The sequence below is a fragment of the Calliopsis andreniformis genome, chromosome 3 (genome assembly GCF_051401765.1).
Source record: "Calliopsis andreniformis isolate RMS-2024a chromosome 3, iyCalAndr_principal, whole genome shotgun sequence".
NCBI lineage: Eukaryota > Metazoa > Arthropoda > Insecta > Hymenoptera > Andrenidae > Calliopsis > Calliopsis andreniformis.
This window is the reverse complement of record NC_135064.1, coordinates 23,962,789-24,187,524: the sequence shown is the minus strand read 5'-3', so window position 1 is coordinate 24,187,524 and position 224,736 is coordinate 23,962,789. Positions and strand designations below refer to the sequence as shown.

General features: G+C 41.7%; 4 protein-coding genes and 1 long non-coding RNA gene across 5 annotated transcripts; 2 read left to right on the top strand and 3 right to left on the bottom strand.

Annotated features, from left to right (window-relative positions):
- Nucleotides 1-36,897: 36,897 nt before the first annotated feature.
- On the bottom strand, nucleotides 36,898-66,438 carry LOC143177668 (uncharacterized). The gene is made up of 3 exons (XR_013001622.1): nucleotides 66,374-66,438; nucleotides 64,922-65,052; nucleotides 36,898-36,956 (listed from the first exon to the last, which is right to left on the bottom strand). It is a non-coding gene; the product is annotated as an uncharacterized LOC143177668 (long non-coding RNA).
- Nucleotides 66,439-77,543: 11,105 nt separating this feature from the next.
- On the bottom strand, nucleotides 77,544-87,995 carry LOC143188939 (unconventional myosin-IXa). Its single transcript, XM_076393493.1, has 14 exons — nucleotides 87,877-87,995; nucleotides 87,495-87,796; nucleotides 86,795-87,409; nucleotides 86,412-86,710; nucleotides 86,091-86,350; nucleotides 85,706-86,013; nucleotides 85,289-85,626; nucleotides 85,132-85,192; nucleotides 83,867-84,193; nucleotides 81,796-82,719; nucleotides 81,642-81,722; nucleotides 79,310-81,564; nucleotides 77,896-78,906; nucleotides 77,544-77,809 (listed from the first exon to the last, which is right to left on the bottom strand). Exons 2-14 carry the CDS (start codon nucleotides 87,785-87,787, stop codon nucleotides 77,712-77,714), a joined length of 6,870 nt encoding a protein of 2,289 aa, XP_076249608.1. The 5' UTR covers nucleotides 87,788-87,796; nucleotides 87,877-87,995; the 3' UTR covers nucleotides 77,544-77,711.
- Nucleotides 87,996-88,748: 753 nt separating this feature from the next.
- LOC143177355 (uncharacterized) lies at nucleotides 88,749-90,300 on the bottom strand. Its single transcript, XM_076375230.1, has 4 exons — nucleotides 90,290-90,300; nucleotides 90,089-90,236; nucleotides 89,563-90,047; nucleotides 88,749-88,778 (listed from the first exon to the last, which is right to left on the bottom strand). Exons 1-3 carry the CDS (start codon nucleotides 90,298-90,300, stop codon nucleotides 89,751-89,753), a joined length of 456 nt encoding a protein of 151 aa, XP_076231345.1. The 3' UTR covers nucleotides 88,749-88,778; nucleotides 89,563-89,750.
- An 8,293-nt stretch (nucleotides 90,301-98,593) lies between these two features.
- LOC143177354 (uncharacterized) lies at nucleotides 98,594-190,334 on the top strand. The gene is made up of 16 exons (XM_076375229.1): nucleotides 98,594-99,076; nucleotides 123,602-123,631; nucleotides 129,149-129,251; nucleotides 132,823-132,940; nucleotides 153,248-153,371; nucleotides 170,150-170,269; nucleotides 172,120-172,289; nucleotides 173,188-173,381; nucleotides 173,786-173,818; nucleotides 174,431-174,549; nucleotides 174,715-174,901; nucleotides 175,007-175,204; nucleotides 175,385-178,027; nucleotides 178,361-178,464; nucleotides 178,549-178,751; nucleotides 190,230-190,334. Exons 1-16 carry the CDS (start codon nucleotides 99,055-99,057, stop codon nucleotides 190,332-190,334), a joined length of 4,473 nt encoding a protein of 1,490 aa, XP_076231344.1. The 5' UTR covers nucleotides 98,594-99,054.
- On the top strand, nucleotides 182,990-183,927 carry LOC143188716 (uncharacterized). Its single transcript, XM_076393120.1, has 4 exons — nucleotides 182,990-183,577; nucleotides 183,628-183,641; nucleotides 183,691-183,763; nucleotides 183,823-183,927. Exons 1-4 carry the CDS (start codon nucleotides 182,990-182,992, stop codon nucleotides 183,925-183,927), a joined length of 780 nt encoding a protein of 259 aa, XP_076249235.1.
- Nucleotides 190,335-224,736: the final 34,402 nt, after the last annotated feature.

Genomic DNA, 224,736 nt, shown 5'->3' with positions numbered 1-224,736 from the left:
TCGGTACACGCGGGGCGTCGTATGCAAGGGGTGCGCGTGTCCCGGCGTGTACTTAGGGGGTGCTTTACACGTGACAGCGCAAACCGCGCGACATTTAGACGGAATCGAAATTGAAACGTTGGAGGAGACTGATGCCGAAGCAGATTGGATTTAGTTGGGATGCATATCGATCTGTCATTACGTTCCGGCCTCTCCCAGTTGTTCCGCCGCTCCGCGGCGTGTAACCCTCGTTTGATGGGAACGCGTCAAGTATAATCTCGGCTATACCGCGTAGGGAAGTTTGAACAAGGAAATTATTACCGTTACACCGCTACTTTGACGGGGAAGTTTGTATTGCTAAACTGTTTACCGCGACAGAGGAACGTGCACGGAGTTGCGCACGCGGTGTAATACGCTAACGACAATTTCGTGCGCGGTGCAACTTGCGATTGAATTAAGTTACCCGGGGATGCACGCCGCTCTGTGAATTATCGCGACGGTGCAAGATTTCGGGTTTGACCTTTGTTATGCGGATGGCTGCTTTGTCGAGGAATATTTAGTAAATTCGCGGAAGTGGTTTCTTTGGGTCCGGTATAATGCTGGATAAAATTATGTGACAATGTCTTTGAAAATGAAATCAGGGTACATAATTAAGGAAATCACCTCTATGGTCTCTAGAATTTAATATTGTAGAATATGTATGAGACAACTTAATGAAAATTTATAGAAATTAATTTGGTTTCAGTTGAAAATTTGTTGTATTATTCATTCAGTTTAATAACATGCCAGTTAATAATAAATGGTTTTGTTTTGCATACAAATACCGCCGTTTAATATAAGTGTAATATTAAGACCTAATCCCAATTATCCTCGAGGTGGCTTACAATTTTGTCCAGCAATGTGTCTCTACACGGGAAATTTATCATTTGCTATTAATAAGCTTGTAGGGCGGGATGCATCTCTGAGATCGACTAATACACTGACAGCTTGCCTTTGTCTTGTTAAACTGATTACAGTGGCTGCACTTGGTATTAATCAAAATTTCTAGTGGTAGCTATTGAAGGGATGGAACATTGTAAAGTGTATTAAGATTTTAATTGGAAGGAAGTTCATTCAAAATTAGAATCTCTGTGCACGGTTTAATAGAATTTCTCAGCAACGCAGGGTGAAAGTTGAAGCGTGAAGAATCTATTAAGAGAAACAAAACGTGAAAATTGCTTGACTCTCTACAGACTAGCACAATGGTTAGCTATAATCTTGGTAAAGTCAATTAGGTGCTCAAGATCGATAATAAACAGTCCCTTCTATTTTATGCGAGGATGTGAACACAATGCTTAAATAAAGAATTTTAATTACCCCATAATTTACAATAGCTCAGCTTTAGCTAGACTCATGAGTTGCTGGATTATTTATTGAAACGATCTATAACCGTAAAAGAAAACAGCGAAGATTGGACAACCAGCAATGTACACGAGACGCTCACCGTCGCTGCTTAACACAGAATGATGGATTCACCTTGATGGCTCTGTTTATATATCCTGCCTTGTTTACGTCACGATGCTCACTAATGAGCCTCCGTGTTTACTAAATTACAACGGTATAGCATTTATCGTGCTTCCGTCTATCAAATGCATTGTAATATTTGCAGTTCCGCGCAATTAAAGGGTAAACAATGATTGTATACTAAATATCGTCGATTCATCCTCGACTCGTCAATTACCGAACAGCTCGTGTAAAAAATTATGCAGCAGCTGCAACGAGATACAAAAAGGTAAATCAAGAATTCATACCTTGTGACTATCTCTGTGTTGCCCGGTGCCCATAATTACGGTAATTAAAATTACTCTTTAGCCTTCAAATATTGGTTAAACGAAAAGAACTTACACGCAATTTCGCTCGACTGTAGCGCGAGAAATGAAACGGCGCTTTGATATTTCACCGCTGTCCACTGTACTCGGCGCACGTACGAACTTTAAACGACGGTGAAAAAAAGAGATGTAACGGGGGATCGAATAGTTAGTATAACGTCGCGACGCGCGTTGGGTTCACTAGCTTGGCAAGATATACGTTGGATTAGACCATTTCGACGGTAAGCTCGACGTCCGGCAATCAGATGTTCCGTTCTCACGCCCCAATCGCTAATCGCTCTCGTACTAATAGCGGAAAGCACTTCACCCACCCCCACTTCCCCCTTTGCCACTGTACTTTTAACCCTCGCTGTTAAAATGAATCTAAAAAGAACCTTTTAGCGTCCATTTTACGTAGCCACGTCGTCGTCGGCTCCTTTCATCGAGAATCTCGTTCAGGTATCGTGCTTTTTATCGAATGTTTGCTTGCGTTTTTTCTTTCTTTGTCCGAGGCGCTAACAAACTCTGCGTAACGAGTGCCACGTCGCCTGCAAGATGATGCATTTAATGGGTTACGGAGTGGTAATTTTTCCTATTAACACAGGACGCTGGAAAGGAATATTTTTCAGCACACTTAGTAAACGTACGTTTACGGACTCGCGTGGAAATGAAAGAAAAAAATGATCAATTATGAATGAGATACAAGGATCACGCTGACGAGAGGGTATAGAACGAGGAAACTAGAAATAAGGAATTTTTTAGCGGACTCACCTTAATTAAATATTTCATCTATCCTCTGGTAAACGTTAAATATGTTTAGACGCGTAAATTACTCTTTTAGTTGATGATTCCATTAAATGTTCGTATATATTGACGATGTATCTCATTTCATTCTCATTTTCATTTTCATAGAAGCACTCATTAATTCTTCTTAACGGATTCTCCATCGCTTCATACTAATAAACGTCCTGCGAAAGTTTATAACTTTCTAAATCGTCCGGCAAACTATAAACAATTTAGATTACCAGGCGGGCATATGAATAGCGGTGTTAGCGAGGCATGTTCTTTTCGTGAAGATCTTGTTAAACTAGTAACAACTTTAATAACAATACCGTTGGGTGGTATAATATACGTGCATCGAAATGCATGCAAACTAGGCTAGAATACAAATCAGACGCCAAGAGGTTCGGCATAAAGTTCCAGAAGTTTGTCACCGTGAATAAATAGCTTGTCGAGTATCGCGCAAACGCGAATAAACGGAGGGCCAGACGACAGCGTTGTTGAAAACGTTTATTACTTTTCGCCTGACATCAAGGACTCTGCAATATTTTTCATAGAAACAACTTTATCACGTGACGCCGTGTAATGAAACCGAGACAAAGTGCCATGGAAAAGGGGGATAAATTAAAGTAAGTAGCTCAAGAAGAAGCAGGCGTTCCAAGTAGCAAGAAAATTTTCATAGATCGATCGAGCAGGCCTCGCTTTACGATCGCTAAAAATATGTAAAGATTGCTGCCTGGTTCTTATACAACACTACATGTCATGGGTTCGCTTCGACGAACGATAAAGCCTCGCAGAGAACTCCACGCGAGCCATTAAATATTTTTCGTTTCACGCGAACAATTTTATCGTACGTGAAAAGCAAATACTCTCGAAAATGGGTTGTCGAGCCGCGTTTCCGAAAGCGAAATAGAAAAGTTAGATACACGAGACGTCGAGCTCGCTTCTCCCCCCCGTGCCATTCCTATTCAATTTTTCGACCCATTATACTTTCGGTACAACCTAGCCTTCGCCCATGGAACTAATTCAGAATTCCACAGGCAATTAAAGCCACTTAAGCCAAGCTTGTTAGCGAATATACGCAACATGTACCCTTTGAACCAGTCGTAAAAAAAAAGCGGGTCAAAAGTATGCAAATTTATGTGTTCGTAGAACACGCGAAACTTCTGAGCCAAAGTTACCCGAGAATCTCTTTCGCGACGCTTTCACCCTCCATTCACGGGCTTCAGTGTTTCTTTCAGAGCCGAAACGAGAGTCCCTTTAACGTACTTCCTCGTCAGATAGCATTGCAACTTCGTCAAGATAGACGATTCGCTGGCTAGGCCTTCCCAGACATTTTCTCTCCCCGTCGAGAATGAGAGAAAAAAACCAAGAGGAGATAAGAGTGTCTCGTTCTCTCGGGGCGGATATACCGGCGAATCGACCCTTATCGTTTCGCGAATGGCCACGTGATCGAATTTAGCCGAGATTGAAGCCGACCGGGGCACGGTCGGTACGGGACTTCCGGTAATCCACTTTCCCTTAAACCGCAGCCACCCTTAAAGCAGGATAAATGGTTAGCGCGGAGAAACCGGAACCCGAAGTAAATTCTCGAGAGTGCACCGCGGATTAGCTTTCGCGCTAACTACTTGTATTACAGGGAACAGGCCCGACGAAATTGGAATATATTCCAGTTCCCGCCTACGCCTGTTTGACACGTTAAATATTCTATTTTGAACTTAACGCCGAGCACGCTGCGGCTGACCTCGCGATCCGCAATTATTAACGGAGATTTTGGCCAGCGAACTCGTATTGTTGTCTAACTGCGGTAACGCGCAGAACTTGGCTAAAGTTTTCGAGGCGTTTTACTGCTTTTCTACTTTGTGTTAAGTTGCGTGCATTTTGGTTCGTGTTATGCTAGTTTCAAAGATATTCTTTTATTTATTCTACTTTGGGGATGCTTTGTTTCGGTTTGTACTACTGTGGCGTATTCTATTCAACGCTGCCATAGTATGCCTTATTCCACTTTATTTTACTTTGCTATGTTTTATTCAAGACCGTCATACCATGCTTTATTTCATCTCGTCCCACTATATGTTCCATTCAACACTGCTATAGTGGGACGTATTTTATTTTATTCTACCGTGGCATTATCTATTTCGTTATTCTATTGTAAAAGTCATAGAATTTATTCTGTTTTCTCTTATTTTTCTACTGCTTTAGCATGCACTATTCTATTTTGTTTTACTTTAACATATTCTACCCTATTTTGTGAAGTATGTGCCCTCAATTTTATACAGAAACTCCGATATGTTGTGCACTTCTGCGTATACTGTAACGCTTATTATATATAAAAGCACTTGATAATCGTTATGCTAGTAAATTGAAAGTGAATTAACCCCTTAGCAACATAGTGAGTTTACATACGTTATAAAGAAATAATCACTCACTTGCAAAAGACCCATATTTCAGAGGATAAAAATGCAATTACCTACGCGTCGTCATATAATTCACATGCACTCATGCACGCAATATTTTTAAATTTCTATCAGGGATTATAGTGGGCGTAAAACTCTGAATATATAAAGGTAGTTCGCCTCAAATGACTCAACTAAAAAGGTAATACTAATTAATACTAACAAGTAACAGCCTCATAACCAAAACAACCTTCAACAAATTTTACGATTATTTTTATGAAAACACATCCTAATAGTCAAAAGCGTGATTCACAGTATAGTGAAGCTTATACCATAAAAAGCATACTGCAAAAATTGACCAATTTTTACTGGCAACAACTTCTCGAAAAATCATCGTAGGATTATGTTCTTTTTTTAAAATTAAGATTGCTGTAAGACATTATGTATTGATTTGATGTTTAATGCACCCCTGTCACTGTAACCCCTTAAATCTGTGGGGTTTATTATATTCAAAATTGCAAAGTTTGACAAAATGCATAGACCTGTTAAAATTTTTGTTGGTAATGCCGTTGGCAGTAGCATACAGTTTGAACTTTCCCCTTTAATATAAAAAAAAGAGCAAGTCGCTATGATTTTTTTTCGCAAAGTTACAGCACTTTAAAGTTGCCCTTGTATTCTTGTCATATGCCGACGGCATTGACATTACCTGAGGTAGCAAGGGCTACTTTAAAGTGCTGTAACTTTGCGAAAAAAAATCGTAGCGACTTGCTCTTTTTTTTATATTAAAGGGAAAACTTTGAACTTTATACTACTTTAAACGACATCCCCCTAAAAAATTTTAAGAAGTCAATGTAACCCGTCAACTTTTGCAATTTTCTATATGACAAACATGCCCTCAAATTTAAAGAGTTCTGGTAGTAGAAACATATTAAACCTAAAATCGATATATAGTATCTTAAAGTACAGATTTCAAGCTTCAATCTACAAAAAAGATCACGATCCTACGACGATTTTTCGCGGAGTTACCATCAGTCAAAGTTGGTAAATTTTCCCCATGATTTTTGGATGGCATAATTTTTTTTATCAGTGTATAATACGTGCTACGTAAATATTCTGTTAAAAAAATGTTAATCTGTTGCACAAGAATTACAGATGCGACAGTATTTTTTTGCTCCCCCAAAAGGGACAGAAAAATTGACAAGGGTCTTTTTTACTGTGAGCCCCTCAATTCCATCCAGCTCACTTTATAATTTATTCCGTTTGAAGGTTCCTCTACTAAACATCCTCGTCGCCCACAAATAGGCAGCATATTATTACTAAAATGTTTCTCGCTTTTTTCTGGCCTCGCGAAACCGTACACGAATGTCTTGGCAACGCGAATTTGCCTAACCGTTCTACAATGATGCGAAATGTAAACCCACCGTTTGTCTACACGGCGGCACGTGATTCCGAAATAATGTCGAAAAATTGAAATTCACGATGAGGATATTTTTGGTTCGAAATCAATTTGTTCGCGGGGCACGGGGGTCTCCACGGTGGAAGGCGAAGGCGGCGGGCGAAATCCGTGCGACGTGCTGCAACTTCGACGGTACCTGGTACCTGATATGATTTCGGCGTGCCTGTGCTCGGCCTGGGAAAATGGAATTTCCCTCGTCTCATTTTCGTACGTCGCGCGCTGGCTGCCTCTAGATACGTGCGTTCGCGAGGAACATTGGAGTCGCCCGTCGACCCCGAAATTCCCCAACTTTATATCCTGGAATTTCCTCTCTGCTCGCGACACTAGCTCCCATCCCTTCAAATTGGATTCTCGGACGCAACAATCAATGATGCAATTCTACCCAGTAATACTGAATGATCGACCCCGACGATACTTAACGGGGCGATATTCTATCGGCAGTAATCGTTCAATATTTCATGCTTATTCCATTATAAATCCTGCGCGTTTCCCCGGTAATTCGCTGCAATTCCTTAGACGCCAAGGAATCAAGCGCCGTTCTTTTACTCGTTCGCTACACGGCTAGTAATTGCGTTGACCCGTTTCCGCTGGAGTAGAAATTACAAATAAATATTCCCCTTCGTCGCGATCGATCTAGCCTTCGTTATCCCATCCCCCAGGGTACTCAGGTCCCCTAATTTTCTTTGGAAAATTGAATAGCACAAACAAATTGTTCCCAGAGTGATCGAGACGAATGTAACCGTCCATGTCCTCTGCAAACCTCTCTGTTACGAGAGGGTTAGCCTCCCAGGCGAGGAAGCCCGAGACCTTCGGTCACCGAAAGTCCACTCAGTTTGAAGAGGTGTCGCGACGGATGGGCGCAACTGTTTGCACTGACCGATAGTCGCCCACATCGATCTTCAAGTCAAGATTAACCGTTGGCTGGCCAAGGTGGGTCAATTGTGACCCGTATTATTCACCTGATGGCGAATGCTGAATATATCATCGGACGCTTTGATGGAGGACCGAGCTTATTCTTGGTTGAGCTAATATTAATCTTATACTTTTGTACTAAACTTGTGCGTCTGTGCTTCATAAATGTATATTGTTTCATTTCAAACATTGATTAATAATACTACTTAAAAAAAGGTACTTAAGTATCTAAGTTAATGTAAAATATTTGGGTAAAACTTTGACGAAAATATTCATCTTCTGATGTATGAACAAGTACGTCTCACAAGAAACTTGGTACACGAGCACAGCATCAGAAAATATTAGACACGTATTTTTTTTAGTTGGGGTGGAAAATACATTTTCGCAAATATCTCGAAAAGGTACAGAACACGTGGGCTTTTGTACTCAATAAGATGACGTAAAAAATAAATCCAGATATTTACGAAATGATACTCCTCACCTTACCTTTGGGGGTACCTTTCACCCCTTAATTATAAATATCAACAGGTGAAAAGAATACGTGTCTAATATTTTTCGATGCGCCCCTCATATACCGACTTTCACCACAATCAGAAGATAACACTAAAATGACGTTTCTTGTTAGTATCCCAGAACGGGTCAATCATGACCCAGCTAGTCCCATCGTCCAAGAGCCGAACCTTCAGTGGATCAACTTAAAAATAAAAAAGTAATATAAGAAAGCCTATATCCATGTTTCCGCACGGAATAGAATAATCAGGGATCGGCAGAGGCAATTGTAAGTAATAGCGCGACCATAATGAATCGGAACGCTTACTCCAATTATGTCGTTGACTCCGTATTACCCGGAAGTAATCACCCTATCTGTATCATCGGGCGCAACTTCGTCGAAAGAGAAAAAAAATAGAAGACGGTGGGTGGGGGGGAAAGGGTGAAGGGGGCTTAAGGGAGGGGGCGTAGGAAATCATTATTGCCCGCAATCACGCGAAGTTCACGCTGCGTCGTTTGCTGGAACCCGGCTCCGTCGAGCGGGGCTCAAAGCGGCGCTCATTTAACAACGCTTTCATCGAAAACGGCACGAACCGAGTGGCGGGAATTGAAGAAACGAGCTGGTAAAAAACATCGTGGTAGAGGGGAGCGACGAGGGCGAGGATCCTGCTCGCACATTGTACGCAGAGCATACATTTTCCTGTATGCATGGCCATCGTAGTCGTTCCGTCAACAATACGTACGTAATGCATCAGGGAATTAGAACGTTGCACTGCCGTCAACGCGCCCTTCGCTCCCAAAGGGTGTGCGCGAGAGCTCAAATTAAATCCGCGCAGCTACGAATTCGTCGGGGCGAATTTTCGCCTCTCGCCAAACCCCGATTGGATTTCACGTGGAATTTCATCTCGAATATTTCCCTCTTCCGAAGTCCCGGAGCTACACAGCGCGGAGAAAAATATATCCAGCCGCACTTGAAACGTTTTTCGGGGCAAACTTTCAGGCACTACCGACGCGGCGCGCCTGTTAATTGCGGGAATGGAAAGGCGTTCTCGCTCGATAAATGGCGACACTCAGAGTTAGGACCTTTGAAAATTTCATACGGCCGGAATTGATGCGACCGACCAATAGCTTTTGTTGGATTTTTTATGCGCCGCGGAGAAGAATTGCGAGGGGAAAGCGAGTTATGGCCGAAGGTCGGCTGCGTTACAGGTGTTGGACGCTGAGAAACGCCATAGATCGATTACTTTACACTATCATATATTTCGGTAACGTCGCTATTTGCAACACAGGTTACAACTAAATATTAAGCTAATCGATGCGACGACACGTAACAAGTGGAAATGGAGTGCACGAGTGTGGTATGAATGAGTCTGAGTTTCATTTGGTAGTTGGAATAGAATGTAGAGTACTAGAGAGTAGAGTAGATACAGAATATTGAGGATGGTGAAGAGAGGATGATCAGAGACCTAACGAATTTATACTTTGACATAGAAAGTGAAAAGAGCAATGCCTAGCAGCGCTTATCGATAACGCAAAGCTAACAAAAAATTGGAATATTGCTGGACTAGAAGTTGTTAGAGTATCGATAGGCTGTTTCCAGCAAACGGGAATGTTCATTGATTTCAGTGTCCCACAATCTGGGCGATTAGGTCTACACATTACCATCCCTCTGAGACGTTGATGAATTCTGCTGGACACTGTTGCATCTGGCCGTTTTGCGAATTGGAAACGCCTCCGATACGAATGTGCTATTTCCCTCACGCTGCCATTTGCTCGATTGTAGACGGAGAGCATGTGTGTCATTTTGGCATTTGTATCGCTACAACGCGCGCTGTACTTGTGATAATATCTCATGACATTTGTTTCAGCGTAAAAGCGAATGCTCATTGCGCTCGGGCAGTTATCGAATGAAACATTATGATCTCTGTAAGGCCGCAGAATTAAAGGCAATATTACGTATGACTGATTGCTGAAACACACACTGAAAATAGAAATATGTACAACCTTGTACGTTATAGATTTTCGAAAATGAAATATTCCATCGCTCGCTACACCGCTCCGCGATTGTATAAGTAACCTTTAAAAGCTGTTCAGCGTTCAACGAACAGACTTCGAGAAAGATGAAAAAATATTTAAGGCTCGGTGTGTGTGCGTACAACCCAGATCCTGAGAAGTACGCAGATATTTCCGGCGCTGCATAATTAATAAAGGCGGAGCGCGGCTGATACGATTCGAGGCCGGCTCTTCAATCCGGGAACCTTTATCGGCGAATGTAGTTTTCAGAGCATGACGTTTCAAGAATGATATTAGTTACAGGCCGTGTCTGTGCGCCTCCCACACAGAGGCATCGCATTTTCAGCCAGGCCGCCGTTCGTGCATTCGCGCTCGTGCGTCAGAGCTCGGCAAATATTGAAAAATATTCTTTTGTGACCCCGCCGTGATAAATGTTTCAAAGACATACACGCCCGCGGAAGACTTATAACTGAAGTCGAAGGCAGAGCAAACTAAATACCGACGGTTTCGTTAAGGCTTTGTAGGTTTAGGCGCGAAGCGAGGTCAATTAGAGCTGCTGGGACAAGGAGGATCCCGCCTTTGAATTTACGAATCCGCTTCCCGACTGGAGGAATCTGTCAATACCCTGACTCGACGATTGCAGAGGAATTAAGAACAGTCTGTATTGATTTGTCGATTCCGCCGTGTTATTAACGATGAACGGTTTCGGCTCGATGGGAAGTGCTCGACCGTATCTTTCTCATTACTCAAGCAAAGAGTATATAGGTCACAGACGTTTCCATTGTCCATCTAGTTTACGTCGCTACGCTTCCATCGGGGCCGTGTTAAATGGATGAAGATTCCGGGACGAGTTCGATTGTTTCAAGGATCCTGAGACAGCGAAACAAATTGCACTCTTGATAGCATGAGGGCGAAGGAAAGCACGCAACAAATTAAATCCCGCGACATAAGAAACGGCCGCTATCTTGCTTCGAAAAGTGCAACTTTCATTAGGATACCTTTTAGTGCGCGTTCTACAATTAGTGTAAGTGAGGCGGTCATAAATTAGACATGGAATCTTAGGGGATAAATCTTGTTAAGGTGGAGTCTCGACTGTTGTAAAGGATAGAGGAAAGCTCATACAATTATCGAGTCAACAACCTGAATATTGTGAGGAAGAAATTAGCAATTCTTCTATTACAATCCTAGTTTCTAAATAAGGATTCTTTTAATAAAGACTCCTCTCAGAATTTTTGTTTGTCAAATTTTGTCTTCATTTCGACGAACTAAAAATTTAGAAGTTCTTAAAATCCACAATATTTACGTTAATATAATGTACATCATATGAAATTCTCTAAGGTAAATCCTTTGATCTCTGTATTTACATTCTTTTATGATTCTGACTTTCCCTAGGTGGAAGAATGAAATCAGTATTTCATATTTTTACTTTCTTCTCCATTTCATAAAGTAAGTAATGCATGATCCACGTTAAGCTAACAAACTAGAAGCGAGTACGTAAATTGCAATATTTAACTTTACAAAATACTTGCATCCGTGTATTCCTGCAACACAGAGCTCAATATTTTTCGATACAATTAATTTCCGGTTTTTGGATTCTATCACTCTATGGAACTCTCGTTCGTAGTTTATAAGCACGCTGTGTACATTCATACCAACTTTCCGCGCGTTGCGGTACAAGGGGATTATTTACTCGATGCTTCCGATTTATTTTTCGGTTGCGGTGGAGTAGCGGGAAACGCGTGTTACCTCGTACCGAGACGAGAGAGCGTTTTCACAAAATTCGATATTTCACCCTTCGCTATTGAGGTTTTGCATTACCTTTGCAGCATGTCGATACTTTAATACCTGTCGTCCGTGCACGACCATCTGCAGTCTCGATTTAACCTTTAACTAATGTACCGAGTTCGTTATGCACTCATTTACCATCGAATTTATTATTCGTATCCTATGTGGTCATAAATCAATTAACAGATATTGATAAATATGAGACTCGAGCTTCTATGAATTCGATCATTTTTTATAAGGCAATTAAAGTGATTCTACGATACTAATTTTATTATAATATTGACATATGAGGCAGAGGTCAATTTTCTAAATATTCAGTCGCAGCTTCATTTCTAAATTAATAAGAATACGTGCTCACTGTGCCATTCGTCCTCCACAGTTGTAGTCACACTCCGACCGAAAGCATCAATCTTCTCATACTTGAATATATTGAACCTTTATAGGACGCAATCCGCACACTTTGACTGTCGAAGAAGATCTAACGCTCTTGGGAACAAATGGACAAAGATTCTGCAAAGTATTCTCAAGAGGCTTGGCGGTGGTGGTGGTGGAATCCTCGGCCCCAGTCTGACAATTTACGACTTCAAAGAACCCGTAAACGTACAGAAATTCAAAGGTTCTCGAAATACATAAATTTAGGGACGCCAACTCCAATACAATCAAACCGCAAGTATTTATTGTAATGGGCTACCGAGGGTTTCATAACCGACACCTGGCGTGGCCAAAGGTTAAAGGTTCGCGACGCGTGTCGCGACCGAGACAGGGGCGACGTAGCAAAGGGTAAAGGGGAAGCCCGAGACAAAGGAAGAACCACTGACAGACTGTTATCGTTGAAAGTGACGGTGTTTTTGGCCACGAAGCGTCACGGCGATGGATCGATAGCCAGGGAGCCGTGCTTTATCGCAGTTGTCCCGGCAGTCATGTCGTTCCTAACGATATTCAACTAAGATTCAGTAACATCTTCGTCTGCGATGCAAATGCGATGCAAGTGCCTAGTAAAAAGCTTCGTTCCACGGGTGCCCTCTTTTAGCGCGGCAACAATTACTGTTTGGCCCGATTCGTGTTCTAGGCGTCTTATTGCTCTAGAGCCGCGATAGTCAACGCGCTGGTAGAAGCATTACGTTCCCTCCAGCGACGGCGCTCTTAGACTGGACGAGGTGACTTTTTCAACATCGACACTCGTAACCTGCTTCCGGTGGAATCTGATAAGAGGCGAAATAATCGCGATGGAATGAGCTTTTTATTGTCGAGACCGTTTTATTTTCGACAGGAAGTAACAAATGTTCGTCGATGGCCAAGTTGATGGCCTGCAGTTTAATCCTTGCTTCAGTGGGGATATTTTGAACCGAGGAAATTTAATAAATATTAATGTCAACCATCAAAGAATAAAAAGGAAAGATATTTCTGTTTCGTTATTGTAAGAGTCCTCTATGTTTCACTTATTATTTACCTATACTACTGCGAAAGGAAACTTCGAAACTGAATCGCTGGAACAGATTTGTTTTGGAGTACCTGTAAGCCTCCTTGTAACAAGCGAGGCTCGGAAGTAACAGGATGGGATTATTTCGTTTCCACAGTTCACTCGATAGAATAAGAAAAAAAAATTAATAATCTGACTACAGTGATCCGGCAGACGCGCTCAAGGAGCAAAACCGACGAAGAAACGTAGCACTGCGAGACGTTGAAAAGAAACAAAAAGCGTTAAACGCTTGCGAATGATGTTCATTGCTGCGGTAATACTCATTGCGCGTCGGTAAAAAGAGAAGCGCATCTCAAAAGGAATGCAACTAGGCGAAACAAAAATCGCCCGAGTTCTGGCTTCGTTTAAGCGGAACTCGCAAAAAGCCGTGAGGAGCAACGATGCAAAAACAAATTTACACGGAAATTCATGAAACGTCGGAAATCCACGGCGTACAGGAAATAAAAGAATCTTCGAACACCTGGTACATATTTGCATAAATGAAAAACTGGCAAAACTTCCTTCCGTTGTAACCTGTGAGATAATAAATTTCAACGCTGTCGTATAGATCGCGCGGAGAAAGAAGGGAGATAGTGGGTGGAGGGGATAGGAGACAAAAAAAGGAAGGTATTCCTGCGGACACTTCTCGCAACTTTTCGGTCGATAAGTCACCTTAAATTATTACGATCGTTCAATTATGGCTTTTACGGAAACGTGTACGAGATGGCGAAAATAGAAACGTGCACTCATAATCTCTGTAAATATTCTGGGCTTTAGCCAATGATCGATATTAACGGTTTATAATAACAGTTGCTAACGAAAATTAAACAAACGTATCTGTTAATACGCAAATACGTGGGAGGAAAAATTACGACAGACTCGGGTCTTCTTTATTGCAAGAAATATCAAATAAAATTGATTCTTTGTTAATGGCAAATATTTGTCCGTGCAAGCCCAGCTTCCTTATTTGAGGATATTAAAATCTTGCTCATTTTATCGTGATTCGAACCTTTGCGAGATAAAGTATATGAATTTTTCATTTTGTTTACATTCATCATGGAATTATTGGTTATTTTCTCTGATTTGTTTCAATTATTTCTCTATTTTCTCATAAAGTTCTCCTTACTATGCAGATTCTGCGAAAATCTGCATATCTTTAAATTCCTAGCACCTTTTTTTCTATGTGCTCTTCCTTCTACTTTAACTCTATCCCTATAGCAGTCCCTCACTTTAATCCTTCTTTACTGTTCAACTGTCCCCAATTGCTCTTGTCTTTGTTTTCTATAGCGAGGTCGCAATATTTACACTAGCTCGACTTTCCAAATTTACTATAAAAAATATCTAAAAATTATGAATTTTCGTTCGATCATACTCCTGACAACATATTAGTCGAAGGTTATTATCTCTTTTATCTAAAACTCCTAAAAACTGTATTTATTATTACGACTACGCCTGCTAATATTTCTTGCCATAAGCTACTGATCACGCAAGAAACAGAAATGATCTCTGAGAAATCACTATTGGAATATATCTAGCAATTTATTCCATTAAATTTCAAATGAGAGCGTGTCACGATCGCGAGAAACTATGATGCACTCCGACAACGTTTCTACACAAAATTAAGACTGCGTTCCCGATGAAATTTAATCAGAATCCATAGGAAAATCATAAAAGTTTCGGGTAGAGCCGGTGCCATCCATTCCGAAGGTGGCTGGCGTGGACGAGAGAGACCGGATAAGTCTCCTCGGTTGCGCGATTCGCAGGGTCGTAAATTTTAGCCGATGTCGTCTTGCCTTAAGTTTTCCCCAGAGCTAAGGAAGACGAGGTCCTTCGCCCGACGCAGAGCCGAGAACTCGAATTCATCGATCAGCCACTTTTCGCTGGAACTGCTTGGATCAAGGTGAAGCATCCTTCAGAGGGGGAGAAAAAGTAGAAACTCTTTCCTTGGTGAAATTCTAGGCGCGAAGAACGGGGCTGTGTCGGAGCAGAAAAGTCGATAGCGAAAATGGAACGGATCCCATGGAAAGGACTCGCTCGAGATCCATAGTTTAACTCTAAATAGATTCGGAATTTCCCCTGGCCATTTTCGACACCGCGAGCTATCCATGGTAGCTGGACAAGTGATAGAAGCGCGTAGCATTTGGCTCAGCCCGACTATCCACTCCCCCTCTCCATCGAATGAAATGTAAATAATCCCACGGGAAGAATATTGGAATAAAAGTTGCGTCAAAGACTATTCAGCGCGCTTTTGCAGAAGTTTCTTCGCGTGCCTTTTCCGTTCGGAGTATAATAAAGAGAAAGGCACGATATTTGGAGAAAAATGTGAGCTCTCTAAGTTACACCGTCCACGGTAGCACTTCGAATAATTACGACTCTTTTCGTAACTTGTATATCTCGAAATTGTTGAAGGGAAGTGGAACGAGTAAATGGACCGAGGGAATTTTATAAAGCGATCCCAGCCAATTATGCTCGGAGTTCAAGGATATACGGCGCGCGAATAAATCCCGAGTCCAGCGGTGGACGTGTACAAGCAACCGCGAAAAAATCGCCATAATTTCTCGGTAAAAAAATACGAGCTCCATTGATTCCCTCTCGTGATGCGTGCAAGTAATATTTACTGGCGGATATCCATTACAACCGTTGCTGTCGTCGTCGATCACGCACGCAGCCAAATACGCGTCAGCCAGAAACGTATCGCTGCGTCGATGGCGTGAAGGCTCCGTAAATATTTGAAACAGTTCGCCGCAAGGTGCAGGAATTTCCCAAGCCCCTTGGAACGCGGCGAGGGACTGTCAGGAGCGACGGTGCGTAAAATCAACGTTCATTCGCTTTGACGCAGCCATCTTCCAGTCAGTTTCGTCGCGAGCGGCTCGTAAAAAGAGGCCGAAAAAAGGGAAGGAGCAACGATATACATCCGCGTGGAGGGATTCCAACGTCGTCGACAGGAACATCGCATGCACGTGAAAGCCTTCCGCGGGAAACTTTTCCCTTGAATGGCCCCATCTCTGCGCCACGCTCCTCGCCAAGCGAAATAGAAAGCGCTCACTTTTGAAAGACTCGTTATAAGCCAAGATCCTGATTCCCCTTAAAAGAGGAGCCATTGTCCGTAAATACCACGGTTGACTGGAGCGACCGCTAACCCGAGAGAAACGTTCGTGATATAGTGACGAGGAGCTTGTTTAATCGCGATTAACGTGACTCACCCTCTCGCCCTCCCGCGTTATCGGTAATTTTCAACACGAGTGATCATCGTAAATTCCAACGCGATCAGCGTGCCAGCCGAGGGCAACTACGAACGCGATTTCTTCGGCTTCTCGCGTCGCGGGATGGCGGAATTTATTTTAGCGGGTACGCGAGAATGCTTTAAAGAGCGAGAGTTGGCGGAGGTACGCTCAAATTTTATGCCTCGAGGAATGATGATGAACTTGATCTTGTTGCTCGACTCGATTCGATGGAGATAGAGGATCGATTTGAAACGAGACCGTTTCGAGTGTTTTATCAATTTTATCGAGTTCCACGCGGAATTACGATCTCCGTATCGTGGCTAATAAAGCATGGCTAATAAAGTCAGATAGAAATATTGGCTATTACGTTGACACGCTGGTTGGCTTATGAGAAAGAATGTTTTCACGTCTCGCGACCGTAATAGAGTTATTAATACTGACAAATTTACGTCTGGGATATTACTTGATATAAAAGACGTGATGCACAGTTGGTTGCCAGCAAATGGACTCGGTGTAATAATTATTTATTCATTCTCGATACCATCGCTGAAGAGATACCTTCGTGCTCCATTTTAATCAAATTTCTTATCTATAATGTCAGATGCGAGATGATATTTCCCAACAGCAGTGGAGCTGATATTATCATTATTTGGCATCAAAACATTTTGGTATCTGGATATACGGGCCATGAATAAGGAAAGGCGGTCGATATGGAAGTTCCTCCGCTATGCAGTAAAGTAAGGTACGACTTCGAATGCTAGGACCACTGTCTATAGCTTTGTTTTATGTTCGTCAATGCTGAAATAAAGGGAGAAGCTAAAGAAAATATGAGACTCTATCTCTTTCTGCAACATTTTTTTCCATTCAGCGATAGACTTTGATGAGCATTCACAAATAGGGAGACTCATTCGCCTTTTATATTCTTTGCAAATATGAAGTCTAAAGAAGAAGTTGGCCAAAATGGTGAATTGAAATAACCGTAATTAAGAAAACTTTGAAATTTTAACAGAAGAAAGTTCCAAGCAGCCGAGCCCTCATTCTGCAAATCATGAGTCAGTAGTGCGGATACGATTTCCAATTCTATTATGTTCTCTGAATAGTCCCTTCTTCCTTTGCTATTGTATATCGAAACTTCTGCGAAGCGTGGCTAACTACCCTGTTACATTGAGAAATTCGATTGCTTTTCTTGTATCGTTCGGACCAGTCGACCATCATTGTGTTTTCGGTATTTCCTCGTTATTAGCTCACTACTCGTGTCCCTGATGTTAATTCTTGCTTTTGCAGCTCGTTTATGGTTTCTTAAAGAGAAGGTTGAAGGAAAGTGAGGCAAGAATTTCTTGAAATGGTATTGCAACCACTTTATAGTAACAAAAATGGATGGCCCAAAGAAACGTGTGAACGAACAATATTTTAATAATGGTTTTCTACAGGTATTTTTGGTATTTCTACTTTTGAAATCGAGGACACCTGTACTTTTAGAGTAATGGTGCTTAAACGAAAGCTCTACAAGTGTCATATTTAAAATTTTAAATATTCAAGCATTTAAATTTTTAAATCCTAATTTTTTACTTTTGACGTTACAAATTATTGGCCATATGATTCTGAAAAGGGGTTGCAGAAATTGCTAATTCTAAATTTACACAAAAATTACTAACAAAAGAAGTATACACGGAGACTACATGGGCTACTGTATTCTAAGGTTAAAATAACAAATACTCCATTTAATAATTATAATAACCCAACTCGCAACACGATCAACCCCTCCACTAAATCTCCAGCAAAGTATCAGAAATTTGATGAAGGAAAGATTTATACAAATAGAATCAAAGAGAAGTGCCAAGGAAGACCTCTCAAGGACCCTCTTCACTGCACCCCAAAGACTAGAAAAAGAGAAAAAAAGTTTGAATTTCCATGACCCCCTAATCCATAATCCCTTCTCAAGAACAACAGCTTGGAGAGGTCAGCATCAGCGCCGCGGAAGAAGACCAGTGAAAACAAGCCGATGTGGACGACCGATGTCTCTCTCTCTCGACTCTCTGGCCTCGAATAACGCTTCCATCGGCGGATCAATGAAATCCGAATAAGAGGCGGTATCCCGGAACAGCCTCTTCCGGCAGCGTCGGCCAAGAGATCGCGCGGAGACTCTTCCCTCTCGACTCGAAAGGACGAATGTAGGGCATGCTGGTCGACTAGTCGGAATCTATCGGCTGTATAAAAGACGACGAGCCGTAGCGTGCGTTCCGCTTTCGACACGAACGCCCCGTTACATATGAATGCGGCCTCGGTAAACACCGGATCGAGAGAGCGACGCAATAAGGGACCGCGAAACACGTTGCTTCGTGAAACAAATGCAGTCACGGCGGTACTCGTGCAAAGAGAGGGTTGTAAAGAATAAACGGGAGGGACAAACAGGCCGAAGGGATTACGTTACACCGTCCGAGAGGAATTTCTGCGCGGCAGATAAACGCTGAGACGCGTGTCTAACGCTGCACACTAGGGGCTTATCAAACCCCCTCGCGTTTAGCTGTTGCGCGCAAGTAGAAGTACCGGTGCGCTCGTTTCGTCTCTTTTTTTCCCCTAGCCCAAACACACGCGGATGAACTGCGAAACGACCCTGGGAGCACGAGTATTCGTGCGTAGAGCTCTCTGTTTGCACTGGGGAGCCGTACGACGAGTCGCGGACTCGCTACACTTCCCCCGTGCTTACTGTAATCGAGGGATTAGAACGCGCGAACTTGGGACAACGGTGGAAGTGGGGCGCTCTGCGGCCTCGAGGTCCGTGTTACGGATTTATCCGCATCATAGAGGACACGATTTGCGCGAACTTCGATACTGTTGATCGTGCAAATACTCGGCGGATTTTCGCGAAACTTTTCCACCCGGGAACAATTGGATAAATTCCACCCTCGGCCGTGCTTTATTTCGCAGTGCTTACCAGCGATCGAGGCTTTCCACTGTATTATAGCAAGTTGCGAAGATAAAGAGTCCAACGGTCGGATTTATCGACATTGCGGGGGAACACGAGCTACACACAAAAGCTAGTTTTTGCGTGGACCGCGAAATCGTTTCGTTAATCGTTTAAACGCTCATCGATTTTCATTGAATAACGATCGCGATCCGCGTTGCGTTGGGAACTAATTCCTGGCGAAGAATAATGCGAGCGGCACGACACGTAGGTAATTGCCCGGAGGCCGCTGATCAATGTTTTAAACAATAAACCAAGGGGATGTGTGCGCGGGGGCGGAGGGCCGCGGGACGGCGGGGTCAAATCCGTTCGCGGAAATTTCACCGGTGATTATGCTTCATGAATTTCAATCGGGCCTCCAGATTAAGATCGTTCAAAATTGACCGAACGGTGCAATTGCCCGGATCGAGCAACTTTGGCCGATTTGCGTATTTATGATGCGCATATCCAACAATCCACGGTGGAAGCGCGCCGCTGATGGCCCCAAGATTGACCTAGCGATCGTGTAAATTAAAGGGTAGGGGGCGTTCAACGCTCTGCGGTATCTTCCGAAATCGAGGGCACACACGTTTGAGGGAGCATTAGTTGGAAATGGACCTTGCGTCGAGATATTGATGGTGTGACAGAGACTTCTCGGTGGAAAAGAAAAGGGAACGTAGAAACTGATGTTCATTTTTTAAGGTGGTATCGTAGTAGAATTTTCTGTGCTCCCATCGTGCAGTAGACTAACGATAAGTTAGTATCTTCTTTGAACAAAGAAAGTGTAAGGAGAAGTACAATGTAAAGCAACGTTGTACATTTTTTAAACGTTTTATAAGAACGCAACGTCTATCATAAAATCAGACAGTAATTTGCTTCTATGAAAAATTCAGAAGTTAAGCTCGTTCTTCTTTGTACTTTACGATGGAAAGCAAATACGATAATTTTTACTAGCAGCTCGGAACGCTGAACGGCGCTAAGGTTAATTAAGTATAAGAAACGCGTAATACGAGAAGGGTTTGTGTATAAAACTCAGTTTCCTAGCTTGTAGGTATCGTCAAATTGAATACACGTACCTTTAAATCCTCCTAGTCAGTAGCTTACGAAATATTAGTAATGAAAATTACTGCTTGCACGTTCCCATAGTAAAAGATTGATCGCATTCCATTTCCAGTGTGCACTACAGATCAAGTTAAACGAAACAGCAGTATTAGGTCATTCCAACAGCGGTCGTGGAACATGAATCAAATTAAATAAGGGAGGCACGCGAATCGAGATGCAATAACGAATGATCCTTTCGTAGTCCCGATGTCCGTTCAAAAACTCGTGAAATACGATTGGCCTCGGTCAATGGCGATGGCGGCCGATATCGAAGAATCCCGGCTGCTGGCTAGTCGATCGCTAAAGTCGGAGAAACGCCGATAAATCGACCAATCTGGTGGCAGCCATGAGGTACATCATGCCGGCTTACGCGATATTTCCTAGGAAAATCGCCGGCACTCGAACGTCTGTTCGACTTCGCGGAAGCTCAGACCGCACTTGGCCACGGCCCCAAACAGACGGAAGTTTCTGCGTGTCACTCTTAATAGTACTATTTATTGCGGTAATAAACGGTACCTACGAACGCAGTCGCCTCTGCTGCGCGAAGGAATATCGGTGCAATCCTCTTATCTTTGGAAGTGCTTACGAATGGCGGCCCTTATATTAACACTTTGCTGGTCGTGCAGCAGTAGGAGAAAGATAAACGCCTCGCGGCAGCTGTTATTTGGTAAGGTACACCACGAGGAGCTGAATATTTGGGGGGAAAAAAAAAGAAAAGAAACAGGCTGTTGCACAAGCCTATTCGCGAGCCGAATGTCTTTTGTCTTCTTCTTGTCCTGGTTCTAACTCTCAAGATAAGATGAGCGAAGAAAGACACGGCGTTGCATCAAAGACACCCAGCTTTGGCTCATGAAAAGACGTAGCACTGTGTCAACGACTTGCAAGACTTGTAAGCTGAGACGCTTCTGTTGGTATTATGTCGTCGATGCTTCTGTATTTTACTTGAGAATACTCCCTCATTAAGTGCGATTAAAATACGTCTCCCATGGCAAATCTCTTAGTACCTGGAGTGTTTCTGTTACCGTTATGAGACTCTTTAATGTTTTATGATCGAGTAGCTTGTTCAGTTTTTTCTGAATAACAATGTTTTCAGTGTAGAATTTAATTAATTCATTTTATTCATAGTAGATACAAGAGTATTTTGTATTCTGTTTCAAAGAAAGGTATAAAAACGTGTAGAAATTTTGATAATGGAATTTTCCTAATTCAGAATATTTGAACATTTGAAAATTTGAATATTTGAAAATTTGAAAATTTGAAATTTTGAAATTTTGAAATTTTGAAATTTTGAAAATTTGAAAATTTGAATATTTAAATATTTGAAATCTTTAAATTGTGAATATTTAAATATTTTTAATTTAGACTTCACTCACGCAGAGAGTACGACAAATAGCAGTGGCAACGTCACGCGAGACTATAACTCGGAACAAAAGTCGTAACCATAACCAAGCACTTCTCTAAATAACGCGTCCATACGACTGAATAGTATATTGTTACCTTTCATACAAATTTCAGTATCGAAGTTTCACACTGAGTATGTATCCATTTCGGTGATGCGAAAAAATTGTCATAGAACGAGTTAATACATCTCTGATCAAATAAATCTCTGTCCCATTTGAGGTTGTCTTTTATTGAAACTAAAGACCCATTCATTGAGCTTCTATTATTATCCATCATTTCATACTGTAACTATAGATTTTCTTTTCACTCTGTCGGTTTCATTTACCGTTACGATATATAATTCACGCGATTCGCTAATCACGTGTTCTATAGACTCGCTGTTAACAGTAGACCGTATATATTAAACGGAGAACAATTACATGAAATCGTGGATATGAATTGCGCGCAACGGAATCTCGTGGTCTTTCATAGTTACGACAGGACTGCGATAGATACCTCTCTGTATAGGATAGCACGAAAAGGAAGCATCAGTGAAATGGATTCGTCAGTGAGCCTATCTGGCGAGCCCACGGCTCTTATTGTCAGACGCGAAAACGTTCGATGTTTGGAAACGCGATCTGTTTGAATAGATTTCGATAGTTAGATATGGAACTTAGAGAGCCGGGAAACTTGATGATGATGGAAACTTGCTGACGTCAGTGCTGAAGATTGCACAATTGGATGAAATAATCACACCTATCGATTTTAACGTTGTTAGAGCCAGTCAACCGTGATACAAAATAATCTTAATCGTCGAAAAACTACCTAACCGGATATTAACGAATTTAAGGTGGAAGTTATAGTTCGAACATTCCCCACTAGTTTAAGCGATATCATCCCTTAAATACAACCCGCATAATTGGTTCTCCTGAAGTTTTAACGTCTGTTCAGTGCGAGGAAAGAGGATTAACGGAAGTTCGACTAATTTCTATCTTTAGTCAACGAAGACTGAGAATGGCTGCAGTCATTCCATTCTGGGGAGTTCAGAGCGGAGAAATTCAAGCTTGCGATAGATGTGAATGACTGAATAATGAGTAGCCGAGGAAATCGTTAGGAGCGAAGCGTTTCAGATCGGAGACACGAATCAAGCAGCTCTCGATACATCGGGAGAGCAATTGAGAATAATTCGACCGATAGACGTGGTACACGAAAACGATTCCAGGAACGGGTTGTACGAGTTACGGATGAATAACAATTTGATCAATAAGCATTCCGCACGGAAGAAAAATCGACGTCTGGGTACTCGTGCGAGTGCACTTCGAACGATCTATGGGCGTCATCGCTGTACCTGTCAAAGTAGGCTCTCGATTCAAACGATTTCGTATTCTGGTCTCGAGATATCCTTAATAGGTTCTCGTAAGCATAAATCAACGTTGAATATGCACTTTTATATTTATCAATAGTAGATAATGCTTCGTACACAGAAAAAGAGACAAATTGAATAATATCATTGCATAACAAAATTAAACATTTCTGATATTTTTAGATTGTAATATATTTTTTAAAATGCATACGTTTGTAGACCGTTTCTCAAAGTGTAAAATGATTACACTCTATGAAAAAGTGGTAACCAAAGAATAGAGGAAACGTATTTCCCTTACAGCTGTTGCCTTAACGGATACGATGGCAAGTAGAAAGGCCCCATATGTGGTCGGACATGGGTCAATAATTCACACCATGAACACGTCTTACCTTTTTCTTCAAATTGGATTACGAATACTTCGCCGATAAGTAGATCATCCTATTACTGAAACAATATTGGAAATCTATCGCCTCGAGCATTCTTTCTAATTTTATCTGGTTGTACTCTGTATAATCAGCGTATTCGATCTTTTGGAAAGGAAATCACATTTTCCAATTCTACCGTCACAATTCCTAGAAATATACAGTATATACTCATATTTAATAGAATCAACGTGGCGTTTGAATCGAATTTACTTCCATTAACAGTTCTACTACAAAAAGTTCTACTCCTATATCAGCTTTTGTATCGACTGTGTTATTTTCAGTGTTTCATGACTGACAGCTTATTTCAACTCATATCGCTGATAGAGGCAAGAATACGGCGTTGGCACTCGACGTGCCTCAAGAAGCTATTTATTCCCCGAAGAATCGTTTCATTGGGTCATGACACAATGAAAGCGACTCGACGAGGTGTCTCCCGGCCATAAAAATGGTCCCGTCGATCCGAGGGAGCGCGTTAACGACCGTCGTCAATTTTTTTTACCCAGTTAATTTTTCATCTCCCGCCACTCGACCCCTGCTAAATGAGACACGAATGATGCGGGAAGACCCCGTTTCCCGGCCACATCCACCGAAACTGTCGGATAATGAGTTTCGACCGACGCGCACCCGACAACGCGTCAAACTTCAGCAGTTCTCTCGCTCGTGCCACTTTTTATCGTTAACCGTCGAAATATAACGTCGATGCGAATTTCAGTTATTCATAACGCGCCCCCGACGACCTGTCCTCTCTTTCCCCCCTTCCTCCTCGATATCGCTGAAAATTCGCAAGGGCAAATGGACAGAGAAGTTTTGATAAATGCGACCGTGCGCGGAATGGCGAGAGAGTTCCAAGCGATGGAGAAACTCGCGATGCTGAGATAGCGACGCGACTGTACGCTTTAACGTCGCTGCTTAAGTATTCCCCGATCAAGTCGACAGAGATGGAAGGGTGAAAAAAAACGGGGGAAAAAAAGAACAGAGGAAGTGCCTGTCGAATTATTTATCTCGCCGATGAATAATTGAAGTATTTCGAACTTAATTTTCAACACGGGAGCATCGGGATGAAATAAAGTTCGATAACACCGACTGACCTAACTGGCGAACGAGGAAAGGCAAATAGCAGCACACGATAACATCTGTAGGGGAAGTTCACGGCGGTTGGCAAGTATTGAGCAGACTCTGCACTGTTTCGCAGATTTTTCGAGCATAGTATAATCGTGGGAAAAAATGTCCAGCACATTTGCATAGGAATTTCGCGATAACTTCTTCGTGCGAGCTACTAAGTGGTTATCTGCACATTCCTTTACACCTGATAAGGATAATCTTTTGCTTTCGTTTAGCGCACTCTGGAATTCTATCGCTTCATTTAGCGAATATTTCAGGATTTATCTGACGATTTTTAGAACTTTATTTCTTTATTAGTTTTTTGACTTTTCGTATATCGTGTGATGTTCCTCTAATAAATTTCTTCCCCAGAATTGCGTGAGTCTCGCGCGTTAAGAGCGACGAAGTATCAGTTGGTTTAGGTGCCGCTTCTTCCGGCGCTGTTACCGTTAGCCGTTTGTATCGACGCGAATTTTGACGCCAAAATCGGCCAGAGACGTAATCCTTACCGGGAATCGGCGATCCTTATCCGCACGAGACTGGATTATTACCGTCGCGTCGGTTCGTTGTGCACGGGTCATAAGGTTAGTCCGCTATCACGTGACGTTTATTAAAGCATTACGACATGGTTTATTTCATCTCCACGGTCAACCATGATTTTTATCGGACCCCTCTATTTTCCCCTCTTCATGGTATGCAAATGAACCTAACCGTTAATATCGTCGCGATGAAATTGTTAGATAACGTCGCATCGCGATTTATCTCCCCTTTGGTTGAACGGCAGAGACCGAGAAAAAGAGCACGGCTCCTTATATTCGCTTATTATACTTTTAAAAAATGATATGCAGTACTATGTGGCTGGCACGATACATCATGTCTCCTAATTTCGTGGGAGATTCTTATTTGCATCGGGGCCAGTGGACGACAGAGATTAATTCTCGAATTTGAGAGTTCTGAAGGGATTTTAAGAAAGTAGAAGATAGGAGGACTGGGCTGAATTATGTGAGAAGTTGGAGATAGTTAAATAAAGAGTGATGTGTTTAGCTTAAAAGATATATGTTGTACTAATTAACTTTTCCAAGATATAAGAGAAGTATCTAGAATTTATTATCTTTCATCTTTGCTATCATAAAAATATTCATGTCGCGGAATACTTCTCCGCTTTATCTCGCTGTAAAAGGATTAAAGTAATTGTACTTTAAATATACGCATTAAAGTAATTTCAAAGCCAATTTCCTTCTCCCTCAGTCGAATCTGGCCCGCTTTTTACTCACCCTTAACCCTTTATATCGTACTTTCAAGATCGTTAAGTAACTAAATTCGTCCTAAAAAAATCATAACCCCTTAGACCAGGCTGTAAACCACGGTACCCCAGTTTGATGGTAATCACACCCATTGCATCGCAAGAACTGCGTATTATCCGGGCGTTAATTAATCATTAGGAGGCGGTATAATCCTTGCAGAGGTTGTAGCAAGTACTAGGCGGCTCTCATAATGACCGTAAATCCCAGCTAAGTTCAAAGTTGGAATAAGTCTTAAGAAAACGATACAAAGAGGGAAGCTGATGGCGATCGGCGTGCCGCGTGGAAAAGCGAACTCGCGCCAATTAACGACGCTTTCTTGATCGCTCCACGGTGAGTTACGATCGACGGGGTGAAACTACATGCGGGGGAACTACCGTTAAACAGAAAGTAGAAGTCATTATCCACAAATTACCGAACACCCGGGCCCGGCCGAGCGGCTGCTCGTTTCAAGAGCCCACTAAAGTGGTATTAAAACTTTTTTATTTATGGATTTTCACGGTGCCGTTCCTTTCCTGGACCCGCTGCGAGAATGGCTGAGTATTTAATTTAAATATTTTTAAGCGTGTTAAATCGTCGCACGCCGTCTCGTCGTGTCAACCCCTGTGCAGAAAACACGCGGTTCAATTGGGAGTGAAAAATACCACTTTATCGTGCTGAGATCCCACTCGAAATCCTCACGTACTCCGCGATTTAAAGGTTCTCCATTATACATAATATTTGATGAACGATTAAACGCTAAGAACACTGTAAAATTCATATGGAACGATTGTGCTAAAGTTGATGATACTACAAATTGCTGCGAGCCGATAACTATTATTCATTGTACGATGATAATGATTATTATTTCAATCTTGTTATAAACGATAAGTAGAATTCGGAACAATGTGTATCGTGTAAATTGAAAATAGCCTCATTATTTTATGAGCAATATTTGCTTGTTTGATTTCAGCTTGAATTTCGTTTATTTTCCTTGAATTCCCAATCCACTTTATTGTCATAAATACAAATATACTAACCTCTCATTATCTATAAGTATAAACATATTTATAAACTTTCATTGCCTGCATCACGTCTCTTTTCCAAGTGTCTCGTAATATATTTTTCATAATTTATTTTTTAATTATTTTATTTTATGCATTCACTGAAACATTCGTAATTACAGCGAAACAAAATTGAAATTTTGCTTCCCTAATATTGCGTACATGGAATACAACCACTTCGACAAGAAAAACTACCCCATGAGGAAACGAATTGAAGAGTAATATCGGATGAAAGCAAAAGGAAACGAGGAGTGCGGAGGCTCGCTGAATGCGGCCACCTCCCAATCGTGCGTACGTTTGCATAAATAATCCCCCATCCCCTCGTTCATCCCTCTTCTTCCTCCTTGTTTAAAGGTTTTTCTCTACGTTTTATTGGTAACTTGATTTATCGTTCGTTTAATTTTCCGTTAAATTTACACAGGAATGTGTGTATTTTTCTACGCGGAGCAAATGTACACGCGAGCCTGGACTTCTGACTTTTGAATACTTAATGAACCATTAAAACCTTACAGCAGTAAATATGTAATGACCGTTGGGGCGATAATTATATGCTCGCGAAACATGTATTAACGCAAGGGAAAAAAGTAGAAGGGGGGAAAAAAATAAAGAACAAGTAACAAAATAATCTGCAGGCGAAATTTTCTGAAGCAGGAATAACGCCCGAGTCGGGGATGAAAATTACTCAAACGCGATAAGAGCGAGTAAAAAACTGTGGTAATGAAAAATTCATTTCCATGTCTTTTTTATTATTAATGATGCATTAACGCTTTGATTACCCATAAGGAATACTTTACACACACTTAATTTTAAGTTATACTAACGAACACTTTTCATTGAGCCTCGTGAAACCGGGGAAAAACCCGTGAAACCAGTACAAACACCCCTGTAACCAATAAAATCTCTACGACCACCTAATAATGTCATTATCGATCTCCGCACCATTCGTTATCCTGACGAAGCGTTGAAACGATTTCCCGCGGCCCGGCGACAAGCAACAAACCCCTCGCTGTCCTCAACTCGCAAAACGGTCCATTAATTATCGACGAACGCCAGATTGTCTTCTCTCCACAATCTCTAACGACGAAAAATCGAACCGAGCGTACGAACGGCTACCTGTCAACGTCAACTGAATGAATTACCAATAAAACACGGTCGAGCCAGGGCCAGCCGGAGGTTCGTTCGTTGGAACAACACACGGTAAACTCACGCTTCGGCTAAAAGATAAAACAAGTAGAGCGACTAAGCGGATTCGTTGTTCGGGCAGCGGTGCTAGCTGGTTCATCGATGAAAATATCAATCGATATGTGTTGCGGCACACGCTAGCGTATGGACATCGAGCTTCATCCCTTTTGTGCTTTTTCGCTGCCTCCTGACGGAACGTCGGAAATCAACGGTCCAAGGACGCGTTCGTATTTGGCCAGTACCTATGCAGCTCTTCGATGCACTGAGATACAGGTGGGAGGAGATGGGGATCTTGAACCTAAGAGAATGGGGGTTAAAAAGGGTCAAGGAAATAGTTTTCTTGATATAGATCACTAATAGTAGAAACCCTGGCGTGACAGATGTCATATTTCGCATACAAAAAATATTCGAAAGCCACATTCTCTATTAGAACAGTATTTTATATATATGAGTGTTAATTACTATGTACATCGTAACAAAATTAAAGAATCACTAATTTTGGGTTGGAAAATTGTCAATACTTGAGCTGCTGTAACTTTGTGAAAAAAAAATCGTACAGCAGCAAGCCAGAACTCAGCTTAAACGGCAAACCTTCTACTTTTCCACTCTCTGAATTGAATTTTCTCCGAGGTGCTTTTATACTCGGATACAAGGTCAGATAGCGAAGATATTTTATTCCTTGAAATTTCAGAAGATGGTGTTACAGATTAAAATGAGACTAAAATAAGTGTACCTCAAAGATCATATCTATTCAAACACGACATTTTTCTCAGAATCAGTATTCTGAGTGATAGAAATAACTTCAAACTTAACTGCTCTCCATATAAGTAGGTTTGGAGGAACACGATAACTCTCTTTGACATTCTCTACCGAACCCCCTCGATTCTCAATCACGTCGCGCTCGTAAAGATTTCTCACGCACACCGCACATTCGAGAAATGCGCTACTCTGCATTCGAAGGTGGCATATGAATTTTAAGAATCTCTTCCTTCGCAATCGATATCTAACTTTACGTACGTTCCCAAACACGGTCCCGAACACTCGTCGTCGGAGCGTTCATTCACCTAGCCACGTTATCCGTGGATCCAGGCTATCGACACAGTCCACCGACATCGAAACAGGTGTTTCGAGCTTTACGGTTCTGTACTGTATGGTGAAAAACACTCTCGACGACTTGTAGCCCCAAGGGTGTAGTTTCACTCTGTCAGAGCGCACCCTAAGTATCTACCTCATAGATTTCTCCTATCTCTAACATTGATCCTCCGAGTGACGTATGAGGTTCTATATAGAACTTACAAAGAGCCAAGGAACGAAAGACTAACCATAGAGTCATTCAGCTATCCACAACCAAGGAACGAGTACCGGCAAAAATCTTGATTTCTAAAGCGCGAGGGACCACATCCGCTGTCTTTGTGTTCCGCTGAACAACCCACCTACTACCCCTGCGTTTCAACTCGCCGAAGCTCGGTCGCCGCACAGTGTTTACCCGTTTTCGCATCGGGCAACGGAGAACAGCGGGAGGAAGGGGGGCAGAAGAAGACGTTGATTCCGAAGAACGTGACTGACCCATCGGCAAGCAGTCACGTTCTAAAATCGTCCTTTTCGTACGGCTGGCTGGCCATCGATCCTACCGAAAGGAATTGGGCCAACCGGCGCTGACGTAGTCTCGCACCCATCTCGATTATTCCTCGTCCTCTGGCAATTATTCGAACATCGACTCCCCTACCCCCACGCGCTGACCAACCCTCCGCGCGATTTTTCTCCTTCCTCTGCCCGTGACGCTTATAATGTCGTTGCTCGTTACGCGTCCGCGAGCCGCGTAAATTTATGACTGGAAATCCGTGCAGCGAAAATGTGACGCGTGCTCGTTATTCTTCGGCCCGAGGGACACGTGCGTAAATCGTTACACGCCGGCGAGTCGTGGCAAGGGGGGAGAAGTGAGGGATCGAAGGGGGGACGCGGACGATCCGCAGCTTAGCTATTTGTCGACGTCCTCGTTGCGGCAAAGAAGGAATCGAAGCAGCCTCGCGCTAGTCCTACTGGCCCCCTGGCCCCTCACCTGTCTCTCGCCCTTGCCCCTCCTCTCCTGCGCCTCTCATGCGCCCACCACTTGTATTCCTGTCACGGAAGCGAGGTCGCGAGTATTCCCGACACGGAAGCGAAAGGTAACGATGTCTTTGCGGGAAACGACATCGACGTGATATCACACGTGATTCCGTGTAGCTACATGCGGTACACGCTATACGACCGCGCTTCCTTTTGCCACCTCGCTTGTATTCCGCCAGCGTGATCGGTCTGTTCGATCTTCCCCTACGTTGCTCTTTAGCGACGATGTTAATGAATAATGACCGCTCTGTGAAGGCTAAATGGCGGGTTATCCTGTATGGTTCGACTTTGGTACGTGGATATTGGAGTTTCACGTGGGTTTGCGGAGGGAGAGAACATAGGGAAGAGTCGTTGGGTGGCTTTGTTGGAATTGGTGAGTCGGGGGGCTCGAGGTTGAAGGTGAAAGAGTTGTAGGGGGATATTGTACGGCGAGGGGTGGAGGGCTCGAGAGGATTCTTAGGTATTTCGAGACGAATGGATCAAGTTGGACAACAGTTAAATGGACTCGGTTGTCGCAGACCTTCGCTCTTGGGCTGATGTTTTGGCGAAGTTCGCGGAATTTTCAGGGTATTCCAGAAGCAGCTAATTAAACTTGGGAAGCTTAATCTACTCAACTCGAGGATGATAATCGTCGGCCGTTTTCTTTCCGAGTTACGAACACTTTCTGCCTGCTCGACTAATTTTACGAGCTTCGTAGAAAGCTGACCTCACTTCGACGTATAAACTCGTTACTACGTAATGAAGGACTGAGAGACTTCTTTTTAGTTCCAACCTACTAAATTCAACTCCCAAGTTGTGCTTAAATTCCTTTGACTGCAATATGCCGTGAGAAAGGAATATCTCTTCATTATTCTTTACTGTCTGCTACAAATAGTAACATAAAATTATGCAGAAGTACACAGCGATGAGTTTCATTCAAAACGCGCCACAGCTGAAGGGTTACTAATAATATGATAATGTAATAAAACGTCCCCCTTGAAATAACGAACAAAATTCCGACAAATATCAAAAGCACGAGGTATATTATTAAAATAATTTGTTTACACACATCGATATCGTAATAATAATATTACAATGGCGGTTCATTAAAATTGAACGTTAACGTTTAATTTACCGCTTCATATATTTCCGTCATTAATGTAATCACCGCTGTCATTAACGTTCCGTCCATTCTGTCCATTCGCATCCGCCAATGAATATTTACGTACTGACTTTGGCCCCAGCAATAAATGCTCTCAGCTACCAACGATTGCAGCGTACGGTTGGTCAGGGACTCGGAGGTCGTCTAGGGACTAAACCACGGGCCACTAACTTGCTAAACTTTCGTTGACGAAGGATACGATGGAAGGACTGGCACTGGATAGAAAAGGAGGGTCAGGTTGGCAAGAAGAGTTCATCGTCGAGCGATTACGAGCCGTCCGTCGGCTCGAACCAGCTAACACACTTATTGCAAAGGTGTATCGATAATCCCTTGACAAGGTTCGACCGAGGCTGCATTTGCCCTCTGACAAGGGTAGCACGTGACCTCTTGATCCTCCGAAACCCATTTTTCTTCGAGGAGGCAGCGCGTCTAACCCCCGACTCCTACGTCTTTTTCCTTCAAACCTTCTGTTCTCTGTCGTCGTTCATGTCGCTGCACGCCTCCCGTTAGTTACGGTAGTCAATCCTTCAGCGAATTTCCGCCGGAAACGAGCAGACTCGTCTCCCCTTCCACCAAACCCCAGACCGTCCACCCCTTCCTCTTCCGCTCTGACGTCCAACAATTAATATCTGTTTAATTTTATCTCGCTGCCGTTTCGACTTTACATAATTAATAGCTGGACGGTATTGTTTGCGATTTAATTTCGTGTTATAGCGACCACCGAAGTCCAATTAGTGCTGATCAATTGGAACGCGATTCTAAAAGGTTCTCCGTTGTCGAGTCGACGATTTTGGAGTAGGTATCGTTCTTTGTAATTCGCGCGACGTTTTCGGCCCCTTCTTTTTTTGCCCCATTCTCTGCAGTAAAGATCGATTCCACGTGCATGCGATTACTCGCGATACGGAGTAATCGGATTACCCCGGAGCGACGTCGTTTATCGCGATATTGCTCGGTATCGTTAAATTCGTAATCAAGTCAGGTCGAGGCGGTTCAAGTGCCGTCGGTTTTCTGACTTAGAACACGAGTTTCCAAAGCAATTCTCATAATATTGCTGAAACCTATTTACAATAAATATGTGTAGGTGTAGGTGTATCGTATGCATTATAAGTTAGATTTTGTAGGGGAAAAGTGGGCTAGTTCGGGCCAACGAACGATCTGATAATTCCAACTCAAAGCTGACTAGCCTAGTGCGTGACTGGGCGAGCTCTCCAAGTCTGAACAGCTCTTCCTCCGCCCGAAATTTGCATAATCGATCAAGTACGTTTCAGAGGAGCGACGCTGGTCGTTTCACTTTGGTTCCGAGTATCCAGACGCTTTGCATGATCGCGAAAAAACGCGAGGCTTCCTTTGTATGCCATCCGCTGCATCCCCTTATCCTTCATCATTCTTCGTCACCTCTTCCCTTACCACCCCTGTCCCTTGCTCGATCCATCTGAGGCTTTCTCGCGGTCTGTCCTTATCTATACCTTATTCGGCCTCTATGTTTCGAGCTCTCCTCTCGTCTACTTTTCTGATGGCAGACAGCGGTGGATGCAAATGAGGGATAAATGTGGAAATATATATGCAGAAGTAATTTATGTAAATGCATAAATGTAGTCCAGCCTTAGCGTTGTGTAGGTGCTTATGTACGTGTAAAAAAGTAATGCGGGTTGAATAAGCTCGTGGTATAAATGATTTTAGGAGAACAAGCATGCGTGAAAGGGTGGCTGACTAATGCTCGGTACTACTACTACTTAGAAGTAAAGGTACGCAAGTAGTAGTGGCTCAAATAGGTCAGACATTGCTGGACTTTTTTTGGTTTACTTGGTGTTATTTAGGTTACCTTATTAATTAGATTTTCTTCATTTTTGCATTATTTAGAACCTACAATTTCTGTTTGTACTACAGCGTCAGTCGTATCTAGGTTATCAGTGGATAAGTCAACTTCAGAGACAAGACCCTCGCTATAAACTCATCAGTGAGCCATGATCCTCTCGCGGAAGGACGCTATATTAATCTCCCCCATCATACACGGCATTAACAGTAAAAGCTCGCGAGAACTTCCTATAAATCCTCATGAAAAAAAAAGCCCTGTTCCATTTCCTCCACTTACAACAAGGTACCTCACCACTTGGTGCACCCTTCAACGCAAAATTCATCTCATTTTTCTGCTAGCCCGATCCAAGACAATTCGAGACTCCTAAGAACAATCCCCCTGGTTCCCTTACATCTCCGCTTCCCTCCCCCCTTTTCAATTTCATATCTCTCCCCGTCCTTTCGTCACCGTCTTCCATTCTTCCCCGCACTCAACCCCGTTCCAGCTGCTGCGTTCCAGTTTGCGTATTTCTAAATCGTCGCGGCAATTACATCGTTAGGTCCATACTGTTCAATTAAGCCTAGACTGCAGACGAGGCGGCCAATTAGCCGCTCGAGGATTTAATTGCGTCGCCGCGCACCATCGTCGGGGCCAGATACCGCCATTTGGCCGCGATGAAGGCATTTTCGTGCCGCGTATCACGCGGCCTACACCGGAAGTTATCATCGAACGCCGTCATAGGGACGGTCAGGCGTCCGACGGAGGGCCGACGGAGGGCCGACGGCAGCGAGGCCAGGATTCGCCGGCACATGTAATTGATGTGTTATGCCACGTACGACGCGGATAGTACGTCCTCGGTGTTGATACAAATTGCAGGGAAACCCGGAATTATTGCCGTCACCCGGTGACACGGAGCACCGATAAAATGTTTTAGTACGCCAATTACCGCGGTACGCGGGAAATAAAGCGTTCCGGGGCTTAAAAACGAGATAGGACAATTTCTTGTTTGCGCCCGCGTACCCGCCGATAAAAAGTAGCGATTTAACGTACTTCGCTGCTCTTTTTTCTCCTCTCTCCCTTCGCCGTTAATTTTTCCCTCGACAACGACGCGCGACGGCCGCCGAGCGCGATAAGTGGCGTTTGTTCAGGGCAAATGGCCGATCGTATCCACTCTAAAGCTGCTCTTTCACACGAATCGTAAATAACTCGATGATTTAAGGCAAACAGGTAATATTAATATCTCGCCCGACCGTTCTGTTTGCCCGCTCGCTGGAGACCACCTTTTCTTCCCTTCGCTCGCCCTCCATCCTCCACCCTCTCATCCTCTTTTTTTCTCTCCCTTTCACTCGTACGTAACGTTTTAAATACAGTTGCGTATAAATATTCTGTTTTAATTAAACCACGCCGAGGCACACAAAGCGACATACTGCGTGCGCGGAACGGAACCAGCTCGCGAAACGCAAGCGTGCTCGCAAACGCGAAATCTCTTGCGTTCGTTAGAAGGCAAAGTCGTGCGAAAATCTAAGGGAAATGCGATATACTAGGCGCGAGAGAGGGGGAAGACAACGGGAGAAAGAACTTCGAGCGGAGCTGGTTAAAATACAATTAGTACGGCGCAGCTTCCGGGGAGGCGGGGGATGGTAGTCAGACTTATTGCTACAATCATTCTCCTGTTACGCAATATTGCTAAACACTAGACTCCAGGCTCGGCAGCAAGCCGAATGGATCGCATACGCTGCTCCACCGAAACGAACTAATAAAGCGGGGAAGTATGAATTATTCCTATTCAATTTTCCAAGGAGCTTAATTAATGCAAAGATTCATTAGATTTTTATTTCGATATGTTTTCTAATTCTTGGTCTCCTTCAGGAGAATTCAGAAAAATAGTGTTATAAACGAATTTGGTGAAGCTTTATCCCTTTCCTCTTAAAAATCCCCTAATTTACGAAACCTGGAAACCCATCTTTAGTAGTTTGCATCTTTTATAAGGTAAATGTCTCAATATTTGGAGTCTTAATATGTCAAATGTCCTGGCAAGTGGACAACCGAAAAATACATATCCCGACACTTGAATTACATCCCAATAACTAAATATACTATTTTACGATATTTTTTGCTTGTCACTAGTGGTACTGGCTTTTTAATAGAAATCAAGCTTTTAGTGCCCAGGTACCAAGACATGGTCGACTACAGGGACATTTATCCTATATCTCAGCTACTATCATTGAATCACTTTTTAGTCCAGTTAATTCCATTGTCTCGGTATGTAATACGTATTCACTTCTTCCCCAGAAACTACCCTCAATTCTACTGTATGTACTACCGTAGAATGTTTTTCTTTGTGACTCTCGGTGATTCAAAGTTTGTAGACCAGAAGCTATATTTACCATGAAAAAGCCTAGCGTGCTAGCGAGTTACACGCCTTTTTGGGGAATGCACCGAGCGACAAACGGTGGGTCGCGTGCCGGCTGTTTCCTTCTAAATCCCTTATAAATTTTCCACCGCTTTAAATTTCTGTGCCCCGCGCAACCGAGCCTAGCTGCAGGCGCTTATCCGCGCTACCTATGTCCTATGTCCCCAAAGAAGTCTCCATGCGAAAGGCGTCGGGACTCAGACACTCGAGTATAGTTAACAGGAGTCGTAAGCGAGCTACGTACCGTTTGCTGGATACAGTTACGTGCAGACTCGGGAGCGGCGCAGACGATGCCCAGGGAATCCTTATCCTTCTCTATCCAGCATCCCCTCTCGCTTCAGTCTAACCATCTACACCCTTGTCTACCTTCCATCCCGCCCTCTTCGTCTCGCCTGCCGTACCTCCTCCTTCATAGTGATGGGCGTTCGAACCTCTGGCACGAAAATTTTCGAACAATTCAATGGTACTCCGAATATTATTAGAAGCCAGAAGTTCTAGGAACTTCTAAGAAGCCTCGAAAGTCTCAATAGCCAGGAGGGCTCCTACTGCTCGGAAAGTGTTTCCCCGACAGCGTTGAAGTGTACAACAGGCTCAAGCAGCTTGAAAATAAAATTATTAACGCTTACGTAGAGGAGATATCGTATTCTCCACGAGTCGCTTCCCAACTAAAATTATGTCTTTTACGTGCAGTTCGTAAATGGTCGTGTGTAATACTGAGAATCCTTCGTCGGAATATAAGTCTCAGAGACAATGATTCGTTCTTTCAGTTCATTCCGTGGAATCCAATTTTCTACACAAAAGGCGCCGCTGAAATAGCAACTCGAAGCCCTGCACTTAAATTTCCCTTAAATCCATTTCTCTTTCCATTAACTACATTTATAACACGATAGATTCCCTGTACCAGTAACGCACAGCACCCCCTACGTACAGTTGCAGATATGGGACTGCAGTTATTCCCCAAAGGGAAGGAAAATTTTCAAGATCCCCCCCACCTGCTTCCAAGACTCTCGAAGACTTCCTGTCGCTGAGTTATGTTCGAAACGATTCGACTTACATAGTATGGTCGAAAGAGGATTCGATGTGTCTTGAGGCCATCACTACTTGTCCCTCTTCACGACCCGGACAATCCCTAGTGAGCCACCGGCGCCTCTACTCTCGACGGCGCCCCGGGTCGTAATTAGTTTGTGGCTTCACCGGAGTCCGTCATCCCCCTACTTTAGCCCCGGTGAAAGAGGGATGACGCTGGGGCTTGCTCGCTCGCTTGCTCGCTTGCTGGCTGGCTGGTTGGCTGCCCGGCCAATCTGCGACGGTGCCACGGCACCTAGAAAAGAAGCGGATGAGTGAAGCGACAACAACCACGACACACCACCGTGCGAGAGAGACTCTGTGTATGTTCGACGTCGCGAAGAAGCCGCGGAGGAGGCTCGAGACGAGGGCAGGAGGGAGTGGTCGTCTCAGGGAATTAATAAATGGAAAGAGAGAGGCACCGAGGACACTTTCGCGGCGACGGGGTCGTAAATAGCAGCGACCCCGGTTTCGCGAATTGACCCCGGGGGTTGCAACCATAACTCGGCGTTTGCTCTACGACGGTTTGTAGGACGAGCAATGCCGCTTCAGCCAACCCTCCGACTAACCGCTCCCGCGTGCTAAATTAATATCCTGAGAGTTATTAGAAATGAAATATGCGTTTTAATGATGTATTGGGCGCGGCTGAAACGACGGTACATTGTTATGCAAAAGTTGCAACAACTTGATACGCTTAGGAGCAACAGTGAATTCGTTGGTACGACCACGAGTGAATTATAACCTGCGGCTTGGATGTGCTTCCCGGTTTGTGGACTTGACTCACCAAATACCTCTGTTTACTGAGTTCTAATCAGTATCTGCGTTTGACTTTATCGATTTAGCTAATTAGCTTTTCTGTTGATTCTTTGTTATTGATAGATGCGGAGTCAAACAGTGGTAAGTGTATTAATGGGTTTGGTATGAACCGAACTATTGATGGTCTAGGATATTTATCGATGGAAAGGAGGTGAATGAACTTGGGGTACGTCAGGTGTGAATAAGTGGCCGGAGAAGGAATCGAGTGGTTGAATTACAGATTGTCGATAAAAAGACATGGCTGCAGGGTTGATTAATGTTATTGAAGTTCTTACAAGAAAAGCTTTCCAAAAATTGAAGATTTAGACTTTTTCAATTTTCGAAATATTCAAATTTTTCACGAAGATGAGGCACACAAAGCAGCTTTCTTAACATTAAGTAAACTATACACCCACTTGCCCCGAAAAGAGGATATTGATGTATCGACTCGACGAATTCCACAAACTGCCAAACTCATTAAAAAGCGTGCAAACTTCTAAAGTTCTCCTTGCGAAAAGCGCAGCACAGTCGAAGAATTGCCTCAAGTACTACCACTATTAAACTTTAATTAGAATCAAATTAAAACTCTCAAATATATAGAATTTTCTATCGATTCCCTTTAGACACGGAGACGACAATTCTCTGACAGTTCGTATAGCTACACATCGGAGCAATTCCCATCGGCATTACGTCCGCGATACATGCATTATATACAATGCCACGCGATATCATCCCCAATCAATGCAACGTCGCGTCTCCATAAACCCAAGACATAACAATAACCTCCGTCGCATTCTCGTAATCAAGGAGGGAGGAAAATATACCTCCTGCCTCAGGGGGAATCCTCGGGAAGCGGGCGAGATCGAACAAAGGTATCGACGACTACCAATACTTCCCCAGAGGGATCGAGGTAAATTGTTCCCGAAATGCAGCGTCTGTTACCCGACCACTTTATCCCCCTTCTTTCCAGAATCCTTTCTTTCCGGCTCGAGCCTCGAGACCGAGAGAACTTGGCAGGGCGTCCGGTAGATCTTTGCGCGGTGATTTTATGCAGGTCTAACGATTACCCTTCCTCCGCCATTCCCAGCAGGACCTGGAACAGCCTTGACACCGAGGAGAGATGTGTGGTAGGTGGATAGAGACCATGAGACACGCGGCAGTACCGTCGCCACCAACTACCAGCTCGTTCCCCGTGCAAAACAGGATGAAACTTTCTCGCGGTGCAAAGAGCACGGACAGGGACCAGGGAGCGAGCGGGGCGAGGCCGAGGAAACGAGCGGAAGGGAGTTTAGTAGGTGGCAGAGGCAGAGGTGGAGCATGGTTGGTATGAGGTTATATTCATGGCGACAGCGCCAGATGTGCAGTAACGGTGCCTGGACGTTCAACGTCCCGCTGCTTCCAGCAGGATATTTATCGTGCCTTGGACACGTTACTCGCTCCTTGCCGAACGTACGTGCTGGCACGTACCTCCTCTCTTCCGCTACCAGAGCGTCCGACGAATTCTTCGATGACCCTTCGATCTTTCTGCACTGATTTCGCGGGCAAAGTGCTTCAATAGGGGCTACCCGAAGGCCAACTGCGATCGGGCTATTCTACTTTCGATAAAGTAGAAGAAGGGACCCTTTAATTCTTACGTACACGGTGAACCAGATGTCCTGAACGATCGGGCGAGGATGGAAGGTGACTAGAAGAAAAATGTTTCTTGTTTAGATGTATTTTGGATTTCAACCTATTTTACAGATACGTGGCTTTAAAAATACAGGTTTCTGCAACTTGGATACACTGACCTGAGAAGGCAGCTCACGCTACCATGGGTCTCATTAAAATTTCAAGTAACAAATTGCATGTTCTCTCGTACCATACTTCTGTGTTCTTATAGGTCTGTGTAGTATATCTGAATACTATTAATTTTTAAGCGAATAATATCATGTACATGATTCTTATGAATGCACGATAGATTATGTTAAGACTGAATAATAGACACGTCTATATCAGAAAAAAATATTCTATCGATCTTTACTATCTCTTACTCGGTGACCTGTAATTTTGAATTGCTCTGTATAGTAGCAGCGAGTAAATTTGCAAATTCTTACGCAAGCGTGAAAGCAGATAACATGCTTTTTATGTCGACATCATTAGACTGTTCTAGAGAATAATTTCTGTACATGAAGCATAAAGTCAGAGTCCCACGAGATAATTCTATTAAAACTTGATTTTGTATTAACTGTTGACCCTTTTAAAACAACGTGTCGCCATGCTTCAGCGCAGAATGCTCGGATATCTTTCCTACGATTGCAGTAGATTTACGACGCATGTTTCTTGACAATTGTTACTTCGCCGTCTCCAGCAGAACCCGCTGGGAGAGCGTACAGTTCTTGAATACAGAATGTCTGTTGAATACCGTTCCGTAGAGTAAACTGGTGTGAAATGTAAGACGCGCTCAGAAAGAGGAATACGCCCTAACTATTAATATATTCGCTTAACTATATAACGTGGACATTACTAAAAAACTCAATTTTCTTGGAGTGTGAAAAAACAGAATGTCATTAAGAGTACCATTAAGCTCTAATTAATTCAAGCTTCAAAAATTCAGAGAAAAACAATTACTAAAAAGATACAATACTGTTCGACAGAATTATAATCCCATACCAATATTAAGAAATATTTCTTTTTCCTCTCTGGTGCAAGAACATGTTCCACAGTTACTGAGAGAGGTCAATGCTATCTAGAGTACCATTTATATTGTCCAAGGACTGAATTACTTTGAGCTTCAATTAAATGAAGCTCCAAGAACTCAAGGAAAAACCGTTATTCAAAAATAAGAATACTCTGCGATACAATTATAATAACATTAAGGAGTATTTCTTTTTCTACTCCTCTGTGGCACGAGTATTTCACGGTTAGATGAATCGATATTTATCGCGGAAGAATACGGTTCACGTGGCACACGCGTTGTATTACAAATCGCGTCAGAATGTAATTGGCCGTGGATGCTCGATCGACATTATTTCGCCGCGGATTTATTTCTGTCGGTAGATTCAATCTCGTTTTCAGACCCGTTCCATCTGCTATAGAAATTGCCGCGAACGCAATAATAATTCTATGAATGTACTACGACTGTTATGCAGTCGAATCTATCGGGATGCGCATTTATTATTGCCGGGGAGTGTTATCGCGAAGTGGGCTCCCCTTCCAGTTTTTCTATCGCGTTTTTTCTCCTCAAACGGCGAGGCGGATGGAGACTTTTGCGTTACGGATATTTTACAGTGCTCTTCGATACGCTAAAAAACAACAAAAAAGAAAAAAAAAATACTAGGGAAAAAGCGGAAAAAAAGAGCAGCCGTTATTCCTGCTATTTCCTTCGAATGGCTGCGAAAACGATTTCGAACCGCGCGCACAGATTCCCCTCGCTGTAAAATATTATTTCGAGAGAGAACGTTAGCGTTTCGCTCTTCCCTCTGACGTTGGCTGATTCGCGCGAAAACAGTTTTATGGAAACGCTTTTAAAGAACCACGCCGCGCGGCGCAATTCCGCGTTGTTATCGGCGAATTTATCGACGCGCGTCTAACGAGTACTGTCGCGAATTTTCCGCCACCCGGTCGATTTCTTTTACCCAGGTTTTCCTTTTTAGTAGAGCGCGCTCGCTGCGCCGTCGGACAAACGAATTACGCGAAAGGATTTCTCGGTCGACACTTCCTGAACTTTGATACCTGGGAGCAACTCACGGGGAAGTTTTCACTACAACTGCAGGGAATTTGTTACGGGTCTCGCGCTCTTTTACCCGGGAAACGAAGTAAATGCCGAGACAACCAGCGCGGTCAGTAGTTTACGACGCGTTTCGATTTATGAGAGAGACGGCGACTTCTTATTGCGTCCCTGGAAAAACTTCAAATATCCCCGTCCACTGGACTGTACACGACCATTCTTCCACGGTCCTCCGCGAAATTATATTCCGAGCTTAAAACTGTATAAAAATAATTACTGCTCGAGGAAACGGTTGTTGTAACAAAGTAAAGGCTGAAAAGATTTTTAATTCTGTTAAGTCAGGGCCAGCCTCGAGTGGAGCAGGGCAATTCGTGTGCGGGACAAGAGCATTAGATCCGCGAAGTTATCTTGGAAAATATGATCCCCCGTGGTATAACACGAGACCCCCGACCCCGGGGGTCGCTCGGCTGGGTCATGAGTGCTGCAGAACCAGTTCAAAATCATGAATTCAAAGTTGGCCCATTTTCAAATCGAGTTAGGGTCTAGTGGTTGCGACCATGCACGAACCTCTCTGTTACATGCTATGTTAACTAGCAAACTAACCTTGAATGACTTCGATTAATATAGGTCAAACGATGCTGTCCTCCATGAAATTCTATTTTCTGGGGAGAAGTCACGCCCAGTAAGTAATACATACTTAGGATGCAGCACCTGTGCGGCCCACGAAACACTGCGTGTATTGTATAAAACTTGGCATAGGAAAATTCGACAGAACTACGCGAGAAGAATTGACGCCAGGGTTTGTATGCAACCCTTCCAGCTCGCAAGAATCTTCAAGCCGCGGAGGGCCGAGCATACGTGCACCGGTGCCAACGCATTGTGTCGCAATTCACTTTTAACCCACTTTACCTTTCTGAGGGAGTCTCACCGTGGATGGCGGAGATGTCATGTCACACTTAATAAGTTCCACGAAGAAGATAAACTAATAGACGTCGTTCGTTTTGCATTCAAATCTCACAGAGTCAGAAATCTGCTCTCTATTCTCGCCGTGTTATTCCTACGAGCGCGGTGCGACAATGCGTCAAGCGATGCAAATTAACACCCTTGGAAATGACGTTGGGATTATTTTCTTTTCATTCGGGTCTCGTTTCGCCCCACCACTTGGCCGGGATGCATGCAATCAAATTAGAATTTACAAACGGCCCGAGCGGATTAGCAGAATGGGCACGCGCGTGACTTACACACCTGCCTCTCTGTACGGTGATTATTTTTTTCGATGTGGGACAATTTACTTATCATATATGAATGTTGGATTGCTCCACAGCTTTTGCGCGACGCTAAGCGAGACACAGGGACTCGGCTTTTTAAACGTACCTTGTAAACCTTCGGGCAAACTTAAATGCAAATGCGTCTCTCTAACGCTGTCTAACGCTCTGCGAATTTGTGTCTGTTTTAAATAACAATCTGTTCCCTTCGTCGAGCTAGACGCGCAATTTTTTGGTCAATTATACTGTGATATCAAAGAATTATGTATCGTCAAAAAGGACAGACGTTAAATTGCAAGTGCACTAAATTTTATTTAAAAGTTGTTGATTATGCAGACTATGAAACTTGCCCCTGGGTATACAAAATTTTAACCTTTGTATAACTCCTGCGTGTCCACGCCTAGCTACAGTGAATGCATTCTTTTTTTCTCTGTTTGGTGCATATTTACTGCGTGGAAAACGTGAAAAGATCCAAGTGAAAATGGAAAATTCTAATTGCCACATAAAATTTAATTACATATCCGCACTGAATTACAATGAAAAATAGTCCCTAAAAGGGAAACGAAATTATGAGAATATTAATTAGAAATGTGTACAGAAATAGCAGCCTACTGTGCCTGTGTTTTGAAATAATACGTAAACCTTTGAAAAGTCCGCATACTCATTTCGTAATCAATTCCCTATGCAGAAATGTTTCCTGCGGAACCTACTTCTATCACAAATCTACTTTCTGCACCCTAAATTGCGTTCTGATCACTTCCCAAAGCCAAAGCCCATCTTATCGAGATCTGTCAATATCGTGTTCTATATCGAGCCAAAGCTGAGCCCCGAGGTCCAAGTTCCGTTCAGATCCAATAAGGTCAATGAACTAACTTCGAGCTTGAAGCCCCTCTATAAGTTGCGTTTCAAGTGAACTATTATCGCGAGGGAACGGGCGTTGCGGCAGCGATAAGATTCTCGCTCGAGATTTATCGCAAAAACGAATCGCGGCAACTTCGCAGCTTATACGGAACTTTATTCTATCGCCTGGAAATCGTTGCAGCATCGGCAAACAATCGTCGAAATCGCGCGTGTGTATCTTTCGCCGGTTAAATCCCGTGTTCCCATCTGTGCAAAGCTGAAGGGGGTCGGTTTCGACAGTGCGATTTCAATTTCGCGCAATAATTGGCCTAAACGACGCGAATATGGAAATTCGTCGTTTTACGCGTCCCAAAGTTGCCCGAAACTTCGGGAATAGAGTGTCGGTATAATGACTCCGTCGTTATAGAAAATTCAGTTCCCACCTATTCAACGTCTAGCTCTGGCGCGGAGAAAATTCAGGAAACACGCATTGCTTTGCATATATTAAAACTAAGTGTTCCAACGGCGTAGCCTGCATCGTCGTTCGTGATATCGTAAGTATATGCGGACGATGAATCGCTCGCAGTGTTCCGAGAACAAGTCTTCCGTGCTCGGCCGAGTCGTTTAAATTGTGTTATTGCGGCGCGATAAATTACAGAACCGAGAGAAAGAGGGGGTGAGGAACAAATTTTTCGTAAGAGACCAGGCAACTTCTCGACCCACCGCCGACGATAACTTTCAAGGGAACGAAAGTACCGAGACATCCTTAGGCGACCAAGAATTTAACTTTCCTCGTGATCTCTTGAATCTGTTTAATCTTCGCCTCGCGTCGCTCGCGAAACAAAACAGTAATGCAGGGAAGGGCTCGTGCCTCCCTTTTTACGAAATTTCTTCATGATTCATGGAAGTTGTTGCTGTCCCGTCGAGCCTGGGCTCAGCGCGATACAGCCACTCAAGATAACGTAGAACGTGTCCTTTTTTTCTTAGTGCTGCCTCGAAGACGATGCTAATGAACGTTGAAGACAATTAAACGTCTTGGATGTTGGAGTATAAATCGTTCCCTTCTGGAGGAGTCTTCTACCGTTTCGTTAGCATTGCAAGTAGCTTTATTGGGCCTCTGAAGACTGAATTATCATCTGTTTAACATGTCCTTTTGTGTCGCTTCTAGTTCCCGGTTTTCTCCCTAACTAAAGGTACGGAGAATTTACTGTGCATCATTTCGAAGTCATTGTATTTTCTGAACAAGCGTTTCTCATTTTGAGTATATTTCATCCATCTACTGCGAGTAGTATTATTTTTGGCAAGCATGTTTATGTTCTTCTAAATTTCCCAAATGTATATTTTTCGCGCGGTCATAGTGTCTCATAAACTACCGACAGATAAACACGATATTCGATAGAATTCGAAGAAACAGTAGCAATGTGGATCCTCGCGGAGGCAAGTGCCTGTCGAACTTTCTTCTGTGTTTGTGAAAACTGTTTCGATGTCCCCTTTTTCTGAGCGCTCTGCCAATTCGGTCAATTGTGCCCTCCATGCAAGGAAGAAATGCCAATGCTTTATTTCGGTCTTCACTTTCGTTCCTGTTCGCCTATTTTTGCCCGTTGTATCCTTTTCATCTCGCGCTCTATCATTCTTACGCCGAAGCCATTTTGTGCCGGAGTGTTTTTAATGTGGTCCAAATCTCTGCTGAGGCAGTATTCTCCGCAGATGCATGCTGCCCGATCGATCAAAGAACAGATTATCGAGTTCCCTCAAATGGGGATGCTGGAGTGAGAAGACATATTGCTACATGTCCGTACATATGAACTTCCTCCATATGCCTCGTTAATATTCACCATCTGTTAAAAAATTTAGTCCACGATACGAGACGAAGATAACTTTGCCTGTCTCTTTATTTTTAAGAGACACTCGGATTCGTGGTGTTCACCAGAATTTATTAATTTATGGTCCAGAGGAATCCAAACCTTAATCAGAATTTTCCAGTACTTGGCTTCTGCAGCTTAATGACGGTAGACCCATCATAACCCCGTGTTTGAAACCAACCGACAGACGTATAAGGACGTCCGTAACGGATCCCAGGATTAGCGGGATGGTTTCCTTTAATTAGGGGCTTTGGTAGGACTCTGCCTTTGCATACCTGACCGCTTAAGGAACCGAATATATATGCAAGCTGACAGGGGCCGTCCAAAAATCTTCAGGTTGAATTTCTTCGACCGTTTATGCTGTCATTCGTAATTATGGTTATCAAAGATCATCTGGAAGTTTGGAGAATTTTATTTAAGAGTTCTGGATTCAATTTTTTAACGTAGGTTTGACCAAATAGTAGAGATTGCAGCTATAGACACTATATAATACCGAAGAATTTCTTTTTTTTATATAGAGTATTTCAAAATATGTGAGTAATTTCGAGGATAGATTATGTGCAAGTGAACTTAAAATAATGAGAAATTCTTGAAAGCGTTTCCACTAACTGTATATTTCCTGGAGTATTTATGGTTTAGACATCTATAGATCTATCAAGAAATTGCAGTCTGAAGATTTGAAAGAATCTGCTGAGATGTATTAGTCGATGCAAGATATTGCACGCGTGCCCTAACTTTATTGCGCTTAGAGTACCGGTTGCTAACGTTCATTAATCAGAACGTCCAACACGTGCTATCGAAACGTGGCTAGTTTGTATTCGGAAAAGTTATTACCCAAACTAAATTTGGCACTACGTCCAGTCGTGGATGTAGAAGGATAACAAGCGGGTTACTGACGGCGTGTGGAAAGTTTAGCTCCCGTGGACCGTAACAGCTCAACCGTGTTAGTACGTCTAAACGTAACGATCACGGTCGTATAAGTCTTCCAGCTTGATTAACTCTTATCTACTTGTCTTCCTCAAGCAAGGAGGTCGACGGTCTAAAAATTGTTTAGACGTCAGAAACGGGAATAAAGAAGCTACGAGATAGAAGGAATCCTAGAAGCGAGAGAAGTTGTCCAATTAATGTTTTTAGGAAGGTGTTGGAATTTAGCCCAATTATTAGTAAGACTGAAGTAATCTAGAGCGAGTTCTAAATACATATCTATATAATATATGTATATCGATACCATTAATATTTGTCTGATCGAAGTTTTTTTAAATTTAAAAATTTGAAAATTTGAATATTTGAAAATTTAAAAATTTGAAAATTTGAAAATTTGAAAATTTAAAAACTTGAAAATTTAAAAATCTGAGTATTTGAATTAAAAATTGAAAAAATGTTTAATCTTTCGAGAAGATACTATTATCCGTCTAACCTGATGTATGGGTTTGAAAGATAGGTATGGTAGAAAAATGGGTGCTTCTCTGTTTTCGTCGTTTTATGGTAAACGAAAATGAAAGAGAAAAAAGGCACACATAAATGTGATTAAATTTCGTTACATCGCGACGAACGTGAGAATCGAGTTTCTGAAGTTTATGGGGGACTAAAAAAATAAAGTAAACTCTTTCTCCAGCCTTGAAATTGGCAATTTTTAGATCTCAGGAAGGAAGTTTTTCCATTACGGTCCTGTACTGTTGCTTTTATTGTCTTCGAAACCAAAATGCAACCATGGGAATACTGAAAAGTAGAGGGCAGAATTCAACCGCTTTTATACAAACAGCGACTAAAAACTTTGTGCAACAGATATTTGTAACAGCGACGCAAGCGTTGCACGGAGCATCGATGAAAATGGAACGCCTCTTTTCTCGTGTTTATTTAACATACAAGGGGAAATGTAACGTTTCAATAAATGTTAAAGGAACATCCTAAGCAAACTATTCATGGATTCGATTTCCAAAAAAGTCTCTGTCCCTTGTTATAATAAGTACGTATAAATATTTCAGTTATTTATTTTATGACAGCATCAATTTTTAAGAATTGAAAATTAAATATGTGGAAACTGAGAAAAAATATAAAGATATAGACACAAACAAAATTAGTGTTTAATCTGACGTTTAAAAATAAAATTGAACCAATTTACAAACTCAAAAGAGATCGGCGCTTCTATGGATTTGATATGTGCAAATACATAGATATTTTAGCATATGCTAAAAAAGGAAAAGTAGGTTAAATTTGCAACAGCAGAAATAGACCCGGTCAATAACAAGTGCAATAACATGTTGACTCGATGTTAGACCAGTGTGCGAACGACACAGTTTATTCCAAAACATTATTAGCCACAAAAAGATCGATATCACTTTCCAAAAATAAATGAAACATATACTAAGGCACAAAATCCAACATACATACTACTTTCCATTAATGTCCAGATGTACAACACATGTACTACAACAAAAGTCACGCGAAGCCTCCGAAAACAGAACACACCGAGATCAACTAAAATTGTGCAACTCCATTAATATTAATATTACCACTTCTAGTCGCTCGAACTCCATAAATGTCTACAATACCGCAACAACAGACGCACCAAAAACTCCCGACAATTATCGCGAGCGTAAATATTAGACTTCCCCAGGACAAGTACAAACTGCAGGGAAGCGAACGGATCACTTTCTCATGCGAAGGATGAATAATTCCAAATGCAGCAGTTGGTAACAAGGTTAACAGGTACGTAGAATAGTAGGTACGTACGAGTGACCAGCAGGGTTAGCGAAAAAGAGGTGTAAGAAGAGAAGGTGGAAGAAAGGCAGGAGGAAGAAATAGAAGAAGAACAAGGAGATAGTTAGCTTTCATGAACCGCAGAAGCTGTAGGGTGGTGCTCGGCCGGCGAGCAAGTGGCGTGTGTTGGTGCTGGTGCGACCCACCCTGTTCGGGAAACGTGTCGAGAGGGGCGGCAAAGGCCGGGGGTGTGTTATATCGGGTTCCCACCACCTCGAGGCGAACTTCGCTCCGATGCCCATGTCGTAAACAAGCCGGACAGACCGCACGAACACACGAGCGAGGATCGACGGGGTTGAAAAAAGACCAGGGTAGGGGTTGCGCTTGGAAAGTACCAAGAACCGCTTTGCAACCGGCTACTTTCTCCGTTTCCGCCTTTCTCCTCGTATCAGCCCACGTCTCCTAACTTGTCGTCGTTCTACTCTACGGAAAATAAATCATTGGAATTTATTTACCGAATTATTGGGACGCGTCTGCATTCGTACACGCTCGCTGAAGCTCGAAGGACTCCGTCTGGCGAGCGATAAAACGCTCGGAGGAAAATGCATAGGAGGTTCCTGTTGCGACTATTGATACGAACAGCGGAGGAATTTCCTGGGGAAGGAACAGCTTCCGCGAAAAGGCACTGGGAACGCCCTCCCTGTCGACTGCCTCGCGAGATTTCCTCTGCCTCGGTTTCACGCTCGTAATTGTTAAATACACCCGCAGTGTTCCCGCGGCAGGGAAATAGGATTGGGTACGCCTTTAACGCACAAACAGAGCTTTCGACGGATTTTAATCACGCCTGGGCTCGCTACGCTGGAACGGACGTTTTTTTACGAGCTATTTCATATCTACCTTCGAACAACATGTTTGCTTACTGGCTTACGGCCGAGCCGCTTTTCCTCGTCTACTTTCTACGCGCGGCTAGCCACCATGAAATTCGATACGCCCCTTCAGAATGCAACAATCGCTAGGATGAAATGTGCCGCGTGAAAAAGTTTGGTACTGTCCGAATACGTATGGTTCTATGTAATGCAGCGGTGATTGGTTATGGTTGAGTCTATTGAGCCCGTGTGCGGTAGGTTCTAGTCGTAAGCTTGTAGGGTATTGTATATCAGGGACCGACTGAAAGGGAGAGTAAACAAAACAATGGTTTTCGCTCGGACTATTCGCATTGAGGAAACAAAACAATAGTAGTAGGAATATGTCCTGCATCGATAGAAAACGCAGTGGACCACGCATCTATAAACGAAGAAATCCATATGTATTTTCATTTCTACGCACGACAAATCGACTTCCTGTTTGACTTTTTAAAATATTACTTTTTCAAAAATGTTCAAGTTTAGATGATCTGACTAGGTTAGCCAGGTTGATGAAATTATCAAGATGAATACATACAGTTTTGAGTATAAAATACGAATTGAGAATTTGAAAATTTAAACACCTCAATACTTGAAATTTTGAATACTGAAAATATTGAATATTTGAAATTTTAAATATTTGAATTACAAATTTTAAAAATTCCTAAGAGTTCAAATCGTTAAGAGAGATATCGTTTCTCTTGTGAATATCGTATTACCCTCACGTTGCATTTAACAGAGGGGGAACAAGTGCAGTGGGTATTCGTGTGTATCAATCGATTCGATATCTAAGGTCCGTTTCATTAGGATCGAATGATGCTCTTAAAAGTAAATGTGTACTGCGCGATTCTTGATATCCGCTAAATTGAAAGCGTGTACTGTTTGCATGCATTGTTCGAAAGTAAATCGTATAATCTCGTTGGAAATACAACATATTTACGTAACGTATATCACTTTAATTTAAACACTATTAACAAAAATATAATAAACGCTGTATTAAATGAATCGTATTTGTGATGCAATTTCTGTACTTGACAGATATAATTGAAATACCAAAAATATTAAATTATTGTTTCCAGTTCGAATAAACACAGTCGTCAAGATAAATAGGAATAAAATATGGCAAGCATCGAATGTTTCCTGCACAGTACGTGAAACTTTTACAAGAGAAACAAGCACAAGTAAATAGCCACAAACACAGTTGTTACTAGCAAAATAAAAGAATTGTACAAGGACGGTAAAAGAGCAACCGAATGTTAAACTTTTACATGTTATATTCAACAACTGCGTCGTGGAAATGGAAGTGATTCAAGGATAAACAGCGACGCTTTTTAACAAAAATTCCAGGGTACGAAGTTTCGTTGTAACTGGCGTTTGTACATTTCCGGAAGTGCCGACAGTAAACCGAGGCAACCTGGTCGCCAGGTGGCAGGAATTGTACCATGAGCAATTTGCGAACATTATCCGGGCGGAGGTACGAAGACGTTTGGCAGCAGAAGGAAGGACATTCTTTCGAATTACGTCGTTGTTGTCTGCCAGGGACGAAATTGCATTATCACGGAATTGCTCGCCTAGAGCGAGAACCCGAGTCGACGTACGGGGATTCATTTGCGTGGTGTTTCGTCGAGAAAAACAATTACCTCAACATCAAAAGGGAGCGGATGAACGTTGGGGTGGTCTGCGACTAAGAGAGCGCGAGACACGCTCGCGTCTGTCTATTGAAACACGACTGTTCAAAAATTTAGCTCAGACCCAGAAACAGCTTGGCGAACTGCCGTCCCTTCTGCAGGGCACGGCCATCCTCCTGTCTTCGACAGCTGTCGTGTAAACGTCGACTTTGAAATAGTGGCGGCCTTAGTCAACGGGAGACTTTCACGTTCGGGTGGGGACAAAATTCTTGAACTTCGACTTTAATGGCGGCGACCCCATTTCGAAATAGACCGTCTATTAGCGAATCCTTAATATTTCAAGGGTTTTACGGAATTTTTAAATGGAGTATTTCACCCTCGCCCGGCATCGACATACACCCCCCCAACATCGACGTGTTTCGAAAGGTGACTTACGCCTGTGACATACGTGCTCCACTGAAACTAAATAAATTTGCCCTGCCCTATCTTACGGAGCCTGTCGTTCTTGTATTTCGTATTCGATAAGCTTGTTGCATAATTTATTGGGGTGAAATATGTGAAATGCGCTGTAGTTTAAATTTATGTAAACGTTTCTCTTTTTTTGGAAGAAAGTATTTTGGGGAAGCGTAACCTTAAAACTCTCTCATTTTTGGAACCTTATGCACTAACGCTTCAATGAATTTTATCAACTTTGACCTTTCATATTTCAGAAACTAATTATCAGCTCAATTTGAAAGTTTGCAGTCGTTAATGTCTCATTATAAACTAATATTTGGCATAAAATTCACTTTTGAAATCGTGGGAACAAAAACGGACGAAAAATGTCATGTTTTAGAATGACTTTTTCCCTTGCACCAATTTTCTCTAGAAACACTTAATTTCAGTTTAGTTCAGTTTCAGTTTTCCTTGTATTCTGTCATAATTGTTAACATCAAAGTAGTAACTCGGTAGACAAAAAGATCTTGATTCAAGCTCTTAAAGTTCATGGTCGTGATAGATACGAGCGCGTCTCAGCTGCAGACTCATGCATTTTCACGTTTGATACGGGCTACTCTCAATCACCGATACTTCATTCGTTCTATCCATCGCGGGAGGCGATTTATTTGTTCGTAGTTTATCTCAGAAAATATATTTTACAGTACCGACATTTTCCAGTACGCCCTGTCAGGTCAATAATGATAGCTTTGACGAGTTCAATTTTGTGAAAAGGATTTCATTATTCTTTGACTGAAAAAGATAAGCTTCAGGGGTGAATATAGACAGTCCGTATCGCGAATCTCAGACTCCTTGCTTTGATTTCAGCCTGTGAGGATCCATTTATTAAGCTTATCTCTGAAGGACAGAACCTTGACAAGTCAGCTGTCGCTGATACCAAGGCACGTAAACCTACAGAGAGCGCTCCACTTGTAGGACACCCTCTAACAGTATATAAATGAGGAGATCGCTTGTAAATCAAGGAAATTCATATTCAAATTGTAGCTGATACAACAACCATTGCGATCCATCTTCCTAACTCTCTGAAATTTAGTCATTCTACGTTTCAATAATATGCCTTCCTAGTAACTGAATTAACTGAAACCTTTAAACAGAGAAGACGAATTAATTCATGCGAAAGTTTCGCTATGGTAAACAAAACGGATTCGTTCGAAAACTTGTCACTATTACTTGTGCGAAACGATAGAATTAATCTTAGAGTATAGGTAGTGCTTAGCGTAAATGAAACCATTTACAGTTGAATAACACGCTTGAAGCAGAACAATGCTATATCATTGCATTGAAATCTTAATAATAGTCGATGATATTAAACACATTATTAACGCGAACGCATACTGTATTATACCACATTGGGATTATTGCATAACGATTTAACACGTCATTGTTTAACAATTAAACAAAATCATACATTGATGAGGCGGCAAATATTTTGCTCTACAATTTTCAAGTTTTCGAATGGTTCATTAACTCCTGTAGACTGTTTAAATAACAATTTCATACAAGCAATAATCAAATAAATTTCGATCATTTAAAATACTGTAAACTGCATATTCATATAAGGATATAGGTATGCTTGGATTACCATTATTAAAATTCAAGGAATTCCATAAAATTAAATTCTCATTAAAATAGCATTGAAGATTAAAATGAATTTTTGGGTGAAATGAACCAATGCACAAGAGTGAAAGAGCTCTAGACTACCTACCCTACCTAAATCCTGTTCACATAAATGTACGAAAAAGAGTTAATCTTTTTCCTATGTGCCCTTGTAAATATATTGCAAATATTTATTTTAAAAAACGCGGTGGATATAAAAAAATTTCCAAACAAAATACTTTCAGCATCAAATCGACACTGGCGAGGTATTCGACTAAATCACCCTAGTCAAATCTTCCCCACCATCAAGTAACACTATTTTACACGTCGACTTTGCCGGAGCGTATACGCGGACCGAATTTTCGAACGCGAATCAATATGGCATACGTCTAGCAAAGTAGGACGTACACTTCTCTCGACGCGCTTCCCTCTGTGTTCGCGCGGCGCTCACAGTAAACAGCAGCGAAGGATAAAACGAGCCGCGAAAAATCATTCTTGGTCCAGCGAAGGTGCAAGCGATCTGACCGAGGGACGAATTTATTCGGGCGACGTTTGTCACGCGGCTCGATCGATCGCGGCTTAAGGTAAAACCTTAGCGCCGCGCAGAGAGTGAGCATCGCTCGCGCTCCTCGTTGATTTATAGCGTTATCGAGCAGAGGTTTCACAGGTTTCGAACTCTGCTAACACGCCGATCCCTGGGCGGTCGCTACTCGACCGGGACCTTATCCCGATTCTTCTTATATCCCACTTTACCCGACTGCGCTCGTCATCGGGTCGCGCGCCGCCTCGATTTGATGTCGACATCGATTTTCTCATAAGAGTTCGGTGAAACTGATACTCCAAGCCCGGGAGTGTCCCGAGTCCTTGAATCTCCCCCCGAAAATTCTTCCTGCCTTCCTTATCTCGACCTCTCCTGCCCTTGGGACCGAGTGCAACCAACCGGGTCGTCCCAGACATTAACCGCGCGGACGAATCTAGAGAGGTCCTGCTAAGTGTTTGATAAAACTTGGGAATAATAGGAATTCGGAATGTAACCAACACGAGTCGAGGGATCTTTGATCAGTTCTTTTTCCTAATGGGAAATTAAGTGGGGAATTTAGTGCTACGATCTTGCCTTAGCTTTTGGAATTTCCATTTTTACCAGAGCTGGCGAGTATATTTTATGAGCTCGATAGCTGTACCTAATTGTGTGCTTATAGCGCGTGAATTTTATATTGAAAGTTTTCAAGATTTAGATGCACGTAAATTGTAATCAAATTCGTTTAAAATTTGTTATGATAAAAAATAATTTTATGGTAGAAATAGTTTTAGTGTGACATTTTTCTTGTTCAATACTAGAACTCTGATAATTATGATTTTGCCATTTTACCTAAAAATAGCTAACCTTTTTAGTCAATTTCTATAGATATTTGAAAACTGACGATTTTCTAGATTTTTTAGATCTTTAGATTTTACCTTCTAGCAAACTGACAATGTATGTATATCCTCTGTAAGTACTGAAACTTTGAATTATCTAGTGTTACAGTTTTCTCCCAAGCCTAACCTCAGGTAAATATTTGCCCGTCCACTATCCGCCCTTCTATCCAGTGACCAGTACGGCAGGCACGTATTACCAAGCAACACACGATACTTTCCCTTCAGTAACCGACAGAACATGGAAGTTCGATCGTTGATTGACGACTTCTTCGCGTATTTCGAGCCAATTCGAGATAAATATTGAATTAGCTCTTTCTCAGATTTCCGCGCGAGACCTCTAACTTCCGGCGAAAATCGGAACACAGGTATAAATAAATTCTTGACTGAGAATCGGACTAAGCTTGTCAGCAAGGAGGTCGGGGGAAACTTCGCGCAGTAACGTCGAGTTCATGATTCCCAAGACGTGCAGAACAAACTATTTTGCGGGCTCGAGATAAATCACGCTCGGGACTTTGTTACACGAAACTTCGGCCCGCTTGATTTTGCATTTGTGCCGATATAACAAGATCTCTGAGCGGCAGGCCTGCGTTGTTTTCGATGTCGCTAATAAATATCGCTGATCGATATCGCGACGCGAAAGAAAATTTTGTTTGCACGGAGGGGAAACGGATTGTTCGATTTTGAACGTTTTCGAACGGGCCGAAACCGATAACCGGTTAAGAACTCCAATTTCGTTTTATCACGCGATCGATTTTATTTTTCCTAGGAAAAACTGCTACCTATAATGGGAGAGATCTTGAATCTTCCATTTGACTCAGAGCGCGAAAGGGATTTCGATACTTTATTTTTCACTCTCTCGTTTTTCGTTTGTCCACACTTTTTCGCTATCCAATATCGACGAGATCGAAATTCACGTCCCTTTTACTCGGTTAATTTTTTCCTTTTCGAAGAACAATTTCGCGCTTTGTCCGCGCACACACATGGCTGAGCAATCGTAAAAGGTTGCCGTCGATTATATTTTAATTCACGGAGAAAGAAGCATCTATCAATAAGCGCGGCTCGTTTCGTAATCAATCGTTCCCAAGAACTCGGGCTGGATTCCAGGATTGACCTCCTTTCATGTTCAACTTATATTTCCTTACGACCTCCCGTTTAATTGGACAAATACTATCCCGGTCGAATACCGATGTGGATAGCCTTTCCCCTTTCTAACTCCGCCATCAACCTAGAACTCCCCTTTTTTCAATTACCTTTCGAAGGCTTCGCCGCGGGATAACATTTCAAATACTGATCACTTCTCTTGCGTTATCAATTACGATCCTCCCCTAGGAAAACCTTCAAGTAGCAGCGCTCTCTCTTCCTCTCGTTAGCTCATTGTTCGCGTTCCTTAACTAGCCTATTCTGTCAATAGAACCCCGTGAGGTGTCCTCGCAGAATTCACGCGATGTTCCTTTGATGCCTCGTCGAATCTGCTAGGCGTACGGAGGGGGCTGACAACTTCAAATGCAGGAACGGAAGAGGAACTGTCTACTTGCAGCGAAAAAAGGGGCACTGTAGAATTTGGGGCTTGTAGTGCTCAGAAAAATGGACAGAAGGAGTTCAGTCGACTTCGCTAATTAACTCTGTCGGAGTAATTTGCGATTTTCTGCCCCAGAAATGCAAGTGGCATACTTACTATCTCTTAAATCTTGTGTCTTAATATCCCTTATACTTCCGCCTTTTCGATTGTTTTCGTATATCATAAAACGCCATCATAAATCACTGTCGATCCTTTCGTACGCGGATCGTTCGACGAACAAAAGGCAAATAAATCGGTCGTATTAATGGAACAAAAACTAGCGAATTACTCCGACAGAGATTATATCACGTCGTGTGAGCCATTCAACAAATCACAAAAAGATGCAAACCATTAATACCCGCGCTAAACGATAAAGTCGCAGAGACAGATGATCCTTGTATGTACCATTCGAAGCGTGGTAAAATTATTGCGGTCTTTAACTCTTTCCATTCCATATGAGGATCGTTCACAGGGGAGCATAAAATATTTAACAGCTAGCAATTACAAAGGTGCGTCTCCGGAGAGATTTTAATTCCAATCATGCATCGTACACCATCGATACGATTCAAATAATAATTGCCACGAAGAATTGCAATCCCGCAAGCTCGGCGATTTCTGCCCGAGCAATTGCTCGTGACGGATGACTTAGCTGGAAAAGGAGTTAAATAGAATTGCCAAGCGGTGAAATCAGCCGAGAACCTTTACAGCGATGATCTCGTGGCCAGGAAAAAAGATCAACAGATGTTAAGTGCGCAAAATCTCAAACCAGAGATCCGAGGAGGACGAGGAAAGAAAACGTCAAAGAACTCCTGAGGGATTTGTCGTGACGATTGGTGGTGACCGCGCGATAAGAAGATCCCTCGAGATGGATAACCCGTCGGTGGACGTTGGACGACCTAATTTGGCTGGCGGAAGGCGCTATTGAGCGGGCCTAAGGATTGTTCGTAATTAATTCGTCGAGGCGACAGCGCAGCGGTCGACGGGAGCAAATCCGAAGGATCCAGCAATCCTTACCGGCTGCACTGTCGTCCCCCTCGCTCGGCGTCGATCGTCCCTCATCTTCCTCGCACCGCCGTATGCCTCTTTTCCTCACGGACCATCGACGAAGTTCGTTCGCAGAGTTTAACCAGGGCTCGCTATCGACCTGACGAGCAACCTCGGCGTCTGCGTCGGTGTCTGCGTCGCGCAGACGCCCCGACACGGGCCGGGTGGGTTCTCCAATCGATTTCAGATTTTCCAGCATAACGAGGCCGACTGTTGCCCAAAAATTCCTCTACGCGCCTCGCCGTTCCCTCTCTATCTCCTCTCTGTCTCTCCGCCTCTTCTTCTACTCGCACCTCTCTGCCCTCCTGTCAACCCTTTTCACCCTCTTTTCCTCGTGCCCCGTTCCAGCCTTCCTGCCCGAGTCCAAGTAACCCCCCCTGCGTGGATCGATTCCCAATACAGATAATTGTGTATCTACCGCGTTCTACCATTGAAAATTTCGTTTCCACGCCGAGACAGTTTTTGCGGGCCATGCTTTCCCCGCTTGTTCGCGCCGTAATCCGCCGAATCCCTTATCCAGCACACGTAAAAGAAATTCGACCGACGATAATGCAATCGGTGCATCGGATGCGTTTGTTTTGCGTCGCGCTTTCAAAGGGACCTAATTTAGCCAAGGTAAGGGCGGATCTATCGCGATATATTTCTGAGTCGATTTATGTTTCGGATATTGACATCGTTTCCAACCTCCAGGCGATTTTTTAAATATTTTTCTACGCGAAGTGGAGATATTTTTCCGGCAGAATTTTTATCTACTGACTGTTTGGAGAGTATCGTATTTTTCCAGGGGTTTCTAGATTATTCTTTTTCTTGTCGGAACTTCTTTGACGGTCATAATTAACCTCTTCAGGATTGAATTTATTAGGACTTCTGGTTTCTTTGCGGTGGACTCCTGTGCTGAATATTTATCTTAATGACCGCTGCGGCTTCGTCGATTATATTCGAATTTTAAATAAATCGAAATTGTTCGAAAAGAGATTAGGCCTCGTTAAGAAATATAATAATATACAATTTGGAAAGTTGAGAAGTACAAAGAGTAGTACACGAAAGCAATAGAAATGATTTCTACTGAAAAGTTCCAAAGCGTGCTTTTACATAGGAATCGTTAAAATCGACGAAACTTAGAAGCGCAAGTATTCTATCGTTCAAAGTCAAAGTTAACAACCAAGTAGCTTGATTCAGGGGTCGAAATCACAGTAGCCGAAGTTTCACGATCCCAACGTCGCAGAGACTTTTGGCCAATCAACGGAATTACATCGATATCCGATACGAAGTCGAAAGGAAAACCAAAAAATAAAAGCACGCAGTGGATCGGTCAGTTTCAAGTATCGGAGAAAATCTTTCTCTCTCTCTGTGTCTCCTCCCTTTTCCCAGAGTCCCTTCGCGCCAGTTCCACTCCCCTGTTTCATGTTTCGAGAAGATAGTAGAAACGTTCCGATTATGGCCAGACGTGTCCCGCATATATTCCCGCATCTTTCAGCGGTAAAGTGATCGCTATCGTTTCTCTTTTACTTCTATCATGATCCTGACACGTTTGACCCTGCCAGTATCTGTATAGAGGCGATCTATATGTCGAAAAGTTGCGGCGGGATTTTCCGGGAAAGCACGGACTCTGGTGAATTTGTAATACAAGGCAATCGATAACAAAAGTGGTCTCTCGACGCGTCAAACGGAGACGCGATCGCGAGTATCGAGTGTCAGATCCTCTGAACTCACAGCTGCCATTTAAAGAGTCCCTACCACGCTAGAAGCTTCTTCCCACACCTCTTCCTATCCCTCTCTATTCCAATTTTCCAACTCAGTCAACCGTTGACAAATACGTTTTTCCAATTTTCTTCGAGAAGCCGTGCGTGAGCTTACCGTATTTCCCGCACGCGCGTTCTCGAAAAAGCTCGTAAGCTTCGCGTCAATATTAAAAAGCGCTTCGAGTCAGCCGTAACAAACGTCACACGCTAGAATTTTAATTTTCAATATTGCCGCGGAATTTCAGATGCGCTTCTACCCACTCCTCGCCGAATTCCGTCGATATCATATCTCCGCGCATGTTTATGCATTTTTTATTTGCATCCGACTAGCAATCCGATTCAGGGTTACAATCCCCCCGTTGTACCCGTGTACCATTACTCTCCTGTCTCTCTCTTTCCACGCCCCTCCATCTCGGTCGCCACCGGAAATTCTGATTGCGATCAATCAGCTTTTGCTGCTTCAGATCTTCCGCCGGAGGAACAATAAAGCTGACGTTCGCCAAATGCGTCTCTGACCTCCTTTGTACTTTCCTTCATTGTTTACCGCCGGAAAGCACTCGCCTCTGTTTCGTCCTATTGCCAGTACGAACGCATGCGAGCACGCTCGTTAGACGAATCTTTCTGGCTCTGCCCCCGGCCTCTCTGCTTATGGATCGCCGTGACGGACTCGATTCTCGCCAGAGGGAACTGGCCGGGGCCTACTTTTCCGAATCAATCGTTAATTTTTATTGACTCCCCAGGGACGCCGCTCCCGGGACTGGCCGGGGGATTCCAGTCAAGGGAGGATGGAAATTCAATTTGATTCGATTAGCGGAACCAGGGGGAACAATTGTGGCTGTGCCTCGAATCCTCCAGTGACCCAGTCTTCTCGATGATCGCAACTCTGAGATTTCAATAGTCGTTCGATACCATTTAGGCAGGGACGAAAGTTCCTTTTATCGTAATTGATACCGAGAGGCGGCTGCGAGTTGATAACTCTGCCAGTGGTGCGTTGCGCGAAAAGTAATTAACAACTAGAACCACCGAGGTTAACGTGTGTATATTTTCAACACTATAGTGAAATTACTAGGTTTTAAAAAATTACGTAATTCGCAAATAAACGAGAAAACAATGTTTGAATGATATCAGTATTTCGATCTTTTTGGTAATTCTGGTGTTAGAGGGTTACGTTACACTAAGGGACTAAACAGTACACTGATTTTTGGAAATGGGTATATAAGGTGTTCGGCGACGATACTTCACGGTAAAATAAAACGAAAATTAAGAATGACGAAAATGTGTTCAGTGCTTCGTTTGAAAGTTATTAATTGTTGAGAGTGATTAATGCGTCTAAACTTTGCAAGGAATGTGTCTGATGCGGGACTTATTCTAGATAGGTTAAACACAGTGACGAGAGTTATAGCAAGTCCCGAGACTGACACAGAAAACTTAGTAGAATAAACCTCGAACCAGACACAGAAAAGTCAGTAGAATGGGCCTCGAGTCGGACACAGGGAAGTCAGTACAATAAGTCTTGAATCAGACATAGCAAAGCCAGTAGAATAAGTCTTAAGACAGAGAGGGCAAAGCCAGTAGAATAAGCCCCAAGTCAGACACATTTCACACGAATTTTATACGCTTCCTCAACAACTAATAACTCTGAAAGTAATTGTAAGCCCCAAATAGAATCTCGTCATCCTATTTTGACATGTCGAATCATCCCTTGAAATTTATTACATCTGTTCCCGAAAACTCTATATAACGTTATCAAAAATCTGTTGTACCATCTAAAAATACAAGTGTTATATAAATTGGTTGAGCTTCTGTTGTTCTTTTTTAAGTTTTTTGGGTTATGGTCGAAGAAGTACTAAAAATATTGAATAAAAATCCACTGCTCGTTTTTAAACCGTTGTCAGGTCTTGAAAAATAAAAGTATAAAATATCTATATGCTCAGCGATAGGAATATTGTGAAATTTCCTTTTTTTATTTCAGGTGATATAGTGATTTTTTCGCCGTCCAACGAGAGGTTGCCTTTCGACCGTTGCGAGATATTTCACGACACGTGCCATAACCTTCACACAAATCAAAATGTTGCATTACAATTTCGTACCTGCATCGCTGAACCTGTTTATCTCCAGGTAAGAGAAACTTTTAGTAATATTGCACGCTTGTATTCAAAAACTACTCTACTTTTGAGCTCGTGATCCCGGCGCAACCACCAAATGAGGAAACCGCAACAATTATCCACGGATGAGAAGATACCATGTGGCAGGTAATATCGAACTTTGGAGCTCGGTAATTTTATAAAAGATACGAAACACGGCAATCTCGCAAAAATAGAGTTCGCATCTAAAGATGTGCAATTTGCGACCACATTCCCCGAAGGCAGAGAATCTGCTCTAGTTTGGAAAATAAATATTCCCCAGAGACAATTGAAGGTACACCCAATTTGAGATGCAAGCTTCATACGTTACCCAAACATCGCGCACCCTCTTTCATTTTCTGCTCGACAAGGCACCGCTCTATACGTAACCTTCGTTTAGCTCGCCGATACTTATCAATAATACCATTACATAGTCCATCGACAACGCCATAAAGTTTTATACGAGCAGTCCGCGGGAGGAAGTTAGTCCATTGACTTCAGAACTAATTTTAATTCTTCACTCGGCCATCGGATAAACGAGCAAGTTTCAGATGACGCGACGTAAAATCGTTTCGTCGAGGAAAAATCGATATTCCTCCCGTGGCGAGCTTCCACCCTTCGGCGACGTTCAATTTGATCAAATTAGCGCTCACTTTGACCGTGCAGACGCATACAGGTCAGTTTGTGTTTGACTTCCATTTAAACCCTCGAGTTCGTCCACCCCCGATGGTCAGTGGACCGCAGAGTATCCTTTTAATAATCAACCGTGTGTACAGGCCGGCGATACAGTTAAGGCAAATATCAGATTCGTCGGGAATAAGGCCACTAAATATTTCGCGTAACGGCTACTCGCCGGAAACAAATGCTCCCCGGCTGAATAATTGGGCCGACCTACTTCGATGGGCTCGCTAATTACCTTAAAGATGTTATCTTATTCGCACGCGGCCAGGTAAACATAATACGCGGGAATTCATCTCCTTCAGCCCCGTTTCCCCTCGACCCGCGGGGCTTTATCTTCCACAGTGGAAACTTTCGTCATATATACGTACGTATTTCGTTTAATAACATTCTCATAAGCTTTTCAAAACTTGCTCCGGTGTTGATAACGCTCGCCCCAATTTCCAGTGCTTTGCACCCGGCCGTATATAAACAGAGAGAACGATCTCCAGGCGAGGCATGGCGAACGAAAAAATTATCAATCTCGTTTAATCGAACGTCGCTCGAAAAAATATGAGCCGAGCGTGTTGTGTTTTCCAGTATTCGCGCGGGAGAGCCGGTTAGAGACTTCTGCTCGGACGCCACAATCAGCGGGGGTCAATTGACTTCCGTCGCAAAAACCGCGAGGCTTTTCCATTTCATCGAGCCCGAACGGCACGATGCGTATTAATCGTCGTTTCTTTTCCGAGAGCGGCACACGCCCCTCCACAGGATCAATTTCCATCAATCGAGCGGATTAAATGAAACGTCGATCGCAAATCACATCGAGAGCGGCACCGCGCGTATTACGTTCCCCCTGGAGTTTGACGAGCCGAGATAGCCAGAACTGGCCCCGATATCGGCCGCCGCGGTATTAAATCTCTATTGTCCGGGGGCTGTCGATACTTCTGCATTACGCCTGACGCGCCGTGTGTATTCGCGCGTCGATCCGGTACAATTTGTAAAGCATAAATTTACTTTGATCCGCGTGCGCGTGATCCGACGCGTCCGAACGTCCGCCCCTAACAAGCCTCTTCTCTCGGTTCTCGCCCTCGCGTACGGCCACCGCCGCCCGTTATACGGCCAATCACGGAGGGGCCGAGGGGGGAGACAGAGCAATTCGTTCGGCAAATTAGGTTAAATCTGAATCTTGGTGGTCTGGTTTCCCTGCGGGCTTTTGCCATCGATTATCCAGTCGCGCGCGCGAGCCTCTTGCCGGGGGGCTTCCAAAGAAAGGGACAAAGGAAGAGGGTGAATGGGAAGCGGCGAGTGGCCGGCTGAAATGGAAAAAAGGCAGATGCTGGGAGGGAAAAGTTATTGGGGTTGGCCAGAAGCAGCGCCGACGTTTTCGAGTAAGCAAAATCGTTTGGATCGACCAGAGTATTCCTTACTACTTTTTCTTTCCGATTTTTTCGCTGGGGTTTAATTGCGGTAACACTGCGATGGAGGCACTGCATTAGGGAGTAAGCTATCTGAGCAATTATATATACTGCATTTTTAATACCATATGCATCTATTTTTTCCTGCTCTCCGTTGCGACAGTTAACTGCAGTGGATCAATGAAATATTTCGATACGTCATCTCGGGTGATTGACCATATCACACTGATTTACCCTACAGTGACTCACAGATTTATTCAGGAAGGATTATTAAATTCGCATGCTCGAATTCCGAAGATATTTTACTTCCTATATCAAACTTGAGGAGACTCGGAAAAAAATTCATTTCACTATTATATTCAACACACGATCTACCTACTACCCAACATTTCAACATACTTGTACATAATTGAAGATTTTACAAAATTTCCTTGCATCTTACTAATTCCTTAAAATCAGTGAAATGTCACGTGAAAGATTTGTGAAATCGCGAAGAAAGAATATAATTAACTGGTCAGAAGCAGGTGAGATGAAATCCCGCTTTAAAAGCAAGAGTCAAAGTCAAGCTCGTAAGCTTCTTCTTGTCGTGTGCCAACGTCGTTCTAAACGCGTATTTCTATCCCTTTCATCGGCGACAATCGCTCTTTTTGCCGTTCCTCCGTGCCGGCGCTAATGATAAAAGCAAAAGGATCGCGGGAAACTGAAAACGTTGTCAACGTAGCCGACAAAAAGGACTCATCGTCTTGGTACGTGGCTTCCACGGAGAGAAACGGACGTGGCCGGGTGACTCGGACGGAGGCAAAAGAAAAGGAACGGGTGCACGTACTCGGCAGAAGAAGTGGCGCTGCCCATTTATCGGGACGATTTACTGTCCGCCCTCCACCTTACTCTCCCCCCCCGATTGTCCGTGAATTCGAACGGTTATATCACCGGAATTTCATTTCTGTCCGACCGCGGGACATTACCGTCCGTTCGTTCTGTCGCACGAGTTGTGAGAGATTTTCCTGTCCAGCTCACCCTCGCCGTCGTCCTCCTAACCCCTTCTTCCATCCTTGCCTCGTCGACCGCCACCAAATTCCTCGAAACGACGTACTCAATAGCCGGAGAAAGACCACTCGTATATTTGTCGAAAATTTCGAACGACCAAGAAGACGGAACTGTTTCCCCGAAACACAGTCTTACAGTTGTATCGTATGCGCACTGGATCAGATAAGAAACATCCCTATAAGTGTTTTATATTAATTGTAATATTTAAATCTGTGTACAGGGTGTTCGATGACAGATCTCGGAAACTTTAAGAGGCGATTCCATCAGTCAACGTGCGATAAATCGATGAAAAATATCGTACAGCAATTTTTAGGGGCTCGTTGGAAAGAGGAGGCTTCAAACTTGAAGTCTACTGCGAAACGAGTCTCGAAACAAATTTATCAAGCTCTGGAGGGTCGTGTGAATTTCGAAGGGTATTCGTCACATATAGTGTATGTCACGATGTTTATAGGGCATTTGTGTCTATCTGGTGATTAAGGTATGAGTTATTAATCACTGGTGTTGGGTACTACTGGTTGCTTTATTAGACTTTGAGTGTCTACTTTCAAATTATTTTAGTTAAAGTGTGTATAGATTAGGTGGATTTTGTGTAACGCCGAGATTTATATAATTAGTTCTTAATTACTTGCTGGGCGTCCTAATGATTCTTTACTTGAGTTGTGAAAATTACTTTTGAATTATTGTAGTACGGTTCAGGCGTGCATACATTAAGAGGAAAGTTGCGGAGCAGAGTCGTATTTTTTGCGCGACTTGTTTTGTCATATTTCTTGCATTATTGGACTGAATAATATTTTAAGAGTCTTTTGAAGGTAATTTACAGGGGGAGTCATCAGAATGCACAATTAGTATCTAAATAACTCCATAATTTTCTGATTACTTTTTAACTTTCTATTATCACAATCCATATTTATTACTTCCTAACTTTTACATTTTTAAGATTTCAGAATCGCTCTACTTATTTTAACAGAACATGATATTTTTTCATTTGTATACAGTATCTCTGTTGATATACAGATAAATTAAATGGTTACAAAACGAACCTGAACATCCACTCTGAAATTGATTCCAGAAGTGGAAATTAGAAAGGAAATATTTGGTTGCAATATGCATTTACAGAGTTATAAACAAGTGAAGCGATTCTGGTCTGAATAATTTAAGTTTAAAGTGCTCTCAAAATTATGAAATTTTAAGTATGCAATTTGTCTTTGACTAAGAGAATATATATAAAAATATTAATTTGTACTCAAATTATTTATATGAAAAATTCAATTCAATTATTTCGCATATTCCATCATTCAAAGAGTTATTTGGACACTAAATTATGATGACATATAAAGTATACAATAATATGAGACGGCATAAAAAGCTTAATAAACAAACATGATAGCAGAAGATATTGATTACAAGATATAATATTGTGTACTCACATTGGCTTCCGCGCTCAATCTACGGTACGGTAAATATGTGCTTCGTATTTATGAAAATCCCTTTGAAGTTCCTCTGAACACAAAGTGATGGAAGCAAATCAGCTTTTCGTTTTCCAATCTCCTGTTTGAACCTGGACAACAAAAATACTACGCATTATATTTCAAACGTTTCTCTTTTAACTTATCATGTATACAAATAACTTTCCTTGATCGAAGGCTCTAAGAAATTTATTTAAATCGGTAAAAAGAAACAAATTATGAAACGCTAAACTCAAAAATACATGATAGCCAAATTCATAACTACGATGCTTAAATATATGTAGAGATAAATGATATGTAACTAAAGAGTAATCTGAAAAATTATCAAGGTAAGGAGTAGAATCTTATTACTTAATTTAACAGTAAAAATTGCGAGCATTACCGTACAATCTACTTGATAAGATAACCTATTGGTATCCCCTCACTTCAGAGCCTTCTCTATCGTACAATAGATAGAACTTCTTCACGAATATACAAAAAATCGAAAACCCGAGACTACAGAAATGAAAATTGAGTTGAACAATGACGAATTAGATATTTGTTCTGTAAAGATACCAACAAAAAAAATTGAAGACGCTCATGGCGCATAAATAGGCGCTAAGGATTAGAAGCAATCGCGCATGCGCAGTGGTTCGAGCATGCGCAGTAGCCTACGCGCCATCACGTGACTACAATTCAAATATCTGTAAGGACTTCAGAAAAATAACAGTTTTTTATTACAAATTAATCACACAAATTCAATGTTCATTTTTAAATTTGATATATTTTTTAAGTAAAATATTTTTAAATACAGTTATTTAATTTGTTTCTATATCAGTTGTAATACTGCATGTAGAAAAGTGTTACGTTTCATTAAAAAAAATTACAATTAAAAACAAAAAACAAACATAATTTCAAAAGTCGTGTTTTTTAAAATAAAAGATAATTAACAGTGACCAAACGTATGCAAAAAGCATATGAGGATGTACGCGAGTAACTACAGGTTAATTAGCGTGGTTCTCCGTCAAAAAGACCACTAGTGCATTTATAATTGCATGTATGAAAACGGTGAAAGATATATTAATTCATTTTGCTGACAGTAAATGCTAATCCACCACAGTATTCTGTAAAATTATATGTCGGGATTACTACAAATTTGAAACACTTCTAATATTTCTAAAACGCTAAAAAAATATAAAATAAACAATACAACTATGAATCCCATGCGAGTTCCATGATTAAACAAATTCAATGATTAAACACACACAATTCATTCACCACCTAATTTCATTAATTACAGTCGCAAGCTCAACTCTCTAAGCCAGCCTCAAAATAATCCGACAGTAGTATATACAAGCAGACATAAATGTTACAGAAAACAAACGGAATGAAGCGTCGCAGCGACGATGAATAATTAAATAAAGCATTACTCACAGATTTGTAGAACACTGTAGGCGTCTTTGGTTGCGTATCGCAGTTTCAGTTGACATGTTTGCTTGCTCACGGCACAAAGGACTGGTTACCGTACAAGAGCTTGAAATACGCGCTTGTTGAAATTCAGTTGATGGAATTAACCTCCTCTAGTGTCGCGTCTAGACTTCCATTTAAAATTGTTAAAGTACAAACGTAAGATAGGTGTGGCCAAGACAGATAAGAAAGATAAGAAAGATTCTTACTTGCAATTGGACATAAGGTCGAGTCTAAATGGTGCAGAAGGAAGGTAGGAGGACACGAGAAAGTAGGGTTTTCCAAGGAAGAAGCGAGTTTAGGAGCAATCTGCAAAAAATTCAGATAATTACGGACAATCTGGCTTATGACAGCTGTGAAGTTTAGGGTAGAGGGTACACGGGATTTATAGGGGTATTCGCCGACCCTCTTAATACCCTCATCAAGCTCGTTTCAAAGCAGAATACAGTAGAGTAGAAAAGTAGATCACAGTCTATTTCGTTAATGTATTCCAACAAGCTTAACCCCTTACCGAAAAGGCGAAAACGGAAAGAGACTAATAAAATCTTTTAATTAGTAATCCACTTTGACTTTCTCCCTCTTTGCTTAAATTAACGTAGCCTGGCGTAATTGAAAAAAATTGTAAGGCGAAAACACATTAAGCCTTTGCCGCTGCAACGCCATCGAACTAACAGTAACACAAGACACGAGTCGAAATACCGTACAGTTTCTGTACGCTACAATTATTTTGTACAGTGGACACCCAGTCACGTCACTGTTCCTCTGTAGCAATACCATTACCTCCACATCAGCCGGGAGCGATGTTTCTATGTACCCTTTGAAATTACAAACACAGGAGCGCAAATCACTTTTGATTTCTAGCATTGCAACCAACGCACAGCATATTGCCTAATACCTCTGACCTGACCTATCGTACAGACTAATTAATTTGCGAGATCGTCCACCGATCGCGACTACTGATGCGTTCCCGTTAATTAACGGTGGACGTTTAATCGATGGATCATAGACGGATCCTGTAGCGTCCGCGATTACGTATGCTCAGCAGAGCCAGTTTGGGCAAATATTTTGGAGAAGTATCGCGGTAATCGCGACCAACAGTAGATCCCTTTGTTCCCTGAGGTTCTTCGTTAACAGGTTCGCCTCAATTGTCGCGCTCGTGTGCGCCCGTTTCCACGGCAGGTCACCGTCGAACGCACGTAACAGTAATAACATCGCAGTCTATGACGATCTGGATTACAGTGGCCGATATAGCGACCCAGTTGAGAAGGGGAACTCTCTCTCTCTCTCTCTCTCCCTCTCTCTTGAGTTGCCTGTAACGGGTGTTTCTCGTGTCTGAGCACCACTTTGACTAGGATCGTAAAGGATAACGCGACTTGCCGAGGAACCGGTTTCAATTTCTTGCCCGTGTTTTCCTTTTGCAGGACGTCAACGAAAATTGTTAAGGAACGCGACGACCGTAGAATCAGGTTCTTTACACCGCTGCATCGCCATTTTCGGGAATTGCACCATGCGCTCGAGGCTCGTATTCTGTCCGCAATAAGCGCTATTTAATTTTCCACGATACTAGGATTACTAACGAACTGATAGGCAATTGAATTTGAATTAATGCGTCGCGTCGATCTAAAACACGTGGCAGTTTAATCTGGTTTTGCCTAGAGCGTATCGGGTTTAACAAATTTTACTGGTTGCATAAATAAAATCGGTACGATACGGGAAGTGTTTGAAAACATGTGGATATCATTTCAGAGGGAAATTGACGGTACAGAAGTGATGGTTCGTATAGACAGTTGTGGAATTTGATACTATTTTCGAGTGACAGCCGCGTAAAACAGAAACTCGAGCACGAATATACTATACTGAACGAATTAAACGCTTACATGCGCATTCAAAGGTTATCAAAGGTTATTGATTCGAAAAGATATCACTGTTTCGCACGTTTTGTGTCCCGCCTGCCTAGTTATATCAAATAAATGGGTTTACAAGCCCCAGGCGATTCTACTTTAACCTTTTCAATGTACACATGTGTTCGAGGGTCAGAGGAGTTCAAAATTTCAATAGAATTTGTAACTTATTCTTGTATTTTAATGTTCGAGTGACGTTATCGCGAATCCCAATAAAAAGATCGAAGTACAATTCGCAAGTTTCTCCAAAATTAGGAACGTGCAACCAAATGACATAAGGATTCGCGAGAGGTATGCAAAATTTAGGAAATCATCCAAAAATCTCCATTAACTCCGATTGCATCCCGGCTATATCCCTGCAATTCTCCTACAGAACCTCGAACGGGGGAAATATTCTGGTTTACTTTGGAAATTACGATTAGCATTAAGATTATACCGATTCGGGGCTCGGTGGAACATAGAAATCTGCACGAAATAGGAGTTAGTAAACTTTCGACATGCTGTAACGTCGAGCGAGATGAAACTTATTGAATTGTACTCAATATTTTCGTACTTTCGAACTTGGCGTATTCGGTATTTCCGTCTTGAGCGAACAATTTGATCTCGTTCGAAGAATCCTTGCACGTTCGAATGTCCGTGTCTACGCCGTATCGTGAAACTTTGTAGGTAGCAATTCGAGGCGCACCCTTCTCGAAAGTGGTCGATCTTTAACTTAATGGGAATACGCGCGTGTGTGCTTACGATGGTTAAAAGAGTGCTTGGAAACTAATCTGGTGCGCGAGAAAATTCGGTCATTTTTGATGAAAGAAGACTGAAAACAGAAAGACTGGAAAAGTGAAGTGGAGGAACGATGGAATCTAGAAAGCCACCTTCTGACGCGTGTAACACGCAAGGCAAAACACACTTAACTTCATTATTTCTGTGTACAGAGCTATTAATTTAATTAATTGACGAGTAATTTATATAGTAATACTGCAATAAAGATGTAGATAAGACATTAAATGTGTTTCACAACACTGGTGACGCACGTTCGTGGCTTAAGGATCACAGAAAATCGCGAATTTAGGTATAAGGTAGATACTTATTATTTACTGTCAGGTATGCTGTACATAATATTTCTTTTGCCTTACAAATATTATATAAAATTACAGTCGATCACGGAGAGTAACCCACGCACACCACCTAGCGAACGCACCGATATCCAGGCAGACAAGCGCACACACGCGCACGGCACCCACACACAACAGACGAAACTCGTACGGATCTCTCACGCCAGTAAACGTTATTACAGATTCGCGGATGAAATCGGTGAACCTTCTCCTAGACTCAGCACAGACACATACACATTAGAGTTTAGCGATGCGCGTTACAGTGAACGCGCGTGTTTTCCACCGTGCTCTCTCGGCCCCACCCCTCCTCTCGACGCCGAAATCGCGCTCGCCCTCTCTCTTCGATCAGATTCCCGTCCGAATTTCTCTTTCCCCTCATTGGCTTGCCTTTAGTCTAGCTTTTCATGTCGGACGAAATAAAAGGGACTCGATCGGAGATAGTAGCAAGTAGCAAGCCCTATTTAACCTCTTCAGGGATACTAAAACGTATAGGTTTAAAGACATTCTTGACTTCTCTTTCTCTAAATTCGAACACTAGTGCCAGTGGTACAGAGACTGAAATAAATTATTCTGCAAAAATAAGTACAAGTGACAAAATTAAATTACTCTTTCTCCAAGTTTACTAAACTCGTTCCTGAGGAGACTGAATAGTCTGTACGATTAACACAAAGGAAAGATGTCTATCTTAAACCCTCTAGTAGCTCCGCACACCACCTTACTGCAACCCCCTAACTACGCTAATTAACTATATTTCTCGACGCTTACAAGCGTTTCCCGTAGCCGCTCAAGTCCAGACACCAGCAACCCCCAAAACATTAACGTTCCTTAATCGAACTATACCTTAACCCTCTCCCCAGCAAAAACAAGACCAAGTCTAATGCATTCCCGACGGAGTTTATGAACCGTTCCATCATCCTTAATTTCGCGCGGGGAAAGCGCAGGAAAAAGGGAAGCGAGAGGAACGAGAAGCGCGTTCTTCGCGTCCTTTATGGTCAGGACACTGTCTGGACGTTACAGCGACAGAAAAGGATCGCGTTTGGAAACGCGCCTCGGATTCTCGTCCGCGTTTATTACTCGGCGCCGTTTTACGAGGAGGAAGAGAGCCAGAGGACGTGGTGGCCTGCATTCGCGACACCATCCGATCGTTCGTCCTCGCTGCTCGTTCGATTCGTTTCAGATCTAATCGCCAGGTCCTGGCCAATTGGCTCGCGGAACGCGCGATTAAGCGTGAACGCGAAGAAGCCTCTGCTGTGGAAGAAAGGAACTGGAAGCGAGGAGGCGTCGCTGGACCGAGGTGGAGTGGGTCCCAGCCCGCGCGCAATTACTCGCACGCGCGGCCACGGAAATGTCTGCTCCTAATACGCGCGCGGCCGAGCCCTGCCATCGAATCCACCGAAACGGCTGCCACGGCCTGCCCTTGGATCCACGTGCTACGAACGACCCATTACGCGGCGCAGCAAGTTTTTAAGTCGGAAGTTGAACCGAAGTCCGTTTCAAGTTATGCGGGGATACCGCGGACTCGAGGGGCTACACTGGCTACAACTCGGGTCGTCGTAACGTCCAAGTGGGCAATAAATGTAATCTGTCCATGGCTGACTCTCGAAACGCGGTTCTGTTGTGGAACTTTGGAGCTAGATTGACGTTTCGAGGACGGCGCGTTTTAGTCGTCCCCGAGAGCTTCTGTTTATGTTTTGTTTGTCCACATTCGGGGAGTACAAGAGGCACCTGGATGGGGGAATAGAGCGAGGCTGGAGAAAGAGCAGAGAGCGGACGGTTGAAGTTAGAGGTTGGGAGCCGAAAGTACTGGAGAATGTACTCTATGAAATTTTGAGAAACAAGTAAAAGGGTTGACACTTGGTGAAATGAAGGTTTGGGAAGTTTATGAAATTGTTAAGCTAGTAGATTACTGTGATTTTGTGGCAACCATTTCAGATTGATGACGTGCTCTGATGTATCTCTACAAAACTAAAACAGAAGTAATTTTGAGACTCCTAGAACCGCTCGTCATCAGTTAAGGATGAGACAGCCCGAAGTGCATAAACCACATCTGACGGCTTTCACCCTCGTTGCCTCTTTATACACTCAAGTGTCTCAGCATACGAATTCCCTCAAACGACGACACATTTGCAGATAAGAATGAACAGGCAGCCAAGGTGGAACGCGTACGCGAAGTAAAATCCGAGCGCAATGAGATGGAAGTGAATATTGCCCATGAACAGTCGCGGAGAGGTGGATGAGTACGAAGAAAGAATCACAGGAGGGATTCGAAAGGTGGGAAAGAAGGTGAGCAAACTGAATGAGGGGAAAGAAGAGAGCGAGTATAAGAGGATCGTGAAATCGTTGAGAAATCCGTCCCATGGGAATAGTCGAGAAGTCGAAGAGAGCCAGCGGGAAGGGTCCGAGTGGTGGCTACGACTCTCGACGGGAAGTCACCCCCGTCCTTTTCGTTCATTTCGCGTGTCTCCTATCTCGCTGTAGATACAGACGTGTGTACACGTCTCTCTCTGAATACTTGTTTTTGTTGGCGAGAGCACACGATACTAGTGCACGCGATATGCTTGCCTTACTGTCTCGATCGAACGAAGGAACGGGGCCGCCCGTTTCGAGACTCCCCCAGCCCACCAGCCTGACTTCCGTGTACATCGTGTCTCGATGCGCTTCTGTGCGTATACGCTTGTGCAAATACGCGTATATACGCAGGTAAGTCGGTGTATGTACATTTGCATGAACTGTAACGCGTATCCGCCCTCGCATCACCATTGCCGTCTCTCTAACTCGTACTATGATATCACACATACACGCTCACTTTTTGTTCGAAGAAAAATAACAGGTATGTATATATATATATATATTTTTATGTATATGTATAAATACAATGAACGGGGAGTCCACGCTCGTACCAGCGAAACTACTTATCGGGCGAACTTCTCCCTTCGTGGGGAGCCACGAACGGGTTCGATGCTCTATTTTCCCATCCCTTGAGATCTCCTCGGAGAAAGAGAACCCCGAGAGATCCAGCGAATTCTGGGACCACGGTCGAGCCTGGATACCCCGATCACGATCGTGCTTAGATCTTACGCCACAAGACACAAATGGGAAGAGCGTTCAATGTCGCGACGTTTCGGTGTAATCGTTGAACAATCGGATGACTCGGTTCCTCCGTTTCTCCCTCGAACGACGCTGTGCACGCCCTCGAGTTCCCAGAGACCTGTGTCGACCTTTCTCGACGAGTTTCTCTACGCGCGACGCTCGCAAAGCGAAAGGAGACGCGCGTGCTGTCGGCGTTCGACGCGAAAGTGCGCCGTTCACCGAGCCGAGCGAGCAAGGTAGGCTTCCTCGGGGACAGCAAACTCGCTGTCAGACCTATAACTGTAATAAGCGTATTTCAAGAATTCGGCCAAAACGGAAAGATCCTTTCCTTCGAGTTTCCTATCTACGACAGCGTCGCTTCGCCCTCGTCCTTCGCTAGTCGCGGCTTCTCCTTGCTCGATCCCTCGGATTAGGAGAGGTAGGTCGACGCAGGTCTGAATTCCAGTCCCATGAACGGGCGCAACCAAACCGCGAGAGGCGGTGAGAAACGTCGTGAACCGCGATCTCGAAGACAAAAATATAGAATGGAGTTGTGAGGATCGTCGGCGTGGTTAGCGCACACGACGAAGCTAATTAGGACTTTTCGGGGGAGGGCGATATTGTCATGAAGAGTTTCTCGTTTGTCGCGCTACCTTATCGCCTATGTACATACCGCGTTCCCAAAGCTCGCCAGAACGGAAATCTCAAAGCTTATTGGATGACGATCCGCCCCTTTCGCTCCATTCGTCTCGGCTCGAATTATTTGATTCTCATTATTCGCGATTCTGACGCTCTCCGCGGAGATCAATTATGGACGAAGAGCGATTAATTACGTCGGTCACCGGTTGGATCCTCCCCGAGTGTTCGCTCGTGAATTATTCGGATCCGCGACGAACACAGATTTCCGATGTGATGAGATTTTCGCTCTGATCGCGAGAACGAAGGGACCGTCGAGGAAAACGTTTTTCGCGCGCGGGTCACGTTGGATTCCTTCGGACCTCGCTCGCGTTTCTTACAGCGATCGAGAATTAATTGATGACAGTTTTGTGCGCTCGATACCCGCGCGAAGCACCTTGTTTTTTGTTGCAACAGTAGAAGCGTATAATTGCGTTCGCGTGAAACGATAATTTATAGATCAACGATTAGCTCTTACTTATTAGAGTGCGAGGAGACTGGGCCAACAGCGGCGCAGCGGAGTCTCCCTAAACGATTTAACACGTCTACTAATACTCACGGCCATTCTCTAATAAATTTCTCGAGGAAAAACAGAAACATGGTTTACGGGCGACGTGAAAGAATCGACGATTCAACAACAGATGAAACCGACAACAGACTAGTCGAAACAAAAATCAACCTCAGTCGACCACCAACTCGGGAACGGCTCGACGAAACAATGAACAAAGACAAGTTCGAAACCACTTTAAGACACTTGGGACTGAAATCAACAGTAACACTTTCAGTACGAAGAATTGTTTAACGCTAATCAATGAATCTCCTCGTGTACCCTATCGATCAAAATTCTGGATACGCCTACGTTTCTTGAAAGAATTTTTCATTCTGACTCACGACCTCTGAAACTTATTGTTTCAGGTTTATTCTGGGGCAAACTACTCCAGCTGTGCCAGTGAATCACTGATGCTTGACTGCGAACGTTCAAGATTTCAATGACTCTTAATGGACGACGAAGGAGCGAGCTCAATGCCAGAAATGGATAAATACGCGACCAAGAATCGCTGCATGTAATGAGTTCTATCACGTTCCTTATCGATATAAAAATTAACAGATATCTTCTTAATTAATATGCACCCCAAATTTTCACGCGATAGTGTACACATATGTTTTTTTTAAATATCGAAACTCCGAACAGTTCAAAAGGACGGTGTAGAAAGAACGAAGAACTGCTTCGACATCGACGAGAAACCATCAGGCTCCTATCCTTTCAGATCGTTGCAGGCCCAATACCCTTTCAACAATTCAATTGTAATTTGAATACTAAAAAACATGTAATTTTGGAGGAAAACACGTAGAACAAAACGTTAGCTATCTAACTATACTCTAATATCTCTCGGTAAAAGATCGATCAACCGTAAAACGAAGAATCTCAATCCGCTTCGCGCTTCGAACACTATTCCGGATGACCGAAGGTGTGCTTAAAAAGAAGAGAACGACACACAGAACACGGATACGGACATTTAAAAACAGCCGTTGTTAATCGATCATTCTAAAACGAACGTAACACGAACACGGGCTGCCCTATTTTAATCAAAGCCACGCGAACACCGTCAATATTTATAGTAGCAGCAAAAAATTTTCTCAAAAATAAACACTGGAGAGGAATATTGTACCAACAATCTAAAAAAAGGAAAGGTTGAAGGATTTCGATGGATGCGATACCTATGTAAAATCAAACGTAAAATCCGAATTTGTTGGACTACAACATTGACTTTGATGAAAACAAGCATGTGTCAAAAGTTAGATTTGATGGAAGATGCATACGGTTGCATATGGATTCCTTCATGGATGGAAATCGATCGGATATTTCAAACGCTATTTTTTAAAAGGAATCGTTCAGGAAAAGATGAAATAATCGAGTTACTTCATATTTCCTGCGCTATCAAAAAATATATATGATTCTATTTAAAAAATGTAGAAATTTGAAAAGTCCATCTATAAAGAGAATATACAGCGCTTCGTGCTTGGAAACGTTTGTTGACACAGATTTTGGACCATTAGGGTTGACTTGATTAAAATGGGCCACCCCGTATATAAACTTCGCAAGTCTAGAGAAGAATAGAACGCTTTGGAAGAACGAGTCACGCGCCCTTTTCCGAATTTCCCGGCTTAAACGCTAAGTTACATGGATAAAAGTCACGCGCGACCCAGTCACGAGTATAATTTCGACACAAGAGAAATTCGATTCGGACCGAATCGTTTTCGAATTGTTCGTTTCGCGGCGGTAAAAGAAATTTGTACAGCTTGGGGCGCAGTGTCGTAAAAATTCTCTTTTTTTCCGTCGAACGAATCCTCTGTTGCGGTTGTCCCATGAAATTTCGAGGGTGCGATCGAGCGACCACGGAGAGAAAAACCGAAAAAGGAAAACGAAATTTCGGTGAAAATGTGCACGCTCGCTGGTCTTAATTGCGAGCTATCAACGACGCAAAGATCATTACCGATGAATGAAGGTACACTGGAAATTATCTCCCCAAAAGGGGTGACTTGCGCCAGTAATTAACAAATAAAAATGCGAGGCTCTTTAAATTGCGCGAATGCGTGATGAAATTGCCGCGAAATTGAAACGCTTTACGGTCGAATTAAAATTAAAGCGACGGGATCAAATAAAAATGGAAAAGAGGAAATTTCGTTTAAATACTGAATTGCGTCGAGAATTATATTACGCTTTAACTGCCTCCGTGAAATAAATATACAGTTTAAAAAATAATGGATCCACCATGCGAACAAAAATTCCCACTTGGCGAGCCGCGATTCCGAAATTTCTAATTTTAGCGTTTCGCTCCAACGGTTCCCTGACCCATCCACCGCGAATTGTTAGCCATCCGAGGCTGGCACGAGGATGCGCGAAAGGAAAATAGAAGAACCAGACACTACAGGGTGTATTAAAAACCTGGCGGTGGGGAAAGATGAACATAAAGAAAGCGAAAACTAAAAAAAAGAGCGCTGGAGGGGAGACCCTAAAACGAAATCGCCATAAATCTCAAGTAAAAAAAAAACCGTTTGCTTAGATCTGTGTGCACAAAATCTCTGTATATACATAAGTATTCGTACATATACATGTATCTATGTAAATGTCCTCCGGACGTACATATATATATATATACGTTATATACGTGTTTGTCGGACGCATTTGCATATATATATGTATATGTTTATAAATGAGGGTCTCTGCATGAAATGAGTTATCCTAAGTAAAAGTCGATTCGAAGGAAACGAAAAGAGAAAATTAACAGGCCCTGTGTGATTGTATGTATATGTGTGTGTGTGTATAAGTATATAGATACATTATCGACAAGTAGGCGTGTGTGAGCCTGATACGCGACGAATATCGACAGTAGAAATATAATCTTGGTAACGTCTCTCGTAAAGTTAACAATAATATAACAGATTATTACGAGATACTCATAATCGATTGTATAATAATATGTACAGAAGCTACATTTTGGTTTCCTCTTTTCCCACTTTCGCACGAACCAAACCAAACGAACCTTTCCCCTGCGTAAAGAATCAGCGATTCGTTAACCATCTACCGACGCGCGAGTATTCTATAAAATAGTCAACGAAATGCACAGTAAGAACGAAACCTGATCAGGTGTACCCCTTCGTCCTTGTTCGGACTTCGATCGTTCCACATCTGTCCCCTTATCATCCCCCTAACAAAGGATATATGAATACATTCGCTGCTAGACCAGTGATTGTCAAAAAAATTGGTAGACTTATGAGATACGCATTCGTTTTCGTTTAAGGAAAAAGAGTTACTTTCATGACTTACACAACAGTCTATAAAATCTGTAAAAAAGTGGAGACTCGATCAACCAGGAGGATCATTTTTCCCCTCAAAAAAATATGAGCAGAACGAGATTCAAATATGACTAAATACTCGTAACAGGAACCAATATCTATTTTTTTTTTCTTTCAGAAGATAACCACGACCCATATGTACTGCAACTTCTACCTTTCACGTCGATCGTACAGAGAAATGAAATATGACAGACTGAAATGAGAGAGATATCCTACGGCAGAGTAACTGCGACTTAAAGCGCGGTTTCGATGAATCTTTCTCTCTAAACACCTAGCCTGATTGACAGTCTTCGATAAGAGGAATGCACTCCGAGAGAAAAATAGATTATAAAACGAATATTTAGTACATTTTCACGTGAAGCTGTACATGCTCGCGTATTTTTTTATCTTGATCGTTCCTTTAGAAACCCTCTGAAAGCTTTGCGACAGAGTGAAAAAAATATATATATGTATATATGTATATATATACGTGTGTGTGTACGTTTGATCGGATTATCAGCTTAACTTCGCGTGGAACAAATTACTAGAACCTACCTAGTGTCGTGTGTACTACTTATTTAAATTACTAGCGGCTTGCCGATGAGACCAGAAGTAAGACTCGTCGATTCGCTGCCGTCAGTCGACGCTGTCACAGCGCGTGTCATGTTGCTACGCTTATCGATCATCCGTCGTGGTAACGTTTTCCGTCGATGGTCATACCATTACCATGTCCTCATCGACACTGATGATCGTAGGAAATGCATTGTCCGCGGAACTCTGCCTCTGAACTGGTTTCTTTCTCACCAGCCCGTCTGTTCACAAACACAGAAAGCACAGAAACAAGTAGATATATCATTCCTGGATTGTTGCAAGAATTAACAAAAATAAAATCACTCACCAGCAGAGGATGGAAGAAGGTCATCGAGAGACCCATCATCCAAGTCCGTGGCAGACAGAAGTAGGTCGTCGTCCGAGGATGCTCTCGTCAGACTGGGTAGAGTCGAAGTCAGTAGGGCTTTTTCCTTCTGAATTTCCTGTATGTGATCAACAAGTAACGCCTCTTCCTCATCGCCTCGGTCTCTGTCCCGATCCGCGGTTCCTCCTCGCGCCGCCGCGCTTGGGGTCACCGCGTTCAATTCTTCTGGACTGAAAATTTTTGAAGATCGCAGGCTGGACAAGCGATGAGTCGCCGTGTGACAAGCAGACTCGAGAGTATTTATGTCGGCCAACGTTGCTCTCACGACCCTCAGCTTCTCCTGCACGATCGTCTCGACGCAACAGGTCTGTCGGCCGACGTCTTGCAACGAGTCCTGAGCAGGCAGTGTCCTGTTCGTTCTTAGAATGCACGGGGCGAAGACTATAGCGAGGGCCGACGGAGACATTCGATTGTCAACTTCGTGAAGCGCCACTCTCGCCAGATGAACGATCAGCCGTTCCATCAGATCGAAGTTAGGCTTCGGCAGCTTCTTCAGAATGGCGAAGAGCGTGCTGATTCTGTCGCGGGGGTCTGTCAAATTAGCAGCGTGCAGAAAGTCGTCGTAATACTCGAAGGTTAGCAGCGGCTCAGGCATATCCCGAAAGAAGCTCTTCAATACTGCCGCGAGCACGTGCACTTGGTAATTTTCAAAGTCCACTTTTTCCAAATCACCCTCATCCATTTTCTGTTTTAACTCTTTCACTTTAGAACTAACACCACTCTTCCGGTATATCCCTTCGGTATAGAGACCATGCATCTCTATGGTTGTAATCAGTCGGTCTACCACTAACGGCACTTTGCCGTCACCACAGTCCAATTTGTATAAAGGTACACCAAACACTTTCCGTGAGTTCATTTCGTGCAACGAGGCTTCCTTTCCGCATTCTGCCGATGCTTTTGTGTAGCATTTCTTGTGACATGTTAATTTGCAATCTAAACATAAATTTATAGACGAATAAAGTTGATGATGATGAAGGAGAGATATAAAATAAAGAGTTCTGGATTAGGGGGGTGTCTAGAAGAGGCTATAGCTCTGGATCTCATCCTTTAACGGGCCTTGTTTTCTAGTATACTAAAATAAATTTCTGCAAATACTTACTTGAGAAAGAAACTATTTACGATTTAGTAACAGCTTTCTACAAAAGTCATATTTACTATGAAGCTTCGGAGTGTACTTTAGCTCAAGGATTAAAAACAGTTATCCTTTAATAAAATCCTCTCAGAAAGTAGGGAATATTTGAGTAGAGTATCAACCCCCCCAGTCACGAGCTTCACAAAGCCTTAATCCGGCCTTAAACTTTAATCCCAAAAATAAACATAAAATTTGAATACTTACTCTGACAGACGAGTCCTCGTTCGATAGGCCACATGAAGAAAGACGTGCAGACTTCGCAAGCTGTAGGTATATTTATGATAGTCAACTGGAACATGTGATTACCGTGTCGTGTCGGCTCCTCCTGTTTCCGCTTCTTTTCTTTCTTACGCTTACTTTTACTCTGTTTCTCTGGAGCTTCAGTCTTGACTAGCGTCATAAATTCGTTCATGAACCCTCTAAACGCGTTCACTCCCATTGTCACGGGAAAATCTTCACTGGTGTTCTCTTGCTTGCAAACTGTTTGCATCACGTGCAAGAAGTTCGCTATCAGATCGGTGTATTTGATGTTACCCTCGACACCTTGCTGAATGGCGACGCTGTAAGTGATCACCAAATCGTCTTTGAATTTACGCAAAGCCTGCTTAAACACGCGATCCACTTCGCTCGGTTTCCTGCCTTCCTCTTGTCCCTCCATTATATAAATCTTCTTCGTAATGAAATCCTGCATGAGAGCCAATTCCTTCGCGTCGGATATAATTTTATCCGTGCTGTCGGAGAAAGCGGAAGTACCTGTCAAACTGAATTTCGGTGCGACCGTTTGTTTCGAGGCGTCGTACGGTGTACGCGGCGGTTTCCTGTTTTTCCGTCTTCCCGGAGTGTTCGCCAGCTCGCAGGGCATCTTAAGTACTCCGCCATTCTGGATACACTTGACGTGGTACAAACGTTTGCAATCGATACACTTGTATCCTTGCGTCACGAACGCGTCCATCTTCTCGTGGCAGCAAACGCACACGTCGTCTTTGGCAAATCTTGCTATCTTTCTGAAACGATGACCAGCTAAGGTGAAAACCTTTCCATTCCGGTCTTGCCATTCTAACAGGTTCATTCCAGGTGCGAGTTTCAAATCATTGGGACTCGTATCGGTGCCAGGCTTGTCTTCGCTAAGCCCTGATATTTTAGTAGCTGGATCTGAATTCCTTCTTCTTAACTCAAGACTCGTTATAGCGTTGGATCTCATACGTTTACCAGGTTGCTGAGTTTTGGACGCGGATTCGTTTTTATTCACGGGCCAGTCTGTCACCGATCGCGAAGGAGTGTCGTGTGGACTATTATCTTTTCGTGTCCACACACTCGAGGATTTGTTTAAGTCACTTTCTTTAATTGTACCAAGGAACAGGCTCTTCGATTCTCCACTATTTGACTCTGACACGCTTTCGCCCATGGAGCGGCAATGAAATTCTCGGGAGGGTCGATTTCTTCTTGCGCTTCTGACAGGAACGTCTGGCTCGCATTTTTCGTTTGGTCGTGAGTTCTTCTCCTTAGGTGATCCTTTTAGTAAAGGACTCTTCAAGACATTCTCATCGTTCATAACATCTAGTTTCATAGATGTATCACCTTCAGAATTTTGTCTTCTCAAGTAACTGTAATCTTTCGCGTCTTTTCCGTGACCATATGTCTGGTCACGTCTGATGGGCGAAGGTGGAACATTTTCTATGCGATCACTTGGTACACTATTATCACTCAATCTACGTTGTTCCCTACCCGAAGAGCTTTCCATATGAACGAAACGTTCGTTTGGATCCAGCTTCACGTTGTAATTCGATGCTTCGTTTGGCTTTCCATGCTGTTCGAATATATTATCTGTGATGTTTCTATAGTAGGAGACATTAGGAGAACGAGTCAACGTCGACTTCTGTGGGCCAGACATTAAGTAGTCGTTATAGCTAATGGACGAAAAATCTGCTCTACGACGCCAGACGTCTGAATTAGGACTTTGGGTTAAGTTTAAGTTAGACTGATCGTATTTAATTTCTCGTGGACTTGGGAATGGCGGAGCGGTGTTAAACACTGGTGGAGCACTTTGCACAGAACTTGGGACCTCTGTGTCTGTTTCTCCGTCGCTATATCCCGTCGATGAACTGTCTGCTCGTTTACTACTAACAGACGACAATCGACTGGAAGCATTTACCAGGTTTGTATTTACTGTGACTGTAGGAGACTGATCGCCACGTTTCGTTCTAGTGCTAGGTACAGGTTTGCAGCAGGAATTTTCTTGACTCTCAGAACTGTTTACACTGACTTGAGATTCATAGCTCCTTAAACTAGTCAAGCTTTCCAAACTGCTTTTACGTTCGTTGAATTCTTCAGAAGAGTATGGTTCTGTATTCTTCAAAATTGTATTAGATTCGTGCAATATTCTTGTATTTGATATACCCTTGCGTTTAGCGTATGTCATACTCGTGTCGATACCGCTGTCTCGAATTATATTATCCGTTCTGCAAATTAATATATTATCATAGATATATGTTTAAAGAAATACATGAATCAAAGAAAAATTAGTTTTATTATTTACCTTGCTGATGTAAGACGACTTTGAGGTTCGATCTTGCGAAAAGTAGTATAATCCAGCAACGTGTGATCTTCAGTGAGTGATCTAAGTAATAAACAGAAATAGTTATTTAATAATTCCATGCATAAGTAGAATAATTATATTTATAAATACTTACTCGTCACTTCCCCTAAGCTTGGAATATACTCTGCTGTTATCATACGCAAGTTCTTTTTGGTCTTGATTTTCTCTATAATCTCCAATTTTATCAGTCATCAGCTTTTTTCGTCTCTTCAGTTCTATGAAAGCCTTTCTTGCGTTATTACCTCTAACGTGAGCTTGGAAGGTAATTATACAAGATTTAAGTTTCTTGTACCAGCTGTACTGTTTGTATGCCCTCCAGGCAGACTGAATGTGAATCGCAGCATCAATTTTGGCGCGTAAAGAATGAGCTAGCCTTTGGGCAATAACCATTCTCCAAAACGACTGTATTTGTACGACTGCATTTCGTAGTCTCAGGAACTTCCTTCTTTCCAGACAAGCACGGAACCATTTTTGTATAGTTGTAATGCTTGTAATAATTTGCTGATGCAATTCTATATCCAATTTAATTTTTTCTGATTCTCTTAAAAATACTTTAGTTGTCCCAAGTTGGTAATTGTCTCTATTAAGATTCAGTGTCAGCAAGAAGTCTCTAACATCTGACTGTGAACTTAACAAACCCTTAGGTAACAACATTCTATACAATTGGATAAATTCTTCGTACGTTAATCTGACATTAAATCCAGCCTGTCTAATCCGTACTGTTTCTAGCATTCCTGTATATCTTAATTGTCGTTGCACAGTTTCCTCGTCAAACTCGTTTGGTACTTTGTTTGCATTACTTTTAATGCACCTAATGAAGAAAGGATTTGCTTGATTCAGGGTGTCCATAAGACTGTGCAAACTTTGTTGGAATTGTGCAGAAACTGTCATAGGTTGTTTCCTAGCTTTTCCGGGTCCTGTGCCATAACTCTGCGTTCTTCCAGCAAGCGTTTTCACAGTCTGAAGATTTTTTAAACCCTTCTTACCACGTTCTCTTGGTCGAAATGATTTGTTTTTCCTGTAAAAGCGGTAAAATGCAGTCCGTTAGTAGGAAGTAATAATTCAGAGATTCCTTTTCCCATTTTTTTTAAATCCTTATTAAAAAACACACGGAAGAAAATGTACGCAGGCTTCTCTAATATGTTGTATGTATTTTTTATTTAGATGAGTAATTTATCAATTTTACTATTACTTTAATATTACTAATGTATGCAATGAAAAAATAGGAAAAGGAGAGTATGTAATTTTTAAAGTGATACGAATAGCATTGCAAATATATTTAATAAACGTTCTATAGAGTAAGTAGCAAACATTTAGCAGAATGTTATTATCATTCATATGACTATATTATGACAGCAAATGTAAGAAGCATGTGATAATAGAGTTAATTGTTCACAGAAATAGACGTTAATTGAATTTAAAACATCTTCAATAGTGAGTAAAAAATACAATTTAGTTTACTGCGCTAGATAAATGCATAAATAATGTAAACTATTTATATTAATAAGCCATTTACATATTTTATGAAGTATTAAGTTTAGAAGATAATTTTTTATTAAGAGCTAAATGGACAGATTAGTCTTATTTCTTAAACCTTTTAAACATATTATGAATCGTGCAGTTAGTAACGTAGGATTTTTTGGATTGAATCTTTTTTACTGCTTTGAACGGCATAAAATACAAATTAACCCACTATTGAGTGTACGGATAAAAGTGTACAACTTCAAATGACTATCATTCGTTTCTAACTGGTGCTTAATCTTACATTTAAATTAATTGTAAATGGGCTAATTTATATTTTTAAGAGAACTACTAATGTGAAAAAAACATGCATCAATTATAACTGACAGTATAACAGAAAACCACTAAATGTGAGTACTAAAAATGACAAAGGATAATGATCGTGAATGTTATGAAACACCAAACAAAATGAAATGTATGATACAGTTTAAAAAACTTGGTAAAATAATGAATATTTGTAGAAAGCTGTGATGTTTTTGCAGGGGAAGACCATTAATTTCCTATTGAAATGCTGTTACCTATGAAAAAAGAAATCCTTCACCAAGAATCACTATAGAGCACACACTACCTTCATTGTAGAGCAGTGAATTTTTGTAGCTTAAATTACAACGTTATTGAAAATTAAGTGATTGTTGTTTACATACATGACTATTTGATTAGCGCGTTCCATGACGTTTGCTTCGTCTTTTGGAAGCACCCTCTCTAGCGGAGTGTGAGTATCTCGTCTGAATTTATTATTACTATGAGGCTGGTCTTCCCTGCCCCTTATTAAGTAACCCTTCATGGTCGTTACGTTTGACGGGTGTTGCGTTTGATTAATGTTTCGAAATTGTGGCCACGACAATCGGTTGTTGTTAACATTGTCGTTGTTTTCGAGTTGTATGGAAGATAATGTGGTAGTGGGTATAGTTGATGGTATACAGACACTGCGCTGCTTCTGATAGCTTGGTGGACGATTATGTTTGTGCGAACTGAAAAAGTCTCTCATGCTTAGTTTTTAAATATTTCTTTAAGCAACTACAAACTAATTATATAGTTTATTATGAAATATATAGCTTGATCCTTAATTTGGTGACATCTGAGTAAAAAAAAAAAATTATATTCGGAATTTATCTTGTAACTCCAATGAAACACGATTTTTAATGATTCGTATGAATTGTATAAATAAAAATTTATCGTTGCGTTGTTAATCATGCTTGAGAATAATAGCAAGTAAAGTTGTACATCATCAAATGATAGAATGTAATTGTATGGTAAAAGTTATGAAGATTGCACTCTAATCACACTTAATACAGAAGGTGCATACATAGAATTCTAAACAATATTTTTAACACACAAAACCGGAAAAATAATATGGATTTACAAGTTCATGTGGCTTTTATGTTGGCTGCTAATAAACTGAGATTCAGATTTCGTGTATTTTTAATGTAATCGTGTTATAAATCTGCAAATAAACTTTGTAAATCCATAAGACATCTTAGCCTAAAAGAATGTAACGTTTGCCAAATGACACATACAGTGGATCAAAAGACCACTTACGCGATTCGGTTAATAGTTAGATTGACGGTCGACAACGTCACAAGATGGCTACAGGGACAAAAGACATGTGGCCAATGTAAATATAATTAATTGCTTTAGTTGTAAAACACATAGGAACTTCTTCAGCTTGATGCAAATATTATTAACGCACAACGTTGATTTAGACTTTATAGGGTGAAATATAATATACAGATCAAACATATTCAAAAAACAAGCGCAACAACATCGGCATTTGTTTATCACGATCATTATTATTTAACTAATAAATGTTGCTCTATCATGAGTATACAAGCATTTAAACTTTTTTCGAGTCACCCTTTTATCAGAGCAAAAATAATATAGAAAATTAAATAGAATATATAATGAATACCTTATCAGATTCTCGTTCGGTGTCCTATACCTATTTTGTACAGATGTTTTTGTACCATCAGCTGAAACATAAAAACATTGGAACGTGATTATTATTGATTATTATTGATTGAAACAATATGCCATTACGATGTATGTACAAACTATAGATACTCTACCTCGACCATGTCTGTGAGCTCGACCAGCTTCTTGAAAAGCGAAATGAGCCCGAAAAAAGGCTCGAAGTATCGCCCATCTGAATACTGCAACTGGATCTGCACCCACTAATTCTCGAACGAAAGCAAGGGATGAATTTTTCAATACACCAACCACACCGTCTGGTCGCATTAAATCCAGATTCTTTTCTCTCATATTAGCAGCTTGATACTTGACAGCTCCTGCGTAATGACGTACAACAAAGGCTGCTTCTCGTCGTTGTGGTGCCTCATAAAATGGATTGTCTTTATGTACTGAATTAAATTTTTGCAGCAGTGTTTCATTCGTTGCACCCGGAAAGCTGTCACAAATATTTTCAATATTTAATAAAACAAAACACTGATTGCCTTTTTTTAACAAAGATAAAACAAAGTACCTACTTGCACTGATCATCTAACAGGCAAAGAAGGCCATTCGGTTTTCCTTCTATTAAATTTAAACAGCCTGAATTATCACTGTATCCTATGTCTGTCCATCTAATCCCCTGTTTTCTATACTCTCGTTGTTCATATTGAAAAACATGTTGATTGAAATAATGTTGCAATTGTTCATTTGCATAATTTATACATAATTGTTCAAAGCTGTTGCATGTTTTAAAATCTTCGAAACCAAAAATATCTAATACACCTATACTATTGCCTTGGTGATCTCTTAGGGTGTCCTTCTTCGAAAGTAAAGCATGATTGACCTGAAAAAAGAAATATATCATTGTATGTTTGTATGAATTTGTAATGTACATTAAAAAGGAAAGGAACTGCATTTTACCTGAAGTACAATCCAATCAAATAGAGCTCCATACAGACATTTGGCCATAGCATCTCGTGCCGCAATTGCTTCTGGAAGCCTATAGTTGATAACTAAAGTTTCCCCAGAAGCTCTTGCACGTTTGGCAGTGAGTGCAGCCAAAAGAGTTTCTTGTTTCACTCTAAGCAGTTCAGATATCAATGCAACCACTTCAGGATTCTTAACTCCTACAGCTTCGTCATGGTGATGATAGGATTTTCTAGGTTGAAACTCAACATTACCTGAAATGTAGAAAAATGGTTAGTTTAATGTAAAAGCTATCAAAGTGAATTGACTAGTCACCGAGTAGAAGAACGGCTGACAAAACTGCGAAGAGTCGTCTTTGTTTTTCTGGCGTGAATCCAACCATTTCCATAGATTGTTTCAGTCTTGAGAATTCGTGTCGTTCATCAATATTTTCAAGTCCGTAACAGCCACTTTTATTTAAATAATTATAACGATCACAATTTTCTAAATGCAGGAGTTGTTTCTCTTGTTCACTTGCTCCAGCCAAGAGATAATAAAAGACATGGTAATTTCTTTCATTTCTTCCTTGGGAAACTATTCTTGATTTCTCCAAGAGATACTTTTGTACAACAGCCCTAATAATTTCATAAATAGAGTTCAATGATTCAGCACAAAATTTCATGAAAATTTTTAAATCATCTTTATAAACAAAACCTTACCCATGCACCATGCCATTTTCCTTGTAGTTTACTTGTATGAATTTGCCGAAACGACTACTATTGTTATTGTGTGCAGTTTTCGCATTTCCAAATGCTTCTAAGACTGGACCAGCACTGAGTATTGTCTGTTCAACACCACTACCATGCGAGCCTTTTTGACTAAGGGCTGTCAAATGATGCAGTAGAAAATTTGTTGATTCCGTTTTCCCCGATCCGCTCTCACCGCTGATAACAATGCATTGATTCCTTTTTTCTTTAAGCATACAGTGATACGCTGCATCAGCTATGGCAAATATATGTGGTGGTATGTCTGGCCCCAATCTTCTATTTTGGTATAATTTTACATATTTCGGATTGTAGATAGGATAAAATTTAAATGGATTCAATGCAATTAATATACTGCCAACATAAGTGTATATGTTCCCTGCTAAAAACCTAGCTCGAAGATTATCCAACAATGTTTGCTCATTAAGGTCTGGAAGTTGACACAGATCTGGATATTCCTTGTCTCTTGGCTGGTATAAGAATCTATTAAAATAATCTTTTAGGAGTTGCGGATCCATAGGAAATCTACTATCCGACCACAAATCTGGTTGTTTCTTCCGCAAATAAAACCTAAAGCAAAAAACATTGTAAGTTAAAAACAACATTAAGATGCACCGTATTATTATATAAATAATCTAATGAATTGTCTATTCACCTGTAGTATTCTTGTTGTGCAGCATTTCTGGGCCATAATAACATAAGTGCTACAGGGCACTCAGTTGGCCCAAGTCTTCTTTCCTTACATTCTTGCCCAACAGAGTTTCCTACTACTTCTGCTAATTCATAACCGTTGGAAGCAGAAGCATCAAGTAATCCAAGTCTCTCAATAATGCATTCCACTATCTCAGCTGATGAAGTATGTTTTGTAGCTTTAATTGAAAGTGCTTCATATTCTGGGCTCCATTCACCCACAAATACTTGCACTACTCCTGAACCACTGCTGTCCATTTTTTAACCCTATGAGAGTATTAAATAGATAAAACTAAAAAATTCCAAAGTTGATATTTACAGTTCTCTCTATTATTAACTAATATTACCTTGTTATTGATAGGGTTAACAAAGTTGTCCTCTGTCATCCATGCAGGATTTCAAATGTATCGTTTCTCCTTTTTTTTGTTTTTCAATAATGTACAGCCATTGATGCAAATGTTTAAAATAACTTTTATACATTTTGTTTAAAAGCGTTCACTATTACAGCCTTGCTGATTACTGGATTTATTTACAAGTATAGTTTACATTAATTTATGTAATTTAGTTTTGTCAAATGCACTCAAAATTATCCAGTATTCACAAACTAAAAAATCTTATATATATATATATCATGTCAAATCTTACACATGTATTGGTTCAACAAAATAAAAATTTTTTAGTATTACTTTTATTTCAGTGCACAGTATACAGAAATAGTAAAGTGTTTCCAAATCTTTCTTAAAGCTTCCCTTTAAATTCATTATTCAATTTGATCAATAGGACAGAATACTCTAGAGTATTGTTATCATCTGTTCATATATCTTTTGTTTTTAGCATAATAAAAATAGAGTCAATAAAATTATTTTGCTCTTTTTTAAATTTATATATTCAGTCAATTTTATAGATCCTTGATGATTTTGTTCTTTAGTAGTTAGAGTATTTTGAATTCACAGAATCGTGCATTTAATTCAGGTATCATGTATTTAAGACTGAACGCTTCGCTAAACCTTTCTGACAGCCATTATATTTTATCATGACATTCGCTATATTAGTTGAAAAGAATGTAGGTGTGCTATTGTTGGCAGGCAGTAACTCAGTTTCCCTACTGAGACAATAATCCAAGGTTTTCAATGCTTTATAAACATTCTGACATCCCTTGAGTATTTCAATACATTTATTGCAAAAGATTACAGATGTATTTGCACTCGTACCTATTATAAAACTTTTGTGCATTAAGGAAGTATCTTATCTGAAAAAGAAAGATACATGACACATCAGTGGTCAGCATCAACTGTTGTGTTATAGAAATAACATCACTGTTATACTTTTTATTATACAATCTATTCGCTTATGAATAAGCAATAAATTTTTACTGTAAACAAAATCATATGTTCGATATTCTAGATTAAAAAATTCGCTGATACAGAACAGCTATTTATTTTAACTGCAGAAATGAATCATTTGTCAAATACTGTTAAACAAACATAATTACGTACTTGATCTTCCCCATGATTCAACCCTTTTCCCAAAGAAAAATTATCTTTCTTTATCTTTCTGACTTCTTTACGTCTACTATACGATGATCGAATTTAAAAATATCCACGAACGTTCCCTCATCTTTACCGGTAATTTTCTCTATTAACGAATACCGTATTTATCGCGTCATGAAGCAAAGAGACAATACAGAACGATATTCGGAATAATCTCGAGTGAACGGTAATTGTAACACATCGATCATTCGCTGGGTACACAAAGGATTGCGAAAAACGACACACGTTCCCAAGACACCGATTGCCTCGGACCTGACGGCTGACATTCGCAAGAAAACCGTCTTCTGACGCCGATTGGCGGGTCATGGACCATACCACCAATCAGCAGCGATCTGCGAGTGTGAACGTCAACAGAGAGTAAACCGGGCTTAAAGTCATCAGGAATTTCTCGTCCAGGCATGACACTGGTCGTTACGTATCATCGACAAAGAATGTAATGAAAACATGTAGGCCTACGCGTATGGGATACTGTCTTTCTATTACCTTCTTCGCCGACAACAAGATGCTCGATGTGACACATTCTCACGGATCACCAAGGCTCTCGCATACTTGGACATGCTTCCGCGGGCTTAGAATTTCACTGCGAACGCACTGCCGTCTGTTCACATTCCCTGCTTCTCTTCGCCCCGAATCCCTCGCTCGAGATATATTATCCTCTGTTTCGTGCACCGTTACGAAAACGTACCGTCGTGGAAACGATGCGCGCGACTTCCGAGCTCTCGCGCACTCGACACACACTGTCCCTCTGTTTTCTCGCGCTTAGAGAACACACGTACAATACGGGCGGATTGACACTTCAGTAAACAAGATCTACTGTCACCGATAGTTCCGCGCCAGCTCCCCCGTCGCCAGTCCACCTTCAAATCACACCGATATTCGCGGTTAATCGTGTTCCCGAATTGATAATCCCGATGACACGGATGACGGGCCCTTGCCCAGTTTATCGTCCTTCGTCTCCTCTCGGGATCCTGCGTCCCGATACGTCCACCATTTCGATTTTTCCGATCACGTGGTACGCAGCGACGATCCCGATTGGCCTGGCTCCCCTGACCACGTGACCAATCGCTACAGCACCAACTTCCATTGAGAGAGGAAGACTGCGTTTGGAGCTATCTGTTGATAGCTTCGCGAAACATTTTATACATCGTAAAAAGAGCCTCGTTTTTTTATGTTTATTTAATTTTATTTTCTAGTCACAGTGTGGATTTACGCAGCTGACATGTTATCCGAATGAGATATCAGGGATTATGAAAAGTCGTTTTGATTTTATCTGCTTGAAAGAAATGACTGCCGATGTGGCTGATATTTTATAGGTGCGATAAGAAAAATACGGATTACTCAAATATGTGAAGTCATGTAAGAAAGAATTTTTGCATTGTTTTGTAATAATAGATTACGTATTTTTTTTAAGGGTATCTTGTCGATAATGTAGTTTACGATGCGACATTTGCTTCCTATGTTATCGACGATATGGTGGTTAATTTGTAATCACTGATAATTACTTTCAATGTAATAGAATCCAGTAAAATATAGTATACTAGCAATGTCCTTTCTAAAAGCTAAGGAACTACAGTAAAGGTATGTCTATTTTTTAGTTTTCTTCGTATTATGTCGTTTTTATTTTCCTAGCATTGCTTCGCACGCAATCTCAACCTGAACACAAAATATTTACGATGCTGTAATCTGTACGAAACATCAGAAAAAAGTTATACGACCGTGTACAATGAAAAATCCAAAATATAATCAATTTTTCATATACTATGTGCTAAAAACTAGTCTGAAACACTTTCACTCGTAAATTGGTTACCTAATTGCCGGTCAAAATCTTCTGGTCTTAACAATAAACAGAAATTACACTGCACGTAATATTTCGTGCGTCCGAATCGAAAACACAAAAACGAGTAACAGTTCACGGTGCGTTAAATCGTAATATTCACATCGATCGATGAAATGCCGAGATTTGTTGACGTTCAACATCACTCTCGTGTTGTTTTTCCAACAACGTGCACGCTACATCGAGCTCTGAACGATCTTATGCATTTTTAAGCGGATCAATCGCGCTCAAAGGATATAGAGTATAGAGCTGCCAACATTCTACAAATCGGAATAACGATCACGAATTCGTTCTACGAACAGCAATAATATATCGTAATTTATACCGCGGCTAATTTGTTACCTGTTCCACCCGAAACTTTGTTGTCGAATCAGGACAATTCGTGTCTGGATTCTTAATCGGTTCAATTAACCAACGTTTATTAATGCAACGCGATTCTATGCATTCCTTCCACGTGCCGGGATAATGACATGTTGCCATGCGTATGTTGTGTTTGAAGTGTAATAAGCTATGGCAGCGATCTGATGCGACGCGAAATATATAATTCTGTCTCGTGCTCAATGAATCCGATTTTCTGGCTACAGTTTCCTCATATGTGCGACCTTTTCGGTATCGCGTTATACCGAAACAGGCGAATGTATTTCGTTATTGTTACAAAGTTATCTCGTTACTTCGCGCTATTCCGATACGTTCACGTGTATGATATGGTACACCATTGTGAGATACAAGTGCAATCGTGGCTTGTTCGCCAAACGAGCTTAAAGATAGTTATGTATAGCACAGTAATTAACGTATACGAAGTTTCGTTCTAAAATCATGACTAATGCTAACAACATATACGGCAATGGGTTTATGGAATTAACTGGAATTAAATGCAACAAATCTATGAGCTTCTATAGAATACGTGAAACAACTAGTATGTCGATTTCCTGCGTTTATTCAACGTTGCAGCAGTGATTCGTATTCGTTTGTGTAATATTTCGTAAGTATGGTACATATACTTTTGTAAGTAATTTTATTTACTACAAAGGAAGTAGTTTCTATATCAACTTATTTTTGTTTTGTTTTATAGATATCCTTAGGTAATCTGCATTGTTCAATGGAGCGATTGTCTTATTTTCATGTAGCAATAAATTGTCCTTATAGGGATAGAGATAATTCAACGTCGATCAATGATGAATAGACGTCATGACGTGACCGCGTCTCTCATTCAGATAGGAATCTAGGAATATAGTAATGGAATGTGACACATCCACAATTAATGGGTGACGTGTAACATAGAATTTCGGTATTGTCCTTCCCATCGTGTCTACATTAACGAAACTGGCCATTTAGCCAATCAATACGATTGAAGATATTAACACATATCGCAGTCCTTATCTCGATTGAGTGGAAAAAATGATTAATGAAATTTACTACGCTGTCAGACACATGCGATATTAATCATACTACATTATACTCTCATTTCTTGTTGTTCATTTGTATTGGTAGGATTATCCACTAATATTAGCAAAATATAAGGCATGTATGATTCCAGTATATTTATTTCAGTAGAATAAGCTCCAGAGAGTCTTATTCAGACAACGTCTGATATAGTAAAGCACAATAGAAGTTGTAGAGATCGAAAAATTTCAAAGTAAGATGTTCGACGATGTGGAACTCGAAGTAATGCATCTGAATACATTGAGATTCTATGAAACATCTGAAAGGTTTGCGTATCGAAATATCGTGATTTCTAGTCTACTTGAAATGAATTTTCGTAATTTTGATAACCTATGCATTGCCACCTACAATATTAGATGGTTTCAGATTAAACTCCCACGATCGCGATCCCTGTTTTATGAAATGGCACTAGTCATAGCGTCTCTCAAATGAGTTCTTTCCATCTCGACGTTCTTTGAACACATTCTACAGCCTCCAGCCTTCTCGAAATAGGCTCCCTCCATCCTGACGCCTACCTCTCTGTAACCTACGATCTCGAGAATCCTGGAAATGGATTCTCTTGATTTCATATCGCCAACGATCGTTGATGTCGTTCAATTAGGTATCTATGATCTCAAGTGTCCTCCTCCTGGGTTCCATGTATCTGAATACTTTGATATCATGTTGCTGATACCATGTTTCTCGAAACTTGGTCTAGTGTCTTCAAGGTTGACGGTTTTGTATTCTTGTTTGCTAAGTTCATCGGTATGGAATATTATATTTCTGCTATTAGTGAAGTCGAGAAAGGGTGATTTCTGAGAGCATTGATAATGCTAATGAAGTTCTTTTAGGAGAGATTACGTCAATCATTAAAATATTCATAGGAGATTTCATGGGGAGATTAAGTAGGTCGCAAAGAGTCGACACAGAGAGGGTAGGATTCAATTATGACGAAATCTAAGCGACTTTAGATCTCTCCTAGTGCCGTGGTATGTGTCTGGGATTGTGTTAGCAATTCCGTATGTGTCAGGGAGGATTTGTGTGGGTTGGATGTAGGCCAGATAGACCAAAGTGACTCCTGGTAGTTTATTTTTTCAAACAAGTTGAATTGGATTCTGGCGTATAAATATATTAAGGTGTGTTAAAGTGAACTTGTAAGTGTCAAAATATCCCCTACCGCGTATCTTTTCAATTCCCTTTCTAGTTTTTCAATTGTTTGTCGTATCCGATTACATAAAACTCGTTTTACAGTTTTCGAAAGTTTTATTAAAGATTCTACGTGGTTTATACAGGATAGCGTAGAACTAAACTATATAAAATCAAGTTTGTGTAGAACTGAAATCCTAATCCATTTAAATTGAATAAAACCTGGATTACGTATAACTCTTGTTTTATTTGCGTTATCATGTGAAACGTACAATACAAATATCACGTACATCTGGGTTGACATTTATTCTTAATCGTAACAGATACGGTTCGAGTTTTGGCTTTCAAATGAGGAGAATGTTTTGCAATATTTCCTTGAATTTACGAGGATTTCGGTGCATCGCCTATAAAATCTTGTACTCTATTTTACATTAATTTGAAACTACTAAATACGCTGAATGCGTATACGAGCACCATTTCTCTAATATAGTGTACCCAATTCACAGGGCAATATTGTGTACAACCACTAACAATCGAATTACTAGATAAAGCCGTAACAACACGAATACCCCATTTACGGAAAAGGCAACGTATCACAATGGAACCCAGGGAAATCAGTGGAAGAAACTTCGTTGGCAAAGTTTCGTCAAGTTGGATGAAGAAAATGAACGAAGCTCGGTTTCTATCGTGAGTTTCAGTCTTACAGAAGACCACTTGGAACATGTTCCGAATATTAATCATTTTCTTCGTGCAACTTTTCGCCTCTGATTCGTTATAACATCGTGCACAAGTTTTCGGTACAAAGTAGAAGGTCACTCTGTGCAAATAATTTCACGCTTACCATTGCAGATTAATAAATTTTTCTGTCAGATGAACCATGGATACCATAATTCACTGTTATCAGATGATCTCGTGAAAACGATCGTAATTCTTTCGACTCACGTTTAATCAAAGTGTAGGTATCACTCTTAACGATGCTCGTAATGCGATACGCGTATCGTCGGCCGTAAGGGGATAGTTTCGGATAAAAATAGAGAGAAATAAGACATCTCCAAGTGGCAGTCGGGGCACAAGGGGAACGTTTGTGTATTACGTCATTCTTGCACTTAGGGATGGAAGACGTGGGCGAATGATCAGATGTCGGGGCAGGAGTTGAGAGAGGATCCGGGTAAAATGGTTTTCGTGTGATGCCTGAAACGAGTGAAGCGACCACCAACACGACGCATTGAAAGCGAGCCACAAAAGTTCCGCTTTTCTTCGACCGTATACCGACTACTTTTCAGAAATACTTTCCTCGGCTCGGGCCGCGAGGTCCAGCCAGCCTGTTATATGGCTCGCAATGTATTTATGTACCGAGTTCACATAGGAACTTTATCCGCTTGGCTGGTCATTGTCTATAGACAGAGAATTATAAGAACTATGAATAGAACGGAGTCAAGAACTGAAAAATAAACGAACAAGACAGTACTCCGTGTATGTAGTCACTCCTAATTTATAATTGAAACCAGTTTCTTATAATGTGATGCAAAAAGGATGTACACATATTTTTTCGAAGTTAAAAAAATGTATTATTGATAAAACGGTAAGATAGAAATCTATTTCTAACTGTGGGTATTAAATTATTCTGTATTCTGTTCACATTGTCCTTATTTTTCCTCATAAAAAGTTAATTCATCAAAAATGAGCCATATAATACACTCCATTTGAATCAATGCGACATGTCACATATACATTATTTTATGTCCGTAACCTGTTGCTGGCATCGCAACATGCTTGAAATTCTTTTATTTGTAGTTCCAGGTAATATACATGTGGTTCCAATAATTCTATAGTATGAGCGGCAGCTTCAATAGCAGCTCGGCACGAACAAGTAGTATTACCATACGGCAAGGGAAACATATTCACAGTAGTATAAGCCACTATTTGATGCGTCTGTTGGCTAGGGAGTAATGACCCCGCTACTGAAACTTCGTTATCGCGGATTTGCTCGTTTCGTCTACAGATACTAGATAACTAAGGATTAAGGTTTTATGAGAAACTAGGACGTGACTTAAACAGCCGTTTCAAGAAGAGATATCGATCAAAATTCTTCCTATGATGATACCGAGAATATTATTAGTCTACCGAGTGATGTATCGCTCTATTTCGAATGCGATTCGCAAGAACTGAAAATTCCAGGCATTGCGTGTCCCCGGACTCGTTCAACTTGATATTACGATCGCTTCTCACGCGAACGTTTTACGTGCAGCCATCCCGAGGAACCAATTTTCTACCCAAAATGCGCGCGTTCGTTGTATTTCGAGCTTAAAACGGTATCGATTAATTATACGGGGAATCTACGTTAGATAAAGCAGCTTTAGTCTTAACACAAGAACTAACATATTTCTCCTAACCGTGGTAGCTAGAAAATATGGTAAGAAACTCGATTAATAGGAATACGAGAGAAGCTAATCGTTCCTCAAGTCTCGACGGGGCTTAGATAGGTTCCATAATGCTGCGAAATTAATTGGAACACGACGGGAAACCGCTCGAACACCTTTTCCACAAATTTCGAGCCTGTGCACGAGGATGGGATCGGGGCTACTGGTCGGTGCATTAGAACGCCAGAATAAACGAGCTGCTCGAGCGTAAAGCGAAGGAACGAACCCATTAAAGATACAGATTCCAAGCTGGAGCGCGTGCCTCGGTTAATCAATTTCTCGTGTAATGTTCCACGTGGGGATTCCTGTACGCGAAAGGCGTTTAAACTCTATCTGGCACGATGCCTATCGCAATAATTAACAGCGTGTAGAACGCGTCTGCGTATTGCATCGTTGATACAGGGAAAAAGGAGTCATAAAGCGATTCGGGGGTTCCGTAAATCACGGCGAGCCAGAGTAGGTGGGTAGAGGGTGGTCGAGGTCGGAGGGGTGATTCGAAAAGGGCATCAATCGAGCGTGTAATCGTCGGTAGGAACGTCGAATTAGAAATGAGGAAACAATCGGAGCGAAATGCACGGCAGTTCCGCGAGGACAACCGAAAGGGGTGGCTGATTCCGTGCTAGCTCTCCGAAACGATCGGGCGCAGCCGGTGGCGCTCGTGACTCCTCGGCGGTGGCACAGCGCCGGCGCTATGCTACCCGCTTGACGTAGCAAGATGGCGGCGGCGTGTCGGAGGCGTCTCCGTCCGCACAGTGCTCGACGTCGAGCAGTCCGCGTATGTTCGTAACAACGTTTCAACGCACTAATGTGGTAGTGCACCCGGAGCACCGCACACACGTCTGCGGCTACGGTGCAGTCCCGTTTCTCTTTACCGTGGAACGTCGACGACCAAAGATACGCAACGTGCAAACGACGGGACGACGTCGCGGTCAGTGCGAGCACGGCGTTCTAGATAGAGAAGTGGTGAACTCGGTCGTCCCGTTCGCGACGTTCCCCGTTCATTTCTCTCGTGGTGCGTGCTACTCGTCCCCCCTTCCCCGTATCTCCTCGCACCCTTACTCATCCTAACCTTTTCCCTCCGTTTCTCTCTGTCTCTCTCTTTCTCTTTCTCTCTGTTTCTCTCTATCTCTCTATCTCTCTATCTCTCTCTCTCTTCCCCTCTCTCTCCCCCTCTCTCTCTCTCTCTTTGCCTGTCGGTCTCTATCTCTCTCACGCTCTCTGTTTTTCTAACACTCTATCTATGTCCCCCTCTGTCTTCTTACCTCCTGCTTAAGCAGTTCCTCGCAAGCTCCACTGGTGCACGTACGCATTGGACCGCGCGGTTCCTCGGCGTCCACTCCTTCCCCTCCTCTTCCCGTCGCGAGCTTTTTCCCCCCCGTGGCCGTCCCGCGTTCTCCTGGCTGGTGCCCCTGGACCACGGTGAAATGCTCGTAACCGGTGGTGGCTCCCGGCGACGACGAAGACCAGGCGGGCGTCGTTGGAGTACGGTTCCTTGACGAGCACGGGATACGTGCGAGCCGGCGCATGCACTGCAGCCCCTGCTACTATGATAATAACGAGAAAGGTGGCACGGTGGGCGCTCCTCCTGAAGCGAGAGGCGCTCGGCCGAACCTACGGTGCAGAAAAGCGGTCCGTACAAGCACCCCGTGGTGCCACGGCGATGCTGCCTCGTTCCACCGGCCGGGTAGATGACAACACCGACACAGACACCGTGCTGGCCACCGGCTCGCAGAGGAGCAGCAGCTGCGTCCCTAAGCCGCCGCCGTTCCCTTACTATTGCTGTTATCACCGCTGCCACCCTCGTGCTGACAATTCGTTGCCGCGAATCGCGGGGTTCGAGAAGCCGCGAGGGGGACCGACCGACACGGCAGTTACGCGAGCAGCATCGACCGAGCGGAAAGTGGAGGAGCAACAGGAGGAGGTAGACGGCGAACAGGAGCAGGAGAGCGTGGCCGCAGGAGCGGCGGAGGAAGTGACGGTGACCGAGAGCGTGGACAGTAACCGCCTTGGCCGGCAGAACGTGCGGGGAGCACGACGACTTTGCGCGTGACCAACAGCCCCTCGCTGTGTGACGACGATCGCGTACGGCGACCGGTTACGCGCGGGCACGGCTCGCGATCAGAGCGGAGGACACCCGTCGGTGCCCTAAAAGTGCGAGGCAACCCGCCGCGATACATACATACACGTACATATACGCAAGGGACGAGGTACCGGGAGTTACGCGAGTTTTTCAGTGGTATCGGACCGAGGAGTGCGCGTACCGTATGCGAAACGTGAATTGGTGCGCGCTGGTTTCGGGTTGACAGTACCAGGAGCCGAGGTACCCGCGAATTTCGCCGCTGGTGAGAGGTAAAAGGGACAGAGAGCGTCGCGCGAGTGGCTCGCCTAGATACAAGGGAGGAGGTATTCTCGTTGTTGACGGTGCACGCGTGCCGGGTGCGAACGGAGGACTCGAGTTGCGAGAAAGGACACGCTTGTGGCACGCTTGTGGCACGCGTAGCTTCACCTCAGACCGCGAAACAAACGAAACAAACGAAACAAACGAAACAAACGAAACAAAGGCATATAGAAGGAACGGGAGGAGCGTGATATCGACTGCCCGTTGCATTCCTACTCCTGCCCTGAAATTTCGATTCGTGTAGCGCCATATCGCGACACATATATACATATTGTATGTCTTTTTCTCTCTGTTTCTCTCTCTCTATCTGTCTATCTCTCTCTCTCTCGGCCTCTATCTCTCCTCCCTCTCTTACAACCTCTTTCTCTGTATCTCTATCTCTCTTTCTCTCTTACACACACTCTCTTTCTCTGTAATATTTACATATACATATATACGTACGTATTATATACCAGCATACATACATATATACGAGTACATATATATATATGCACGTATAAGAACACACGCGTGTCTCTCTCGCATTCGCACGTCATATACGTGGATACCAGGCGCACAGTGCGAAAGAAAATAATATATCGGTGCGGGAAGGGGCTTGTACGCCGTATACGCGAGTGTGCTCCTTCGATCCAGCGTGTCTCTCGTTATATAGCTGCATCACTTTCCTACGGATCTCTACGCGCCGCATCAAGTGCCGCTCGGCCAATTAAGCGAAACTCTCGTCGTTAAGTCGATTCAGCCGAACGTCATCGAACATGTCGCTGCTCAGCGTCACGGGTGAGTCCTTTACTCCGATTTTTTATACAGCTTTCTTCGGTATTTTCCTTTTTTCTTTTCACTTATTCGAGGATGCCGGCTCCAACTGTCGAAACGAGGAGCTTGCGTTCCTGCGAACGAAATCATAATTACCTCGTTTCTGACACACTCGTCTATATTTAGCACATGCAAATACTTGGGCATATTCTTTTCATTTTTCTTCTCCTTTTGGAGGGAAATTTGAATTATGATACATGTACAGAGTATTTTAGAAGCGATGGTACAAGTGGAAAAATAAATTTAGAATATAGAAAATTATAACCGCTTATGTATTTCTTTGACGTATTTTTATTGAGAGACATTATTCCGCTGTGTTGAGTCGTAAAAATGGCCTGATGTAGACAGGGTCTAATTGACTTTCTAAGAAGTTTATGCAGACATTTTAAAACTCTCTGTACTAAGGAAACTGTTTCTCTCGCTACTGATGACCAACTAACAATTAAATAAGTGATTTGGAACGCGTTCAGATTTCTTAGATTAAAGTTTTATAATGTGTACGTTAAACGTCGGAGCATTTGTGTGGGAAACGGTGGAAATTGTTTTTGGTTTAATATTGCCCCCGTTAATTAGAGAATTTTCTTCCAAGCCGGTTTATACGAAATCTTCTGGAAGACGGTGAAATACAGTCATAGAGCCAGCGATAAAGTAAGGTTAGAGCAACGTGCAGGGATGGTCGCCTCGGAACGACTCGAATATTTCACAACGCTCTCGTCAGATTTAAAACTTCTTCCCTGTTTTTGAATAAGCTGTTTGACGAGAGTGAGTGGCTCTCGGGATGTATAAAAAGCCAGGAATATTTTAAGTTGTGGTAGTGGGAATAAAATGTTCAAGACGTATAAGTAGAATATTAAATAGGATAACAGAAGAGAATTAATTAATTAATTTGCGAATTTCGTTGAGGTACGTATATTTATTCAGCAAACTATATATTTTTTAAACGTTTTCCTTAGGTATTTTAGAATCTAATAATTATAAATTTTAACTCGGTTTTTTATTTTGCATCGGTAAATGCAAAATGGTACTTTACAATTTAATTTTTCTTCTTCCTGTTTGTATTTTTGAATTTAATTCTACATTTTGCTGTTTGATCTTATTTGCCAAATGGAAGTTTCGAGTCCGACCTGCGTTTTAGTCGCTCACCATTAGCAATTTTCTACACTTTCATATCTTTTCCTCTTTTTTGTGGGTCGTGTTCGCAATGGTTCTTGACATGCATTTCGCAATCTCCTATTTCAGTTTCTATATATAAAATGCAGAAAGGTATATTTTTTCGTTTTAATTTGGTTCTATTATTGGATCAAATTACTGTTTTTGGTGCACAAGGGAATCTAATGAAGGGTACTGAATGGCTTGCAAGGCACCGTTATTTGCACTTTCGTAATTTGATTTATTATTGTATTAAAACTACAAAAACTTTGTTACGAACTAGCAGTTCATTAACAAATATTTATTCGTTCATAATGTACAACTTATCACTTTAAAATTGAATTTTGAAATAAATTAATAACTAAAGTAGGATTTAACAGTAGCCGAATTAAACTTAAAATTTGCTATTAAAATTGTTTGAGAAATAACGAAGTTAATACATTTCGATAAAATAATGTTTTTATTACTATCCCTTTTCGACAAATAACGTTTGCAAACGTTGAGTAATCTCCTCAAACCAGAGAGCGATTAGTGGAAAATCAATTTTCGTACGCACGTTAATACGTAAGCAAGATGTGCATTTAAACTATCAGCTCGGAATTTTTTGTCGATGTTCCTCTCAGCTTTGTAACTTCCGTTTATTCTTATCTACTCATTCTCCTCTGTTGGACTCAGCGAATGAATTCTACTTGGAAAAACACTTTTCACGTGAATAGATTACACATCCAGATAGGAGTCCCCACTTTCCAGCAAATGAAAAAGATACGAAATGTAAAGTAAATTTGCTCGTCACGTGCAGTTTCTTATTTCTCGTTCCATTTTCTCTATCAACAACAATCATATTCCCTACCTATGGTAAAAATTTTCATCTAATAATGTGAATCGTCTAGATTATCCTTGAAATTTTAAATTACGCGTGGGCATGCTCGTGCGACAATTACTAAAATGACCGAAGTTGGAAATTACATTTTGGACAACGAGTGTTCGTACAAGCTAGGTAGGATGTCCTTTTTATTGGAAAACCATTTGAAGATGGGGGATAGAGGCTGGATTAGGGGTAGTGTTAGGAGTCGATGTGATAATTTCATTGGTATCCAATCGTACGACTAAGTTAGTCTTCTTTTATTTTAATAAGCAGGCAGAACTCGTTCGCCAGCTTTCGATTACTTTTCCGATAAAGCTGTACCAGCTAATTCTTGCACCAATTATCAATCTTTCCCTATTTTTATTTAATGATCGTCCATTCTTTTATCCTATTCAAGATTTTCTAAATTACTTGGATACTCTTACATTTTTGAGCATCTTAAATTATAAATTCAAAACAGAGATCCATTGACTACGATTCCATGAAACGTTCTTCCCTGTACATCTCTCCCTTTCTTTTCATTCACAGAAGAATTTCATTTACTCATATTTATACGGGTTTAGCTATCCAGCGAAGCATCTGGGATTTTCTCTTTATTCTGACTTTTGTATTCGAGGTCGTACGGCTCCAGTATTGAACGATTTAACCGAGCAGTATAAACGACCAAGAGAGAAGAGTTGCTTCAAAAGCTATTTCTGGGTTAGGCTGGTTCGAACGTTAACCATCACCGATACTCCCTAATGTATCCTTTCAAATCCTCCAGCTTTCGAGTTCATGTCCTGTTGACTTTGAGGTTCATTGATCTCGCTCACTCATGTACATTTCCGAGTAGATACATATGCGTATCGAAGGTGCAAGTTTTTGCGTCACAAATGCTACGGTCAATAGTAAACAAAACTGTTTTTCAAACACTGTGTAATTGATGTTTATTTCTTGAGTCTGTACCTCGTTGGATTTTGACTCAATTTAGGTTAATAAATGTATCCCTTTTCAATAGTTTGATTACTGTGATATTTCCGTAAGGTCAGCAGCTAAATTTAATCGACACTATTTCAAATGGTTTTAATATGATTTTGTTTGCATGGGCTGTGAAAAGAGGAAAGTTGAAAGAAATGGTGTAAGGAAAGAATCTTGAAGAATTTGTAGTAATTGCAACATAGTAGTCAAGATGAATATTTCAACTACTAGGTATATATTAATAGCTATAAAATTATAGAATATTGAGATGATGATAAATTTATGTAGAGTGTAGATTAAAGTGCCCAATAATCGACTCCGACCTAGTGGTCGATATTTTCTATTAGTTCACCTTAAATATAAGATTCTACTTTGAAATTGACTAACTTTGAAATTTACAAAAATCGATCATAAAGACGATACTACTCAGCAAATAGTTTGCCAGGTCTTGCTCAAGGTACCGACTACTAGAATTATCCTTAACCCACATTTCACTAGGTTTGCGGAGTACTTTACCCTATCCCAAGATCTAAATTATTTCCTAACTACTACCAACGAGGTACTCGTGTCAGGGTCCATTAATATCCAGGCATCCCCAATTCCAAAAAATAATCATTAGACTCCTAACTACCTCACAATGAACTCTCGAATCGCTGCCGCTGAATTTCATTCCTCCCGAGGCGGGTACCGAAATCAATGTCTTTATTCATTTAATTCGGAGCGAGGTGGTGAATATGACCACAATAAACCACGGTCGATGGAATTCCCGCTACGTTCGTCTATGCTTTCCCCAGAAAAATCGATGTGCAAACAGACATGCCTATAACGAGGCATCCCATGGCAGTGATCCTTTTCCGCGAACGAAACAGGCTGAACGTTAAGAAGGTATTGGCCAGCGTAATGACGAGAAGCAATTCCTGATGCTTTTTTTATCTCTGTCCCATACCTAGTCGTAAATATCGTCAGTCCCCGAAGTCTTGCCGAACATCTAGACATGTAGACGCACGTGCACGGACTGCGTAGGTGTATGCAGGTGGTAACGTACCTCGGTCCTGGCAGTATGCAGTCGGTATACACTGATAACAAAGCGCATGAGTGTTCGTCTACGACTACGGGACAGCGAGGAGGAGCGAGCGAGCGAGAAAGAAAGAGAAAGAGGAAGAGAGGGAGAAAGAGAGAGAGAGAGAGGGAAAGAACGGGAGATGGGGAAAGAGGGCAGGAGAGAAAGAGAGGGAAAGAGAGGGTAGTGCAATGGTTGACCCCGGTACACGGGGTCATTCCCTTCTTCAACCACCGCCGACCCCCACCACTTCTGGTTCTACCGTTCACCTACCTCCCTACTACTGCTCCCACACCCCTTCTCGGATCCTCCCCGTATCCTCCACCGACGCTACCATCGCGACCACGCAACTCGACCTCTCCTCTCGCTCGCTCGCTCGCTCACTGGCCCGGCCACCGACGTAGCTGCTACGGGAACGTAAACTCCTGGCTGCATACGCTGCCTGACAGGGACGATCCCGAGCGCGCGAACCTCCACCTAGATCTTCCCTTGCCTGTCACCCCGCAAGACAGGTAATAACTTACCAGATGTTTGATTTATGGTTATGTTGATAGGGACGAATTCAACCACGTATCGAATGGTCAGCATGCTTCGTTGCGAATCGAGTTCAACCCCTCGAGGGGTACATTGGATGCGGGGTGAAGTCTGCACGATGGAATCAGCTGATATATCCGCGCATTTGTGCCTGTTCATTTGGGGGATATGGAGCAGAGTTAGCGAGTTGATTCGAAATGGTTAGTGTTTGCTGGGGGTGACACAGCGGCTGGTTGTAGATGTAGATTCATGAATGAACTGGAGGAAAAGTAGGGTGAGTGTAGAGTCATGGTTTGGGAGTCTGTTGAAATAGGAATTTTTGGGGATGCTGCTTTTCTGAGTATAGATTTTAGTGGGTCGATCGGCGGAACAGTGTCGAAAAGTTGAATAAAATGAATAGGGAAATCCTTCAGGATTTGCTGTCGCGGAGATTACACGGATGAAAGTTAAGTGTAACAAGAATTTATGTTGCCTGGGTTATTTATTGCGCAGGTGACTACGAATTGAGCGGCGGGTTTATTTATTTGCCATCGCTGTATTGGCGATAAAAATGGGTCGACCGTTTCGGCGAAAAGTCTCGATATCCTCTACCTTCGTTGTTCGTTTTCGCGAGGACGTTTGGTTCCTCCAGCAGGATTTAGAGATGGCTGTCTGTTATAGGAGAGGGTTCATCTCCTTAGAGACTAATGACGGCGAAACGAAATTGAATGATATCGATCGAAATCGCGGCTTACAGTTTCGAGTGTATTTTTAGGCGTATATTTGTGAGTGGCGAGATGACGTAGGTTATTGGGGTCACCTCGAAATCCAAATACGTCGAGGGGAACGAGACTAATAAAGGGAATGCTTTCGCGACGCCTCTGATTACGCGCGCCTCGTAAGTTATAAAAATGAAAGTGAAGAGAAGTGGGACACCCTAGAGTATATTTTCTAAGGGAAGTAGCGCTTTCGGGGCCGCGAACAGGTTCAGGGTTAAGTCATTCGTGATCATGTAAGTGCGAATTCCTACAGTTTCTGTTACAAAGAACTCTTTGGACGCGACAATACCGTAGTTGTGAATTCATCTGCGTTTAGGATGGAACGGGAAGTGTTTTCAGAGCAATGACACGGCATATATCTATTTGGAAAGAAGTGGCTCGTTGTTTCGAATCTATTTTTGGACTTCCCAATTTGAATTTTTGCGCGTGATTGATTGGACGTTCATGCTGTGACTGTATCAGGTTTGAGGGTATTGGAAAATATTGCGCGGGAATGAAAGGGTTTGGAAATATGATACGCAGCAGGTCGAAAATTCGAAATTTTCGCAACTTCGAAATGTTAGAAGTGGTAGGATTTGAAGTTTGATTATATTCTATAAAAATCGAGATAATTTAGTTTCTTGCAAGTATAAGATACTAAAAACAAGAACTTCTATCACAGTTTTTATTAAAAGAAAAAGAAGAAACCCAGTAGAAATTTCAACATTTGACTGAGGAATTGTTCTGTACGATCATCTGTCGCCGACAAAGAATTCACGTGTCGAGGGGATGGTCTTTTGTCGATGCACATATTTTCGAAGCAGTGGCGCGGAAACGTGAAAGGTTAAAGCATTATTTAACGATAAATATCAGTGGAAGTACGCTCGGGTAATTTGTCGAACGATATACGACTGGAGGGAAAAAGATGATGCGAGAAAAGAGTCCAACTACTGTTTACTCGATCTATTATATATCTTTTTCCTCTTTTATTTCTCATGCTTCATCTTTCTTTCCCCCTTCTTTGTTGCCCGCTCAAAGGATTCGCGCTTGCAAATCCGTCGCGCTCGAGCTTTTTCTTTCTCCATTCGCTGCGTATAATATTTTCAATGACAATGTCCCTGCCAGAGACCTACTTTTTGCAACTCGCACTTAGAAAGGGAACACAACGTTGCATTTGAACGCCGCGTTTTTCACCATGTCGTGGAAATGTGTCATCGTTAATGGAGATGCATCGCCTACAATAACGAGGACAATCTATTTTGTGCTCGTAAAGACTGGCCAAACTTTATTTCGGTCCGACTGCACGCGGAATCGTCATTCATGAACCATCGAACACCCGGTAGATCTGGAACAGCTGTAAATTAATGATCCTGAGACTCTATTCGGTTCATTTCTTCCTTGGTTAATGAACCAATTAGAAACCACGCGATACATTTCACTTTTTACAAATATTTCTTCCTCCACTAGCCATCCTTTAATTTCTATCCAAGCATCTTTCAATATATCATCTTTTTCTTACTTCACGACAATTTTGCGATCCAAATAAGATCATTTCTAAGTAATATCCTCGCAAAAGATAGTATATTACCAGCTTCTTTATGAAATAACCACAAGAGGCATCGTCAATATCCGATATCCTCGATATTTATCGAAGAATTTAATTCCACACGTTCTGAACAATTCCAACCATAACGGAGACATGAAACTGCATTTGCAGTTAGACGCAACTGCAACGTTTCGATTCCGTGGATTTCCCTTGGTAGAGTCTTTTAGAGGAACATCTCTTCGATGCCCAGTACCTATTATTTATGTGCTGTTCCTATTATTTCTTCTCGTTCACCGAGTTCAGGCTGATCAGGTGAGAACTTCTGCGGCTGATTTGCGGTATCCTGAACAGCTTGGATTTCCGCACAGGCACAGGGAGGGGTTGCGAGAGTAGGTGAATATAGTCGGACAGTGGGTTCCTTTAGAATGAGAATGGGAAGCTTTATCAAGCGCGGAAACAGTCCCACAGTCACCATTCGCAAACGAAGGTAGATCTTGTCTTTCTCTAAACGATATTTTCCGGACATTTTCTCCCAGGCTCTATAAAACGAGACACTCCGCCTGATATCATTGTTTCCTTCGAATAGAGTACTTTGAAGATAGCATTTTAAGTGGACCATAGTATTATTCTCTTCCCCGAAACAAATAACTTCAATTTTCTTGTTAATACTGGACAATCAAAAATTGCATGTCCTGACACTGAAATTACATCTCAGTAACTGAATGTACTTTTTCATGGTACTATTTTTTTATGAGGTACATTAGAACTTGAGCGTTAGTGTCCAGGTAGCAGAACATACTCAGCTATTGATTTATATATCTTATAAATGTTTCTACTGACTTCTATTGGTATTTACGTGCCACAAATTCTTCTTGTTATTTCAAACAAACTTAACGACGCCATATAGTCAGTTCACAATCAGTCACCTTACAGTGGACCTTACAGTGGATGATATTCTGACGAATATATCTGAACTTGTCTCGCTCGTACAATAAATAGTTCGTATATACTCGTCAAAACATCAATCCCACTGTAACTGCAACCTGAGCAGATAGTAGATCATTCGTCGTTCCCGTGCAAGCCAACGCAGCTCCGAAACTTAACGTCCTTTTCCACTCTTTCCGCGCCGCTGAGGTATCCCCATTTACGTTACTCTGCCCGACGAATCCATTGATCGTTTCTCGCTTGAGCCGGCGGCATCTTGCCCTGGGAAGTTTCCAACGGCGACGGAAGTAGCTTTACAGGTCAAAAATTCACGACGTCGGAGGAGACTCAGCTGCCCCGTATCGAGTCGCCTTTTGCACGGGCGCCCGCAGCTCGCTCAGACAATATTTTCGAAAAGCTTCCTTGTCCACCGTTGCTCGAGGACCTCCTCCAGGTTCCCTGTCTCTGTGTAGCCCACTTAGGTTGATTGAAAGGGTCGGCCCGTGCAAGCAAATAGAAGGCGATTTCGAGTGGCGGCTGTCCACTAAAAATAACGATCGAGCCCGCGTCTAAAGGCTTCCCACACGTCGCAGAATTTGCGCTTATCTTCGCTGGCGAGCTACCTCCGCTGGCTGGGCATCGATGATGCTGTGTACTCCGCCGGAATGAACTTTCGAAACGCTTTGATCTAAGCCGCCGTTGCCACTTTGTGCCTCTTACATCGTTGGCCCCTGGAACCGATATATCAGGGCAGCCCGAAAAGGTATGCGGTTTAAATCGAGCATCGGTTAATACCTTGTAGGCGTACGACAGGTGGTTCGACGAAACTTGGAAATTCCTGCCCTTCGGACGTGCCAGCACGCGACTGTTCCATTGACATCTTAAAACACGCCGAGCGCATTCGTGGGATGTTTGGCCCGCGCATTAAATACTTCGTGCACTGGGACAAGTTGTTTCCAGGGGCTCAGACACTTTTTGGGGATGTTACAGAATTATAGAGAGTAGATTATATCGCTTGTTACGTGATATCGTGGAATTTTTGTAGTAGTAGAGGTCGATAATTGAGTATAGCGGCAGTAGTAAAAGTCAGTAAGTGGTCAGACACTGGGAATTTCAGCTCCTTATTTATTTTTTCGAATTGTTGCGAAGTTTAATTTAGACACTTAATAACCGCGAATTAAGGTCCCTTTCAATTATTAAGTACTCTCATCTCATATTCTCATCATATTCTTTTCAGTTCTCAGAGAGATACAAATTAGTAAGCTTTCACTGTTTGCAATGTTGGTAGCCGTCTTTTGACTCCATCAGCCTTTTGAATACCTCTGAAGTTCTGGCCTGGAGTAAACGGTTGAGTTCTAAGCTAAAGTTCATTAATCAATAATCAGATTACGCTGTATTCAGCTTTGGCCCGAGCTGTACGAGTAAAAGTATTCTCGTTGACGGTTATTCCTAGCAGTTTCACGCTGGAAATTCGCAGCTATTGCAGTCCGTTTATGAGGCGACTAACGCGAAATTTCCACGAGTGCAATTCTCCATTTACAAGCTCTGTTTAGTGGCAGAATGCCTAGGTCTTTCGTGTCGGGAACATTTTTCTTCGGGACACAGAAGCCACACGCGAAACCGGGTTTAACCTCTGTCATAAATATTCATTTCCCCGCGAACCATCCCGCGAAACGGTGGTTAAAGCAGTCGCACGTCGTGGATGATAATCACGCGAAAGGTTGTTCAAAATTCGATTCGGAGCGTTGCGAATTGTAATCGCTCTGCGACTGCAATGACGCCGAACACTTTATCAGTAGGTTACAGGCCATTAGCGAAAACTTGCGTGCTGAATCGCTAACAGTCCCTGACTAATGACCTCACAGGGATTGCCCTCGATAACTTATTAATCATTCCACGCGTATTTGATGCCGATGCAACTGTAAACGAGGCGATGCATCTCCATTTTCTAGCGTTCAGAGTCGGATAACTGGGTATCGCGAGGTTGCGAAGCGAAGAGGCCAGGAATCCAATATGAGGATCCTGTGGGAGTTTGTAGCCGCAGGAAGGATCGTTCTTGGTTAAGGATACGGGCATCGTCATTATAAATGGGGTGCTTTGAACCCCGTGAAGGGGGTTAGGGACAAGGGGCGGAAGGAAAGAAGGAGAAGAAGGAAGCAATAGCTTGGCTGTCACCAGACAGCAGGCTATGGATTCTCTCCTCCCTTTTTCGCTCTCGTCCGTACATTCTCGACTGTCTATCTCTTTTTTTCTCATCTGCTCCTCCCTTTTACTTCTCTCTCGTTCTATTTATTTCCGATAAACGGAAAAGTCCATGACGCGTTGAAATCGGAACCGTTGAAAAGAAATTTCTACGACGAGATGGTAGTAAAAACTGGACGTATTCTTGAAAAGCTCGAAAATGGAATAATTATTTTAGGTTATTATAGGACCGTCAACTAAGTTACCTATTACCTGGCGATGAACAGTTTATCTAAAATTGGTTACTGGAATTCATTTACGAAGATGGATTAATTCAGGTGATTGCTAGATATTAAGTCAACTCTATATTTTCTCATTTTATGCTAATAAAATTGTTTCATTTTTCCCTCTCATTAAATTTTCATTTCGAATGCACCTTATTCGATTACTGTGCAGAAATTTTCGTTTCTTAGGGTAGCAAGCTAATTTGTATTTAACATAACACGATTAATCTTTGATCGACTCGCGTTACGTTCAGGAAATCTCAAATAGGAACGCAGAGAAGATATTTCCGCCTACTTTCCCGATATTTTTATTACGAGTCACGTTTATTCCGTTCATCTCGGCGGAAGCAGCGAGCAAACGAGTTTTGAGAACCGTTTCCTCGGCTTTCCCACGGCGTGGAAGCTTCAGACTGTCGACGACGTTTACGGGAGGAGTTGAGGAAAAGCGTAACGGGAACAGTGTTCCTTTATCTCGCCCTATCGACGTCGATCCGTCTATTTCCCTTATTTCGTGAAACATGTAGCACGAACATTAACGATAATAATTACCTACTGTTTAACGAAGTTAACTAATTGGTGCCTATGATTAATAAATATCTGGAGTACGAACCGAAACATAATTCATCGTTAATGACGAAACAGGTACCCTTCTAATTATGCACGAACTCAATTCTACAGAACAATTTTCACAAATATTATTATTTGTTTTTAGTAAGTCTCTCGTTTCGGTCATTTATTCCCTTTATAAATTATTTAGCAATATTTTTTCCTAGGAGGAGGTAAACACGCTGTATTATAAGCTACATTGATAAAGGCAATTAATGTTTTAATCAGTGACAAAAGCAATTATCAAATGATCAGTTACTGACCAACTCTGTTGCACACGCGTAACCCAACCACGTCCTCGCTTATTGGTTTTATGAAGCGGCCGAAGCAATCGAAAATTTCCTGGCAGAAGGGACAACGGAGCTCGTGGATACACGTGCTGTCGGCCAGGGGAGTCAATTACGCGCGAAAACAATATTATCGAACGAATTATTGGACAGGAGAGCGAAACTCTGTTAAGTGCATGGCCGACGGGGTCCGCTCATTACCAGCCTCTTCTGCTGTAAATATACTTACACGGTATAAATTATTTAGGTGAACGGCCAATTGTCCGGATTCAAGGGGACCTCTGCTCCCCCTTTAACATTTTATTCTCGTTCTCCTCTCTCGCCCGTTTAATCCCGTTACGGTACACTGCTTTGACCGAGATTTTGACTTGTCGCTTGGAATCCTTTTTCTCCCGCTGTTTTTCGTCTCCGTTCTGTTGTAAATGAATTATATACACGCAGTCAAAACGTGAACGGTTTGCCATGATAATGGGACAAAACGATTAAAGTTACGCGAGGAGTGGTAAAGCGAAATCGAATGGACCTGTATGTATCATGGGTTTTTTTTCTGCTTTACCGTGTGAATTTTATGTGTGATATTGCAAGGCAGCACTTTCCTTTTAATGGAATTCTATATTTTATTACCTTGGCCATTTTTGCCGAAGGGTCATCTAAGAGACACTTAGACTTTACGTGTGAAGTAGTTCCAGGTTTGCGTTTAGAGTGCAATGCTTTACAACGTAAACTTGTTAGTGGAGCATAAAAAGGTGAGCATATTGTTTCATTAAATTGGAAAAAACGAACACTGATAGCGCAGGAAGGAGTTTTCATATTTCTAAATTAGATAGTAAATCAATTTTCTATTGAGTGGGATTGAAACTTTTATAAGAGATTGCATTTACGAAAGTGAATCAGTGAATCGATGAAGCTGATCGTTTAAAATGAAAGTGGTCTATTCTTCTTTTAATTATGAATCTTTCAGATAAAAAATTTAATAGGTATACGTGAATAATACTATTATAGGAAACTTGTAACGAAGTTCGTAATTCACCTCATGATGCAGGTTTACAATGTCCATAAAGGTATTCAGCCGGCGGGTGTAACTATTGATGTACTTTCCTCCCGCGGAAAATTCTAGTAAAACTATATTCCACAACATGTTAATTAACGATCGTGTTATTGGTAATTTAAACATCGCGAGATCGATTCACCTAACGTGAAAGTTCCTTCATGTACATCTACCTTGTAAACTATTTCTAACTATTATAACCAACACTATTTAACCTATTTTACAACGTTGGAACACGCAATAATAAAGGCACAATTAATTGTAATAATTTTACGATCATTACATTGCTTGAATTACTTCAATTCCTAACAAAGGAATAGCGTCGGTAGTTCTTTCTGCATTCCACACATCCAAGGACCGTCGATCTGTTTTATTATTATCAAACCCTATCATAAAATTATTATTGGAACCAAACCCCATACTATCCAGTTATATCGGTCATGTATAGTCGACAGCAAGATATAACAGTTTCAATAAAATGGCAGGTTATCGGTCCTTCACAATTTTAACAATTGGCGTTGTCCCTTTTGTTATTTTTGGCGTTCCAAATTGACAGGAATCAGCAAAAAATATGTTGGTTTGTTCCTAGGCGCCTAGCTGGCTAGTATAAAGCCAATTATTAGAAACGTGAAAGGCAAATACCCGACTGTTTTAGTTAAATTGCTATACTCGTTATCGACTATACCTGCTGTTCCTCGTGCTTGGCCATGGTTTTGTCGTTTTCAACGTTATTCATTTTTTACATAACAGTGCCAGTCATTGTCTCGTGTAAACAAGTTGTATAAGCCTCAGAAACGTTGGTATTAATTGTTAAATATGTAATAATATATTTTGTAAGAAAGGAGATGCCATTTTAAGTTTCATTCTTGTTCAAACTTCAAACAAGTGGTAACTTCGAAATGATAGTTTGAAGATTATTCGGTCTTACGGTCCAATCTTGTAATTACTTTTCTTCTTGTTATCAGTACGGTTCTCAGCGTAAGTACCTGCATAATTTTCCACGGTAATAGGCCACAGCTTATTACCACAATATACAGAGGACTTTAGGGAGCTTTTGGGACATTTATTACAACGTAATGTGGAATGTTTATCACCAGGAAATACGAAAAATGTATGGAACATTTTGAAACTTGGCAAACCGAGCATTAAGGGAATGTGATAACGTTCTCAACTACCGTATCCTTAATGAATGAAAAATCACATTTATTCTGGAAGTATCGACGATTTTACGCAAGGATTGAGCTTATAATTACGGTTGGTATATTTTTAATGCAAATGGCGGTCTCTGAACTTACGTATCGTTCTACATATGCTGAATTCTTGATATTTAAGGCTACTGCCTTGCACGAAACGGCCGACCCGGGATATCGATTCGTCTTAGTTTACGAGTCCAACGACCGATATTAACGAAAGGGAGAAAAGTAACTTTGAAAAATCTCTTCTCGTAGGCGATTTATTGTAGCAATAAAGACCGCTTTATTTTCCTGCGATTCGTATTATTGATGGCCGTACTCGAAGATAAAAGATATATCGATCACACGAGCTCCGAATACGATCCTTCATCAGTCCTCGCGTAAAATCGTAAGTTTCGCATACAAGATATTGGATTTCACGGTAGGATGAAGACGGATAAAAGTCTACCTTGATTTACGTTTTTCGTAGAGCGGAAAGGAATGAGATCAGAAAAGACACACGAGAAAAGTGATTTTCCATTGGTTTTTCGCTCTGAAGCTTCGCTATTTTGGAGCTAACTCGACATTCCTGAAAACTGTCATTTCTTTTGTCGAATAGTTCATTGAAATTTTCATTACGTAGTAGAATAATATTCTATATTAAGAATCACAACGATCCACTGTCTCATTTTTTTCGAGAACGACTGAAATAAGTTTCTAAAAAAAGTTTTCAGTATTTCGAAGTGCAAATGGTGCTCATATCGTTCAGTACTAGGCTCTGAATAAATTAGAATCTCATTCGGGGGCATCAGACTGTTTGATTTTATCGGGGAGGCTAGGATCGAGTTTTATTGGTTTCTAAGGGGTTTTAGGAGCCCTTAGGATAAAAAGGGATAAGACATCATATCCCCGATCTCAGGAATTCGTTTGATTCACTTCGAGGGGAGACGTGTAAATCGCGTGTCATCGGTCACAGCACGAAATTTAGCGAAAAGCAAATTGCAATTACTTGGCCTGTTTCAAACTATTTTAAGCATTCTATCTTGAACCATTATTAACTTTTACGTCCTGTTTTATGCAGTTCTTTGCACACGTTTGAATAATTGAAATGTCTTAGAATTTTTTCGTTCAAGTTTATTGTTTCTTAAAACAGATACGTCGCATCAATAAAGCCATATGTTCACTTAAGGGTGACTCTGAAAAAACCGTGATGGACGATAATCGCAAATATCGTTATCTTATCTTCCTCATACGTCGTGTCTGCGACATTTAGAACGCCATTGAGTCAGATTTATAGCCATTGATTGTTCCTCCTACGCTCGAGCCAATCGATGTCGTTCTATCTTTGTAAAAATCTCTTCCTTTACGAGTTTTACCATCAATTTTCAACCACTGATAATATTTTTTAATTAAACTGTATCTAAATTAATACAAACATACAAAATTTGTATACTTTTCCTAGTTAACAAATGTCTATTCTACGTCACATGATATTGTTCAGCGTTTCGGTGATGATCATATTGTCACGATGGATATAGAACGCCAAATAGATACGTATTGGGTTTAATAGTCGGTTTAGAACGAGCTCACTCGGACGATTAATGTCTCGAATCAGCTTAAAGTAGTACGGCCGTGTTGCATTATTGATTCCACTTAATGACTCCAGTCATTAATACCCTCTGTTAGTTTTATTAATGACGAATCACCGTGGAAATCACCGACAAGATCGCCAACAGAGCACACGTAATTCGGCGACTGAAGTAATTAATCCATTCCGTAGGGTACGGAAGGTTCCTTTGATTTATCTCGTTAGTGATTCCGTAATTACGATGAATCTTCGTCGCTCCTTCTGTGTCTAAGTACGAAAGAGAGTTTGATCAATCGTGCCCCCCTTGGTTTCTTTGCTTAATTTAACAAACTAGTTGGAAACACTTATATGTTACTTAGTATTCGCTATGTCAGAATAAATTACACTTATTTAGACTAGAATGGTAATACCAGTAACATTAACTAATAAACCTATATATGGACTTTGCTTTTTAAATATGCAGAGTGAAATTGAAACTTTTCTGTTCGTAGCTGCATAACGTGTAACAAGGGTAGTAGAAGTTTCGACCTTAGGTCTTTGACCAGACCTAAAGTTATACGACTCTAAGGTTCAAAGATCTGAGGGCAATACACAGGGTGTTCCGAAACAGGTGAGCATAATTTTAAAGGCGAACTGTGATTAGAAAAATAATGAATGTTCGTATGGTTATTCACTTCCATTAACCGTATTTCTGTCTTAAAAATAGTGTCGTATTTTAATGACACTCACAGAACTTGCACTACTGGATCAAGGGTCATAACCATTTCCAACATAATGCATTTTCAGACTCGCATTAACTTCTCGCCTCTTTTTGCACCACTTAATACAGTCAACTTTTCCAAGTAGCCGCAAACAATAAGAAAGCAAATTCTATTTTCCATCCACATTGCCCTTTATTCTTCCTTGCCTCAGCAGATGAAGTTTTCTTTTCTTGCGATTTTTCTGCAACTCTCCCACGTTAATGGTTATTCCTGAACGATAGCAACTCGGCCAAGCAAGACCACCGTAATTTCTAGTGTCTCCAGAGTTTCTCGAGTTTCTTCTGAATCGATTCTTTTTAAAATCAATGGCTGATTTAACCAGACAGAGGTCTTTATTTTCTCTCCGGCGTCGCCTCATTAACCTTCTCAATTCGAATCGTTTTTCTCGACTCTTTTGTGAGATACAATGTGTACCTTCGGTCGTAGATACTCAGACAGCGTGCAGTACTGCAGGATCGTATGTAAGCTGCGCACATGCGAACCAACCGTAATCCATGGCGTCGTGCGCTTTTAGAAAGACGCCATTTCATAAGGAAACAACGACAAAGCGCTCGTACGCAGTCAGACTTACGAATTTCTAGAATCTAGTAAGTGAACTGCGGATTTTTATGCATTTACGAGTCACTTCTGTATGCAAAACACGTAGAAACCATATAATGTACAAAATTCTACAAAATATGAAAAGTTCACTACACTTTATAGTATTTGAAGGAAGAAACAAATCTTTAAGTAGAATGTATTTCTCTAACTGTGTTTATGAAAATAGGAATTTGGATAAAAATTCGCAGTCTATTAATATGAGGGAAGTTGGCCAGTGGATTCGTACGTTTTTACACAGACATCACATACTTTCCTTTTCCTGCATTCGATCGCTGATAATAAGCACTTCCTGCATTCACCTCGAAGCACTGTATCTTCCATATTTCCCTCATATTTTCGTCGCCCAATGGCATTTAGAAAGCTAGATCATGCGCACAGCATTTTTATCGAAATAGAAACTAGATAACGAAAATATGAAATGCTATTCGAGGTAGTTCCCTTTTATTGTTAGCCAGTTAAAAAAACAAGTTGGTTCAGACATTCGAAGTGAAGTTCCTTCGCTGATGGTATTTCTTTGAACGCGCACTTTGTCGTACGGTGTCGTGAAGAATATTTCAAGAATTGTCTCTCTGTTTTGAACAAGTGCTGGCGTGCTCCTTTGTGATCCCAGGATAAAAGGGTTTAGATTTTTCTGAATCACTTTTTTCTTCAAGCGACCTTTCTTCCTTTTTTAATGTCGTTCTGTGAATGCTTTATAAAGCGATCTGTTGTGTACACTGTTTTGTATTACGCGCTGGAATAAAAAATTTCACGGAAATACGTAGTATATATTTATATACCTACAATTACGCGACAAGATTGATAAGATATTGCGGCACGTACGCTTCGTTCTCAATAATGACACACGAAAATAGTGATAAAAATAGTTATCTTTTCTAACACCTGGGACGTGCATGTCAAATCATAATACAGAGATCTTTCTATTAGAAATATCGGGAAAAGTTAATAAATTTTATAAACAGTTTGACAGGAATCATAATATTTTTTCCAATCCCTCTAATTTTATTGCAACTCCATAGTACCTCTTAAAGTCCTCTACTTTCAGAATTCGAGGAACGTATAATTTTACTTTCATCCTCACTTTATTCGAGACTCCCATTTTAACAGTTACGATATTTCCAGCGTCTACAGAAAAGGAGGTTTCTAACCAAGTTAACGATGTTTCACAAGCGCCATCGCTTATGTCCCGTCGTTTCACATGGAAGCACAGTCGTGCGCGCTGCTTAATACGTCGCGACGGTTTTACCAGAGGACCTCGCGTCATGAATTCGGAATTTTCTCCGTCGAACGAGGACCGAAATCCAGAGACACTCGAGTCTCTTTTTCTCGGTGGGAGGGAAAAATCTTTATCCCCCGAGGCGATTCTCGTAAGGGTGGATCCTCGACGAAGATGGTCGAACATTTTCCAGCGAAAGAGATGACGCGGGGCTTCGAGGGAGGCGCGCGCGCCGTTCTACAACGGGGCAGTTGATAACAAGAGATATGATATCGGTGCTACCGCGTCACGTAAGCGTTGTCTCTAATGTAGGCGATCTATAAATACACGAACAGATTTTTTCATGAGTTACGAATCGCGTTTTCATGCCATTGATAGTTATAAGGCTAGTCAAAGGCTAGTGGAATTGTAACTTTGTAATTTGTTTCTGGAGGAAGTATTATGATGATATTTTTGTTGAGTATTTTAATAGCAGGGAGTTTGGAGATCATATAAAATAGAAAATTGTAAAATCTTGACTCAGTGGAAAACTAGGTGTCTCTAAAGACAGATAATGCAAGCTTGTATTTTTATAAATAGGCCTGGGTTAGGTGATATATTTAAATTTTACAAAACATAGCAGATAGATTTCATCATAAAACATTTATTTCATTAAAATGTCCCTGCTGTCTCTTAAATATTTTAACCTATATTACTTATACCTCTGCAGTACACATAATCCATCATCCCTATCCAGGAACCACAGTTTCTTCTCCCTGGTCATTGAGCACCTCCAAAATAGCGTGCTCGTCAACCTGTCATGGCTCTAAAAAAGAATTCCCACCTCTCTTATTTTTCGATCTCCTACTCAGCATCGAATAAAAGCATTCCCAGAGACCTCTACCCACAGAAAAATTGGTTTAAATTGACTTTTTCGACCTCGCATAGTGTACTAACCCCTCGAAACTGCTCTCGATGGCTGGGGTAGAAAGCATAGGGTGGAAAGTATCCCATTAACGTATGCGCGCTCACACTGGCTCGTGGCTACGCACGAACGCGCCAGTCGCGGAGCAGATACAATGCGGGACGCGAGCGCGAAACAATGACGACGGAGAACGTCGACAAGAAGTTCTCAACTGGTATTCATACACGTAGATGGCCATTGTCTCGAGTTGTTCGAAGGCAAAAGACACCACGCGTAACTTCGTACACGCTGGATGATGTACAGCCCCTTGCTACCGGGTTTTCCGTGGAATTCGCTCCTCGGCGCCCTTCACCACCCTCGCATCGCGCTTTTTAGTTTATGACTTTTCAGGGTTGCTTTCGCTTTGTACGCGTTACCAGAAGGCACCCCACTCTCGCGGCTGGTGGACGAGGTTTCTCGATGGGACGGGCAGCGTTTTTATGGCTATTGCGCTCCGAGCTTGCAGGAATTTTAAAGCCGTGGGTGGAGCACGCTTTTTCTAGCCCCGCTTCATTTGATAATACACTGTGGGATGTGGTATATGCAAATGGTACGCCACCAGGTATTCTGCTGTAGATATGTATCCGACGGAATAAATGCAACGATGGTTGGCCGTTCCTTAGGTCTACCGTGTGTTTGATTTGATGTTACTATAAAAATTATAGTGGAGCAGTTTTACTTGGCCGCTGCCACGCTACATTCGCTGGAAGTTCTATCACGCTATGCATGGTGATTCTAATTTCAAATGAGGCTGACGTGACGGAGTGCTGGAGATCGTGGGGAAGGATTCCGAAAAAGTAGATTGGTAGATCAGTTAACAGGCGCAAAACCACCTTGATGTGTAGAGGGGTTCTTCGTTCTAGACTACATGCTGTACTTACAGTTTCTTGAAAATATTTAGAGTAGACATATTGTGTTAAAACTAGGAGTTTTTATCGACTTTGTACCGATATGGAACTATAGGGCAGCGCAATTTTTGAAGAAATAAATGTATGTGAATTGTATTTGGTGTTGATTTCCTTGAAGGACTTGGTCTGCCTAGAAAAGAACTCAATTTTCACTCGGATTGTTCTTCAGCCAGGTCACCTTCAACACCATTTTTTTATTGAAACATCTAAGTCCCTCTGTGGGGATATTTTTTTAGAAGATGCGTGGACGAAGATTCAGAGAGATTGAGGACATCTCGAACCTCAGAACTTTCGATCATATAGCATTCCAGAATATATTGAACCATTAAACATTGAAATACATCAGAACTGTGTTAAATTGCTTCACAGGTGTCCAGTACTCGCGTTTGTATATCTCCTAAATCACTGAACCCGTCTAATCCCTTTTCATCGAGGTTGATCACTGTCTACATCATTGAATGTTAATGCCCATAAATTCTTCGATCCCTTCCTTACATCACCTTATAAATATAGACGATCCTATTCCTTTATAAATGCATTTCTCTCCCGATTAATAATTTCGGATCCTATTTACCGAAAGTCCAAAACTTTTCCGTGGTTTTCCCGTTGCATATTAGGAGTTCAATCGCGTCTGGCCGCACGCCAGCTTGTACAGATATCAAAACGGCATCATGCACGGGAGAGCAGGTTATTTTAAGTGGTCGAGGATAATTAATTTGCAAAAGAAAAGGTAATTGAGTGATATGCACCTGTTGGTTAGTATCCACTGTTGGTTGGCCAGCTTCGTATAGGTATCTGCGCTAGGAATACTGAAATATACGGTTCTTTTAAATTATTGTTTTCTATCCGGGTCATCGATATTGTTTCACGAGAGCTTCTGCAGTGTAGGGGAATTTTTGCAAGCCAGTAAGAGCAACGACTCTCCCCTGGGATGGATGTTATGCTTCTCGCTTAATCGATATCGCGTTGTCTTTATTTTACTGTTATATTTTCGGCACCAATTAAAGTTAGTCCGACAAATTATTGATAATACCAGTGGACTGGTATTCTTTGTATTCTTTATTGTATCGACAGAATTCAGAATCATATTCATATTTAATCAAGCTCGAATATTCCTCTTCGCTGGAAAGGTAATTCGTGTCACGTATGAAGCAGTTTAATAGAAGAAAAAAATAAATGCAGGCCGAATGAAACTTTAACGTCCTCGTGTATTTCAGGAGCTCGACAAGTCACGATTTCTGAGAATTGTAACGCTGACCCATGCTCGCTCGACCTAATACGCTATTATACAAGCGTATTACGTGCCTCCAAGCGATTGCGTTAACGTGGAAAAATTAGTATCGAGATCCTTTCGTGCCCTCGAGTCCTTTACTGTAACGCACCACAGTACATTAACGAGCCATTTACGAATACGCTTATTTCTACTCGGATCACACGGTCCCAGCCAAGTTCTAAGTTGCTTCTATGTGCATTGAATTCCACAGGAATTCACTCTTTTCTGTATCTACTCTTTTAAACATACAGAATTAATTTTCAAATATTCAAATATTCAAATTTTCAAATTTTCAAATTTTCGAATTTTTAAATTTTCAAATTATCGAATTTTTAAATTTTCAAATTTTCGAACTTTTAAATTTTCAAATTTTCAAATTTTCCAATATTCCAATTCTCCAATATTCAAATTTTCAAATATTCAAATTTTCAAATTTTCAAATATTCAAATTTTCAAATTTTCAAATATTCAAATTTTCAAATATTCAAATGTTTAAATATTCAAATTTATAACAGCAACTTTACTGCAGTCGTTCCTATACCGCAATTGATTTCACGAAAAAACGTCTCAATTTATCCTAATTGTACTACTGCAAGTAGAATATGTCACTTATTAATGAACCCATAAAATATTTTACCAATAACATACTGTAAGTTCGTAACTATGTAGTTAAAATTATAGTTAGCAAGGAACTACAAAATAAAGTAGGAACACAGCCTCTATCCTGACTCATTCTACTTACGGAGAAGCAAGTAGAATAAGTCTACGTTAGACGAAGTGGCGTCCAACCTCGTAAGGCTACCTGCTTCACCAGTTTTGAACGCGTTGTCTGGCATTTATTAGTACAGGTCATCGCTTTGAATCTTCTCTGGTTCGTTGGGTCCTTGCACGGTTATCTATAGGTACGCACAGGTACGAGGAAGCACGAACTCCGGACAAGTTAGTATCTGTTTGCCCCAAGAACATACGTAGACGAGTCGCTTCGTGACCTTTTCGCTAGAAGTGTCTTAAAAAAAGATTCGCGTCAGTTTTTTGCAGATCCACGTGCTGAATAACAAATCCTGAGGCGTTTAAACACCGACATTATTTCAGACTGCTATTCTATAAATATAGGTACCGTCAGCTATATATTTTCAAAATACGTATTTTCATTTCCCTATACTCATTTCCCTCCTTTCATTTTCATTTCCAGAATTCAGGATTTTCTGGTATACCACATCCTTCTTGCCCCTTCTGCGCAAATGTAAGCTACCCACACATGCTTTATCACGACAATCTAGTGTTATTGAGTATTAATCAATTGAAGAACAATTAACCTTGCCACGCACTATTCTCCTTAACCGCAATTGCCTGTTATTGTTTCGATCGATATAATTATTCACACGTGGAAAATGAGCTTGAGCTGTTTGACCTAGAGGCCTCCTTGAATCTTATTAAGTCTAATCGGGCTGTCAGACTTACCCTGCTTCGATAAAACGTGCTGAAACGACGTCCGTTACAATATCTGGTCGGGTACACAACGTTCTATTACATCCTCGCGTCAAATTCCGTGTCCTGGCAGTCAGGAAGTTACTAGACGTTAACTTTTTATCGCGATAACGATGTAATTCCCCCATAGAGTAGCGTTTGACCCAGTGAAATATTGACTTCGCTACTAGCGGGCAACATGACACGCACTTGCTCGTGATGTTGCATTTTTATACGCCGATTCATGTAAATGGAACAGCATGTTAAGTTGGCAAGCGTTGTAATCTACATTTACATCATCCTGTGCTTACAAAATTCTGCTTGTTTTGGGTATAGTAATTCTAAGAACTAAACAAGTTTAATGTTCGCCATTTTGAAGGTAGAGGTTGATCGATTTCGTTTTTTCGTGACGCTAGCAATTTGCTGTCAACAGGTAGAGGGTGAGATCCAATGATTTTCCATAAGTCTGCGGCGAACCTACAAAATATGAGGTTAGTCGCTTGGGATACATGAAAGTCAAAATACTCGATCAGAGAGCATTGAAACGGGCGATACATTTGTATTCAGAACATGTTCTTTTTTTGCTCTTGAGCAGTGGTGATGCTGAGCACAATCTCTAGGCTCAGATATTTTTAGTTAAAGAAACTTCAGAAACGAAGTAGATATAAAACATAATTCATAATATTTAAAGATTATTCTGCAGGTATTTATTTTAACCCTAGAATTATTAGAAATAATCTTCTAAAAAGTACGCAATTCAATAACGAGAATTTTCTATCCATTTGCATTTTAATTTTCACTTCAATTTCTTCCGTAATTCTAGCGTTAAATATTAATTAAAAAATTAATAATATCTACGTCAGAGCCAGCAATTCCAAACTCCCTCGATCGATTGATCGATCCTTGCTAATTCTGAGAACCGTCATCGGTACAAAGAGCGAACAACAATCGCAGCATACGATTGTTCTTAAGCCTCCCCGCTGCAGGGACTGCTTCCCGCGCAGTTCATTAAGACGTGAGCAATTAATTATCACGTAGTTCATCGGGTAGCGCCTGATAATTATAATTTTCACATGGATGCATTGATTGGCTCGTTAGCGGCGTAGCCCCTCTTCCGAGAGCAGTCGGTCAAGTGCATTTTATATGTCGTTACCGATGCTTTTTCGATCCCTGTCTCCGCTGCCATCGCGGCTGGAAGAAATTGAATTCCCTTCTCGTGTTCGAATAGCTCGATCGGGGGCGCGGGTCTATCTGTCTACCACTGGTTCTCGTCGAATGCATATATGGAAGCCGTTTCAAGGCGAGGCTCATTGTCGTTGAAGTGTCACACGTGGATTGCGGCGAATTGATTTATTCAGATGGTGGATGTTGAATGGAAAATCGTGAAACGTCGAAATCGAATTCACGAGCGTCGGCTTCAATTTCCGCGTATATGTCTTCGGTCTCGGGACGTGGTTAAAAGTGGCTGCTATTTATGAAAGCTAAAGATGGAGGGATGAGTTCCGTCTCGGTCAAACAGTCCTCTATATACTCGAAAATCTTTCAATTTTGGTCTCTTTCCCTTTTTATCGTCGCCGTGCGAGGAATTGATATCAAGGCTGAGAGGAACCGTGCTACGATAGCTCCTGAAATGGGATAGTTTTCGAATGGCCTTTCTTGGGAAAACAAGACTGCCATCTTCTTCCGTGATACACCTGCTGAGGGCAGTTGTGGCTGCTATTTTTCAAATAGAATGATGTCTGCAATTTGATACAATTTGATTCTATATTTTATTTCGAATTGTTGGTACATTATGTTTGAAATATATTTCTACTTTATATTATATTATAGTATCCTTTATAGTTATAAAATGGATACGTTCTTAACCTGAAAATATTAATTAATTATCCCCAATATACTTTTCATAATACGAACGGCAATATCTCAATCACTCTAATCAGAAATAAATGGGAGATTGAAATGTGGAGGGTAATAAATTTCAGGGGCGCAATATAACGTAACAGCGTCTAAATAAATACAATTACTCCTTGGCTCGCGTGACTCTTCATCTCCGTCCAATCGACTGGCCCCCGAACTCGGGGCAAATGAAATTACCCATCGGCCTGTTTGCGTTAAGACAAATAAGTGGAATAACCCAGTTTCGTTTTAATTATTCCGAAAGTGCCGTCCGTCGTACGTAGGTGTGCTTTTAATCGAGCCGGTGCGGTTTAATTGCATTTATGGACGCTCGTACGCGTTGCACGCAGTTCGTTCCAGTTGATTTAGCGAAATCAAGTGGCCCACAAATCGTTAATATTATCTTCTCGCCGGTGTCCTGCGAATAAATCTCCAAAATGAATCATCTGTTCCACCTCTGATTCCCCTCTTTGCTTTTTTGTTGCAGTGAAGAAAGCGCGGTTCGCCTGCGAGGATGGTTTGTATCCAAGGGGACCACCAAGTGGAAGAAAATGGAGAGAAGTTAATGGGAGGACCTGGAATGAGGAACAACCGACTGCTTTTATACTCTGGTTCACGAGTTTTGGCCACCCAGGGGTGCTAAATGATGACTCCCACTGCGGTCCTTGAGTGAAGTTAGGAGTAGTTGAGTTTGAGTCTGTTTAGAGTAGATAGAGCATAAAATTTGAGCAATTTGACAAAGTTAGATATCTGTTGAATATTGTGTAATTATTTTTCTTACTCGTAGTAGTTTTTAGACACAAATTTGACTGCTCTTAATAGCTACCTATTATCTGTGCCAGCCAGGTTTTCTCCCAATACCAACACTCCACTAATAGATGGTTAACGCAACACCTTATTTTCAGAGTTTCACGAAGAAAAGATTCAGAGTTTCCCGCTTCCTACTATCCAATCCATAACACCAAAGTACACACAAGACTCAGAAAGTGGGGGTCGACTTCCTCACAGCCCTGACCGGCCAAAACTCTTGAACTTCCAGCAAAGTTGTTCCTGTCTGGTCTTCGATGCTTACACGAGCGTGGCGCGCGTTTCCGTCCAGACTGACTGATCTGTCGTCGTCGTTCGATTGTTTCCGAAATCGGAATCGAAGCAATACTTTCATGAAACGAAGCCCCCGCTCACGCTCCAGTTCTGGAGACCGCGCAAAATTTGTTGCATTCCGATTGGACGAGTTCCAAGTTAGAGGGTATGTGACTCCTCGGCCGGAATATGGCGATGTTCTGTTCATGCCGAAGTAATTTTTCTGCGGCGGGACAGGGATCCCAGCTACGCGACGTTGCAAATAGCGGTTTCCTCGAAAGCTCCTTCACTTTGTCTGGAGACATGCAAATAAGGGTTGGTTTATATTATTCGTTCAGACATGGACAAACAGCAGGGCGGTTTCCTTCGGGCATGGGTAATAAGATGTGAATGCTTATACAGTTTCAGTGGCTGTAAGACAAAGTCGCATGAGCAATGCATTTAGAAACTTTGAGCTTTTACCTTAATTGAACCTCCAACTTTTACTTTAAGCCACATGTCTTTCTTTCCTAGATATTATTGGCGTTTAAAGGTTTCCATTTTAGTACTGTCCCATAGAATCCTGTCTTCTTAAATCCTTATTTTTAAATGAAAAAATTCTTTTGAAATACCTTTCTTCTGAAGATATAAATTCTATATTTTAGGTTTGAGTTAAGGGCACAAGTCAAATCTCTTAGAAATGTAACACGAGTCATTTTGCCTTACAGCCACAGATATAAACCAACAATAATGCGTGCTCCTGTTCGCGTGCAAGCTTGTTACACTCTTAAGAGTCACGGTGACAAATGCTTTCAAATTGTGCGTCGGATCATGCCGGATAAGAGACTCCTAAATGCTGTCGCAGGGTCATTTATTACCGAGTCGCGACAACATCAGCAGCTAGAGTAGCAGTCTGTTTTTATTACGTACTGATTTTTATTTTAAGAGAATAGCGAATTATTCTCGAAGTCGTCAAAGGTGATACGTATCTCACGCGATTCTCGTTCGAGCAGCCGGATCTAAAACGCCGCGAATTCATTATTCAGAGCTTGAATCACGGTGTTTTGCTCCCTGGAATTTCTCACTCTCGTGAAATGCGATATCTCGCGGAGGGCTTACATCGGACGGAAATGTCATTTTTTTATTTCAAGACGTGGTAATCTAGCGGCGTGAAACTAAAATTAACCATTCGCTGTTTCCACGGAGCCAGGGTTCCTAGCGTTTTGCATTGTTTAACGCGAGATAACTTGCGCCGCGCAAGGGCAGCCTTTTATACGTACAACGTTAACGTTTAAACTTTCCAGATCGCAGTAATTTCCTGTTATGCCTCCGACGGTTCGCCGCGCGTTGTTTCACGCCGCGCCGTGACAGATAAAAGCCTTGAGACTTTCAGTAACTTTGCATTCATATTGCGTGTCTTTTTGTATCCTGTGAATGCTGGCACGTGTGCTGTCCCTAGCCAGCTACCAGCCACGGGAATCATTATTTTCCGTGAACGTCGCGCGTAAGGACGGCTATAGGATGCAATGTTTACATAGCTTTTCCTTGATCGTACGTCGCGGATTTAAATGGGCACGTGTCTCTCTGTTACATGCTGCAGGAGAAGTACAATAGATATGTCTTGTGAAATACAGAGTGTATGAGGATCGAAGATACAAGAGGAAAAATGGTGATTGTAGGTGAACAATAAGTCCAGAGTCTAGAAAGAAATATTTTTTAATTATGCTTCCTTTTTCTGTTTCGTGCCTCACTATAGCTTCATATCGAATTGCCACTTCCTTACTTGTACTTCCGGTTCTTGGTCCCCTCTGTTATAGGGGTGACTCATATTTTGAAGAATCCCATTCCTATTTGAGGATGATAGGCACGTAGAGATTATTATGGATTTGAAGGGTGCTGTGGATTTGAAGGGCTGATCTGACGTATCCAGCATCCCACAGACTTTCCAGCCTTGTGAAGCTTTCAGAACCTTCAGACTCTCAGATCCCTCTGAGATATTCTAAATTCCACGATCGTCTATAACTCTAGGTCTCTCAGATCCTCTTAATTTCTCCTTGTGTCAACGCGTCCCTCAAATGTCGATATCGGATTCTGTGAATGTTGGCTCATCGCTAGTGTGTTTCGAAGATCAAAGGTCATGCGTATTCTGTTGCAAGATTTTGGCATGTATCGTGTTTGAAAAGTTCAGAGATTTTCTCGATCAGGACCTGCTTCATCGGGGTTGTTTGTATTCAGTTTGACGGATGCAGGATTCTCTATATTGGGTCCTACGTGTCTTGGAACGCCCGATAATACATAGCAGTCTATGGGTTCTTCATATCGAATTGTACATGCTCTCGGGTATGTGTATTGGGAGCCACAAATCGGGGAATTATATATATTGAGTCCTACGTGTCGTAGAACACGTTTATCGATACCTATTAATCCTTGAACCTTCTTTATTGGATTCAGTATACCTTGGAATAGCTGTATTGGAACTTAGGCATTCAGGGTTGCTTATTTAGCTCGAAGAACCAATACTTATTGAATACTAAAGTTTCACGAATCTACAGTTGTTTATAGAGTTATCCTTTTCACATATTCTACCTATAGTTACACTAATTCATTTTACTAATTATGCAAAAATATATCACATATTTCCAGTGTAACTTTTTCCTGTAATGCATGTTTGGACTGTATTTTATACCTTCTACTGCAGCATAGTCAAGATAAAAAGTCCAAGTACATATACCTACGCTGAAATAGCCACTCTCAACATTTTTACTCTCGTCAAATCGAATTAGCACAATCCACAGACGCACGAATGAGAAATTGTTTGGAGAATCACGAAGACAGGTAATACATCATGCGAGTCAGGCTAAGCGTTCTTTATGCACAATAACGTACAGCTGCAAATGTAACGAGATTTCACGGAAATAAGGTTGTAACACGTGTTTCAATTATACCAAACGACCCGTCGTTCACGACTGTATATTCCAATTGCGACAGTGTCACCGTAATCATCATTAATAACTCGTTTACCAGCAATTACGTTAACAATTGCCGATAAGGGATATTATCATTGTATTGCTTTGTGCAACCGCTAGTATTTTGTATCCATTTTGTATCCTAAACAGTATCAGCTTTCCTGGGTCACTGACAAATTCGTATTAAACAAGCCCAAATTACTAGTGAAAATATCCCGCCACCTCTTAAATTTAATACGTTTGTTATTCTGCGGTTATTCCATACAACAAGCGCCGAGTTAACAACCTAAACGTTATCAGACACGCGTCCACCCAAGTTATCTCCATCCTTTTGACAGCACTAATTTCGCAAAAGAATATCTCCACATTTTTCTCCATTTTTCCGAATTCAATTTCGTCAGACCGTGTCCTCTTTCGTTACCCAGCCATACAACTTTTAATTAACTCGAGTCAAAGTCCGTTTCGATTCGGCAACCTTTTCTAGGATAAATTCCCAGAATCAGCAGCGTTCCACGGTCCTCTGTTTGCCCAGAGAATTTCGTTGCGCGTGAAGCAAAATGTCGAGGGTGACGGGCGTAGTAATCGAACACACGCGGCAGATATCGCAAAGCCTCGCGTTCTCGGACCTTTTTTCACGGGTTATCGGGAGCTAGCAGCCAGAATGTACACGCGTGTAGGGAGCTCGGCGTGGGTGAAAGCTTATGGAGCTTTACGGTTTGCCTGCACCGCGCCGCCCGAGTCTGCTCCTATCCTCCGTAAATTGAGAAACGATCGCAATTCCTCGAGAATGTTGCCTTTCTATATATACCTCTCTGTATGTCTCCTCTACGTCTGTTATCGATTCGATGCCGGCTTATAAATGTTTTCCGCCAGCACGGCTTGTTAGACGGGTCAAGCTTCGAGGGGTCACTGGGAAATATTTTCTCGAACTACGATCACTCGGTCCTGTTTAATTATGAGCTAGAGGACACTCCACGGTGCTTCACAGTTTCTATAAACAACGCTTTAATTGTCCGCGGGATAACGACTCGCGATGGCAGCGTCACGGCTTGATTTTTATCACGAGCCACGATGTTCGCGCTGCCAGGGACAATAATTTCGTTCGCGCCGGAAATATATTTTCGTTTTTCGAGATGTGTACGTGCTCAAAATGCGACAACTCGGCTGCATCGGTAATTAAAGGATTTTTTTAATTAAAATCGCCCGCGGCGGTAACAACGCGGAAGGCGCACGCAGAATTGTAATTCCGTGGCTCGCGCGTACTACAACGTATTAATCAATATTTTGACGTTCACCGTTGATAAGGGGATCCACGTAGGCACCGAGGGCTGCGTGTCGAATGGAGTGTCTTCGATAAAGCGCCTCGAATTATTTATTCGCATCGCGAGCGTCAGAATGCATTCAGGAGGAACAGAGACATACCCGCGAGGTGCTTTGACCTTCTACGAGTCTACGAGGAACACAAATCCCAGGCAGTCTGAAAAACTGTTGCAAGGAAAAAATGTTGAGCTGAAGTTATTGAAATCTCTTATAGAATTTACAGAAATGCTCTAACAGATCTGAGTTTAATAGAATTAGTAAAAGTCGATTTTGTAGATTTAATAAAGCTACTTTTACTATGCAACAAGCTATTTTTGTTAGTTTTACAAGGGTATATTACAGATCCTAGAAAAGTCTATCGTACTTTTGCAGGATGTATGTGACGATTTTTTTCCATGTAGGAATCGTGTGCTCGGGCGAGTAACGTTTAATTTAGCGGTTGCGCGGGACAAATCCAGGTTTGTCCGACTGCAAATAATTTTGCGATAGCCCGATGCCCGCGTATTTGTCACCGTTGACATTCCCATTTTCGCGGGGACGGATACCTTTTACGAACAGAACAACGCCGCTCCCCTTTGCCCCGTAATCAATCGAGTTCTCGTATATAAAGGAACGACGCTCCCCACGCTCGTGAAAGCTAGAGAATCGTCGGGCAGCTGGCGACGTTGAAAACGATCGACGATTTACAGCGGATCAGTTCAACTCCTACGTAACACTGAAGCTGCAGAACGTGAAGTCAACGACAGTCACTGTGAAAGGGGCCAATCCATGCTGGGAGCAAGACTTTCTTTTGTAAGTATACGAAGGCACCGCGGTACGTATGCGAGAATAGGTGGGAAACGACTTCCACGACAATGCCTAGGTCGTTGCGAAGTTGAGCAAGTTGAGCAAGTTGAGCAAGTTGAGCAAGTTTTCCAATAAAAAGAAGCGAGGTTCTGCGGAGAGAGGGGAAGGGATTTGATTGCGAAGGGGAGAAACTGCGTTTCGATTTCGAATTTAAATTTCGATTCGGGAAGTTGACGATTCATGGTACATCCTCGGAGGGTTCCGAGAACTTTCTGCCCAGCTGGGTAATACCCTGCGCTCGGCGCTGAATAAAAATGATAAGGGCGAGCACGGGAGCTGCCGAGACGGTCGGAGTGTGCGCGTTATCGGGCCCCGCCGTTCATTACCGAGTTTGCGTCAAGGCTCCGAACCGTGGAGCCTCGCGATCGACTATCGAACCCCCTTAAGAGGTAATCCGATCCATGGCTGATGTATAAATAGGTGCTTAGCCAGCACAATGGGATAGCGCGTTCGCGATAGCGCGATTAGCTAATCGCTGCTTGTGTTTCGCGTTTTAATCCTTTTTCCTTCACCCCCGTGATATTTTCCGTTCGCCTATCGATTTCTCGGTTCCCTGGCTCTTGCCACGTGGTATAATTATATTTTTATTAATAATTTCGTCGTTGCCCTTTTCGATGCCACGCTCTGGCGGTGTTACGTGCCGAGGAGCTGGGTAATTTTCACGGCGGGAGTATTTAAAGGTACTTTTTATTATTAGTCAGCCCTTCCTGTATTTACTTGCTCGGCGAGCCACTGGGATTCTTGAATGAAGGGTTGTGTAGTATTTTTGATTCAGTTAGTAGATTTCAATGGGAGTTCTTTTAGAAGATTTGAAGTATTGAGAAGGTTCGACAGCATTCCAAATTCCAATTATCCAGTTCATCATTTTCACTATTAAAGACTTGAAGTTTTAAATATCGTTTTTTTGAGAACTTGGATGACTTTGAATTAAAATACAAAATTATGGATTTCGTTGGTTTGGTACCTCTCATAAAAAGTAGAATTTGCATTCTTTTTGGTCTGTTTAAATCTACCTCGTAATTTTGAATGCATACACGTAGTGACACTTTTCTCGTTTTCAACATTTACATTAAAGACCTGCAAAAGGCACCACAGAATGCTTTTTCACAATTAACGAGAGAAAGAATCTCAAAATTCCGTACAGCCATAATTCAAAGCCTTGTAACTTGAAAGAGCCACGACTCATATTACACGTTTTAATTAAAAGTAATTGTTCCGTCGAACAGACCAGATTCAACAAGGCTGACCATTTTACATATTGCGATGAAACAAATTTTTGCGAGGTTTCATAACTTGCACCTATAGTGGTCCCATTTGTGAATCTATTTTTGGAAAAGGGAGCCACCTAAAGGATAGAAAAAAATTATAGACATTCTAAAAGCATTCGCGATGACAAGCGGTCTCTCTTCAAGTTTGCGTCAGACTTTTGACGCAAAGTCCATTGCTCGACTCAAGCTCTCTCACGCTTGCTAAGAAAGCTTGCAGTCTTACCGTTTTTCCGTTTGCACGAGCCTTAGGTCAGGTTTCTAAAGACGAATAGGGTCTATCAGGTTGTGCCAAGTTATGCAACGTTATGAACGTGAGCCGCATTTTCGTTACGATACGTACGCGAGTCGGGAGCAGACAGGTTCGATGAAAAGGAAAGAAACAAATAGCTACACGAGTCTGCAGTTTATTATTTCTGGCAATTTTTCAGTCGAAATGACTATTCGATTTCTCACAATACATCAGTGCTTAGCTAATATATTATGTTCAGTTTCAATGAATTATTATATAAAAGAAGGAACTTGAAGGAATAATTAATAAATAATTTTGAAAATGGAAAATGGATAATGATGAGCACGTCAGTGATTAAATTTAACAGTAATTAAATCTTTCAGGGATAAAGTAAACTTTCCATACGATCGTAGTTACGGTATAACTTGAATAACTTGACGTTATCGTAAAATGAAGAGAAACTTGGTTCTATAGTATGATTTTAATAAGAGTCAGCAAGAGAGCTTAAACTTAGTTGGCAGTGCAGCTGCAGCTCCCTTTTTGCGCAACGTTATAATAATATTCACTCTTTCTTTCTTTTCCTTGCGTAAATTCGCAACTTATGAATATTACCGTGCAATGAAGACATGTTGTTACTATTATTAAATTTGATAGAAGACCACTCGTTTTCTCTTGGCAAGGTTTTTAATCACGGCGGAGCGTTTTCTTCGTTCCGAGGAAAAATAAGACCGCGTCAAGTGGCCGGGATGAAGAACACGCTATTGATCGACCGTCGTAAATATATAAGGAGGACAATTGCGAGTCGTGGCGGAGGAAAATGGGAGAATTTTGGATCCTAGCTTTCTGAAATATCCCTACTGGCACCGTTAAATCCTTACTTGCCAACTTGCGAACCTTTAACCTACTTTCCCTTTGACGTGCGGCTACGTGCTTCCCAGGCCACTTTTAAATCGTATTTATTTAACCTGTGACGAAATGACCGCTTAAAAATAAGAACCGCGAGGATGTACCGATCGATATTTCTCTATCGAGAACACATTTATTGGCTGTACTACTAAATAAACGTACAATTGACATTTATGAGCTACATCCATTTAATATCTTAGGTTGACTAATAAGCTCACTTGGATTCGTAGGAGTTGCTTTTAATGGAAGTCAGATAGCATCTTAATTAGAGTTGTTTGGAGACCATTAAGTAACTTCCCTGTTTGGTCTCCTTAACTTTATTCCTAACTTCTTAGATATAAACTAATAATTATGTGATAATTAATGAATAACAACATCAATTGCAATCGGAAGGCTGTATGAAATTGGACTAACAAAGTTAGAGTTAAAGAGTATTAAACATTACCCTTAAGATACGTGGTGTTATAAAGGACAGAAGTTTCAAGTAAGCCGGTGATTCCTTTCTTTTCGTTACCGTAAGAAGAAAAGTTTAGCACAAGTACTAGAATAAGTTTTACCACACATAGCAATAATATAATCAATAAGTCTACTATGCTAAAGTCGTTTCAGAGACGGAACTTGTTAAACTATGAATATAGTTCAGTAAGATCACGATTAACCAGCTTAAGACGTGATTTGAACTTGAAGTGCCTAGCTCTTATGACTAATTTAATTATTTTCAATTTAATTTAATAACTAATTCAATTATAGTTCAAGTTTCAATTGCTGTTCAATTATAATATTATTACTGTCCCATGGAATAGCTGTAATTGTGAATAAGGGATACGGATAATTAAGATTCAATTAATCGAAATTTTACTGTATAGTAATTAGTCTACATACTTTGTCGTGCGAATAGAGTGTTTCAAAAAAAAATGTCCGATATTCTAAAGATTTATAGTACTCATCAAGAAGACCAAGAAGTGTCATCGAACATTTCTTTCGATCCTCAAGGTCTTGAACCCTTTTTTAAAACACCCTGTATGCATATATTTAATTGATCTTTGTTATTACTTAAATGTGTATATACAATCGTTCTCTCCATAATTGAACACTGAATTCGTCTGTTATCTAGCGAAACGAACGATATGAACACGGGCCTTCTAGTGGAGGTCTGGTGCAAAGGTTTCCTGTGGGATCGTTTCCTGGGCTACTACTACGTCCCACTGTCAGAAGTGTCCTACATGAATGAGGTAACGTCTAAGCAGTCCTACAATACATCCACCACGGTATCGACAGGGATACAAGAACAACAACACATATCCCCTGCCAGCATGCGCGATACGAACAGCAATACACAGCCACCAGACATCACCAACACGGTACACTAATTGATACATGCACCTATGTATATACACCTAGATTTCTCTCTTTGCCTTAACGCAACCCCTCCCTTTTGAATTAACTCCAATCATCTATCCTTCGCTGTCGTACTTTCGCTCGTGTCACAGTAAAATCTCAATTATCTACGCCACGAGAGCTTTCTATTATTTCGGGATATCCCGTTTGACTATACTGTCTCGATACTCCCTATTTCTAGCGTTGTTATCGCGATAGCGCACGAATTTTATCGTGCTCGTTGTCACCGAATTTATCAAACCAGCCCCATTCTTTGCCCCTAATTTATGTATTTTGATGCATAGTTAAAAAGAGGGGCAAAATGTAGAGCTCAGAAAGTATCGTCTAGCATAGACCAACAGCGTTCACGTGCATGATCTAATTTTGAATAATCGAGGTTCGTAGTATTCGAGATTTAGCGCATGAACGTGTCGCTGATCCTCAAGCAAGTATTTCGCAGGTTTCGTGACGCTTAAGCGCCTCGAAGGCACAATACCTTACGATCAATCTAGATCTAGATCTAAGCTGCTGTAAAGCTTGAGCGCAGACAAACGCTTCTATAGTTCGCCGATAATACGATACACCGGAGAGAAACAGTCCCATTGTTCGAAGAAACGGCATAATTTCTTTCCTTTGAACCGAGGAACACCGACCTCGCGTAGCGTTCCTTCGGTTCCTATGAAAAAAGAACAGCCCCCTAGGGAACGACTACGGACGTGAAGCGTTCACTGTTTAACTTTCGATCGCGAAGGGGTCGTTCTCGGGGCGTCGACAGAGACTCGCGAGAAATCTTCAATTACCTGCTGAATAAAAAGTCTCCTTCCTTTACCGCAAAACAAGCATCCGATGAGCGTTTACAGGCACGAGCTGAGAATAATCGCACAGCTGGGATCGTCGCTAAAAGTGTCACGAATTTTTTACTTGCGCCAGGATGAAAATCGACGACTTTCCATCATTATTTTTCCAACAATTTCCCCGTAAATGATACCGGCGAGATTATGCTCTATCGAGCATGAACTTTGCGCGATTTTGTAACACGGAGGAAAAGCGTGACGAAATAGGGGCAAGGGGTAAACCCGATGGCGTGACACACGTTTCAAACGATGTCGTACGCGTGTGACTGATCCGTGAGCCTGGCTTATAAAGGGTAGGTATTGTTATATCCATGGGTGAGCTCGAAAAAATGTAATGGACTTGATGATATCGAATATTTTATTTGTTGGGTGGGAACTTACTGAATTCACGTGGAAACATTTTTCTATATTAAATACAAAATAGCTTTGAATATAAAAATAACTGTCATAAAATATCAATACCAACCAAAAAGTCCAAGAATACACTGCGTACACAAATCACCAAATCCACGTAAAAAATATTTAAAGCACTAACCTCATAGTTTCAAACGAAGAAAAGAAAAAAAATCTTGAAACTAGCCCTTATGATCGAATCTCATAAAAGTCACTCAGCCTTCTCCACATAGAAGACAAATATAACTTCTGCTGCTTCAACTTCTGTACATATCGTATAAACTCTTCCCTCGCGTAAGTTTGCTTCACATAGTTCGGTCCACGATCGGCTATTAATTGTTCATTGAGTGAGGACTCATCGAGACGACTAGAAATTCTGATAGATCGGTATACGAGCCCATCGCGGTCCCAGTGCACGCGCGAAATGAAACTGAAACGAGTGTTTACATAGGGAATGAGCTCGAATCAGTGAATGGCAGTAGTACATTTGATGGACGCGTACAACGAGCTTCAGATTCGGTTCCAGGATGTCGTGGATGCGTCCGATTGGTCTGTGCATCTGGTCCAAGCTGGTCGATAATACGATTACCATCGGACATCGCGTTTGTCTCCCCCGGTAGCCAAATAAAATGTGATGTCTTGAAAGTTCCGCTGGCTCGCGCGGTTGAGTCACCGAGACAGTTTATGCTTCGCCGAGAATTAATTTAATCAGAATCGAAAAAGTTCCCCTCGATTAAACTTTCGACCGTCTAGGCCCGCAAACTTGAACGCTGGCGCCGTGCATAAATTGTTTGATTACCGGAATCGGAGATTTTCTTAATTTCATTTCTTCCCGGTGCTCATTCTTCGGTAACGCTGCTCGATGCAGATAATATCTAGTTTGATCTATACACGTTGAACGGTCGTTATAGCACGGTGTTCCTTAATTTCGCGATATCGGTGCTTCAGACGGGAAGCTATTACGTTTCTTGCTAATTCGGAAAATTAATAATGCGATCTTAGATGAAATTGCTTCGATAGGGGTAAGTCTCGCGTCTGAATCTGGCGAAGCGATCTCGATGGCGTGTATGAAACCAGTGTCGAGATACATACTTTATACCCTGATGTCGGCGATTCTTTGAGGGTTGATAGAGGGTGTCTGGAAATTATGGAGAGTGAGCTCCAAGCTGAGCTGAAGTAGTTTCAGATGCCAACACCCTTACATGTAAAACTTGTATTTAGTTTCTTCATTTCTTTGTTGGTAGTTTTTAAGTAAGGAGCAGATAATGAGGGGTAGAACCACGATGTCTTATAGAAGTGTGTCACCTAGTGTTGGATATTCACTTTTTCAAAAGTTATTGGTTTTATAAAGGGAGAGAGGGGATGCGGTGGGGGTTAACCAGGAGAAAGGATGATCAAGGGTCAGAGTGACCAGTAGAAAGGGTAGTCAAGGGTCAGAATGACCAATGGAAAGAGTGGTCAAGGGTCAGAATGAGCAGGAAAAAGGGTAGTCAAGGGTCAGAAATGACCAGTGGAAAGAGTGGTCAAGGGTCAGGAAAGACCAGTAAAAAGTATAGTCAAGGGTCAGGAATAACCAGTGGAAAGGGTAGTCAGGGGTCAGGGCTGACCAGTGGAAAGGGTAGTCAGGGGTCAGGGCTGACCAGTGGAAGGGCTGTCAGGAGTGGGCCCGAGTTACCCCCAGCCAACGCCCGAGAGATCGGCAGAACAATCTGACTCGGCCAACAGCCGGAGTGCGACTGAGGAAACGACAGATCGTGGGGTTATTTATACTTGCGTGATCGACACACAAATTGTGAGAAAAGGTAGGGGAGGGGATCCAAAGAAAAATAATGTCGGATAAATCGGTATTTCCGCTAAAATAATGAACGTAGCAAGAGTTTCTGCTGCATTTATTATTAATAACTGTTTCACGCATCGACTCCCACATATTATTAACAATTATAATTGTTAATTAACGATATTTCAAAAAATTTGCAATACATATTGGCCTTATCTTCTTCCTGAATATGCATTCGTTCATTATCAAGCTAAATGTTGCAATTTTCAACAGTGTTCTTTTATTAAAAAATTTATGAATATTTTTCGATCAACCTAACGCATCCTGGCGACCCGTTCATTCGCAGCTCCCATTTATACTCGCGACAAGAAGCGCAGGAAGTTCCGTCAGCCGGCAGCTATTAGGCCGTTATAATCGATCCCAGGATTAGAACTGCCTACACGTTAACGTCGACGGGGGAGAACCGATCGTCAATCAGGACGTTTTTCTCCCGGTTCCCTTGCACGGATGAGGAAGAAAAACGACTTCCTGTTCTCTGACAGCGGCCATTTTCCGTCATCAGGAGTATTATGCGGAAAATCGGTCGCCGTGCTGGGAGAACGATGGAAGTTCTGCGATGAACTAGAAGTCAAACTCGTAAGAGAACGAAATGTCTGCACGCAAAGGCGGAGCCCTCTTTTGCAGTCAAAGGAACTGCTTTCATTGTCCCACGCCCCCTCTTTCTTCCGTCCTCCCCCCCCGCTGAATATCGAGGCTATTCATCCACGATCGATCTCTGGTGCTCGAAGAAAAAGCAGTTTCCCGCCTAGAGAACCAAAGGCCGAATAATTATCGTCGGAGAATTGAGAAAACCGTGTCCGACGATGGCCTCGCCGATTTACGTCCGCCTTGTTCTTCATCCTCGGCCGATTTACAATTCATATTATGGTAATTCGTGCTATTAATAATTAACGGGGGCTGTTAATACCCGTTGGTAAACGTAATTTCACTTATCGCTCGGTATGTCGGTCGTTTCTTCGCTCCGCGGAATACACGCTCCCGTTCCCTGGTTCGGAGAAACTCTGGCGATATCGATTTGCATATAAACTTGCCCGCTACTTAGAAGTCGTGTGACAAATTGTTCGTGTGGAGCAATTTCGCCTGCTGAATGATACCAGCCGTTCTTTACGTATGGAGTCGCTGCTGGTGATCGCTTACGCGTGTTTTTATGGCGCTCGGTTAAAAAATTGCGTTCCTTCCTGGATATCGCTTGTAATATTCTTGCCATTCACTCGGGGATCATTTCCTCATTCGGTGAAATCCCCGACTTTTCTGGCGCTTCGGCTGTGGCCTGTTCGGAATAGAAATTCGTCGCTGTGCGCGTCCTCGTGGTTGCATGGTGACTGCTCCGATAGAAAGTACGATATAATGACTGTAGATATTAGTTAACATTTACGGGAATAATTCAGAGAATAGAAGAATCAAGGGGAAAATTGTTTTTCATTCGATTGATTTTTAATTTTGTATTATCGTATATAATGTGCACAAATTTATTAGCCAAAGGCTTAAGTTTGCTATTGAAAATGAATCTTTTGAACAGTGTAAAAGTTCCGCGAGACATCGAGTAATTCCTTTCTCTAGGTTCTTCGTTTTAATTTCGCTCGTCGAAGCCTTTCATGAACCGCGGGAAATCTCGGGATCTTTTTTCCTCCAACGACGTCTTTGAGACAAAAGGTGCGAAAACTGCGACGAAATTAGGACCCGTTGCCTCCGGATTCTTCAGACCGTTCATCGAGGTTCTTGAACCCTTCTGGGACATTTCCCTGGGAAGAATTTCGAGCAAAGAATTCCTTCATCTTTCATTCTTTCTTCATTTGTGAGATACGGTCCAGTGCACTTTCATACGACGATAAAGGGGAATTCATGCTAATTAAATTGGACGACTTCTTTATCTAAGAAGGACCGAAGAAGAAACGAGGGCGTGACTATTCGTGCATCCAGCGAAGTTTTTCTTTTTGCAATTCAGATTCTCGCCAGCTACTTGAAGGCTGTTTCTTTCTGTTATTGAGAGTTATTGTAGTTACTGTTCTTTAATGTTTCGAGATTTTCTTTGAAGTAAAAGATTACATAATCGTCTTAAAGTAAGGGATAGTTACGAAAAAGAAACTTTTGTGTCTTTTGCATTTTATTTAATCAAGAAAAATGAAGTTAAGAACTAGTATTATCGTTACTTATTTTAAAGGTTTGATTAACTATACAATACATGTATGTTAAGTGGTGCGTCAAGTGCAGAAAAGGGGTCCATAGAATTTGTATTTCCTCTTTCCGAATTTTCGAGTTATATAACGTAATATATCTTTCAGTTGCCTATTTTTAGTCCACCCTGTAACAGCATTGATTCCCGTCTGTGAATTCAATCACTATTTTCAAAACGAGATTGAATTTAGCACGGTCAGCGAAACGGTCGGTTCACGAAGTCGATACCAGTACTTTCCTTAAATAGAATGTTACGTTTCGAGCTCGTGAATACCAAACGGATCGAGAAGGGTGCAGGCGGAAGTGCGGATTTCGTGAATAGGGTGAAGTACAGGGGTGTGAAGCACAAAGAAAGTGAAAACTGAAAGGCCCTGTTTGTTTTTTCCGCACGAAGTGCACCAAGTGCATCTTGTCTTTCGACGGAGGGTCGAACAAATTAAATTAGAGGACAGCCTTACCCCGGATAGGGGTGTAATTCAGTCACGTGCGAGAGCCCACCCCTTCTTTTATACACACTCGAATACTCGTGTCGTTCTCAGGCTACCCTCTCCTATCCTCTTGCACAGATTTATCGTAATCTCCTTGTAAGCGTTCGAGCAAACGATAGGCTTTGATGTTACGACACACATTTTATCGTCGATCCTATGCTTTTCTTCAGCCTGAGGAACTTCATGAGACGATTCAAAGAAGAATTCCACTGTTCGATGTAAGAAAGGCCTCAGTGCCAAGATTGAATTTTGAGAAAAGTGGCTCTGAATTATGAAGCTCTTATAGGTAGTGGAGCTGTTTTGAAGCTCTCTAAGATATTTAAAACTCCAATATTTCTCCTTATTTCGGCCGCCTCATATCTTCCGAGATCCCTTCAACATTAATTTATCATAGCTCCATTCATTTTGAAACTAACATTACGAAGTTCATAGGATTAGTCTTTCCATGACTACAATTCTCGCCTCAAGTGTATCCTAGTTAACACTTATATTAGAAATGTGACTTCGGACTTCAGATTATACTCTAAAGCCAACCATATTCCAAGCTCTTCGCACAAGATCGCCATTTCCTTGCATTAAACGACCAAGGATATACATACGCAATGTGCGTCTTTACGAGCTCTGGAGTGGGGCATAAAATGAGTGGTACACGAACATCGTTGGAGAGTGTCGGGGGAGCGATAGCGTCCGTCCAAGTTCAAACTAGAAATTGCAAACATGGTCGATACAATGACGGCTCCTCTCTCGCGAGGGACGAAAGGAGGATCGAGTTCGTCGCGGCGTTTACCAGAAACTCCGCGGGGAATCGAACAAATTGAATTACGAGGTGGCGTGGGCGAGGTTCGTTTTAGGGGTGGCATTCCTTTGGTTTTCTTGACTCTAGTCAGCTCGAAGCCAACGCCAGTGGAAGCTATCAGTGCCGCTATCGCAGCTATCGTCGTCCCCCTGTCCCTCGACCACGTTATCCGCCACGGTTCTATCACCATCGCCGCTGACAATCCCCCAGTCTGTTCCGTTGGTGACGTCACTTGGCGCATAGCCAGCCCGCGACGCTCAATGAAACAGTCGGGGAAGCCAAAGCGACGTGGTTGACGTAGCTTTACGTGGCGGCATCGCTATGCTGCGTGCACACATTCGAACTGGACTCTGTGGCATCGACCTTGACGGAAGATTTCCTGGATTCGTTAGCACGCGCTTCCGGCGCATCGTTTGCGCCGCGTAGCCGCACCAGACTCGCAAATAGGGGCAGAAAAAGCCCTCGAGTGGACGATTCAGAGGAAGAGAGCTTGGAAACGTTCCACGTTTGGTATTTAACGTTATTGTGATGGGAAAATACGCGGAAGGGGTTTAACAATAGCGACGATAATGCGTTCTGTTCTATCCTTGGAGACTATGTGTACGAAATGGGAAGAAATGGAGTGCACTCGAATGAATATCTTCGGGATATTATATTGTGGAGTTTGCATAACGTGATACTGCTGCAAGTGCAATAATTTTCAAAAGAATATTAAGGTTAAAACTACTAGAAACTTTGGTTGATTCGTGTAAGATAAAAAAAGAGAAATAGAACGTATATTCTTCAGAGTATCTGTATTCTGAATATCAGAGAATCCAATAATATGAATCATTTAAATACAAGATACATCTCTGCTTCACTTCACTGATCTCCACGAGGACCACTTTGTTTCGCCCGACAATTACTGCAAAATCTCATCCATTCAGGGTTGTTACTGAAAACGGCAGACATCTCCAAACGTTTCATCGACGATTTCGCAGGCACGTAGTCACAACGCTGCGCATTTTTACGATCCGTACCACTCGCTCTTTGTAGCGCCACGATCGCGGTCACGGAGTGAGGATTGATGAATTACGGGCAAACTTGTTCTTTCATGTTTCTGAACGATCGATCGACCAGCCAGTCGCTCGAGTGACACTGACAGAGACAGCAATGACAAAGGTACGTACGTGATTCGGAAAAAAGAAGGAGAGAGATGGGGAAGAAGAACGGAGATAGCTAACCGTCGAGAGAGCAAGAGAGAGACAACAGAAGAACTCGAAAGAGAGGGAGGACAAGAGGAAGAGAGAAGGTAAATGACAGGAAATGAGAAAGCATGAAGGAGGAAGGAGAGGAGAAATTGTAGACATGAACATATGTAACAAAGAGTGTAACAAAGGGACAACACAAAGGTAAAAAGAGAAGGGCAACAGAGAGCAGAGGGCAGAGGGTAGGAGGAAGAGGACGAAGATAGGAACGCGTAAAAGGGATACACGTAAAGGAGGATAAATAGAAGATTCTGAAGGAAGAATGAGCAGGAGAATGCGAATGCACGCGTGGACAGAATGACAAAGAGACGATAACAAAGGACGAGAAAGGGCAAATATGTGAAGAAGGGAAGGAAGGGAGAGAGAGGAAGACAAGTAAAAGCTGAGGAACGAAGCGAGCGGGCTCGGGAGCCGAGGCCAGGTTGCTTTTCCTGTTGCGAGGACAATCTGGGTCAAGCCTGGCTTAAAATATTCATAAAGCTGCACGCGAGATTCACGTACGACCAGTTCGATTCACATTAGAAATGCGCTGACTGGGGTATGTCAAGTAACTCTAGAGGGATGACGATGAGACATCGCCGCTGATTCGTTCCCGCGTGTGCTAGTGATCCGTGGCTGACTGGTGTTCGTGCACACCCATTCGCTCCTGACAGAGGCTTGACAAAGCTCTTACCAACACCCTCCGCCTCCATTTTCCTGTCCCGCGCGGTGACGGTCTGCCATTTCTGGCTGCTCCGGGGTTGCATACGTACCGACGCCAACGATCACGACGAAATCCTTGATTCCACGGGGCTGACGAATGCTTTGCCGCGCAGGGATGATTTCGGGACGTCATGTCTCGAAAATGAAAGTTTAAACGCGAGAGGCATGCTCTCGAAAGGAATCCCTGCTGCTCGAACGCCTCTTTCGTTCTACGGGCGGAATATTTTTCGAATATCTGGGATAACGTCTTCACGTTAATACGAAGTGAGTCGATGGAATATTCTACCTATAATGTTACTTTTTTCACATATTAAATATAGGTACAGGCAGTAGAAAGCTAGCTATTGTCTGCAACAAGTACTGTGTGTAGCTGGTAACTTAGCTAGCGGAAGGAATGTGGATTTGATTTGTTGTGGCAACACTGATCAGAAATGAGATCTTTTATTAGCTTGCTTCTTTTGCCAACTGTCGTTTTGATCTCATTGGTTGAGTCCTGAACAATGCACTGTACATGATCTATTTTCTTGAAATTCAGCCCAGAACAAATTTTCTTGCAATCTAGGATCTAGCATTCTAGGACTAATTTATCTAGAGAAGCTTAGCGCTGTTACAAACGCGCTAAATTATTAAAAATGAATCTCTTCTCAATCATAAAAATTGTACACGACAATAAAAAGTAACACAACCCAAATTTCAAGTTTCCACCTTCCCACGCATTAACACGTGACTAAATCCGTCTTATCGATTTTTCAACCGCTCGTCACCAAACGAGACCTCGAAATTGATATTACCAGACGCGGAGAGATCGAGCGTGATGGGCCAATGAAATTCTCGTCCGCGGTCGAACGTGCCCCTTTTACAGCGCAACGAACGTGGAGCGAGAAGAAAAGCGGAAAACAAAGAGAAAAGAAGAGCCGGAGGGGCGGTCGTTCATCAATTTCTCGAGTCAACAATTCGCATCGCGAAGGTACGCGAGCTCCCTGATGATGAACAAACAGGTAACTCGACCCCGTTCCCCCGGTACAAATGAAAATCCAGCGAAACCGTTTGACCTCCTGACAAGTCGGTTTAGTCAGTCGAGAACCCACGTAACGAGCGTACAACGAGGAACCCTCGACCACGTGACGACCAAACGTGATTTCACGAGGATTAGACAAACGATTTCGAACGGTTCGCTCTTCCTTCGAGGGGTGGGAGGAAAACGCAGGCAGAAGGAGAGGAGACGAGAAGAATGGAAGCCGATCGATCCGTGGCTTTCTTTTGCTCTCGTTTGCTTGCCGGTAGGCAAGGAATCATCCATCAGTCGGAGATCCACCATGGATCACGAAGATGATCCTGGAACCTTTTTCCAGCAAGCTGGGAAATAATCTGACCCTGTGACGTCGCTTCCTTCTACGGGATGTTTGTGTCAGTAGATATATCTGAGACATTTTTCTCTACGCGCTAAGGCAGCCTCTACTGCCATCTGCTCGGCGCTTAATCTGTTCGTCCAAAAACATGCGAAAGATTCTCAAGTATCTCCCGATTAAGGGGAAGTCGCCTCGCCCAACGAAAGGGGGAAGGAAACAATGTTGACGGAGCACTCTTGAACGAGACTTAAGCCGTTAATGAAAATGCAAATTCTGAAAAGTAATCTTCTTCGACGAAAACTCGAATTGCCGGAAGATCGATCTTCTTATCGTGCCCGTCGAATCACTTCTCTCAGGCATTATTTTTGCTGCGCCGCTAGTAGGTCAGGTGGGTGTAACGTCTCGACGATCTATTCGGTTTCAATTTGTGCTTTCGTGTGATCTGTTCACGAGGAATTCGCTTACGAAATTAGGGATTGATTGAAATTGGGACGACTAAATGTGGGCGAGGTTATCACCTTTTTATTCGAAGAGAAACTTCTCAGATTCCTAGGTTCACAGAATATTTTCGACATTCTTTGTGGCGTTGTTGAGCTGCTATTATCAACTGCAAGTTTTAATTATCAGTAGGTAATTTTCAGTAAGGTTCTATCAGAGTTGCACAAAGTTTCAATTCCCCGTTCAATTAATTAAGTGCGCGCGTTATCGTTCGTCTCCGAATGATTTGCATTTCGCGTCAAGCCGAGCGAAATAATGCCTGCACGCAAGGAGAAATGTCGTTGCACATGTCAGACAGATCGTCGGTCTTGTCGTCCGTAACAAATGTGCCCGTAAGTAGATGCAGGCCTGCAAACGTCAGACGTAGGAGCGCGTGTCTTCGGAAGAGCGTGATGAATATACACGTATACTACTCGAGCATCCAACTGCTATCCTCGTTATGCTGTATTTCCGATGGATTTTCCACCAGGGTCGCTCGTACAGAGAGCTCATTTGATTCTGGTCTAATAACATGCATGTAGGTGCAGAGAAGTTACCCCCACCTAGACGCGTGCCAACTTTACACAGGTGCGTGTTATCTATTGAGGCCACATGATAATCTGATGGCATTGTTACGACGACATTGAAACAAATAGAAACACTGACAAATTTCTAGGTCTTGAATTTTTATATTTTCAAACATTCAACTAGATATTTAAATATTCGAATTTCAAGTTAGAAGTAGTTACACAAATCTTATACATTTTCAAGTTTTAAAATTTTCAAAAATTTAAATATTCAAACATTCAAATGTTCAAAAATTCAGCTAGATGTTAAAATATTCAAATTTTCAAATTTATAGATCTCTAAATTCTCAAATTACCATTGATCATCAGATTACCATGTAGTGGGGATAGATTGTACACACCAGCGTGATGTTGGCACGTAGGCACCTTGATGAGAGTAACTTCATCTCCGCGTCAACGTACATGTTAGGCTAGAATGAAAGGAGCCGCCTGTACAGCATCCAATATCACGTACTCAGTTATGCAAATTACATTCCTTCAACTATTTATTACTCGAATTCAATACTTCTCGCGAAAATTCCGAACACGTGTTTTTTTAGTTACCGCGAGAATTTCTTAGAAGCAGAGTTTTTAGAACGAGCAAAGTAAAGAAATGCACGAGGATTCTCTAAAAAATAGGAATCAGTTGGGTGTAAAGAATGCTTAAAGAGTTTTTTAAAAATACCCTTATCCCTAGAAGCCGGTGCTTATCTCAGGCTATTTTTCAACGTAGGAACCTCGTGACCAGCTTTATATCCTCTCTATCCGTGTTAGGAATAATAGTGTTTTCACTCGAAAGTATGCAACCCCTTCTACATATTTCATATAATAAACTTTAAGAACAATATGTGTTCTAGAAAATATCGTACATCTTCTAGAAATAGAAAAAAATGTAGAAAAACGACCGTCAGATATCAGAAGCCAGAAAAATTATCAGGAGAAAAGAGAGATGTGTATCTAAAGGGAACAATTTACTGCTGCGGAAGAAGCATGCACGCGAGAAGATTCAAAGGAGTTCGCGAAGACTTCATTAACGCGCTTCTTAATTTCCAAACCAAAGCAAAGGATGCGCCGTATTTGTCTTTACATAAGGCGAGGCTCCCTTGCAGAAGGGGAATGCGGTCATTAATACACTTCACCGTGTCTCCTTCAGCGGAGAGGAGAATTGTCGCATTCGTTGGCCTTGCAGGGCGAATCCGCGCGACGTTCGCAATCATTTCTAGGCTGCTGGAGAGTCATTGTGTCGTCGGTCGCTTAATTGCGGGGGCGTCTTGTCCCATTCGCGAGTATCCAGCAGCGTCACCCTCCGTTGCTGCTGTAATTCTCTTTTTGTCTCGACGCGACCACGCTGCGCGAGATCTTTACACCGACACCACGACAACGAGCTGCTCGTAAAAAAGATACAAATACGCAAAGAGGGTGGAACGCGACAGACACGAAACGACATTAACAACCCTGTTGGTCAGTGGTTTAAATACACTGTCTTCATATTTGCCATGTGTCTCGTTCATGTTCAACATCGATTATCTATGTTTTTATGGAGACAGTATTTTTAAAATTGAGGAGGAAATTAGCATTAATTTTTTGATTCTGATGTATTCGCAATGCATTTTTTCATAGATTCAAATAAATTATTGCAATAAAAACAAAATAATGAGGAGAAAAAGCGGTAAAGGATATACAGAACTATGCATACATGGTATTTATAAATAGATTTTTAGGTTTTTACATTCTACATGGGTTTATTTGCAATCGGTAGCAAACTTCGATGTTTATATATATTCTCACTCTTTTTTTTGCAACTGTCGAGGTTCAACTGTATACAAAAATCATGTATCACATATATTTTCTATCAGTGTGGACACAGAATTGACGACTCGCACTTTCACGATTATTTCGAGCTGTTCCATCACATGGTCCAAATAATACGCGTTATTGAATGGAAACGCAGATATTTGTGCAGTCCGAATAAACGTATTGCAATCTATTTGCACTCGTTCGTCATATTTCAGCGAGGGAATTGCACGTTAATATCGTCTGGCTGATTTCGTTAATCTTCTCAGTAACTGTTTGTGCCTCAAATCGATTGAATTCCTTTATAAAACAATTATTCATCGAAACACGATCACGAGCATGCGATACGGTATTCTTGTTTCACACGAGCTAGATAAAAATCCGAAAAAAGAATGCGAACACCACAAAGCAACCGATAAATACAAGAAAACGTGTCTACCACACGTGGGAGGCGCCTTGGAAAGTAATATTTTCTCGACACTCGATGAGGGTACTTATTGGTTTCGCGAGTGGTCGAGATTGATCGACTGGGCGCGAAGGCATTTCTACTGTACGTGATCGTGATAGCCAGGTGCGCCTCCCTAGTGGATCGCAGTTTCATTCAGTCTCCTATTTCTTCTCACATGATCGTCGCGATAATTGGCCTCGGTTGCTCTTGAACAGATTGAAACCGGAAGGAAGAGGGAGGACTGGAACAGCCGTGCGTCATACCAGTCCCCGTGACTGCTAACCTAATTCACGTCTCCCTAGTAGCACCATAATCGCGTAAAATTAACTGGAACGGGCCTTGGTCGCGGTGCCTGCCTCTGCACTTTTACCGCGGTTCCAGGAATGTCGGTCATCCTGGCGATCGCTGTTTCCTTCGCTGGAAATAAAATTACGACTTTATAACGGTCATAAGGAGACAGTGGAAAGATCACACTCGAGGAATCGGCGAATGAAGTGGGAACCTTGTTGGACACTATGCAGTGGATACATAAACTAGTGATAAGTTCGTCACTCTTGCTTTTTCGTGATGCAATTAGTGTTCCTGTTTCTCACTCAAGATCCACAAGAGTATTATATAAGAGGAACGTGATGCTATAAAATAGCGAGTATCAACAACTGTACTTAGAGGAAAAATGCCATAGAGAATTATACATCAAAGCAATAAAAAAGGAGAGTTATTCGTAGAGTTTCTTGAAGTCGAGAATATGGAAAGGAACGAAGGATTCGCATGTCGATGAAGATTACACGCAACGAGCAATTATTCCTGTCATTCTGTCTTCAGACCATTTTTGCACAAAGACGAGTCGTTTCGATCAGAGCATCTCCTTCGAACCTCTTTCGATGGTTCTTCTTCCTGTACCCTTCCTGCGCCCTTCTTCCATCTATTCACAGATTTCACCGCTCTTCATTTTCGAGATTCGAGCAACGATTTCATCCACTCGTCTTTCTTATGTCCAATTTAGAAAATTAAATTCTACGTCAGTTGGGATGCGAGAAAAATCAATACTGCCTGCTTGCATCATTTTCGCTTCACAACGCGCGGACAAGACTTAGGTGCTGCCATTTCAACGGTCAATAAATTTTAATAGGCGAGTTGAAGCGATCGTTAACGTAATTTTGTTTTCCTTACTAATTTCTCTCTTGTTGCCAAGAGAATAATTGAAGATAATTTTCCTGGGTCATAAAGGCAATTTAGATTTAAAAATATTTGTTTTCAAAGTACCTCTTTTGATTCTATTTTACAAAAGGATTGTATTACATTGATTGAGAAGCAATATAATTTATTAATTCCCCAGGGTACTTCGTGATTGATGTTATAATTAAAATTGACGGGAGAATGTGTGAAATGATCAATAATAAAGTCTTGATACCTGTAACAACTTAAAATTAAAAATACTAAACAATGCGACCTCGCTTTTTACTAGCCGCGCAAATAGCGCTTTTTTATCGCCACTGAAATTGCATTGATGCGTTATCAAGAAGTTATTCTCGTATGTCCAGGCACACTACGAAGCAATAAAATATTTTATTACATAACGTCACTTCTAATAGTCAATTTCGCGAGATTATACGATTAATGTGTTCACATAAACTTTTGATAATCCAAAATTGACTTTGAAGTTTGCAGAAGTTTACGTAATGCCTCGATTAAAAATTTTGTAGTTATATTACATGAATATATTGCTTGATTATACACAATTTGACAATGCATTCGTAAACATAGAATACGTTTTCAGAAAATGACCCAATAAAATGAGTAAAGCAGTCCTTTAATAAATCTTGGTATTCCAATCCTCGAATTTGCCGCCTGCGTACGCATGCTTACAATTTTTTGCACCAGACTGCGCATTTGTTGTGCGCATCCAAGATGGAGGCAGTGAGCGCGGTGCGCATAAAGTGATCGTGAACTTTTACGATTTTTTAGTGTATAATTTAGTTGTTGACTTTTAAACGAGTGAAAAAATTGTTACAATTCCTTTCTAAAGTACATTTTCGTATTCAGTTCATGTGGACAGGTATTAGTTGTTAGAAGAAACAGTCTGTGACGAGAGGGGCACGATAGAACGGCTTTGGTTTGGCGCGTATCCATTATCAACGACATATTCTACAATCACAAGGTATTTAAACGCATTCTTAGCTCTTATTTCTTCATTTACCAACATTTCGAGGGGAATGCAATATCGTTGTCAAAGGGAACATATTACAAACATAATGAAAATTATTCAATGAAGTGCAAGTCAATTTTAACCTTATTTAATGTTTAACTGTAGTCATTTATTACGTGGAGATTTTAATTTGTCATACACATTTTGAGTAATTGATTCAGCGAAGTGATCTCTTGCATTACTTTTCAAAGTTCGCGCTGCAAATGAGAATTCTTGTTGATGGTGCTAAGCATAAGTATGCACAAGCCTTGTTATGGGGGATCACTAGCTACGGAAGTCAGCGACGCAAAGTTGTAAAGGCGCAAAGGGAACGGAGAAACTTTCCGCTAGAGTGGCACAAAACGGTAGGCGAGTTTGCGTGACAAACAAGAATTGTGTTACGTGATAGTCTTTAACAGTCCTAGAAAATACAGTTTATTTCCGAGTTTCGTTTTACAGAGGGTTACTAATCTGTTAGATTTAAAATTGTTAGTTCAAGGGCTAAACCAAGGGCTACTTCAAGAATTAAATTTTGATAAGGAACATTCAAACATAGTTTATAGTTTCAAATGATAGCGTCGAATAGTGTCAGCTAGCGTAAAAAGTACCTATATATGTTAATTAAGAAACCTTAATACCACTGGTTCCAATCAAATCGCGAATGGAGTTTACGCTGAAAATGGTCCAGCACCTCGAAATCATCCGCTACTAAGGCGCCATCAGCAGAACCTTTCCAAAGTTTCACAACAGTGATCGAAAGTATGTATTATGTTTCTTAAGCTCATCCACTATGCGCTCTGCTCGCAGTTTACTCGAACTTCTTCGTCCCTACCGCCATTATTTTTCAACTTCACGCCAAATTTTTCAAGACAAACAAATCCATTCTGGTCGGGGTACATTCAAGAAATTTATTTCTTGCTTTCAGGGAATTTTCTACAAACACAATCCTTATTTTCTTCACATACAGAACAGAGGCGTTCTCGTTCCTCGTTCCTCGTTCTTCGCTCTCCTAAACTGCACTGCCTTTCTCAACATTGTTGAGTAAACAGTTTCTCTTTTTCTTCGAGATTTTCAGTCTTCTGAAATATCCACGGAGGGAAATTGAAATTCTTCAAGGGCTGCTCCTACATCTCAGGTTTTCACTTCATATCCTTATGATAATCTAGTTCTGGCGATACTTTGTTAACTGTGTCAGTCAGTAGCTGTATATGGTTGAATAACGTACCTTTTATTTACTGTAGCATAATAATTTTGAACAGTTTGAAAAGTAGACCACTGAGATTAAGCGGGTCTAGCAGAGAATTAATTACAATGGCAGGAGTGGGCATTTTTAACGAATTCGGTTTCCTGCATGGCGTTAAGTGATGGGGCTGGCTAACCTTTAAATATACGGACAGATTGTCGAAAAGGATCGGTTCTGGACGTAAAAATCCAAATTAACGGGAACAAAGGTCTCGCTCGAGCGTGATTGATTCGATCGCTCAGCCGTCACCGAGCGTTTAAGCCGCAAATCCGCTGAAGCTTGAGGTTGCGCTTTTTTTTAACGGCCAAATATATGGAGGTTTTACAGCGACGCCCGTTCTGACCGGGTGATCTATTGAATTTTTTACGGTTCTGTAATCACCCGTAACAAATCCATTTAATTTGATAACGACCGCGCGCCGACTGCGGTTAATTTTAATGGTTTGTTAAGGTTTCATCGTTGCCCCGACTCTGGTGACCGATCGCTGCGCACACGAGCAGTTCTGCTCTCATCGTGATCGCAGCAAATTTCCAACAAATTTTGATATTTCCTTAAAGTAGGGTCGCGCAAATATCGTGCTCCAAATTTAGCAAATTTCTGGACCTCCTGTTGCAAATTTCCTCTCACTGGAACATATATTTAACATATCGAATAATGTCTCTTGACCTAACGTTATTTAATTCATAGAGAAGTATTTGCGTCAATATTGCAACGCGCAGCGTGAATTATTAAGCATCGGGCTTTCATCCCAGTAGTCGACACGAGTTAATTTCTATTTGCTCCGTGTACAAAGGGTTCATATTTTCGTCAGTCTAATCACCTTAGCCCCGCGAGGATATCGCGTGTACGTCGGTCGAAAACCAACAGCGTTACAATGCATTGCGACTGAACACAACAGGTGCAAGCAGGTGTTTTTGCTCGACGACGGAGCAGCGCGGCAAATGGGAATTGGCGTCGTAATAATCCAATTGAACTGGATTTGCGTTTCCCCTGGTGTTCCACCATGGCTCAGCCAGCATTGCCACGTTCCCTGTTCCATTGTCGTGCAACGAATACCCGAAGACGCTGTGCAACGCCTAATTTTCGCCGATGTCGCAGCCACAACTGTGTCGATACGATATCGAAACGCGAGACCGTGCTCGTAGGTTGGGAAGCGTGAAAGCCACCGACGCATTTGCATGAAAGTTTAATTCAAAGTTGCGCTTTACGCACGAGTGGAATTGATATTGGTGGAAACACGTAGATACGAATTAAACTTCTATCCTCGACGGAATCGGCGTTGTTGGTCCTTCTCGATGGGTAAACCTGTTATCCCTGTCGCTCTGTGTTAACGTGTGCTGTTATCTCGAAAGTTGGGAGACGCGTGAAAGTAGAGAAAGGTTCGTAAACTGAAGAAAGAAGCGATAGAGATTTTATTGTATACCTTTATATTTGTTTGACAATATTCTCTCGCTCCCTTTGCTCTCTCAAAGTGGCTAGAAATATGAAGATGAATAGTAGATCCTTTCAAAGTATCCAAAATTGTTCACAAATAATCTAAAGAGTGTTACCAAAATTTCCAACAGAGATTACTAAAAGAGAATCACTAGAATTGTATTCTACATATTTATACCACAGCAATGCTACCTCTTTCTTATCCAAAAACATTGAAATACCTTCCACAAGCTGCATCGAATCATCCTAACCGCAGAGAGCTTCTCTGCAAACGAGTTTACCGTGGAATCCAATTTCCACAATCGCGAAGACAATCCCATCCAAGGGAAGCCAAAATCTCTGCTACTTTATCTAAGAATAAGAGAACGAAAACAGCAGAACTGATGGTTCGTTTCGATCGCCGCGCGGTGTACCTAGACAGCTAATTCGTGAACAATGATCTCGTTACAAATAATTAAGACAAGACGGTGAGCTGTTTGCGCGATGAGAAACACGGCACAGCATTCGTTCCAGCAGTAAGTTCCAGCGACGTCGGTTGCGGCTGCTGCGAATAAAAGAGAATTGCTTTAATTACGGCATGCCATTTGCAAACAGCGGCGCGTACACTTTGATAGCCATGCTTCGCAGCTCATTTCTGAGAGTACAGAACGTCGGGAGCTGGCTCGCAGGAGCGGGCCGCGGGAAAGAGACCCTTCCAGAATTTATGTACACGTGTTATGTGCGTTGCTGGGCTCGCGGTACATAGCTATTACTAGTCCGCGCCGCTGTTCCCGCGGCCGACATTAATCCTGTGTATCGCGCAAAGAATGCATTCGACGAGCGTAACTTCAGTTACATAAATTACGCTCGGATACTGTATCTAATAACTGCGTCCACTTGGACGCTAGGCTCATGCAACTCAGCCAGAGAACTTGAGATGTTCTCATTAGAAGGTCCAATTATGAGGGGATACTTGAGGATTCTTTTGGGGGACAAAATAGGGTGCATTTCTAAACTTTGGGTAGAAGTATACAGACGACTGAATTAGGATCGTTCAAAATATTCTGTTTCATATGATTGTAGATGGTTATGAGAAACTAGACTGGCTCATTCAATGACCAGAAACTGTATTTTAGAATCTTGTATAAATGGGTAATATGAATTGCTTATTTGTTAATCCAGGTATGTTCATAAAAAAGTATATTTCATAGACGATCGTCCTAAGTTGCCTAGTGCTCCTTTCAAAATTAATCTATTTATATTTATTCTAACATTAAAAAGTGTGTTTATCAAATTTATATATCTCGCCATTTCATAAGCTCCAATAACCAACCCTTTAACGCGAGAAGCAGTCTCCAGCGAATTGTAGTCGACAGGGGAATAATTGTTGAGCGCTTAGCAGTCCCATTCATTTATTCATAACGTGATTTAAGGGGTGTAAGTAAGATACTGTCTCGCCATCGATTGATATTCGCTAGCGGTTCCGCCACCAAACCGCATACCAATTCACCCTGTCGCGGCAGAACTGGAATTTACATGGAACATTAGCGGAATTTAGCGCAATAACGAGCATTTGTTTATTATACGCACGTCTTGCGTTGCATTAAACGCGTTAATCCGCGTCAGCAATTTACATGGAAACGACGCCCCGACGATTTAGCGACGCTGAAACGCGAGGTCGTTTCTGCAGCTTGTGGGCTGGCTTCATCGCTGCTCGACTTTTTAGATGGAAAAATGTGTAAATTTCGAGATCGTAGTGAAATTATTAGCAAGCTAACGTAGAGTGTAAATTGTAGTTTGAAAAAGTAGCTTTTGAAGGATGATGTATGAGCCTGGTGTATATAAAATTATCGTATTAAATAAAAAAATTTTAATAGTCATGTTCAAACAATGTCATCCAAAAGTTTAAAAGCACTAGGAAAATTGATTCAAAACTGTCGTATATGATAAAATTTTAACTAAAAATCAAAAATTGTAACACTACTTGTAATTAGCATTTTCACATGCACCAATTCCACCGTCACTAACGCTGAAGCAGTCTTACGCAATAAGTTCGAATCGAGTTTCACTGGAGCATGATTACGCGCATTTGCATCCCTTGGCGCTTAATTCGTTTAATTACGCCATAATGGAGCGGGTGGTGCGCTAGAATTTCTTGTTACCAATGTTTCACGTTCTGATTGTCCTTTTTCCAGGAGGGTTCCGGACAATGGGTCAGTCTGGACTTGGAGCTCGAAATGAGAGGCGCCGAAATCATAGGCACGAAAAAGCCAACAGGCCACACGCTTCTCATAGACTGCCGTTTGGAGCTTCCTTTCGGTAAGTCAGCAGAAAATTCTTCTTATTCGATGTAGAAACCAGTGGTGAAGCATGCCTGTCGAATGTAAGCGTACGTGCCCGCGAACGTATGTGTACCCGCATCGTAATGATAAATGAATAGAAAAATTCTGACGATAAAGAGAAGCTGTCTATTGGCGAAATTCAAGAACAAGATAAAACATTATTGTAGATAGAAGTTCCACTATCTCTATGTGCATATAGTGTTCGAGGTGTAGAACATTTTTATATTTATTTTCTCGAGGTGTAGAAATAGTTCTGGTTCTTGAAGATTATGTGCACTGAAGAATATGTGAACATAACACTTCAAATAATTTTCTGCAAAATTGAAGGAAAAGCTTCAAAATTTGTTTCTAAAAGAAGGGATAACATATTATAAGGTATCTTATGCCATTAGTATACGACCTTTCAGGATTAGTATATTTTTGAAGATAAAAATGATGGAATTCAGCAATCAAGAGGGACAATAGATTCTAAATAGTACTTAAGAGAAATCCAGTACTTTATATCGGAGAAGTCTACCAACTCGTTCAATTTTTACGATGTTGCCTCGATATTTACTATCTCTACAGTTTCAAGATTACCTCAAGGGAAGGTTCGATTGACTCGAAATAATCAAACAGTGCTTGCAAATGCAGAACGCTTATCGATGTACTATTTTACAATTCAAATGGGAGCGCGGAAAAATTGCATTACTCGAGAATGAATCTTCGAAACTGAGAACTCCGCTCGTTTAAACAGAAACTTTGATTGCTCTCGTATTTGTTCAACTTGATTCCACAACAGCCGTTTACGGACTTTTCCCTATCCTACCTGTCAAGATTGTTTTTTTATTTGCTACGCGCAGAATTTATTCATGCAATCCATTTAGAGGAACAGTAGTACGTCCCTCCGACAATTTTGACAGCTATTCAGATAGATGAAACCGAGGCACTGCTTTGCAATATGTTTTAATCGAATAATCAATAGTCAAGATAATCAAATACCATATTTTCATCGCGCGTTTCGATTAAATTCGCAAACAGCTGACGTTCATACACGCGAATCGGTAGATTTATTCATTTATCTTACCAAAAGCGATAACATTTTATCGAGGTCGTATACATATCTAAATATATCTTCACGAAATTCATCCCCTGAACGATAGAGTGACAAACTAAAAAAAACAATACAGCAAAAAGCTTAATACAATCGAAAGTTCCGTCATATTTCTATTCATTTATCTAGCCCCCCTGAAGAGAGAGTCTTAAAAAAAGGTCATCATGGTGCACGCAATATGCGCCATGCTTTCCACGCGACAGTTGCGAACGGTGACGGAAACAAGTAGATCGCTCTTTACTGTGCGAGATGCCCTCGAGTCTAAAGCGATTGCCAAAAGCATCGTCGTCGATGGCCGTCTGCTCGGGACGCGCGCAAATTGCGAGATCGTCGAAACGCCAGGCTATAGAGATCGGAATCTAGCTAGCATTCGATCGTCGAAGCTCGACGACGTAATCGGCGGAAACAAGCGGTGCCTGTAAAACGGCGAAAGAAAGAGGTAGACGGAGGTCAACCGGGGTAAAAGAGACGGGGAAGGGAGGTGCATCGCGGCGGTGAATCCAGAAAGGGTCGAGTGAAATTGCCTGGCAGTAACCGGGAGCACTCGTGTAATCGAGGCGATAATGAAATGCCACTGGATCGTGGCATTTCCCGTGATCGGCGTGGATCCACTCGAGGAAAAATTAGAAGACAGAAGGGGACCGAGGGTTCGCGCTGCTTGTTCCAGCCGACTCGAACTTTTAATTGAGTACGTCTAGAAACTTGTCGAGGCTTTGGCTTGCCGCCTGTTCGACCCTCCGTCGAGTATATTCGCCCCGCGATGTTCCCCGTAATGCCGTGCGAGAGAACCGTACGTGCTTCGAGGATTATTTCGACGTCTGGAATTTTCGAAAGCTGGGGAAAGAAAGTACGGTACAGATGCTCGTGGTTGTTGGAAAGGCCGTGGCTAGAATGGCTTTCGAAGGAAATAGAGGGGTCTGCGAACTTTCTTCGAGTCTCTTGTTGCGAACGCGCTTCGTCGTATTCTTCTCTTCCAACTGTTCCACGTTGACTGAAAAATTAACGCAAAAAGAAAGCAGGAACCGGCTTACTCGCTTTTTCACTTTGCACTTCGCACTTTGCTGTGGGTGTTACAGAAAGTCGTTACGACTTCCTGTTACTGGATTTTGCAATATTTTAGTCGCTAATAAGGGAGGTTCACGATTTGTCTGATTTTAGTATGCAGGGCTTTTGCGAAGTTGATCTATCTGAGTTTAATCGAAAGGTACATACGCTTTCATCCTACAGAATATATCCTCTTTTCACCAGAAGAGATTACTAGATGGGGTCGTCTTGTTGCAAGTGTACCTACGAAAAGTAGATAAAGCATTTTATTATTCAGGTGTCGAGAAGAGATTTAACTTGTTTGTCGAAGCATTCCCTGGTTCCAAATGTCTCCAATGTATTTAGAAATTTATCAGTTCATACGTAGTAAATACTACATGTGATTAAGTATCATACTCTGTAGTATATCGCAAGCGTTACTTCAATCTACTTTTGCCTAAAATTACTTCTTTCTTTTCATTTTAGAAGAAAGTTCAAATGACGAATTGACTCGCCATCTCTTGATACATATTGTATGCTACTCGATTTATCCTCGCTTTCCTCTAGTTTACTACCTTACAAATCGCGACTTTCTCGATCGATATTAAAGCCTCGACTACGACTGACTTTCGTGACAGGGAATACCTTCGGCATAAACACCTATATACGCGTCAACCTGCTTCGTTGATCAACCATACGCATTGCGATGCGAGTAGCCATGCATTATTTATGGGCCGAGACTGAATAACTGCGGAAAAATGTAAATCTGGCTTCTGCTGGCTTTGGAGGTAGTTCCAACTGATTTAGAGCAACAGATAAACGGTATTTTTGGAGTGACAGCTCGCGCACGACAAACGTAAGCCGCTCGAAGAAAATCAACGACGTCTTGAGATTCCATCTAGGAGATAAATATTCTTAGGAAGAACGTATTTCATGATTTCTGGTTGATGCCAGATGATTTACTTCAACCGACAATTTCCCTCGCGATTATCGTTCATCTTCCCACCTGCCTCTTTATCATTTCTTTAGAGCAGTACTTCCAGCGTTATCGTAGCAACAAGTTCATATTTTATTTGGATTTTTGTACCTGGGCTACACTAGGTCTCCGATCGAATCCCATATTCTTGGGTGATAGAGAGAGAAGGGTTCGTCGGGCTCCCCGTTTCCGGAAGTAGCGTGCTTTCATCCATTCTCCGGTCAGCGGCACATCAACGATCCATTACTATCGATCCTTGGCTCTCTCGAAATAAGGTTAACGACATGTTACCATTCGACCGCGTTTTTCTTCCGTGGTCGAAATTCTTAGACCCCAAGAACACGAGGGAAGACACCTTTCTTCATATTTCACGCGGATGTTTGATTCAATTTAAAGTTGATGTTAATAATTCCACTGTAACGCTACATATCTGTTCGTTCAAAGACCTCTATTTCCCTAAATCAATTTTCCAATGCTTAAATCGATATTTAATTGAAGGTGTCCATGAAAAACGTTCGAAAAGTTTCAGAGCTACCTCACAAATACTACAATATTCATATTGTCAGACCGTAGGAACGCGCGATACTTCGATGACTCGTTAAAAAGTTTCAAGAACTTTTTTCATAACGCCACGCCACGCCGCCGTGAATTTCCGACGATATGAAATGAAATAAAAGCGCATTGCGGAGTGAAATGCGCTTCCTGCAACTAATTCGTGGATTCGTATTCTTAGATGATTTTTTTCGTCCCAAGGAACTCGGGTTGGTTCGCGGAGTTTCTTCTCGTAAAGGTGCAAATTATTTTTCACCACGCGATGCTCCACTTGACCGTGTTGCGAAATGAGGAAAACGAGGCCGTTTATAATAAACCTATAGTCAACGAAAATTAACCTACCACGTCTCGACCCTTCCTTAGTCCGCTAATTATTGAAATTTATTTAAAGTGTTAATAGAATATTATTTAAATAAATTTATAATAATTGTTATTAACAATATGTGATGCAGAAGTTGTTGCTGCGATGATTATCTTATGAGGAAAATCAATTTTTCGCAAATTATTCTTTGCTTGATTATTCTCGCGATTTCCACCATCAAAGAATTCATTTCATTGGTTGCCCCCACTTCTGGTCAGAGAGTATAAGTACCTCTGGAAGACTACGAGTGTCTGATTCGCGCCGGGGCCTCCGGCGAGACCAGAAGGCCCTGGAGACCCTGAGGAGGGACTGGACCTTGGGCTGGACTTTCGTCTGCCTCGGAACTGGTCACCCTTGGTGGCTGTTGGTCCTTGGCCACTGGTCATCTTCAACGAATGGCCATCCTTGACCATTGGTCATCCTTGACCACTGGCCATCCTTGACCACTGGTCATCTTCGCCTGCCGGTCACCTTCGGCCATTGGTCACCTCTAATCACTAGTCATTCTTGACCACTTGACACCTTTAACCAGTTTCATTGTGACCATATTCGGAGGGACAAAAAATAATCAATTACGTTTTGCGAATTCTACATTGCAAACAATAAAAGGTAAATCATATTCTTCGTCGATGCAAACTTGAAAAAATTTTAGAACGACTAACTACGCCCATGTAAAGTACGTGGTTTATTTTCAAACATGCCACGGTTCTAGTAACCACAACTATTTAGGACTTCATCATATCTATTATCTATCAGTCAGTTACGTCGGATACTTGGACAGCCCAGTGGCATCTTAACAAATCGCTATTCATTCATTCGAAGTATGCAATATCGAGGCCCATATCGGGCCACCGAGACTCTTTCCTGCACTTCAAATCCCTGCCATCTGAGATAAAATCTTTTCTCGCGAAACTAGGAAACCATTTGTCCCGTCCCCCGACTTCTCGATCGCCCTACGTTTCCGTTTGTTTCTTTGCCTCTCCAGCTTTCCAATCGACCTTCCCTCCTCTCCCTTTTCGTTGCTCTTGAACATCCTCTCTGCGAGAAGATCGACCTGGCCGCGTTTCGACCTATGTCTCTCCCATCTCCTTGCCTGCTCGTCGTTCCGGCGCACAAAGGGGAAAGAAATAAGTATCGGAAAATAGATAGGGGGAAACTGCGTGATACGATCACGAGAATCGGGAGTCTGTTTATCGTCGAAAGTATCGACATGTTCGGCAGACACGGTCATGACGAGGAAAAAGTGAGATGACTATCGGCCTGGTGCTCCTCACTCCTCGCTAAACGGAATGTTTAATCGCATAATCGGCGCTCGGCTGAGATCTCAGGATCGCGGGTGAAAAATTGAGAGCCACGTGATAGTTGTTTGCGGGGATTCCTATCGAAACTGATAAACAGAGCGAGAGCTTGATGATCGGGGTCTTTAATTTCGAATAAAATTTTATATACCCAGGTATCTATAATGCAATTTAATTTATTATCTACTGGTAAAACTGGGACAACTCTTGTATGCCTTGAACGTCAGAATTTGATTTCTAGTATAGTGTATATTATTTCCTTGATATAACTTCATTGCTATTTTCACTATTTACTACCTTAATTTAATAACCCTGGGTGAACAAATTTATGAATTCATTATATTGAAGTGAGACAAAAGTTACTTTGGAGCAATCAGATCATTCTGAGTTTCCGTTACATTTTTCATCCCATTTCCAAGCCATTAAGTAGAAGTTAACAATAGCAACTACTGTCCAAGTTTTCGTTCAATTAGCACAGTCAGAAAATTCTGTGAATTAGTGAAGACGAGTCGTTACACAGATTCAGACAGGGACAATACGGGACGGAAATTTCTCGACACGTTGACCTCTTTCTACCTTTTTCCTCGTACAGCACAGCATTGTCATGTGCGCCAGCGAAGTTCGATCGAAATAACGTGAGCAGGAATGTTGGCCACAAATTGAAACTTCCATTGTTTCTCTATGATTTCTCTTCTCTATTTATTATTGATTTCTGGATTCCGCTTTCGTGCCACGATATACAGACGTCGCATAAATTATGCAACCTGTAGTTTATAGCTTGGAACAAGCGCCGAGGCAGTCGCTCGAAACGATGGTTTCTCGGTGTCTCTGTTACAAAACAACGACAGAAGGGACTGAGATACACCACTTAACAATCCGAACGATTCGTTAACGACGAGCTTAACCACTGGTCGATACGGTAACGATGAGAAACGATCGCTTTTGGTAATCGCTTGCACGCGAGAGATCTCAAACGCTGAAGGGCTGAAAGAATTAGGACATGATCGCCAATCGGATCATGCACGGCCGACCGTCAGTCTGATCAGTCTCTGACCAATCAGGAAAGTGCGAACAACGAACGAGATGGAAAGCCCTGCTAACGAGTGAAACGGCAATGCAGTTGCGAGCAGCCCGGCCCATGTGTGGCTCAGGTACCCTCGTCAAGATCCTTGGTCTTCATCGTAGGACCGTCTTGGTCCCAGGATCCTCGGTCCTGGGTCCTTCGTTTCGCTTAATACATCCTCGTTTCTTGACCAATGCATCTGACTTCCACGTCACGTGGATATTCTCGTCGATCGTGCGCGCGATCGCTCACCGCTTTCGAAACGCGGCTCAGGCACGCGAGTAATCCATAGAAATCCTTAAAACATGGTCAGGAACTCGCGGCGACCTGGGAACTTTCGATTCCGCGAAGATATCGCAGTTGCTCGGCTATCCGCGGTCTGGATTCGACTCTGCGAAACTTTGGAACCGAGTCACGCGTTCACGATCCACGAGGAGCAGAATCCACGCTGTTTGTACGTAATTAGCGATAATAAACCCCTTCTTGCTCGTCAGCCACTGCACCTGAGACTTCTACTACGATTCTCAATCCCACACTGTCTTCTTCTTTTCTTCTCTGCCTTTTTTACCCCCTTTCTGCCACGTTAGACGGAGCCAACTACCCCCGTAGACGATTGGTCGGTTCGCAGGGCGGATATCGAAAACCGCTTTGGAGATTCAGCCCCAGCGCCGAGGGAACCCATCATCGTTAATCACTGAAAGTTATGCATTACTTTCCGTCTGGGGAAGATGAGAATCCTGGCGAATCTCGAACCCCTGTCTGGGTTTTATTTATGGCGAGAGTCTAGTGTACCGCTCGAGATGCCAGAGACGCGTTTAATTTCACCGAAATATGCTTCGCGACAGCTCGAGTGTCGGTCTTAATACGTATACACTTTTAAGACAGTCGAGCTGAAGACGACCGACGGTAAAACTCGTCAAGATATCTAGAATTAATTAGAGTCGAAGTAATTCCGTGCTGATGTGGATTCGTGATCTCGCTACCGTCGAATCTAATAACTGGGTAGAAATTTAGTGACGTGTGTCGAGTTGAATCATTTTTACGACGCTGGGATGAATAAAAATGAAGGACTTATTAGAAGGAGCAGTGAGTTTAGTCAGATTTTAGAGCACGGTTTCCTAGTTAATTCGAAGATTGAAGAAACGATAAAATGAAGGAAATGATTTGAATTTAAATTATTGGGTGTGTTTCGTGTTTTAATGACTACATCCTTAGCGTATTCAGGTATAACTAATATTTATTTAAACAACCATGAATTAAATTTTAGAGAAACTTGGAATTTTCAGCCCTGTTAGACCAAATTGGAAAAATCTAAAAAACGACAGTTATAAATTAAAACATGATATAAATTATAATCCACTGAAAACTCCGTTCGAACTCACAGCATAACTCAATAAGTCCAAGGCAATTCGATTCCGCGGCCTCGATTCAGCAAGAAACGAATTTCCGGCTGGAAATCATATTCGAAGGAAAAATATAGATGAAATTACGAGATTCTGTTAACTAAATTATCGAACACGATTACAGAAATTACATAAACACACTTAACTTCGCTCTGTAGTTCGATCGATCGACGAGGCCGGGTTCCCATCGGCGCGGGCGGCCGCGGAATTATTTTAAATTCACCACGTTTCCCGAATGACACACTTTCCCCAGTTTTCGAGCTTCTGCGTCACTTTTTTCCCCCTTTACCGCGAATTTCGGTCTCTCGGGTGTTCTTTACTCGCGAACACATGCACTCTCTTCGAGGCTCTGTTTCATTAATTTAATTGTAGAGCCTCCTTTGTGCTCGCCCTACGTGCGTGTTGGGCACTGACGTATAGTCACGCTATCGAAACTCATTCGGGCCGTTACCTGTGTACTTTGATACGATTTCATGCTTGATTAAACGACTTTAATTACGCTATCACCCCGGCCAGGGTAGCCGAAAAGAGTTTTCAACCGCGAAAACCATCGGTGACCCGATATTCGTTCCTGTTCATTCGGACGAGGGGATCCATAACCCACGTCGTCAATCAATTGAGGGCTCTGTACCCATTTTCAGAGATATTAGCACAGTTATCGTGTGAAAGAATTTGTTCGTGGACTGTACTTTATACGATTTGGTAGTTTGGAGGTATGGTAATATTTGTTAAATTTGAGAATTTAGGTCGCTTTTTAAAGTTAAGGTGCCTACGTTGCTTTACGAATCAACTGCGGTATTATCCCTGAAGAGACACAGTACCTACCAATGAAATTATTCTTTAATGCTCGTCCAGAGTTCTGGGCTCATTCAAAGACACATTTCTCCATTTATCGCAATTTTATATGCGAACCGAGCAATCGTCGGTTTCCCAGAAAAAAGGACGTCCCCTCGCACCCCATACAACATTTACCCCAGGGAAAGACTCTAGAGTCGAGTCTTTTTCCGCGAGGCAGTCGTGTGCTATTTTTCCCTCGGCGAGTTCAGCCAAGGAAATTGGGATACGCTCAACATTTCCGTTCTTACGGTCCTTTTTTCTCTCTCTCCCCTACTTCCTTCTTCGCTCTCTTTCTCTCTCTCTCTGTATCTGTCTTTTTGTCGAATGTCGTCACGAGATGTTCTCCGCTTCACGAAGAAACGAAACGGACCCGCAACGCGCGAACAGACAGCGTTCGCGAGCTGATGGGTCCGCGTGTTTTGCTTTTTCATTCCCTCCATTCAGAAGTTCATTAAAGCGCACCCATACACACACGTACGTCGATCGATGTAGCGACCGAATGTTGCGTGCCTTTTGAAAGAAGCACCGTGTTGTGTCGAGTGAAGCACGTAGTGAAAGAGAACTTCGTTTGATCCCTTTAGGAGTTTCTTATTAGGATAGTAATGAATTGCGATGAGGCGAAAGGAAAAGACTCCGCCTCGGATGTCGGCCATCGAGAGCCGTCTTCGGCCCTCGCGCCTTGTTTCCGGTGGCTGCGTGCTCGCGTTGGTTGCTCGAGTCGAAAGATGTCGTGCATCGACTTAATAAAACACCCCTATGCGTTTATCGCGCGCTGGTATCTCACGCCGTCAAACGAATCAGGTTGAGCGGTTTATTTTTCATTTCGACTATTTGCTTTCCTTCTCCGAAACCGTTTGACCGCTACGCTGAATTACGGACACGTGGAAACGCGCTCCTCGGTCGTCCAGTTAAATTAGCCGCGTTTAAACGATGAATGAACAACCTTCGTTCAATTGGTCGATATTAAGTTGAATGTGGCCAGAGGCTGTCGGAGTTTCCCTCCCTTCAGGCATAATTTTGTTTGAGCACAAACTCACCCTTTCGGAGCACCATAATCGCACGTGCACGCAGTGGCGCGGCGATAGCACAAGAGGGGGGATAGAGTAAAAGGTAAATTCTGAATGAAAGACGTAAGAAATTGTCTGTACCGAGGGAATTGTCGCTACAGCGAGAGGGGATCGTCTCTGTTCGATGCGAACACGCGATATGGAGGGTACCTGCAGATGCATCGAGCTATGGCTGCGACACTGTAATCAGTTATCAATTGTCCGTAGACGTTTTCTTCTCCCTTTACTTCCGATTCTTTTCTTGCTCCTCTGTTTTTTGCTACACAACTGCTGCTACATACATTATGTACTAACGTTTACCTTCGTCGACATCGACGCTCGAAGTAGTGACACCTGCGATCCGTTAGACGTTGACTATTTTCGACGATGTCGGCTGATCGATGACACTCGTTCTACTTTTCGATATTTTAGCTTGGACTGTTTGATCGATTCAAGTAGAATGATGACCCCTTTAGCTAGACCTCGTTCACGCATGACCTAGCATCGTGAAGTGCGTATTTATTCGTTCGTTCGCGTCTTACGGTAAGGATGCTCGTGATAATCGAGTAGGACGGGAATTAAATGGCAGGACGAGACATTATTTTAGTCTGACGCGAGACGTGCCGATATTGGTAGGATCGCGTTACTCTTCGGCGGTCGGAGTTATTTTTGCAATTATGTATCGCTCTTATCACATCGCGCGGTTCGACGAGAATAGTACTCCTCTGAGGAAAACGTACACGTTGCTTGAAGTGAATTTTCTATGTGAGCTTAGACGCTCGACTGAAGCTTAATTAACAACAAATTTACTTGAACAATGTTCGAGGTTACTTAAGTTCGCTTGAAATGTAATGTAATTATCTTGGTTCCTATTAAGGAAAGGAAAGAAGCTTATGAGCTTTGACTAAATATTTAATATTTTTCCTGGCTACTCGTAAAGTTTTCAGAGAATTACAAAAATTTTAATTGAAAGCAATAACGAACGATCAATATTTAGTGGCAATACTAAATTAATAGTAAATATTGGCAAACTTCAACTCACACGGCCTGTATTTATGAGGAATATATTCAGCTTTGATTTTACACCTAATGATATCCTATCAAGAGGAAGCTTGTAATCATTTCAATGGCTTTAGCCATGAAGAAGGTAAACAAAAAGGAATGTAGAGACTACCGAGTGGCTTCTAAAGAGAAGCAGTTCTCTTGGGTAAACTTGTTAGATGAAGTTCGTATTTCCTCTTGACAGGCTTTTCAAATTTATTTTCGCGTGACAAGCTCTTGTTATAAGATGCTGTAAAGTAGAATAAGACCAGTAATAGTCAGACTACTCGCAGTAAACTCTGCATTACCAAAGGCGACTCAGAATTATTGACAGTATTGGTTTATTGGCAATACTAAAAATATTTTCATCTTCCTCAAATCTTCTTATCAATAATTTAGATATCGACAGATCACCAATTTATCTCCTCTCATGTTCAATAATATTGACAATACTGAATTAGTAAGAACTAATACTAGTCCTCCTGAGTCCTCTTTAAATAATCTATTAAGAACTATCACATGAGAAAAGTGCCCCGAGCATTTACACCTTTAATCCTCAAAGATTTTAAAAAATTTTAATCACAATTTCCACTGATGCACATACGTTCTAAAACTCAAGTAATTTGATTAATTATCACTACAAAAAATTTCACAACATAATTAAAATTACGAAGTACTAAGGCAGCTGAAGGTATACATAAACCTAAGTAGGAAAAAGAACGTAGGACTTACACTAGCCATAAAGGAGAACACCTAGGGGAAAAGTTTAGTAACTAGTGGCCCACTCGGGCTCTGTTGCGCCATTCTTGCACGTTGAATTTACGTCCCCGTTTTACCGTGCATCCGGAAACTGAACAAGCAGCATGTTCGTTACGCTGTTTTCATTTGTGGCTACTGGAACAGCGTACCGCGAGCTTTCTTTAGCGAGCTGCTCTAATTTTCCTTGCGGACGACAAAGTTGGCGCGACAAAAATAGACTAATTACACGCCTTTGGCCGACCAGCGGATCGTGCAGACGATCGTACGAATAAGCCGGATGCACGAGATTAGAGGTAAAGGTGGTGCGAAAGGTACTCAGCAAAACGGAAACGACTTTCCAAGGGGTTTCAACTTTCCCCTGCTTTTGGACCTATAAGGTCTGCATACGAAGCGCTGTTTCCCCTTCGACTCCAGATGCACAGTGCAGCACTCCTGGGAGAAGGTAAAACAATAACGAAAACGTGGATGGCGCATCGTAAACATCCCGCTGCAAGACTCAAACAAACGATAGACGGTTTAATTAAGTTAATTAAGCGAGGTCGCGAACCCTCGGCGATTCTCAAGGGCCTGAGAAGATTGCTGACATTGAAGTAACCAAATATTTTATTCAACGTCAGGGCTTCTATCTACTCGAGTTTATCAATTTCAGACTTCAGGGATAAATCTATCTGAAAAATTTTCGTCTTTGGACCCCTCTTTAGGGAGCAACTATCTTAGTATCTAACTTAGTATCATTTTTATACATTCTGGATGCTGAGTCTTCCTAACCATCCGTCTAGGTTGATCCCTGAAAGACAGAAAATTCGTAAGGAAGAACTCCATCCAAAGCCACCGAGTATCTCAAAAAACGATCCAACGTACACGCTAGGTAAATTCTTGACGAAGATCGCGAGTACTCCAGCGTCTTCCCGACGTAATTATCAGGGACAATCTCGTCGTGGGGGTTGCTAGCGCGATGTCGATCCACGCTGACAAGCTCGACGGGACAGAAGAAAAACGGGAAGAGGGGCTCGTAGATAAGAGGGAAGCGTCTCCAGTGGAGGAAGACGCCTGGAGAGGCTCTTCCTCTTCCCCATAGTTTCCCCTTTACGAAGTTTGTCAATATATCGACGTCCAGCTGTTACCGTTCGACCATTTCCGCTGTCGGCTACTTACGCGGCATTCATTCCGTGGGATCGATCGTTGGCTCGCGTGAAACGCGCGACGTGAAAGTGCAAAATACTTTGTTGCCTCCACTCTCGGGGGAGGAGAGGAGGGAGGATAGAGGGAAGCGAGAGGGATGCTTCAAGTGCAGCCGGTAGGGTTTTTTTTTCTCTGTTACTTTAAAGAGACGTCCCAGTGCCAGGGTGGAGGACCTCGATGCACTTGGCGGCGGTGGGGCGTGCAGCAAGGCTGGGGCAGGGGGGGCAGGGGGTCGAAACCCTCGCCAACGGGGACAGGGAGGGGTGGTCACAAAGAAAAGAACTACTCGCCGAGACGCTCTCCTGCCAGGGCTTGACCCTTTTTTTAATTGCATCCAGACCAAAGTTAGAAACAGCGAACGGTGCCTTCCTCGAGTGAAGACGAGGAAGGAATATAAGCGAATGGCGGGGGACAGGGGTGGTTTGGCTGGTCCAGCGTAAGCTGAAAGAAATTATACCGTCGGTGGAGACCGCGGGATCGTACGTGTCTCCTCCGGTGTTCGAGCGCCGGAACGAAAGGGTGGAATGCAAAATATGTGGGTCAGGGTCGTGGAGCTCGAGAACATCGAGTTCGTTTCCTTTCTTCTTCTTTTTTTTTTCTACCTATCTCGCTCTTTCCCTCTGTCCCTCCATTCGCTCCTACACTTTCCTTTCTCGGTTCTTACTTCAAATCCGAGTTTAATGGGCTTGTGCCTGAGTATTACGATCCTGATATTATTACGCGAGATTTTTAGTCGGGAAAGGGGGATTAGGAGCTCTAGACGCGGGCACTTCGGTTCCAGGAGGGCTTCCCTCGCTCTTGATCTTTAACGTTCATTAACAGTTCGTTCCCTTAATCGTGTTCGAGGCTAAGCAGCTGCAATTATTTTGCACGGGTAATAGAAGCGCGTTCAGTGTAATTACGCTCTCCGAGGAACGGGTTTAGTTGCTGAGCAATGCCTGTCCTTTAAGTTTTTGTCGCCGGCGTAGGAGTTAATTAAAGTTTATTCGCAATTTACTTAGCGTAATTAAGTTTGTGTATTTCAAATGCAAAGTATTTCAGGTCTTTTTGTTTGGACGGTCGGCGTAGATCGCGACTGGAATTAGGTACTGAAATCTGCAGTTTCATGATTGTTACGCATTCAGCTTTGCTGAACGCTTAAGTTTCTTGAATGAGTAGCCTATCGATTTTGCTGGATGACATAGGAGGCCTGACAATAAAAGCAATATTCGCGTGACTGGAACGCATTCGGAGGCACAAAACACATGATGTATTTCGCCAGAAGGAGATAAATTTACCAGGTTCGTTATTAATAAATTGAGAAACTTTGATTCGGATTGTTGGGACATTTCTTCGTGCAAAGGAACTTTATTTCTCAGTCTTCTAATTCTTTTGTTCATCTGAACGTGTAGGTTATTTGTACTTCATCCAATCGATAGAAGTACATATAATCGATAATCTGCCGTCAGTGAAGAATCAGACAGTCGAAATAAATTTTGCATATACCATTTTCTTAGAACTCGAGTTCCAATTGGAGAAATAGTCTAAATAAAGTAGGTCAGCGACGAAAATAATCGAAATCCAAATACTTAATGAACGACTCAGGTAACAGATTTGCCACTGCTTTATAATTCAAGAAGATAAGGAAAAAAAAGATTACATATTTATGTATTTTTAAATCCGCCTCAACTTCTTCCTGTACACACTTTGTTCAGAATGATCAACCTCGAACATAATGCTTTATGTGCACTAGCGATTGGACGTGGTTTGTACATGTTTATCTTTGTAACTATCAAGTTCGGAACGCAATTTTCGTCAGCTCTACTAAAGATTAATGGACGTTAGCACATATGTACCTCACCGACCATAAGTTTCAAACCACCTACTTCGCTATTATAACTGGAAACGCAGTAAACAAGCGAACATACTTGCCACTCGGCTCTAGCTGCCTATAAGTAATTGCTGTTTATGGGAATGTACAGTGTTTCGATAATAGCTTTATGTTCCCAGTGAATATCTGAGATATAGGTAGCTTATGTCTATTACAATTAACTGAATGATTACTAGATGGAAATAGATGCACGTGAGTTTTAAATATTAGTCGCGTTAAATTTTCTAGTAATGAAACTATTTTAATAAAGTAGCTTTTTAACCTTATGGGCAGGAGTACTTGTTTAAGATTGTATATAGGTGTTTGAATCTACGCCATGGTCGATAGAAACTGCCATTTCTGAGATATTTATTACCTTGCCTGTATTTTAGAAACAGAATTATCTTAAAGGCTCAGATACCTTCACTTGAAAAATAAAAGGTCAGTCATAATCCTAATTTATGTAATTTTCTGAATGAGAGACTTTGAACACGGTCTTGTATAGACTATGTGAGAAAACAAAGTCATAGGATGAGTAGGCGTTGTGCAATTTAGGAACCACCCACAATGAGGTATCGCCAATACATATATCCATCACTGATCTGATTCCTCCAACATTTCTTTTCTTAAAATATATTTCTAGGGAAAAATCAGAATATATCTCTCAATCATTCAAACCGTCTCAAACATCTTAAAATATCATTTGTCAGTCAAATGTCAGTTTTACATTAAAGCTTCTTTCAGCAGTATTAAAATATTTACTCGCAGAAGAATCAGCTAAAAACCTCGAATCCCATTGAATTTCGTTAGCTGACTTAACGTTGAGGAACGGTTTGGGTCAATTGACTAGAATTGCAAAGTACTCAAGGGTTAGTTCCCAGCTTACGATCAGTAGTGCAGGCAGTTCCCACTTAGGCCTTCGGTAGTTTTGCTTTCGCCTCGAACGCGAATATCGAATTAGAGTTGGCTGCTCGAAGTTCTATTGGGCCAAGTTAGCCTAGGAGCGCTAAGGCGAAGACCGAGCCTGGAAATTGATGCAGCTCGTGTAAGAGGGTTGCGTCGGTGGATGTTACAAACGCTCCCAACCTCTCGTTTCTTAAGCTCGTTTCAGCCAAAGGGTTTCGACGCAAGTCACCCAGTTGCGTAATAAATCGTTCTTAAGCCCTCGAATCACCGCGGCACGGCTAGATCCACCCGCCCCTAGTTATGAGGAAATCTCTAAAGGACGACGCGAGCTATACTTCATTCAACTTGCGATATTAATACACTGGCGGGGTAGCCGAGACCGCAGGTCAATTTACGTGGCTTAGAATGCCTCCGCGAGCTATATAATTATGGTGCAGGATAAATTAGATAGCAGTGACGCGTGATAATCGTGGCTGCGCTTTTGAGAATGTCAAGGGCCTACACTTATTTCGCGTTAATTAGATGCTGGTCGTAGCAAGTGCCCCGTGCTGCTCGCGTAATTGATTTGAATATATTAAGGGCATTTTGTGCACTTAACAAGTCTCTCGTTTAGGGAGGCTGTCGCGATTAGTAATTAACACGTTGAGCTGGTCACGCGAGGCTAAAGTAATATATCATGCTCAGGGAAATATTAAATGCGGTTGCACTTTATCAATCCTTCGTCGAATTTTTATGTAGGGCAAACACAGAGACTTTACTCAGGGGAACAATTATTTCCTAGGTAAAGCTTCTAAAAGTATAGGATGATATTCTAGTATTAATTAATATAACTAATTAATAATATGAAATTACAACATAATTCATTAATTATCTTAATTAACTAATAATATGAAATTACAACTAACCCAAAATAAACCTCATTCGAGCTATCATTCTATGTCAATCAACTTCCATCGTTCTCTAATTCATCGATTATTGCTGAAATCCAGAATCATATGGCGTCCATTAAGCCGCGATTAAAACATGGAACGCCATTTAAGGAACACTTTATACGTCATAACTTTCGAGCAACGTGTACATTGTGAGTTACTATCGTCTAACCATTGCGTAACACGAGTTTCCTTTTAAGAATATTACTCGCGTATTATCGTGCCACCGAGGAAATGAGAACTCCGTCGCCGTTGATTTCGCTGAGAGTTCGTTGACACAAATCAGTAGATACGCGGGCGAATGAAGGAAGCATCGGTTTTCCTCGTTCTGAATCGGCTACGTGTGAACGGTGATCGATGCGGATTAGAGAAAGCATAGATCTCGTGGAGCTCTCGCGATTAACCATATCCCCAACCGATGTCTATCTTTCCGAAAGACCCCGAGAACACGGAGGCGGCCGATCTGCAGAGGAAGCTGGAAATGCTGAACAACATGATGGACCAGGAAGCACGAGTCGAACAGGCACGACGACAGATATTGTACAATATAGGCCACTGTAAGTACTCGCTAAGTCACAGTTTAAGTGGCTGCTGTTTTATCCGACTACTCTCTAATACGGAGAGGAATGTCCCTGATCAGTTGCCACACTTAACTCGATTATTCGCAAGATCGTCACGTCGTTTGCGATCATTTTCTGTTTTCCTTCTTTGACGCGGTGTGTTGCTCGCAGACGTAAGATAATTATATAATGAGAAGTATTTTGAATAACACTTTCTTAGGTGGACAGTGGAGAGTGTACAGTGTGTTCTATTGGGTCCAAGTGGATAGAAACGTAGTTCTGAAGTGGCTGGAAAGAGAAGAGAAAAGTTTCCAAGATACTTTTGTTTCTATAGATTTTCTTGGGAATGCATACAAGTGTAGAAGAACAGAAGTAATGTCAGTTTCATCTTAGGTATAGTACTTTCTCCTTTCAATTGCTTTAAGACTACAATAAAGCTCAGCTGTGTAGAACATCCTGTACACTACTTACACTGAAATATTTTTAATTTTCCGTGACTTTATTATTCATTTTCGTAAAAGTTTGTTATTATACTTAATAAGATACTTTCAAGTTGAAATCAGTAATACAATCCACGCTTAATAAAGCAACAATTTTTATTCAGGCAACGAAATACTTCTCAAACATTTTTATCCAGATCCGCGATGCAAGAGAGGCTATCAGACTAATTAAAACGTTGTTAAATTTAGTACGAAGCACATTAGAAATCTTTTGTTATCGTGCACAAGAATATTACTGGTGCGTGTAAGCAACCCATTATTACGTCTTATGTTAATTTTATGTAAAATCGTGACTGCGCTCCGAATAAACGTTGACTCGTAGCGTTACATCGATTATATTACCATTTTTACGCAGCACTTTTTATTTACGATTTCCAACGCGACGACAAATTTGTACGAATGGTATTTCCACACAGCTAGCAGAGGTTCCGCGTTTCCCCGGGTTTTCGCGTAAAAATCGATCCGACGTCATGCTAGTTTTTTTATCTGCGATCAGCGACTATAGGAACGCTTTATACAATTGCAATTGCATTATCCAAGGAGTCTGCGCGTGGATATTTGCAGCAAGCGTCGCAGCTATTGTAGTTATCGACCACCGAGAATCGTCGGTAACTTACCCCTAAAAATTCTACCACCCCTGTTCAAGAATCTCTGCCTATCGTTGATCACCGAACCCTTGGCATGACAGAAACATTCATAACGCTTTTCTCTTCTTTTTTTTATGTAGACAAAATTATCGATATATCTACCCACTCTTACTTCCCCTCGTTTGTGGATTCTCATTGTTTTCCAAAAGCAAATTCTCAGACACCTAAATGTTGGTCATCAACTCGCATGAATATTAACTATTTCTACTTATGCCCCGCTGTTGCACTGTTCCTATTTTCGGATTCGTCCAATATCGACCAATTTTATTTTCGAGAGACTTTCGAAATTTTGCCGCGATGTTTCAATGAGATGACGATAACATACAAGAATGATCGGTCACTCGTGATTTTATTTTATTTTATACCCTTCTAGTCTATGAAGAATTTTAGAAATAAGAAGTCATCGTGGTTTGTTTGAACGTTTTTTTTATAGGAAGTATTATGGCACTGGAGGAACACGATTTTTAACAAATTATTGCTTTGTTATCACGCGTGTGTTTAATTTGTGAGAGGAGAACTGTTTCGCTTCGAACACGTTTGAGTTGACGTGTAGAACACTGAAATGTGATTTCACTCGCACGAGTTAGCAAATGAAGCCTCCGTGTCGAGATTCTTCTCTCGGAGAATAATAGGAGCCTGACGACTGTTTCAGGGTATTTGTCCTGTTCTGTCGTAACTCGAAATTTTAATTGACTTTCAGCGGGTTACTCGGAGGATTCGGACTACACGTCAGACCTGAATTATCCAGTGGGCGGGCAAGGTGCTAACAGCTCGGCTTCACAGTTTCGTACCGCTGCCAACCAATTGGCTACCCCTCAAAGATCCCTCGAGACCTCGAGAGAAAATAGCTACGAGAGGGACGATCATCAGGTATTGATTGATCGATAGTTTACTACCTCTGTTTATTAATTACTCAACTTCGGAGTTCGCTAATACTATCGGGTCATCGACTTCTGTTTACGTTACGAAAGTGTTTCTACTTTAACTGGGGATCTACATTGAGAAACGAGGTCAATTGTTTTTACTTATCCTACTTATTAATAGCTTTGATTTCCTCGAGTAAAATGTCGCAGTTCTTCATATGTAATTTTGCAATTTATATGAAAACGAAGCAAATAAGTTACTTATTGCAGGCACAATGATGGACACTCCAATTTAAGGGAATATCGATAGGTTATTTTATCAAGTGGATTGTACGATAATGTTTGCAAATTTTTATTGTTAAATATCGTCCTGAGTGCTAGGATATAAATTAACAAATATTGTAAATGGGGCCATAGTTTTTATTTCCAGTATTTCTGGAGTTTACCTAACAATACAGATATTTTAATATTTAGTTCGTCAAGTATTAGAAAAGATTACTGTTGATCGCGTTGCAGCAATCTGTTGTTTTCATAGAAAATAGTAGTTATACTTTGAACGAAACAAAATTTGAATTTCGCAACGAAGTATACATATATACTTTACTTTATAAAGGAACAATTTTGAGAAAGCTTTGGGGATTTCTGGGAAGGTGTTGCTTTATCCAATATTTACGATAGTCTGTGAACGCCTCGTGGATATAAGGAGCTAAAATATGCCGTCAACGGTGCAGAGAAGAGCTTTAAAATATCTGAGTGTAACAAAGTAAAGAGTTCTGATCCCCAAGGGAAAAGAATATTAAAGATTTTCTGAAGAAAACTCATCCCGTAGAATTTTTCGCTAGCATCTTCGCAGAGATTATCTATTAAAAAGGGAATAATGGAGAAATTTTCTGTTCTGCCACCAGATTCCGCCTACAGTTGGGGGAAGACTAGCTCCAAGTAATTTCGGAAGTTACGGTGGATCGAGCCACAGTCCACGTTATGACGAACCGTACCCCGAAGAAGGTCCTCCGCAAAGGTATTCTCAGTCTCAGCACGCTTCAGAACCTTCCGAGCCACTCTTCTACAATAGTAGACCAAGACACTATAAGGAATACAGGTATTTGACATTTACGAGCCTTAAAACACAAGCTACACACGATCGAAGTAGAGTAACCTGACACGTTACAAATTGTAACAATTCTGCCCCTTGCAGTGATATGTGACTGCGAATGACAAACCCCTAACAGAGTTAGCAATTATATCTTCTTTCTTCTTCTTCTCCCTCTCTTTCTTTGCATTGCAAAACTATTAATTTCTCTTTGAAAAAATAAAGGAAGATCAACAGGGTCGTGCACTTTGCTCAACTATTTTTTGCACAACTTTTCTTTGAACCAGTTCACTTTGATATAGTCTCCTGCATACGGTGTATAGTATTTCACTTGAGAATTTTCTGCACGACCCTGATCGTGAATCGCGATTTACTTGAAAAAATCGTTTATTGTTTTCTTTTGCCTGATTCAGACGACGGAAGCACACGTGGGATTACGAGGACAGGTACGAATTGAGTACCCCAGCAATCTCGTGAGAAAGTTTCAACGATTTTCATTGCATATCTCGCATTTTCGAGCGTTAGATCACACGTCTCATCTAGCATCTCTTTCGTCATTAGCGTGCCACGCTGTTAGCTCGGTCCTGTGTCTTGGTGCACCGTCCACGTAGCAATTTCTTATGAAACCATTGCACACGAACGAGACACACATTTCATCGCGATATACAGCAGCATTCTTATTGCTTCGTTTCGCAAACACTTATCAGAACGACACTTGCAACTTGTTTCGCGACAGAACATGAAAGCATTCACACGTACACACACGTTCGAGCAAACTTCACAGAATAGGGTTTACAGAAACTGGATAGAAAGAAGCATCATGGAATAGGATGATAGTCCGCGTTTAGTGGGTCAAAGGGAATGCACTGGACATCCACAGGTAGTTGCATGGTGCAGTACCGCTGCGGTATTCGAGGAAGTCGATGGAAATACCTTTTACCAACCGTATCGTACTTTCAGCGAGCACCGTCATTTTAACTCGGGTCATTTCATCTACGCTTCTATCGCTCATGCCCTGGCTATTGTCACACTGTTTCATCGTTGTCTCGTGATTTCAGCCAAGACGGCTGGTACAGCGAGGGTTACGACTACCATGGCACGAGAGTTGATGAAACAAGGATCTACAGTGATACCGAGTATTACCCGAGCACCACTACGAGTTCCTCCAGACGAAGAGGCAAGGAATTTATACGAACTTGGCTTTAGAAATATAAAATATTTCAAAACATCAAAAACATTTAAAAAATTCTGTTTTTTTTTTATAAATTATGTACCCTGCATAAAGTTTAATTCTTACACAAAACTAAGAGAAATAATTTACTTGATACGTATCTATAAACAGGTCCTCACAGACGGCCGTCGTTGGAAAGACAGATGACTTTATACGACGAACACCCTTATTACACAGATGGATATAGCAGCGATGGAAGGGTAGGGAAAATGAGCGCCACGTATCCAGAATGTCAAACAGATATCAGATACAATGAATACTACGATAGTATCACGGGATATGCATATCAAGATGAAAGGTAGGTTTGAATGTTATCTGTTTCTCTATCTACTAATCTCATGCTCTTATCTCTGTGACATGTATTAATTATTCAATCTCACTTTGATGCCGTACGTGTCATTAGGTACGGTCAAGATGACGAAGACAGACAGTGGGACAGTGGAGGGAAATGGTATTGGGGGACTAGTACCTATTACGAGAACAAACGGAATAGGAAAACGCTTCCACAGAGGCCTGCGTCTAGTATCGGTATTCATCGACCCGATTACAGACCAACAGTTACCAGACAACGCAGTTATGAATCAGAGGAACTTAATTACAGGTACCACGCTATATTTTCATTTACATACCCGTATCATGAACCCCCTTTTATCTAAAAATGCACGAATAGTATGCCCAATAAAGAATCCTTAGAATCAATTTTCGAAAGTATACTGTAGAACCTGTTATTATAGATCTTATCTGCGGAAATAGGAGTTGATAACAAGTTTCATATTTGCAGTGATCATAGCACCCGTCGACGAAAACCGCTTCAGCCGCAACAACGACCGACGTCTCGACAAGAGGGGACGGGGAAGAAACTACCTCCGACGCCAACACAACCAAGTAATGTTATTATCAATCGTAAGCTTGCCTCTTTACCTGCCACTCCGAGCAGGCAACTGCCAAAGACTAGAACGCCCTCCGAGGAGAGCTACTACAAGTCTGACTACAACGAGGACTATAATTACGCTTATCGCAGCCAAGACAACTTACCTCAGGATACCTACATTGACAGCATATATAGCGAACAGAGCAGCTACGATCAAATGCGCGCTCCTGGCAAGACTCAGTACGCCGGAGACAGTCAATACGGGTCCAGTTACACGGCCCCAGTCGACGACCAATATAGTCGTTCGTACCAAGAGCCACCGACGCACGATACGTACGATCAGACGTATGTGCAAAACTCGTACAAGGACGAGTTTCAAACGCCTTACGTTCAGCAGAACACTCAGGTTTATCAGGATACGTATCAGGACATGACATATCCAAACGCCAGCCAGCCGAACGATCAATACACTAGCCAACCGAATGATCAATACAGAAAACCTGAACGAGATATGATAATCGACGACAATTATCAGGTAATGGGTTTCGAGCAGAATAACGTACAGTATCAGGATAGAAAGAAGAAACACTCTTACGATGACGACACGTATCAAGAGCAATACGATTATGGTGTGTCCGTGCCATCGAGCGTATATGACCAAAACAACGTGACAAATACTTACAATCAATATCAACAGCAGCAATATGATTCTCAGTACAATATAAATACGTCGACTGGTTATCAAAAGACATACCCAGATACGTACCAGCAGGAAACATTTAATAGAGACGCTTATGATCAGGATACTTACAACCAAGACACTTTCACTCAGGATACTTACAACCAAGACGCGTATAATCAGGATACATACAATCAGGAGACGTATAATCAGGATACGTATGCTCAGGAGACATACAACCAAGACACTTATAATCATCAGGATGTTTATAAGCAACAAGATGCCTACAAACAACAGGATGCCTACAAACAACAGGATGCCTACAAACAACAGGATACCTACAAGCAACAGGATTCTTATAAGCAGCAAGATGTTTATAAACAGCAGGATGTGTATAAGCAGCAGGATACTTATAAACAAGATGTCTATAAGCAACAGGATACTTACAAAGAAGATGTCTATAATCAACAGGATATTTACAAACAGCAGGACACTTATAATAGACAGGATGTTTACAATCAACAGGATTCTTATAATCAACAGGATGCTTACAATCAACAAGACACGTATAATCAACAAGATACTTATAGTCAGCAGGATACCTACAATCAACAGGTTACCTACAATCAACAAGACACTTATAACCAACAGGACGTGTACAACCAGCAGGATTCTTACAGTCAGCAAGATACTTACAATCAGGTGCCAGTTACGTCGCAAAGTAACTATGAAGATTCGTACAATAAACAGAAAGACTATGTTGATTATCAAACTCCGTATAGTAAGGAAGAAAATATTAGCATGACGTACAAGAATGACTATCAGGATCAATATCAAGACTATCAAGACCAATACGAGGATTCCTATCATGACTCTTATCAAGGATCCTTCGAGGAACGAAGTTTCAAGGAGAGTCCAGCTGCCAGTACAGAAAGAAGAGCAAGCGAAGTACCAGAATTGTCCATCACTACACCAAAGGGTCAGACAAGAACGAATGGTTATCAATCGGGTGACTCTGATTACTATTACACTTCTCAAGAGAGCCAAGACGTGCCGACGTCTGGCGTATCGAGGAGGAGGAAGCTTGAAAAACACGGACCTAGCCCACTCATTCAGCAGCACACAGATTCTCTCGAGTCTAGAGACGACGAATTGAAGGAGTCCATTGATACTGCCGTAAGTTCAATTAGTAGCACCCAGCAGAAGAAAGCTGTTAGCGAGTATTCAACAGTTATCGACACTACCCCTGCTGCACCTACTTACATCGAAACTCCTCCTGTCTCTGCTGTTCAGCCTGCTACCACGATGGTTAACCACATAACAGCCAATCACGTCACAACCAGCATGACAGTGTCAGCAATGGTTCACACAACGACTACTGCAAACGGAGGAAAACGATTGTCGAGGACTGAGTCCTATCAGGAAGAAATAATCGAGGACGAAGAGTACCCAGAGATTATTCCTAAGGAACCGCAGAGGAAAGACTCGCAGCTGTCGCACCAGAGTCAACTCAGTCAGCACTCTTCTCATAGTCAGCACTCTCAGAAACCGAAGCTCACCAGAGGGGATTCTTACGCTTCCGACCACTTCCCCGAAGAATCCTATAGTAGAAGAGGCTCGTATGCGCAACCGACGCAAAGAAAAGACTCCTTCGGTTCGACCACGCAAGAAGGTTTTAAGCCGCCTCTCACGAGAACGGACTCGTATCAGAAGAGAGGCCGAGGCCGAGAGGCCACTGCTCCTCAGCCGATTTCTAGGGCTGAGAGCTACCAGCGTGGGTATTTCAAGGATCAGGAGTCTATAGACGAACCAGAAGTAACTCTGAGCAACGCGGTTAATGATGACTACAAGATGAGGGGAGAATCTATTGAAAGGTAATTAGAAAAATACTTTACAGTACATTTAGAATAAGGAAAATGTCCCAATACGCGGACACTTAAGATGTCAAATGTCCCAGTAGGTGGACAATCGAAAAATACATATCCCGATATTTCAATTGAGACTCAGTAATTGGATATTATGATATGTTTTATTTTTTATTAGTAGTATTATTTTTTAATTACAATTTCAGCTTAAAGTTAAGTAAAATTAGCTTTAGTGTTTAGGTACTGGAACTTGGTTGGCTACTAGGGGACATTTACCTTATAAGTGAAGAGAAACTTTGACATATGTACATTGATTACATTTCCCTTCTATTATTTTTAAAGGTATGAGCGAGGTGAGGAGCCAATGATTCGTAGCTCTCGAGAGGGCTCATTAGTAGATACGTACAAGACCACACCGCCAATGTCACACACCGAGAGCCCTCGTGGTAAGGCTACAGCTATTATTTACACGTTTTTAATTGATAGATCCCTAAGTTCTTAATTGATAAAGTTGGATTATTGGTAAACAGGGAGTATAACGAAACAAGCATCGTTGGAAGAAAGTGTTCAAATGGACACCCCACCAAGGAGTCCACCCGAACCACCACCAGACGAGGAACTCCTCGAGATGGTTGGTGCTGCACCTGTGCCTACGCAGTTAAAAGAACGACCGGAGATGACAGCGAGACAACGATGGCATTGGGCGTACAACCAGATCGTCCTTCAGCTGCGGGTGAGTAACACACAAACTCGCAATGCATTTATAAGTAGTACGATCAGAGTAAGCACTATAGGGAAATAAGTAGATGTTTAGGTGAATAAGAAGACAATATCATAAGGCGTTTAAAGTTTGCGTGCAATAAGGTCTCATATAAGTCAGGAAAATATTTGAAAGTGTTTGCATCGAGAGGAGTCAGGTTTAGAATAATTTTCCATTTCATCGAGATGTAGTCAACGACCTCATTGGCGACCTTCCGAAAAATGCGGCAATTTCGGATGCCTCGACCCGCATTTCTGCCGAAGTCCTTCACAGATACAATGCTGGCCTTGTCAATCATTACCTTCACGACGTATCGATCTGTCACGTATGCTTGTTACAGTGAAGACCGCATCTACGGGTTCGGTGGTTTATCACCTGTACGACGCGTCACTCATTGTTGACTAGGTCGCCACGGGTCCGTTGATCCCCATCACTGGCTCATGGCGTAACGACAGATTACACGTTAGTTTCGCAAACTACACGTATGTTTTAGTCACGCGAGGGTGATTGATAGAACACCAGGTGATAAAATAGTAATAAAAGTCGTAGTTCGCGATGCTTTTAGTGAAATACGAGAACAGTTAATTATATTGATACTGTATACTACAATTATCCAGTTAGAAACTGAAACGTTAGAAAGAAAAGATTTTGGTAAACCTAGTTTACACACTCGGTATCAAGAAACAAAAGAAACGTTAAACATAGAAGTTTACACCGATGGTAAAAAACAAAACGCACGAATCTATAAATTACGAACAATACGCGCAGAATATCACGTCGGGGATAGCAGTCTCTATTGTTATCTTTATGGGCCGTTGAAACTCTACAATGAATGTTCATTAAAGTCTTATCGGGGCTACGGGAAAAATACGAGATTACATACACACGCGAAGGAGCACAGAATGAAGGAATAGAGCACAGGGGAATCCAATCGTTCCGATACGATTTATTCCGATCGTTCGGCGAGTCTCGGACCGTGTCAAGAAAGGGAAAAAAAGTTTCGAATCGGAGCCTCTCAGTGGAAGAAATCCCCGTTGAAGTGCGCCGCTATATCGGTCGCTTCGTCACCTTGAAAATATACCATGCTCGTCAGCGTCAGCCGAGTGCGGATTAACAGCGAGTGACACGAAACTTCCATTAACGCAACCTTGTCGCCCGATCGCGGCACCCTAAGTACGCACCTGGCGCGCTCCTGGGAGCCGTCGTAGGTCGATTAACAGCCGAGAAACTCGCCCTCCCCGATGGAAAATGTAAATTCGCGGAGCCAATAGCGGGGACGAAGTTGGCCGTCTGCGACGACTGTTTGCTCGCAAAATTCTAATGGAATGTCGATGGCTGCGAATCATTTGCATTTCCCTTCGAGTCGATCGGGAAAGTGCAACGCCTACGCCAATGCTGCTCTTAATAAACCGTCTCTGCCCGTTGCGTTTAATTGGAGATTTAATTCTATGATCGGGGACGTGGTAACTTAATTTAGGACCGACGGGTGGACTGTTACGGACAGGGCTGGCTGGAGCAGTCAAGGGTGCAAAGGGACGAGGGACGTTTCATTAAACGCGAAGCATTATGATTGAAGGAGGAGGAAATGTAGGGGGTGGATGGTGGAAGGAGGGTCGACGAATTTAAGAGCATATTATATTAACCTTCTGCGTTTATTTCGTGCTTGGGGATAATTGTTGTTTCTTTTTTAATGTCGTACAATGTACTTAATTTAGCAATCGGTTCTCTTAGGACATGGAATATATTCTACTTAAGGGAGTTAAAAATATTGTTATGAAATAATATAGGTATTGCTTTGCCTTTTAATCTTTCAACAATATTTTTACAAAGTGTTATACAAAAGTTCATTTCTCAAAAAATTGGAGGAAAAATCTAGGCAGTTCACTTAACAACTAAATGATTTAATTACTCTTGAACTACAAAGTAATTGGAATTCATTTATTCATTACTAAAGAGACTGATCTTAAATTTTTAACAGTGCTTCAGTAAGTTTTCGCCAACGTACTTTGATACCATATCTCTCAGAATCCCAACGAATCGACATCATTCTATCGGAGGCACTTTCAGGATTATTTCATAGAAACAAATGCGCACCTTATTTTTCTCGCTCGTTTTGTACTTTCTCGTTGGTTGGAGTAACCGAGAAACCCGTTTATCTGGAATGTTCCGCGCGGGACGGGCCCTTTTGTTATCCGTAACCGTAGAGTGAAGCGATTTGCAAAAGCTTCACAGACGTCAGAGGCCGTTACCTTTATACTCCATTCCGTTCGAATCGTGAAAACAGCTTTCGAGTGTAGATGCCTTTTTGTCCTCGATCGTATCTAGACCTCGGGTCTCCTGACATTACTACATATTTGACTTCCTGAGACTCACTATTTTATTGTTCGTATAAGGATACATTTTCCTCTAAGCGAACTCGGTCCGTACTTTATTTGGAATCCCTTCGAGTTCTCACTGGGAGACTCCCTACCCGATGCACCCTATTTCCTTTGTGTCTGAAAGTGGCAATAGGTTGGCAGATGTGCCTCTTTTTCCTCGCCCTCAGTAAACAGGTAACGTTTTATGCAAGATATGAAGAATAGTGTAGGGAGTAAAATTTAGGTACTTTCAGAGGTCCAAACTTCGCAAGATTTATCCCTTGAAATCTCTTTCTTGCCATTCAAGTAGCCTTGAGTTCAGCAACACTTCACCAACCCATTCTCATTATATAACAACAATAGAAGTTAAGAGATACCTCAAAGGACTAACGATAAGCAAACTTTACGAAGTACAATAAGGATGCAGGGACAGAAAACATTAGTCTTCCGAAAAATATTGTCTTCTATTAAAAACGTGACTTTGAGGTTTCAGGAGGTCAACTTTATGTCTTAAAAAGTGAGCATATAAAAAGACAGGACGAAGGGAAGAATTCTCAATTTTTCTCTACCCACAATTTTTCATCTATAGTCTATCAGAGTGACTAATAGGAAACCCTTGAAGCCAATCTACTTTCGAAAGCTCAGCACGTGTCTGCGCCCAATGAAAAACGTCCCCGCGTTCTTTTTGCTCGGTAGGACCTCGAAGGGCCACAATCTATGTAGGCCAGGCGGCCCAACCACAATCGGAAGCCCGTATGTCGGCTGCCTGCGTCGAGTTAGTGGTATCACCTTCGCAGCCAAGGTCTAGCCTCCCGCCATGTCGTTATCACCGCTGCCACTTGTCATTACGAACGAACTTGGCATCCTTCAGTATCGCACTAGTCCAATGTGGTCGCTCAGGCTCGAAAGAGAGCTGTCACTGGGACCGTGTTTTTTCTCTGGGCTCGCCGTCTGCCTGGGGGTTTTCGAACCGTGAGAAGGAGTCCACATATTCACACGCACACACATATACGGTGAAAGCGGAGAAAGCTACACTATCGATCGTTATTAGGCTTTTATTAGACGGAAGTGTTGTCGATAGCTCGCAAAGGGTACATCTGCACGGGGGGTCGTGTTAACTTAAGTGAAAATATCACCAAGAGGTCCGTCGAGGGCTGACCACCTCCTTTGCCTTAATTCCCGCACGATCTGTCAGAGAGTCTGATCGTGCTGCTCCGAGCAGCAGCATGCTCTTCTTTCTCTTCAACTACAGTCCGCAGATAGTGGTTCTACGTTAAAAATGACACGGAACGGAAATGAATTCATTTGGGACATGTGTGAAGGGGTTCATGGAGTGGTTGATAAACGATGAATGTGCTTGAAGAGAATTTCTTTTTTTTTTCATACTAGATAGTGCTTCTAAAGTTGCGAGGTTTTGATAAGGAGGACAGTTCAAGTGGCAAATTATGTGTTCGAGGACGCAGACTGTTGGCGAGTTATTCGCTAATCGTTACAGGAACAAGGAACACGTCTCGCAAATTGTAACTTCCGAAGTTTGATAACGGCTGACCGGAAGGGCTTAAATGGTAGACCGGACGCTGCGGTATCGCGTGGATAATGCTATCTTTAGTGCAATCGCGTGTCTAAGCAGAACGAACGTGGAGTGTGAATATCACGGAAACTATTACCATCAGCACTATAGACTCTCAATATTTTTTACATGTAAAGTGTCTTGTTAAATCCACTGTGAACAGTTTTATAAATGTAAATGACTGTGGTTTTAATGTTTTACAAATTTCGTACCTCCATTTTTAATATTTACAACTGTGCCACTTTTTGATACACGAAGAGTCTATAGAAAGGCTAAAATTCACGATGGAGATCCGCGAGAAATCCACCGAATGGGCTCTGTTGTTCCCCCTGAAGGCAGGCCTCTTCGCGATGAAGTCGTCGTTGTCTTCAAAAAGCGTGAATCGCGAGAAAGAGAAAATAGCGAAGAAGAACCAGCTCCTTCAACCCAGAATCCGTCGAGGGTCTTCTCTGTCAGACCTAGACAAGCTGCAAAGCAAGCCGATTCTGCCAGACGTAGTCAGATCGACAGAAAAATGCTCCGAGTCTCTCCCTCATTCGCCAGCCTTGTCCAGGGCGAACCTTCAACTGGGGAACCTATACGTGAGAGGAAGCATAGGTGACCTGATGAACATGAAGAAGTACGGTGCGTCCACGTGGAGTGTGAGAAGCGAAAGTTTGATTGCCAGAGCTGTGCCACTGAGTACAGTGACTCCGAGGCACAGTCCGCCGGTTGAAAAAAGCGTGGAGGATATTGAAGACGAGATGCAGGACGAGTGTCACGTACCTGGGAAGTCGCTAACTTGCGCGCAGAGGACGCAGAGGCTCAGCAAACTCATCAAGAAGCAGAGGCGGATGATGGTCTTCAGTCCTAAAACCCTGAAGCAAGATCTCGTAAGTTTGCATAGGGACAGAGAGAAGAAATGAAGGAGAACTCGATTTAGGAGGGTGATCCTAGGTACCTAGGGCTGTTTGGGAAAGTAGTTCACGATTAACTCTTTTACTAGGGGTGGTTTGAGTGAAATCTTAAGACTGTGGGCTTTTTCAGGGTTTCGCGCTGAGTGTTCTGACGAAGAGCAGGTAGTATTCAGTATAAAAGGTAGCTGGTATTTTGGGTTACACGTGACTAGCATTTTTAGATAAACCTCTACTCTTTACACTGCATAGAATTATTTTTTCAAGATGTAGGGACTGGTAGTTTTCGGACATTTTCAATATTAGAATTCTTTTTCTTGAAGATTTAACGTCATATCAACACCATATTATTAGCAACTAGATCATATGTCCCTATATTGTTCCCTTCCTGCAAATTCTGTATCTTTAAATCTACTAAACTTCTTCTACTAAACTTACCTCAAGCTCTCTTAATAAAATAAGCATTGCGTCATGTAGTTGTTTCTCGCATTTCGAGTTCCACCTTCGTCCACCGCGTTTTTCATTTCCCTTATCGATAAGATATTTGGAGAAGTACGTGTACATACACGTGAACGTTAAAAAAGACTATCGACTATAGGCACAAAAGGCAGAAGGAGCTAAAACTAGAGGTTCCTCGTTAAACTTGAAATAGCTTCTAGATTCCGGGTGAGAGACACTTACGAGGGTTGAAATATTCATGGTACATCTGTCCCCTCCCCCTTCAGGGGACGTTTTATCGGCAAGAGGCCTGCATTCTCCTCCCAACAACTCATCCCTGCGGCTGTTATTTCGGATGTCTCTTATTCGCCAACATTGCTACCCGATTCAATGGAATTACCCCACGAATTATGTTCACATTTAAGACTCTTCTCGTCAAATGAATAAAATAAGCAAAGCAGTTGCGAAGTTCTTGAGCTCTGAGATCATCTTCAGATTAAGTTTATGAATCTTCTAAGAAAGTTCTGCTCCAACCTGGAAGCAAGTAGTTAGCTTGATATCGTGGGAGTAATTGAACGAGTACTTTTCAGGATATTTCAATGTAGATATATCTTTTTATATTTCGTCACATTTACTGTAACTGATGTCTTCTTTATGAATTCCCTAAAGTGTGGCTTTACGTTAGTAAATGGATCTCATATCTGGGGAGGCAAATTTACGAGTCTGTATAAAGAGTAAAGAAAAGGCACGTCCAGGAGACCAAGATTCCGAAGCTCTTGTTCCTTTCTCGAAGTAATGGAAGTGAGGGGTCATGGATTTAGAACCGTTCGGAAGCCAATCGCGTGTGATTCATAAATAATTCTTCTCTGTTCTCTTTAAGCACGAGAGATCATACTTTTAAATTTTCTTTTCCGTCTTGTTGTTCTTCTCTTGGAAATTTTATGGCTTTCTTGGAACGTTCGACATCCCGTGGTACATATTTTTGGCAGACTGTCTTTTTACTTAAATGTTATTAAATTTTTTATACACCTCTTTAAGAGAATTTTCAACTAAATATCTCTGACACTTCGTAAACTTTCTATGCGGTATTTTCAGTACTTTTAATAGGAAATTACTCAAGCTTGTAATATTATATTTTATGGGACTTCTATTACAGTATGTAGATAACTTATATGGTACTTCTAGTGTGAATATAATTTAAATATTCAAATAAAATTATTCACCTTGATTTCCCTTAAATTCGCCAACTTTCTGTGGAGGAAAGTTTGAATCGCATATTTTGAATAGCATATGAAAAGAACAGAGTCTGACGCAGTTGAAGTTCTTCTAGTTTTTTAAGGAAAGTTTCCTAAAGAAATTCCTCGTCACTTCAGCATCTGTTTACTGCACCAAATTTGCATATTTTTGTACAGCCATACAGTTCTCTCAAATTCTTTAGTCCTTCCTACTCTATTCTATCCATAAACCAACCAACTGTGTTGGAGCTTTTAATTTTTGCTCCTGTTTCCCGCTTGCTTTGCAGAAGTCTATACACAAAGGGAATTTTTGAAGTTCGCACTAGTGATACGCACGGAATGGGAATAACGCCTGTGCCATGGAAAAATGTTTGCTCAGAATGGCACAAAGGTAGCTTTAATGAATAAAGTTTCTCCCTTTGTGAACGTGCACGCGGCTCGGGGCAAAAATTTATTGTTACAATATTTCCAAAATATATTTCTCTTTATATTCTATCACTAACAACATGACTGTAGAATCTGGAGACAGAAAGAGTTAATGACTACTTGCAATTTCACGATATTTAATCCACATTTCTAGTAATCCTTATTTTACGTTTCATAATTTCATTTTTAATCCATCATAAAATGCAGACTGCACGTATTGAAATATTAATATAGATAATTGACTTAGCAACTCTTATTGGAGGATTTATTAATATTCATTATTAATTTTGAATTTAAATTTGAAATTTATAATAATTTCGATCGATATATCTTTCCTCTTTATAATTCTCTAATGATACGTTTCCTCCCGAATCCACGAATTTGGTACCTTGTATTTGTCCAAGAACAATTACATTTGTCAGTTCAATCCAATAGTAGACTATCATTTAGGGGGATAGGAACCCTTGGACGACGTAGACAAGTCAATCGCTGGGAGCAGTTGCGCGAAAAAAGAAAGATTTATTCGAACAGCCATGTACGCGAATCCCAATCCAGCGATTTGACCTTCCCTTTCTCCGCAGAAACAAGGGGACCCAAGGAATAAGAATCTATCGTTGCGTCAGCGACACCTCGATCTTCTTCCTTCGATAAACCCGCAAAAATATACGTCGTCAATATGGCACAGCGACTGCATGTTGTACTTGCAGCTCGACTTCCCGGGAGAAACCGATATAACAGGCACCTAGAGGTAGAGATGCTGCGAGGAAGTAGCTAGCAAGTGATAAACTTCAATCCCGCCACCTGCGCACTTCCGTCACTTTTAGAAGAAAAATAAAAAAAAATCTAAGAGACTGACGTCGTCGCGGTTTTCGTACTTCTATACTACTTAAACCTATTTGCAAGGAGTGTAAAGTCGTAAAACAATTCTAGCTTATTTTTGTAACTTCGACAGCTGGCTCTGAAATTCTAATTTTTCTATTGTCACTCTTACTTGAATAGTATTAGTGCAGAGCTGTTTCAGAACTTGCTATTTCTGAGAAGAAATTGCTAAATAATTTTCCCTACTAGAATATTCTTTTCTCTCTTAGTATCTAAATAAAAGAAGTATAGCTCGATTTTCTGAGAAATAAGACAACAGAAATAGCTATATAATAATCGTTCCCAATTTCATCGTCGAAATTATCAAGAACACTGCAGGTGTTCTCTAACAGTATCGATGCACTTTATGCATGTTTTGATGACATTGATGGTCTCGATCAATTTCGTACTCAAGTGTAGCACACCGTGTAGCGCATTAAATCGAGCCACCTTTGAGGAGCGAGGAACACGAGTACAGACAAGATGTCTTCATGGGTGAACATACTCATAACATTGCAGCTCGATCGAAGAGTAAGTGCGTAATCGAACGCTGTACCCACTTCGTTGCAGCCGACGGAAGAAGACAGACGTGATAAGGACCGTGAAAACAATCGATCTTCGATTAGCCGATTCTGCGGTCAGCTAAAGTCGATTTGTACAGCTCTTGAAGGCGCTGGTAATCCTCAGGGTCGTTGTTCCCGCAGGCGTGATTGACTTACGCCGTTAACAAGATGCCACGCTGACTAATGAGTCGGTCGTTGGAAGAAAAGCCTCGTTTTCCACAAGGCTTATTTGTCTGATAGCTTTACGACCCGTAAGCGGACTTGGGTTCCTCGAAATGGGTCAATTACTGCTACACTTATTTATTCTCGTCGACTCTGAATATTAAAATGGAGCTCTCTATCGATTAAACGCTAGATATTTTCCACTCGAAGCTGAGTTCAGTCCCCAGACTAATTGAAATACTCGACTCGGTACTTGGGACATCTATCAAGCACCAGAATGAAAGTGCACGGTCAATGGGCACTAAATCTGTAACAGTCTTTAACTATAATTTTCAATTTGAGATCCAAGACTGCAGGAAAAAGTTCGTTTACTTCCATGTGCTTTAATTTTGGAGGAACCTACTTTATCCAAATGTTTGTCCAATTAGATCCCTCACGAGATACCAAGAATAGCAAACGTACGATACAATCCTATTTCACCTTCGAGATCTCCCGAAGCACGAGAAGAAATATCCCTTGTCGATGGTGGGCTTTTTCCTCATCGAATAAACACAGCGGTTCTGGACGGGCTCCTTTCAATTTGCAAAGGCTACGCGATTTCGTATTTACAGACGAGATTGCCCCCGTGGAAAAGAAATTAAAGGAGGATCCCCTGTCCCTTTGAGAGCGTTCATATCTGTTGAATCGGCCCGATTGATTCTGGTCCAGATCCCCAGAAATGTTCTTCTTTATCCGTCCCGCCAGGCAAACGAGACGACTGTCTTTCCCTCTCGTGCTCTAACAATATTTCCCCGATCCACCTCGCTCGCGGATAACCCTTCTATGAGATCTCTCCGCGCGATCGTATCGGGGGATATCGTTTCCGACATCTCCGGTTAAAGGATGCAAATCTAAATCCCTGATTAAATTCGACGTGAACGAAATCGTATTCCGCGTCGTGGAACGGTTGCTTTCTTTTTATCCATCTCGCCTTCCGTTCGATGCAAACCTGCTCTATGTCGAGCGGGCTGCAACACGTTCGAGTACAGGCCAGAACGCTGATTTACCATAATGATAAGTTGACAGAGGAAGCGAAGGCAGTTTACTTGGGAAAGGAATCGAGAAGGAAAGTAGGAAGTTAGTTCTGAAAGTGGAATTTCTTATTCGTCATTATCGCTGCGGTTGAATGCAAGGTTTAGACATTTATAAGTGTTTTTAATATATGTGTGATGTATGATACCAATTGTGGTCTCATTGATTTTATGGTGTCTGTGTTGGATCTTGTGGCTGGACACGTCAGTCGCGTGTAGGAAATTCCGCTTTAAGATATAGTATTGTTATAATCTTTAAGTAGGAGATTTGCATAGAAAATTGCTACTAGGTTTCTTATTATAAACTCACGATGTGGCGTTCATGGAGAGCTTATCGTACATGAGGGACTTGTTTTCTGGATCGGTTCACAAGCTGATGACTCACATTTGTCCCACAGAAGATGCAGTTGAGATAAAAGCTCGGCTCGTTTGTTGTGACAAATGCTGGAGATCTGAGTGATTGATTCTAGAAATCTTTTTACAGAGAGTCTATCACTTGCGTTCTTAGATTGTGACAGGTTGAGTTACTCTTTGGATTTTCTAACTTACTATACCTTGAAGAAATATAACTTTCTCTGTATCATGTGTTCAGCAAGTTGTGTCTGTTTGCAAAACGAACTCCAAAGGGATATTCTACTTTTCAGTCCGTTTTATTCGACCCATTCATGCGCCATTCCCCAGCACATGTTTCTAGAGACATTTTCGGCCCTCGTACTCAGTGCTCATATTTATTCATGACTACCGGCGGAATAATTAAAACGGCCTCTCTCTGCTGTCCGTATTTGCAAACGGGCTTTGTTGTGTTCACCGCGCCGCGCTTAAACGCGGTTAATTGCATATAATAATAGACCTGTCGATGTCATTTTTGTTTCCGTTTATGCGGCCACTTTGTCTTCTAATTCACCTACAATGAAGACGTACTGGAACAGAGAGTTCATTTAGGGAAAATATTTTCTTCGTAGAAAGTTTGCTTTCTAGATACGAACACGAAGACGCTGTATTCGAGTGATTTTTCTAAGTGTTTCTATTTTTCTTCAATTATCTCTTGAGTTTGCTTTCTTTCGTAACTTCGCTGTAGTTCTTTCAAATTTCATCGCTGTCTGCGCAAATTGTTTCTTCAGAATGGGTTTTGCGCGACGAAAGCATGCAGTAGACGGAAAATTCAAATAACTTCGAAATTATTGGTATATATCAATCCTTCTGGAATATCTGTTCGTTTCCTGCTGCTTTACAGATGGTTCTGACATTTGACTAATTGAATGTGTGCCGAGTTTGAAATGAAACGTCCTTCACGTTGGAACCTATTTGACAAGGCGAACGCACGAATTTGGCTGCATTTAGTTATCAATCATAATTTTAATACATTACGTGCGACAGAAATATTGTCGAATCTTGTACTTCATGTTACTGCAATTTCGTTCATGTAAAACTACATCTTGTCTGATATCCTCTTGTTAAAATATGTATTTGCGAAATATTTGATGATTCACTTGATCCTGAACCAATATACTCAAGACACGAGAAGTGCATGTTAACTTTATCATTAATTGTCAATGAGAATCTCTGAAATTTGAAGAATAGAAAATTTGAAAAGCTGCAAATTTGGGTAATATTTCACCTCATAATTTTACAGATGACAGGCTCCTCAGAATTAAAACAGAATAAAATTGATTACTTCACAGCAACCAATAGCAATACATTTAAGAGTGAAGACAAGAAAGACAGATCCAATTTCATATCAATAATATAAAACCCAAAATGCATATAAATTCAGCTTGTATCAGGGCAGCATAACAATAGATCTACATTATATATTATTACAGTGAAATTTATAGTAGAATTCGTTTACATAATCTTGCATGTTTCCTTTCTGTTACAGGTGAGTACTTATATTTCTTCTACCTGTACGAGAATCGTATCGATCGGGATCGCGAAATCGTTGGTCGCAGGTGAGTCTTATCTTAGCGCGATGCTTTGCCCTTAATTACGATTGCAAGCGAACAAGCGTGACAACCGTATTATTACGATCTTGAATAAACGTCTAGTGTACGATAGCGTCGGTTTATAGTCCGACTCTTAAATGGCTGAAACCGTGATACGACGAGGATAACGTACTGCCCTATGAGGATAAAGTTTTCGCGCAAAATCGTTAAGCGTGGACGTAACCGGATGTCGTAAAAGTGATAAGCCGGACACAATGCTCGACGGTCGATTTTATTCAATTCTTCTCCCGAGGAGAATATTTCATCGTTAAAGCAAAGCTTCACTCCGTCCACTGGCAACGTGCACTCGTGAAACCCTGCACTGTGTTTTAAGAGGAAATTGAGTAATAGAGTACCAGAAGAAAAATAGCAATAACAGAGCGACTCCTAGAGACTTAAGCCTTAGAGAATAGATTCATTTAGATTTAAAAGTTCCATTAAAATGTAAGATGATTTGCTTCTTGAATATTTATTAACGAGTAATTTCTTATTTTTCTTAACCCACAGACTGATACCAAACATTCAGGCGACGTTATATTTAAAGTAGAACAGTTATCATTCGTCTTCGAATCGCAGTGGCACAACTTCTGTAGATACATCCAGGGGTGTGACGTGCTGTCGATGTGAAAATGATTAAATATGTGCAAGTCGCGGTGCAATATACTTCATCACAGACGTTCCTTTCTATCGAACCTCGTCCGACATTCGGAGATGGAAATTTCGACGGTTTATCATGATCTAGAATTATCGAAAATTGTGAAAGATTTATAGACCTAGCGCGAAATAGATCAAGCTGCGATCCAATAATTCCTTCTCACGTACGGATGTCGCCAAAGTGATATTTTTACGCTGTCGAGTGAGTTCTGTTTCGTACTGATAAATTTCGTTACTCCGAGTGATTCGTTAACTGTCGCGATCTTCTTCCAGTAAATGGCAATTTAAGCAAAAATATCTTAGTCTAATTTATCTGTGATACATATACACTGCCAGATGTATGGATTCAATGTCAATCTTTATTAATTTTATACTAGACAGCAAAGTTTCTTCCAATTCTGATGATTGCTTTATTTACTTCAGTTTTAGCTTACTAGGAGATTCTATATTTTTGTTGTATTTTCACAACAATCTTTCTCACAATATTTTCTAGAATTAGTCAATAACTACTTTTCAGGAGGACTGATTTAGTTATTACCAAAATAAAATATCGATCGAAATGTCGCGAAAAGTGTGCCTTGCTGTCAATACATGTTCATGGTATAACTCTCGCTGATAGTTGTAGTCCACAGTTGTTCGTAACAGTCTGTTTAGGAACGTTGAAACATCGAGTACTCTTTAGGTGGTCGATAACCAACGGAAATCTAGACCATCGAAACGACCAATGACACGATTTACATTTTACGCCGATGTTCTGCGGCGTTTTCCTCGCTAAATCGCCGTGAAATCCAGGACCGTGGTCTCGGTTCATCTCGATACGAATACCAAATACGCGCTCTTCGTGGACACCGCCGCCGAATGGCATTCGGGTCACTTTGCATTTCTGCTTAATTGACTCATCCGTCCTCCTTTCCTTTCTCAGCCTAAACTGGGTAATCAGAGTGCCACATTGCACTTATTGAACTTAGCTAGTTTTAAATGGCATCATCTTTCTTGGCGATTACACTTAGAGAGTATTTTTACATTCATACGTTTCAGAGTTTTTAACCTTAGACCTTTCATCTTGCTCCTGGAAATTTTTAATTGACTCTGAACTTAAGTCGTCTCGTTTTTTCTTTTCAAATGTAGTTGCAAAATTGCAAGCAGTACATTAGTTACTTTTATATTATATTAATAGTAGGACTTATAATATTTTAGTAAAAAATTCATATGGAAAAATGTTTCTTTAGATTTTCAACTGCAGCTTTCAATCTTTTTTATCAGAAAAGGTACTAGATTCTAAACGTTACATGGTTTTTAATAAAACGGCAGGTTCATTTCCCAAGCTATGCATTCAATAAACTTGCTGAGATTTACGAAGTACCATGATTACCTCGAACACCGAGGGAATCGCAAAACGAGGCTAAATAATGTAACATTTATGTAAAAACCGTACTTTATGCTGCGGGAAAAAAGGGTCGTAATAGCAGAAATCTATCTGGGAACACAGTTTGCATGCGCTACACGTCTACCAGCTCGGGATCACTTGTTCGGAAATTGCTGTATTAAATCTGTACAATTTTCGGAATAAGTTCAGAATTAATATTAGATAAGAAATTTAGCAAAAAGTAAACTTCGTACAGTTCAATTTTAAACTGAAAATACTTTAAATTAAAGTTGAAGTTGCGATCATGTTTTTCTAAGTTTGTCATAAAGTTGTAGAACGCGGGAGTCATCAGATTGTAAAACTTTGAGTCATATAAATCATGTTCAACTTCTGCGAGTACATACTAATATTGATCTCTAACATTATTATGTATACGTAAAGCATCTCGTTATTATTTTCTCCTCATTAAATAGAATACCCAATTTACGGTAGGGTAGAAGTGGCTCCAGCGCACAACAGGAGTGTTTCTGAGCGATGCACTTCTGAGAAACGTCCTCTCCCCAATTTCGAAATTGGTGGCTCATGAGCGGTGACTTAATAGAAGGTAATTTAAGGTCGAGGGTTTAATGGTTACGAGAAAATCGACCCGTTGGGAATACAACTAGCAATGGAGTATGAGAATGGGGTAGGGGTGAAGGGACAGGATATGAGGAACTCCAGAGGTATTATGTGGTGACAGCTCTAAGAGACTGACGAAACCATGTTACGTAGACACCACTAATTACGCGTAGTCACTCATGGTAAAATTAATTACCCATTAAGCCGATGTACATGTATAGAGGTATCTAAGTAATAGTCTGCGCTATTTAATGTCATAAGCTGAAAAATTATCATTTTATACAAACTTTTTCTAGTAGTAGTCTGTTTATATTACACATTTATTTATTTACCTAAAAAACTTACATTTATTACTTACAATTACTAATTTCATATGCTTTAACTTGATAAGTAACAAAACTATTCGTGTCATCCCTGACAGAGAAGAATTCATCAGCAAGTGTTTTTCATCTGTTTCTTTTATCTCTCGCTGTATGCACTAGACAAGTATTATCTGAACTCTGTCACCGTTTTGATATCGCAGAATGAATCGCAGGTAACGATCATCATCACGCAAGCACGCTGATATTTTTTTGCGGATGAAACATCCAGCATAAAGGGGAACGTGATGTGCCAAGTGCGATCACGTTTTTATCTAACCCGCTGTTATCGAGGACACATGAAATATCAAATGTACGAGACGGTTGAAGGATAAATGTGCCTGCCTCGAACGTTAGGCCCTCTTGGGATATGAAAGGGAGTTCCTCTGTTCGCAGAACGGAACTTCATTTTGCGAAACCTTCATCGCGAAATACAATCTCCTCTCGATAAGGTTGCTTCGAATCCATCTTCATCCAAATGGAACTTTATGAACACCTCCTGTTCCTATGAATTTTTTCGAAGAGGGTCTCCTGATACAGGGTACCTTCAACTACAACTTTTCTCGCTCAAGACAAATAGGTCTTCTCGAAACTGTCACAACGAAGAAGCTTGAGATAAATTTATCTGTGTAGACTGACCTCTAAATATTCTTCTTTTTATCGTTCCTATTATCTAGAAATCTGCAGAACTTCATGAAGATTCTCCAAGGATTAGCAAATCATGTTACAAATTGAAATCAACACATAGAGTCACAAGCTATTATCATAGTCGTAAAAATATTTTACTTCCCAGATTTTTCCCTATAGAATAATTTGTGATCCATAATTCCGCATTAAAAAGCTCGCTTCCATAAAACTTAGACACTAACTTAAAAAGTTAGCAAACACTTTGTATTTGGAACCATGATTTCATTCGCGTGATGATCGAGTGTTACCATACAAAGTATAGACAGCAGTAGAAGTTTCATTTTATCTGTATGTCTGTCTCGCAGCGCCGAGAATTATCGCAATTTTCGAAATTGACAGGTAACGGGGTCGAGTCGCGGCCGCGTTGAATTGCATCAATTTCGATGATCGCCAGGCACAGCCAGACAATCGATCATTATTCATTACGTTAATTCATAGGTGTTCCGATCTAGTGGCGTGCAGCGCAACGATTATGCGCTCGAGAAAGTGTAAATATCGGTGGTACCTGCGGTTTCGTGAATACACACTGCTCGTTAATGGACTCGAGCAGTATAAAACGATGTGTCATCCAAAAGAACGCGACGGCAAGTTTCAGAGTATTTCGACTGGGTTCCAGTGCGTAATGAAGTTTACTAATTCAGAGCAACTTCTCTTTATTAACGGTAAGTCATCGTAATTTCACTCAGGGGAGTTAAAAACGAACGAGTCGACGCAGGACAGTTACGATACAAATGCGTGGATCTTTAATATACCTCATTTGGCAATAATCCAAAATCTATAAATATTATAATTTCCCTCGAATACTGTGTTGCATCGCGTTTAATATTACGTTTAATCGGTTCGATGAAATATTGCCTGCATTATAAAGTGTCGCCGTAATTTTGTAACTGAATTCGGTAGATCCGACCAAATGTTTGGATTTGGTTGATCATATTCTCCAATTATTATCTGTTGTGTGTTTTGAATATTTTCGAGTAATAGGTTTACGGAATGTGAATCATTTTAACTTGTTCCTCTAATTAACTCTTCCAGAAATACTGACACGGAGTTTGGGATTTCATCTTTTGATTCACTGCAAAATTTTGTGAGGAAGTAATTTAGACTATCAAAATATTAAAAATTAAACAGTTTAAGATTTGAATTTTTGAACATTTGAAAATTTGAATTTTGAAATATTTGAAAATTTGAATTTTTGAATATTTGAATATTTGAATATTTGAAAATTTTTAAATTTTGAATTTTTGAAAATTTGAAATTTGAATTTTTGAAAATTTAAAACTTTGAAAATCAATTTGTAATTAATCAGCGAACTTTTGAATCTTGTGTCTCCTTTCAACACTTGAATCACAGAACAGAATTCTCTTAGCTCATACAATTTACAAACAGAACCAAAGCGACTAACATACGCGTCGAATGGAGGTCAGCTGTAATCCCGTTCAGTCCCAGCTAGCCCACGCATATTTTTTCCACGTGACACGTTCACGCACGCCCTAAGTACACCTGTTACCATCGTACACGTCGTCCCTGAAATCAGTGGCTCGTTTCGTGTATCGGTAATTGCATTTACCAACGAGCGACTCACGCCGCTTTGGCGATTTGTCTCCTATAGTTTGATCAAGGCTTCATTACGGCTCTTCCAACCGTACACTAACGTCTAGTTCCATTCAACGATGTAAATTAGACACGCGAACTCTAGGTAGACCTATCGTGCGACACTCTCTTGAATCACCAATGAGATACGAAACAACTTATCGAATCCTCACAAGTAACGAATTCTTGTAGCGATTGTCCAGCAGTGACTGCTTTTTCTGTTCAAGGAATACGTACAGTAGGCTCTCGATTAATTACTGATTAACATATAACTGAGGTCTGAAATATCTTTCTGGTGGTAGATGTTATTATTTTTGCTGGGCCTCTATTAAATCATAGTTCAAATCTTAATCAATGTTCTATTATATTTTTATTACCAATATACTTCACAACCAGCTAACAGTAGCTCGGGAAAAAGCCTGCGAATAATTGAATCCCAGTTAACCGAGGTTCTACTGTTTATCAATTCATCATATCTTGGCCAGTTTATTGCGCTGTAGTTCTACAGGGAAACGTCGTTTCAGTAGTATAGATCGACGTGCAATGAAACGTTGAAAGACGTAATACCATCAGAAATTTTGAAATAGCTTAGCTTCAACGTGGTGCTTCAAACAACAGTTCCATCTCTCATTTGGTTCAGTAATATAGGTCCATATATAGTCAGACGTCGAAGCTCGAATAAAATGCTTCAAAGAGAGACTCTCAAACACAAAGTCCTTCCACGAACAAAGAATTAAAATGTTCCCTCAACGTGCTGAAAACACTTGTTTAAAATTTCTTCTTTCATTTCTCAATGTTCAATCCCTCTATAAGAACATTCGCTATTTTTCGTTGAAAAACGTCGCAATTCACGAGCACAACGCCCGGTCGCGATACAAGCGCCATCAGCTCCAGTTAAATCGCAGGCATCCCTCTATCTCCCTCCCCGTTATTACTAACACCGCTATCAGAAATGTTTTATTACTGGTGTCCCGGTTTTTCGGTCGCATTTAGCGCAACCGTGTGGAGCATTCCTCTTCCCAATTTTCCGACGAAAAAGCTCAGTCGACAATTCACTGCCGGCAGATGCTCCTTTTTTTTCTGGTCGAGCGTCAACGATACGCTACCATCCCTCGACCTCACTTTTCCTTTTTCTCCCTTCTTCTCGGGGGTTCATTCCGGTCCTGCCTTTGCAGCCTCGTGAAACGCGCGGAACGCGACGCGACGGCGCGCAGGTCGACGCGACAGCAATCAGAGAATCGGTCTACGTCGCTCCCGGTGGTTTCCACGAATGGGGGACAACCACGGATGCAATGTAAAACGACGAAAACGTCGGCTCGGGGCTCGCTCGTGAAAGCGCGTGACGACAATCGCCGCGCTTCCCGCTGCTTCTGCCGCGACTCGCCAAAGATTCGCGAAAATAAACGATTCGCCGAGGAAGTGTCAAGAGTATGGATGGGGTTCGTGACACGTACGCGGCTTCTCTGCCACTCGGTGGGCTAAGAACTCCTATGCGCCTTTCTTTGCTTTTTCGGGGGTCGAGAGTCTCTCTGCTTCCTTTGCCACTCTTGGACGTTATGAATACCTGAGCATATTTCTGCGCCACTTTGGAGGTTCGTCGTTTTCGGTTTGCTGCCCGAAAGGGCTCGTTTGAACTGTGACTTACTTCTATTATCGGGGAGATGAGTGGCTGAGTATGGGGTTCAGGGTGATTCAGCTGAGCTACTTTGTGTAATCGGTCTATGTGGGTCACTATCTTCATACTTCAGAAAATTCTACCCCTGCAGTTCATCATTCTACAGGACTTCGTGGTTTGCATTTTGTGATCTCTGCCCTTTATGACCAGAATCGTAATACGCTTATAGTAGGCGCTGATATTACAGTTGTTGGATACTGCAGAAATTGTATTTTCTAACTCTTAGTTGGTATGATGTCAGTACTATCTATTATTAAAAATGAATAATAATAGAAAATATAGAATTTATAGTTTTACAGATCACCATCTGCAACTCTAGAAATACCTAATTTACTCGTATTTTACACAACAAATATTAAAGGTGATGTCGTATTATAAATACAGTGACTCTAACTCAGTTAAGGGTTAATCACACTGCGATATCATGAATGGCAAAGGAATGAAAATACCTAATTTCATCAAGGTGAATATTTTACTAACTTGATAATATTGAGAGATCCAAGTTCGATGACCGGAGTCTGTATACTTTGCCAAGTTCTTTTTTACCCCCTGCAAGCTCAGCACTCACAGCGGTGCTAACAATTAGGCCTGAGAAAAACGCATATGTATTATTCTGTTTCCTCCGTTCTACAATTGACTTCGCTCAAATTGAAATGGGTGGCAATGAAGTACCTAGAGCTAAGCACACACCGAAGCATTGAAGTGCCGGTGTACCGAAGTGCCGACTCCTCTTCGGCAGAATAATGGCTCGCGCCGATTATGCGAATGGAAAATGAACGGGAAGTTTAATAGAAGAGGTCGTCCTCCATCGTCGATATTCGAGCTGATTTCCAAGCACCCGTGTCGATCAATTACAGGCGGCGTGATCAAATCTCGATTGACGGAGGCGAGAGGAAATAAATGCGCCTGTGTTGACGTTTGATGGACTCCGAAGCACTAGCTCGGTCCAGATATAAAAATGAAGGGTGGACGAAAGGACAGGCCTGCTATGGAAGCACAATTTTCTGCCTGATTTGTCGCAACTTATCTTCAATGCTGTTGAAGTAAGTGGGTCGATCGGGAAGAAGTTGATTCTTTGTGGTACATTGTCCTCGGCTCTGGCCTTTGGAGATTGCGATCTCCTCGAGTGTGTGATTCAACTTAAGGCTCCAACAGGCAAGACAGATGCTGTTTTTGTCTGACAATAGAATTATCCGATAGGATTATATACTCTGACACCTTATTTGGTAGCAATTTTTCATTCGAAAACTGAGATTCGCTCTGTAAAACTTGATGCTCCTTTAATTTCTGAAACTAAAATTCTGCAGCACGCAAAAGGCGAATATTGCTCACTAGATGTAAATTAATAATGGAATTCGCAATTCCCGTAGGTATCTTTTATTTCAAACAGGAACAAAGTTTCTATACTTTAAACGTATTGTTGATGGGTATGAAAGCTCATGAAGTAGTTTGCGTTGAATATGAATAAAACTCGGAGAAAAAGTATATTTAGTCTACATGGATGGAAAATAAATTCACATTGCGTACGAGAATATAATTCTCAGGTTACACGATGCTTTAAAGCATTAATTCCACGTCAGGTAATTGCGAAAATAAAATTAAAAAGTTGCTACATGTTTCCTCTTTTTTCTACGAAATACTAACAAATTCTGATTATATTTTAATCAATGAATTTCCATGCACAGAATTTTATTTGATACAGATGCTGCGAATCGAGAACGCTGATCGCTGCCAGATAGTTTCGCGATCCAGTTGATCGACTTTAGGAGTCTGAATCGTTCCGTACTATCTGCCCCGTTCGCAAGCATCTGGTCCAGCGAAATGCCTTGCTCCGTATAATGTATTCACTATCTTGAACTAGGCTGACTCGTACTTTATGCAAATGATTCGCTCGGCCAGGGAAATCGGCGAGTTATCGAGGCCGAATCAAGAAAATACTGCTCCCTGTTCCAGCCACAGCATGCTATCGAGATTCTCTAATAGAAATCATTTGCCACGAACGATCCATCCTGTTCTCATTTAATCGAGTACACGCTCGTAAATTGAACTGACGTTTTATGATCGTTCGCTGCGCCTCGTGAGCCCTGCATGCAGAATTCGTGAATAAATACGGTTTTTTTATTAAACTGAGCTTTATGATACGTGAATTTTATATCAGTTCAACTCAGTCAGTTTATCTTCCTTGGTCTCCAGTCGAACGAAACAATTGTAAAAGAGTACGAAAAGTATAGACTCGTTGGTGATTTAAATAGGAAACAGATTTCCTAGGTGAAATTTGGGCGAGCGAAAAGTCGAGGCGTAAAATTTATTTCACGACGTTTCTGTTACTCGTCGTATGTTTCGTTGCACATAAATCGTCGACCGTATCTATGCGCGTGTAAAGTTTAAAACGACACGCTATGGGTTAACCATAAATCATAAGTATGTGATTAATCGCGATTAGTCGGTAAATCTATCTTTGCTTTTGAATATGCATGAGTCGTATTGGTAGACTAATAGATTCATTAATCTCTTCAATTTTTGTGCTTATCTTTAGTCTCTGTGCGCACTCTGCAAAAGCTCATTTTTTTCGCTGTTCATTATTAAAGTTCATTATTAAACGAATTCATTCGTTTTTCATAGGTTTGAATGACCCTTGTCTCGTGTTCCGATAACAAAAGATTATTCTGTTTTTACTACATAATTTCCTTTATAAAAAGTAGAATGAACGTCCATTAGAATATATGGGATCATGCTAAATTTATGGGCTAGACCTTACATGCTCGTTCGGCCTGCATTTAGTTCGCATAATTAATGGTTTCTAGCCCCCTGAAGTTCAAGTTTCTCGGCTGCTGATTTATTCATCAGGCAATAAATTTATTTCTGCGTTCTTTGAGCTATTTATATGTTCATTCGCGTGCCCTGACATCTATTTACTTCGTTATCTGTTTATACATTGGTCCCTTCGTTTTTTATATGGGTGCGCATTATCGAACGTGCAACTTCTGCAGCGATTGGTGTGTTAGATAATTTCTACATCTGGCAAACTGTGTATTCATTTATTTATCTCTCTGTGTACCTATCCATTGGTACATCTATCTGTGCCAGTTATATCTTCGCTGGTTTATTCAGTCATTTTTCTTTAACCCCACGTAATTATTAATAAACCAATTTATCACTGGTTTATTTCATTTGAAAAAAATTCTACTTTCTGAGCATATCACGATATCAGCCACAGAAAAGTTGAAACGAATATTACTTCGATATTTCGTTATCACTTTTCTTAGGAAATAGGGGCTAGGTATAACCTTGATGATCTAGAATATGCAAATTCTATTCCGCTTCCCTCGTGTAAAATTTGATACAACTTTCAGACTTAACCTTCTGCGTGTGCTGCGTTTTTTTCTTGCGAACTTTCTTACTTCCGTTTTTATAATTCTACATAAAATTTGATGAAATATATGGTTCAAGTAAATTTCAATAAGAGGTATCAGTAGAAAATACTATGAATTAAATTAACTTCAGAATTTAACCAAAAATTATTATACTATGAATTATAATTCTTTCTGTGTCATGAATAGAAACTAGCTTTGTTAATTGATATGTCCAGAGGGCAGAACATAAAAATTCATCAAGCCAGTTCGCATACTCTTTACTTCGCCATAAACTGGCAGCCGTACTGGCGAAAGTGTATATAAATTCGCCAGCTCTGTTGATATTCAAAGTTTGTTCGTCGGACACGCTGGGAACTGTGCCAAATCTCAAAAGGATACCTTGTCCGCTATGCGGACAGCCACTAGATCGAGAAAGAGCTATTTCCTCTTTCAAACTTGAAGTTCAGCGTTCACGTATCCCTTTTTTGCGCCGATCTTTCTTCCCCGAAATACGTGCCTTCCTCTCAAGCGTCCCTGATTAATTGAATCGTTAAAAATGGATGCGCGATACGGTTGAAAATAGACCAGCTGTAGTAATATACGTACATAGAATCAAACACCAACTCTCTAGCCACAATTCATTACAAAAACAAATTCATGCAACGAACAAAGTTTCCCGTTTGTATGAGAAAGTTAGCTCTGGAACTTTATGCTTCTTCATTTTTGCATTTGCCATCGGATCCCACTTTAATCTCCTGCTTAATCCGCTCGAAAGTAAAGAGTAGATAAAGTTCTCGCTGACACGCCGTTCTGTACTTCCGCACGCTGGTTTATACTACTTGCAAATTCGATTTCAATCCATTATCATCCAGAAATAGCTAAAAGATTGAAATCCCGAGCAATTTAAAACTTTAATTTGTCGGTGCCGAGGCATTCGGCCCCATATCATTAATCCCAGGAATTGCTATCCGTCGGTGCAGCACTGAATTTACATTCAGACGTTCAGACTCGTCGTTTGGCAGCCCCAGCGACCACAGTCGACTCGAGTGGCTCCCAAGCTCCCGTCTTTCTTCGACGCAAGGCAAAGACGAGCAATCAAGTGTAATCAGATTTGCAGCCTGTGAAAGGGCAACGTCCAAATTATTGGCCCTCGAAAGGGCTGCCCGTGGCAGATTTCCAGAGAATCCTCGAATCACGATTTTCCTTTCCGTGGCGTAGAACGAGGCTCAGTGTTGCGTTATCTCACGTTCGAAGCGTGGATGCTCCGCTGGCGGAAAATCGAACGTCGATGGGGCCATTCGCGATTTCATAACTTCCTTGTACGCCAGACACCCGCTCGTGTCCGGCAATATGTCAGTCTTCCGTCGTCCGATCCGGAAAATTGACTTCTGTCCTGGGAACTTTGCTCATAGCCGAAGTGACGGGACAATATGCTGGCCGAGATTCGGTGGCGAGGCGCATTCACGCGGACTGATTCGCTGCGGCGAGCAGAGTCGACGGAACGGAATTTAATAGATCAGCAGCGTGACGTCGAACGACGGTGCTGGCTTACGCGGGATCAATTAATCGGCCTGCTCGGGCTTGAAAAACAAGGAACGGGGATTGTTCCTTGTCGGACTGACAAGGAGAGGTTCTTGAGTGTAACGCTCGCTTTTTAATTAGTCTTTGTTCGCTTCGAGAACTCTACGAGCAGGATATGCTAATATTTCCTTTGGGGCATGCGAGTAATAATTTAGAAGATTTTCCGAGTTAAAGTTTGCTTTGCGGGTTTCATCCTCTTGAAATGTTTAGAAGTTTGAAAATTCGAAAATTTGAGCACAGTAAGCCCTCCTATAACGCGGTATTCTAATAACGCGGTTTCCCAGAAATTGCGAGGCTCTTAAAGCGCGATGTCTCTGTAGTGTGTACACTTTTACGGTTGAAATTAATGGGAATTCCCCTCTTTTACAAATAACAGGGTACTAATTATTCTGATTTACACTAATTCTGAGGTTCTTATAACGCGGCATTAAACCACAATTAACCACATTATAAAAGGGTTGACTGTATTTTACTACTTCAATAATCATTTAAAAATTGAAGAATTTGAATATAACAGAACCCTTCTTATACCTATATGTATAAGTAAATACAAAAGTAAATGCAATAGTTGAGGATGAAGGTCCCCATTTCCTTTAGTCCACCAACTGATATCAATCTTTCTGTCAATAGTATCGTGCTCGCTTATCGCACAGTCCTCCATGAACCCTTGCAAACGAACAGTAAGCAGGCAAGACAATTCTGAACTCAATTTCCCTCTCGTTCGTCGAAATCTAGAGTCGCTTTCTCGTAACAGCTACCCCAATTTTCGTTCCCAGAGATAAACTGTAGTCTCCACGATAGTCGTAGTATCAAGTCACAGCGAGATAGGGGGTTCAGAAAGCTTGACCTAGAAGAACGAAAGCGGCGGGTTCCCGAACGGTCGGGTGGCAGTAATAAAAGCGAGAATGGTGGCTTTTACGAAGACAACGTCGTGAGAACGGTTACATCTATCCACACGACGCGTCTTCGACAGTATGTCCCCGTTTTCTTTCACCCTCTCCACCCCATCCCCATAAATCGCATCGAGCAATAAGTTGTCTCTGTTGCTGCCAGCTCGATTCTTTTCTTGCCTCCCTGCGTGCCTTCGCGTCGCTTTCCGAACGAAATACTCCGGTTTCAAACGCTTTTAAGTGCTTTCCGCTGTTGCTCCAGCAGCTACCGAAAATCTAGCGTAACCACCCTGCTTCCCTGTTTTCCGATCGCCCGGAATTCCTTGACAGAAAGGAGCACACGGTGAGCTCGCCAGTTGTTCTTTCCAGGAGGGCGGAGAACGTTATACGGTTTCAGACATTCGTTCCTCCTTCGACGGCCAACCATCGCGAAACATTCACTGCGAATTCCGTGATCTTTAATTCATTTGGTGGCGCGCCGAAGATATCACGGGGTCTTGGGATCAAAGGGTGCACATCGACGGAGGTTGCCAAAGGTGCTGCTAGAATGCAGCGATGCTTCGTACCCAGTACACTTTGCGCTCTTATGAATATTCTCGGCATGCTGCGTCGTTTACGGATTTTTCTTCGCCGACATACCTCGGGCGTGTTTGTCTACTGGTTATGGTAATGTGTAAGCAGGGGGTAATGAGATTCTTTTTTATGAGGCAGTCGGGAAATGCATTGACTCGTTTTAACCTCGTTGGGATTAAAAAATGAAATATTTTATAGGGATTGCATGTGAATTGAAGGATACATGGTTGCGGAATACAGAAATTTAATAGTGTGAAGATTTAAAGAATTAGAAATTTGAAAATTTGAGAATTTAAAATTTTGAAAATTGAAAATCTAGCGGTTTGCTGAGTAGTGAATTTGAAATATTTAAATGTTTGGAAATTTGAATATTCGAAAATTTGAATATTCGAAAATTTGAATATTCGAAAATTTGAATATTCGAAAATTTGAATATTCGAAAATTTGAATATTCGAAAATTTGAATATTCGAATATTTGAATATTTGAATATTTGAATATTTGAATATTTGAATATTTGAATATTTGAATATTTGAATATTTGAATATTTGAAAATTTGAATATCTGAATATATTTTAAAATTTACTCTGAAACCAAATTGATACTAATTACAAGGCTTCTTCATAAACCTATGAAACTACCTCCGTGATATTAAACGTTCGAAAAAAGATAGAGAGCACGTCAAAAAACTGGTCTGCGTTAAAATTATTTTTCAGCGGTGGATTTGTCGTCGGTTTTTAATTTCGAGCGATCCTGTCCGCCGTCAGCGCGAACAGAGAAAACAATGATCGGAAATGATGTCGGGTTTATACGGTGACGAGGGCGCAACACAGCTGCATGTGCATACGTGTTGCACTGCGGCCCATTGGCATATCTCCAACTTCGGCTAGTGTCGTTTTTACAGTTCGCAATTGAAAGTTTGTTTAAACGACCGCGGACCTGGAAAGTTCGAATCCCAGCGAAAGTGGGTGTCACGTAGCCTCGAACTATAATTTATAATAACGCAACTTATGCCATTCATTCCATTATTTTCGCTTTCTTTAACTTGCAACTTCGCAAACGAGCACGTAACCTGTCCATGAAGGTTAGCACCGAGTGAATAAGTTATAATTGAGATCGTTAAAATTTGTAGCCCATAGTGTTAAAACACTTTCAAAAGTAGTATGAAAACTTCGCTAATTTCACTGTTTTAAATTTCGTCTGACTAAAGTTCCAATACAAAATTAAACGTTTAAATGTAATGATTTTAATTTTCTGATTCCCACGCTTGATTGCGTCAATTTGTGCCTACAATTTTGAAAATAATAGAGTGCGAAAATAAGCACTCGACCAAGCAGATTAGCGCGTGTTTTCCCATAAATCTTCTTTATTTCTGTAACGAATTAATTTACAAGAGTACGCGATGTTCCATAGAATTTTGAGGGATTCTGGCGTCGTTTCTCTAGTAAAACCGCTGAAGTGTTTGCGTAGATTTCACACCTACAACGACGGAGTACACTCTGCACGAGGTAGTTAAAACTCTAAAGCTTTTATCTCGATTTCGACATTGTAGCTAGTATTTTTACATGGGAGCATACAAACGGCTTAAAAAATAAAAAAACTACGCGGTGTGTACGCTGAAAAAATTTTCCTGTCAGAAGTCATCGTTATTTGGTACACTCAACAGCTGCATACTTACTACATAATCTTCTTAAGCTAAAACCTTTCCAACTTCTAAATAATCATACCTTTAGTAAGTCGAAAAAATATCATGGCTACATTAACATCTTTTTATGAAGTGTAACACAATATTTATAATTATATTCAAAAGTTTTTTAGCTCCTAGTTGTAACAGTATAATTAATGCAAGCTGTCTTTAGAAAAAACCGAGTGAATTGATGTAACGACGGCTGCAAGCAGGATTTTATGCGTTTTATAAAGCACAGGGCTGAGAGCAAGGTAGGGTTTTCTAGTGGAAAGGCTTGTGGAATTCCGTGTTAATATCTGAAGAGCGCGATTAGATTGAAAAGGCATTTTCATGGAGAGCTCTGCTTGCATCCAGCAGCGCATGGTTGCACGTAAATACCGCGGTATGATGGATTACATGGGCTCGAAAGCGTCAGAGATTTTCGAAAATATCGGCAGCATGGAGACCAGTGAACCAAGAACATCGATTACTCCCGTTACCAGACGGCTGGAAAAGCTGGACAATGTCTGTCTTACTTAAGAATAAGGAATATCTTTGTTCATTAGTCATGAATTAACAATGACGCATAAGAAAGTCTAACTGTATAGGTTTAGTAGAACACTTCTATAATTTAAATCATTTTTTCCGCGATTAGTAATAATTTTCTACATTTTAATTTTTGCAATTTTATCTTTGAGACAGAGGTTCACATTTAATATAAGGCATTTTTTCTCCTTTTCTTTGAAACTGAATTTTTAAATAAAAATATAGTGATAACATTGAAAAATTTCAATTTCAATCGCTGATTTAATTAACTGGAAATATTTCCAGCTACTTCTTAGTCTTGGAACAGTCAGTAGATCTTTCATAATTTATTCCTTGTCCCACTTGCCACATAGCAACCAGCCACTTGGTGTCATTATGCTTACAGTTCAGCTTTTAGCGTTTACTCGGAGACAACTTAAGCAGATTCTTTTCTTACGAACTTCTTCTCCCGTTCCTCCTGCTTTCATCCCATACCGTTGCTCTCCGCCAGTAGGTACATTTTACTCTTTACCGAGTTCGTTTTTCTCCTGAAATCTAGGACGCTGAGTGCAGAAGATCAGATCTCTCTGCTGTGATGGTTGATACTTCAAATTTTGCTTCTACATATTGGGAGTTTCTAAATTTCAGCACTTTTTCCTGTGGACTAGACGTGACTCTCTGTCCATCCGGTTATCAAGTCCATATTTTATGGGGAAATAAAAAATGTCATGAGAAATATGTTGACTGCTATGATCTGATATGCTATCTCAATAAACAGTATGGTTTTAATAAAAGAAATAGAGTTACCTGGAAAATAAATTTCGTGAAACCTATTACAGGTTTCCTTGAACGTAATAATATTTTAATTTCCATAAAATATGTGCTCTTACAAAAAGGGAGAGTGTTTTTGTTAATTGTACGATCACGAGCTTTGAGTCAAAATTCAATGAAAATGAAATGTTCTATGTCCATTTTCATCTGCCTGATCTCCGCCATTTGTACCCTAAACATGCGAGTTTTTATCTCTATGGTACTGCACGAGAATGGCAAATAATCATCTTGAAACGTGAGAGATGAAGTAAAACCATGCGCCAAGGAGCAGCCTTCCTCTCATTAAATTTCTATTGATTTTAATGCCGTCGGCGTGCTGCAACTCGTGTGAACGTATACTTGCACACGGGAGAAATACGTGTGTGTTTTCACGCGTATCGCGCAGGTGGATAAACCGTGGCTCTTCACTCAACCCGCGTTGCTGAAATTTCAGCGATTTCCCTAAGCTTCCTCCCTGGAATTCTCCAGAGAAGCACTCGGTTTATGCGAAGCTTCAAACCCTCGGGTGTAAGATATCATCGAGCTTGGACGATAGTCACCCTTAAAAGCTACACAAGTTTCAGGAGTTACAACTCTTTCCAGTGACTCATATGCAGTTCCTGCGATACTATTTTCTTTCATCATGTATTTTGCTCTTTGATATTACTTTCACAAGCTGTAGTTAATCATAAACTAAAAAATCTATGAATATTCTACAGAGAATCGAACATTATAAAAAGTAAAAAAAATCTATCTTTTGAAAGTTACTTCGGTTTTATTAAAATATTGCAATTTTACAAGTGTAATAATTACTTCTCATCTTATTCTTAACCCTCAAAAGTCTCATTTTCATAGAAAAAAGACACATGTTATTTTTATCACAATGATCTTGTAATCAAACGTACTGATTGCTGATATTAATGTGCCCATAGTTTTATAACCCTCGAGATAAATGGTAACAATTTGTTTCTGCCAAGCGTTGTGATCATTACTTTCACTAACATGTGTCGACACGATGAAATCGCGTTTCTTTCCATCACGATCGAAACGGAGAAACGGTGAGTGTCACTGGCAGAGCAAACCTTCGACCGTTTATCGAACCACTTGACCTACGGTTACAATTGCGATTAATCATCGGGCTTTCGTGAAAATAGGCAATCGTTCCGAAACCCCGTCACGAGGGTGGTTTGGCGAACTTCTTTTTTGGGGAAAATAGGTACCAGAAGAGTTCCACTGTCGCTCGAAGTTGTCCCTCGGTTGTTGACACTTCATCGATTCGGAATTTCGTCGTGGTTGTAACGACAAATCTTGCCCAGGAATTGCTTCTCCGTCTCTACTTATATCAGGCTCTGACGTCGACGTACCGAACAATTGCCAATTTAAGCAAGGGAACCTTGTAGAAGCTGCGTTCAATCGGATTCTGCAATTGTTTACAGTTTTAGATGTCCTCTCGGTAAATATAGAGATCTACGACTAAAATAATACAAGACAGACGATACTGTGAGATGAACCTTTAAAACACTTCATCAACGTGTAATTTGATTTCCTTTCGAGTACTTTCAGCTTGGTTTAGTTATAAATCAGATTACAAATTATTAATAATATAAATGCTATTGGAACGAACCTGTAGCTTCATTAGAATAATGGAGTATTTTGAGATGCGATTGCTGTTTTTGTATTAAGTATGAAAACTGTTTTTAAGCATCGATGTCTTTCAAAGGTAGTAAAATTTCTTCTCCAAGAAATGCTAAAATTCATCAATTTCGTTATTGTAATATTTGTTCTAAAAATATTGTACAAAACGGTGACTTTCCATTCACGTTCTAAACGTACGTGCAGAACGAGCTAAACACACAAAACTGGATGTTTGCGTGAGTTTTTGTTAGCTGTAGCTTTTTTCTCATGTCACCGTTTACTCTCATTCGAGTGAGTAGAGCATGGATGCCTTAAATAAATGAACCTCCATGTAATAGGATAACAAAAGATTCCTAAAAAATGTAGTAATTGTAGATACCTTGAATTTGTGAAAGAAGTTAAATTTTTCTTGAAACGTAATGCAACACAGTGATTACAAAATATTTCTGTATGTTTTAAATTTCATGTACGGTAGATTATCATTTTATAAATGAAACAGAGTGAGGGATAATTTGAATTTTAACGAAATTGCCTTAATTTTTTTGTGCAAAAGCCTATATCTGCTTGAGACTCACAAAGTGACCATAAATTAAAATCCTTTCATACCTTAATGGGCATATCTTGTTCTAGATATAATGTATAAATGTTCCAAGAATCCTATACCGAAAACAAAATTTATGCATAACCCCGTGCACTCTATCTAATGAATATGAATGCAATTCCTTTAGGCTCGGAGCGTTTAATTCAAATTTCATTGAGCGATCGATGTAGAAGCGATAGCAGCTTAACCAGAATAGATTTATGTCCTAATGAACCTTGGCAGTAATTGAACTACAGTAGGTTCGATTAAAGCTTGAAACCCGGAGTCAGAAGAAAAGATACCGAACCTGTCCAAAGTTTCATTGTAACACACTCAATTATAGCACATCTGATCGCTTTCAACTAATATAACAGCACAATCCCATAATTAAATAACCACTAATTAACTCCACAATTAGTGCTTCTTTAAGCTCTAATATTAACCAGATACAGTCTATTCAAGTCACTGAAATACTTCAAACTATCAGAGTAGCCAATCTCGTCCAATTACCCCAAATCTCTCCAAATTGTTGCGTCTCACTTTTCACAACCAATTTTTCGAAACTCGTATCGCGTTTTTATCCTCTTTCGCCACAAGAAGTCAGCCAAGTATCTCATAAACGTGTCTAAAAGAGCGCTCCGTGTTTTATAGTCCAACATAAATGTGTCCTGCCCGACCTTCGATCACTATTATCAAGTCCTATATAGTCAACGATAAGCCAGTCCACCTCTTCTTCGTTGCCCTCCACGATAAGGATCACCCCTCACGACTCGCTGTTTCTTCCGGGTCGCAGACTGGTGACGCACGCGAAGCAGAAATGCGCAGCGGTCTCCGCGACGTCAGCCCAGAGTGACAGTAATCCGAACGAGAAATAATTTATAGGGTCGTTCCCCGTTATGATTATCGTTTCGTCCGCGACATGTAATATGCAGAGGGTATCCGCGCGAGATTTAATCTCTCTGAGCCGAGATATCTCGTGCACGCGATAGATTATGCTGGTGAACGAAGATGATGACTAGCATGGCTGACCATTAAGCGTTAGGCTGCTCTATAATGACTTAATGCACGCGCTCGCTAACGAGCGTTTGCGAAAGGAGCTGTGGATTTTTATAAATAAGTGCGTGGTAGTAAAGGAAAAGCAGTAGAAACAGGGTTATAGGAAAAGAGTGAAATATGCAGTTCAAAGAGAGTGGTACGAGTAATAAGGTAGCATTTCTACTTTAAAGAGAATGTTAAAAATATGGAATTTTTAAACTAAAGTTTGGTCTAATACTCCTACTCTGGAATACAATTTTTGGGGTGTTTGAAGATACACGAGGTGAAGGGAACGCCTTTACAGTAGATAAAGTCAGTGTGCAGTCAGACCACAGAGTATACCGATATAAAACTCAAACTCAATTTTTTCGTAGTCGATTTACGTTTAGAAAAGTTTTAGTTCATATTTTAAAGCTTTATTTCCCAGATTTCCACTTGTACTATCGATTCTATGAATAAATGAATGAGTCATTATTTCTTGCCTCGATAACGATGCAATGGTAGCATACCGCTGTTATTACTCTGCATTCAACTTTCTTCGTGTCTTTCTTCCCGTCTTCTCAATACGTGCACTCGATCATTAAATATCAGGTTTTATTTATAGTTCACCATGCGTTTCGAATGGCTGGGCGGCACAATGCTTCGCGGGCATACAATATTTCATGGATGTAATTGTGAACATATTTTGAAATACGCGCAGACGGTATCGAGGTGATCGAATGGTCGGCCCTAGAGATATTATGTGCACAGGAAGTTCAATATCCCGTGTATTCTGTGTTCTTTCGATATTTATTAATCAGAAATTTATACGACCTAGCTGGTTTCTGCCAATAGGCCTGTCACATGGCTGACGGTACACTTCTATCGATTATTTACAAGTCGAGGTGTCAGTTCAGCTGCAGTCCGAGAATAATACTAGGTTTAATCGATTAAATACATGGAACTGCAATATGTCTCTTCCGTACACGTTTAAATTTCTCAGCAATTACCTTTGGATAGCTATGAAGCAATATTCCTGCCCTGTAATTTAGCAATACCACGTCGCATCATTCGCTATCCTACACCATCTTTAATCTTCCTCTAAACACCTTGTCGCCCGACGCCTGATGCGATCTTCAATTATTAGCTGTCACCTGATGCCCAAGTTAAACCCTGTTGCCTTGTGCTAAGCTTTGCTCGACCTCTAACCCGCTTAAAAATTTTCTTCGAAAGAGCTTTAAAGACAGAAATATCTTCTTAACTGAAAATTATTCTGCAAACAGAGTTACGCGTTGCCCTTATTCAAAATCCATTAATTTGATCAGTGAAGCAGTCATTTAACAAACTAAAATAAACCTTCGATTATTTCGACGGTCATCGCAATTGACTGAATTAATTTTGCAAATATAGGAAATATATTTGTCTCTGGTAAATTTCATTGGTCGACTTTACACTTGTTCCACTTCCTTGTGGATACTCCTGCTTCAGTCGACGAAGATGTCATAGTTTCCTAGTTAACTGAACCGAATGGCTACATCAGCAGGAAACGTGGAACATCTCGGTCTTTTCCTACCAGTACAAATTACTTTTCACCATTGCGGTTTTACCGTAATGCGACCACACGGCTATGGTTGTCGGACCGAACCTCGACTTTAACTACTGGCAATTATACTCGACACGGAGTACAGGCATATCGCGCTTTAATTACCAAAAGTTTCGGACCTCTGCGGACCCACACACCTGGCCTCCTCGTTAGCTACCCGTTTAACCTCGGCTACGACTAACCTTTATCTGATCCTCCCTTCTGACCTGTGATAACCAAGGTGAATTTTCTTAGGAGCGTAACACAGTAGTAGATGCTCGGTCTTTACACTTTGTACCTTATAACTAACTGAACTACTGGAGATAATTATTGTAGATAAGGTTAATTGAATTTCAGTAGCTATCTCGGATATAGAAATCTCGAAATGTAGAAGTGTCAGAATAATTCATTTTCTGGAGCGTTCCTCAACACGAATATTTTTAGTTTTTTAAATTATTAAAGTCTCTTTGTGCGTACCAATTTCGATTTATGATTGTCGCGCGAATAACTTGAAAAAATATATAATTATTAAATACTGTTATCTATTTAGATTTAAATTCAAGATTGAAATTATAAATAACTGGCTATCAAAATTATACGATCGAAATTCTACGTTCAGTTCTAGTATCAGACAGTAAAGATTGTTATTTCGATTGAAAGACATACTTAGTCAAAGTTCTACTGGTTCAATGCTCAATTTAATTGGACAAGTCCCCTGCCTCCTAAGTTCCTTTTCGAAAATCAGTTTATCTAGCTATCTTGTTTCTTCAGCGTCAGTCGGCAAGGCTTAAGAAGTTCTCTATCGTTGCTATCAAGCAACAGCATGGATGCCCTGAAAGCAACTTGCAAATACTTGTACGTCTTGAACGCGCTCGATACTTTATCTCTTCACAGTGCAGTGCATCGCTCACACTCGTGACTAAGAAGACGGTGAAGTGCGATTTTCATTGGAATTCTCATTACTTAGGTCGACGAACTTCAAAGGAGGCAATGTGGAACTTTAATCGAGTGAGAAACTAGGATTATTGAAGCAAATGAACATTCATCATAATTATCTCAAAACGTGTGAGAAGCATTAGAAGATTTCTCAGATGTCAGAAGTTCAATTTACGTAGTCTTCATCTTACCACTCATATCTAAATTTACAGGTGTAATTTCTGAACATGCTGCAGTTTTCGTCTACGACAAGGAAATAACGAGTGATATTGAATATCGTAATTGGGTCTCGTCGAAATAAATATTCTTCATTCTATGTATATTATACAAGTATTTTCTTTGCGTGTATCTGCGCTGATAGTTTGATGGAAATTCATCCTCGTTAATTAACATTGAAAGGTGAGATGAGGTTATGTAGGATCGCTTTCATTTCGATTCCATCTCCATTAGTCGTTTCCCTCTTTTGTATTAGAGCACAGGTTTGCGACTAATTACACTGTAATCCGATAATGTGACACAGTTTTTTTAATTGGAGCGAGTATGTCTCATAATTATCTGGTTAATATCGAATTATGGGTATGTAGGACGCGTATCGAGGAGTCGTGCCTTTTGCATTAAAGGGAAGCAGGAGGGTGAGTGCGAAAATCGATTGTCACCCATCTAATGTGAAATCTGTGGAAGATGGATCTGTACCTACTTCTAGAATCTGAAAAGGACGACAGAATTGTCACTTACGGACCATGTGTTCCAGATACCACCATTTTTGAATGAAGATTTATATTTGATTTTATAGAACATTAGTATTAAAAGAAAGATTTTTTCACAGTGATAAACTATTAAATAAAAATACAATTATGAAGTTTTATTTTTATAGAAAGACTAAGAAATAGTGGGCATAATATTAGCAAAAATTTGTTGTCATTCTAGGTCTAATATGTTGCTTATCCATGATGTCTTCAAGCCATTTCGAAAAATATATGAGCATGTTCAGAAACAAAACTGATAAGGATATCATTGAAACATGAAATACTACAGTATATAGTAATACATGTTTGCTTTAAAAATAGGAACGAAATATCTGCATATGGTGCAGCAATAAATACATAAAGAACCTAAATTATACCCAATCTATTTCATAGAAAAAAAAATAGTAAAATAGAACAGAAAAAATGAAATTCAATATCAAGCAATTTTATTCAAATTTATCAAAGAGATTTCATCGTTTCTGCGCACGTGGTCGTTGATTTTGATAGCCGTAAAAATGATGCGGCACAGAAAGACAGAACAGTCCTTAAATTTTGGTAACGATCCATGTTGGCACGCATGTGCAGCTCGCAGATTGCTTAACGAGCTTCGCCCGATGCATCGGGCAAACTAGTTCGCAACTGTTACGGTCCAACGAGCTAATACGTTTCGTGCAATCTTGCGACTTATCGATGTCGATGTCACCTTAGGAGTCGTCTCCTCGAAGAAAAAGCACGAAGGAGAAAGGACGTGAGATAAACCCACCGCGATGCTTCTTCCCTCACCCCTTAAGAAACGGAGTAATTAGCTTTCGTCGTTTACAGAATGAACCAGCGAGAGTAATTCTTCTTGTACCAAGCAGGTGAATGGACGTGTTTTTACAGGTACTTTAAAAAATCGAGGCAACGTGTACATGAAACTCCACTTTCTGACGCGCGAATTATATCTACGCGAGGAGCTTTGAAGGAAAACCATTAGCTTTGTGCGGTGCGACAGTATAGAAATAATATGAGCAAGTGAAAATCACAACACCATGAAACTAAAAAAGAAAAAAAGCAGTACAGCAAAAATTACGAAATTTGAAAACTTGTAACGAATGAGAAAATACATATATAGCAAACTTTACTTAATTTTAAGTTTATATAGCTACACATTTTCTTAGAATTAAATAAACTCTGTATATGAACGCTTCAATTGTCCTAGCAGCTCGTCCCAAACTCATTTCACGCAGAAACAGTCTGAAAGTCCTGAAGAATAACAGTCACATTTACCTCCCCCATATAAAGAGATATGGATAGCAAGTCGCGTCAAAAAAGGGTGACCCCTGGTCCTTGGATTCATCTCGACCTATTGGCTCCTATTACGAGGAGCCGACGTAATTGACGGACGGCCATTGAGGCGTCGCCCTCTCTGTAAGAGTAAATCGAGACAGAAAAGCGCTCCCTCCTGTTTCTTTATACGTTCAAGCCTCCGAGGGCTTTTTTCCTCGCCGATTAATTCAAAACGCATTATCCCTTAGCGTTGCCCAATAGACCATACATTCCACATAATAGATGACGTAGAAGATGCTGACGCAGAAGCTGTTCGATTTATCCTCTACTTGTTTCACTAGTGATGTATGCTACGTCGGGGAATTTATTGTAAGATTATTTCTGCAGCTGCGGGTGGGATGATAAACTGGTATTCTAACCCTGTCTGTTTAAAGATAAACACGAAGGGGCGTTGAAGTTCTTTTAAACTTTGTTGCTCGAGGATATTAAAAAAGGCTTGGCTCTGGAACGCCGAGGACCTAAGGAAAAGCGCCGCGCCTCGAGACAACTCGTGCTTCCCTTCTTTGCAGTAAACACGCGAGCCACCTTGCACTCTATCGTTGTCTTGTAGTACATCGAGGCACGCTACTTCTTCTGGCGAAGATGGAGTAATTAAAGTGATCGATCATACGTGCCTGTTAATGAGGATAAAGTTACTCTGGCTTTTGGAGACCACAGAGTAGCCTAGAGAGCGCGAAATTGTGCCATTTGATCGCTACCGCAAAGAGAGCGTTATTCCGAGAAGTGGAAGATATGTTTACCTAGAAGAGATTAGCGCGCAATATTTTATGAATCGATATAGAGGCAATAATGAAGTAATGCGTTGCGTGTTGCCTCTGGTCGTACATGCAGGTCGATTCGCTTGAATATTTCAAGTGATCCTGGTTTAAATGGGGCATGGCGAAACGCCACGGCGCAGAGAATTGAATTTCTCATGGAACCAATTCGATTTATCGAAGAGTTTCGAATTATTTCTTGTCGAGGACGATATCGATGGTACAGTCGTCTTATTTTTCTAGGTTTAAGTGCTCCACGTTAGAAGGCTCGAAGAGTTAGGCTTGGTAGCTGTCGTGCGGACACAGTGTGAGCTGCAACGTATCTCCTTATAGATATCTACAATGTTGTAGGAACTTCGCAGACTTCGAAAGTTCTCAAAAGCTTCAGGGAGACCGACTCTCGAAGAACTCGACGGAACTTTTCAATTTGATCTTGCCTTTGGCCTTACTAGTTACAACTCTTCGATCGGTGTTCTAAGTAAATTTCCACTACTTTAGGAAAGGGGTTTGGAAGCGACATAGGGGAAGTGGATATTATAAGTTTTAGGTAGTGAAATGTGGTGTTTGGTATCTGCATCGTTACGTAGCTTGCAAACTGTGGCGCTTGTACGTTAAATTTTACGTTTATTCTCCTGGTCCGTCGATACTCTGACCTGCACTACTAGCTGGTTACATATTGACCTGTACTACTGGTTTAGGACTTCCTTATTTACATATAGCACACGTCAGATAGTGAAATGTGATATTTGTCACTTTTAGCGTTATGCGATCTCCAAAGTGTCGCGCTTTTGCGTTAAATTTTATGCTTATACTACTAGTCGACCGATATCTTTACCTACACTACTTTCTGAGTACATATTGACCTATAACACTTGTCTGGAGCATCTCTTTATTTACATATAACACTGCCTGACCCTGGCAAGGTTTATACTACTTGTTTGCTCATCTGATTGGGTCTACGTCCGTCTGACTATATTCTAGCTCACATTACTGTGGAACCAGACTCCCACGACGTTCCACAATTCCACTTGTATTTAGTTCCACTCTTTTATCTATGTACACACGCGAATCATAACGAAATAGCAGCAGTAATAATTAACGCTTCGACGGTCTCCGCATTAACTATGCAGATTGCATACAGTCACGATAAAAATACCTACTAATGCAGGATGAATCACGAACAGGCCTTACCGCAAACGGTTCAACTCCAACACGAACTCCCCCGCAGCTCACCAAAATGAGAACGTGGCAGTGTTGGAACGCTAACAAGCGCAAGTTTGTCAAGCCTGATTTATTTTCACGCAGTGAGTTGTTCCTATACACGGAAACTTAGTTTCCTAATAAAAGCAGATGTGTTCCTTTGGTTCATTCTGTGTTATTTCTACCTTACGCGATCCCACGCTATCGGTTTTCATGATATAGAACTTCGTAGCGAGTTCCATCGATCAGCATTATTTTCCGAGTCTTGTCACGTTGGAACGTCTTCGACGGACAGAAAAGAAGCTAAAGTCTAAAGTTTTGACTTTTGAAGGATCCTTTCTCTTTGCACGATGGAGTCGTGTCCGTATTATCAATATCTTTGTCTATCTTCGATCTGTATGCACCTTTAACCATTCGCAGCTACAAGGCAAGCAGAGGTTCAGCGTATTACGACTACGGAGGAGTTAGTTATGGTGTTGAAATAGTGGAACAAGGAGGAATAATCTGACAAAGAACAGTCTAAAATAATTTCCCCTCTAGTTTGCCTACACCACAAATATACAAAGTTCCACGCAGAGCGCCGCAGTATTTCTCGTTGCTAAAAAGTTATCTCGTGAATTAATTAATCCTTTTAATTGCATTCTTCGTTCTTCAGCGAGACTACTACATTCCTTGGCTGCTAGGATAAACTCGGTGTATAAATTTCTGCTTAATCGAGAGAGTACGTAGTTTAATGGAAACCCCTGTAATTAGAATAAAAATGGCGTCAGAGTGCTCTTAATAAAAGCTAATTGGTACGCAGAGTCGTTTCAGCTATTGGAGCCGGACGTCGTGCCTCTTAATAATCAAAAAGCTACTGTTTGAGCAATTTAGCTAACACCTTTCACGTCACACAGCGCTCAGCAAAGTACATAATCCTTGCGTGTACGCTTTTGTCGTTTGGTTTTCTTGGTAATTAAAAAAACACGTGGAGAAAAGTAGAGGAAGGTCATTCGGGTATTAAGTTTATCGTGGAAATTGACCGTGTTTTGAACGCACGAACGCGATCAAGCACTGTGAAAGTTACAGAGAGCACGATTTTAATTAAATTCCATCGTGCCATTATAGGACTCAGTTTGCATTGGGAGGGGCGATCGTATTAAACGGGATCCATCATTTGCATAGGTAAAAACACGCTGTTGATGATTATTTGATGCAAACGAGAGGTAAATTCAAGGACGAACCTCACTCGCATTGCCATCATAAAACGAATAGTCGCGCGGTTTACTTTCTTGAGTCGCGGAGACGAGCTCTCACGACACTCGGCGAACTTCGACGGACAGGGCCGACTAAAGACGAAGCTTTTCCACTGAGCACGAAAAACGATTCAGTTCTCAGTGCCGTATGAACTCACGGCACGAAAACATCAACAGGGGTTTGAACACATTGTGAATGAAGCATCTTCTGAATGGGGCAAAGTACGTTGACTGCGCACAACATATTTCGACTTGTCAGCTGGGGAAGTACTGCATCTTTATCTAGATTCAGAGCTCAATTTCGTTTCTTGCATTTGTATGTTAAGTAAACTTGGTTTATGGCAGTTTTAAATTCAGTGGATTGTCTATGATTAAACCATGAGTTATTAAGTTTTCTTAGCAAGATAATTCTTTTTGAATATATTATTTCATAATTGAGGCGCTTAGAAGAAATTAGTCCTGATCAAATTGTAGGAGTTTTATTATTAAAGCACATTTTAGGGGAAAGAAACAAAACTCGGAATGGGGTGGAATCTGTACTACGTATTGAAGTCGTAATTTGTATAATATGATAAATATTCTATTAAAATAGAGATGATGTATTGAAGAAATGTGTTCAGGTTCCTGAACGTTTCGGAAAAATACAAAAATTGACAAGGTTAATTTTTTATACACGGTCCTCGATTATGATAAAAGTGATCATCATAAAATATTGAATATTTATAGTTCTTTAATTACTATTATCCAAAGTATTTAACCCGAGCTTTTAGCTGAAATTAATTTCACAAAATTGAATGGTACAACCTGTGAGTGGATAGTACAACGATATGCAAATGGTTTACACTACGTAGGCCATTTGAAATACGTCAGAATGCAGGGCGCAGCGCAATCAGCGAATCGCTGGCAGCTCAGTCGCCCCATCACGTCCCGTCACTTCATGGAAATATTTACACCGGCCCGTTATATAGACCGCCATCTTCGTCGGACTTAACCTCAGGGGTCACTCGGGCTGGTTAACGGCGAGGAAGCGGCTAAACCCACCCCTGTACGCGTTACCACCCCCTCGCTCTCCCGCTGCCCCCTTTTACTGCCACTTCCCATCCCGCTCGCCCGCAGCACCACTTCTATTTCACTTTCTCTCTTTCTCCCCCAGCCATTCCTCCCCGTTCCACTTCCTCCCTTTCTCTTTCTCGTCTTCCACGCGATCTCCACGTTCCTCTCCCTCTCTCTTTCGCCGGTGCTCTTCACCCCGTTCCACCGTCCCTCCCCGGAAAATCAATATGGAGTGGCGTTGGTATACGACGTGGTGGCCGCTACCGCGTGTACTGCCAGCCCCCCGTCCCTCGCCATCGCGTCCCCCTTAGCTTCTAGCCGCTTCCATCGCGTATCTCCCGCTTCGCCGCCCTTCGTCCGCTCCGTGCCTCGGTGTTCCGTCGCGCGGCGTATTCTAGGTCGCGCGACCCTCTCTCTGTTCCGCTCGGCCTATCGTCCCCTCGACACCTCGATCAAACGCAGCGGCGCTCTCGAGGTCTGTGGAAGGGGCGGTCTCGGTCGGTGACAGGCGCCTATTCGAAAGATCGGTCAGCAGCGCCAGCCAGCCGCGAGATCCTATCGTCAGCCAGTGGGTCAACATCCGGCTGTGTCGGCCGTGTCGCCGCCACTGGTTGAATACGTCGCGCGAGGCGCGTCTTACAATTCCCACCCAGCCCCCCCTCCCCACCATCTCGCCTCCTCCCCGCGGTATGGAATATAATTTCTCCGGAGAGTACGCGACTCGGGCGAAGAGAAAACGAATTGGAAGGGGTCGGAGAGGAAAGGGAGACGGTCCGTCGAGAGACATTGAGGACTCTCCGCTAGTTCATCTTCCTTGCCACGCGATTCCATTTTCGCTGATGCCGGGGCACACGCAATCTCGTATCTTACTGGTTGAAAAGGGCTCGAGGAATGAAGTATTAATTATCAGGGTTTGTGTTTTATGGGAAGTACGTTGCGATTTAGTGTTCTGGAATTTTTCTCGATAAGGCATCGGTGGATTTTACTGTTTACTCGCCGCGAGAATTGCAGTATAGATGTCTGCGCAATATTTGCTGTTCTCCGTGGTATACTTTAGACCCCTTCTCTCTGTGAAAGGGAGCTAAATGTAGGGTAAACTGTTGAACGCGATGTTGATCGGTCGCTCGTGTACGTGGCACGGGAGACGCGATTTGTTGCACTCGGTAAACTGCAATTTTTCATTATTGCACCCGGCTGTGCAGGTTACACGCGATAGTATGCTTCAGATATGCGTCGAACGTGCATGCCGGGATGCGAGAGGTGTTCTGATTTAGGTGAATAAATTTTTCAGTTACTCTGTGCATTGCAGTAGGTAGGAATAAATATTACAGCATATACTGAATAATGAAACTGAAAGGAATGTTCTTTATAGTAATATGCATCAGGATACGTTGACCTATACTACTTACTTTATTAGACATTGATATATGTATACTCCTTGTCAGATGACAGATTAGTCTAAACTATTAGTCTGCACATCTGCTGACTCATACTACTTAGGTGGAAATAGCTTCTTTGGGATGTCTGGCCATATACGGGTCTATACTACTTTCGCCATATTCTCTACTTCTACGATAGAAATTTAACTGCTTACAAAAAGCTTATGTTCCTGCTCGATCTCATGACAGAGAGAGATGCGATAATCTTAGTCAACGACCTAAACTGATTGTACTATTCTTGAAAAAATGAATCAAGATTCTCAATCACAATTCAACAGTTCCTCTCATCCAAACGACTCATTCACGAAGGCTTACAACGAAATATTACCCTCTACTCGTCGAAACACATCATTATAACCCACTCACGCATTCCTCTACCAGTCACGCGATAAGAGCATAAAAGCATCTTAACGAAACGCTTTTAGCTGCACCTGAAATTAATAAGACACAACGCACGCGGAAATACTGCGCCTCCCGTGGCTACCCACAACGCAAATTCCTTCGCCCCACAATATTGCATTAACCGCTCCGTCGCTCGTGTACTAAACTCCCCTGCCACAGAACGAAAAAGCGCAATTATCAAGACGAAACCAAAGCGAAAAGCACGTGTCCCGAATCACTCGGCAACAAATTACAGCTGCACCCGTAGAAAAGTCAACGCGACTCCCTACACCCACTCCGCCGTCCCCCCTACCCAATAGCAAACAAGTTCGAAGAAATTTCCGAAGGAGAAGTCGTTCGAATAACGCCCAGCGGTGCGGTCCGTTCAGAGGCGCCCCCAGAGGAAAAAAATCGACCGGCGGAATTCCGCGAGGGTGGGTGGAGGGGCCGTGGGCACCTGCGACTCGGCACGACCCTGCGCCATGCGCAGTGAGCGCTGCCAGCTGGAGTGGTGGGCTCGGTAGGGCTGATCGTCGGCGGCGCGGTTGGGCAGAGGGGGACGAGCAGGTATCCGAGGGCGAGTGGGGGGCGAGTGGGGGACGAGTGGGGGTGACGGGGGGTCTCTGCGCAGGGAGGGAGGGACGGCGGGTTAGTAGCGGAGGTACACGTTGTGGCAGCCGGCAGTAGCGAGAGCCGTGGTTAACGCGGGGCACACGGCGGGCGAGGTGTGCGCTGTGCCAGCCTTGCCCCACATTCACAGCCCGAGTCGCGCGTGTTCCGCGTCGAGCCGGCGCGGCGTTTCAGCGGCGAGAAGCCGGGGATGCTAGCGAGAAAGTGCCGGCGTCGGCGTCGAGCAGCGTCCCGCCGGCGACTCGCGCGACGGCGCTCCGAGAACGCCGGCAAGGCTTCCGAGTGAACGGCCTTCTCCTCGCGGCTTCCACCAAAGACGACGCCGCCGCGCGTCCTTCTCGCCCCGCGTGAGGAGGCACATAGGCGTGGGATCTCTCGTGCGTGTGCGTGCCGAAACGACCGAGTGAGTGCGTGGCTGCGTGCGTGCGTGCGTGCCTGGTTGCGCGCGCGCGCTCGCTAACAACGGACAACCGAGCCTCTCGCGCTCTCGCTGGAAACACGGGTCGAAAGGAAGACGTGGGTATTTGAGGATGTAAGTCGGTGGTCCTGGGGGAACCGCGACGAGTCGTGATCGTGATGCTCGGAAAATTCAGTGTGTGATGGAATACTGTGCGGGTATTACTGGAACGATGTCACAGTGATGTTTCTTTTTTTATATGTTTGATCGTGAGCCCTGGGCTGTTCGATATGATTAGTGCCGACCAGTTCGAATTTATAGTATTGAAGATAAAGGGGAGCTAGCCGCGGAGAGCGACGCGAGAATCGATGTCGAAGCGGCCTCTTTAAATCCCACGATTTAAAATTCAAGCTACGGAGCCGCCTGGTACGCTGCTCGCCGAGTCCTGAGCGCAACAAAAAATTAAGGCTCTGCGGGGAAATGAGGGTCCTCGGGAAAGTTAGGATTATCGGTCGCGAATTAAAATTCTGAAAGGGGAGCTGGACTGTCTTCGAAGTGTGGGAATTTGCTGGCCGTAAGCCGGCAGAGGAAGGGACTCGACCCAGTCTCCTTTGCGGTTCGGGGGAGTCGAATCCCTGATAATACGAATTCTTCGCGGTTCTTCCATTTCGCGAACTTCCACTGGTTTCGATCTTGGCGAGAACGTTCTTTATCGGGGGAGCCCGAAAACCTCGGGGAAACTTGGAAACGCGAAGGTGTGAGGTGAATGGAGCCGATTGGATGCTTTCGATGGGGGAAACCTTCGTTCGAGGGATCAGAGAATCTTTTGTTGGTCGATTAGAAATCGGGAATTAGTATCTGAAGTAATCGTTTCAATTACATTCGCCCTTTTTTATCTATTTTTCTACTACAGAGAACTCGATGTCTTAGAATTTAGAGTTTCAGATTTAAACTATATTATTCGCTGTACTGTATCTGTTATTCTAGTCTAAAATACTCGATGCCCTTTTAGAATTTTCAATCTCGTATTTTGAAGAAGTCACTCAGCTTTCCATGTATATTTTTCTCATAGAGAAATCTCAATGGACCTTTAAAATTTTGTGGACGTTTTTGTTTTAATGGTGCACTGTTCGATCGTTGCAACAGGGAACGCGTAGTAACGATGCGTTCGTTCCGCTTTGTAATAAAAATCTTTCACAATCGCAGCCAGGAAATTGGTTTAGCAGGTCAACAGCACGTTAGTTCCATGATGAAGAGCAGCACGCGTGTGTATACGTGCTCGAACCGTTTGAAAATTCCCATTTTTCCAGCGAGACAATCGATTGCAGAGGTGCTATAATTTTCGCGAGATTTTCATTTCAAAGAGTTGGCCCGACTTTAATGCGGAATTTTTCCTCCCGATTTGTTATGTCAAACGAACTGTACACCAGCGTTAAAAACGAGCCGCGTAATTGCGCGTATATGCGAGACGACTTTATAAAAAGGTCACTGCGATTGTCGCGAAATTTTATATCATGCTTGGCAATTAATTAAATAAATAATTTTGTCGCAATAGTGTCATTCAATTTAAATAGTTAACACGTAAGTGTACGAAAGTTCGAGGCATTTGCATCGGTGATCAAATAATCGTATCCTTAATTCTCAGTCTGCCATTATGACGCAGCTGCAATCAGCTTTTGTTCGTAAACTTTCATCAATTTCCATAGTAGATGATTCACTTTTCTCAATACTATCGAGTCGACCTGCAGTATCTTTCAGAACTTGCAGCTGTAAACTGTAAACTTCCATCTTCGACCCGAGCTCATCACCATATACTTTTTCTATACTTTTTGGTACTTCGAAACGCATTAAATCAGTTGCCCTCCGAGAATCATCGTTGCGCCATCAATTTCCGAAGGTTTCATTTTACCAAGGCGTTCGCTTGTAAACGCTTCCGAAGAAAGTTTTCCACGGCGATACACGTTACTCCGCTGTGAAGATAAATCTTTATACTCGCGTTAATGGCTTGTTTTAGCAAGTTCTTTCAAGCAGACTGATACACGATGCCTTAGCGTATCGAGCAACGTGTACCGCATATTTAGCATAGCGAGAGGCTGATAAAACGTGAAAACAGTTAAGAAGCTCGTTTCATATGCGTGGAACGCAAGGCAATACATCCGACCATTGATGTCAACTCATGATCAATCGTGTTTTGCCCCAGTACCAGAAATAGAAGCTTCTTTGTTGTTTCGACGAGAATTCGTGGCTTCGAGTACTGTTGCTTTAAGGCTCCATCGTGCTCTCCGCGGAGACTTTTGGCCGTGACCATCAAGTGCGCACTGTCGGGCTGAGTAATGGGTTACCTGTGCTTTCAAGGACAGCGTCCTTTTGGAATATTCTGGAATCTTGCGGAATTCCAGTTCTACGAATAGATTCGACAATATCTAAAGGGTATTTTGCCAGCGATAATAGGTGTCAATTGAAATCTGGAATAACTAGGTTGCTTTAGGTAGAAGTGCTTGAGGTGATGTCAATACTCAGTTAATACACAGCATCTTCAGAAAGGGCCGAGCTGAATGCAGTAACTGTGTCAGTAATGAACACTATTGTAGAACGTTTCGTGAAGTTCAGGAACGATAATTTCAGTTCACAGAATAAACGTAGAAAGGGAAAGTTACTGTAGATGATCATCTGTACTCATTAATTAGTACTGCATTCATCCATCAAAAATTGTAATGCTGTGTCAGATATATCAGAGCAGCCCATGCATACTCATTAACCATTGTTGCATTCCGACCCTGACGTACAATTCCACGATGGGCATGTCAGTATCTCGCAAAGCAGACTATAAAGAATTATCAAATTCAGCCTGCAGAATACACTCCATTCAAAGCATGAGCGTCATCTGAAACATTTTAAGATTAAAATCAGAAATTTTCTTAAGAAGAGAGCTTCGTTTAATTCTCCATTATCAATCGCGATCATACCTCGTTATCAAAAGTTCCTCGTAAGCCGATCTTCATAAGAATCTCAGCCTCATCGAACTCCAAAAATAACTTCACGAACCTCAGCCCTTTTAATCCTCGTTTGAAAGCCAAAGCTTCGAAAGTTCGAACCCACGCGATCTCTTATCTCGCGAAAACAGTTCGACAAGCTTGATGATAGT

Coding starts and splice junctions, on each gene's coding strand:
- LOC143177354 (XM_076375229.1), top strand. CDS start 99,055: ATGTCGCTGCTCAGCGTCACGG. Junction 175,205..175,384: donor TCAGAGGAACTTAATTACAG/GTACCACGCTAT, acceptor TCATATTTGCAG/TGATCATAGCACCCGTCGAC. Junction 178,028..178,360: donor AGGGGAGAATCTATTGAAAG/GTAATTAGAAAA, acceptor TTATTTTTAAAG/GTATGAGCGAGGTGAGGAGC.
- LOC143188939 (XM_076393493.1), bottom strand. CDS start 87,787: ATGGACAGCAGTGGTTCAGGAGTAGTGCAAGTATTTGTGGGTGAATGG. Junction 87,410..87,494: donor GCACAACAAGAATACTACAG/GTGAATAGACAA, acceptor TTTTTGCTTTAG/GTTTTATTTGCGGAAGAAAC. Junction 86,014..86,090: donor TTGATTGGATTGTACTTCAG/GTAAAATGCAGT, acceptor TTCTTTTTTCAG/GTCAATCATGCTTTACTTTC.
- LOC143188716 (XM_076393120.1), top strand. CDS start 182,990: ATGGAGATCCGCGAGAAATCCACCGAATGGGCTCTGTTGTTCCCCCTG. Junction 183,764..183,822: donor AGTGTTCTGACGAAGAGCAG/GTAGTATTCAGT, acceptor TAGCATTTTTAG/ATAAACCTCTACTCTTTACA.
- LOC143177355 (XM_076375230.1), bottom strand. Junction 90,048..90,088: donor GGATCGTCGCTGCGTACCAC/GTGATCGGAAAA, acceptor ATCGGGACGCAG/GATCCCGAGAGGAGACGAAG.